Raw genomic sequence first — 249,973 nt, forward strand, 5'->3', positions numbered from 1 at the left:
ACCTCATTGCTAGGGTTTTGAGTTGATCGAAGACTAGTTGCCATTCATAATTGAGTTTTTATCAGACAAAAAACCCAGAAAAATATACATGAATAAATATATTCAAACAAGCTCTGATATATATTCTGATTCCCTTTTAATATCTATGTGACTGATTTGTCTGCATCTCAGCCTACTCTACAACTACCAAAAACTCATAGGCAATAGCAGTGGAACAATGCCTTAACCTCTGGATTTTCGGATAATGCTTTTGAACTCAACTGGCACAAATTATAAACAGTGAAATCGGAAGATACCAGAATACTTAAAACTCAGTTTTTCATTCTTTTTTCATGTGTTTTATGACAGCTTCCAGTTCTAATTCTACCAAACCAAATCCATGAAAACCGTTGCCCTCTTTTTCTGTTTAGGGTTTTCGGGGAGGAACATGAAAATTTGAAGCCATTTTACAAACCACAAACACGTGGGCGGGCATACGACTGGTTTTTATCTTTCCATTTTTTGCTTCCACTTTGAATCAGATGTCCTGGAGATGTGACTCATGTGATGCTGATACCTAATTATGGCAAAGCATAAGATAGTATTGAGGCATGGCCCAAAAATGTCATGAAAATTGTGTAGCACTCATGCACCAAATATTGACCAATCGTCTTTTCTTAGGTAGGATCAAATTGAACCGAACTATTAATCTGGTCATAAGTTGTGTTTTTTATGGATGACAACTGACAAACATATCGACAACTATGTCAATGAATTATCAATATAATTATACATATTATATAATCAAACATGTTACGTCGACTTAACTTTAGATTTTTTTTGATTGAGCTAGCTATAAAGGATTAGAACATGTTTAAGGGAAGTTGTAAAACCACTAAAACTTTATTTTAAAGAGCCAAAACTCATCTCCAAGAAACTATATAATACCAAAGTTGCTCTTTAAATTTATAGTCACGGTTCATATGTTATTTAAATGTTAAAAAATGGTAAAACGTCATGGTAGATCCATAAACCAAGGAGAAAAGAAAGAGAGAAGGTAATTTTTAGGGAAAAAAATGGGTTGAATTTGAATTATTAATAATATAATATTTAAAATTTGTTAAAATAGAGAGTTATTGAAGATGAAAAATTAAATTGAGTAGCTAAAAGAAAATTTTGACACTGTTCACTTATTATTTTAACAAAAATTAGATCTTCTCTCGGAAATGCTCTTACTGATTGTCTCGTTGAGATAGCTCTAAAAGCTTGACTAACCACGTTTTCATTTTTCCGACTTATGTTATGTAGTTCGTCAGTCTTTTCACCATATACATGTGACTGTATTAGGTTGCACTTCTTATTAACGATCTGCTTTTGCAAACATGGCTTTCATATGTACGTGGATTTCTATTTCGGAGACCTCAATTCTTATCTCATGTACATTAAAGCATCTCTAAGACACTAGAAAATTTTGTTAATTTAGTTTGTTACTGACTCCAAACTTTGTTTTAATTAATCAGTTTAACTCATCAACTCCAACAACACTAGTCATTGTAACTAATTCTAATATTATATTATTTTTAGCAAGAAATAGAGTGAAAGATAAAGAAGGAATTTGGATCAACTCCAAACCTTAGTGTCTGGAGCTTAAGAACTAAGAAATTTTTTAATTAAATTGTAGTTCATCGAAAAAAATCTGCGTCGAAAAGAACTGCATGCATGATCATGCTCTAATATCAACAATAAAAATAAAGAGCCTCCTCCTCCATCCAGTCTTCAATCCATGAAAGCAACTATTTAAACTCCATTAGACCACCTGCAGCCCAAAGTTTGAGACCATTGGGCCTAGTATCTCAATAACCCAAAGTCCTGTCTGAAATTGATACCCAACCGGGATTTCTCAGCTCGAACGGGGATTAGTTGGTGAAATTAGGGATGGATTTTTTTGGCAAATTATCATGTCAATCGTACTATATTAATTTTGTGTCAATTGGTAATGGCACGGTATTGTATCAAACCGAAATTTTATGATAAGCTATTGGTATTTGAAACATTATCACAATATTACCGGACCGTATCGAAAAATAATATATAATTATATAATATATGATATATCTTTATATTACTTTATCACCCTTAGCTTACCTTTGAAGAAGTGCTTGGCCTCCTAAATTTGGTACTGTTCTCAGATTTCATCACACTTTAAATAAAATATAGGTTGTTGATTTGATTTTACAAAACTCATAATTTATGGTTTAAGAAGTAACACATATGGTGTTTCTGTTGTACCAGATTATTTCAAACTAGACTAACTTTATGGATTAAGTTGGACTGACTTAGTGAAGCGTTTGATGCATTATCGAACTAAAAGATAGGGTAACAAAAAAAATAATTAATCTTTTTAAATTATAAAATCCAAAAATAAAAATAAACAAATTCTGGTTTCTTCCCGCCGACTCTTCTTCACAACCCACAAATCCTCCATCACAGCCCCAACTCTTCCGTCGCAGCCACAAACAACAAAAACTACTCCATCGCAGCCCCTCCATTAATTGGGCTAATTCCTAAAGTGTGAAATCAACTCAAGCGGACCTTGGATTTTGAGGTGCAGGAGGAGGACGAGCAAGTGCGAGTCGAAGGCGAGGAGGACGGCCGGACGAGGACGCAAGGAGGAAGCACAGAGCCGAGAACTCGTATACTCGTCGATGATCATCACCATCGCCGCCGGTGGGTGGTCCGGCGAAATCGGTAAAGCAGCACGAGGACGAAGCTGCGAGTAGGACGACTGGACAAGGACGCAAGGAGGAAGACGCAAACGGTCTTAACAGTCCCTTGCTTATTCGGGGGCTTCGCTAAGAACTTGCGAAGGACTTGGTCGAAGAGAGTCCGCCGTAGTCTCATTTAAATCTAGTCCAGCGAGTGACAAACATACTATTGAATTAATAGCTAATTCAATCTATCTAGTGAAAGATAGTGATCATAAACAAACACACCCATAATATATTTTTGAGTAAATTACAAAAGATTACCTTAATTATTGTGTCAACCACAGTTTCATACCTCATCTTTAAAACATTTTAATGTCATACCTTATCTTCAAATTTATTGCAATGTCATACCTTCCGTTAGTTTGTTTGCCAATTCCGTTGTTAAATGTTGATGTGACTTGAGAAGATGCCTACTTTCTATTAAAAAATTAATTAAATATTAAAAAAAAAAATTAAAATACAACTATTTAGATATTTTTATAAAAATAATGTGGGACCCACCCACCTTCCTAGCCCACCCGTCTTCCCCCACCCTGCCTCCCTTCACTCCAAATCCAGAACCCCCTTCTTCCCCATCCACCCGTGTCCCCTACCCCCAACCTTCCTTCACCACCAAAACCAAAGCCCCCATCACCCACCCCCTTTTCCCAAAAATCCCCTTTCTTCTTCTTCTTCTAAGCAACCCGACCCAAAAATCTCCTATCCCCCATCACTCGCCTACTCCCTCATCTCCAAATATGGGGATGGAGACCAAGAGCCTAAGACAGAGCGGACTTGAGAAACGAGAGCTCATCCTCAATCATGTGTCGACAATGAAAATAAAGACCGGAAGCGATGTAGGTTTTTCGATGGACGAGTCATACTTGATTGTGATGTATTGGGGGAAGAGCTCGTCGAAGATGGAGGCGTAGTGGGAAGGGAAGTGGTTGCGGGTGAAGCAGAAGGGGTAGATCCAGATCTTGGTGGCGTAATCGACGGTGGAGAAGGGGTTGAGGACGGAGCGACAGGTGCCCAGCGGAGGGGGGGCGTAAGGAAGGACGGGCATGGAAGGGAATGGCTTGATTGAAGTGTAGATGGCTGGGTGGTTGGGTGGAGAAGGCGATTGAGTGAGGAGGATGAGGGCGAGGGAGAGTCACGGTGGGATTCTGGTTTTGGAGTGAAAGGAGGAAAGGTGTGGGGAGATGGGTGGGATAGGAAGAAGGTGGGTGGGTCCCACATTATTTTTATAAAAATATTTTAATAATTGTATTTTATTTTATTTTTAATATTTAATTAATTTTTTAATAGAAAGTGGGCCCGACCTCAAGCCACGTCAGCATTTAACAAAGGAATTGACAGACAAATTAATAGAAGGTATGACATTGCAACAAATTCGAAGATAAGGTATGACATTGAAATGTTTCAAAGATGGGTTTGAAACTGTGGTTGACCCAATAGTTGAGGTAGTTTTTTGTAATTTACCTTATATTTTTATTTTTTAAAGTTTAGATCCACTTTCAATTTTGTTTTGGTTTGAAACTTCTATTTATTGATTTGGTTTGTAACTTCTATTTGGATTGTAACCTTAATTTTCATGATGAATCTTGATGCATCATTTGATTTATTATGTGTGTGAATTGTGAATGATGAATGATATATGAATTTAGACTACAGTATATGAAATAAAAGTGCAAAAAAAAAAAAAAGTCCTACCCTTAAATTGGGTTGGAAAAAAAAAAAAAAAAATCAAATTTTGGCCCAAAAAAGTGGTACAAAACAAAATGGCAATTACCATTATCATGCCATGTCAATTGAGTATGCCAAAAGTTTGATACGGTAATGGTGATGAATTTTTCCAAACTGAAAGTTTGGTACGGTAATTATAAGGGTTTTGGTACGGTAACCGTACCAAACCCACCCTTAGGTGAAATAGTGACTTCTGAAGTGTCAAATTTGGTTTACTTATTTCAATTTTATTTTGAGAAACCATATGATTATTTACATTGAATCCATCTAAACTATGAGGAGACAAATTCAAACTTGGATACAAAATAAAAAAATACATTGCTTTAGCTAACTTAGCTAAATCCAGGTCAGACGTCTAAATCGAAAATTGTTGGCGCATCTATCCAAGAAAAAGGACATCACAATAATCCAAGGAGGGTCAACTCCAAACCTTCCTTTGTCAAAGAAAAAGGAAGAGCATTCACTTCCAGATTCATTTTGTGGGAATCTTAAGAATTTTCATATTCTAATAATTTATTGTACATCGTGCGGGTAATTTTCATCAGGTACTATTTATATTTAATTTTAAATAAAAAAAAAGATCAGGTAATTTATAACTGCACGATAAATAATTAAGATGTGAAGATCTCTAATATCCCTATAATTTGAATCCAGATGGGATCCAAATCCAAAGAAAAAGGACATGCATCTGCGGCGAATTGATCTGAGTGATTTAGGAAAAGCAAAAGACGTTCAATTGACACATCTCTCAAATTGTTATTGATAAAAATGATAATGTGTTTTTTAGAACAAAAATAATATAAAGATGTATCAATTTTTTAACACTCGACCAAAATGATAAAAAATTAAATTCTAATTGTTGAAATGATCAAAATCAAATATCAACAAAATATTGAGAACAAAACGACCAAATCTTGTCTATATACTGAAAATTGATCATTTCAACAACTGAAATATAAAAAGGAATTAAATAAATAATACCATCAGGTACATTTAACTAAAATATAAAACTCAATCCACTGATCCTAAGCAGGTGAAAAGATCCACAAGCTCCAAAAAGTGCAATAAACATGAAGTACCAACCCCAATCCAGTTCCGACCTGGACAACATCATCAGTTTGTTCCATCAGGAACCATTTATGCACTCAATCCTCAAATGGTGAAGATCCATAGAAAGGTATACATTATATGTCAATTTAGTTCTAAATATATAATTTTGTATGTGAGAACATACGAAAAGATAGACCCATCTTCCCTTCGACAAGTAGCCAAATTTTGCTGTAGCAGCATCCAGCTGAATCCAGCAAAGGGCCACCCTCTCTCCCCTCAGAACGCAGAGGCAAGCCCCAAACACCTTCATCCATCCATCCATCTTGCTCAAAATCACATATTCTCCGTCAAATGGAGGTTGTCTGACCCCAAAGATTGTAAAAACCAGCTGAGGGGGCAGCATGGGGAAAAGACAGCAAAAATTCCCCCCAGAAAAGCACCACCATCCATGCCACCATAAAATTTAACAGGAGTAAAAAGAAATGATGCAAAAAGAAGTACAGGAATCCCAATAAACTCGTGCCACTAGCTTGAGTTGTCAACGTTTAGCATTTTTTCTTCCCCAACTAGTCTTTTTGCTTCTGTTCCTAGATTTTTCTCTTTTTTCCCCATTTTTAGTTTCTTTCTATTTGCCAGGCGAGAAAGAAAGTTTCATCATGCCAAGGCTACTATTTTCGAAAAAAGAAAAAGAATAAAAAGCGAAAACTAGATATTCACCATCGTGTCTTTTAAACCTCTCTTCCCACAAGTTCATTTCTCTCCACGAGCGTGCATCGTCTGTGCACATCCATCCCTCAAACTCTAATTTCTTGCTGAAATAGGGCGATCAGCACCTGCTTGAACACCAAACTGACCTGTTCCATCACCATTTGACAGCTGCGGCTGATTATTGTTCTCAACATTGTTGTTGTTGGTGGTGTTCTCGTCCAGTGCAATACTTTGGATATGAGCTGACAGCATATCCGGACCGGCCTTTCCAGGGGTTTGAGAGCCCGAGGCATTTGGAGGCTCAGCAGCTGGCATTACCCATCTCTCCCAATCATTACGCCTTCTTATTTTATCACCCTAAACAGTCACAAGACACTCATCTTATCAGAATGTTATATAACATAAAACAAATAACACTTAACTGTATATTACGGGGCTAGGTGTGGCAGAGGGTGCTGGAAATGAAAATTTGGAGAATAAATAATAAAATAGCAATGCAAAGGCATTTTTTCTATTACATGATTACATCAAACGTTAAATTATGGAATCTTGAATTACCTGTACTTCCACAACAGTTGACATTCTCATAGCATCCAGTATAAGCTGAATGTTGTCTGTCAAACTCATAACCTGAAAAGGAAATGAGAAATTAAAACATTGACATTCTCATAGCATCCAGTACAAGCTGAACGTTGTCGGTCAAGAAAGTAAGAAAGTGGGGCCAGGATATAAGAACAGAACCCCATTGAGGAGGCAATATAGTATAGCAAATTTTAACCTTAGATATGCTCCTGCTTAATCAAATACATAAACCCACATTTCATCCTAAGGTATCTCCCTATGATCTACCACAAAATGGTTCTTCTGCAATATCAACATTTGCTTGATAGCCTATAGCGTATTTTCAGTCTTTAACATTAATAATTCCTTACTTCAAAACATGTACGTATTATCCCATGTCGATGTAACAACAACAAAAAAATAACACAGAATAGCATGCCACAGAGCACCACAGAATAGCAAACAAAGTGCTATTATACTTGGTAACCATAAGTAATTTTCCTTAATGTGCTTCTATACTTTGTTTTTATTTATTTGTTGTTCATTCATTTACATTCTTTAAATGTATAATTCAAGGTGCTCAATTGACAAATCCCAATGACAAACATAACTTACACATCACCAAGAATTGCAAGTTAAAAACATAAAATACAAGTTAATCTTGAACATATAGAATAAACCTGTACACATGGATACACACAAACACACACCTGTATACACAACAAAAGACCAGATCATCACCACAATAACTGAAATCCACAGAGAAAAGTTTCCCAAAAACTCACTTTTTTGAAGCCTACTATTAATTTAATACGAACCCATCCCTGGTCATCCATGTTCCGCCTCAAGTATGTATCTTTAATTAAATTGTCATTACTGCAATAAATGAGTATGAAGGGACAAAAGCAGTTAAACTATCAAACAAATTAAAGGGGAAATGATGATTAATGTTCTTACATAAACAAACAAACAAACAAACAAACATGAAAGGAGCACCTGAAATAATAATCTATCTGGTTTATGATCTTAGTATGCAGGTGAGGATCTGGAGCAGGAAACATCATGGGATGTCTCAGAGGTGCAACAAAAGGTACAAGTGGTTCATGTGGTGCATGTGTAACATATACCAGTTGATGAGGTTGCATATCTGAAAAAAGAAACACATTAGGATAAAGTCGCATGTAAAACACATACAAGTTCTATTTGAATATGCCTAAATGTTTACCAAACCCTATAGGACCACCAAAAGCCCTCATCTGCGGTTGGTGAATAAATTGGGCAGCATTAGGTGGTGGTGGAGGTGGTGTTTGGTGAGGCCTCATCATCCTAGGAACACCTCTTGGAGAATGCATGTGGTTGTCTCTGTTGTTAAAATTTCGATGAGTGTTCCAATCTTGATTTCCACGGTCCTGATCCCGCCTATAGTTATGATGAGAACCTTCTCCACGAGGATGTGAACCACCATTTCGGCCCCTGAAGGAGTTACGTTGCTGCGGATGATCACTATTGCTGTGAGATTGTGACCCAAATGCATTCCTAGGGGTATGCTCCTTGGGAGATGGGTTATTTGAAGGCAGTTCAACACCTTGACCAGCAGATGATTGATGCTGTGAGGCACCGCCATTAGAGGATGCATTTGAATTATTTCGTTTCAACGATCTTTGGCGAGGAGGTCCAGTATGGTTTGGAGTAGAAGGATTCCCTTGTTTCGGTGATGAGGTAGGTGTGGTTCCAGTCCCCTACATCAAAGCACAGCAAGTAATATAAATGTACATATGCACATACAACACATAAAATCCAGCATATTGAACATGTAAGAATACAAAAACCGTATGCCATCATCGCCCTACATTGTTAGACTCCAACAAGGTGGATCATTTCTAATCAAATTTTATTTCTTCATGTCTCAAACAATCAGAACCAACTCTTCAAATTTCCTTCCACTTATTTTCCTTCGCTTTCTCAATGCATAAGAATCTTTTGATTATCCATTTACCCAAAAGTTTTCTTTTTATTTAAAAAGATTATGCATCTACCTAAAATTTATCAGCATACCACCATTCGAATGCAGAGAGCTAATGGTGCATTTCTTGATTATGGTAAATTTCAATGAAAAATTAGCATATCAGAAAAAACCCAAGTGTTGCATATAGTTTGATTCAGTTCCCAACTTTCTCAGCAACCAAACAATAGCAAAAGATTCAAGAAAGAAACCTGCGATAGGGAGACAGACAACAACGAGGGTTCTGATACACCTTTGGGAGATTCAGAAGACGATTTGGTAGAAGCCCGAGCCGACTCAGACAAGGCAGGCCAAGACACAGCTCCCATTACAGACCCAACCTCGACGGCCCCATTAGAAGGCTTGTTCCAAGCTGGCCTCTTACCCGCATTGCCGTTCTCTGAGCTCTCACCCACCGACTCCTCCACCGGTGGAGGAGAAGACGAATTCGACTGAGAAGACGAGTTAGACTGAGTCTGATTAGCCGAAGAAGAGGAAGGAAGGGACGGAGGTGCCTCGGCGGCGACAACTGGCTCAGTCACAGCCGCCGATGGCGACGAAGCAACGGCAGCAATCAGCTCAGATTCGCCCCGAACGATTTGAGTCCAAGGAGACGAGACAGCCCTAGTGGCGCGACGCGATTGGGTCGGGCTGCTGACACTCTTGCCGACGTTACGCGGCGACTGCACGGTCGCAGACGGCGCCGTTTCAGTGTTGGTACCCTTGTTCGCGGCGTTAATCGCAGCCATAACAATAACCAAACAAAAACGCTAGGGTTTGCGAGAGCGGCGTCGACAAGTTTCTTGATCAACGACGAGGGGCAAAAAGCGGAATAATAAAATAGAGAGCGATCGAAAATTTCTGAGCAATGCGAGTTCAGAAATTAGGGTTTCCAAAGATTTGGGGGCGATCGGGATCGCAGACCGGAGAGAGACAGAGAGCGGAGGAAGGGAGAGGAGAGAGAATGGGGAGGAGGAGCGAGAGAGGCTCTCTGGAGATTTTCTCTCTCTTTTGGGGTGGTGTTTGTTTTGTTTCTTCTCGGTTATAGTGCCTTTCTTCGCAGCTGCGCTATTGGGATTTCCTGGATGCGCAGGTTTAGATTACATGAGATTACAAAAATACCCCTATGGCGTACCCGCTGGGAGGGGCATGGGATTCACTATGTAAATTCAACTGCGACCACTGAATCTACTTTTACTATTTACCAACATTCTTAGTCGGGAAGATATCATTTCTGAATCTTTTTCATCAAGATTATTAGGTTAGGTGATTTGAATCTTTGAAATTTTATTTAACGATTCACCTATTTTTACTTTTTAAAAACTTTTGACCATTGAATAAAATTTCAAAGATCCGAATCACTTAATCCGGTGATCTTAGTAGAAGAGAATCGAAATCTTCTTAATCCTACCATTCCACGTAGAAGTTACTTTGCGATCCAATAGGAGTGCGACGTGTGGCGTGAATGCATCATGGAATGGAATATAGAGGTTGCTTTTGGGAGTGCATCTCAATTATATCTCAAAAATTGGTAACATATCTTCACTTTTTTATCTTCCTAATTTAAGAGGATGATGCCCGTGGGGGTGGCAATCGATATTTGTATCATGCTCCGGCAATCTACAACCTGTAAGAAAATTTAAAATTCTGATCATAATTTGTTGCGTTAAAATGTATCACTTTTTAAAATTATGGTAAATTTTATTAAATTCAAATTGAGACTGAACTGATTTGTTGATTGGGCTCGAATTACTCTTAAACAAACTCGACATATCGAACGTGTCACCATAGGCTGACCAAATTACATATTTCATATGATTATATGACTTCAATTCGTTGACCCAAATGGTGACTTATTATTTTCTTTTTTCCTTTTGAGACTTATTATTGTCATTAGTTTGATGTGATCGTAACATCTCCATGTGTCATGTTATCAGTTTATTAATATTACGATGTATGCTTACTCATTAATGCTATGCTTTTATTATTTATAATATTCCTTTTGTCAATAGATAAATTTTTATTGAATCAAAGAGGAATATCAATGTTTACATCCTCATAAAAAATATTCAACAAAAATTTGGAAAAGAGAAGCCCCATCAATGTTTACATCCCAATTTGTTTACAAACGAAGTCATCAAGTAAGCCACCCTATTGCAGGCTCGAGGCATAAAAGCATACTCAATGGACTCCACTTGGACAGCTAACTCTCGGGTATCAAAAAGAATGCTAGCAATTGTAATATCTAGGTCTTTCGTTGACGTTTTTTATAATACGTAAATAAATAACACTTTACGCAAAAAAAAAACTTTCGATTAGACAACAAACTCTCAATGAAAATGTCACATGGTCTCATGGTATAAAATACCATACTTTGTGATGAAGAATGTATTATACACGTTATGCCATGTAATTAAATCCACTTCAACCTTTGCTTATAATCCCTAAAAGTCTCCTTCTTTCTCCAAGGAAATAGAAAGTTAGAAGCCAGAGAGCAAGAGGGAAGAGAAGAAAGGGAACTTTAACAAAAAGATTTCGGTATTATTCACTTTAACGAAAAACCACATTTTTACTCTAAAAGGTCAATCATGGTACTATTCACTTACATTACATCTTTGTTAAAACTCAAAGTTTTCAAGTCATTTTCATGAGAATGATATGTTATCAGTTGCTTATAATACCCGAGATGGTGACTTATTAATTTTTTTTTTTTCCCCTTTTGAGACTTATTATTATTATTAGTTTGATGCGACTGTAACATCTACACATGTCATGTTATCACTTGATTAATATTACGATATGTGCTTACTCATTAATACTATGTTTTTATTATTTAATAATATTCTTTGTCAATAGATAATTTTTTATTGAATTACTCAGCAAAAATATTCAACAGAAATTCGGAAAAGAGAAACCCCATCTATAATGGTCCCTCATTTTTACAAACGAAGTCAATGAGTGAGCCACCCTATTGCAGGCTCGAGGCATAAGAGCATACTCGATGGCCTCCACTTCTATAGCTAACTCTCGGATATTGAAAGGAATCCTAGCAATCGTAATATCTGAGTTCTTCATTTGGATAATTTATAATACATAAATGAATAACACGCTACGCAAAAAAAAAAAAAAAAAAAAAAAAAAATCGATTAGACAACAAACTCTCAATGAAAATGTCACATGGTCTCATGATATAAAATACCATACTTTCTGATCAACAATGGACTACACACGTTATGCCAAGGATTTAAATCCACTTCAACCTTTTTTTATAATCCTTATAAAATCTCCATCTTTAACCCCGAGGAAATAGAAAGTTAGAAACCAGAGAGCAAGAGAGAGGACAAGAAGAAATGTCTAAGGACTACGCAGAGCCACCACTGGTTCCTCTCTTGGACATGGAAGAGCTCAAAAGCTGGCCGTTCTTCAGAGCTGTGATAGCAGAGTTTGTTGCCACGCTTCTCTTCCTCTACGTCACAGTTGCCACCGTCATCCGTCACAAGAAGCAAGCAAACCAGTGCGACGGCGTCGGCCTTCGGCGGTATGATCTTCGTCCTGGTTTACTGACAGCTGGAATCTCTGGTAAAATAAAAAATATCAGAGTCCATTATAAACTTACATTATTATTCTTTTATATGTACAAGTGAAATTAGGGGTATGGAATTGATTCTCAAATGCAAATACACATACTCTTACCTACTTGAACTACAAGTCATTTGTAAAAACATTCTTTCTTATTCGACTTATTATGTTACCAAGTTGGCAGAATAATGACACATAAATGATTAAATCAGTGGCAATGAGTTTATAGCTTAGTTTGTCATGAGCATTCACCCTTGCAGTCGAGGTCTCGAGTTCGATTCCTCTCTCTCTCAAGATCAATTGCATAAAACAAAATGTATAAAAGTGAATTCACGTCCTTAACGAGTGATGCGATATGAAGGGGTTACTTTTTATGTAACGGCCATAGCACTATGTAGAGTTACTAATTCACATGTTACAATAAGAGAACGACATATTTAATATATCATGTTGTAAAATTACACGAATAACATGATAGTCATATAGAAAAATTACAATAAATTAACGTTTACACACTTTTTAACATATCTTGCTCAGGTGGGCACGTCAATCCGGCCGTGACTTTTGGGCTGCTGGTAGCGAGGAAAGTGTCGTTGGCTCGGGCGGCGGCGTACACGGTTGCGCAATGCTTGGGAGGCATTTGCGGCGTCGGGCTAGTGAAAACTTTGATGAAGCATTACTACTACACTCCTGGCAGTGGCGCCAACTCAGGGGCACATGATTACTCCAAAGGCACTGCTTTGGGAGCTGAGATCGTTGGTACTTTTCTGCTGGTTTACACTTTACACCGTCTTCTCAGCCACCGACCCCAAGAGCTGCGCACGCGGCTCCCACGTGCCTGTGAGCAATGACTTCAATTTGCTTCACCATAAAGTTAATGCCATTGGGATTCTCACGTGTAATGTTTATTTTTATGATCAATTGCCCGTGCCTTGATAAGTGATTTTCGATCATAGATGCATGTAAGTGCCATAACAGTTTCATATGCATTCATAGTCAAAAGATATGCGGGCGTGAGTGACCCTTGTATTTTCCAAACAGGAATGCACCTTATCAATGGCGTTGTGTGGTACCACGGTTAAAAGGATAGCGAGCCGTTCTTTTAGTCACTTGCACTCCAAACAAAATATTTTATACATTTTTTCAACGCTCAGACGGAGTGTAGAAAGCTAAAAGATATATGTTAAAAATTTATGCCCTAACAAAATTATTGAGTTTTGAGCCTTGATGGTTGGTTTGGTTTTTAGGTGTTGGCGCCCTTACCAATAGGGTTTGCGGTATTTAGGGTGCACTTGGCCCCCATCCCCATTACCGGCACCGGCATCAACCCTGCACGGAGCTTTGCTGCTGCTGTAATCTACAACAATGACAAAGTCTGTGATGACCAGGTATGGTTACCTTAGCCTCGACTAAACCCAGTTGAAATGTATATAAGTGCACATTTATTAATATTCGTCGTAGAGCACGAGGGTGGGTGGCCACACATGCATCAGCGGCTAGGAGCCACCCACTTAGTGCAGGCAAGTGCGTCAAGCACCACTGTGCGTGTGTGTTTTTATGACCTCTAAACTTTAATGGTGTCAAGCAATGGATATTTTGGGTTGGACCATTTATTGGAGCTCTGCTAGCAGGTGCCTATCACCAGTATGTTCTAAGGGCATCAGCTACTAAAGGCTTGGGATTTTTCCGCAGCAACCCCGCCACCCAAACAGAGCAGCATGATGTATGTTGTCCTCCCGGCTTCTCCCTTTGCGTATTTACCCACCTATTACTCTCACTATTACCTGTGGGGAAGTGGCTGTTCTTATCGAGAAAACTTACCCATCACATGTTGTGTAAACCTCTCTCATCGCATATCACTAATAATGCGATGGGAGAGACAAAGAGATGTGTATCCCTTGGGAGTTCCTATCGTTTTTCTTAGGGTCATTTCAAGTAGACTAGACAAATTCAAGTCAAATCCTCAAATATCAAGGACAAATTTAGGTGAAGCAAGTCAAAAGCACTCCGCTTGGCCTATTTTGTTACATTCTTAGGACTCGAAAACCACTTGTTCACAACAAGGACAGATCCTGTAATTTCAAGCTAATCTAATTCGAAAAAAAAACACAAATACCTTAGCTACTGTCTTCTGTACTTGTATGGTAAGGTGAATACAAATATAGCTACTGTCTTCTATATTTGTATGGTAAGGTGAATAAAAATAAGCATACCTAAACAAGACAAATAACAATGATCCGCGATTCCTAAGAGCAAAAAATTCAATTCTGTATTGATTTTTCTTGGAAAACAAAAATAAAAGGTCATAGAATCCGGTCACAAGAAACTGCCATTGTAAACTAGAAAGGAGCTTGAGTTTGAAGTGATTACAGTAGAAATGGCAAATTATAATGGCAAAAGGATGACAGGGCAAGGAATGAACTCAGCAAGCAGGTTTGCATCGATATGCTTGGAGTGAATAGCTTCCATGCTTATAACAACTAAATCCAAATTCAGGTCATCAGCAACCTCGGCGATGATGGCTGTTGGCTTATTCCCTTCCCCGAGTCGCTCTAACAGCTTGTATTCTTGGAACCCACCTATCAGTAATTATAACGGTTAAAAATAATGTTAGTGCCAAATATGTTGTTATGTGCATACAGAAAATTAGTAAGTAAATAAACAACCAAAATTGTCATACAAGTGTAACGATGTAACTATACATAATCTCACACACCCTATTCAGTTAAGTAGTAAACTTAGTCAGCAAACCGATACAATATTCTTACAACACAATAATGCATGTTGGAGCCATCTACAATGCCCACTTTCCCAGATCCTCATCTTCCACTTTCAAGCTTTTTTGACAAAAATAACCAAATTTAACCAACAATTGATGCTTCAACCCTTTCCTAGTACTTGAACCCCCTTCAACTATCAAATTTTATCATAATTTACTAACTTTTGGCCACTTTCGAAACAACTTCACATTCAGTATCACGATCCTCAACTCATCACTAAATATAGATGCTGCGGTGAGCGACTCAAGTCATTTTAGAACGACTATGGTACTCAAGGTCGAATAAAATGTGGTTTCAGTAATGCCAAAGAATTATCAACTAGAAAACCACCTCTCTTTTTTTTCCCGTAATGAAATATGACTCCTTTTCATTGTCATTCTGCCCTGTGCATGTTTTGATTCCATCAGCAGTTCAACTTGTGAAAAAAATGCATCTTATTGCAATTCACCGATGAAAACTCGATCGACATAACGGAATCTACACAATCATATAGTATCTATGTTTTTGTTCTCTACTAATCAATCATCCCTGACAATTAAGATTCCCTTTCCTCATATACTCCTCATGTACGATAAATATTCAAAGTTAAACATTCCCCATTCTACACAAACCTTCGGAGAGATGCCAACGGATAGTCGAAAGCTGGGTTTCATGTTCCGGCAACGACTCCTTCTGCTGATCATCGATCACTGCAAAACAACACAAAGTTCTGTATTCCTACACTACATTTCTGAATCAATTCCAAAAGGTACAGTATTTAAAAATAAAATAAAAAATGCTCTATCTATAACGCTTGGTTTCGACAGCGTAAAATTTCATCAGTAAACATACCCACAACCGTAATGTCAGACCCATACTTCTTCGCCAAAGCAGCAACCGTAGCTATAGCCTGTAAAAATAAAAAATCAAACTTTTTAACTGGATCCTCACACAGTGGCAGCCACGAAATTTACCCGGGTAAAAATCGAATGCGAAAATTACCTGTCTTGTGCCCTCGGAGAGATATGGGTTCCCGTCGGTGATGGGCAGCAGCAGATGCTTGAAGTTAGTGAAGGCGTCCGCAGCTGAACTCGCCCGAGGCCCCTGCGGCTCCGCCTGCGCCGACGGTGGAGAAGTGTAATTACCTTTATGCCCCGGAATTCGGGGCCTTGAAAATAAGGAGAAGTTGCGAGGTTTGAGGGGAAGAGTAAGAGAGGAAAAGGAAGGGGAAGGAGGTGGTGGTTTCAGAATCGAAGTCTTTGGGTGCTTTGAGGCTTGGAGGCGAATGGATGTTGGGTAGTGAGCAAATGCCATGGGAGGGCTGGGCGAGCTCTGAGTTAGCGAGTTAGGCGAGTTCACTCAGTGGAGCAGAGGAGTGATGAAGAAGAAGACGGAGAATGTTCTGGGGCTGCCTGCTTCGAGATAGCTCTATCAAAAATCGACTTGAAAAATTGGTTTTGGTTTTGGTTTTCGGTTGTTCGGGATAAATTTAATTGGGCCTTTTCTGTTGGGCCTGTAGGGATTTAGTAGGCCCACTTCATTGCAGCAGCGAGTAACGGAAGGAAATGACTCGGCCGAAACGGCCGATATGACGACGGTGTCGCGTCACCGTTTCGGGGACAACTCGGACGAGCCGGCCTTCTCCATCTCCATCATCGAGAACGTGAAGGAAGAGTACGGGTTGTTCGTGTGGCCCTGCAGCTTGGTACTGGCGGAGTATGTTTGGCAATAGAGATTGCGCTTCTCCGGCGCGGGCGTAGTCGAGGTAGTAACGTCGGTGTTGATCCTTGTCCAGGTTTAATCTCACTCTTGTTTTAGTAATTAATTAATTAATCAATCATTTCTGGGTTAGTTTGCAGCTTGGCGCTGGAACTTCCTTGCCCGGTTTGGTTGCCGCCGAAGTTGGTGCTGACGTCACTCTCACTGACGATTCGAGTAGATTGGAGGTATTCAAATTCCAATCGCATTGGCTTTTAAATTTTGATTGTTTGCTAATACGTGATTAGTGTCTAATTTTTAATTTGCTTGAAAGCTCGGTGTACCTTTTACGATGGTTGAAGAGTATTACGCTCGAAAGTGTGTTCCATTGACGAAAAACTAGATCAAATAGCTTTGAACGAACGGTGAGTGGAAATTTTCGGTTTTTAATGAGTTTAACGTCCCATTTTTGCTAAAAAATCGGCACTTGGAAAACTTTATGGTGCGTAGTGTTTCCATTTGTGCTTAAAACCCCTGTGATAATTTCTGTTTACCGTTAATTTTTTACTTCCGAAGTATGATTATTGGTATGAACTGCCTGTATTGATCTCGATTGAACCTTCAAATTGATAAAGAATCTTCGTTTTCTGTACTAATTTAGTTAATTAGACCCGACTTTGTTATTTGTTCTCCAAGAAATGTCTCGGTTTTTAACGGCTATAGTTAGCGGTTAACGGAGTTGTTGTTTTGAATCTGCAGGTGCTGAACAACATGAGAAGAGTGCTTGACCTTAATAAACTCGAGGGCAATGTAATTGCCATCAACGGGCTAATTGCGGATTCTTATTTGCGCATAACCTAATTAGATGATGTTAATTTTATCTCACTTGTAACTTTCAGGTAATGGGATTGACGTGGGGAGCTTGGGATGCATCAACATTCAGCTTAAACCCGAAATTTATTCTCGGCGCTGATGTATTGTATGATGCTAGGGGTAGGATTTTTATCGACCTTGGTTTTTGTGTTTTGCGATCAGTTTTTTTCCTCATCTCTGTCACTGAACTTAAGCTAAAACCGGATTTTATTCTCCTCGGTAAGCCTTTGATGAGCTCTTTGCCACCGTGACATTTCTGCTCCAAAATTCTCCGGGGTCAGTCTTCATAACAACATACCATAATCGAAGGTATTTAATCTGCGTGTGCTTCTAATGCTGTTTTAACTTTGTCACATGTGTGCTTAGAGTATGCAGATAGCGCTGTAAATGGTCCTCTTTTTCGCTTTTATGTCTTTGAAAGCACTTCTTGTATTATGCAGCGGGCATCGTCTTATTGAATTCTTGATGGTCAATTGGGGATTGAAGTGCACGAAGCTTCTTGACATCTTTTCGTTTATGCCATCCTCCAAGGCATCCGGGCTAAGTGGCAACCTTCAACTGGCAGAGATCGTTCTGGATAGTGAATGGGCTGATACAACGGAATTGCATTAGCATTTTGGAAGTTTGTGGTAATTCTGCAACTCTAGCTTGCATTGTAAGTTGATTAATCCACTTGACCTATACGAGCATACTGTAATGAGCATCGTTTGTTCATATTCGTTACTGAAAAGGGTTGATATGCACCGGTTTCATGCATTGTTGGGAGTTTACCTTAAGTTTCATACAAGAAAACGTCGTTGCCCTTCAACTGAATACTTCATATTTGTAGTAGGATTTTTGTTACAATTTATTGTAGGATTTTGTTGTAACAAGATCCTTTCAAACATTATGAAACACAGCACACACAAACAATTTCTATCTCAAATCTCTCAAAACACGAAAGGAAATGATAGAGAACCACCTATTTAATTGATTTCCCGGTTCTCATGTTTTTAGGATCGACTGCAACTAAGCTTGCTGGCCCTCGATTAATTTATTACCCTGCAGTCCTTCCTGATCTCTTGCCCACCATTAATGCTGCTCATCTTTATCATAGAATTCACGAAAGCATCTAAGAACGCTTGTTTTGAGGAGGCAAACTGAGTAACCAAACCTTTAGTCTTCGGAAAACTGAGCAGAGCTTGATCCGAAGAAAACAAGCTCTTCCCTTGGAGGATCAACTTGAAGTATGTATTATCAAAGGTTGTTGTAGAAGGATCCATGGTGGCACCGGCATTCTTCGGCCTGTTCTTGATGGGACACGTATTCTTCAACTTTGCAGCAAAGGACGGGTTCAGTGTTGGATCAACGTCGTGTGTGGCGTTGAAGTTGTGGATTCTGTTCTGGAACGATGAGCAGTGGGAGAACCCCAGAGTGTGCCCTCCTGCAGATGCATCGGAAGTTACTCTCTTTTGTTTCTTCTTCGATAAATTACAGATACAAAATAACAATTGAAATTTTGGTTGTTTTACCTGAAAGAGCCACCAGGTCGTTCAAGGACAGACCTCTCTGCGAGAAGCTCTGCTGCAGTTGAGATATGTTGAAGGTTGGAGCCGGCAGCTGCACGGTCTCGCTAGCCTTCGATGTTCTTCCATCCTTTCTTCCTTTCGGCACAGCCCAGTTCGGACCTCCGGACTGTAACATTGATAACCCATTCAGTAAGTGGTATATAATTTTACATCACTATTGTTTTACATTCGGGAAATATGAACAAACAGAAACCGGTTTTAAACTTCCAATAAAAAATAAAACTGGAGGAGCACTAAACCGTGGTTTATATACGGCTAGTATGTCCGGTAGTTCCATTTTTATTAAACGCTTGCAAGCGGTTCTGTCTCGAAAAGCTTACTTGCACAACAGCATCCCTTGCTGCCAAAGCCAAGATATCAGCACATGAAACGACACCAGGGCAGGAAGCCTCCACTTGTGTCTTTGCATCGTCAATGACAAAAAACGAATGCAGAGAAATATTTGGTGGCCCATCTTTCTCAGCTTTGTTGCCTCCTTTGGAGTTCAACAGCACAGATGCATCACAGCCCTGCAAACAAAACAAACACTTTGGGTTAACTTAATCAACCAACCAATGTGTTTCAACTGTCGAAAACAAGTTGTACCGAAAAATATGTATGTACCCTAATGAAGCAGTCGTGGAAGTGCATCCGGAGTAGAGCAGCCGGGACAGTTCTGTCGTTGGATGTCGCCTTCTTGACGGCATTAGAAACGATTTGATCGACATTGGGACAGCTCTTATCGTAGTAATTCGAGCTCAGCGCGTTAGTCACTGTAGAAAATACCGAAAGGATGATGAAGATTGAGCTCAAGAATGCTAGATTGAAAGCCATTTTTAGAGGTTTAGAACTCTCTTGCTTAACTCTCTTAACTTTGTTTAAGTGTGGGAAATGAAAATGGATTAGTGTTGTATTTATAGAGAGGGAGAGGGAGAGGGAGAGAGAGGAAAAAAAAGGGGGGGGGGGGGGGGTTGGGAGAGAGAGGCAGAGGCTGTTACTAATATGATGGTGGCCCTAAGGAATGAATTAGTAAAAAAGGATGTTGAGAAGTAATTATGAAGACAAAGGCACCTTACTACAAGACAATTGCCATCACATCTTTCTTTTGGAATTCACATCCTCTCCGGATCTTGAAGTTCAGAGTTGATGGACAGAGTAATTCAAACCGTTCAAGAGAGGGAGAGAAAGATCAAGACTCTTAGTTTGTGTGAGGTGAGCCAATAAATTGGTTAATGGGGATCATAGGATATCAATTTTTTCTTTTGCACCTTTAAACCTCTGTTTAAATGCTCGAAAACATCCCACGTTCGAATCTCTGTCTCCCATTGATCAAAGAATACCGTAAAACATGATTTGTTTGTTTTTACTAAACAAATTTCCATCATCCTATAAAGTGAACTCGATAATTTTTATTGATTTTCAACGTGTTAATGATCAAGCATGGCACATGATTATTTACTTTTAATTCAAGGAGTTAATTATGATGTTTGAATACATAAAAAACAAAAACCAAAAAATTCTCGAGACCAAATAGAAAGAGAAGATTCTGCAATCCAACAATTACAACAAATATTCTCCAATTTAATAACCAAATAAAACCCTTCTGCATGGTATGGTAGGTACTCCTAATTTTATTTTAATTTTTTTTCTTTTAAAAAGGAGACCAGCTAGTGGTTTTTTTTTTTTTGGATTGAAAGACTCACATAGGCATTTTAGTCTCTCTGGTCATCATCGTTTGATTCACTAGTGCCAAAAATCAAACACATGATGTATCGTATGAAATACGAGCCTGAAAGTCGTCATCAACCACTAGATGATCCCACGGTGGTTCTAATTTTATGTATTTCATTTCTTTTAAAGCTTATGCATGCATCATCATGCTCCATCAACACAGTTCTTCCCTGCTCCTCAACTCATTAGTTTTCATTTCCACCTCATATCTTCGTTCTATCACGTATTTCGAGTTTTTGGGTTGATTCATAATCATCTAGTACATACTTTGGGCTTGTTTTTAGTTTAAGAAAACCCATGTTATGCGAAACAAACTAAAATCCAATCATTGTGTTGATTTAAAAGAAAAAAAAGGATGTGTGAACTATGAAGTGGTTAGGGTTGAGACATCAAAAGTTGTCAATTCTGAGGGAGTCAATTAGCTTGAAATCAACGTCTACAGCTTTATTAGTTATGTTTGAGACATAATTAACTAACTTCAGTCCATCCCAACAACCTTGTCTCTCAATTCTTTCTAATTATTCTGAAATAATTCTGGATAATTTAGGTGACGTATTGGATCGCTTACCTAACCTAATTTTAGCAAATGGGAAATTCAAAAAATAATTGAACCTAATTTTAGCAAGAGGGAAATTAAAAAAATAATGGATAAATAATTTCCCAGATATGGTATTAGCTTTGATTGCGTTGGGTTGGATTTGACTGGATTATAAGTTTGGTACTTGGAATGGTCAATTTGAAATCCCAACAGCTTCAGCCAAACGAGATGGGATTATAATATAATACCATTCAAATTAGTTATATTTATGAAGTTTCGGTGATGGCCGTATCATAAATAAGTTAAAGTTGGTGGCACTGTCAACTTTATTTTTTATTTTATTTTTTATAAATTTATTGTTATTAAGGGAAGGAGTGGGAGGGTTTAAAACTATTATAATAATTTAAGAGATGTAGAGTTTCGAGCTTAGATGCATAGGTGGCAGGTGGCACCAGCAAATGTTTCTTTATAAAGTTGGAAACTATTTCTTCATAGATTTTCGGTTATGAAGAAATAATTGTAGGTTCCATCAAACTTCAACTTATTTATGTTATTGTCACTGTCTAAATTTCAATATGAATCACTACTCATGAGTGGAAAAAAAAAAGCAGACTCATTGACTCTATAAACAAAACACACACATAGCTTCAAAAGCCCTTAATACGTTCTACTAGAATTAAATGCAGTGATTGTAAATACGTATGTGGTATCTATTTTATGGATGATCAAATTTTTCCGACCAATTTGCCAAACACATTTTATTGCTTAACGACTTTTGACATCCGTCTAGATAGTAACGATATAGGCTAACCCATACAACACGTACATATCACCCTCTAACTTGCCTCAATTTGAAATTTTTAAAACTCAACACTGTCATGTGACATAAACACCTCAGGACGTGCGATGATACGACCTAGCTTCTCAATTTGGGTTAAGATAGACTAAAAGCCCAAATTCTTGAAGAGGACCATCATTCAACTTGGATTCTTTTAAGTAGAATTTCAAGTTGGGCTTTCAATTTCTAGTGGGCCTCATCATAGTCCACCACAATTCTGCTGAAAATTTCTTTTATTTTACCTTTGTTCTTTTAAACTTAAACCCTAGGAGGAGAAGGAACGTTCAAGCTTAAGCCCCCTTCATCAGACCGCCACTGAAATCCCACACCCGCCGTGACCCGCGCCACCTTCAACCGCCGAACAACAACCATCTACGCCGCCACCATGGGGAAGAACAAGAAAAACAAAAAAAAGCTCATAGAGTCCAAGGGCGACGATGAGAACATCATCGCCGATCCTCGGTTCTCGTCCGTGCACTGGGACCCTAGGTTCCAGAACGTTCCCAAGCACAAGGCGAAGGTCGAGATCGACTCGCGGTTCGACCGGATGTTTACGGACAAGCGATTCAGCTCGTCATCGGCGCCGCTGGACAAGCGAGGCAAGCCGAAGAAGCTCGAGGAGGGCAACTCGCTGCGGCAGTACTACAGGATGGAGGAGGACGACGACGGATATAAGGTAAAGTCCAAAGCGGAAGACGGAGAAAAGGCCAAATCGAAAGAGGACAAGGAAAAGGAAGAGGAGGAGGAAGAGAGTGAGGAGGTGGAGGAGCTCGGCGGAGAGGAATCGGATGATGACGTGGCGAGTGGTGGCTCGGAGACGACGACGGATACAGATACCGACACCGATGATGGATATGAAGATGAGGAGGTGGTTTTGGAGGACGGCGCGCCTGGAATTGAGGTAGTTTTTGTTAATTGTTTTTGTGAGTATAATTTAAGCCTTAATTAATCGTAATTTGGAAGAAAATGTTGCTACATTTTGGTTAATTGATTAAATTTACGAGCAGGCGGAAGATATACCGGAAATTGAGAAGGAGACTCACAGACTTGCAATTGTTAATCTGGATTGGAGGCATGTGAAGGTATGCATTTTCAAGCTCATGATTGAATTCATTTATACTTATTCAAGTGACACATTGTAAGAGTAACAAATTTTGTTATTTTTGTGCCATTGAGTCTGGAGATTGTTTGATTTTTCGATAAAATTTGAGCAGTAAGTTTATTCTTGTAAAATAGTGTAATTTTTGGACTGCATACTTTGTATTAGATGTTCGAGATAGCGTTTGGAGTTTCAGACTTAATTTGTCTATAAGCTCCTCCTTTTGTAGGGATTTATCAGTAACTGAGAGTTCCATTGTGCTTCGTGTAGGCTGTTGACTTGTATGCAGTGTTGAGGTCATTTCTTCCGAAAGGTGGAGAAATGAAGTCTGTAACTGTCTATCCGTCTGAGTTTGGACTCCAGCGTATGAAAGAGGAAGAACTTCGTGGTCCTGTTGGCCTATTTGATGATGAAAATGAGAAAAGTGATGAAGATGATGACGCCGACGATGATGATGAGGAGCTTATTGCTCAGAAAATGCGGGCTTATGAGAAAAGCAGGCTAAGGTGGTTAATTGTTGTTATTTTGTGATAATGATTTTATCTTTTGTCTCTAAAGTATATTTTCATTTATCGATTGTGGATATAACTTTATTTCCAGGTATTATTTTGCTGTTGTTGAATGTGACTCAATTGCCACAGCAGATTACCTCTACAAAAATTGTGATGGAGTTGAGTTTGAAAGATCATCGAATAAACTTGATTTAAGGTTCATCCCTGACTCGATGGTGTTTAAATACCCACCCCGTGATGTTGCGACAGAGGTATATGTTTCAACCAGTCATTTATACGTTTATAGAGAGCAAATCATGTATTTTTATGCTTCTTTTATGGAATGTGAAACAAAAAGGAAGTAAAATGAATTTTCTCGTAAATGGAGGAGTGTTTGTGAAGTCTTTGGCTTTTGTCAGGTACCTGCAAGCTATGGGGGTTTGGATTTCCAGACTCAAGCTCTGCAACATAGTAAAATTGATATTTCTTGGGATGAGGATGAGCCTGGACGCAAGACCTTGAAACGGAAATTCACTGATGATCAGGTAGGAGAATTTTATCTAAGTGAACATTACTTGCATTTTACATCATTTGTTAATAATAGAGTTCATATCTAGCACTATGCATTCATATCTTTCATTATTGAGGACTGAATGGGCATTCTGTCACCGTGATCTGAATAAACAATAGAAATCATGAGGTAGATGGAAAGTGCAACTGAAAACTATCTGCTATAAACTTATGTTAAAAACAAACCCAACTTCTTCTTGTACAGTTTACTTCTAGCTAATCTGACGTTGGTTTACTTGTAGCTTTCTGAATTGGAACTGAAGGAGTATTTGGCTTCTGATGAGAGTGAAAGTGATGAGGAGGAGAATGATGATGCTGCAGAGGACAAGACTGATAAAAAGAGTAAAAAACGAGACATGTACCGTGCTTTACTCCTGTCTGGAAATGGAGAAGGAGAAGGAGGAGAAGGAGATGAAGATGCGTCAGAAGGAGACGGTGAAGACAATGACCAGGATATGGAGATCACTTTTAATACTGGCTTAGAGGATATAAGTAAGCGCATCCTAGAAAAGAAAGATAAGGGATCAGAAACAGTTTGGGAGTCCTATCTCAGAAAAAGACGCGAGAAAAGGAAGAATAGGAAAAATAAATCGAAGGACTCATCAGAGGATGAGAGTAGTGACAGTGATCACGAGGCAGCAGATGGACCAGATGATTTCTTTATGGAAGAGCCTTCAGTCGAAAAAACTAAAAAAGGATCTCAAGGTAAAAGTAAAAAAGATAAAAAGCAACAGCAAGATGATAAGGAAGCTGAAGCAAGCAGAAATGAGCTCGAGTTATTACTTGCTGATGACAACGGAGCAGATGCAGGGCCTAAGGGCTACAATTTGAAACGTAAAAAGACCAAGGGAAAGAAGGGTAAAGAGGCTCTAGAAGAGGACAAAATACCAACTGCTGATTTCGAAGATCCACGGTTTTCGGCACTCTTCACCTCATCTCGCTTTGCTCTGGATCCGACAGATCCGCAGTTCAAAAGGTATTTCCCTCGAGTTTTTACTTGTTATCAGAAGATGGTTCGAATATATGCCCTAATATGTGCCACTTAATTAATCGGCCGCAACTGTTTTAGTTATATGTATTTGTGGTTTGGTGTTTGCAGGAGTGCCGCTTATGCTCGGCAGGTAGCACTGAGACAGTCAAAGGCAGACCGAGAAGTGCCAGAAAAGGAAGTGAAATCCGATGTTTCACCGTCGAAGATGGAGAAATCATCGTTAATTAAATCGATCAAGATGAAAGCCCAGCCCTTACAAGGTAAGATGCCAAAGAAAGAAGAAAATTTGCAGTCCAAAGGGAAGAAGGAAAAGAAAGATAAGCAGGAGGACCCAAGCTTGGCTCATCCGGCGAAGAAACAGAAAAAGACCAAAGGTTAACAAAAATGAAAGCATTGTTGAATTAAGGTAAGTCCGTTCGACGTCTTAGTCAACTCCCTGATAGTTAAGCTGCAGTTGGTTATATTGTTGTCGATTCTTTTTTCGGGTCGGAAAATTTTGTCATTGGGAAAGTGAAAATGAGAAAATGTTCGAGTTTTATTTTTGGCGTAACCCTTATTTTTGTCATCAAGTGCTAATCAGGTAGTAATTTAATACGATGTGAACCACTTTTTGATCTTGTTTTACAATATTTCATGATTTGAACTGATTGTTTTTCGTATTATCGGAACTTGAAAGAGAATGTTTACAAAAATTCGCTCAATCGGAATGCTTTTAGTTATGACTTTCACTTGAGATGAATTTTTGAAAATGATAATTGTGAAGTGAATCAAAATGAGTGGTTAGCGCGATTTTAAGTAACAAGTTAGTGCTTGAGATCTCTGGAATAGTTCAAAGAAATGAGTTCAATTCAACTCCGGATCTCGCAGTTCGGAGTTGGCGGACTAAATAATCCGATTCCGATCTGTTCAAGAAAGGGCGAGAGATTTGAACCCTCGGTTTATGTGAGGGAACCAATAGGGTGAACTAATGAAGGGTTTGGATTTAAAATGAGTGATCCAAATTTCTCAATCAATCGTCTCTGGATTGCAAGATCTAGAAAGGGTCTGGATTCCAAAGAATAAACCAAAAACTAAAAATCATTTATTATTGTAACAAAAAAAAAAAAAAAGATGTTTATTATCTGTGGTCTGTGGTCAGTAGTCATAACTAAAATCATACGTACAAAACCATGTTGCTATAACTACGAATAATATACCAAAAATCGCCGTGTAAATTCTACCTCCAAAACAAAATGCCTCTCAGTTTTGGATATATTACAGAATGGCAAAAAATAATCACACAATAGCGAAAAATACAAAAAGAAGAATGGTGAATGCACTTGTGAAAGAGTTCTTCAATTTTGGTGAATGATTTGATCCCGGTTTGCTGGATGTGTTGGTACTCCCTGATGTGGCCTCCGGGTTGACGCTCTTGGGGGAGGCAGTCGGAGATTTCGATGGGCTGATCGGAAAAGTGACGGTTTCCTCATCGTTGTAACCTGAAAAGAAAAATGTCTCGCGATTGTCACTGAAAGAATCACTAGAAAATTGTTTTGTCGAAATTTGATTTGAAATGGTGGAATTAAGACTCACAATTGGATTCCTTCCAACCCAATACCATCTTCTCACGGTCAAAAATTACGCGATAACCCGTCATGAAGTTTTCTGCAGGAATAAATCCACATTGTAAGCAACATTGAACATGCACAAATTCATTTGAATGCCAGTGATGGTTAAGGCACCGCCTTAACCATTTGTTACGATGGTTTTAGAATTTGATTTTAAAATCAACTATTACATGATCTGCATATATATCAAGCATATGAAATTTTTTGCAAGATAATGAAAGATATTTAGAAAGAGATACTCACGTCCAATGATATTAACATATCCACTTTTGATGACTCCCAGGCAATAGAACGCTGTGGATTCATCCTGGAGATTGGAATAGTAAGGTTTAGCATGACAGAGTGTAGGAGCAGGATATATAAGAAATACTAAAAGTGGTAACTTACCGAATTGGACACGTTTACTAGTGGATCGAGGAGAGAATACTGCTTTCCACCTTTCAATGTCAAGTTCACCGATTGATTTGGACTGAAAACGAAGTTAAGTCATGCCTGAAGGCTCAGAAAGAGAAAACTGATACAAAGTATTGTGTTCTGATAGAATTTACCTTATGTCATAACAATATTCAAAAGGAATATCTGAATCCTTTGGATGCCGACTATTTTTAAGCACAGAGTTGAACTGAAAAATAACAAATAGTTACAAAGACTATACAATAAAGAAGATACAAAAGGTAATATTATGAAAAACCAAATCTGAAGGACTCACACTCTCAGTAATCTGCGTGTAAGCTGGATCGTTTAGGTATGTAAATGAGCTACCAGAGTCAAAAATTGCATAGAATTCGAGATCGGTAACACTATTTCCAATGGCTATTTGAGCGATAGTAATGTTGTAAGTTGGACTGGTAACGCATTTGAAGAAGAAAAGATTAGTACAACTGGGATGATATTAAAGACTGAAGGAGTTAACTTGCGAAACTAGTAAACTTGACATCAGCATATGGATATTTAGGGGGAGCACTTACTATGACTGGCTATCATGATTGAATGGTGTTTCTGGTTGGCCTTGGCTTCCATTATCACCAAATCTGATTCTCCCAATTCCATCAAGTCCGAAACACATGGAAAAAGAATTCAAAGCAAGGCCCTGTCCTGCTAAAATGCTAGGAATGGATACATCATCCATACCAAGCCCTAATAGACCATTGGGAGCCGCACCGTCCAAAAATATACCAGTCTGGTCCTTACCACAACTGCAATAGCGTAGCATACAAACATCACAAGCGCGCTAACCAATTAAAATTGGCATGTTTAGGAATAATATAATCAGCATACTCACTAATTTTTGTTGACTACCCTATATTTTTCTAAGGGTAAAGCAGTGAAGAAAATAACTCACCCAAAGGCAATCCGTGCAAGTACATCATTTTGTTGAGCATCGTCGGTAGATAGGTGCAAAACATCCTCTACCAATACCCCAGTAGATGAGGTCTCATTAGACAGATATTCGATCCTGTAATTGCAATCACCACTTGCTGAAGCGCAGCGTTGGGATTGTGAACAAAATGTGTTGTTGCATAAAATCTTTTTGCTCGTTGATGACGTATTAGGGCTGTAGATTTCAAATTCTACTACCTGGTTGATAGAAGAGCTCAAGAGTTAATTGTCAACAAAATGAGTACCATAAGAGCATCTTCCCTATTGATCCACATAGGGACCAAATGCACTAGCAATTTTAGTCCGTCCTTCTAAAACTATGCCTGGTAGATAGTTTTAGAAACCACAAGATGCAACTCAGGATTTAAATGTTGATGAATAACACTACAAATTTACGATGCAACCTGAGCTTTTTCGAGAAAACAATACTATTTTGTGGCCCTTAATGTTCAAATACACTTGCATTCCTTATGATCAAGAAACAATCACCCTAAAGCCACACGACAGTACTCAATTCACTCAACACAGACGATGATAAAGTTACATGCTTGAATCGAGAGTTGTAGTACTTATTCCAGAACAAATTTCACAACTAATGGAAATTATAACAAACCAACATAACTGGTCGAAGTATGCCAAGTCAAATACTCCAAGCAACCAATTTTGAAGTTAAAAAAATGCATCAAATTCACAAATCTGTAAAATCCAAGAAAAGGCAAACAAAAGAAATAAATAATTCAGTTCACATACACGTCCATTCGGGAGCTGGAAGCCGCGGACGCAGCTGCTGCAATCACATGGCAACCAGAGCAAATCGCTGCCCGTGTCCAATGCCACAAGATATGATGTGCTCGGCGTCCCCACAGATACATTTGCATAATGCAGACTGAAATTCCAACCCAAAAAAAGCAAAAACTCAAACACTTCATGTATAATTTTCTTCAAAGGAAACAAATATCTGGGTTTTGTGCAAAAATTTAAACAAATTAATGGGTTTTCTGTAAAAATTCAGGAACGCAGGAAAAATTCAACAATTACAAAAACTCCATCAATTTCAACACCAAAAATATATGAACTTCAAGGTAAAAATGAGAGGAGAAAAGTCCTTACTGTCCAAATGCACTAATCCGATACGTGATGTTTCCGTATTCGAAAGCAAGCGGCGTCGTTTGATCGTCGGTGGTGGAGAGATGGCGGCCCCGAATCAATCGGTCTCGGTGGGCCATAGCGGCGTAGTACTCGGCGCTACCCTTCTCCGGCAGCTCATCGGAACCCAGAATTGCCTTGACGGGATCCGAGAACCGGTGGTGGATATCGAACCCGTACGTCCCGAGCCCGAAACAGGTCCGAGAAGCCCAACCCAATACCAAAAAAGAGAGAAAGAGATGCGCGGCGGAGGAACTGTAAGAAGCTGCCGCCATGGCTGAGACGACTCTAGAGAGAGAAACAGATGTTTTGGCGAATTGGGTTTGGAGGCATGAGTGAGAAACGAAGAAATGTGATGAAGTGGGTTTATATTGGGTGGGCGGCGACGCCTTCTCACACACCAACGTCAGCAGCTGGAGAGAGAGAGAGAGAGAGAGAGAGAGAGAGATGGAAAACCGGGAAAGCTTGAGTGGTTGTTTAAGTTTGATCACTGTTTGACGAAATGGCGGGCAAGTGGGTCCAATTCTTTACACAAATTATGAAAACTTTGGGAAGTAGGGATGATAGATGAAAGTTGAGAATTTGCTCTAAATGTCCACATTTTTGCTGTAATTGTGTATCATGATCGTTAACCTCTATTTAATATACTTGCTCACTAGCATTAATTACTTATAATTGCATACAGCCTCTCTCTTGGATAAATTTTTTAGTGTGTCATGAATATGGTCCGTTAATACAAGTAGTTGAAATTTTTTTTAAGCATTCAAACACTTGTATTAAAACATCCAGTGTACTGGCTGTATTTCTGTTACACTGAAAAATCTCTTCCTTCTAAGATTTTACCCACCCAAGATTTTGTTTTTTCTATGTAGAATTGGGGCGCTTAACCAAATTAATTATAGCAGTATTCTTCATGTTCTATATTAAAGTTTAAGTTTTCTCACATTAATTTAGATTAGATTAGCATATCATCCGATAAAAAAGAAGTTATGATTTTTTTCGCATTTATTTGTTGAGTTAACGTTGAGTTTATGCAAGTCTCCTTAAATTTTCATTTACTTGTGTCTCTTTGAAAGTTGTCATCAACATTTAAAAAAAAAATGATTGTGCATTTTTCTACTATAAAAATATTAGGAGAATTTGCAAATTGGTTGACTAAAATGCATTGACATATAATTGATATAACAAATAAAATAAACTAAAATGTGATAAAATACTATAAAAATGAGAAATAATTTTTGTACATCATTTTTCTGCTCTATGCATCTTTACCTGGTGTGTTAAAAAAAAAAAAAAAAAAAAAAAAGTAAATAAGTGTAGAAATCATTTTTCTAGAATTTAATCAATATGGCTTGAAAAAATTAGGAAGTTAATGAATAGCATGAAAGTTGAGGGGTGATTAGACAATAACCCCGAAATTAAAGCGTGTGAAAGGGAAGGTAAATGATTAAGAATCGGGTCGGTTGGGTAAAAGACAGACATCACTTTACCAAAAAGATTTAATAAAAATAGCACTACACTTACCATTTATTTATACCGTAGTTCTAATAGAATTATGATTCACAAATACATATGGCTTTCATTTTTATTATGAAGATGGTACAAATAATGATACAAATATATGGTAAGAATAATATTTTTTATATTAATAATGTATAAAAGAAGATAATGTTATTCAACATTCTCAAAGTAAGACTCTCTACCATCTCACAATTAGCAGTATTCTCCATTTTTTATATTAAAGTTTAAGTTTTGTCACAATAATTTAGATTAGATTAGCATATCATCAGATAAAAAAGAAGTTATGATTTTTTCGCATATATTTGTTGAGTTAACATTGAGTTTATGCAAGTCTCCTTAAATTTTCATTTACTTGTATCTTTTTGAAAGTTGTTATTAACATTTAAAAAAATGATTGTGCATGTTTCTAGTATAAAATCACAATCTTGCATGTCTTTACTATAAAGATATTAGGAGAGTTTGCAAATTGTTTGACTAAAATGTATTGACGTATATTTGATATAACGAATTAAATAAACAAAAATATGATAAAATACTATAGAAAATGAGAAATGATTTTCGCATCCTCTTTTTTTTAGCTTTATGCATCTTTGGTTTTTAACTTCAAATTGGATAAGTCTAAATAAAATAAAGAAACATAAATTAACAGGTGAAAAAAAAAAAAAAGTAACTAAGTGTAGAAAATTTAATCAATATGGCTTGAAAAAATTAGGAAGTTAATGAATAGCGTGAAAGTTGAGGGGTGATTAGACAATAACCCTGAAATTAAAGCGTGTGAAAGGGAAGGTAAATGATTAAGACGTGGGTCGGTTGGGTAGAAGACAGACATCACTTTCCCAAAAAGATTAATAAAAGTAGCAGTACACTTATGATTTATTTGCACTGTCGTTCAAATAAAGTTCAGAATCTTAAACACATGCGGATTCTATTTCTATTGGAAAGAAGGTACAAATGATGATACAAATAAATGGTAAGAATAATATTTTTATATTAATAATATATAAAAGAAGATAATGCTAATCAACGTTCTCAAAGTATGACTCTCTTGTGGAATCTCTACTATCTCACAATTGACATTAATTATTGTGCTAACATTATAAAACAGAGAAATGTTAAGAAGACTCTCAAAAATAAGACTTTTCATGGACTCTCGCTCATCTCGTGTTTATTTTTATTTTTTTTGCACAATGTTTTATAATTTTAACAGGAAAATTGACGTTAAACTGTGACGTGCAAGAGAATCCATAGAAAATTCCATTGTAAAAAAGTCTCCTTAGTATTTCTCTATAAAATAATTAAATATTACGTCAAAAACCTGATTTTACAGAGAATTCACGAAAAGTTCCCCTTTTAGAGAATCTCTTTAAAGACATTGACTGATTTGGATCCCATTCAGATCCAAATTGTAGAGATCTTAGGGATCATCATATCATAGTCATTCATCTTGCATCATACAATCATAAATCATTTGACTTTTTTTATTTAAAATTAAACATAAATAGTATCTGACTAAAACTAACCACACGATATCAGATAAACAGTTAGGATGTGAAAATCTTATGATGAATAGTTAGGATATGAAGATTTCTAGAATTCCCATAAAATAGATCCAGAGAGGATCCTATTCCGACCTTGACTTTGAAGTCATAGTTTGGAATCTGATTTAATCACACGTCATTTCGAAGCCACCTGTCGAAAATCAAGCTATGAAACATTGAACAAAACATTTGACAGGTTACCTTAATTCCAAACATTCGTCCAAGAGGATATAATTCCTACTTATATACAAAACATTGGAACTTGACATGCTCATGGTAAAAGAAGAAAATAATATGTCACCGACATCGACTATGGAGAAATAGTTATTAATGATTTTATATCAACCATTATCAATATTTAATTATCACTAACTCAATTTCTCTTTTGTTATTATTGCAGATTTTAGCGTGGCTAAATCAAACAGAGTGGGTGTGCTCCTCTCTTTTGTAGCAAAGTTTAAATCTTATAAAACGAACGTGCAACGATATTGTTAAACCTTGCCATAAAACACCCCAAAGGGAAGAAAATCCGGTGAAGAAACTCATTCGATGTAAGTGCACACCTCACCATCGAATGTGTCACTATATTACGAATCCGTAGCTTCATTGCAACGAAAATACTCGAAAGATTCTGTATCTCTTCCACAACGATCCCATTTTTCCCGTTCTCCTTTCCTTTGACATGAAGATCGATTCTCTTGGTTCTTTAGCATCTAATTCAAGAAGAACACTTTTGAAAGTTATAGTTTAGATTAGTTTAGTATATCGCTCGAATAAAAGAAAACTCACCTTTAATATTTGTGTATATTTAGATTAGTTCAGTATGAGTCATCTAGTACTATTGTCTAGATATATTTCTCTCAATTTGTAAGTTGAAATTTTTTTGTTCAATTATTATGTATAGCAGAGTTTAAACAATATTATTACGGATAATCCATTATGTTAACCTAAGTGCTTGAATTTTTCTACTTTAGAATTCTAGCATGCAAGTAGCCAATAACAAATGACCACGTTAACAATTTCACACCAATCTATCTAAAAAGCCAAGAGGAGATTTTGAGAACGTAGGAAAAGTAAAGCATTGCAAACTTTTGACCTAGCAAATAGTATTAGACCGACCTTTCACCATCTCCTCAATACGAAAATTCAGTTTCATCTTTGTCCAATTGACACCTCAACCAAAACCCATCGAAATATACACAAAAGGCAACATGATTGAAAGATATAAAGTTATGACTTGTCTTTTGGCTATTGGTTATACTTGTAGAAAGAGACCTAGCTATGACTCAAATGCCTTACCACCAATCACTCTCCTACTAATCTTTAATCGTACTCATGTGGTGAAACTCGTTTTCAATCACTTAAAATCAAAATTTTCGTTCAAAAGTTACCCATGAGATTCACGATTCACATACATAGTAAAAACTAAAGAGACCTGTGACTAAAAAAAATTTCACCACCAATCACTCTTCTATTTTGTGCCCTCGAACAATTTTTATTCAGAGATAAAGTTTTCATGTGGCCAAGTCAACCTACACAAAAAACTCTTCTTAGCCTACTCTCCTTCTAACCCTTCTTGCCTGAAAAACCCTAGATCTGATACCTCTCGGCAATCGGCTTCTTCCTTCGGCTTAGCGCTAGTGGCAACCCCTTTCCTAGTCATTCTCCCTCTGGTCTCTTCCTCCCCTTCCCAATCGCACGTAGCGTCTTTACATCGCATGTATAGAATCTCATTCTCTGGGTAATTAAATTATCGTTTTCGAACTTATTTTCTAACATTTTGTAAGATGAAGAATGACAAAATTCATAAAATGATTATGCTCACATGTAGAATCTCATTCTACATAGAATCTCATTCTCTTGTCAAATGTTGATCAAAGATTTACAATCACTCACATTTGGATTTGATGTCAGAAGCAGATAAATATTTGTGATGTTTTAATCTTAACCCTCAATATTAAATTAAGATAAGTCCACGTATTAGTCACCAAATGATCAGAGAAAAATTCATTTACGATCATACTCACATTTCAATCCATGATAAGAAAAATGCTCACACAAACAAAAGATTGGAAGTAGAGGCCTTTATTGTTATCAAAATCATATATAAAAGACAAATTTTGTGTAATAGTCTCATAATATATACAATTTGATACTCACAAAATTAAACTCAACAAAATTACAAGCTTATACAAAATTAACACACTACAAAAAAAAAAATGAACCTGAAAATTATTCAGGACCCAATCCTCCAATTCTTCTTCTTCCAAGAAATTGGGGACACAATTGTTGTGAGGATATGTCACACTGGAGAGGCAGAGGTTGTACTAAAAGCAAATTTATCTGAGAGCTTTGTTCTTGTAAGTGGAGGGAGAAGCTCCATCTGATGAAGGAACTGCACATCATGAACCAAAGGGTTGTGTGTTCTTCCTGGTGGAGAGCCTGAGTAGCACGCCGGTGAGCATTTCGTGCACACATACTCCCTTCTATCAGGGTTGTCTCTGAGATTTTGGAGGCCCTGTACGAAATTTATAAAAGGGTCCCTCCTTAAGATAGTTTTTAAAAAGGTAGGACAATGTATTGGTGCTAGAAAATAATCACTAAATCAAAACAAAGTTTAGCACTCATTGATTGCAAGTTTAAAAATGTCATTAATAATAAGTAAAAAGAGCTACAAATATAATGTTCACTAAATAATCAAAAGCAGTTCAATCTTAAACAATCAAACAAGGAAAAAAAAAACTTAAAAATTTCTAACTTTAAAGTTTCACTTGAATATATAACATTATTATATAATAAAATTGAAAAAAGAGTACCATTTTTAAGATGTTAGAAGGGAAAAAAATACGTTTACAAGGAGTGCACAATGAAATTTTAAAATGCTAACAAAAACAATTTTTAAATATAGAACGTTATTACATAACAAAATCAATTTTTAAATATAAAACATTATTACATATAAATATTAGGTTAGATGACAAAAATTTTGGGGGCCCCTTCAAATTCGGAGCCTTGTGCGACTACACCTTTCGCCTCCCCCCCCCCCCCTTCAGCGCCCCCTCAGCCTTCCATCATATATTTCATGCATGATTAGAATTCGAAAAACACAAGATACTACTCATTTTGGTCACGAATGAAATCACGGTGTTCAAATTTCGGGCATGTCTGGGATTACTTAAGTAAGAAGTACTTTTGTTTATAAGCGTTTTTTAAGAAACACTTTTATTAAAATGCGTTGGAATTTTTATTAAAATTTGAGTATTTTTAATTTTTTGATCCCACATTGATAAAAACACTTTTAACCATTTTAGAAGCATTCTCAACTAGACATAAAGGATAGACGGCAATGGTTGAAAAAGCAAAATAACAATAAAGGAGCATGAATGCTAACCTTTTCACTGATCATATTCAGAACCCCACTTCTCTCGTCGGAATTTTTTTGGCTGGTCACAAAAAATAAACACAAAGGAGCCGTTACATCTTCAAACATATGATTTTAAGTAGGCAGTGATTTCCGCACTTTCGTTTTCTCCTTTTGAACTCCCTTGTTTCCGTCCTTCATTCTCTTTCGATATTTTGAATCCAAAGACTAAAAAAAAGAGAGGATTCCATGGGAAGAAAGCGGAGAGCGAAAATCACTTTCCTTTGAAATCAACCCGACAAAAAACAAGAAAACGCTAATGAAACCTGTGCTTGTTACATCTTATAGGGTTGAGGAACTCAGGCACAGCAGGGCGAGGTCTTCGAGGCTTAGGGCAAAGAGGCTGGGCATTGCCTGCAGAGTTTGCCTCGGCAGCAGAACCAATATTGAACCATTCTTTTTCTCATCCAATTTTTATGACCATATTGCAAAATTCCATGTTGTTTGGAGGGCGTCTTATCCCTACGGTCCTTTTCCCAACTTTTAGCTTCGACGGGCTGGAATTAGATTGTCGTCGCGAGTTTGTTTTGTAGTTCTTATTTCCTCGTTGAAAAAGAGTTGTGATGGTAACCAGTATAAAAGTTACGGTGGTTACAAAAAGGCTACAATACACGGCACTTAAGATCATTGGATCCAATTCAAGAGTAAGATTTAAAGGCTCCTGGTGCTGGAGTATTGTAGATCTAAGGGCTCTAAGTCCAGAGTTAGATCCAGGGACTCTAGGGCACCACACTTCTCTTTATTCACTCAACAAAATGATATCTTACCAAAAAAATCCTTTTCCAAACTTCACACAAAACAATGAGAAAACGAAAAAAATTAATCAGGGATGTCCCAAATTAATAACGCAACTTCATGTGTCTTAACTTTCCCACATAGCATTGCGTTATCAATTTTTGATCCGCGACGGGTGTAGGTAAGTCCTCACTGAAAGAAGGGCAATGGCACACTCCTCATTCTGGCAATCTAAGAAAAGTATTACTGTGTAAGTTACAAGTCAACAGATGGTGAATCATGAATAATATGTATCCCAGTCAAACTTGGGCTGTGAAAACACCTCATAATCTATAGGTCCATCCACAACACTGTCTACAGTTTGTACGCCTTCCAAAAGTGCTGGATGAAGACTGTCATTCTGGGAAGGCAACAATTTATACATTACTAATACCCCAAGTGTGAATATAGCTTGCAGCTTCGTTGAGTCTCCGTGGACCGAAAAGAACAACAGCATTGCCAACAGGAATAAATCGACGCAAAAACGCATGATGCACAGAACTGTATCCATCAACTTCCCATCATTCCCAGCAGGAAAGCCCCGGACCCTATAGACAAAGAGGAAGTTGTACTTGTCGACCACGTACCTATACCCAAAATAAATAGCACCAACGGGAACCACAAGTGGGGAGAAGGAAGAATATATGAAGGTCAGGGCAAATATCGTCAGATTGAATGCATAATATTGGGCGAAATCAAATGTCTGTTTGGGGGCAGTTGATGTTCTGTTGATTGGGTAATCAGAGAGATCATTTCCCTGCAGAGTTCTGGGAGAATCGTAAGTGTTGTCCACAATCAAGGGCCTTTCTAGACCATTTGTTTCCTGAGTTTCCAATGCGTATTCTTCATTTTGTTCCGGGACAAGCTGTAGCATGTCATTCTTCCGAAACTTCTGAATCTTCCTTTTTATCCAAGGGATTGGAGCCAATAGATCATAAGATATGCCCAGGAATGTACTTGTTATCAAGAATGCAAGAGAAGAAAGACACGATCTTGACAAAAACGAGGCACTCATGTACTGCTCAATTCTCTTGCAATCTTCTCCATCCATATAGCACCTTCCCATTTTTAAGATGGCACTCTCTAAAGATGATTCAACCAGTCCCTTAAGAAGTATAAGATTCACCAGGAAGAAACAAACCATCTTAAGAAGAGCAGCTCGTTGCTCCCCCGACACTGTAAGATGTCGCTCGAACTTGGAGAGATATGAAAGTGCTGATGGAATAACCATATACATGCTGACAAAAATAAACACATTGGGTAGAAACTGAAAGATAAGACTCCCAAGCCAGCTTGAGCTCTGCACCCAAGCAAACCACAACTGGGCATTATCCATAGCTTCCGCATTTATAATCCGCCAGGCATTTTTTAGAGCACTGATAATTGCCAGAGGAGAGCTAAAGAACAGAAGAATCAACAACAAGCAAGTGTTCACCAACACTCTTCGCAATTTCAGTGAGAGCTTCGACGACCCCAAATGATTCCAATAAATATCTGTGGCCAAGGGTGCCTGCTCAACTTTCCATTGGTTTCTCTGTAAACGCGATTCCACAAGAGAAAATAATTTCCCTATCCGCCTCTTCTTCTCATGTCGAAAGTCCTGAACCGCTTTATTAGCAGTGTACACATCCTTAAACACCACAAACGCAACTCCAGCACCTAGTGCACGACCTTCTTTGTAAGCTGCCAGTTCAGTCTCCAATTCAGCTCTCCATCCCTGCAACTCTCCTAACTTCCTTTCATCAGTGTATCCCAACCTAGCCATAGTATGATACCAGAAATCCTCCACCTTTCGCCATAAATTACAAGCACAACCCCATACTCCCTGTGAAGAAGTCCTTACGTATCCACTCTCTTCACTTTCATACGGCAAGAGCCGAGAGTCAATTCGTGCAACCAACCAAGAAATTTCATGCCTAACCCTCACTAATTCCGAGGCTAATTCATCCAAAGCACACAAATCCATCGGCATTATAACCCTATAAACCTTTCCAGGATACCTATGTTGAAAATACTCATGCAGCACAGTCCCATCATTCCCTATGGTTTTCGGTATCCCCTGCACCATTATAGTAAAAATCGCCGTGGAATTCACAGTCGGGTCACTCAAATTGCCATTCCCATCCCTAATCCTAGTGATTCTCAATCTCCCTTCAATAGCAGAAATACCAAAATGCACAAGAACAACAACAACAACCACGAAAACGAAATGCACCCAAAGCAAAGCCGAACCTTTCTCAATGTGATTGATGGTCGTCTTCGAGAATTGATCCCCCAGCACAGCACTCCCAGCGTAGAGATTCAGCGGAAGCATCACAAGCACAGCCAAAACCGCCATGGACAACAGCAACCCGCAGCTGCCGCCCTCGATCAAGAGAAACTGGGCGGCGTCAGCGCCACAGTGGCGCGCAATCTCACGACACGTGGCGTGCCACACCGCGAGGAGCTTAGTGACGAGGGCAGACGGGCCGGGCATGCGGCGGTGGTCGCTGCGAAGCTTGACAAATATGAAGAAGAAGACGCAGAAGAAGGAGCCGATGGCGGAGATGTTGAGGAGGTACTGGATGTTGCCGTACCAGGCCTCGTAGGTATCGGCGCCGTCGCCGGGGGACGGCGGAGGAGAGAGAGTGTCGTTCATGGAGGGAATTGGGGAGAAGACTGAAGATTGATAAGGCGTGGCCATCGGAGGCATGGGAAATCTAATGATTGAAGAACCGGAAATTAGGATTTTTCTGGTGGGATTTGAGGTAATTGGGATTGAATTGGATTGGAATTTCTTCATGTGGGGCAGAGATTAGGGTTTGGGTGGGGTTTTGCGGGGATTTGGGGTTATGGGGAAAAAGAGGAAGGTGCTGGGATTTTTTGGGGTGGAGCGTTCCATGCTGGCAAGGAATAATCGCCCAAAAAATAATAATTATAAGCTAGAGATTTTCTTTTTTAATCATAAATAGAATAGGATTATAAAAACAATTAGTTAGTTTTAATGCATAGTTATGGTCTGGTGGTATTTCTCTCCATTTAGAAGTGAGAGATCTTACGTTCGAATCTCTTGAACAGTAAATTCGATACTAAATTAGGCTGCTCATTGTCTGACTAAGCCGAACTTCCCCACCCCTTAATGTAAAATATTGATGTACCCAAAAAAAAAAAAAAAAAAAAAAAAAAACCTAGGTTAAGCTTTCTTGACCAACAAGAAATTAGCTTTCTTTTGTTCTTGAAGGAAACCTAGTTTAATTTGGAACACACAAATCTGATACTTGTTTTGAGGAAAAACCAAAATTGTTGGGAATAGAATGAGAACCAAAAGTGTTGTGACATGAAAAACTATTTGTTCTAGGGTGCCACTAGCTATGAACAATAAATTTTGCGTTAGCATTTATATATCACTCGGCGTTAAAATTTTATAATATGAGTAGATGAAAAAAGTTTAGTGACTGTTTGATATTCATTTTGTTTTCAATTTTTACATTTCTAAAAATTAAAAACTTAAAAAAAAAAAAAAAATTATAACTACTTTTAGTTATATAAATTAGGCTGCTCATTGTCTGACTAAGCCGAACTTCCCCACCCCTTAATGTAAAATATTGATGTACCCAAAAAACAAAAAAGAAAAACTAGGTTAAGCTTTCTTGACCAACAAGAAATTAGCTTTCTTTTGTTCTTGAAGGAAACCTAGTTTAATTTGGAACACACAAATCTGATACTTGTTTTGAGGAAAAACCAAAATTGTTGGAAATAGAATGAGAACCAAAAGTGTTGTGACATGAAAAACTATTTGTTCTAGGGTGCCACTAGCTATGAACAATAAATTTTGCGTTAGCACTTATATATCACTCAGCGTTAAAATTTTATAATATGAGTAGATGAAAAAAGTTTAGTGACTGTTTGATATTCATTTTGTTTTCAATTTTTACATTTCTAAAAATTAAAAACTTAAAAAAAAAAATTATAACTACTTTTAGTTATATAAAAAAAAAAACTGAAAACCACCAAAAATTTAAAATTTAAAACTTGGGCCAAAATTTAAAAACTTTTTTTTTTTTTTTTAGTACATCGACATTTTTACATTAGAGGAGGGGGAGTTCGGCTAAACCACACAATAAGCAGCCTAATTTGGTATCGAATTCGCCATCCACGAAATTCGAACCTAAGATCTCTGACTTCTAAGTGAAGAGGAATACCACCAAACTGTAGTACTTTTTTTTTTTTAAACTGAAAAATGAAAGTAGTAGACCTAATAAGATTTTAGTTTTCAAAAAAGCAAAAATTGAAAACAGAATGATTATCAAATGATCATTAGTAAAGTGTAACATGTTATAATATGAATATATTGGTAGTATCATGTGACGGTATAATAATTTGAAAAACTTGTCTTTGCGTTTATTCAATTAACGATATTAATGAGGTGCGTCTCTCTCCTTCAACATATTTTCTCATGTAGTTTCTTTTATTTCTTCTCTTTGTGTAAGCATAAAACAATCCAGAGAATTGTTATTGAAAATGTGTGTAACTCTATGTGATAACAAGAGTGTTAATTTAGAATTGTTATTAGCTTTGTAAAAACATTATCGATGTAATGTTTGCATGTGTTATTTTCTTGTGTTTGTATAAATAAGAAATGCATAATAACTATTATGGAGCGTGGATAACAACTCTTAGTTAAGAGTAACAAACTTTACAATTGTAAGTGGACTTATTTGTACAACAATAAAACGTCGTGGCAATAAAAACCTTTTTTAAAGTTCGTTAATGATATTGTTTCTGGTGATGGGCCTAAATTTTGGGCCTTTCTTGGCTGATCGAGGTCTCCAGCTGCAGGGCCACTCTTCTCTCGTGCCTTTGGGCTTGATGAAGCAAAAACAATATGTCCATCATCTTATTTATTTTCTTTTTCTTTTTATTATTTTAACTCTGGCCAAAATGTAAATGTATATCTAGAGGAATCAACTTATGCAGAAGAGGTTTACTATCATTATAATGTCTCGTTTTAATAAAATACTGTCTTTTTTTTTTAAAGAAAGACAAAATGATCTCTGAGATTGACATAATTTATCACTTTAGTCCTTGAAATTTGTAATCGATAGAAATAGTTCATAAGTTTGTCTACCGTCAATTATTTTGGTATTTATGTGAAAAAAATATTCTATTAAATAAAGATTAAAATGACAAAAATACTCTTAATTTAATAAACAATAAGCCAAAATAATTGACAAAAATTCGGGGTAATTTGTTATTTTTCCTTATTTAACTAAGATTTTTCACGGAATGATCAAAATGATTGACAGTGAATAAACTCAAGGACCAATTCAATCGATTTTAAATCTCATAAACCAAAATGAAAAGTTATACTAATCTCCAAAAACATTTAATTAAACAGTCTATTATATTTTAAATCAAGATGTCACCCTCACTTGTTTCATGTAAAGCTCTTTTTTTATTTAGAGAGTTATACATCAATCATTCTTGCTAGTGAACTTTCACCAAATACGCGTTTTAGCCTTTCGTCTTTTGGACTTTGAAGCGTTGCATTTGTTTTGTTCCCTCTCTAATTTGACCTCTACATACGTGTTTATCTAGCCATTTAATGACCTAAATTAACGTGTTCTTATTATTGAGCTTGAAAGCCATGAACTGTGTTGCAATTTGGAAGAATCCAAATTGACCCAATTGTTGGTTCCCAATTACCACCAAACGAATTTTTTTGTTTTCAAATCATTCTCGGTCGTCTAAAGATTGACTTCTGCCAAACATGGATACTGTCTTATACAACTTCTACTCTCCTAATCTATCTTCCCTTTCTTCATTTCCTATTTGAACTGTTACGATTAAGTCACGTCAATATCTTATATTGATTTTTTTATAGAGCTAATAAGACAAAAAATAATGTGTGAGAGGATGGGAGGGAAAGGGATGAGAATATGAGGGGAGAGAATCCTACTTCTACAACAACTGCACAAAAACCTTCTAAATTACGTACCGGGGTAACAAATATATAAAGTTGTATGTAGAGCGATATTCAAACTGAAGACTGTAATATTAAATGACTGTTACGTTTCTTTCTCAAAGTTTAAAAGATATTTTAAGTTCGAATTCTCTATTTCCGACTTTAACCGTTTTAAAAAATTAGTCGATCGTGTTGTCATATTTGTGTGGATTGGATTAGGATAGTTGAGATCCTAAAGAATATACCATATTTTTCAATAATTTTATTCCCATTTAAATGCTTAAAAAGAAATAAAAAAAACAATAATTAATAAAAAAGGAGGCAACTGGTCGGTTTGGTCGTTTGCTTGTGATATGACTTTTCTGGTGTTTGACTGTGAACCATGGGAATACGTCTTTTACCCTTTAAATTCCCCAACCATAGCAACGCGTAATCTCCCTATCTCTTTTGTGACGTTTTGTCGGTGGAGTTTAAATATTTGGCCATGCAAAAACTATAAAGAACAACATCATCACCCAACTCCAAACTACATCAGAGTCGAAGACAATAACAAATCGTTATTACACTAACAGGGTTGATTGAATAAATTTTAAAATATCACAGCGTTTGGTTTTATGCTAAGTTTTCCGTCAGTCTCGAGTGCTCCATGTTTTTTTTTATTTTTTTTTATTTTTTTTAATTTATTTTTTTAATCTTCCAAATCATCCTAGGTTCTCCTCTATTTCTTTCGCCACTTTGTCTTATAATCGTATTTTTTAATTGAACATCTGCAGGTCTTTTATCAGGCATAAATAAAACCACAAGGTTGATTTTTCAATTGCAATATCAAAATTCTAATGTAATTGTGCATTGTCACTTTCTTTTTCCTGAATGACCGAACTTTCCAATTATCTTGTAGTGTATTCTTAAATTTGTGTTGCTGCATACAAAGAATGGTCGGAATATAATAAAAGCATAAGCATCGAATGCCACATGCAGTATACAATGCTGGTGGCATGCGATATATCATATACAATGTTAAAGTAAAAAAAGAAATGTTGAAATTTTATAGTCATTAGGTTTGGTTGCTAAATAACACTTAATGATATTCATCAAATCATCGGTGGCCTTGACATTACCATTCTATACACACATAATAATCATGCCATTTCAATAATCCAAGAACTTCTTGATTCATAATTTAAAGTTTTCGGATTCATTTGAAAGTGTTTAAAATAATTAAAAACGTTTTTAGTGAACCTATTTCTTAGCCAAAATACAAGTGAATCTTGGAAAAACACTTGAAGTACTCATTGGGAACTACCCGGAAAGAAGGGATCGAACATGGGCAAGCTCGCTTTCCTTTTTGGGGATGGAGAAAGTGGACAAAACAGACTTGACCGACGATACAGATAAATGTGAGATGCTCGACAGAGATTTCTTATATTGGAGAGTCATATGATGCGGTCTGCAACGTATCAAATACGTTGTTGTTTAGAGACATTTGAATATACTATAACAACTCTTATATATGAAATATAGACCACCAAACTTGGATAAAAACACAAATAATTGTACTTAAAATGCATCTTTGCCTGTAAAATGTTTACTTGGGATATTCATCAACATATATGCTCAAACGACAACCTAGCTTTGTCGGTTTTTTTTTTTTCAACTAAAATTTCATTCATAGAAGAAAGTATGACAGAGATAAGAACCTAAGAGCCCAACAAATTGGCATGGTCAGAAATTGAAATATAATTTTTCGAATAAGGATCCTTCAATTACATCCGTTCATCGTATATCGTACGGCTAGAAATCATTGTAAATTTTTTTATTTAAAATTAAATATAAACAATACCTGACGAAAACTAACCGCACGATTTACGATGAACAGATGTAATTAGAGGATCCCATAATCTTCAAAGAGAATCCTCGTTCTAACTTTTTAGCGAAAGAAACATACAACACTACATATCCAATTAAAGAGGTAAAGATACAAAATATAATAAACTACAACATGGCGTAAAGAGCACAAAAGCCCTATTAACAATACAAGATGGCCCGAGCAAACAAGTAGACAACGACCACCAACATTATATGGCAACACAATTATGACCACCCCGAATATTGACCAAACCCCGCCACCACAACGAAGCAAACCGGGAGCACCGCTGATACCATTACACCTAGCTTTGTTGTTTGCCATGCTAGGGTTGGAATCTTAGGGTAGACAAATCAATAAAACAAAGAAAAACTAACGAAAAATTCAAAAAAAAATTTAGTTTTAATGAAAAATAATAAATAAAAATGTAGTGAATAGTAAAAAAAAACGTAAAAATGTGATGTTTCGTTAAAAATAAATAGTACTAGAAGTGTTTCGTTAAAATTCTCATAAAACAAACCATAAAAATAAAAATTGTTTGATCGGGAATTGGCGCCATAACTTGCGACAATGGGTTTTTAAATGTATACATGTTGTTCAATATTGGGCACAAATTTAATAAAATCCAGATTCCATTAATATTATTATTTTTATAATATTATTTACGTTCAACTCTCTAAAACTCCATAAAATGATTGCCACTTTCTCGTGATTGTGTGAGGACACATGTCCTGCAGGCACTTAAGGCAGGGACACGTATGCAAACAATCACAAGGTCACAGACACAAACCATCTTCAAGAATCAAAATTGTGGTGGGAATTTGGGAGGGTGTTGCCCTTAAATAATACTCAAAACAAACACGCAACAAAGTTGAATAATAAACACCACGAGTCTCCAAACAATGTGTTTGCAAATAACACACACACACACACACACACATATATATATTTTGGAATATTGTGTAATGTTTAAGATGATTGAGTAGTGTATTTCTGAGATTCGTAAAGTATGTGCTACTGCTATGTATTTAAATTTTAAAACTGAGCAATCAAATAATACTTTTAGCTATTTTCTAAGTATTTTCATGCAAAAATAACATATTACTACAAGAAATAACATGTCAACCATACCACACAAGCGATCTTTTGAAAGAGAAAATGACATACTTTAAATGGATAGAAAGAGAAAGGACTTTTTGAAATGTAATACTCATTGAAAAGTAAAATTTTTGATATTTTATTTGAATATATAGATGAAAGGGAAAATTTTTTACTTCTGAATTTTGGATCTTCTTGTTATCTAAACTTTTGATTTGGTAAGTTAAAAAGTACTTGGAATTTTGAGAATTGAGTTATGTTTAAATTTTAAGTGGAATTGAAACTTACACACCTAAAGTAAATTCAGAGGCTTGTATTGTGCTAAAAGTACGAATGAAACTCTCAATTTGATGAAATAATTGACAAAGTTAATGGTCAAGGGTGTAAATTGGGCAGAAGAGATTTATCGCAGTGGTGGAAATTAATTATGCCTATGCACTCTATTATGAGTTCGATCAATTGCTAAATTTTTAAGAGTAATGTTTGGTAGATCAACTTTTTATACCAAATTTTCAAACCATATGATATGTCAAGAATAGAAAATAAGCACGTTAATCAAACATTAAGTAATAATTCAATCATCAACAACCACATTATATGATTTATAAAATTTGATCTAAATAATTAGTCTTCCTAATGTTACTCACTTTTTATATCTCAATTGGGCAGACAAAATTTAAAATTATTTGATAATTCAATTTTTTTTTTTTTGTTAAACAATAAATTTCGTTAAATTAAATTATTCGACAATTAAGATTTCGAAGCAAATAAAAACTTTTCTGTTTTATATTTTCATAATTTTCAATTAAAAATATTAAATCAGTGTCCCTCTTTCTATCTACTTTCTCTTTCTTTGGTTCTATGTGGAGCCCATTGCTGCCCGTATGCATTGCTGGCTTTCCCATCGCTTTGGTGGCTTTTCTTTCAGTGGGGGTTTTGTGTGCTGAGAAAAAAAGAAAAAGAAATAAAAAGGTGTTTCAGTTCGTTCAATCACACTGATTGAAAGCTCCTCCCCTGTCAAGTAAAATCAATCTCTATCTTCCTCCTCCTCCTACACCCTTTTGCGTCACCCACAGGAAGTCCCAAATCAGAAAAACCCCAAAAGACTTGAGAAATTTGCTTCAAACACCAACAAAAAAGACCCCTATAGAAAAACCCTTTTGCCCACAGTTTTCAAGTTTGATGGATCTGCAGATCTAACGCGTATAAACCCACATGTATTGCTCTGTTTCTTTTAGATCCCCGTCGTTTTCACCAGTCAAGGTTCAGTAGCTGACATCAAAACTGCCTAATTTTGCACTGTGAGTTGATTTTTCTTGGTTTTTACTCTCTGATATGTTATTTTTGCTATTGGGTAATCAAAAAGTTTAGTAATTTGTTGTTGGGTAATCAGAAAGTTTGGTAATTTGTCAGTGGGTAATGGTAAAGTTGCTTTGCGTGTGCAGAGATAATTGTGTGGTGGAAGTTTGGTGTGTAGAGTAGTGGTAGAGTAGCTGTGACTGTCACTATTTTCCCAAAACTGTGTGTTGGTTGTGTTGCTATCTTTGTTTTCAAGCTAGTATTTATAGCAGAAATGCAGATGGGGTTGATATTTCAGACCTGATTTTGTTTTATCATGTATTGAATGAGCCTGTTAACTAAAAGTTACTTTGTAAAGTCTGATCCTTTGGTTAAGTTTGTGATGAATTTTGATTAACTGGGTTTTTATATTCCTGTTTTAATTGATTGGTTTCGGGTTTTATAGTCGATTTTTTGGTCTTCAGGAGAGGAAGCCGGTGTGGTGGGGTCTTGGTTGTGAAAGGTATTGCATCCATTTTGGATGTGGAAGCATTCGAGGCTGGCCCAGGTGAAATGAGGGATGTTATCAAGGTTGATGAACTTTCTGAGGGCCTGTTGGCTGCCTTCCTTGGACCAGTATGGACACGCAGGTTCAGATGCAGCTGGCAGACAAGACGGGCTACTTTGGTACAAAGACATTGGGCAGCACATGAATGGTGAATTTTCAATGGCTGTTGTGCAGGCCAATAATTTGCTTGAGGATCAAAGCCAGGTTGAGTCTGGTCCCCTGAGCTCGCTCGAGTATGGCCCGTATGGCACCTTTTTCGGAATATATGATGGTCATGGCGGTCCTGAGACCTCACGTTACATCAATGATCACCTATTCCAGCATCTAAAAAGTAAACTACATCATCCTAGTCCCAAATGAACTTTTTAGCGTAGAAGTGTTTGTGGGGGGGGAAATAAATTTGATTCGCTCAAACCAGTCCATGTTAGGAATAGAATTCATTATCCCAGAATTAAATGAAGCTCCTTACTACAGTTCAGGGGATATGTATTATCTATTTCTCATTGATGATTTTTTAAGATTGAAATGAAATCATTGCTGATGATTCTGTTAATCTTTTTTATATCCAGGGTTCACTTCAGAGCAACAGTCCATGTCAGTAGACGTGATACGGAAAGCATATCAAGCCACAGAAGAGGGGTTCCTCTCTGTTGTTACCAAACAATGGCCTATGAAACCTCAAATTGCAGCTGTTGGATCTTGTTGCCTTGCTGGTGTGATTTGTGGTGGCACCCTTTACATTGCCAACGTTGGCGATTCCCGTGCTGTTCTGGGGAGAGTTATGAAGGCTACTGGGGAGGTTCGTGCCATCCAGTTGTCATCAGAGCACAATGTGGCCATAGAATCTGTCAGACGGGAGATGCATTCTTTGCACCCCGATGACTCACATATTGTAGTTTTAAAGCATAATGTATGGCGCGTGAAGGGCTTGATACAGGTAACTCAATTGCGTCAGTTTCTCAAATTATTCATGACAGATTCTATGATTCCTGGTAAAGTGCTTTTCTTCCTATTTCCTAAGCTAATTCAGTATTGACTCATTTAATTGTTGAAGAAGAACATTGGAATGACTAAGGCAGTTTGGACTATTGGATAGAGAACTGTGGTTTCGAATAGAACAAAACTCTGTTAATATCCACCGTTCCAGGGGACTAAGATGTTGGTTTTATGTTGGGTCCTTAGACCTTTGAGCTACTACATAGGCTTGTAGGCTAATGTTTATTTTCATTTAAAGAATAAAGATGTCGTTTGGTAATTATCCAACATGATTCATGGCGGGATAATACCTAGCCTGAGAGTGATTCAAATTTCAAGCAGTGATAAATTTTGGTTCTTTTTTGGGGTTGGAGTAGAGCTGCTACTAATTTCCTATTTCTATGGTAGAAACGACGGAGCACATGCTGGGTGTTACTGAGTTTCGTGGTTATAATCATAAGTGGCATTTTCTTTTCAAATACAACTTAATTTTTGGCGTTTAATGAATCACAATTTATGGTTCTTAATTGAATATTTGGTTGTTATTTATATTAAGGGTAAATATATTTTTCTTCTGCAGGTTTCTAGATCTATTGGCGATGTATATCTTAAAAAGCCTGAATTTAACAGAGAGCCTTTATATGCTAAGTTTCGCTTGCGCGAACCTTTTAAAAGGCCAATTTTAAGCTCTGAACCATCGATCTCTGTACATGAACTTCAACCGCACGATCAATTTCTCATACTTGCCTCTGATGGGCTGTGGGAGCACCTCACCAACCAGGGGGCAGTTGATATTGTTCAAAATCACCCACACAGCGTAATTTACTCATCTCTACAGTTCTATTTCGTTTAACATGTTGGAATAGCTAGTTACATGGTGGGCTATATTTGGTCTCTGTGCCAAATGGGCAAGTGGCCTTTGAGGAGGATATAAATGCTCGTATCCATAGGATCGAGTTTATGACTACTAATACAGGAGCACCAAAGAATAGTGTCGAATTGTATATCAAACCCCATATTGCGAGTGGTTTAAAAGAGAAGGAACATGATTTTACTTGCTTCTCGTTTTTCAGGGAAGTGCTCGGAGGCTTGTGAAAACTGCCTTGCAGGAAGCAGCTAAGAAAAGAGAAATGAGATACTCAGACTTGAAGAAAATAGAGCGTGGTGTCCGCCGGCATTTCCACGACGACATAACAGTGATAGTCCTATTCCTTGACTCGAACCTTGTGAGCAAAGCCAGCTCAACGAGAGGTCCTACTTTGTCCGTGAGAGGAGCGGGTGTTCATATACCATCAAAAACTCTTGCCCCATGTTCCACACCCATGGATAGCTGATGGGAGCCAGGTCATATAATATTGTATCTGTTGTTGAGTCCTTCTGAGAACTCCAGTGAACCGTCAGCTGGTGAACCGTCAGCTTGTACATCCGAAGAGACAAGGGAAGGTGCAGTCAAATTTTTTTCACTGTACAATGTAACAATTAACTTGAACATGTAATTTATTTTTAGTTTATGAGATATTGAGCAGAGGTATAAAAGAAAGAATAAAAAAAATGTAGAGCTTCAAAGGTGACAGGCACATAAAGATTCTTCCTTGTGGACAATCTTCTCTTAAGATTTTTTTCTCTTTCGGGATTTTCTAGTATGGTTTGGTGTATGGTAGAATTTTTTCGGTTTTCTTCAACTTCGTTGTAGAGTTTTTGGGACATGTAAATCATGCGTGGAAGGACACCTTGGAAATGGAAAATCTCTACATGCTGATTGCTTGTACGTTTTCTTTGAATTCTGAAATTGTCAGGATGGCCTGAGTGCAACGTAGAGCTTCTTGAATCCTGAACGAGGGGTTTGTTGGGGTGACGTCCGCATATACTTTATCTTACAACTAGAACCTAGTTTACCGTCATGTGGCACCCCAGTCTATTATCATAAGGCCATGTATTAGTGATGTCACAAAGTCGATGAACTTGCTCCATGCAAGTCTCTTCTAAATGGGAGAAGAGGAGCACACACTTCCTTACACCTCCTGGTATGACAATGTTACAAAATCGGCAAATTCACAATGTGGAAGATACTTGATACTACTGTTTTGTTAAGAGTCCCCGAGTAGAGTTTGCCTCTAAAAACCGGCTTGCAGCGGAATGGTGCCCAAGAGCTCTTAAACCATCTCAAGATGTCGACGTGAAACCTATGAATCTGATGGCACACAGTTTTGAGACAAATCGTATTCCAGCTATCGTTTAGGCCAGTTGGTTTTCAAGACCCCCTTGAAGGCTGTTTGTTAATGAAGTTGTCTCTCGAAGAGATGTTTCCTTCAAGTTCTTGCAACACTTGGTGGAAATTTAGCTAAAATTTCCTCCACGACCCCGCTCTGAATTGTTTTGATCTACGGGGAAGGAATTTAACTCGTACAGGGGGGTGGACACACTGCCCTATCCAATGGCCTAATATGTTTTCCTTTTTTCTTAATACAAAATTCTCCTACTCTGAAGGAGAGGAAGGATTTATGCTAACTCACACAATGGTCCAAATATAAGCAAAAATCGAAATCAGCATGTGAGTTAAACTTGATATATAATTATAACTAAAGAAGAATATCACCTATCGTAATGCTAGTAGGTAGTATCCTTAATATGTTGATTATAACCATGATAAATTGTTTACAGAGTATTGAGAACACAAGTCACGTGATTTACAATTTTACGTGTTATGATAAAACTCGACAACATAACTGAATATTCCACTTCTAGAATGTTCTAACTTTAGGCTCAAGAAAGGAGAGTTAGAAAAAGAAAAAAAAAAAAAAAAAGGAAAGCGATTTTTCCTAAAAAGAATTTAAATATGAAAAGAGGTTTCCCAGTTTCAAACATGAAGAAAACGGCTAAGAATATGAAGAACTTCCCTAATTAAAATTTTCAAATTGATCTTTTATCCTCGGAATTAGATTAAAAAACAGCAAGTTTTTACAATTACCCCTTCAAACAAGGAGTTTTTACTACCAGTATATATACCCCTAGTCCCTACCCATGAACCCAAAAAAAAAAAAAAACAGAACGGACTAATCTTTAGAAGTCCGTACAAATCTTCTTAAGCAAACCAAAACCCTGCAAATTCAGAGGAATCAGAGACATGGGTGGTATTCCTTCCAAATCCAATTCCAGGGTGGTGGATGTTAACGATCAGGTACGGCTTTGTAGAGAGAGAAAACGCCAGCTAGAGTTAGCCCTGGAGAGAAGGTCTGCGTTCGCAGACGCGCAGTGCAAGTACATCCATTCGCTCTTGGCGGTCGGGCATGCTGTAGGGATGTTAGCAAACGTTCATACTCAAAACATTGACTCAACGTTTTCGGACTCCGAAATTTCGACGAGCTCTGTAAAGGTTGACGGAGAAGAGGACGACGCTGGGACGACTGATGGGGAAGTAGTTTGTAGGGTGATGGTGGCTCCTTCGGTGGCATCATCAACACAAAGAGATTCTGAGGGGGGAGAGATGGCGATAAGTAGTGAAAAGGAGGGAGATTCGAGTAATATGAATCAAACGGAAGGAAAAGCGATAGAATTGTTGGAAGCACTAAAAGCTGTTGAGAAGCATTTCTTTCGAACTTATTATTCTGGTATGGAGGTTTCGAGGATGCTTGAAACCAACATGGTTCAAGTAGAATCTGCTTCCAAGGAGATTAAAGGTGAGATCCTTCTCTTTTAACTTTTCGTTTTGAGTAACTAGGGAGACCAAAATTTTTAAACCAAATTTGCAAACTAAATGATTTGGTTGTAGATGATTGAATTATTAATTAAGTGTCGATTAACGTGCTTGTTTCTTATTAGTGACATATCATTAATTTGCAATATAATTTAAAAAATTTAATCTCCCTTGCATTACTCTTTGGTTTTTCTTTCATCTTTTCTTGGAAGTTCGTTTTGTGATTATGGTTTTTGGTGCTTTTGTCCCCCATCTGTTTTATTTTTCAACCTAATTTATAACTAAAATATGCATGAAAAATTAATATATGGTGCGTGGGCATGGTAACACTTTTTTTTAGTGTGTGAAATTCATGTCCACATTTGATTTTATTCTTTAATATAGCTCTAACGTCAAAGCATCTATGATTTTGGGTGCAGAAAAATCGGAAAAGTTTGTCCGTTCAATGACGGTGAGCCACTCCGCCTCATCTAGATTCTCCTCCAAAATTCTCTTGAGATCTAGCTCTAGAACTTCTTCGACATGCACTTATTTCAATAGTGGCCTTGATGACCATGGAAAGACGTTGCTTGGGGGCCATTCGTCAACACTTGCGAGCCTATACGATGCGGAGAAGAAGCTGTATGAGGAGGTGAAGGTACAATATCAATCTGACAAGTTCTTTTCTTCGTTCAGTTTCTGAAATTTCTTTGCTACACAACTTGATCTTTCATTTGAATTTTTCGTATTTCTTTGATATGAGTTTCACAACAGTTTTTTTCTGAATCATCGTTAAATTTTATATTCAGATTGTGGAAAAAACCAAGAAAAGATGCGTCCGACTGCAAAAGCAAAGAGGAGAAGGAGATGTGCTCAAGAAAAAGGACAGGATTGGAGTTAAAATATCGTACTTGGATAGCAAAATTTCAAATTCCTATACAGATATCACATATAACTCCAAGAAAATTCAAAAGCTGAGAGATGAGTTGCAGGCACAAGTTGTTAAGTTGTTTCAAGGGTAATATAAATGCCACAATCCTACTTTGAATGTGTATTAGACACCTGAATATTTTTGAATTGTGTTCTAACCCTCTCTTTCCCCATTTTTGCAGCCTAATGAGAAATTCGCGGATGATGTCGGAAGCTCATGAGATGCAAAAGAGAATCATGTCTCAAGTGAAATGTCTCAACTCTCCGTCCGATGGAATGTCATGCAATGACTTACACCAACTTGCCACTACTAAGCTTGAAGACGAACTTCAAAAGTGGTGCTCTTGCTTTGCTTCGTATGTCTCTTCGCAGAAGGCGTACGTTAAGGCTCTTCATGGTGGGATATTCAAGTTTGCTGGTGCTGAAAATGGATCCGGCACCCCTGACAAGTCTTCACTGTATCAGAGTTGGTTAGATTGCCTGCAAAGCCTTCCAGATGAAGCAGTCACTTGTGCCATGAAAGACTTTGGGAAGGACGTCCGAGCACTGGTGGATCGACAAAGAAAGGAGCATCGACTAAAGAAAGAGATTGCTGAAGAGTTGAAAGAACAGAATAAGCGGAACAGGCCTGAAAATGAGATGAAGGAGCAGTTGGGGAAGAAGCTAGATACTAAGAAGGCGAAAACTTATATTGCTGTGAATAGATTTCAGACGGGGTTTTCTACAGTTTTGGAATCCTTGGTTGAGTATTCAAACAATGAAATGAAAATGTATGAAAACCTTATAGCATGCAGTGGAGATGCAAACGAAGCTGACAACGAAAGTATCAACTCATCATAAAATGACCTTGCTACAGTCGAGTTAATGCCGATGGCGGATTCGGAAAGGATGCGTATACGATTTTGAGCATGACAGGCAATTTTAAGAATTGATTCATGTTATAGGCTTTGAGAACGTTAGGAGCCTAAGCTTTTTTGTTTTATTATTTTGGGAACAATATTTAATTTTTCTTTGATCCTTAATTTGTTGCAAAATCGTAAATAACTTTTCATGGAATGACGGAGAAACTTGATTCTAAATATAAACTCTGTTTACTCAATAGGATATTTGGAATTAGCTCAATAAACCAATTAATCTATGGTTCCAACCTTTCTCAAAAACACTCGGTTTTGCTTGTAGTGCACGTTTGTCTCCAAATAGGCTGTTGTTTTAGGTTCATAAGCTTTCCTGTATGTCACACGTTATAATATTGTGAATATGTAGAATATTCTACAATATCTCTTATAAAAAAAACACTGTATTGTTGTGCTTCTTAGAGGAATGATATATTACAATTCAGAAAACTCTTGCATAATGCACACACAGAAGAAAGATGTATTACATGTTCAGTTCTTTTTCTCTAATAGATTCCTCATGTATATCTTCCCAATTTTCGATGTCGATATCGATGCTGCTATCATTCAACTCCAAACACCTTAAGCTTATGCTCTGAAAGGAAAGGCTATCTACGTCGACATGAAACCTCTGGAGTCCAATGCCATCTATGCTCACCGAGTTTTGAGACTGGTCATAGTCCATTGATCTTCTATGCCCTAGCTCTGATGGTAGGTGGGACGTGCCAGTTGATCTTCGAGATCCCCATGAAGGCTGTATGCTAATGAAGTTGTCTGCAAAGTATAGGGCCTCTTCGAGTTCTTTCCACACTTGCGACATGGTAGGGCGGTTTTTGGGCACTTTCACAACACATCTTAGGCCAAGTTTCCCCATCTTTAGCATCATCTCTGTGTTACATGGCTCTGTTAAAAGATTTGCATCTAAAATCTCCTCAACACGGCCTTGCTCTAAGCTTGGTCTTGCCTGCATTCAAGAAAAACAGCTCACTAGAACTCGAAAAACAAAGGCAAACTCTTTTGCGAAGCAAGTTTGAATTTCCCTCTCTGCAGTTCAAAATTAATTTAAAGTAGAATACATATCGCTTGTATCAGAAGAAAGAAAAGAAGAAAAAAAAAAAAAAAAGCAATGTTTGAAATGTTTACCCAGTCAATTATATGCTGCTTAGGGCGGTGGCCTGTCGAATCAACCGCAGGCCGGGAAGAAATAAGCTGCAGAAGTATCACACCAAAGCTATAGACATCGCTAAACGGCGTCAAATGGAAACTTGAACAATATGCAGGGTCTAGGTAGCCTGGAGTTCCCTTGATTTGGCTGCTGACATGTGATTGATCCCCAGTAGGCCCTGACCTAACAAGTCCAAAATCTGAAACCTTGGCTTCAAATCCATCTCCTATCAAGATGTTACTTGGCTTTATATCGCGGTGGATTATGCTCGGGTTTACTCCTTCATGCAAATGAGCAATGCCTGCAAAATTTCACACAATCAATTAGAGTTCTACTTATCTAGTTAGGCTATTTATATAGTTATGAATCTCTGATGACTGACCTTTTGCTGCTCCAATGGCTATGTTGACTCTTTGCCTCCAAGTTAAGCTCCTCCATTTTCTTCCTACATGGTAATTTAACAGGATTTATGCTAAACAAACATAGAATTAGGAAGATTTATAATTAGCACTTAACAAGTAGGTTTAATTTCCTGGTAAGGAACATACATACCCATAAAGTAATCAAGGAGAGAACCATTTGGTACATATTCATAGATCAACACTTTTCCTCCTTTTGCCCCTATTCCAGTCACAATCCGACATATTAGCTAGTTTACATGCCTTTATCAAAGGAATTGATTTCCACACACCTTTTTATAGCCTATGTATGCACTCCTGATCATTTTTGGCATTCGATTTTAAGAAATCAAAATTAAGGAGAATCATAGGGTGCTGAAATCATTTCCCTTATCAATACAAGGAGAGGGCTAATTTAGAAAATTACACATGCATTTACAGGTGGACTACATACCAGATGATCCTTCACAATATCCAACCAAACCTACAAGGTTTCTCTGCTTGACCTTAGAAAGTAGCCTCACTTCTGTTCAAAGAATAAACACTACACAGAAATCAGACGATATCAACTAAATTCTGAATCTTTCTACACTACAAACTTCTACATCGATAAATCTATTTAGACACACAAGACTATATATATTTGATTGGGCCCTACTATTGATGCACATATATTAAAAAATGTTAGCAAGCATGTTACTTTTGTGTATCTGAGTACCGTTTACATGTTTTTATTGGTTGAGGCTTACCATTTCTAAATTCTTCGACACTCTGAAATGAATCGGCGTGGGCTCGCTTAATGGCTAGGGTTCCTGCATCATCAAAGGTCCCCTTGTAGACATTTGCAAAACCACCAGAACCCAACAAGCACTCACTGCTGAAATTATTAGTAGCCTTCACTAGTTCATCCAACTGGAAGCGCCTCAACGTTATTTTCTCTTCTTTCAAATTTCCTAACAGACAAAAACATAGTAGTCACACCCCGAAATCTTCAAGTGGTCTCTCCAGATCGTAACTAATGTTCTCTTGTCAAACGGATTAACAAAACACGTAATTTCATTTGGCTGTTTAGTTCAGTAATTTCTTGTTTTGAATGGATGATGTTTAATTGATACTGATTACATAAACGTCGAATATGTGGTAATTAAGACAACATTTTCATATTATTAGTCCCGTTTGATTTAGTTTTCATTTTTTGTGCTAGAAATAGAGAAAAAGTATAAAAGAGAAATGAATCGCGGAGAAGGATGTAGGATGAAGGGAGGTACTGGGAGGCAGAAGAAAGAAATGAAGGAGATTCCATGCAAACAAAAATTTGAAAGTGCAAGCACGTTATACGTTTTCATTTTGTGTTTCGCTCACAATTCATTCTTCTGCATACTTTTCCTATATCTACAACACACACTAAATAACACTAAATAATAAAAACTAAAATCAAAATGGTTATTAAATGATGGTTGTTGAAGATTGTCAATGAATTGGGTTAAATTGGTGTGGGCCCCACAACAAAATGAGGTTTTGCTCACCTTTCTGCCCAAGCTCATGTAGTAATTGTCTTTGCCTGAGAGCTGGTAGGAGCTTCTTCTTGATCAAGTAGTATAACAAGGCCACTATCAAAACTGACAGAATGCCAACAACAAAGCCTCCCAACATGTGTATGTGAGCATGAACAAAACTTCGAGATGGTGGTGAAGCCACCGCCAACTGGCGTCGCATTTCCATTTTCATATTTTTTAAGGGGTGCGCACACTTCGATTCAGTTACATTTCCATGAAATTAAGGTGACCATTAATTTGCTTCAGATTGAAGAGAACAATAGGTAGAGGAGGGGAAGGATTATTGGGAAGTGCATGTATATAAGCTGATCCCAGGCTGATCAATAATTATCTGCCGGCTATTATTTTCAAAAATATATAAATATGTTATATACATATGTGTATATAATAAGTCTATAGTTTTAAAGAGACATTATTCAATCGAGTCACCATGACTAGGTCTAATGCTAGGACGGCATATAAGCCAAAAACAACTTGTACATATATACGTACGTATATGTGGATTGATGTTGTTGCATTACAGATGATTTCTTACTATAAGAGGCATAGAATTCTCATGCTTCTTAAACTCAAAACTGGACATGTGTTGGTAGACTTGGCCATAGGTATTGTTAGAGTATTCGTTAGGATGTAAAATGGGGGAGTGGTTGATTGGTACAGAATACCAATCTACGATATATGATATAATGTTGATACCATTAAATAATCAACAGGATATCGAGTATTGAGCATCCACGATATACATTACAATACTTTTCCAATAAAACCTAATTATATCATAATCATTTGTTTTTCATGTCTCTTCACAATGTAACGTACTAGATACAAGGACGAAGTCAGAGATTTGTATCGATGAAGGTATCCTCAGACAACAAAGTTATAAATTAAAATGCTAAAGAATTTACTAAACAAAATACCTATATATTAATCCATAGGATTTTTTGTACAACGCATCACACTATCCCTCGACGTATTTTCATGTTTTGAAATCGTTGCATGACAACTTCATTACGAATACCATCAAATATCTCTTTCTTTATAAGAATAACCATGTTATCATTCATTCATCAATCTCCCATTCGATTTCTCAATCGATTCTTCAGAAATTTCATGGTTGAAAATGCTCTTTCAACATTGGCCAACTAAAAGAGTTAATGCTAATTAATATCACAAGCAAGTAAACTAGTGATACATCTTATTAATGTAACTTTTTTTATCCACCAAAAAACAATTGAGTGGGGGCATTCGTCGCGGGGCCACTTGAGTAGAAACTATAGATCAAACAATCTTTTTTCACTGTGGGGACACCCAGGTACATCACCGGATCCTCCACAACCAACATTTTCAGTTTGACACTAAGCTCTTGGGCCATTGCCATAGGGGTGTTGGCACTGAAGTAGACCGTTGATTTTTGTAAGCTAACTTGCTGACCAGAAGCCCGACAGTAAGCTTTCAGCAAGTTTGACATATTCCGGCAATTGTCAGGAGTAGCTTTCAGGAACACAAGCATGTCATCAGCAAAAAGTAAATGGGTAAGCTTTGGTCTATTCGCATTGAGTTGAATATCATCCAAGAACCCAAGATCAGTGGCCCTCTTGATAAGGCGGGAAAGAACTTCACAAACAATAAAAAATAGGTATGGGGACAGAGGGTCCCCCTGCCGCAGCCCCCTTAACGGCTTGTACTTCTTCCCAGGTTGCCCATTTAGAAGCACAGAAAACTGGACAAATGATACACAAGCATCACAGAATCCCATTTCCCTCATCACTGCCTCCAAAAAATCTCATTCAACCCGGTCATAAGCCTTGTTCATATCTAGCTTGATGCCCAACTCAAATCTATGCTTAGCTTTTTTGGAGCTTGAGGAAGTGGAAGACTTTATGGGCCAAAATAATATTGTCCTAAATTTGGCAGCCATGGACGAAGGCATTTTGACTGGGGGGGAATTAACTCCGGCAAAAACGGTTTCAACCAGTTGGCAAGAATTTTTTATAATACCTTATAGGAATAATTGCATAAACTTATTGGCCTGAATTGATTCACAAACTCCGGGTGTGGGACATTGGGAATTAAAACAATATGTGTCGACTTGATCAAATTCAGACAAGCTCCCCTACTAAGACATTCAACAGCCATCCCCATCACCTATGGAGAAATAATTTCCCAGAAGTGTTGGAAGAACACCCCCTGGAATCCATCAGGGCCAGGCGCCTTTAGATCGCCCATCTGCACCAAAGCCTCTCAGATCTCCATCTCCTCCACAATTCCTTAACCCATCATTCATATCAGGCGTTACAATTGGATCAACATACTCCAGAATGTCCCCCCACTGGCGACTCCCTTCGGTAGAAAACAACCGCATAAAGTGGTCATCAACCACATGCCGGATACCTAGGATGTCATTTGTCTAACTCTCACTAGCATTTTGGAATCTGCCAATATGGTTAGAACGCTGGCGTTGTACCGTAGATTGATGGAAGAAAACAATATTAGCGTCCCCCGCTTGTAGCCATCGAACGCGGTTGCTTACATTAAGGATCGGGTCCTGGGAAATATTATGGGGTGGAAGTAATAATTCCTCTCCTAGGCAGGTAAATAAATGCTTATTAAGGCTATTACCTTGGCTGTCCCAACATACTCGATGAACGTGTTCCGGCTGCCTGTTAGACTATTCAAGGAGATTGATGCTGCTCTTGCCACGTTTTGGTGAGGAAATACAAACAAATAGCAGAGCATTCACTGGTTAATGTGGGACGAAATGGGGTGCGCCAATGGGGATGATGGTTTGAACTTCCGTAATTTGAAAGATTTCAACTCCGCTATTCTCACCAAGCAACGTTGGCGGCTTCTCCATGAGCTGGATTCGCTATGGGTTAAGGTGTTGAAGGATAGATATTTCCCTCAGGATTCTTTATTGAAGGCCAAGAGGGGCGGGCGTGCGTCATGGGTTTGGTCTAGCTTGTTAGAGGGACGGGATCTTATCACTCGTGGGTTGAGATGACAAGTTTTGAGCGGGAATCTGATCAATCTGTAGGCTGACAATTAGGTTTCTAGCATCCTGAATGGCCATTTGACTCCTAGAGATGGGGTTGAGGTTGACAGGACACAGGTGGTGGCTTCAATCATTGACATGGAGCGTAGGATGTGGAGATCAAATGAGCTTGTGGCCCTTTTTTCTGAGTTGGATGAGGCTGCTACCTCCAGAATTCAGGTAGGGGATTCACTTTCCTCATATCGCCTTATCTGGCCCGCCTCTAAAAATGGAAAATACTCGGTTAAATCGGGGTATTGGTGGGTGCGAAACTTTACTCCGAGTTGACGGATTGATCATCTCTCTTCCTCTCATTTTGTTGAGTCTGCGGTGTGGGCTGGTATTTGGAAGCTTTAGGTCCCTCCAAAAGTGAAAATCTTTGTGTGGCGTTGTGTGCTGATAATCCGTGCTGTCTTATTTGCCTTGTTCATTCTGAATTTGTTGAGCACCTCGTGCTTCTATGCTCGTGGGTGCAGCCTGTGTGGTTCGGTGGTCCCATTTGTATTCGAATTAATGGCATTTCAATTACCTCATTCGATGACTGGCTCTCTCACATGTGTGCGCTGTAGCTGGGGTCTAATGAGTTTAAGTCTCGATTTTTGTCTCAGGTGACCTTTTTTTATTGGTTTATTTGGAAAGCCAGATGCAATGCGGTGTTCAACAGTCGTACCCCATCTTCATCATAAACCATATTCAATCTTTCCAGCACTTGGGAGAATTATGTTGCTGCTAAGTCAAGGGAATCTGGTCTTGTTCCCCCGCCTCTGCCCAGCCGTGAACGTGCGGTTTCGTGGTCTCCTCCTCCTTGTCCTTTGGTGAAGGTTAATGTGGATGCGAGATGGAGACAGGGTGCTAATTCTGCTTGGGTTGGTTTGGTGGTCCGAGACTCGAGTTGTAGATGTTTGGAGGTCAAAATAGTGGCGGCTCCGGCTTCGTCGGTGGCGGTGGTTGAGTCATTGGCAGTTCTTGAGGGGTGCTATCTGTCGAAGGGTTTGAATATCCCCCGGGTGGTGATAGAATCAGATTTGAAACAAGTTATTTCATGTTTGCATGATAGCTCTTTGAGCTGCGCTTGGGAAATCCTCCCAATCCGAAACCGTATCTGGGTGGTTGGGAAGACTTTCCAAGCCTCCTTCTGGTCTTGGATTCTAAGATTAGTAAATTATGTGGCGAATTTCGTTGCGAAGAATTTTACTCCGGAGATGTGCAATTCTGTGTGGGCAGATTGGCTCCCATCTTCGCTTGTTAGAATTTTAAACAAGGATGGGTTGCCTTGCCCTTCGAGTGGTTAGTTAAGGTTCTTGTTTTTGTGGGACGATGTGTTCGCCAGTTGTGGTAGCGTCTTGTGTAATCTCGTACCTCTTGTTCTGCTGGGGTATGTTGGTCTCCCTATTTTGTTAGCTGTCTTCGGCTTGCTTTGTTCTTGTGTGGCAGTTGTGCCTTGGTAATGAATCCTTTCTTCCAAAAAAAAAAAAAAAAAAAAAAAATATCTTTTTTCATACTAAAGTTACAATTTTCTACTCAGAATGTTGCAAGGGTAAAGAGATATAGATACAGATCTATGTGAAGGTAGAATGAGCCTTCTTATTTTTTTGGTCAAGTTTTTCCAAGCTTTGTAATCTCTCAAGTCATTCTATCAGATACTAGATATAAATAAATCAATAAAAACATAGAAGAAGAAAAAAACCAACAAAAATAATATTGTTATATGGTGCATTGAAACGGTCAATCCTGCTTCCCTAAGGTGCTCATTTTGAGGACGTGTGAAGACTAAATGCATATTAGCCACAAAATTATATTAGTTTTAATTCAAAGCTTAATATGTTTGACAACTTAATAAAGCAAAACCAATTTAAAATTCACGAACCATTAGAAATTTTATTTTCTTATTTTTCTTTATTAAGTTGTCAAATATTTTAAGTCTTTATATATAAACTAATATAATCTTGGGGAGCATTTTTGCTCACCGTCCTAAACTTTGGTGTATGCTCACTATATACTTAATAACTGACACGTGTCTATCTTTTCAAATTGAAAATGTAACATTTAGTGTAAAAGTTAACTAGAGTTAGGTGAAATGCACATGATAAATGATTAGGTGTATAGTAAGCATACATCATAGCTATGGTGGTTAGGGTAGAAATAAAATGAAAAGGGACTGTTTTTATTGGTAATGATAGGAATACTAATGTGTAAACTAAATTTTGTAAATAAAATGACATAGTAGTTGATGATTGGATTATCACTTAAGTGTTAATTAATGTACTTATTTCTTATTGGTGACAAATTATATAATTTACAAATTTATATACATAGCATTACCTGTTTTTATTGGTAGAGTATGCATACAAAATGATTGATTCATCCATATAATTAAGAGAATTTTAACGAAAAGCTCTTGGTACTGTTCATTTTAACGAAAAACCATATTTTTATACTAAAAAATCAATCCTAATACTATTCATTTTACCTTTTATTTTTTCCTTATCGTTAAAACTTAAAATTCTCAAATCATTTTCATTAATTTTCTTATAATTAATTCCAAGAGAATTGACGTAATGCTATTTAATTTGTTATTTATGTATACATGTGATGGACAGCTAAATGTCAGAAATTAATTATTATTCTAAATCCTAGATATGAAACGATACGATGTCGTCACGTGCTTTTTGTTTTGTATATTGACCTGATTATCAATTTAGAAAATTAAAAAAATGGAAAACATGACCTTAGCTTTGGATGCTTTAGACACCAATGTCCTGTCCCTGGTGTTTGGTTTGCATTAAGATTCTTTTGGGAGTGGAATTTATAATTACTACACTTGTTTTATACTGTTGTAGCGATTGGTTGTAACAAATAAGGGAGTTTTACATTTTGTCACATTACAAAACTTGAACTTCCTAGAAAATTTAGAAATAAGGGAGTTTGACATTTTGTCACATTACAAAACTTGAACTTCCTAGAAAATTTAGCAGTCCGCACACTCAATTTTTTACTTTTCCACACACCTTTTTAAATGTTTATCGTCGGATCGAATGAACTAAAGAAGATCAATGCAAAAAATTAACAACGATATATAAGAAATAAAAATAAGTGTGTGAATAGTACTTTTCAAAACTCACAACAAATTTAGCCTCACAACCAAGGACAAGTTCCATTAAAACAATCCAACTATTGGTACATTTAAGCTTATCCCCATAAATTGTGTTTTTAATTACTAGAGAAAATTAACAAATGTCTGTAATACTAGAGAGATCATTTATTTGGATCGTATTCTATGAAAATATTGGAGGTTTGATCGATCATGTGACTATAAATCAAGAGTCTTGTTCATGCATATCACGCAGCCAAGAATCAATCATCTCTTCCTTTTAACTTTAGACACAATGCTCACCCCTACCTCTTTTGTCACTTTGGCGAACTCAGTGCTCTCTCTTCGTCTCTTGCTTTGGAGAGGGTTCATATGACGTCTAGGATTTGGAATGTGGAATGGATTGGGTACCAAATAAAATTCAAGGTATACTGAAGATATATGAGAACGGTTTTTTATTCTGAAAATATTAGAAAGATATATGATATGAAGGAAACTTACTATGTCTTTAATACTACTACTTTTTGTGAAGTTGAAATGAATAACTTTCTTTAATGAGTCTACGTTTGAGTTTGACACAAATTTGTATATTTCAATATACCTTAAACACTTAAATTAAATCTTGGACACCGAACAAGGCCTTAGACTTTCTTGTGCCTTCAAATGTATCAGGCACCCCACTTGATGCTGCTCCAAGTAAAGTTATAATTGCATGCATTCGAGGTCTATTTGAAGAAAACCTAGTTGACGAGACTGAATGAGTGGCGATGTTTTCTTCGTTATTCGTTAAATTAACAGTCCAAGCAGTTTGTCATATGAAAGTGGATTAAGTCCCTTTCCCTGCATGCATGCATGCATCAAGTCCTACGATCGACCATTTGGAATTATATGCCTCAAAAGTCACGTGAATTACTTTGAGACCATGGCTCTTTGCAGGTGATCATGATTTTGCAAAAAGCTGTAAAAAGGGCAGCATGTGAGAAGATCACATGATTTGAGTTGAGATATGTCGAAGGTGATCTGCATGCATCATACATGTGCGAGTGTGACTTCTCACTTGAGATGGCAGATCTCTCTCTCTCTCTCTCTCGAGATTGAACCAAAGTACATGCAGGTGAGGTAGCTAGCTAGCTAGTCGCATTCATTTCAGAAGGTAAAACAAAAGAAAAGTTTACTTGAAAAAGCCAAAAGCATGTATCCACAATAAAATATAAACAAGCTGTATATCAAGAATATTAAGATCAGAATGTAATGGTAGAAAAATTAAATTTTTGAACTAATTTTTGTAAATAGATGATATGATTGTTAATTATTAGATTATTATTTAAGTGTTAATTAACGTTCTTATTTCTGATCGGTGATAGACTATTTGATCTTCAAATTTAGTTTAAAATTTGGTCTCCTAGTGGCTAGTACTTTGATAAACTTTTACGACATTCTTTTACATGAAAACAAAATTAGAATGATTTGATTCTTCAGTTTCATGCATTTATTATGAATCATTTTAATTCTTAACCTTTTATGTGTTAACACACATATAATTGAAAAAACATGAGTTTTCTTTTAAAATTTGTAATCTAATACCTAAAAAAATTATAATCAAATCAACTAGAGTGGACTAGTTGATACGATTTCTTTTCTTTACTTCCCCAATTCATTACTTCTTTCATTCATGTTAGGCAAACATGTCAATATTATCTCAAAGTAGTTGTAAAAAATCTTTGACTCACATAAATAAGAAATTGCAATGTATATCTAATCTGACTTAGTGTAGGTGACGAGGTAGCTTTAATGTTATATTGATAAGATTTTGTAATTCTACAAATAAAACTTAATTCCTATCTACTAAATCATTCTAAGGAATCAAACTCAGATTGCCTTATTTATATATATAAGTATCACACTCACTCAAACTATTATGAAAAATCTTACTTAATGTCCGTAGTACTCTCAAATAAATAAATAAATCAATCAATAAAACAAGCATCTACACTGAGCATTGCCTGATTATTAGTATTATTGTTCTTTATTTAAACAATCCCAGGAATCTGCTTTTCTTATTTTCCGCATCTTATTAGTGGTAGATGACGAGGTTACTTTTAAGATTTGGCCTACTTGTTTAATAATTTACAGGTATGATAGATTATTCTTCACAGCTGACTTGAGTCAGAGTTTATTCCAGTCTTGCAAGAATAGGATTAAAATTTGATATACTGTATAAAAACAGGAAAATATTTCATCTACTTTTCTGGTTAGAAAGTTTGTCATTGCTTGTTGCATTGCACAGGGTAAAAAGTCACCAAATACGAATTTCATAAATGAACCATCATATATTCTTGTGGATTATGTAGTAATGAGGAAGTAAGATGAAAATCGCTTGACGCTTAATTGGGCGGCAGGGTGTATGATCCGGCCGTAAACACAGTAAACAACATGCACTAAGAAAATTTAATTCGTGTCCATATCGCGTTATGTCTTATGATAAAACGATGAAAAATGATTTGTCAAAGTTTTATTCTCATGCTTACATGAGTTTTCTTTCGTCCATCTTTAATTTTTATGTGCAAAACACAAAAAAATATGTACGGAAATCACTTTGCTATAATGATAAGGTATCCACACAAGTGGCTTTTTTATTTTGTACTTAGAAAAAGTGGCTTGGAAGCAAAACAAAAAAAATATATGCGTGGAAACAAAACACACCATAACCAAAAGAAAAGTGTTTTCCAGTGTGGTATGAAGTTCCTACCGACCTGATGAGATAACTTTGTCAGCAAAATTTAAACCAAAATATCTCAAAGTGTTGGAGCCAACTAATTCTCAAATCACTTGCACCAGAAGAGAAGTTATTGGAGTAAGCATTATGTTAATGGAAAGCTAAGCCCAATTGCTGTGGGTTAAAGTGGGGTTAGGGATAAGATTAAAGATCGTTTTAACTGATCTTCATAACGCACATAATTCGTAACTTAAATAAATAAAAGCGTTTATTACTGAAGATCCTGTATTCAAATCCCCCATCGTCTGGAATCGGTGGACCTGAAAAGACTTACCCTTGTAAGGGAGGCATGGTGGCATGCACTACAGTTGAGACCATGCTAAAATAGTTATTGACATCTTTACTTTTGCAGACAAAATCTGGCATTCGAATTGAAAATTCATGTTTCAGCTCGAACTCAGATAGACCGTTATAAATGTGCAAAAATTCGATGGTTCTCCTAGCATTTTTCAAGATCTTACGTTTACGAAATCTCGAGTATCTCATCAAAGACTAATCAATTCAGACTACTCAAATTAAATTCAGCAGTTCTTATTAACTCATTCTGCTGACTCACCTCACACAAATCAAAAGCTTTAATTTCTTTTTCACACAAACCAAGGATCCAGATTTTCTGATCCTTGGGCTCTTGACGCTAAGCTCCCAAGAGGATCCAAATTCCCAAAAGGGTGCTGTAAAACAGTAAAAAGTGGGGGATATTGTGCAATAAAAACTTAAAACTACCAAAATAAAAAAATTTATACATGAACTCATAGTGTAGCATGAAACTAATAATAATACAGATGACAAGGGTACAAAATTTGTATAGTCAATAAAAGAACATTTTACTCATATGCTAATTTACAAGAAGATCATCAGATTCACAGATCCCTTCTGCAGAGAGGGCATGAGCCATGCCTTAGGAGCCACTTATCTATACAAGGCAGGTGAAACATGTGATGGCAGTGTGGCAAGCTTCTTACTGTCTCTCCAATCTGAAAATCCTGATCATGTAAACAAAATTCACGATGTCAATCACTAAGTTCGAAATTGAGACTAATTATATCGCTTATGAGCGAAAAAAGATGGTTTCTTTAAGATTTTTTACCTGAAGACAAACTGAACAGGAGACTTTCTCCCCAGAAGCATCCATATTGTTGTGGCAGGTAATTTTGATCTTCGGGATCTTTTCAACTGAATCTCCGGGCAACCCTTTGGAGCCACCGGTGTCGAAGATGTTGGGGATCTCATCAAAGGTTGATTCCACAGCACCCATCTGGATAAAGAACAACGAAACGAATAGTTAATTAGTAATTAGCAAGCACATGAATGAACCTCTTGGAGTTTATGTTGCCTAACATAAAAACTGGCATCTAAGCATTCAAAATTACCTGACTTTGCACTGCACTTAACATGGCCGGGCCAATCCGCTCGCGGACTAATCTACCGCTTAGGAGACTAGCAATGACATCAATCTGCATAGATTACACGAAAACACGAATTAGGCATACTGGCATTTGCTACTTAATTAAACCTTTGGAGATCAAATACACCAACTCAGGAATTCTAAAGAACCAAACATTTGAGGCATTTGGGGCAGTGACCACCTGACCATATAAAAATATAGGGGTCCCCAAAATCTTAATTGCTCACCAAATACAGAAGACACCCAATTCCTGATTCATCTGATTGCCAAAGAACAAGGGAAGATTCAAACACTTCAATTGAAAAAACAGCTCCTGATATTGCTCCAACTGCAGCTCCTCTCACAAATCCACTCTCAGTTTCTTGCCCTATCAAAGCTCCAGTCATTGCTCCTAACGTGGTGCCCACTGCACACAAAAATTGCCATTTCCATTAGTCAAACTCTAACATAACTTACAGCTTTCCTTCTCTGTATCGTTCCAATTTTATCGGATGTCCCGGAAGGGACAACATAACATACAGTTCTTAATTTCAAAACACGCTATGTTCCAAGGATCCAGACACCAACAAAATAAATAAATAAATAAACATAAAAAAAATTGATGAACAAGCTTTCCCAAAAGAACCACTTTTGTCAACAAGTAAAGTTTTAAACTTTGATTGGAGCTAGAATTTAACAAAACAATGGCATATGAAATTCAATTCAATTCTCCAACAAAATTCAGGAATCCAAATGCATGCAATCATTGAGATAATTTCCTCTGTCACAGAAACAGAGACCCAATTGATCTTTCCTGCAGAAATTAACAATCCCAAGAGCCAAAATCCAACTCATTGCAAAATTTGCGATATACCCACATCAAAAAACACAGAAACAGATCAAAAAATCAACACCCTTTAATGCATTAACAAAAGAAAGACAGAAACTTTCGACAAACAAGCAGAACCCAATTCAGAAAAAATAAAATAAAACGAACCTAATGCAAAGAAGAAGGTGAAGATCGCAGAGAAAACGTTCCCGAGAACCGCAGAGACGGCGAAGTTGCAGAAATCCTTGACCCGTGCGACGAAATTCCCCAACGAAAACGAATAGGAAGGAGGCAAACGTGATGGGTGCGCAATAAAATCCATTGCTGTTTGCGTTTATAGAAGAAAAACAAGGCTTTTGGATTTGTAGCTGAATGTTTGTTGAGTTTAAAGCAAACATATGAATGAATTTAAAACCCTTTTCAAAGCTTTGAATATCTCCCTCTATATAAATATGTGTATATATAGAGATTTGTATATAAGGGGAAGATGGATGGAAAGGTGTATTGCTTAGTCCGTAAGAGAAGAAGGGAAAATGAAAACCACATCAACCAACTCGCATTTAAAGCTCTCTTATTTTTTTTCTCGTTTGACATAAATCTCTCTTTGTTTCTCTCTCTATCGCTTTCTCTCTCTAGGTCATTAAGCTCTGTTTTTCTTCAATCACAACTATATTTGCTCGTGGATCAAAGAAAATATAGGCTTGGTAGAAAAAGAACGGTAATTTTGGTTTCAGAAAATGCATGTGAGAGAGAGAGAGAGAGAGAGAGAGAGATATTAACTTCAAGAAGCTTCTTCTTTGACAAATGATCAAGCTGTTCAGGTTGTAAAATCGTCCCACAAAACTCGTCACTGCAAATTGATTTTTAATTTTCCATCACCCGTTTTTCAACAGAACAGACGAAGGAAGGCGAGAGAAAGAAAGAGTCAAGGATGCGGGGTTGGTTTTTTGTGAGATTTGGTGCCAAATTGATTGGTCACCGCTGAAATTTTGTTTTAATAATTCCACAGGGTAAGCAAAAGGCAACAAAAATATCTTCTTCTTCTTGCAATATTTGTATGGAAGACGAATTTGTAACACCACTTTTTATATATAATTTTTTACACATGTTTTTGTAAAATTTATTATATAATTTGTTTCAAAGGCTTGAATCGTCTGTCATTTAGATTTTCTCTTAAATATCATTTTTATCAAAATAACCCAACTATGAAACCTTATAATCGCTGGATTTGGCTAATTTTTTGTAAAGATGATTTATAAATTATGTTCTAAAAAGCCTCATATAAATATGTGTCAAAGTTGTATAAAAAAAAAATGATGCCACAAATCTATTCTTTTTTAATTTTAATTTTGTTTTTTTAAATGTTATTGAAAGTTTAGGTTTGATCAGGGTTGCTTTGGTTGGTAGGTTTTCCCAAATATGGTATGTTGCCAAGAATTCCTGCCTGCCACCTCAAAATGGAAGTACCATTACAATGTTGGTTTGAGTGGAGTAACTAGGTGTTCAACCAAAACGAACCAAACAACAGATAGGTACGTTTTAACTTAATATTTAGATTCAATTGAATGGACCAAAAACGTGGCAGATTGAGGAATGTTCATACAAAATGTATTATATTTGTTTTATACAAGTGGGAAGAGTGACTTCTGCTATTGGATATACCGGATAAATTAATGTTCAAACAAATAAAACTGTAAGAAAATGCCGCGATGTTTATAATTTAAAGCTTTTTAGCCAAAATGATCCATGAGATTTGCATAACTTCTTACTTTAGTCCTTGAGATTTCAAATCAATAGAAGTGGTCACTGAGATTGTTCACCATCTATCATTTTGGTCATTCCGTTAAAAACTCCGTTAAGTGTCCCGGAGCTCTTGGTCGGAAGTTTGGGCAATTTTCAAAGCTTCGTAACTCAATCGTTTCTTAAAATTCAGGACCGGCCCTGAGGGTAACCCAAGTAGGCGCCCGCCTAGGGCCCCTACTTCGGAAGGGCTCCAAAAAAATATTATATCCTGTAATTAACATATAAATATAAAAAAAAAGTAAGAAATATCATAATTCATTTGTTAGTGCATTGGAAATGTTGGCTTCATTTTTCTTTGGGGTGTTGAGTTTGAAACACAAAGCTGTCTTTTAGTCACTAGATTTTTCTTGTTTTTCAAATTTACTAACAATCCATCTGTCCAAATGCATATAAAGTTATAAAACTCAAGTCTCTTTGCAATTTTTTGCTTTCAACTTCTCATTCTTTCTATTTTTATCGAATGTTTAAACTAACTTTCTATTCTCTCTATTTCTATTGAATGTTTAAAACAACTATCATATGATCTTAAAGATTGTACTTTAAGGTAATCAAAACTTTGAATTTTATATTTTTCTTTTCAATAACTTTTTATTCAATGGATTATTTTAATATTCAATTCGTTAGTGTGATGTTGATTTTAGAAGGAAAAAAAAAACACAAGAGAAACAATTGGCGTTGAATTTATTATATTCGTCAATCAAGTTTTATTGTTATTTACTCTCTTGATCATCAAGTTTTATTGTTCTTCACTCTCAATCTTAAACTCTTGACTGCAAACATTTACTTGATTTGTGTCTAAAAACATGAATCGTGTAATGTTTAAATAATGTTTGTATATTTATCTTTTTTTTATATTAATTTTTAATGATATTTGATGTGAAAATAGAACTTTTTATGTATTTAGCAATTTTGTTTTTATACAAATCAATATACAAAGAACCGGAGATCAGAGAATTTTAGGGCCCCGCTTCGAAGGCTTGCCTAGGGCCCCCAAATTCTCAGGGCCGGCCTTGACCAAATTCGACCCATAATATATCAAAATGAAGATATGAAAGTGCAGAATAAGATTATACCTATTTGGAAGTCCAATGGTTGCCGGAGATGGTCGGAATATAGCCTTAAAGTTGACTGGTCCGAGGGAAAATTGGAAAACTCGCTGGAAACTGGACAAACTTTAAACGTTCATAACTTCTTCAATACTGAACGAAATCAAGTGATTAAAAATCGAAAATCATACTTTTCTTTGTCTCATCGAGAAGTATGATTTTTGTTTTTGAATCACTTGATTTCGTTGAGTATTGAAGAAGTTATGAACATTTAAAGTTTGTCCAGTTTCTAGCGAGTTTTTCAGTTTTCCCTCGGACTAGTCAACTTTGAGACTATTTTCCGACCATCTACAGCAACCATTGGGCTTACAAATAGGTATAATCTTATTCTACACTTTCCTATCTTCATTTTGATATATTATGGGTCAAATTTGGTTAAGAAACGATTGAGTTATGAAGCTTTGAAAATTGCCCAAACTTCCGCCAAGAGCTCCGGGACACTTAACTGAGTTTTTAACGGAATGACCAAAATGATGGATAGTAGACAATCTCAGGGACTTCGATTGATTTGAAATCTCAGGGACCAAAATGAGGAGTTATACAAATCTCAGGGACCATTTTGGCTAAAAAGCCATAATTTAATTGGTTAAAAAGTATTCATCTTAGCATCCGAGATTTTATGTTAGGATTTACATTTTTCTAATATCACTTGTATGAGAGTAAGTTTTGGTGCAATGGAAAAGTTGCTCTTTTGTGACCGAAAAGTTACAAGTTCGAGTTGTGAAAACAATATCTTCGCAAAACAAGAGTGAAGCTGAATACAATAGACGTTCTCCTCAACCTTCGCAAAGCAGACGTAGAGTCGTCCTATTTTTTAATATCAATTGTATAAAAAAACTTTTAATGAAATTATGTTAATATACCTGTTTTCTCCTTCAACACTCATGTTTTCATTTTTTTTTTCTCATTTACTTGTATCTACCTCTTAATTATTTTTATTTATTTATTCACTTCAATAGCTAGATAAAAATGAGAAAAGCAACAAGGAAATAAAAAGGGTGTCAACTACAAGACAAAAAAATTTATATTAGATTTAGCTCACAGAAAAGAGTGAAGTAATTTGTATGTAAGAGTCCAACGAGTCATTCAAAATGTTCAACTTTGGACAAGCAAATGATAAGCGGTGTGGCTCTGATGGGTTCAAACCAAGCTACCTCTCGAACTCAGTTCAAAACTTGAAATTTGGTGTCTGTCAAAACTTGAATCGTCTATATGTGCTACGTGTAGTAAAGAGTCTCACGCATGCAAATAAATACTAGCTAGCTTATAAATTGAGCTTGCGTAAAGTTTATTTAAACCTAATTGAGTGTCGAAAGTCTTTTAAAATATCTCATAAGTAACTGAACCATTGTTCGAGTAGCCAAAACAAAAAAAATTGCTAACAGCCTCTCGCCAAGAACTTATGTGAAAGAGAAGCAAACCAGAAAATCCGAGCTCGGATTGGTTCTCTCTCAATTCGCCTAACTTACATTGTACTAGTATACCAAGAAGTATGAACATTCTACTTTTGCAATTTTATTACGTCATTTATTGACTTTTATATACTAGAAATGCATGCATGCATAGCAGTCTTATTTGACAACGTGGTTATAAGATTTTGTAAATATAAAATATCTACTTGACCAAAAAAGAACTTCTGAGAACCATCTGATCAAATTAAGCGGTTGGAAGAAGAAAACCCAATTTTCTGAATAAGTATACAATTGAATTAATTAAGGCGACTGCTTCTTCTTGCTCTTCGAGGCACGCATGGTTTTTCCCATGCTGACCATCCCACACCCTTCTAGGCTCCCTGTTCAACTTAAAGCTAGCTATATATTGGACCTTGAGTGTGTCTGGCTTATGTTTGTGTGAGTGACTTTTAACTCTTAATATTATAATTATGCATTTTATACATTGCATCAATATTTAATGTTGTGACTTATAGATGTGAACGATTGTAGATTTGCAATGGCAACAGACAACAATAATACATACCCCTAGAAATTAAATCGATCCAGAAAGAGATTTTGCAAGTGGGCGAAAAGATTGAGGAAGTTGGGGTGGCTCTGTCAAGTGTCAAAAAGATTGAGGAAGTTGGGGTGGCTCTGTCAAGTGTCAATGCCGAAAGTTGTAGATGCTACATGATGACACCAAGAGAGTTCTGGATACTGTAATCTTGTATACTTTCATCCAAGGAAGTGAATATAATTATATAATAATATGTATTACATGCGCGCATATAGATATAAAACATCTTGTAATCATTTTGAAGTTGCAGTCAAGAAAGTTTAAAGTACTTGATGAAGCTAGAACTTTCTTTTCTTCTTTGCCTTTCATTTACATTGCCTTCACCACGAATAAATTATTAAGATCCATAAGTTCGTATGTTCTAGCTTCATCAGAGCACTCAATTATTAATTTATTACTGAAGATGCATATAAGCTGATGCAATACGTATACTATACTAGTTGGTTCTTATATCATTCTCAAAAGAAAGTCCATATGACTTAATATTGATGTAGTACAAAATGCGGTAAATATCTACGAGGAAAGGCAAAGAAAAAGAAGCATTTTAAAATTGACAAAGCGAAGGGACGTAACAGAAATTTACAAATTTGGAGTATGAGTTCTAGTTTGGACCCGTGGTACATTTTTGAAAAGAAAACGACGTCATGGGTCAAGCACGCTGCCATGCAATTAAGTATGACAAATTTTGGCTGTCTGAGGCCGTTTTGGCTTCCAAAACGCCGTTTAAAGTTTCGTAATAAAAATCGGACCTTTTGGTTTTCGTCCGATTATGTTTAATTAATGTCGTTTTAATTCCTATAGTCCTTTGAGTTGTTCCAAGCAGTTGTAATTTTTTATTTATAAGTCGTTGGATGTAACAATTGTATTCGTTCAATCATTAAACAATTTCAACTCTTTGGGATTTCTCTCAAATTCTAGTGGACTCCAGACCTTATTCTTCAAAGGATTACGTTGGTAGCCTTTTTGATTGGTTTGTGTTGCATCAAATATATATTTACCAAGATTGGAAAGTATATGCATTTTTCCTTTGGAAGTAATAAATATTTCTACCCACAAAGAACACGTACATAAACTTTTCGTTTCGTATATTTTTGTATGTGTCAAACTGTGTGATTTATAAAATATGAACTAATATTTTTATTTTCTTTGTAAACAATAGGATAATTTACATTATATTTATTTAAATTCAAGGGTTGTGAATTCGAAAACAAATGTCTGCAGGAAAATATATACCAATGTTCATATACATATACCAATGTTCATACACATGTTGTGATCCTCTTTTTTTTTTTTTTTTTTTTTTTTTTACAAGAAACGATAGTGGCATTTCATTGATCATTACAAATAAATACAAGGGTGCCAATTGGGTATATTGTTTTAGTGACCAACACATTGATTTGGAATGAATTTGCACAAACAAGCGATTAATTAAAAACCTCTACACGACTACCACAAGCACAGATGCAGCAATACAAATGTGTCAGTAAGGCCACACAATGTCATTGCTAGAGAGCAAAACCATATAAAGTCACTGTTGAAAGACAAGATCACATAATCATTGCGCGAAGACGAGACCACATCAAACTGTCGCTCAAAAATGAAACCACATCATCCGCCAAACACGACACAAACAAAATCTACGCTAATCCAAAAATAGAATCCACCGATCTTAAAGAAAGACTAAGACACTCTCTACAGGCAAGACCACCTGCAACTTCACCACCCTACGAATTTTTTTCCTTTGGCCAATAGATTTTGTGATCTACACCGCGTGCGCTTAATTAGTTGGAGGGAAAGTCATACATGCATGTATAAATGTCAATGCTCTCTCACGATTTCTTAATTTTATTTCTTCCACTTGATGAATTGGTGGTTAAGCTAAACACTGACCCTTGATCATGACAATGATCGTCCAAGAATTTGTGACACAATTAGTCAATAAATTGTTAATTGCATTATAATCAGGTCCAAACCTCAATAATAAAGAATAAATATATATATATATATATATATATATTAATATTCAAGGACACTTAATTGTTGGTTATCTTTCAAGGCCAAAATTTGAAGCAAATTTCTAATTTATTTGACATAAAATCATGTGACATTATTATTTTACTTAAATCATAAATGTTAATTGTTCTTTATTTTTTTATTAATTTACTTTAAAAATAGGACATGCATATCATGTTGCCTACTTTTATTACAACTTGTGAAATAATCCACTATTTCTAATGTGAATCCTCATAAGAGAGATATGGTTGGTTAATAACGTAATCTAATCCATGCATGTAGTAATTAGGTACAAGTAAAAAATAGTTAAATGACATTCATATCACTGTGAAAATCTACCAAATCTTTTACCGTCCAAAGTTAAATTGAGAAATTCTTTACTCAACTTAATATGTATCAGATATTTTCACATTGGAAATACAATAAATATTCTTATTTCTTTTTGTAGTAAGAATTATTGTTCGTACAGTCTTAAAAGCAAAGATAAGATTGTGTATGATAGACATTCTCTTCGCCCCCACTCTCTCTCCCGACAGACTTTCGCAAAGCAATAAACCTCGTTGGCTTGGAATCGCCACTTTTACAGTCGTAAAACATTCTCACAAGTTACAAATTCATGCTTCCCTTGCCAAGTCCAAACAATGTCCTATTGCCCACTCTCTGTCTCGTGAAAAGGGGCCTCTGTCTCGTGAAAAGGGGGTTGATCTCCATGATGTGAGTATCAATGGCTATAACTCTTTAATTTTCTGTCACTATCTCAATTTTTTTTAAGTAGAAGCAATACTATACACTAATTTGTAATTAAAAGTGAGTGGGACGGTTTAAACTTGAGACATAATATGATGAAATTATGAAATTGAAGACTTTAACCGTCCACCGCTAGCGTGAACCTTGCCATTTTCAAGTTTTAACAACCCTTATTTTTGCAGTGTCTTCTAACTTCGGAGATATTCGCGTTGTGTCTACATTTTTTAAAAGTACGATGGTTGCACGTAATAAGAAATGTATATTTGAAAAAGATAATCACGATTACAAAGTATAATCACTTTCAGATTAGAGAAAGACGGTGATGATTGAGGTAACTTGTCATTAATGGTTCTAATGCAAGTTTCTTTAATTTGGTTGTACTTGCTTTTCTATAAGTAGGCCTGTCAATTCTTGACACAACCCGATAACCCGACACAACCCGATAACCCGACACGACACGACACGAAATTAACAGGTGTTCAGGTTGACACGATAACGAATCGGGTAACCCGATAAGCACATGTTAAGATAACGGGTTGGTTCGGGTATACACGTGAGTAACACGATACACGATAAGCAAAATATTACTTTTATATTTTTATAACCCTAAAAAAATATTATAATAATTATATATATATATTAATTTAACAATTTTATACCCCTAAAAACCACAATAATTATATATATATATATATATTAAATTAAATATTAAAAATTGGTGACCACTAGATCGGCTTAAATATACATACCATTCAATTTCTTAAGTGTTATACATACAAAATAAATAAATTTAAATCTACTTAATAAATATATATATATAGACACCATTGAACTTGATGGGATACAAATTCTACGAAACTAATTTGAATGATCCAACCGTCAAACTTATTTGTATATGCATCGAGATCGCATCAGCAAAAAATCGCAAAAAAAAAAACATTCAGAGATCAAGTAACTGGACAAAACATTTCGACATCTATCAAAGAAAAATCACAATTTAACGGCTATTTTAACTCCGATCTTGATGATTTTTTACAGCTACACTCTTTGACCCTATATGAATATAATGAATGAACTCGATCTTCAATTTAAAATATTTACACTAGTGGATACCACAAAATATTATGTTATACTTAATGAAAGTATGAATAAACTCTTAAATGTTAGTGAATCTATTATTTTGATGAGATATGCATTCTATGAAACTAGTTTCAACGATCCAACCGTCAAACTTGTTTGAATATATTTCGAGATCGTATACGCCAAAAATTGCAAAAAATAAACATTTAGATATCAAGTAACAGGACAAAACTTTTCGATGGTTATCAACGAAAAATCACGATTTAACGGTTATTTTAACTCCGATTTTGATAATTTTTTATAGCTACACTTCTTGACCCTATATGAATACAATGAATGAACTTGATCTTCAATTTAAAATATTTACACTAGTGGAAACCACAAAATCTTATGCTATACTTAATGAAAGTATGAATAAACTCTTAAGTGTTAGTGAATCTATTGTTTTGATGGGATATGCATTCTACGAAACTAGTTTCAATGATCCAACCGTCAAACATGTTTGTATATGCTTCGAGATCGCATATGCCAAAAATTGCAGAAAACAAACATTCAGAGATCAAGTAATGGGCCAACACTTTTCGACGGTTATCAACAAAAAATCACAATTTAACGGTTATTTTAACTCCGATCTTGATGATTTTTTATAGCTACACTCATTGACCTTATATGAATACAATGAATGAACTTGATCTTCAATTTAAAATATTCATACTGGTGGATACCATAAAAATCTTATGTTATACTTAATGAAAGTATGAATAAACTCTTAAGTGTTAGTGAATCTATTATTTTAATGGGATACGCATTCTATGAAACTAGTTTCAACGATCCAACTGTCAAACTTGTTTGAATATACTTCGAGATCGTATACGCCAAAAATTGCAAAAAAAATAAACATTCAGATATCAAGTAACAGGACAAAACTTTTGAACGGTTATCAACGAAAAATCACGATTTAACGGTTATTTTAACTCCGATTTTGATGATTTTTTATAGCTACACTCCTTAACCCTATATGAATACAATGAATGAACTTGATCTTCAATTTAAGATATTGACACTAGTGGATACCACAAAATCTTATGTTATATTTAATGAAAGTATGAATAAACTCTTAAGTGTTAGTGAATCTATTATTTTGATGGGATACGCATTCTACGAAACTAGTTTCAACGATCCAATCGTCAAACTTGTTTGAATATACTTCGAGATCGTATACGCCAAAAATTGCAAAAAATAAACATTCAAATATCAAGTAACAGGACAAAACGTTTTGACGGTTATCAACAAAAAATCACGATTTAACGGTTATTTTACCTCCGATTTTGATGATTTTTTATAGCTACACTCCTTGACCCTATATGAATCCAATGAATGAACTTGATCTTCAATTTAAAATATTTACACTAGTGGATATCACAAAATCTTATGCTATACTTAATGAAAGTATGAATAAACTTTTAAGTGTTAGTGAATCTATTGTTTTGATAAGATACACATTCTACGAAACTAGTTTCAACGATCCAACCGTCAAACATGTTTGTATATACTTCGAGATCGCATATGCCAAAAATTGCAAAAAATAAACATTTAAAAATCAAGTAATGGGACAAAACGTTTCGACGGTTATCCACGAAAAATCACGATTTAACGGTTATTTTAACTTCAATTCGGATGATTTTTTACAGCTACACTCCTTAACCTTATTTGAATACAATGAATGAATTCGATCTTCAATTTAAAATATTTACCCTATTGGATACCACAAAATCTTATGCTATACTTGATGAAATTATAAATAAATTCTAGGTGTTAGTGAATTTATCGTTTTGATGGGATACCGTATACGCATTTTATGAAAATAATTTCAATGATCCAACCGTCAAAGTTGTTTGTATATGCTTCAAGATCGCATACGCCAAAAATCGCAAAAAACAAACATTTAGAGATCAAGTAATGGGACAAAACTTTTCAACGGTTATCAACGAAAAATCATTATTTAACGGTTATTTTAACTCTGATTTTGTTGATTTTTTACAGCTACACTCCTTGACCCCATATGAATACAATGAATGAATTCGATCTTCAATTTAAAATATTTACACAAGTAGATACCACAAAATCTTATGTCATGATGATCGATGAAAATTGAGGATTTTGTAAAAGGAATTACATTCAAGCTTTGAGTTCCATTGGCAAGATTTAAACTTTTGAGAAAAGTTTCACAACCTTGAATATCCTTTTGCATATCCTTGCACATTTAATATTTTGTATATCCTTGCACATTTAATATTTTGTAATAGACTAGCAGTGTATGAATGTTTGTTTATTAGGCTCTTATTTTCAAGTGTAGATGTAGTACTTAAATGAAAAATGTGCTTTAATGTTTTGAAGTAATATTTATGTGGCAATGTGTGGTAGGTGCAAGTTTAAGAAAAAAAATACATTTTTCTTAACAGGTCATAGCGGGTCATAACGGGTCGGGTCACTGTACCTGTTGGGTAAAAGTGACCCGACCTGTTAAGGACCCGTTAAGATAACAAGTGTGACATGACACGACCCGTTAAGATAACAGGTGTTACACGAAAATGACACGAACACGACATACACGACCTGTTTGCCAGGCCTATCTATAAGGAATTAAACAATTAAAGAGGTGGAAAACAATATGGCAATTAGTAGCCACTGTATTAACCATCTTTTGCTCAAAATTAGTTTACTTCGACATTATTTGCCTTCTTATCTGTAAGAAGCTATTCTTACTTTTTGTAAATGCAAAATAACTCATTGACTCACGTGTTAAATTGTGATTTTTCTAATACATCAGAAGCTAATATACCTATAACCATACTTTGCTCAAAATTAGTTTATTTTGACATTGTTTGCCTCCTTCATCTGCAAGAGTTATTCCTACATTCTGTTAATGCAAAATTACTCATTGATTCACGTGTCAAATTGTGATTTTTTTTTCTTTTCTGATACATAAGGAGCCAGTATACTGTCACATCCCGTCCGGGGCGGATCACTTTCCGGGCCTGCTCCACCACCGTAATACGATATTGTCCGCTTTGGGCTTACCATTCCCTCACGGTTTTGTTTCTAGGAACTCACAAGCAACTTCCCAGTGGGTCACCCATCATGGGATTGCTCTAGCTTAATTCTCGCTTGACTTTAGAGTTCCTACGGAACCCGAAGCCAGTGAGCTCCCAAAAGGCCTCGTGCTAGGTAGGGATGAGAATATACATATAAAGCTCACTCCCCTGTGTGATGTGGGATGTTACAATCCACCCCCCCTTAGGGGCCCGACGTCCTCGTCGGCACACACGTAGCCAGAGTTAGGCTCTGATACCAAATTGTCACATCCTGCCCCGGGGCGTATCACTTCTCGGGCCCGCTCCACCACCATAGCACGATATTGTCCGCTTTGGGCTTACCATTCGCTCACGGTTTTGTTTCTGGGAACTCACTAGCAACTTCCCAGTGGGTCACCCATTATGGGATTGCTCTAGCCCCTTTCTCGCTTAACTTCAGAGTTCCTACAGAACCCGAAGCCAGTGAGCTCCCAAAAGGCCTCGTGCTAGGTAGGAATGAGAATATACATATAAAGCTCACTCCCCTGAACGATGTAGGATGTTACAATACTCTATGACCATATTTTGCTCAAAAGTAGTTTATTCTGACATTGTTTGCCTCCCTTATCTGCAAGAGCTATTCCTACGCTTTGTAAATTCAATAACTCACTGATTCAAATGTCCAATTGTGAGTTTTCTGATACGCCAGTATATTCCATTCATATCATAAAATAAAATAAATAAAAAGCTTAAGCAATTTCAAACTATATTCCTTTTGTGGTATAGGAATTTCCCAACTCCAACATTTGTTTTGGATGTTTCAAAAAATTAAGACCTCACAAAAAGAGAGATTAATATCCCACCCAACCCCAACCCAATTTGTTCTAACATAGCAAAAGGCATCCAGAGTCTTGAAGGTCGTTCACTTCCAAAGGATCCAAAGGCCCACCTTTTTGCCTTATCATCACTGACCCAAAAGTCACCCAACCAACAGTTCAACAGCAAATCAAGAGAAATTGTTTATTATGACAAGAACACGAATGATAATTCTTTTTTTAATTATTAATTTTTTAGCATACATATTCAACTATTTATAATCTATCATAAATCAAGTTAAAAAAAAAAGAAAAAATGCCGAATCATTGACCTTCCACTCGCAGGATATTCATCGGACCAAGAACACACGACAATATCAATAACAAAAAAAGAACTCCAGATCACGTTGCAAGTGTTTTCCCCTTCCTCCTTCACTTCACTCTCTCGAATCGTCGGCCCGGGTTCTAATTGAATCGAAACCGAAAGCTCGGATCTTTATCGCTAAATGGGTACAGTCACTATCCACCAGCTCGATCTTTTAATTTGTTTTTTTTTCTTGATCAGAGCTTTTTATTTATTTATTTATTGGTTTTTAGTTTTAATTTTTTATGCTTTGGGGTGGTTTCAGCGTCGGCGAATCCGTTTCAGAAGATACTGACGGCGCTTGAGAAGCCGGACGGCGGCGAATTCGGCAAATACTACAGCTTGCCGGCTCTCAACGATCCAAGAATCGGTTTGTTTGTTTCTCTGGTTGGTTTTACTGTATTTTCTGTTTGGTTGCCGAGAAAGTGTGGGTAATGTGTAGAAAGTTTGAATCTTTGTGGTTTTTGTTTGTGGAAAGTAGTTGCTTTTGGATTACCGCAGGGAAACAGAGTGTTAATTTTGTTTATTTCACTTGAAAGTGTGAAAATTTGTCGTGAAATTTACTTGGGTATTGGTGTTATATGTTGCAGAGAAGCTGCCATTCTCGATTAAGATCCTTCTTGAATCCGCAATTCGTAACTGTGATGAGTTTCAAGTGAAGAGTAATGATGTTGAGAAAATTATTGATTGGGAGAACACTTCTCCCAAGCAGGTTGAGATACCATTCAAACCTGCTAGAGTCCTGCTTCAGGTAAATCAGTGTGTGGATTGTCAGTCTTTAAATTTGAAGTTATCGCAGTTTAGCGTTACGAGGATTATCAATGTGTTGTTCATCTGGTTCTCAGGACTTTACTGGAGTACCAGCTGTCGTTGATCTAGCTTGTATGCGTGATGCCATGAACAATCTGAAGGGGGATTCTAACAAGATTAACCCATTGGTGAGCTACATAAATGCGTGCATTGTTGCTTAACATTGGCATTTCTTGTTTATAATAACTTGACTGTCTTTCCGGTTGCATTACACGCATGCCATTTTATTTTTTCTTTTAACCGTTTCAAAGGGTATCAATGTTGGCTTCTAATGAATATAGGTCCCAGTAGATCTTGTCATTGATCACTCGGTTCAAGTAGATGTTGCAAGATCAGAAAATGCAGTGCAGGCAAATATGGAATTTGAGTTCCAGCGAAACAAAGAACGGTTTGGTTTTCTGAAATGGGGATCAAATGCATTCCATAACATGCTTGTTGTTCCTCCTGGATCAGGGATTGTTCACCAGGTAATTCAATCACTTTGGGGAACACAAATTTTAATCTCTAATATATTATTCCAGGATGCGAACCTAAGATATACAAATTGAAATGCTGATTACAGGTTAATTTGGAATACCTTGGTCGAGTTGTGTTCAACACGGACGGCTTGCTTTATCCTGATAGTGTTGTCGGGACAGATTCACACACGACTATGATAGATGGATTAGGTGTCGCTGGCTGGGGAGTGGGTGGTATCGAAGCAGAAGCCACTATGCTTGGCCAGGTAAAGAAGTGCATCCATGGATCCTTGCCTGCTTTTTCATGAATAACTTGATGTATTCTTTTGATTTTGCTGACCCTAGTATTTACAGTACAACTTGAGTTTTATTGTGGCACATTTCTCACTTTCTTATCTAAAACTATACATTTACTCTTTTTGTTCGTATCTCTCGTTTCTTCTATACAGCCCATGAGCATGGTCCTGCCTGGTGTTGTTGGGTTTAAATTATTAGGAAAACTGAGAGACGGTGTGACAGCTACTGACTTGGTTCTGACGGTAACTCAAATGCTGAGGAAGCATGGAGTTGTTGGCAAATTTGTGGAGTTCTATGGTAAACCCGTACACTTAATCATATTATCTAGTTGAACTGGTGTTTCAATGATAGATGTTCCAGCTGCTGCTTGGTTTGCGTTTCTTCTCACCTCAGATGTTGGCCATTGCTTTCTTTTGCAGGGGAAGGCATGAGTGAATTGTCACTAGCAGACCGTGCGACTATTGCCAACATGTCTCCCGAGTATGGTGCAACCATGGGCTTCTTCCCTGTGGATCATGTCACCCTGCAATACCTAAAACTCACAGGCAGAAGTGATGACAAGGTAACTGCTTGTTTAAACACTGTTTCATTTATCTTGTCCATTTGTTTGTATGCTGAAATGAAAGTTACCGTGCAGGTCGCTCTGATAGAATCCTATTTACGGGCTAATAAGATGTTTGTCGACTATAATGAGGTAAAATATAAGCACCCACCCACTACTTTTGGGACCTTTCTATTTAACATCTTCTGTAATGTCAATTCTGAACTTCTGAATATTTTTCTCAACACAGCCCCAGATTGAGAGAGTGTACTCCTCCTATCTTGAGCTAAATCTTAATGATGTGGAACCATGCATATCCGGTCCAAAGAGGTAGGATTTCTTTGTAACTCAAGCTAACATGCACACTTCATTGGATTCAATCTTTTGTGACATGACACTGAGAATAATAATGTTTTCTAGGCCACACGATCGTGTTACTTTGAAAGAAATGAAAGGGGATTGGCATGCATGCCTTGACAATAGAGTTGGATTTAAGGTGAAAAGTGCAATAATTTAACTCAAATTTTCTTTCAGAACTGCTCGCCAACTGTGGGGCTCATTGATGTTCCAGATTTTGATTACTTTATAGATTAATGTTCACTTAAGAAAACCTTTTCCCGAAAAGCTTATGTTTCTTGCAATGTGTTGCAGGGTTTTGCTGTGCCGAAGGAATCTCAAAGTAAAGTTGTAGAATTTGATTTTCACGGAACTCCAGCACAGCTTAGGCATGGGGATGTTGTTATTGCAGCTATCACCAGTTGCACAAACACCTCAAATCCTAGTGTAATGCTTGGAGCTGCTTTGGTGGCCAAGAAAGCTTGTGAATTAGGATTGGAGGTTAGATGTCTCTAATTATGGCTCATTTCTCATGTCTGTGTAATCATTTATAGGAATAATAATAAATAAAATGAAATAAATTTACCAGAAGATATACTAGGATTGTGAACAGAACGTTGTGGACAATGAATTTCGTGTCATATAAAATGCATTACCATACAGTTGAGGTGGAATATTCAGACAGAATGACTCCATTTCCACTTTGCCTGCGTGTGATTAACAAAATAAGTGCCTGCATTGCGCAAGATTACTTGCTGCCCCTGTTTGTTAGTCTACTGATTACTTTTGATTTCACATAACTGAAAGATTAGTTTTATCTCTACATTATATAACATTGGCAAATATTGTGATTATTTTTATTAACTATCCTTGCATTATTTTTGTGCCTTTTATTAGGTGAAGCCATGGATTAAGACAAGTCTTGCTCCCGGTTCTGGGGTTGTAACCAAATACTTGCAAAAGAGGTAATTTTTGGAATCTCTATTTTTTGGAAAGATACGCTACGTTTGTGATGTATACTTAAAGTCATGTATTTTTCTGCAGTGGGTTGCAGAAGTATTTGAATCAGTTAGGGTTTCATATTGTTGGGTATGGATGCACGACATGCATTGGGAATTCAGGAGATATTGATGATGCGGTAGCGGCTGCTATTACAGAAAATGGTAATATTCTCTACAGTTTGTGCTCATACAGATACTACTTTGTGGAGTCTTACATGGTGACTAAGTTGTTGATTTTCTGCACATGTACAGATCTTGTAGCTGCGGCTGTATTATCTGGAAATAGGAATTTTGAGGGTCGTGTGCATCCCTTAACAAGGGCTAATTATCTTGCTTCTCCTCCCCTTGTTGTTGCCTATGCTCTTGCTGGAACGGTATGGAACTCATAGATTCTTGCACAGACAGTTGTTACTCTTTGTATCAAGTTATGTTGTATGCATCTTTTATGGCACTCATCAGCTGATTTATGCTCGTAAAAATTTGACTTTTAGATTTAGTGCAGTATCTCATTTTGTTTGCAATGCTGCAGGTAGATATTGATTTTGAAACAGAACCAATTGGGGTGGGAAAAGATGGAAAGAAGATATTTTTCAGGGACATCTGGCCATCCAATGAAGAAGTGGCAACGGTAATTTGCTCTACTATCTCGCTATATAATTCTATAAGATTTTGAAAAGATGTGCACAAGAATAGTTTCTACTATTTAAGTCCAGGGATCGGAAATTCATATTGGTTTTGTCGTGCTGTTTTCAGGTTGTGCAATCAAATGTGCTTCCTCATATGTTTATGGCTACATATGAAGCAATCACCAAGGGAAATCCAATGTGGAATCAGTTATCTGTACCATCTGGCACTCTTTATGCCTGGGACCCAAAATCAACATATATACATGAGCCGCCATACTTTAAGGATATGACCATGTCTCCTCCGGGTGCTCATGGTGTGAAGAATGCTTACTGCTTGCTCAACTTTGGAGATAGTATTACAACCGACCACATCTCACCAGCTGGTAGCATCCATAAAGACAGCCCAGCAGCTAAATACCTTCTGGAACGTGGTGTTGATAGAAGAGACTTCAACTCTTATGGAAGTCGCCGAGGTAATGACGAGATTATGGCAAGAGGGACTTTTGCTAATATTCGGCTGGTCAATAAGTTTTTGAAAGGAGAAGTTGGTCCCAAAACAATCCACATTCCCACTGGAGAGAAACTGTCTGTGTTTGATGCTGCTATGGTAATGCCCTTCAATCTCAACTTTTACTTAGGTTATCGAAGAATCATATTAATTCCTCAGGAAGGTTTTCCTGCGTATTGGATGTTTAATATTGATGCTTTCGACCCTGACCTAAACGTGCAAATTGCAATGTTGACTCCTTTACTTCTATTGACAGAGGTACAAAGGCGAAGGACATGATACGATTATTTTGGCTGGTGCTGAGTATGGAAGTGGAAGTTCTCGTGATTGGGCTGCAAAGGGTCCAATGCTATTGGTATGCCCTCTAGCAGTATCTTAATTATGCGTACGCTTTCAGTATATGTTTGCCTTATATCTAACGAAGTCTGTTTTAAACATAATAATTTTCAGGGTGTGAAGGCAGTTATAGCAAAGAGCTTTGAGCGCATTCACCGTAGTAATCTCGTTGGCATGGGCATCATTCCGCTATGTTTCAAGACTGGGGAGGATGCTGACTCTCTTGGTTTAACCGGCGAGGAACGCTACACCATCAAACTTCCCAGCACTGTCAGTGAAATTAGACCTGGTCAGGATGTCACAGTAGTGACAGATAATGGCAAGTCCTTCGTATGTACACTACGTTTCGATACAGAGGTAACACACTCCATCACCCTTCGCTTCTTTCGTATGTTCATTGCCCTATCAAGCTCGGGTTGCTTAAAATTTGGCTTGTTCCGTCTTTCGTGCAGGTTGAGCTGGCATATTTCGATCACGGAGGCATTTTGCAGTATGTCATCAGGAATCTGATCAAAAGCTAGATCAACAACCACTTGACGGGTATCGACAATGCCGGTGCAGGTCAACATTGTACCAATTTTTCCGCTCAAAATAATCAACGTGTTTCAGCAACAATACGAAGTTGTTTCAAATCCCAGCGCTGACGACCCCAGGCTCCAGCTACATTATAAATAAAGGAATATTGATGGGAATATCTGTTGTCTTAGAAAAAGAATCATGTTTTGGCAACAATACGACGTTGTGAAATTTGGTTTTTATTGGAGGTGTGGACTGTCAATGCCACTTTGTTTTCAGCTTGCTACGCATGCACACAAATTTCAAATTTCCCAGTTTTTGTTACTAGTATGTAGGGTTACATGAACTACTGTCGGTCTATATCATGGAATTATCCGCCATCGTATTAGGTCATGCTTGTTACGTAGAGAACTAGACTACTAGTGCCGTTCATACTAATCTGTTACAACACGATTGAGACAACAGATACGTATTTGCGACTATAGGTCATTGAATAGCGAGGTCACATAAAGTCATTGCGAAGGAGCAAAACCACGTGAAGTCATCATTGGAAGACAAGGCCGCATAACTCGGTCGCTCAAGATAAAAATCACGTCCAGCCATCCATGTAGCGCGACCACAACACTAGCTGGGCGAGACAACAAAACTAACCTACAATGAGAAGGGACCCGCTAGTCAGCTCATCAAGCCACAACTACCTGCAACATCGTCACAACCAACTTGAAGCTCAACGCAGCGGACCTGCCATATCTGACACACCACCGCCAAGCCGGAGGAAGGGCCAGTGGCGCCTGAACTTTCAATTAGGGTTTTGTGGGGGGAGGGTCGGGGATTGAAAGTTCAGACACCAACCTCTTACGAAAAATCCATCTTAGCGCTTACAACGTCCATGTTCTCCCTTGATTCCCCGTGAAATCTGGTGATTAAAGCTAGTCTAGTCGAGTATTATTTCAAACAAAAGAGAGCGGGCAATTGGCTACGGTGGGAGGTGCGAGATGATAGACTACGCTCTCCACAAGGGCAAAGCCTTCGGAATTAGTATATTCGCCGTCCTTTCCGAACGCAACCGACATTTCTAAGGGTAACTGGAGCAGGTTCTTGAAGGGAGGAATAGAGGACCGCCATGACTTACAGACCGCACGGAATCTGGTAGTGTTCAGGCGGTTTCCGATGTTCGCTAACAGTTCGTGTGGGATATTATCTGCACTACTCGCCATGTCAAGGATGCTTGTATTGTACGTCTTGGTGTTTTCTTGGAGGAGGAAAAGGAGCAGTGTACTTGTGGTCCAGGGTTTTTGCCCATCGTGGTGAAAGCTCAACTTTTATATCCTCGTGTCCTAGCGAGAATCGGAAAACTTTTCAATTCAATATCCTAAATTAATTACCACTCACGGTCTGATGATATTCCACTTCATTTGTGAGTGAAATGTGTTAAGTTCGAATCTCGTGGATGACGAATTCGATATCAAATTAGATTGTCCATTGTGTGACTTAGTCGAACTCCCCCTCCTCTTAGCTTTGTACTTACAAATAAAAAAAATCCTAAATTAATTAATATTCATGTTGTAGGCCTAAGAGGGCCGGCAGCAGAGAGTGCCAGAGATAATTTGAGGATTCTGCGGTATGATTTATCATCCCGTCTTTATTTGTAGCAATAAGGAGAGAGTCTTGCTCTCCGAGGAATAAAAGATGTACAATGAACCATCTAAAAGATGTCATAACGTGAATGAATTAGTAAACACGAATGTTCAAAAACATATAATTAGTACATGTAATTTTTTTTATTTTCCCTGACCATCTCTTGCTGTTTCTTTTCACCAATTCAACGTTCTAAACCTTCTGGGTTCTTACAGTAGGAATTTCCATCAAAAAAGAAAAAAAATCGAACTTATTTCATCGAGGCGTTGCGATAATAACAAGAATATAGAAGCTCTTGAACAAAAATTGAATTAGTAGTAGAACAGCTGTCGACTGTAGTAATCAAAATCCAAGGCATGCAGGCGCCGATCCGTATACTTCGTTACAAATGAGACTTGAAGCACAAATACAAAAGCTCTGGCTTGAGATATTGACAAGTACTACACCAACGTAAGAACTTGTATAACCTGCCAATCATTGAGAAAATGATACATATAATTTAAGTGCAGAAATAGCATATAACAGCATAACCCGAACCAAGCCATATATAAGAACAAGAGCATGGAGCAAGTCAGTGGCAGATTTTGGGAACTTTGTAGCTTCACAGAATGCAGAAACCTTAAGTACTGTTAGTTATCTATTTTGGGTAAAGATAGTTACCTTTTGTATAATATAGTTCAAATAGCGTACTCGCTGACACGGATCCATTTAGTAGATGACCACTTATTCCCCTTAATCACAGGGCATCCGCCTGAAATAAACATGAGTCGAAGTTAACTCAGAGGTACTACAAGTCACCATACTTGTGAATAAGTAATAAAAGTTACAAAATTGTAATGCAGAAAGGTTTTAAATATGCACAAAATTCAAAAAGGAAGCGCAAATAAACAAACGGCATTTTCCATAGGGGACATTTTAGGATGACGTAAATCTGGAATTGATGCTTCACAAAGCTAAATATCAAGAAGCTACTAACCATGTAAACTTGAAGGATCTAGACTTGCGTCAGGCCTCATGCTCCAGAAAAGCAGTGCATTGCCCATCTTAGGTTTAACTGAAAGTCCTTTTTTACCGCATTCAGATAGCTCACTCCACCAAGGCACAGAGCTAATATTCCCTTTGGCAGCGGGGAACACAGTCTCACCCCCTTCTTCAACATCTGAGCTGCGCCAAATGGGAGGAGAAAACATTTGCGAAGGATATAAGTGGGTCTATGATGTAGTGCATCACAAATGTGAGTATTTAGGCAGCTACGCGAGGAAACTTACAGGTACATAAGAACCGTAGCTATACGTTGGCCTCCATTCTTGGTGTTAAAGTCATCTTGAAAATAGTCAAAGTGAGGTTCATACTTCTGTCCAACTTCATAGTGGAGAACCTGAAGCCCCTCCCCCTGTTCTGTATTTGGTTTAAAAACTAGCTTGTGACTTTTACGAAACACACATAGCTACACTATTAATAGATGAATATCCTAAAGATTGTATCCCACAGAAAGGTAGTACCTCCAACTTCGAAGGCAAAAGAAAGCATTAAAAAGCACAAGAAAAAAATCAATAAGAAGGCGGATATGTGCTCAACAGCATACCTACAGGTAAAAAGGTGAAATTAGCGATTTTTTTCTCAATGTTCCTGATAATTTTATCGCGCCCTCTTGCCAAAAATGTTCCAGAGCTCGTACGAACCCTGCATACAACAGGTAAAACAATTGTACCACACATTAAGGCGTAAAGCAAGGGAATGACAAGTAAAACAACAGATTTTCCCTACTACATCTTATAACTGAAATGAAACGAGATAACTACGTGCGAAATAAAGACCTGCTATCTCTGCTCTTTCCGGTTTCACTATCAACTACCGATGACTTGTGCATAGTCGGTTTGGCAAGATCGATTAGGTATTCACATTCCTCCTTGGTCTGCCAACATTAGCCAACCAGGGTCAGATTCCGCCGGCTTTAGATTCCATCGAATCCCGGCACTTATTAAGCATTAATTTCTTCCAAAAGTAAATGCAATGCAATTACCCATTACAAATAAGAAATTACACACAATTATTTACTCACTCTATATACAATGCAAGATACATTGGCACAATTATTAAAAAAAAAATCCAGGACTCTCATGGATTGCTCAATTCAGCAACTTGAACAGTAATTACAAAAATGCAATCCAAAAATTTCAGAAAAATCATAAATCTTCAATGAGTGGGAGAATTAAAGGCAGCTCAGCTCAACTCAGCTCACCAAGAAATTGTGATACACAAAAGCTCTTGGCTCCCAAGAGATGGCTTCGACCCACTGCTCCCCTGCCTCATTTTCTTCATTCCTAACAAACCCACAAAATTCAATATAATTACCAAATTACCAACCGAATCAATCAAAGCAAAGAATGCAAACAGACTCGTCGCTCACCTCTCGACGCTCTGCCGCAAGATCGAGCTGAGATCGTTGGCTTTGGGGGAGCTGCCGGAGGAGCCGCTGGGGACGGAGAGGATGCCGAGGGCGAGGAGAATGAGGATGACGAAGGTGAACATGACCAGCAAGGTGAGGACCAGCGTCGTGGACGAGGCCGTCGACGTTTTGCGAGCCGGAAGGCGCGAGTGCCGATGCTTGACAGCCATTGTTGCTTCTGGGACAAGGAATTGGGGATTTGAGATCGATCGGATTGGATTTGGGAATCGGAACAGCAAGATCTGAAGATCTGTTGGAGAGATTGGATCAGAGCATCGAATAGTCTCTACAATTTTCTAATATTAAACGCGCTTTTGTTTTTGATTTGTTTTTTTTTCAAAAGATTATCAACATGTAGTGTTGCATGTCTATCAAAAAATAAAATAAAATGTTTGACATTTTAACGTGGTTGGATAGTCTGATATGTTCATTACATCGAGCAACATTAATATAAGCGACTTCAACATGAAGATATGGTTGTGAATAGTTGATGGAAACATAAACGGTTGACGTTAGCACCAACGTTTCAAAGTCACTCTTGCAGGGACATTGGTGCTAATTGTGGTAAATGGTGTATGTCGGTCAATTTGCATCATTGGTAAGCTAATTTGTTTTAGTCATTTGAGGTAAGACTGATATATTTTATTGTGCACGAACGATGCTAGCATAATTATATTGGGAAAATGATCTTCGTCTGATATTTTTTCTAGAGATCGTAGTGATTCTGTGATCGTGACCGTTCATCGTATATCGTATAGTTAGTTTTCGTTAGGTACTATTTATATTTAATTTTAAAATGATTTCTGATCGCACGATGTACGATAAACGGTTACGATCATAGGATCCCTAGAATCCTTAGACGGGGATCCTTTTCCATTATACTGAAACCTATTGCAAATTGATTTTTAATGAAATCTAAAAAATTATTATTGAAATCTAAAAAATTAATTAATGAACAATCAAGAAATTAAACAGATTGCTTGTAAAACACTCACTGAAAGAGCACAGGAAAAACAAATCATGCAGATACTACACAAATATGTTCACACCAGATTGCCTTCTGTTAAACCACGAGAATAATACTGCATGTATCAATCCTGTTTACAGCGGAAGTAAGCGGGAGAATGTCTCGGCTAAAGTTCAATCCTGTATATATTGATCCTCGTTGTCCTTGAATTCGCACTCAAGTTCTGTAAATGCGTCCCCGAACTATTTGTTGCTTTGCTTGGAGGAGCGCTGGTGATATTTCTTCTCCTCGTATAAGTTGGTGATCAATGAACCTGTCGATTCCCTTCTTGACCAAAGCCTTGTGTAAATGATCTGTCAAATTGGTTCGCGCATCCTCTCCTCCAAAGCTCGAAAAGACGTCGTATCTCCACGAAGGAGTGCTGCTAAATGAAGAAGAAGAGACAAGTTGATCGGCCATAGGAGAATTAAAGCCAGATAAACTGAAGAAAACAGCCTCTCAAAGAAGTGGAATATGCAGTATGGTATGGTCAATGGACTCTCTCTTGTTATATCAGTACTCGTGTTTTCTTGCCACGCACTACTATCTTTCAATGTGAATGTGGTTGGTTTGAAGAAGATGAACTTTTCTGGCAACTTCACTTCAAAAGTGATTTTTATCATTTTTTTACTTACTATCTTTAAATGTGAAGAGGAACTTTCGTGGCAACTTCATTTCATTGACAGTGATTGATCTTTTTTTAACGACGGGCTCATTTTTTCATCTCGTGGCACAGACACGATGCAATGCAACATGATGCTACTATGTCCATTTGTCAAACCAATCTTGCATTTAAAACGTACAAAATACGCAATTAACTTGAAATACTGTGCACTTTTAGATTATCAAGTGATTTTCTTCACCCCTTTTTTATTTTTGTACTCATGGTTTCATTTCTACTTAATTAGAGGTTGGCTTTGGGGGAGTTGCCGGAGGAGACGCTGGGGGGACGGAGAGGATGCCGAGGGCAAGAAGAACGACGAAATAAATGCTTTTAACGACTTGAACTATAAGCCTCTTGGGAGAAAATAATTTATTCTTGAGCTACCAATCTAATTTTTTGACAAAAAAAAAAAAAAAAAAAAAAAAACCAATCTGGTTTGGACTTTTGAATTGAAGTGTAATTTGTGTTCTGAAACATAGAAGATTGGCCAAAGCTTTGCAATCACAGCTCCACACCAAAAGTATATTTCACTGTCCAATTAACTTACCAAATATTCATAAATACAAACATTTTACTCAGAAAATAAATATACTTGCAGAGGCTGTAAACCTTCATTTGAACTGAACCATTTGATGATCATCAACTGGTCTAAAACACACCAACAGAAGTAGGGTAGAGCCGCGCAGGCGTGTAAGCGAAACAATTCGGAACAAATGTGGAAGTCATCCTTTTCGGAGGATCCACGGAGGACTCTATGGCGGGTTGGTTCAAGTATGCGTACTTGCTTTTCGTCCACCTGCACAAATATTTGTTCAAAATCTCTGTTAAGAAAAATTGAAAACTTAAAAGTGCTTGACTAGTTGAGAAAATTAACTAACCAGTCCTTGATTCCAACACGATTTTCGTTGTCACTCGCGTTCTTGTTACTGTCGTTGGCAGCAGAAGAGCTGTCCTTATCGTCTTTACCATCGTTGTTCAAGGACTCCTCGAAACGTCTGTAATCTTCCTCCTATACACCATACACCTTCAAAAAGTTAAGCAAATGAAAATGCTACGAACTACTCTTTTGCATATGTTTCTGATCCATATGTCTCAGCTCGATAGCTCTTGACACATGATCACGTGATGAGTAAGACTGAGAGAAAGGAGATATATCCTCGGTTACACTGAACTTTTTTCTCTTAACAAGTAATTTTAAAGAATGTTACCGAGAGATTGAGGGCTCGAATACATGCTGCGGCCTTGATAGCGGCAAGGAGATGCTCCTCTTCGTTAATGCGCTTCTGACACCAGAACCTCGCGATTTCTTGCTTTGTCACGCTCTCCGGAACAGCCTTCTTATCCCAGAACCTTGGAAGTGGCGGTGGTGGAGGTGGCGGCGAGGGTGAATTCCCCTGCTCGATTTGCTTCATCTTCATCAATCTTTTCGGCTAATCGAATTGCTGATTTTTCCTTTCAAAGTTGTAACAGTATAACATTAAGATTGCAAAGTGGTGGAAGAAATAATACGATTGAAATTCTTGGATATGGAACTTTCAGGTACCAACGCAACCCTCTAGAGGTAGCTACTCCTCCAACCTAACTTTCAAATTAAATGCGACTGATGGATTTGGTTTTCCAGGCACATTTCCCAGTTCTGCTTTCTAATACAAAGGAAAATTGAGTGGTAGTTGCACCTTGAAATTTCGAGTAAGATTCGACAACTTGGATTGCAGCGATTCCCAACAGAAATATTTGGTAGAATGTTCTTAAATCCATGCATCCAAAAAGTGACTTTCTTTAGTGAAGACTCGAGACGTGGAATTGGTTCCAAACAGAAACGTTTAAGTGCGACGGTCACAACTCTTAGCTGTGTTATTATTTTATAAATTGGATGGCATTGTTCAAAATCAGAGTATGCTAACGAAAAAACTGCGGAGACTATTTCATTAAAAGAAAAATAAAGAAACAAGAATGTCAGGACGATTACAAATTATAGGCTACATTTTGACTGACTTGTTATCCATATAGTTACAAAGTAGCACATATACAAAAAACTAAATCGATCCTATTAGGCAAAGAAACAAAATTCTAATTCTAACGAATCATGTCCAAAAAACCAAAAATTAAAAATAAAATAAATCTAAATACTAATATTTTTCAAGAGTGATGACTTGTCATCAATCTAACACCATACCCTACAGAATGATGTCGTCACACCGAAAATTTACTTCCGTTGAAGTTTGAACGGCAAAGCCCCACAAGTCGTGCATCAATTGAAAATTGAACAACCATAACAAGCCGGCTACCCAAAAGCCTCCACTAACTAATTAACAGGTGTTAATTTTGTTGTTACCTAAGATTTAATGGTATTTCTCCACTTGTAAGTGATAGTTCTTAGATTTGATTCTCGCCAAATACAAATTTGAACCGCATTATTGTGAGCTCATTGTGAGGTTAAACCAATATTTTCTCTCTTAATGTAGATAATATCGTTTGTTTAAAAAAAAAAATTGTTATATCGTTAATATGTGATCAATAACAATAGTACAGTCGGTATCAATAGTATATTGTAGATATCGTTGATGTGGTCGATAACTATGGTATTGTAGATGTCGTTGATGTGGTCAATAACAATGGTATAGTCGGTATCAATGGCATATTGTCGATATCGCTAATGTTCTGAACTTACCGTTGTAAATACATAATTTATGTGTTACTAATATGTCATCCGCAAGGGCATTTAACCGTAATATTTCATTCGCAACTGCATTTAACTTCAACGTACAAGGAATATTATGATTAATCTATTCCTAATGATCTGTTTAACTTAATAATTGAATTTATGTTCTTCAATCCAGATCAAATTCCAGAGCTCATGGGATTTTTTTTCCAAAATTCCCAGAAAAACCCACCTCAATTTTCACTTATTTAATCACAAATTCTATAAAATCTTCAATCACAACAAAAAGTATACAATCAAGAAATTATGGTCGCAACCCATATCATTATTCAGTATACAAAGAAAATCCCAAAATTACACAAAAACAATCGCCACAATTCCAGCTAAGTCCCAGACGAAACGCGAAGGGCTTTCGTCTTGAACCTATACCGAGCAGCTCGAGGGATCACCTGGCTGGGCCCCATGTGAAACTGGCCGGGACTGTCAGTCATGGGGGGCCCATCGTCGTAGACGTGGCCGACGAGCCGCCCGCAGCCGTTGCACTTGATCTTCGTCCTCGTCCGTTGGATCCCCCAGTAGTTTCTGGTCTCGAAGAACGGCCTGATCTTGTCCTCCTTCTCGAACCGGAACTTGGTGGTGTCGACCGCCGCAAACGACACCGTTCCCTTGTTTCCGGCCTCGAAGAAGAAGTCCGGAGGGTAGAGGTTCGCTGCGGAAAGGTTCAGGTTGGCTCCGCACTCCGTACAAGTGTAGATCGTTGAATCGGAATAAGCCATTGGCGGAATTGGGAAATGATGTTTTTGCTGCGTTTTGGCGTTTATATGGTTTCGTTTTGTCTGGAAGCTTCCAGAACCGCGTTTAGCCGGCAAGGAAATTTCAGAATTGTGGAAAATCAGGTGGGCCCCAGCCAAATACGCAATGGGTGATCCAATTGGAAAATACAACCCGACCCGCTATTGCAGGTAAATAAAAGTTGGAGGCATCATATTACAGCGAATTTTCTAAAATTTGATTAGCAAATATTTGGATCTTTGAGCAAAAATTAGTAAATCTTGGTTTTAGATAAATTGAAGTATGTACTTCCCTATCATGCGTTTTCACAAGCAAATAAAGCTTTATTACGGGCTTGCACAAGCCGCTCAAATATTATGGGTTGATTTGAAATGTGTTTTTAAATAACTGAAAATATTTTTAGATGAAATGTTTTTGAAACCAATCTTAGTAAAAATGTAAAGTTAATCTTGGAAAAAACACTTAAAATGCTTCATGCAAAAAACACATAATTGGTGCTTCTTACAAAAAAACATTTCAAATGTTTTTGAAACTCAGAAACATTTTCTCTATAAATACTTTCAATCATTTAAAAAAATTTCCCAGACGAGCCATTTACAAGGGTTGGTAGTAACATTTTCAACTCACCGTCAACTTGGAGTTGCATGCGAAGCAAGTAAAGAAAAAGAGAACGACAACAACAACAAGACCTGAACTTGGTTATCAACCTAAAACAAGAAGAAACAAAACAACAAGACTTGGGACGCGCAACGGGACTTACCATGCTGATTAACACTAATAAACTTGAATAGTTTTATACCTTTTTTATAAGCATTCCTAAACAACTTTTATGCTTATTGTAAAAGCACTTCAATAAACACGTATTCAAAATCGCAATCAAATAATTTCTCACGCTCAAGAAAAGATCTCTAATTACTTTTGTCAAGCGCACAAAAAAATCTTTTAATGAACGTTTGAGATGTGTTTTAAATGACTAAAGTTATTTTTGAGAAAATATTTTTGAAACCAATCTTTAGTAGTTAATCATGAAAAAACATTTAAAGTACTTCCTTTAAAAAGCACATAACTAACGACTCTTGTTAAAAAAACATTTCAAGTATTTTTGAACCCAAACCATTTTCTCTAAAATCACTTTTTTTTTTTTAAAAAAAAAAAAAAACTTCCTTTATCATCATAATGCACTTTTAGCCGCTGGCAGAACACTTCCGATCAAAAAGCCCATGGCTTTGCCACAGCCCACGGCCCACATGGAGGCGGCAAAAGCTGTCTACCTTAGAGGGCAATTTCGTCTTTCAGACAAGTCGGTACCCACAATCCTCCACCCACTTTGCCTATAAATAGAGCCTTAGGGTCTCATTTCTCCTTTGGTTTGGTCGGAGAGCTTCTCCCCCAAGAGTCGAGAGCGAAATCGATCTCTCGTATTCGCCGCAAACAGAAAAACCAAATTAAACCCAAAAAAAAAATCAGAAAAACAAAGAAATCAGAATACTATTTGATTGACGAACACCACGAGCTGACTAAATTCCAGTTACAGTGAGAATTCTACTCGGAAAAAACCCTAGGGTTTGTCCTCGTCGCCGCCGCCGCCATGGATATCCGGTTTCCCTACTCGCCAGCCGAGGTGGCGAAGGTGAAATGCGTGCAGTTCGGCATCCTCAGCCCCGACGAAATTGTAATTTTCCGCTCCCTCTTTGTTCTTCGTTTTTGCGTTCATTCGGTTATCGCCTGTTTGTTTGCCGAAAAAGATTAAGAAACGTGAATTCTGTTGCGAGATTTCGAGCTGTTTACTGAGTTTGATCGATTTGGTAGTGATTGGATGATTGCTAGGGTTTATTGAATGCTGTATTCAGGTGAGTCGGAGTGGTCTGAAACAATTTTTTTTTGTGGTGTGTTTTGTTTGCAGAGGCAAATGTCTGTGGTGGAGATTGAGCACAGTGAGACTATGTTGGGAGGCAAACCGAAGACGGCTGGTTTGAGTGATCCTCGGCTTGGTACAATTGACCGGAAGTTGAAATGTGAGACTTGTACAGCCAACATGGCTGAGTGCCCTGGCCATTTTGGGCACCTTGAGCTTGCAAAACCAATGTTTCACATCGGTTTCATGAAGATTGTGTTGTCCGTGATGCGATGCGTTTGCTTCAATTGCTCGAAAATTCTAGTCGATGAGGTACTGCTTTCTTGATATTGACTAACATTGATAAGCTTGTTAGTCTTGTAACTTTGTAAGATAGATTGAAAGGTCATTTGGATGTCCCTAGCCTGTTGTATACCTCATTGTAAATTTGTTGGGTTATGTTTTGGGATGGCTTGAATGAATGCGGTGCATAAAATGAGTGTTGCCTCATGGAATCCGAAAACATAATTTTTGTTTAAAAAAAGGATCTTATACTTAAGTATGCCGACAATTGTTAACCCCAGCAAAGTTTATGTGACTTCATTTTGCAGGACGACCACAAGTTTAAGCAAGCTATGAGAATAAAGAATCCGAAAAGCAGGCTGAAAAAAATTTTGGATGCCTGCAAAAACAAAACCAAATGTGAAGGTGGTGACGAAATTGATGTCCAAGGCCAAGATACTGAAGAGCCTGTAAAGAAAAGTCGGGGTGGCTGTGGTGCTCAGCAGCCCAAGCTCTCTATTGAGGGTATGAAAATGAATGCAGAGTACAAAGCCCAAAGGAAGAAAAACGATGACCCGGAACAGCTTCCTGAACCCGTGGAAAGGAAACAGACCCTCACTGCAGAAAGGGTTGGTATACTTTAAATAGACAGATTTTCCTTGTGTCAGGCCAGCTTTTCATGATGCTAAAACATTGTTAGATTTGTATCAGGTTCTTAGTGTTTTAAAGAGAATAAGTGATGAAGACTCCCAAATATTGGGATTAAACCCAAAGTACGCTCGGCCAGATTGGATGATTCTACAAGTTCTGCCTATTCCTCCACAACCTGTGAGACCCTCTGTTATGATGGACACCTCATCCAGGAGTGAGGTAATCTTCTTTTTTGCTGTGTTTTTTCCTTTCTGTTTAGAGAACAAGTGGCAAGCTGATAATTTTAGTAGCTAAAGAGAAAGTCTAGTATTTATTGTTGTTGGTGATAAGTTGATAACTGACTTCATGTATTTTCTGTCTCCAGGATGATTTGACTCATCAATTGGCAATGATAATTCGTCATAATGACAATCTCAGGCGGCAGGAACGAAATGGTTCTCCTGCTCATATCATTTCAGAGTTTGCACAACTTCTGCAATTCCACATTGCCACTTATTTTGACAATGAGTTGCCAGGACTACCAAGGGTATGTATACATTAAAATATATTTCTGCATGGTAACTATATTCATTTATGTTGTGTCTTTCTTTGAGTGTAGATACACATAAATTTATGTTAAGTAGTACAACTTCATTTCATGCGTACTCTGAAATGCCTCACTGAAACAGGCTACGCAGAGATCAGGGAGGCCTATTAAATCAATTTGTAGTAGACTGAAGGCAAAGGAAGGGCGTATAAGAGGCAACTTAATGGGGAAACGTGTTGATTTTTCAGCTCGGACAGTGATTACTCCCGATCCAAACATAAACATTGATCAATTAGGAGTGCCGTGGAGTATTGCTTTGAATCTCACATACCCTGAGACTGTGACTCCATATAACATTGAAAGGTAAACTTTTATCTTTTTTAATTTTCCCATCTTTGTTCTTTTCTACATTTTTCATCTTCCTAGTTTATTCAGTATTGATGGAATATTATTCAATAACAAACAGGTTGAAGGAGCTTGTTGAGTATGGCCCCCATCCTCCGCCCGGTAAAACTGGTGCGAAGTATATAATAAGAGATGATGGGCAAAGGCTTGATCTTCGTTATTTGAAGAAAAGCAGTGATCATCATTTGGAGCTTGGATATAAGGCATTGCTCTTTCATTCTGATAAGTTTTGATTTGGGTCTTTTCTGTTTGAGAGTAAATTTTGAACTTCTACTATTGTGGCTTCAGGTGGAACGTCATTTGAATGATGGAGACTTTGTCCTCTTTAATCGACAACCTAGTCTCCATAAAATGTCTATCATGGGCCACAGAATCAAGATCATGCCATACTCGACATTCCGATTGAATTTGTCTGTGACCTCGCCATATAATGCTGACTTTGACGGGGATGAAATGAATATGCACGTGCCCCAGTCCTTTGAGACCAGGGCCGAAGTTTTGGAGCTCATGATGGTGCCAAAATGCATCGTCTCACCTCAGGCTAATCGACCTGTCATGGGAATTGTGCAGGACACACTTTTAGGTTGTCGTAAGATCACTAAGAGGGACACCTTCATAGAGAAGGTAACTGATTCACCCCTATTTTACCCTTTGAATATCGTGTTTTGTTAATATTTTTTATTTTTTTTTATTTTATGCAAAAGGAGTCTTACCCTCACTAATTCTTTTCAGGATGTTTTCATGAATATCTTGATGTGGTGGGAGGATTTTGATGGAAAGGTTCCTGCTCCTGCGATTTTGAAGCCCCGGCCACTATGGACTGGAAAACAGGTGTTTAATCTTATAATACCAAAACAAATAAATCTCCAAAGAACTTCTGCATGGCACTCAGAATCAGAGAGTGGGAACATAACTCCAGGGGATACTCTTGTTAGAATAGAAAAGGGTGAATTGCTTTCTGGAACTCTCTGCAAGAAGGCCCTTGGAACTTCTACAGGAAGTCTTATCCATGTTATATGGTATGCAAATTTTCTCTTGTTAGTTCACTCTATTAAGTTAAGAAATACATTTGTGTGTATGGTCTTGGTGAAGTTCATACCCTCAGTTTATGATGCACCATACAATAGGGCCTTTGCTTCCATCAAACATATAATTTGACCACTTTGGCTTGGTGTGCAGGGAAGAGGTTGGTCCAGATGCAGCCCGCAAGTTTCTGGGTCATACCCAATGGCTTGTGAATTACTGGCTGCTGCAGAATGCTTTTAGCATCGGAATTGGAGATACTATTGCTGATGCAGCCACAATGGAGAAAATCAATGAAACAATTTCCAAGGCAAAAAATGAGGTGAAGGATCTTATAAGTAAAGCCCAATCCAAGCAGCTGGAGGCTGAACCTGGACGAACCATGATGGATTCGTTTGAAAACAAAGTGAACCAGGTGTGCTACTTGGCTTTTTGCCTGCAGTTTATTCTTGTTTGCCTGCATATTGTTGAGTAATAATGTATTTGATTTTTCCAGGTGTTGAATAGGGCTCGTGATGACGCTGGAAGTAGTGCTCAAAAGAGTTTAGATGAGAGCAACAATCTTAAGGCCATGGTTACAGCAGGGTCCAAAGGGAGTTTTATCAACATATCACAGATGACTGCTTGTGTGGGACAGCAGAATGTTGAGGGTAAGCGAATCCCGTATGGGTTCATAGACCGGACGTTGCCCCACTTTACTAAAGATGATTACGGACCAGAAAGTCGTGGATTTGTAGAAAATTCATATCTGCGTGGACTAACTCCACAGGAATTCTTTTTTCATGCTATGGGTGGTAGGGAAGGTCTTATAGATACTGCTGTTAAGACATCTGAGACTGGGTACATCCAAAGGAGACTGGTGAAGGCTATGGAGGATATTATGGTGAAATATGATGGCACAGTACGTAATTCTTTAGGCGATGTCATTCAGTTTCTATATGGGGAAGATGGGATGGATGCTGTTTGGATAGAATCGCAAAAGCTGGATTCTTTGAAAATGAAAAAAACAGAATTTGATAGGACTTTTACTTATGAGTTGGATGATGAAAATTGGAATCCCGACTACATGTTGCATGAACATGTTGAGGATCTCAAAACGATTAGAGAGTTCCGTAATGTGTTTGATGCAGAAGTTCAGAAACTTGAAACAGATAGATTACAACTGGGAACAGAGATTGCAGTCACAGGGGATAATTCTTGGCCACTGCCTGTTAACTTGAAGAGGCTTATTTGGAATGCACAAAAAACCTTTAAGATTGACTTCCGAAGGACTTCTGATATGCATCCAATGGAAATTGTGGAAGCTATTGACAAGCTCCAGGAGAGACTGAAAGTTGTTCCTGGTGATGACCAGTTGAGTGTCGAAGCGCAGAAGAACGCAACGTTGTTTTTCAACATTTTACTTCGCAGCACTTTCGCAAGCAAACGGGTGTTGGATGAGTACAGGCTTACTCGTGAAGCATTTGAGTGGGTTATTGGGGAGATAGAATCACGCTTCCTGCAATCGCTTGTAGCACCAGGGGAAATGATTGGTTGTGTTGCTGCACAGTCTATTGGAGAGCCTGCCACTCAGATGACACTGAATACTTTCCACTACGCTGGTGTGAGTGCAAAGAATGTTACCCTAGGTGTCCCCAGGTTAAGGGAAATTATTAATGTTGCCAAGAGAATCAAAACACCATCCCTGTCTGTCTACTTAAAGGCTGAAGCTAATAAAACAAAGGAGCGGGCCAAGAATGTGCAGTGTGCTTTGGAATACACCACTCTGCGAAGTGTAACTCAAGCTACAGAAGTATGGTACGATCCAGACCCCACAAGCACAGTAATTGAAGAGGATATAGATTTTGTGAAAGCTTATTATGAAATGCCAGATGAAGAGGTTAATCCTGATAAAATTTCACCTTGGTTGCTTCGCATTGAGTTGAATCGCGAAATGATGGTGGATAAGAAGTTGAGCATGGCTGACATTGCTGAGAAGATTAACCTTGAATTTGACGATGATTTGACTTGTATCTTCAATGACGACAATGCTGAAAAATTGATCCTTCGTATCCGTATCATGAATGCTGAAGCTCCAAAAGGGGAGATGGTTGATGAATCTGCTGAAGATGATGTTTTTCTGAAGAAGATTGAGAGTAACATGCTGACAGAGATGGCTCTTCGTGGTATTCCAGATATTAACAAAGTGTTCATTAAACACGGTAAAGTTAACAAGTTCGATCAGAATGAAGGATTTAAAGCGGAGCAAGAGTGGATGCTGGATACCGAAGGGGTTAATCTCTTAGCTGTTCTGTGCCATGATGATGTTGATGCTAGGCGCACAACTAGTAATCATTTGATTGAAATTCTGGAAATTCTCGGAATTGAGGCAGTTCGTCGGTCATTGTTGGATGAGCTGAGGGTTGTTATATCGTTTGATGGGTCCTATGTTAATTATCGGCATCTCGCTATCCTTTGTGACACGATGACCTACCGTGGGCACTTAATGGCAATAACCCGTCATGGCATTAATAGAAATGACACTGGTCCTATGATGAGGTGCTCCTTTGAAGAGACTGTTGATATTCTTCTTGATGCTGCAGTGTTCGCAGAGACGGATTATTTAAGAGGTGTGACAGAAAATATAATGTTAGGACAACTTGCACCAATTGGAACAGGAGATTGTGCCCTGTATCTCAATGATGAGATGCTGAAGAATGCCATTGAGCTGCAGCTGCCCAGTTACATGGATGGTCTTGATTTTGGTATGACACCGTCTCGTTCTCCAGTGTCAGGAACACCATATCACGAGGGCATGATGTCCCCTAATTATTTGTTGAGCCCGAATCTTCGGTTGTCGCCAATTTCAGATGCTCAGTTTTCTCCATATGTTGGAGGAATGGCATTCTCTCCTACTTCCTCTCCAGGCTACAGCCCATCATCCCCTGGATACAGCCCTTCCTCGCCCGGATACAGCCCCACTTCTCCTGGGTACAGTCCCACCTCACCAGGGTATAGCCCCACTTCTCCTGGGTACAGTCCCACCTCTCCGACATATAGTCCTAGTTCTCCCGGCTATAGTCCCACCAGTCCAGCTTACTCTCCTACGAGCCCATCATACTCGCCAACCTCTCCCAGCTACAGCCCCACCTCACCAAGCTACAGTCCCACCTCACCAAGCTACAGCCCCACTTCCCCTGCTTACAGCCCCACTTCCCCCGCTTACAGCCCCACTTCCCCCGCATATAGCCCCACTTCCCCATCGTACAGTCCCACGTCTCCTTCATACAGCCCAACTTCGCCTTCCTACAGCCCAACTTCACCCTCCTACAGCCCAACTTCTCCCTCCTACAGCCCCACATCTCCATCCTACAGCCCTACCTCGCCAGCCTACAGCCCAACTTCTCCTGGTTACAGCCCAACCTCGCCCAGTTATAGTCCAACCTCGCCCAGTTACAGCCCCACATCTCCAAGCTATAATCCTCAGTCTGCCAAGTACAGTCCATCATCAGCTTACTCTCCAAGCAGTCCAAGATTGTCACCATCTAGTCCATACAGTCCTACCTCTCCGAACTACAGGTGAGCTGTCTTTTGAACTGCACTTATGGTATTAGAATTGCTGCATGCTGGCTGATCAGTGCTGATGATTAGAATTAGTACTCTCACAGTTGATCTCTTCAGTTCTAACCCTCTGTCTTGCTGCCTCTCTTTTCCAGTAATCATATTTATTGAGTTGAGGAAATCTCATGTTATCTACTAATTATGTCTTCTTTTATTTGCAGCCCAACCTCACCATCATATTCACCCACATCTCCATCGTACTCTCCCTCAAGCCCCACATACAGTCCGGGCAGGTAAACTTACTTTGGTCGCCTCTATACCGCACCTTCCTATATTTTCCTGTCCAATTTCGTACTTTTGGAGTTTATTTGGTTTTATTCTTGTGTAAGTTTGTTGAAAAATGTTATCTTGTTCTAATATTTATTCATGTTCAGCCCTTTGACTTCTGGAGTGAGCCCAGACTATAGCCCGAGTTCCCCTCAGTTTAGGTAAACTGTGAAACAAACTTTGTTTTCCTCTGAATATTTCTATTTTGATCTTCATTGCACCTAGATGTGTCCTAATGCTTGTGAATTTTCCTCTCGTCACTTTTATTTCCGTGCAGTCCAAGTGCTGGATACTCACCTAGTCAACCAGGTTACTCGCCATCATCTACTAGCCAGTAGATGATACGGAGGTATATTTCTTGAATCCATCATCTTGTGGATGTCTATTTATCCAAATGGAGATTTCAGTTTCTTCTTCAAGCCTTCATCTTTGGGTTATTAGGATTGATCTACGTCACCAGTTACGTTCATTTTCACGTCTCTCAAACATAAAATGCCTCCTCAAGCTTTTGACTCGAGCACTTGTATATCTCATTCATTTATACGCGTAAAGTTTTATAGTTGCACCATACAGTTTTGTAGTTAAATTGTATGTGGTCCTGGTTGTTTTCATTCTGGAAAAAGGAAATTGCTTGTAAGCAAGTCGGAATGGAAAATGAAACGATGTTTTGGTCGGAGGAAAATTTCAGAGTAGGCTCCCAAAATGCACGCCAGTAGCTAGGGAATGAAAATGATATAAAATGATACTTCATTGGCTTTTATTCATGGTTATTTTGTCTAATTCTACAGCTCGCCTGCTACCATCGAGGAGCAGACTAATTGGAACCGAGAAGTCGCGTACAAGTTGGCCGCTTCATGGCGGTTTGTGAGCTTGCCGTACATATTATAATCCCGTTAACAGCGGAGGATATCTCCAGGACTAGTTTTTACTAGCATCGGTTCAGATATCCCGGGAGAATGTATCTTAACTTTGTAACACTTTGTGTTTTCGGTGCCCAAAACTTCGTATCTGTCGGATATTTTCCTGTCGAGATGAGTTGAAACTGTAAAAAGTTATACATTCTCGGTCGGGTATTTTTGTGTCTTTGTTAGTGCGAGGATGACGAGTATGTTGAGAGTTCTGGTTCTGAACTTGTAACCAGTTCATAGATTTATAAAATTGCACACGTTGCTATCATAAACTGTTTTGAACGCCTTTGCCACTGCTTATCACACAATGAACGCTTCCACCATTTCATTACACAATCTATGGGTTTGAAGAGGCCAATCTCATAAAAGATTAAAGTACCAAGCATTGAAATTGACGGTGAATGAGTGCTTAATCTGTGGCACATTAGTACTTAGTCTAAAAAATTATGTGGCTTAATTTACTTCTTGCTTTCCTAGAAGGAATATTTTTAAATAACTATAATTTATTGAATTTAGATGCAAGATGACATACACACTACTTTAGTCAATTGACACAACTAACATAGAATGAATAGTAATATTATTGCGATTCCTGACTTCTCCTACGCCTATTTAGCTAGAATGGGAATTGCTCTTTGTTGTCTATTAGATCAATGATGCTACGTTCGCATATTTTAGTATTCTCTTCGTTACTGAGACATAAAAAATCATGAATTAAATTGATTAGAGGTGTAGTTCATCGCATACTCATTCCTTCTCTTGATTATTTCTTACATTCTTGAATCATGAATTTCCCACTTCGAAGTTAGCATGAGAGAAAAAAAAAATGATTTTCTTTCTTGTAATAATGAAAAAGGAGGTGTTTTCTCTTCAATGTGATCACTACTTGTATTTTTTTTGCAAACAATATCGTTGGTGCGTTAAATTGCTAGTTGTTAAAGGGAAGAAAGATCGGTAGAATTGAACACACCAACACCAAACTGCATATTAATTACTTTCCACAACTGCGATAAAGCATCGTTTGCACGGATCACCAACTGTTGTTACCATAAACATTATGGACTCACTTTGTACGGCTCACTCGCGTTTTGTCTCGTTGGGCCTAGGCCTTATATTACCGTACTTTCAGTTAATCTCATAAGTTGGTACTCGAGGGCAATTTCGGGCTTTGACAAAGTCGGCAAACCCCAAGATTTCCCCTATAAATACCCCCTCTCGCCCTCACCAAGTCACGATTCCTCCTTTTTCGGAGGTACGCGGCTCGAGAGGGCTAAATATCTCTCATTGGCATAGAAATCAAAGAATTCAAATCGAAAATTCGAACCAGAAAATTGCAGATGCTGATCGAAGAACAAACCAAAAAATAACAAAATCTGAACAAAAATCTGAAAAATCACATACCCTAGGGTTTCTTTTTGCGTAAGCAGATTGATTGATTACAGTATATTGGAATGGAAAGGGTATGAGATGGGGAGGGCAGACAATCCAGGTCTTCCCCGAGCTACTCTCCAACCTACAGTCCTCCATCTGCAAATTAAACTTGAGCCGTCTTTTCGTACATTGCCTTGCGGCACGAGTGTTGGTGATCGCGTGCTTGACGGCATAGAGAAAGTAGCATATGATAACGAGCTTGGTTCTGAACTTGGAGCAAGTTTGTAATTTTCGAAAATTTTGACTTAATGCTGAAAAACAACAATTAAAAATCACATCCGACTTTGGAGATTGCCCTGATGCCACGTGGAGGGGGCAATGCATTCCAAGTTTTTTTAAGGAAAAATTAGTATTCGGTTCTTAGTTTCTAATGTTCATTAACTAAGACCTTATCAGTTTTAAGATTTTGATTAAAGTCCCTAACATTAATATATTAATGAATTACATGTAAGTTACATAATTTCTATAATAAAAATTAGTAATTGATATAGAGTTTTAATACTCTCATCCTTATTAAACTCCTAATTACTTTTCAATTCAAACATTTCCAAAATATAAAAAATAAAATTATAATAAGTTTTGTACCCATTAAATTAAAATTTTTTTGACAAAAAAAAATAATTAAATTTTCAAATTTTCAATCTTATATATACCCATTCTTAAATATACCAATTTGTTATATGAAAAATGTACCCTTTTTTTAATATAAAATGCACCCTTTTTTTTTTTACATGTTTTGGTACAATAATTTTTTGGTTAGTTTTGATGAACGTACCCATGTGTGTATATACACACACACACACATAATATATTGGAGAGTATAATATTCATCTTTAATATTTTTAATCTCATATGGGTTTTATTGAAAATCTCATTATATAAATAACTACAAATTTCATTTTTAATTTAAAAATATAATAACCTACATAGAAAGACATTATTACATTAATGTCAGAAATTTCGATCAAAAATTAAAAACCACAAAAGTTTCAGTCAAAGAACATTGGCAGTTAAGAACCACATCCAAAGTGTCCATTTTTTTAATTTTTGCTAGCAAAAAACCTTTTCCGTTCCACTTCACACAATCTGTTATTGTGAAGTCGACATTCTCATTCCCTTTCCGGCTTCCCCAAAGCCCCTAAAGACATTTATGCGTATATAAATATATAGGAAACCTTTAAGTGAAGGGATCTCTATTTTTTTTATAAAAATGCGAATTAGTTGTGAAGTCCACATCATATCAAATTTTAATGATCCGAATTGTCTATTTTTCAAGTTGCACCCCATAAATCATCCTTGCAAAATATTAGCCAAATCGGAAATATTTAAGACATCTAATTGGGTTCAAAGAAATTAACAAATACTTTGTTATATAAGAAACAATTAAATTTAATCCTGATAATTAAATAGGCAAATGGTTTCGGATTGAAATGATTTTAGTAAGGATGATCTATGAATCGAGACTTACAAATTCAAATCGTTGAAGTTCAATATGAAGTGAGTTCCACACCTAATTCCCATTTAAAAAAAAATAGGGATCCCTTTGCATAAAGAACCTGTAAATAAATAAATAAATACACACACACACACTAGATGAAGGCCACACATTGTGTGTAAATATAAAAATTAAAATAATAATAATAATGAAAGAGAGAAGTTAGAGAGAAATGCGAAAGAGGGAGAGAGAGCACGGAAGTTTTTATTTTTTAAATTAGAGACGTGATGCGATGACAAATTTTTGGTATGTAAAATTACTTTAATTTCTATAATTTTTTTCTAACATTTTCTTTCAATTATGCATGGAAGGGTAATACTATTTTCTTTGATTTTTGGTTGAATGCTATTAATAAATAAGTACACAGGAATCACAATAATTAACTCAAAGAGGAAACCATCTAAACAAATGGAAAAGATCAAATGATTATCACTATAGAACAAACGTTTATTCTTTATTAAAAAACGTAATATCGAGATGTCATTAGTAATGTGTTTATATCATCATTTTCATTGCCAACCAAATGTATCAACAAATTATCAATACATTTTCAACAATATTGACACAATACTGAAAGAACCAACGTCCTCCATAAAGACTCCTACACAAAATCGATACAAAAAGTTCCGTGTTGTCATAGTAGACAATGCAGTTTAGGGGTTTCACTTATCTGCACTTTATGTGAACCAATGGATTGACTTGCGACACTTCTTGGCACTCCAAATGATTCTTGCTTTATCAAATAATAGTCATCCAATCTCAGAAAAGAAATCAATTAACTTAATGACTAAGTCCAAATAATCACGGAAAATGACTCGGCTTTCTTTTCGACATGACACCCTCGACATTTCAATTGTCACACTCTCTTCCTATCTATCTCCTGACATTTAAAATCTCTATATTATGTTAGGAGAGAGATAGAAATATACTCTCTTTTTTTTCCGACATGACACCTTCAACATTTCAATCTTCACCCTCTCTTTCTATCCCTCCAGACATCCTTCTATCTCTATATCGTGTGAAGAGAGAGAGAGGATATAGGATCTATGAAACTGGGGTATGGAAGTCTCTCCTATACTCAAAATCCTAAGGTTCGTTTTAACTTCCAATATCCACATAGTAACAGTTTCTCCTACAGCTTCAATTAGGAAATATCGAGTTATTAAACAGAAACATAACCTACAAACTCAGAAAATGGAAGCTCGAGTACAATAGTCTTAGGTAAATGCATTGAATCATTCTTCATTGAATCCACGGTCAATGCAGGGCCGATCCAGAGATTTTTAAGGTCTGGAACGACGTCAAAAAATGTGCTCTCATTTCATATAAAAAAAATATTTATTTTCACACGTAAGACATCGATAAAATTATATTTAGAAAAATACTGCAAACTCAATAATTTAGAAACACGGAATAATTAATTTGTTTTGTATCAAGAGAAGGAAACTAAAAAACTTCGTGCTTACAAGTAGATAGATTATGAGTTTTGTTTTCCATCTAAACTTTTAAAGTGTTTTTGTATAAATCATGAGTTATTTTTTCTTATTTACTAACCTCGTCAATATAAGACTAAAAAAATATTAATGTTTTTGAGTCTTTAAGGATATGTGTCACATCCCGGGCCGGTGCGGATGACGGCCAGCATACCATGATCTCGGTCGGAGTGTGTCAATATGTATAAGTAATGAATGAACACTAAATTAAACCTTTTGATAACACGTAATATTATTTGCAAATTTAGTCTACGCATTACTCTTTGTTGAAGATTAGACTTGAATTGGAACATATATTTAAAAATAGCAACCCACATAACTACTAGCTAATAAATAAATTAACAACAAACAAAAATTTGTAAAAATTGAAAACAATAAACATGCACATAGCATTTCAAACTTAGGACCTCTCATTAATTTTAAACAACAAAAACCATTGCTTCTAATTAAACTTCTTGATCATTTAGCCAAATTTTATAAATTTATACCGTTAAGAAAAGAAATTTGTAAAAAATTGGAATGTAAATAAGCACACATGGTGTTTTGAACCTAATACCTCCTCATTCATTTTAAACAATAAAACCATTAGTTCTAGTTAAATTTCTTTGTCACTAAACCAAATTTAATTAATTTATACTCTTATAAAAACATATATAAATATATCACCCTAATAATTTTGGTGCCCCCAATTTTTTTAGGTCCCGAACAGTCGCTCTACCTGCACTGGGCCTGGGTCAATGTGGCGACCTGGCCCGAGCTATCTTTGGAAGAAGATGAGTCATTAATGTCAAGGTGTCGTGCATTCCCATCTCCCAGTAAATCCCACCAGACCTACGACCAAGGTTCTGGTCTAGCATCTCATCATGACTTGAAGACATGCATCCTTGATTAGAGTCAATTCCTCGAAAGAGATATCAGGGGAAGATGCGATACCACCTCTTGGGGAAGAGCAATTAATATTTTTTTTTCAATATTAATGAGAAAATACATAATAATATTTTCAATATTTATAAATGATAGAAAAGTAACAATTAGATAAACTTACATAGAGTTGTTCAGCCGTCTCATCCCTGGGTTAAAAGTAAATTTCTTCAAACATGTTGATCTCCGGAAACTTAGAACCCTCAAGAAGAAAAAAATTGTTAAGTAATTTGTTATTAATCCTAATAAAAATCAATATATATTAAATTTTAGAAATAATATACTTTTACCTCACGCCCATTCCTCTGGGTGCTCCACCAATCCCTTAGGGCAGCCTTTTGCTAAAGCGGTCTCCATTTGAAAAATTCTCAGAATGGTGATGAAGGTCGCTCTTTCACTCGGCATACCGCTTTGTAAAAAGATTTTCAACATTACAGGTCAACCGCAAATATATATATAAAAAAAAAAAAAAAAAAAAAAGATCCTACTAAATTATTAATAATAGTATACTTAATTGTAAGAAGTACTATTAAACTTGGAAAGGGAACCCCCTTCCACCAAGTTCATTCATCCGTACCATTAAAATTTGATCTAACAGTTACAAATAGGAAGCCACTTTAATAACTTTAGCCATTTGATCAAATTTTAAAGTCCCGAATAAGTGAACTTTGTGAATTTGATGGAAGGGATCCGGAGATGATCTCCCTCCTTTAAACTTGACAATACTATTAAATTATTAATAGTAGTTTTTTCCTTGACAAACCAAACAACTAGATGTCTGAAATGATTGATACTTCAAATAAGTTGTCTGCTGCTCCAAAAAAAACTTTTAAGCACAACCGCTTATTTCAGAATTACTTTTATTAAAAGCACATTGAATTTTTCGTTAAAAAGTTAAATGCATCTTATAAGCGTTTTTTGAAGCATAAAAACGCTTCCAAGTACTTTACAACTCCGAAACACTAACATTTTAGTCATATGTTGTTGGAATTAATTTTGGTTATCTGAAAACGCTTCTAATGGTATTTCAAGCATATCCATATTCAATTGGTTAATAAGAACCAATTCACTACCATTTGAAAATCATGTGGTAGGCTAGGTTGGGTCGTTGTAGGACTCGTTCAGTGGTTTATTTGGGCCCAAAATCGAGATTAGCCAAACCATATCCATCCCTAGACGTTATAATCACTGTTTCATTTATGAAAATTCTTATTTGCACATTTTTTTCACGAGTGAACGGTTGAAATTAAATTTAATGAGGTGTACTTAAATCTCAGCTTTTCTTTTCTGCGAAGCACACGAGAGTAAGGCTCTAATTCTTTATAAGATACCAAAACTTCCACAACAATCCTCTGCTGGATAGCCTTTGCCACCATCCGCAAGCCATCCTTCGCAATCATGCGGGGATTCCTCCATTTGGAAACTTAAATTTGGAAAACATGATGGACCCATTGATATTTTGGACACCAAAACACACCGTCAAGTTTCCTGCCAAACATACGACGTGTAAGTTTATTTTACCGTGATGTCGTATCATTGACACGAAACACTACATCGATAATATTGTATTATTAACGTGAAAAGTCATAATGACAGTATATCAACGCCACAGTGATGATGGAAGTAAAAAATTGGGGTTGTTTGGGTATCAAGATTACGTTTGTGATAACGAGAGTGAGGTTGGGACAACTTCCCAACCAGGCTGATTGTGATATGTGGGCCGGTAGGGTAAGCTGTAAGCAAAATAAGCTGTTTTTTCCTACTTTTAAATGATGCTTTCACGTTTGGATATTGAGAAAATTGGATTAAGCACAAAAGGAGTAAGCACCCAATCAACTTTCTGCTTTTGCTTTTGGAGGGACAAGTTGCTAAAAGATCGCACGTGAAACTATTCCTAGGGTATGCCGACTGCATTCTGAATTTCTTACTGGCAAAAGGAATGCTTAAGCTTAGCTAGCTTGGAACGGCTGCTCCCAACATATATGGCTGTCTCCCCTCGGAGAGAATCTAACATGCACCAGGGTCACGAAACTCGTCTCGTGATCAGAGAGAGATTTCTACGTTTAAGTAAAAATATTTACCTTCTTTTATTCTTTTCACATATGTAAGAGTCCTTACCGATTGTAAGATTAATAAGCGATTTTGTTGTGTCGAGTTATGTGACCACTTGCAAAAAAAAAAAAAAAAAAAAAAAAAAGATCCATGGGCTATAGTTTAGGTAGCTTAAAAAGTACGTATATACTGGCTTGTTTAATATTTTTGCTCCACTCTAAAAATGTAGTACCCACTTTTTTCAAAAAAAAAAAATGTAGTACCCACTAAAATCAAATACCTAGCACCTTTATTAGTACTTGCTAGTTCCGTCATTGCATACGACACAACTAATTATACAATGCACATTAGAATTATTATTCTCAGGATAAAATTTTGAGTGTAATTGATTTTGAATTCCAAAAGCACTAGATATGTGCACTTAAAATGCTTTTCTAGGATGCACTTAGTACTTCCAAAAACATTAGATTTTTATTAAGAATTGGTTTCAAAAATATTTTCATCAAAAAAAACTTTCAGTCGTTCTAAAAACACTTTCAACCGAGCTCATGCACATCGAAGAAACAAGTAATTTAAGCAAAAACATGAAAAATCCGATGAAGTTAATTACCTCCCATTGGGAATTACCTGATTTATCATTCGATATTTTGAATGAATTGATGCCTAATATTAAAATAGGTAGGTATTGATCGAGTAGTTGGACTATTGGATCCACAACTCACCAAAATTAGGGGAGGAGATACGATGACGTGGATTCATAAATCCCATATGAAGTTATTGTGAACATGCTCAATCATATTCATGGGTCTCACACTCCATGTTTCCAAATCCAACCCAATTATTGCACACCCCCACTCGTTTTTACTAATTTCTAAACTTATTCTGATTTGTCTTATCGATTTTTAATTTAGTTATTTAGTTTAGATAGACTTTCAATTTGATTATTATGGGCTCCTAATATAAAATGTAGCAATTTACTTACTATAATCAGACATGTCAATTTTTTCCGTCAAATTAATATTTTACATAGTATAAGTCGCTACAAGAGTAGTAAATATAGTTATTCAAATTCTTAACCTCCCCGTGTTTACTAACACATAAAAGAATACGCAAGTCAGGTCTTCATATTCATAATCAAATAGTCTCAAAATAAGAAATTTGATCACTTATTAAGGGATTAGTTGATTTGATTCTCATTCTTTATTTTCTTATACTTAATTCGATACTAAATTAGGCTGCTCATTGTGTAGTTTAGCCGAACTCCCCCTCTCCTTATTGTAAAAATATTGATGTACTTAGAAAAAAAAAAGCCTTACTTAATTTAACATAATTTAATTGGGCTTAACAAAGATGACATTTTCAATATATTCAGTACTTGTTTAAACGTTTAAAAATGCTGAGAATAATTTAAAATGACGTTAAAAGGTTGGGAATTATAGGTAATTAATCCTTATTATTTTTATTTCATTTTAAAAAAAAATGTGATTTGAGCAAAAACCAAAAGTCCAAATTGTGAAGTAAAAAAAAAAAAAAGGATAAACGGAAAGAATTAGACCGTTAACGGACACCAACCCATTCATCCCGCTCACTCACTCTCATCCCTCCCTCTTATCCTCCGTCTCTCAATTTTTATTTCATCTTTTTCTTCACGGGATTTAAAATCCCCCCAAATCCTTCCCTCCGAGGCGCCACGAGTTCCCTCTGCAACTCCCGTCTCCTCTGCCTACAACCAACGCCAACGCCGACGCCAAACCTCCCAAACCCAGCTTCTTCTCACTATTCACACACACCGCAAACCCAGCAAATCTCACTTTTGTACACTGCCCGCCCACGAAATGGCCGAAACGGAGTCGGAGGAGCGGATGATCTACCTGCACGGCGACCTCGACCTCACAATCTTCGAAGCCCGCCGCCTCCCCAACATGGACATGTTCTCCGAGCGCTTCCGCCGCTGCTTCACCGCCTGCGACACCATCAATATCTCCTCCACCCCCTCCGCCGAAGACGAGGGCGGAGAACGCAAGCATCACGTTCCCCACCGAAAGATCATCACCAGCGACTCATACGTCACCGTTACGGTCCCCCAGACCACCGTCGCCCGGACACGTGTCATGAAGAACTCCCAGAACCCGCAGTGGAAGGAGCACTTCTTTGTCCCGCTGGCGCACCCTGCAATTAACCTCGAGTTTCACGTCAAAGATGACGACGTCTTTGGCGCTGAGATCATCGGAACCGCCAAGATCCCGGCGGAGAGAATCGCCACCGGAGAGCTCATCTCCGGGTGGTTCCCCATTTACGGACCCTCCGGGAAGCCCCCGAAACCCGACTCGGCGATCCGGCTCGAATTGCAGTTCACGCCGTTCGAGAAAAACCCAGTGTACAAGCAAGGCATAGCGGGGGATCCGGAGCACAAGGGCGTGCGTAACACGTACTTCCCGCTCCGGAAGGGAAGCTCCGTGAGGTTGTACCAAGACGCGCACTGCCCTGGAGGGCTGCCGGAGATTCGGTTGGACGGTGGGAAGGTGTACAAGGCGGAGAATACATGGGAGGACATTTGCTATGCGATTACGGAGGCGCATCACTTGGTTTACATTGTGGGTTGGTCGGTGTTTCACAAGGTGCGGCTGATTCGGGAGCCGAGCCGGCCGCTGCCGCGCGGCGGCGACCTGATGCTCGGCGATTTGCTCAAGTACAAGTCGGAGGAGGGCGTGAGGGTGTTGCTGTTGGTGTGGGACGATAAGTCCTCGCACGACAAGTTCGGCTTCAAAACGGTCACATTTCTAACCTGCATTGTAGTTGTGAATTGCCTTTTTCTGCTTATATAACTGATATGTTAATCTATACATTATGTCTTTGATTGTGATATTCATGTGCAAATTGGATTATTTAATTTGATTTCGGGTAACGGGGTGTTAGAAGTGGTATTTAATTAGTTAAATCGGGAGGTTTCACACCTTCAAAACTTGCCTAGGAAGGTTGCCATCATCTCTGAACGTTTAAAGTGCATTGTGTAGTTGTGGAATGCTTGTGTTAGTTTGAATACGATGGTATGGAAATTGGGTCTTAATGTGAAGTTGGATTGGATGCAGGCAGGAATGATGGGGACGCATGATGAAGAAACCCGGAAGTTTTTCAAGCATTCATCTGTAAATTGTGTGCTGTCAACTCGCTACGCTAGCAGTAAGCTTAGCATTATAAAACAACAGGCAGGTTTCATTATGACATTTTGTAGTTTTGTTTATCGACATTTTTTTTTTATTTTGCTATTTGTTCATTTGTTTAATGGAATCTCCACGTTATGGATATCTCCTGTTTACTGACCATTCGGGTATAATTGGTTATAAGCTTCTTTGGTTTGAGAATAACTTTTTCATTGCAAGCCACTTACTGCTTTTATAGGAGATTTATTTTATTTCAGAATAGTTTATGGTCTACTTACGTTCTTTTATCTGAGGTGATCAACTTGCTGAATTTAACAAACATTGCATGGGTTTGTACAGGTTGTTGGAACCCTTTTCACCCACCATCAAAAATGTGTTCTTGTGGACACACAGGCTGATGGTAATAATCGGAAGATAACTGCATTTTTAGGAGGTCTTGATCTTTGTGATGGTCGTTATGACACACCCGAGCACAGACTGTTTCGTAATCTTGACACTGTATTTAAGGGTGATGTTCATCAACCTACTTTTCCTGTAAGTGATTTGTGATGGGGTTTTATTTTCTGCATTGCTTCATCCTCTGTTTTTTGTATATTATTTCAGCACCTGTCATGAATTTCTTATACTTTTCTTTCTTGCAGTTCATTTACAAGCATCCTTTGTATATGATATTATGTTTTTTCAACGACCACTCAAACTCCGTAACTGAAAATTCTATTGTGCAATTACAACGATAATAAAATGAGACTGCTGTAATGCATATCTTTCTGCATTTTTGTGTTTTATTCTTGTGATAGGCTGGAACCAAGGCTCCAAGACAACCATGGCATGACTTGCACTGTAGAGTTGATGGGCCTGCTGCATATGATGTTCTTATAAACTTTGAGCAACGTTGGAGGAAAGCAACGCGGTGGAAGGAGTTTGCACTACTGAGTAAGAAGGTTTCACATTGGCATGACGATGCATTGATAAAAATTGACCGCATCTCCTGGATACTAAGTCCTCCCCCATCTGGTTCAAAGGATAGTACAATTATTCCAGAAGACGAGCCTTCGTTGTGGGTTAGCGATGAAAAAGATCCTGAAAATTGGCATGTTCAGGTGGAGATGCAACTTTCTTGCCCTCCTTTCTGTTGTTTTCTGTTTCTTTTAATAATTTTACATAGGTGTGCATACACAGTACACACACAGATGTTCTATTGTTTCTGTAATAAAAAGGAAAATCAAGTTTGTTATTTTCTTCTTTATTTTGTAGATTTTCCGGTCCATTGACTCAGGATCACTGAAAGGATTTCCCAAAGCTGGCCGTGCTGCTGAGGCCAAGGTTTTTATTTGATTCCCCCTCTTGTCCGCCCTGTCTTCCTTTTTATACTTTTAAATGTACGGACTACATCTGATCATACCTCTTGATTGTAACTGCAGCATCTTATTTGCTCAAAGAATCTGGTAATAGATAAAAGCATTCAAACAGCTTACATCCAGGCAATCAGATCCGCCCAACACTTTATATATATCGAAAATCAGTATTTTCTTGGTTCATCATATGCATGGCCAGATTATAAAAATGCAGGTAAGATGACAGTGTGTAATGCTTGATTTCTAGGAATTATTGTTTATATATTTGGGAGAAAAATTTGTAGTTTTGTAAAACAGTACAGTAGCTGGTTATTTCATGTGTGCATAGTTGCACTAGGAATTTATAGTTCAAGCATTTTGTACATGAGAAGCAGCTCAATTTGCTGTCATATTATCCATAATTGACTAGAAATATTGAAATTTTGCATCTCCATTTTGTTTCATGGTGGTTTTACATGAAATATAGCCACAGTGACCCAATATTGTTGCACCTGCCACCTAACCAGTAACCACTTCGCTTATGTCAAATTCACCTTCTTCTATTTGCCAACATTTAAGAAAACATAGTGATTAATTGATGGTAAATATCTCTTTTCTTGTGATTCAAATTTATCTGAATATTTTCTCTGCAGGAGCTGATAATCTTATCCCAATGGAGTTGGCATTAAAAATTGTTAGCAAAATTAAAGCTAATGAGAGATTCACGGTGTATGTCGTTTTACCTTTGTGGCCTGAAGGTGATCCAAAAACTCTCGCAATGCAAGAAATTCTCTTCTGGCAGGTATGTGAATATCTATTATATAAATATACACGGAAAACACATGGTTGTTATTTGTTAAACAGGAATACTAAATTGGATGTTATGATCTTTTAATGAATATGATAAAGAACGATGGACTTTTTGCTTCAATGTCATTGATTCTATTTGCTAGCAGCTTGAATATACGCCGCTCTATGTTGCCTTGTTGAGAATCAATGAGAATTTGTTCATGGAAATTATTGGCTCAGAATTATTTATGTAATGTTGTTCACAACAGTGTTGGTATCTAATCTTAGATGTCTATGATAAGGGACTTGAGAAGTGCATAAGAAATAAGAACCGAAAGGATACATGAAAGTTTCTTTCTGACTTGTCTATGTTTGCATTTTGCAGAGGCAGACAATGCAAGCAATGTATAGTACTGTTGCAGAGGCACTGAAATCGGCACAGATTCAGGGCTCACATCCTCAAGATTACCTAAGTTTCTATTGCCTTGGTAACCGGGAAGCACTTCCTGAGGATACTGCAAATGACGATGCGTCTTCGGTAATTATTCGAAAATAGTTGTCATCTGCACCACTTTAACAGTCTAACTCACTGAATTCTAGCTTCTTTGGTTGATCCAAGTTAAATTGTGGTACCTTGATCCCTATGGCTAATAACAAAAAAACGAAATGGTTACTAAATGGGTTCGAAGGTTATTGTCAAAATCTGTCACCTGTACATTGTATTTTGGAATGGATAAGATATCTTCTTCAGTTAGATATTTACTTTAATTTATTATCTGCGACAAACTCTTTAGATGTTCTTCATAATGAATTTTACTTTCAGGTTTCCGATTCACACAAAAATCGGCGGTTTATGATTTATGTTCATGCCAAGGGTATGGTAGTAGATGACGAGTACGTAATATTGGGATCTGCCAATATCAACCAAAGATCAATGGCTGGTACAAAGGACACTGAGATAGCTATGGGTGCGTATCAACCCCATTACACATGGGCTGCGAGGAAGAAACATCCGCTCGGTCAGGTCTGTAGCTTTCTGTACTTCTCTCTTGCTTTTTGCAACTTATAATTTTAGGATTCTTTCTTGGCCGAGTCTGAGGAGGATACTTATCGAACAATGGCCCACTACCTTTAGCGTCCATGAGACTCAACTAGCACTAGATGTCGTAATTGTTGTTGTTTTGGCGTAGAGTAGCGGTTCCTTCTTGCCCCTTTATTCCATTATTTTCAAAGAACGAGTTAAATTGCATTTTAAGCTAATTATCTTACAAGTTCAGAACTTCTTCTTGTCTCCAAATATTCTGATGGCATATAACGGAAGGAAATAGTGAAATACATGCTTTAATGAGGACTTCCAATCTTCCGTTCATGCAGATATATGGATATCGAATGTCACTTTGGGCCGAGCATCTTGATGCGTTGTATCCATGCTTCGAAGAGCCTGAGAGTTTGGAATGTATGAGGAAAGTAAATGAGGTTGCAGACAATAACTGGAAGAGATTCACATCTCCAGAGTTTACACTACTGCAGGGTCACCTTATGAAGTATCCTATCCACGTAGATGTTGATGGGACGGTCGGCCCCCTGCAGGGACATGAAAACTTCCCTGATGTTGGTGGTAAGGTACTTGGATCTCATTCCGTCAAAATTCCTGATATGCTCACGACATAATCTCTAGACACTCTTATGTTCATACGTGATTGGCGCAATAAAATTCGAAGCGAAACGTCGCTTCGTCTTTGAGTTAACAGATGAAAATAGTGGGTGTTCTTTGTTGTTGATTAGGTTTTGTAAATTTGTACTGTGAAATGATGACGCTTTGTGAATTTGTGTCAAATGAATGTTGGCTTGGACTACATATTAGGAAGGGGATTTTACTTCAATCTATCGTATCTTTGTACGGAATTTCGACGGTGTGACTGGTGAAGTAGCATTAATTTTCTCTTTTCTGTAGCAGTGATTTTTTATTTACTTTTTTGTTGTATAATTATATTCACTTATATCAGTACTAATTTCTGAAGTTGAAAATGAATTAATTTGAATTTTAAAATTTGAAAATAAAAATTTTCAAATTATATTTTTAACGATATTCCTAACGATTATAAGACATTGTGTTGCATTCGTTGACCAATTGACCTAACTCATACAGAACGTTTATTCCACAATCCAAAAACTTATCCTTCAATCATGTTTTCGATTTACCCAATTCATGAAAACTATTAATTTGTAGGATAATTGATAAGTTGGGCATTCTCGACTCATCAGGTGAAACCGGTGGCTTTTTTGTCACGATCGGCTATAGTTAAAGTTTCATTAAAAAGCGTTTTCACAGGGTAGAACCTCCTCAAGAATATAAGGTTTTCATGAGGATTATGATCTGGTGGTATTCATCTTCGCTTGGAAGTGAAAAGTTTTATGTTTGAATCTCGTAGATGACGAATTTGATACCAAATTAGGTTACCCATTGTATATCTTAATCGAATTTCTCCCTCTTCTAATATAAAAATATCAATGTATTAAAAAAAAAATCATTATGTTTTGGTCTCAAAAACTCGTTATGTTTCTTTAATATAAAGAAAAATCACACCCAATAAACATGTGCCTCGCCGTGTGGGATCGTGTCTCGAACAGATATAAATGTAATTTCCGGTCCAGCGCTTTCCCTTCCAAGAAAGCTCATTGACCCCAAACCCTAATTCCCTCGATTCTTCTCTCTCTCTTCTTTCTCTCTCTAGATCTCTTCGCCTTTGCCCTCTGAAAATGGTAATCTCTCTAAACATTTTCTGCAGCTGTTGCATGCTCGATAAAAGTTCAAAATTTTAACGCGATTTTTATTTTTTAATATTTTTGTGCAGGCGGATTCTCCACGCAAAAAGTAAGCCCTAAAATCCCAATTCCTCTTTTCGATTTCTGGTTCCGAATTGCACCCTGACATGTTTTTTGACAGAAAGAATTGCACTTTAACATGATAGATGCATTGAGGCTTTCGATCTGTTGGAATTTATGTTTACTGTTTTTTGGGTGATGGGAACAATTTTTTGCTATGTTTGTCCGTTTGACCGGTTGCCTTTCATTTTCGTGAATTTTGTGTCGAATTTGATGCTTTAAGGCCCCTTCCTAGGTACATATAAGAAAGGAAACACACAAATTCCATGTTTTAGGAGCTTCAATCTTACCTGAAAGTTTTAGAAATACAGTTGATAGATATGCGGGAGCGAATGTGGCGCATGTTAGAAAATCATATGGCTGTGCTTTAGTCTATGAAAGATATTTCTATGGGAAATTTGAGGGTTTGTTTCGGATATCATCTAATGGCCCAACCGTTCTTACACAAGAGGGTTTGTGTTCACCGTCTAGGTGCTGTAATTTTAGCATAGTTGTTTGTAATTCGCTACTAGACTTGGAAGTTTTTACTTTTGAATTATATTGATTTATAGAATGAAGTGACCTGAGAGTTTTATGCTCTTTGATGATTAGTTACTTTTTCCGTTTTGTTCACCAGATATTATAAATATGGCCCGTATAGTGGGGCGAAATGCCCAATTATGAATTGTTACACTATTGAATCAGGGAAGCTCTAGTTATGCAGGGGCTCATATGATTCCATTTCGATTAGTTTGTTGTACGATCCACGTGGCTAGCTTTTCTTGCTTGGAACATTCTAGGGTCTGTTAAAACCACACTATAGGCAAACGTTTTTTTGTATGGTATATTGGCTTTGAGTTTGTGGTCTTCATTATGTAGATTCACTATGCAGACTGCAGAGGGGTTCAAATCAGATTATCAATGGTTAGTTTTTATTTATTTGATGATTCTCATATATTTTATGTCATGCTTATGGATAAATCAGGTATTCTCGATCCCCTTCTCCATGGAGAGCTCAGTCCAGGTCTAGGTCTAGGTCTTGGTCTAGGCCTCGATCAAGGTCGAGATCATGGTCTAGGCCACCAAGGCAGAGGTCTCGCTCTAGAAGTCGTGGCAGGTTGATGTTCATCTTTGGCTTAAATGAATTTTTCACTATATTACTGATTGAATTTAATAACTTTTAACTTCCATGTGCGACTTATATTTCTGATACATGGTTGACATCTTTTGGTGCAGATCAAGGTCCAGAAGTCCTGGCAGGTTGGTGTACGTTTTGGTTTTGGTTTTGAGTAGTATACGTGTTTTTAAAGTTGAATCTTGTCATACCTTCTTTCAATTTATGGCACTGATATGTTTCTGTGCTGGCCACATGGTCTGAAGGTGCTGCTAGTGCTCAACTCAGTTGTTTTTTTGTGTGGTAGGTCTGCTGCTATAAATCCTGGAAATACACTGTATGTTACTGGCCTATCTACAAGGGTCTCAGAGAAGGATGTTGAAAGGCACTTTTCAAAGGAGGGAAAGGTGCTTCTATTTTATTGTTTTTTTATTTATTTTAAATTTACTTGTTTTAAAACATTTTACTAAAACTTGGTTTAATGACAAATTGTTTTCATTTATAATTCGTTTTTGTTTTTCATTCTCAGGTAGCTTCATGCTTTCTTGTTATGGAACCTAGGACTCGGATTTCTCGTGGTTTTGCCTTTGTTACAATGGACTCTGTTGAAGATGCTGAACGCTGCATTAAACATCTCAACCAGTCAGTTCTGGAAGGTCGATACATAACTGTTGAGAGGGTAATGTGATTTTAATATGGTGATAAACTTTAAACCATTTGGTTGGTTTTTCTTTTTCTTGACTTGGAAGTTTTCTGGTTATATTCAGAAGTCATTGCGTCAGCTATGTTGGCAGCAATCACAGATGATGAGTTTATCCACGTCAACTTTAGTGAAACAGCTTGATCAATGGCAAGCTTAAACAGCATTTCAAATGCGCCTGATCAACTAAACATAGCAACTATATTCCAACAACTATACAACTTCAGCATTCACTTTCAATTTTCAACCCTCAACTAATCCACGGACATTACGAACAACTTTCTAATCAGGCTTTTATGGTATTTCATAACTGGCATTTGTTTTATGGACGCTAATCGTATCACATGTGTGCCTGGATATTTTGTGATTGTTTCTGCATCCAGATTGATCACTTCATTTCGATAAAAAATGAGGTTTCTTTGTGGATTATTATTTCTGTTGTTTTTCTAACTTTGTTTATGATTCTCTTTTTTCATTTTGAGATTCTGTACTGGATGTTTCAGTAATTGAGGATTTATAATTATTTCAGTCTCGGAGGAAGCGACCAAGAACGCCAACACCTGGGCATTATCTTGGGCTGAAAAATACTAGAGACCATGGTATGTTTGATATGCCTTTCATAATAAGGTATCTGTTCCCTTTCTGTGATTTGTTTGCCCTTCTCTCATTTTTGAATACCTGCATGTTTGAAAGGCTACCGAGGTGACCGTGGTCGAGATCGTGAACGTGAACGTGATCGCGGTCGGTACCGTGGGGGCTCAGGTCGTGATGACTATGGATATCGGAGGTCACCAAGGCGCTCACCCTATAGAGGTGGCCGCGATTATTCTCCTAGGGGCGGCTCACCTTATGGCGGAAGATCAAGAAGAGAGAGGTCTTATTCTCCATATGGCAGCCCGGAGAGGAAGTATGCCCGCGGCTCCAGATGAGTACATGTGCTGTATCTCCCGTCCGTCAAGAGTGACTAATCTGGAAACATGATGTAGCATTGTATTGATCTGTGTCTTGGAGTCTGATGTTTGTCTTGTTTCGTTTTCCCGTGTTTTTTTACCGAGTTGTAGGATTGCTGGTTCTTTACTTTGGATATGGGATTGAAATAATATGTGGCTTGTATTCGTTGATTTTGAGTGATAAATCACACCGCACTCGCAGATACTCCAACAAAATTAATGATTTGTTAATCTTTTAGTTCTTACATTTAAGGGTTGTGAATAATGTTGTGAAAATGAGGATATGTGCTATATTTAGAATAGTGGTCGGGGCTTTTGAGTACGTATTTAGTGCAACGCCCTATGGAACAATGAAGTAATGTATTCATATGAACTTTGGCCCACAGCAACTCAAATAAATAAATAAATAAACTTGTGTTATAAATAGGCAAAAATTAGAAATAATCTTTGCTAAGGACGTGAACAAAGCAAGTGCAAAATATCACATTGTTTTGTTGTAATTATAACCAAAATGATTGTAGATAAAAAGAGAAAGAGATGGATACTGATATTATTACTTCCAGTTCTTTTCTCTTTTAGTTGTGCGTTGATCACTCACAAAGTGCTCTATTTATAGAGCCACATCCGTAGGTTTACAAAGAATGAAAATCACATCCATGACAAACCAAACAATTATCCGTAATAAACCACTTTTGAAAAAGCACAACACAACAAACTATTTCCTACTATTCCCATGTGGACATTCAATCATCCTCACAATTTTTATTATGTTATATAAAAAGGTAAAAGTTAGAGAAATAACTTTTACTAAGGATATTACAAAATATTACACAAAATGATTGCAGATAAAAGAGAAATAAGAGGATATTGAAAATATTCTAACTTTTCTTTCTTTATCTTGTTGTTATTATATTGTTGTTCTTGTTTGTTGAACACTTGTAATGCTCTATTTATAGAGCAACTATCTTGGAAACAAACATATTACACTATTAAGCATATGAAATGTTTACTGTATGCATGTGAGCATACATACCCACTATTTACAACACTCCCCCTTGGATGCCCATATATCAATCATCAGTTGCCTCGTTAAAACTTTGCTTGGAAAAACCCAGTGGGAAAAAACCATAACGAAGGAAAAAGTATACACTTTTACCCGGATTGTTGATATGGTGTTAAGCATGCTTATGTTGCCTTGTTAAAACCTTGATAGGAAAAACCTAGTAGGAAAAATCATAATCAAAGGAAAAAGAGTACAACTTGCATGTATTATGGATGCTCCCCTTGAATTGTATCTGCCCTTGATTCTGCATTCTTCAAATTTGTAAGCCAACGTAATCCAATTCCCTGCACTAACTTCTGAAATGTGCACTTTGGTAGAGATTTGGTAAACAAGTCTGCCAAATTTTCATTGGAACGGATTTGTCTGACCTCAATCACTTTGGCCTTCTGAAGCTCATGTGCACTGAAAAATCTTGGAGATATGTGTTTAGTTTTATCGCCATTGATAAATCCTTCCTTAATTTGGGCAACACGGGCTGCATTATCTTCATGGATGACAGTTGGATTGTCTGTCTTTAAAGGTAGACCACATGAATTCCGGATGTGATGGATCATTGATCTTAACCAAGAACATTCACGACTTACTTCATGTAAAGAAATTATTTCCGTGTGATTGGAAGATGTAGCAACTAATGTTTGTTTTGTTGATCGTCATGATATTGCAGTATCTCCATTAGTGAACACATATCTATTTTGTGAGCAGGCTTTATGCGGATCAGAGAGGAAACCAGCATCTGCATATCCAACAAGAATCTGATCATTTGTGGATTTCTCTGAGTAGAAGAGACTCATGTCTGTTGTTCCATGAAGGTATCGCAATACATCTTTGATTCCCTTCCAATGAAGAATTGTTGGAGCAGAGCTATACCTTACTAACAAGTTGACTGATAATGCTATATTTGGTCTAGTACATTATGCTAAATACAATAAAGTACCTATTGCACTCAAATATGGTACTTCTGGACCAATGACCAGTTCATCATCTTCCTTTGGATGGAATGGATATTTCTTAATGTCCAAAGAATGAACGACCATTGGGGTGCTAAGTGGATAAGCTTTGTCCATACCAAATCGTTTCATTATTTTTTTCAATGAAATCGGATTGATGGACCAAAATTCCATTAACACAATGCTGGATCTGCAGGCCAAGACAATATTTTGTTTTCCCAATGTCTTTCATTTCAAATTCGCTTTTCAGATATTCAACAGTTTTATTGAGCTCTTCAGAGGTTCCAACGAGGTTCATATCATCGACATATACTGCTACTATAGCAAATTCAGTATTTGATTTCTTAATGAACACACAAGGGTAGATGACATCGTTAGAATATCCTTCTTTAATCAAATACTCACTGAGACGATTATACCACATTCGTCTAAATTGTTTCAGCCCATATAATGATCGCCTTAATTTGATTGAGAATATACCTCGTGATTTGTTAGTTGCTTCAAGCAACTTAAGTCCTTCTGGGACTTTCATATATATGCCAGTATCTAATTCTCTATATAGATACGCGGAGATGATATCCATAAGTCGCATGTCAAGTTTTTTTTAAACCACCAAAATTATTAAGTAACGGAACGTATTTGCGTCAATTACAGGAGAGTATGTATTTTCATAATCAATTCCAGGTCTTTGTGAAAAACCTTGTGCAACGAGTCGTGCTTTATATATTGCAATCTCGCTTTTCTCGTTGCATTTCCTTGTGAATACTCATTTGTAACCCATGGGGTTTGGATTACCAGTCCAAAAACACTTCGCATTTCCAAGGAATTTAATTCTGCCTGGATTGCATCTTTCCACTTAGGCCAATCTTGTCTCTATTTGCATTCTTCAACAGAGCGGGGCTCAATGTCATCGCTTAATAAAATTTCAGTGGCTATTGCAAATGCAAACATGTCGTCGATGATTATTTCATTTCTTTTCCTGAATGATTTCATTTGGGTTTAACTGTGCCCTCATCTTTCTCTTTCGAGGGGTTAAATCTTTTGACCATGAGGGTCTACCACGCTTTAGGTGTGCATTAGATGAATCATTCGCTACCAATTTATTTTGTCCAACAGGGACATCAATTCTTGCAGGTGCATTTGCAGCTAGTATATATGACTTTGTCACTTTCGAAGCATCATTAAATGCATTTGGCATTTGATTAGCAATATTTTGAATATGAACGATCATTTTCACTTCATTTTCACATTGAATGCTTCGCGGATCAAAAAGAGACAAAGTGGGAACAATCTATGTCAGCTCTTGCCGTTCTTCTGGAACGGTATTTTTTCTCCCTAACGACAGGAAAACTGTTTCATAAAAATAACAATAAGCAAAACGAGCTGTAAACATATCGCCTGTCAAGGGTTCCAAATATCTAATAATAGATGGTGAATCAAAACCCACATAAATTCCCAGTCTACGCTGAAGTCCCATTTTAGTATGTTGTGGTTGTGCAACAGGTATATAAACAACACAACCAAAAACTAGTTGATGTGAAATGTTTGGTTGATGTCCAAACACAAATTGTATTGATGAATATTGGTGGTTGGCTATGGGTCTTAATCTAACCAATGATGTAGCATGTAAGATGACATGTTCCCATGCAGAGACTGACAATTTCGTTTTTATGAGCAGAGTGAGGGCTATTAATTGAAGCTGCTTGATAAATGCCTCTGCAAAACCATTTTGAGTATGGACAAGAGGAACAGGGTGTTCAACATCAATGCCCAGTGCCATCCAGTAATCATCAAAGGTTTGAGACGTAAATTCACCAGCGTTATCAAGTCGGATTGACTTAATAGGATGATCTGAGAACTGTGCTCGCAACTTAATTATTTGAGCAAGAAGTCTCGCAAAAACTACATTTCGAGTAGACAATAGGCAAACATGTGACCATCGATTAGATGTATCAATCAGAACCATAAAATATCGAAATGGTCGACAATGTGGTTGAATAGGCCTACAGATATCCCTTGAATTCTTTACAAAAATAATGGGATTCAGCATCAACCTTTAGTTGTGATGGTCTAGTTACTAACTTCCCTCGAGGACAAACCTTGCAAGGGATATCATTTGAGGTAGTGATGTCTCTGCTCAATAATGGATGTCCATTAGAGTTGGTAATGATCCTACGCATCATGGTGGATCCCGGATGACCCAGACGGTCATGCCAAAGTATGTAAACTTTTGAATTTATGAACTTCTAGTTCATGAAAGCATGTACCTCAATTGTCTTTATGTATGTATAATATAATTCACTCGATAAATCATGCAACTTCTCAAATATACGCTTCTGGGTATCATTAGAGGTAATGCATAAATATTCCACATTTTCTGCACTTTTCGTTTCAATGTGGTATCCATTTAGAAGTATGTCTTTAAAACTCAACAAATTTCGAGTGGATTGAGTAGCGTACAACGCATAATGGTATGAACAATATTGTTCCATTTGGTAACATAATCTGGGTTTTTTCTGAGCCTTCAATTACATCTAATTGCCTTGATATTATTGTTACTTTTACTTTTGCAAGTACCAAGTTCGAGAAATACTTTCAATTGAATGCGTGGTTGCGCAGTCTGCAAGACAAAAATCTCCGCCATTGCTCTTGTTTTGAGAATAACCATAATTTTTATCTATGTTCTCTGAGTAAAGAAATTATAGTTAAAAAACAGTTTATTGATACTAGAATACTACTTTCATTAAATTGAAAATGCGAGCATTAAACCACAAGTACAAGAGTACATTAAACATAAATGATTCAATCGGACCCTAAACTTCATTTCCTCTTTCAGTAATAAAGTCTGGAACATCCAGGTGGGTTGCTGTCCTGATAAATTAGACACTGGATCAGGTATTTCCATTGGTTGAGCCTGGTCGGGGAAATTGGTCTCGACACCCTTCTCCTTGAGAGAGGTTTGATATAGATCCACCAGATGTTTTGGGGTACGACAGGTACGCACCCAGTGCCCATTGCCACCACACCTATGACAAGCTCCTTCAGGATTTCTAGAAGTGTTCATATGAGCTTTGTCTTTCTGGCGATTTGCATTCTTAAAGCTTGGGCATATATTATGCATTAGAACCTGGTTATGAAACTGGACACCATGGTTCTTACCTTTCCCATTCCACTGGCCTCGTTTATGGCCATGTCCTCGTTTATAATTATTGTCATGAGAGGATGTGGTATACTTTTCAAGAGAAGCAGTATTCATTTCTGTGAATGGTGCAAATCTAGTAGGGTATGACTGATGATTCTTCATCAGAAGCTCATTGTTTTGCTCGGCTACAAGGAGTACAGATATCAACTGGTTGTACTCAATAAAACCTCTTTCTCTATACTGCTACTGTAGGAGCACGTTGGAGACATGAAATGTGCTGAAAGTCTTTTCAAGCATATCTTCCTCAATTATTGTTTCTCCATAGAACTTCAACTGGGAACTAATTCTGAACATTGCAGAATTGTATTCAGTCACTGTCTTGAAATCTTGAATCCTTAGGTGAGCCCGCTCATAACGAGCCATTGCAAGAATCACCGTTTTCTGGTAATTATATCTATTTTTCAGTGCCTTCCATAGGGTTAATGGATCTTCAAATATAAGGTACTCACTCTTCAGTCCTTCATCAAGATGATGACGAATAAAGATCATAGCCTTCGCCCAATCTTGAGAGGATGCACTGGTATCCTCCTTGATGATATCCCCAAGATTTCCTGCCTCCAGATGGATCTTGGCATCCATTACCCAGGTAAGATAGTTCTTTCCAGTAATATCCAGGGCAACAAAATCAAGTTTTGTCAAGTTCATCATTTTCTTTTCTGAAAGAAAAATGAGGTGTGTAAGAACTTGTAATAATATGTATTCTGAAGAAATATATTGTTAGAACTTCTGGTTCTTACAAATTTTGATCTTTAGACCAAAATGATAAGTACTCGAAATTTCAGGCTTGAGATTTATATGATTAATGAGAATGACGATTGTACCGCACCATTCTCATCTAAACAAATATAGGATGAGCTATTATTTCGCACCACTTTAAACAACAGAAAAATTTAAATATGTAGAGCAGGGTGGATGATTATACCACACCACCTAAAATTGCAATAAAATTTAAATATGCAGAGCAGAGTGTGTGATTATTCCACATCACCTAAAATTGCAATAAAATTTAAATATGTAGAACAGGGTGGGTGATTATTCCACACCACCTGAAATTGCAATAAAATTAAATAGCAGACAAATTTAAATATGCAGGATAGGGTGAGCGATTATACCACTCCACCTAAAATTTGCAGTAAAATTAAATCTACAGTCCAAGATATGCAATGATACCCACCATTTTGGATTGCATAAATAAACATTGGGTTAGTAGTCAAGAATTACACCAAACAAGAAATCAAAGATATAAGTAACTGATAGGTTAAGAACTAGAAGTAAATATGGTGCAAACAGTTCTTCGCGATGGTATATCTAGCAATTGAGGAAGAAGAAGAGCAATAAAAACCTTAGAGTAAACATTTTTTTTTCTTTCAGCAGAGAGAAATGAGAAAATATTTTAGGGTTAGAGAGTCGTACTAATAACGTGTTATATAAAAAGGCAAAAGTTAAAGAAATAACCTTTGTTAAGGATAAAAGCAAGGCTATTACAAAATATTACACAAAATGATTGCAGATAAAAGAGAAATAAGATGATACTGAAAATATTCTAACTTTTTTTTTTTTTATCTTATTGTTCTTGTTTTTGAACACTTGTAATGCTCTATTTATAGAGCAACTATCTTGGAAACAAACAAATTACACTATTAAGCATATAAAATGTTTACTGTATGCATGTGGGCATACATACTCATTATTTACAATATATTACAATTTATTCATTTATGTTACTTCTTAATACACGTGCATCACTATAGAATCTCATATCTTAGAAAGCCTAAATTTTTCTTAACTAAACTTTGACCTTAAATAGTTACAATAACACTTAATTTACTTGTAATAACACTTGAGTAATAATGGCGTAGAAAGACTTTCATTTGAATAAGAAGAATGTAGAAACACTTGCACCATTGCAAAAGCACTTGACAAAAATCATTAATTAAATAATACATGAAATTGCAACATAAATGTTGAGGAAAAAATGAATGTTAAGTTTATATAAACACTTAAAATAAGTAATATTGTGAAATTAGTATGAATGCCCACATAAAATAAGAAGTATTATATGCTTAAAGATGAAAAATGAAAAAAATAAAATTCAAAATTATATAATTGAAATAGTAGAAGTTTGAGTCTTATTGGTTTAAATTGTAAACTTCTACATACATTAAAAGAAATGTTAGTACAAAAAGATGAAAAATTGAAATTTGTTGTAATCTTATAAGTCATTCAATGTGTGGATGGTCAACCCACTACAACTCTACATGTTTGTCCACTAATCCACTTGCTAGCTCATCTTTCCATATAAAATCACACACAAAAATACAAACCCTTACAATTGAAAAGAAAGAAGGAAGAAGAGAGGAAGAAGAGAGAAGCCACAAAGCTCACGGCAGAGAGAAGAAAAAGAGAGGAGAGAATAGAGAGAATTATATTTGTAATCTTATTATTAGATTATAAATGAAAGCATCATTGCTGCTCCGAGGACATACTTCAGTTACATTGATTATAGAGGAACCTTGTAAATTTTGTGTCTTATTTATTTATTCCACTGCACACACCGTCGATTTTACAACACGATATCAGCATGAGAAGCTCTCGTGTCAGTGGAAAACACAAAGCCATAAATCCTATTCACCTATGTTGCCTGAAATCTCACAGATAAGAAAATCTTTTTATTTCATCATAAAATCTTTGTACTACTGATTTCCCTGAAGCAAATATATATGTTTTGTTGTATGACTGTATATTACCCTTTCCAGAAATAAAAGAGTACATACTCAAAATTCGTAAAGAATCTGACAGTTATGTAAACAGCCTCGGAATTCCAACTTGCAGACCTCGAATTGAAATACTTTCTTCTTCAAAGTTGTTCATCCGCCCAATACCTACAACATATCAAATTTTTAGAAAATTCCAACGGTAAGATCATCGCAGATGTCTGAAATACCAAACCAGTTTCCAATTTTCGCAGAAAATTGGACATGCATCTTATGAGTACCAAAACTCCATTTCGGTAGCTCAAATCAAAATTTTTTCGTCACGAAAGTTGTTCGGTATCCTCTTATCCATATCATACTAAAATTTGAACTAAATATAACGGTTTAATCTTCTCATAAGTTACAGACACTTTTGACTCCAAAATTTATGGGAACCATTTTGATTTTTTCGAAACTCACCAGAGGAGGAACACCAATTGGAAATTAGTGTCAGTATTATTTCCTGGATAACTAAAATGACTTCGAATTGTAAAATAATAATAGAGTAAAAGTGTAGTATCCCACATCGCCCGTGAGGTCGTGGTCTTTGGGCCTTATATGTCCATACCTGCATGTACCTTTCAGAGAGGCCTTTTGGAGCTGCGGCTTGCAAAGACAAAACCGTGCGGTAGCCCTGCTGTCTGCGACCTAGTCCAGGGCAGGGAATGCCAAAGCGGACAATATCTCTGCGAGGGAAGGCGGGATGTGACAATTTGGTATCAGAGCCAGACTCACGGTCGTGGTGTGCCGACGAGGACGTCGGGCTCCCTAAGGGGGGTGGATTGTAGTATCCCACATCGCCCGTGAGGTCGTGGTCTTTGGGCCTTATATGTCCATACCTGCATGTACCTTTCAGAGAGGCCTTTTGGAGCTGCGGCTTGCAAAGACAAAACCGTGCGGTAGCCCTGCTGTCTGCGACCTAGTCCAGGGCAGGGAATGCCAAAGCGGACAATATCTCTGCGAGGGAAGGCGGGATGTGACAAAAAGGGATGAAATAAAAGAAAATGGCAGACCAAGAAAAAAAAAAAGCAAAAGTTGAGGACTTAATCATTGCATTTTCTGTTTTGACATATTTATGTGTATGATGTTGATTTGAAGGGAATTGAATTGAGGAGAAATTAGATTGATGAGGAAACAGAATTAGATTACTGTTAAAGTTGTTTACTAAACTAAACTAGAATCAGAATACAAATGATATCGATTCCGTATATATTGTTTACCAGTTCACTGGAATCAGAATTAAAACTAGCTTGATTACTAAAATGTCCTTGTTGAAAATAATTTATTTTTATACTATAATTATTGAAAATTAAGTTTATCTATATAAAATTAAATTTATCTTTACGAACTTTATCTTTTCTCCCTCCCATCCTCTCATCCCCATCTTTTCTTCACTGACTTCCAGAGCACTCCCAGTCTCCCACACCTCTTCGTTTAAACAGTGGTAAATTTCTTGTAGCAAGAGTCGCACTTGAGGCGGCAAGAGAGGCAACAATTAGCATAGGAGCAAGACCGGGCAGCCACCCTTACATCTCTAAAGCAAGAATTGGAGGAAAAGCTTGCAGCTCTGTCTAGAAAGGCTTTAGGTACCAAAACCATCCAAATGTACATTTCTACACCATAAAGAATTTCAAAAAATCTCCTTGATGTTCAAATTATAAAATGGAGAGGACTTTAGGCCTTGCTGCCTTTTTCTTTCCCAGCTCGCATAGCCCTTCCCACCACCTATCATACTCACAGGTCCTCCATGCTCCCCCAATCCTCCATATCCTCTTCTTCCCCAGCCCCCACAACCTCCCATATTCATAGATACACCCACTGCCTCCCATATTCACGTCCTCCCACCACACCTACCACCTCCCAATTTGGGTGGATTTACAGAAGACGAATTCAGAGGGCAATTTAGGGAAAAGTCTGATTCCTGGAGGACACCAATTCAAGGAAGTCAATTACCACCTATTGCTAGAGAATCCGACTTGGGGAAATTCTGGAGTGTGATTCCAGAATTCATCTGGGTCCCACACGATTTTTTATTCCTCTCACATTAGTAAACACCGGTGTAATCCGTAATTGGAATTCAATTACGCTTCTTGATTCCCATTACTCTTACGTAAACACGCCATAAGTTTTACCATCACTAGCTTCACCTATAAAACAAAGAAGTAAATGAAGAAAGAAAGAAAGACAAACTTATGGAGGAAAGGAATCAAGGAAGAAAGAGAGAAACAAAAGAAAAGAAAGGAGATGAAGAAGAGAGATACAAAAGAAAATACTAGTGAGATGAGCTAGAGAAAAGAAAGAAAATAGTAAAAGTTATTTTTGTATTCATATTATTTCATATAATGAGAAAAAGTATTGTTGTTATCCCTAATCACACTTACTAAACCTCGTAAATTATTTATTTTATATTTGACAGCATATATCCCACCGATTTTGCAAAACGTTATGTTCCACAGCACGCATCGCAAGTGCAACGACCATGCCAGTCTCTCTAAACCCCCCGACACCTCGCAGGCTCTCGCTGCCACCATACAGTTCCCGCGAAAGCTCCACGCCCTCTCTCCTCTTTCATCTCGTCCTACTCCGTCCAACCCGACCATTTCGACGAAGACCATGTAATCGGCGACTGCGTCGTCTTCGAGGAAGGCGTGTTCGACGACCCTTATCTCCAAAAATACCGTTTCAGCCCCAAGAAAGCGAAACCCAGAAGAGATGTTTCCGAAATCGGATCGGAGAATTTGGTTTCGGACCAGTGGCAGGAGGTGCAGGAGAACGAAGGGGATGGTGTGAAATCGAGTGACCGAGTGGCGCCGAAGAATCCGAGGTGGGCCGTTTATGGGAAGGGTTTGGAGGATGTTGCAGAGTTCTTTAACAGTGGGAATTATGAGCCTGGCGTTAAGAAATCTGAAGTGAAGGTAGTTGCTTATTTGTACTGAAATTTTGGATGGGATTGCGATTTTTTTTCGAATTTAGATTGCAAATTTGAGCTTTGAGTTTTATTGGAAAAGTAGTGAACTTTGGTGTGTAGGTGTAGGATAATGTGGGAAGGTATAATTCTTTATATGTTTTAGATGATAGTTAAGTGTTCAAGCTCTCTTTTTAGCCGATTTTTCGGCGTGGATAACTTTTTTTAGGTGGGATTTGAATTGGTTCTTGTGGTTTTGTTTATTTGATATGGTCTGTGAGATGTTGTTTGTTGCTTGGATGAATAGGACCCCGTAAGTTGCTTTCGAAAGAGGAAAAGGCTCTGCTTAATAAGCGAAAATCTGATATAGCTGTTGCTACCTCTGTAAGTGTCCCTTTTTCTTATGATCATTAGTACATGGTTAGGAAATTGTACCTTAGTGAAATTGAACCTTAAATGTTGTACCCCCTATGTAATTTGCACGGAGACGACTGTCCCCTCACGTAATCACATTGTCGTAGTTGTAATTTGATGAACATGAAGCTGTTAACTGTAAAGTATTTGTAAACTCTTTCAGAGCAAATGGCTACCCCTGCATACTCTTTGCTGCATCGTGAGAATTTTACCTTATGGATGCTTTATTGAAACATAATGCTGATATCAATGGCCGCCTTTTACATTAGAAAGTTAAATGCAGAATATTGTTCTTGGCTTTTCGATACTGATTTGAGATTTGGTTCATTTCTTCACCAGGATGGTTGGAGCGCTTTTCACAAAGCAATTCTTGGTAAAAACCAGGCCATCACGAACCATCTTTTGAGAAATCAGCTAAGCCATTTGTTCGTGATAAAATTCACCTAGTGTATCGCTGTATCCAGTTTGGTATTGGTGTGAAGATTATTGTTCCAATTAAATGTTTATGGTGAAAACCAGGATGGCGCCACCTTGTTGCATTATGCCGTCGGAACAGCTTCCAGGCAAGCAATCAAAATTCTTCTGTTATATAGTGTTGATATAAACCTTCAGGACAACATACGATTTTAACTTTATTATGCAACTTTCATCAATAACAATTCAGAAAAGTAAACTTGAAAAAAAAAAAATTTACTTTCTCTATAGGATGGTTGGACGTGGTTACACCTAGCTGTTCAAGGCCGAAGAACAGATGTTGTGAGGCTTTTGCTGATTAAAGGAGCGGATAAGACATTGAAGAACAAGGTAAACATAGTATTTCTGGATTCTGCACATGCTTGGAACTGTCCTCCTTGATTTCTCTTCTTACATAACGACGTTCAAGTCGAAGCAACTTATTGACTTTCCAGTACATGCTTCTTATCTCCTTGATGTGGAACCGTAAGATCTTCGTATGTTACGATAATTGATTGCAAGTCGTTTGCTTTCCTGCAGGATGGTTTAACCCCTCTTGACCCTTGCCAATACACTGATCAAGACACGAGGACTTACGAGCTAATTAAGCTGTTGAAGCTTCTTCCGAAGCCGCATTAACGGGTTGATACTCTAACCGCGTATCCGCCGCATCGGTGCCTCAGCTGGCCAAATGATAATGGCAAACCACGGTTTGATCTGCCATAACTTTTACATCAAAGTTTCAGCAGCAGCAGTCCAATTTGCGAGCCGATACTGTTACAACTTCAAAAATGCCAACCGGAATATCGAAAGAACATTTGAATCTCAAAGTCATTGGCTTTCTTACTTACTTTGTAATTGTATGTAATTACGAGCTAATCAATCATGTCACGTTATATTGACCTGTCATTGCTGTGCTGAATATTTATTAAACTTTGTTAAGGCTCAAAATTTGTAGGTTACCAATTAGAACAATTAACTCTTGATGGGTTCAAGTTTAAAGCTGTGAAATAATGGACTCAAGATTAAGTTGTTCATCGTTCAAAACGGGGCTACATTCACTATGGTGCTTGGGATATATATTAATGTAATGATTACAAGAAGCGCTCGGTCATAGTCTAGATTCTTTTCCCTCACAAACGTTTGGTCCCATATAAGAGGCACTTCCCCCCCCCCCCTCTCTTCTCTTTTCTCCTAAATAGGCCCTTAGCGGGTCCAAAAGGTTTCGGGTTCATTTTATTTTGACATTAAATGAGCTACCTATGTAGGTTGCGTGCTAGCTATTATTTCGTATATTAGTTGACATGTTACGGTGAGGTGATGGTAACTCAGTTGGGATTACATGTGTTTCTGGCCAAAACGTGTACCGAACACAAGCTCAGCCTTGACTAGTCACCGGTGTTCCTTCCTAGCAATGGTTTGACAACCTTTACGTCTCATCTAAGGCTTCTGTCTTCGCTGATGATCGACATATATGCTATATGAGTAGGCCTGTTCTTAAAGCCTTGTACCATAAAACTGTCAATTTACCCACATGCCTGTGTCTGTCAAAAAATACTTTATACTACTTAGTCTATTCAGATTGGTGAGTGATCGGCCATAGCGCTCAAAAATGCTCCTTTCTAATTTCGTTGGGCCTTGGACTTCTTCACCCTTATTCGACCTTGACCTTTCTTGGACATTTGTCGGGCATTTTTTTGGCCTGTACTATTTTGGGGGTCAAAAAAAAGGACCCTTCATGCATTAACAAATGTTATGTTATGTCGACATGTCGAGAGGTAATATTGTCAGACACATATATTTGTGCAAGCACTGAGTCAAAACCGACGAAGCCACCACCGGCCCACGGAAAACGATCGAGTTGAGTTAATTTATTCGGGGAGACATGTCTCTAAGAGGGAGGATTAGAACAAAATTATAAAATAATTAATCATTAATTAAACTCGTTGATCACATTGATTAGAAAAAGATTTAAAAAGGCAGCCGCAAATGAAAGAGGAAAGCGCCTAGCTTTCTCTATCTTGATATTTTTGTTTGGTACCTTTCTCTATCTTGATATTTTTGTTTGGTACAATGCTCGGAGCCGGAGCTCAATGCCGCGGCCCGGATCGCTTAGCTGCCATCCGTCCGATTCCAAACACTTCTTCTTCTTCCTCCTCCTCTTCGCGCCACTTGGTCTGCACGGTTCGGTTAGGGTTTATCAGATCACCAAAACGGTGCAATTCGCTCAAATCGCTCCGCATTGCCTGCTGCAACTCTTCCTCTCCCTCCAGATCCAGCAAAGCCGACGATCATCACGATTTCGACTACATCCAAGCTTCCCTCCTCCTCTCAGGTCCCATCTCTCTCTCTCTCTCTCTCTCTCTCATCGCATGCATTTACATATTTATATGAATATACGGATACGGACATTTCTATGCATTCGTGATTATCGAATTGATTTTGATTTGATTTTGTTGAAATTCTTACTACTTCGTCCGAAAGATGAAGTCTTTGTTACCTAAATTCTACAATTTTGTCCTAAAGTGGAGTAATTTGATATTAATTGAGTGTGATTAGGTTTTTGAAATTGTTTATTCGTGTTTAATTACTGCAGAAACTATATCTCACTACCGTATGCAAAGGCGAGGTTTTCAAGAAGAGACGAAATGGCAGTCATCTGGTAAAATGCGTCCCTTTTCCGTCCGAGCCAGCCGACAACATAATTTTTTCGATACATTAGGCCGAAACTTTGTCCAGCGTTTCCAAAGTCCGACGATTTTTCTCAAGATTTCTTGTGATGGAGACTTTTTGCTTCCAATTGTTGTAGGTATATGAAGTTATGCGTGTCATATGAATGAATGTGAATGTAATTTGGAGTACACATCCTCGGTCATTAAATTTCGTTATCTGGTTTTTGTTTTCAGGCGAATTCGCGATCGAAAATCTCATAGACGGCCAATGGGGAGATGAGAATGGGGTAACTGCATGAACTTTGTAATTCATTTGGTTGCATTGATGCCTTCTTGTGTAAAGTGTGTATTGATCCCAAAATCGGTCTTGCTGCAGGACTCCCCGGATCAATTTCACTTTATGAGAAATCTCGTTGACAAACTCGGCTATCAAGTATGGAGCTAATTTTTTTCCATGCATTAAGCTTATTTTTTGAAGGGCCAAAGATAATGCTTTTGTCGTTTGTCCTTTTCTTGCTTTAGTACTCAATAGTCTCACTTATGTTTACTGCATGTTCATAAGAAATCTGATGATACCAATAAGTAGATTTTAGAAGTGAGTGTTGAGAAAGGGCTGCAAGTATGTAATTTGTCTGACTTAAAAGGACATCCATAGTCTTCAGATCCCTAATGGGTAGTGTTGCATTTTAATTGTACTAAACTAAATTTCCAAGTTCAAGGTGGCATGTAAAACCATTCAGATCATTGTCTTATTTATGTCAATTCTTCAATTCCAGGTGAATATGGTGAGAATTACGGAAAGAGTGCGGAATAATTACTTTGCCAGATTGTACTTTAGCAAGGTGGTAAAAGTTAAAACCCTGATGAGTTATGTCCTAATCTTTTAAAGAAAGTGAAGCAAGCTTATAACATTGAGGTTCCTGTTATGCAGCCAGGGGAAAATGGCTTTCTTAGTGTTGATGCACGCCCATCAGACGCCATAAATTTCGCACATAGATGCAAGGTATCTATCTCTTGTCTTCCTCAACACAAATGCTCATACTTTGTCAGTAAATATTCCTGCTTCTTCATGTGCAAGAAGAAACCTTCTGTTTAAGCATGATCGTGTCGTTGAAATTGATGTTAAGTTCGAGTGACACTTGCCATGTGCAGGCACCCATATATGTAAACAAACAGATTGTCTTAACAGATGCAGTGAGGATCAGTTATGGGATGGGCGGAGGGCGCGTGACAAAGTCTTGTTATGATGTATCTCTTGACAGGTACTTCCAACTGAATTGTATTTTGGGGGCCTCTATTTTGCTTCGTCATTCTTTTGTGTATGTCTGATCATATGTTACATTCTTTTCAGCGCTATAGAGGGCCCAGATTCTTTAATTCAAGAACTTGGTTTGGTCAAGAATATCAATCTAGCTATCAAAGAGGAAAGATATAAAGATGCAGGTATTTTATCGGGACTTCAACTCACTGCTTTTCTAACATATACAATTACTAAGTCACGTTACGATTTCCCATTGTTTTTTATTTCAACAACTTGCTTTGGATTGCTTGATTCATGTTTATATGGTTATTAGATAATTTGTAAATTAACGGCTTGTTCCTGCAGCCATATGGAGAGACGAACTATTCAAGCTTCGCAAGTCAATTCAAGGGCCTTGATCTCTATATAAGGTTATTCCGCTCTAATGAGTTGTTTCTTCGACGAATATGCCTTCTAGGCCTCTGGCATAGCTTTTCATTGTGAAGATTATGGTGCAAGGAAGACCTTTACGAGTTATTGGATGACGAGGGAACTTCTATAATATTTAATGTACAGCCGCCTTAGAAAATTTCCCCAAATATGTAAATATTAATCGTGTATCGAGTTCCCTAAAGACGGTCAGTAAATCTTACCAAACTGTCTGTAAATCTATTGTCAATAACTCTTGGAGATGCATATCCATAACTCTACTGTCTGTAAATCTTACCGAACTGTTGTATGAAAAGAAGGATCAATAGTGTTTGCCCAAATTTTTTTGAATCAAATCGAAAGAATCTTCTTTCAAAAGATATTGGATGTTTCTACTGAAATTTACGTTCTTGCGACTCTAAAGCTTGCGTATTAGAATCCTTGACAACGATAGCTGTTCTTTTGTGTTCCAACAGAAAGTTGCTCGTAATTTGAATCATAACGTTTGAATTTGGATTCATACTATATTTGTTTATCTCATTATTTTTCGCCAAATTACAGAAGACGTGTGACGTGAATGTAAATTACATGTCACATGTACTCCAGTAGCTACATTCTTCACCAGTATGAACATGTGCACTTTGCAGACGAGAACCAAAAGATGAACTGCAATGGAAGCCAGCAACGAGAGTTGCGGCATGCATTCTTTGAACGATAAAAAACGGGGAAGGTACTGCTGAACTTATTACATTTCCGCTACAAGACTTCGCTCCTGCCGTCTGCAAATGGAAGGAATCCGAGGATTCTGCCATCGAATCTGTGTAGACATCTTCTCCCCGTCTCCCCACAGAGCGTAGGCTTCTTCTCCATGCGCAGCATCATCACCAACATCGAGGTCCTCTTCCTTCATTCGAAGATCAACAATGCGGCTGATCAAAATACATATCAAACTCGTGACAACGGCGTTCCATACGATGATGAAAAGTGCTCCAGCGATCTGGTACCCCATTTGTTGGAGGCCAACTTTTGTTTTCCCATCATGGATGCAGTACATTAAACCAGGACCGTATGTATTGTCCGGGTACATCATTCGGAGAAGGTTGGGTCGGGCAAAGAAGCCCGAGAGGAGTCCCCCCAAGAGGCCGGCTACTGCGTGCGTATGGAAGGCCCCCAAAGTGTCGTCGACGCTTTGGAAGAAGGCTGACCTTCTGTGCAATATCATCATGGTGTACCAAGGTATTGAGCCAGACATTACTCCCATTATTAATGCTGCCCATGGCTCCACAATCCCTGCTCGATCATATACATATTATTGGTGGAATGCTGCAAAATTGCTTGTTTTACTTTCTTAAATAAATCAAAACCCAGTTCATAAACATTCCTAACCATCATGTTCTTGTTTTTATGACACCAATGTTTAGTTGTTTAAGTTATGTTTTTTGTTAGATATATGACGTCTTATGTTGTCAGATTGTTTGACGCTCGACTTTAAAACAAGAATCCACTTGATCAACGAGAGGACGTTTTCATTGGTTTGGTCAATTGAGCAAGGAGTAGATTACCTGCACCAGGGGTGATGCAGACGAGGCCGGTGATCATCCCCTGGACCGCACCGATCACAGAGCTTTTCCTGTAGACCAGCATGTCAAGGGAAACCCACACCAGAAGGCTGGTGGCAGTGCAGATATGAGTGTTCAAAATGGCCAAAGATGCAATCATGTTTGCTGCAAATGGAGATCCTCCGTTGAATCCTGTCCATCCAAGCCACAAAAACCCTGCACCTCCCAACATGTGAATTATGTTGTTTGGTGGAAAATGTTGCCTGTCATGCGCTTGCCTTGGTCCTACCTACATGATCATCTCCATATCACTCCATCATGCCAGGAAAATCTAACACGAAGAACATACGAAAGAAAGAAGTGAAATATGCACAAATACAATTGGTTATACATGCTCTTTGAGAGAAGGGATCCCTATTTAAAAAAAAAAAAAAAAAAAAAAAAAAACAAAGATTAGTGGTGGGGCTCACTTACATCGAAGTTCATCTATCAAAATCATGTAGTTTTCAAGTTGCACCCAGAGCCAGCCCTGAGGGTGTGCAACAGGTGCCGCCGCACAGGGCCCCGATTCAGAAGGGTCTTCACATTTTCATTACATGTATGCAAATGCATATAAAATAGACTAGATGCAACAAACAATCTTATATGTGGTTCTAGCGCTAGCAGTTTACTCTTTTTTACTTATAGCCCATGTGCTGGGTTCGAATCCTTGTGATATTGTTTTGCTATTTTAAGTTTTTGCAAATTTGTAAACTTAAAAAGGTGATAACAAAAACGCATCCAACGTATATCGAAGGTAAGGAAAAACACCTGGCCAATCAAACAACTTATTTTTGTTGCAGTAAATTGTAATATTTTAGTTTTATAGATGAAAAATTAGAAAAAATAATAATAAAAAAAATATAACATTAAAAAATATGAAGAGCCTCCATCTAAGTTTTGCACAGGGCCCCTAAATATTCAGGGCCAGCCTGCACCTCATAGATCATCTTAGCAAAATATTAACCAAATCAGAAATATTTGAGGCATCTAATTAAGTCCAAAGAAATTAACAAATGTTATATTCTAAGAAATATTGAAATTTCATCGTGAGAAATAAATAGGCAAATTGTTTCGGATTGAATTGATTTTTTGCAAAGATTTTCTATGAATCGAGACTTAGAAAATAGACATTTAGATCGCTGAATTTTGATGTAAAATGGGTCCCACAACTAATTTTCATTTAAAAAAAAAATGAGAATCTCTTCCCTTAAAGAATCTAACTGATTATAACCATTTAATAAAAAAGAGAACTGAAGGCACATCAAACAAACAATATAGATGCACCAAACTATGGTTTATTATTTACGGCTTACTGTCTATTTCGTGTTTCTTGGTCTACTCGATAAAATTTGCAAGCTATTTCGTTTGTGCATAATAAGCATAACTAATGATAACGTATGGCATATTAAGCATGGAGTTGGGTGTCAAGATCAATTACCCAATAAGCAGCAGTGAAACCAGCCACACCAGAAGAAAGATGGATCACAAAGCCACCAGCATAATCAATGATGTGCTTTTCAAGAAACCCTCCCCCCCAAATGCTAAAGGCACCCACGGTGTAAGACAAGGTGAGCCACATTGGCACAAACAGCATCCAGGCATAGAAGTTCATCCTCCCAAGGAGGGAACCACCAAGCAAAATCACAGTAATGGCGGCGAAAACAAATTGGTAGTACACATAGTCAGCCATCGGAATATAACGCCTGGCGTATTCCTGCAAGATAAACCTTCGGCTCAGGGCAAAACCGGGCTTTCCCAAAATTGAGCAAAATTTTGTACCAAATGACATGTTGTGGGCCCACATGACCCAACATACTAGGACCGCGGCAAAAGCGTATAGGGCCATGAACGCTGAGTTCACGGCCCATTTCTTCTTCACCATGCTGCCGTAGAGTATCACAAGGCCAGGCACACTTTGCATGCCTACCATGGTGGTTGCTATTAGCTGCCACCCATTGTCTCCTTTGTTCATCCATTCCGGCGACGCTTGGTCCGGATAGAGATTAACTGGGCCGTTAAGAAGCGCATAACCGTCGGTGTTGTTCATCGAAAAGAGAAGAAGAGAGGATAGAGAGTTTGTTGAAATTTTGGAATAACTTACCAGGAAGGGAAATATATAATAAAGTTTTGAGCTTTGGACTTTTGCTTAATGTTGTTGTACTTTGTAACAATCTACAAGTTTAGATTTTTGTGTACAAAGAATATACACAACATTCATTGCTGGCTGATGTTACAGATTCAATTTGAAATTCTTAGAGCAGTAAGGAGGTGGTACCATAATTTGGGTGCAATTATATTCAATTAACCCAATTGGGTGATAGTTCATGTTTGTTCTCTGCGATTTAACTTGTGGACGAAATTGAAAAAAATGAGACATTGATTGGATAGCTGCAAGCGCCTTTTTGAGTTCTGTGAAGGAAAGAGATACGCTTCGTATCTTCTCCTCCTAATTCATTAAATTAGAAGATTTGTACCGTTGAAATTTGATCTAATGGTTGAAGTTATTATAATTTTTAAAGTGAACCCTCGTTTGCAGCATTTGGATCAAATTTCAATAATACAGATACCCTGATTTGATGGATTAGGAGAAAGGGATTTTTGTTGGGTTGGTAAAAGTGTTGCAATAATAATCACTCGATTTTTGTTCTCAAAGTAGAACATGATTTTTTTTTTTTTTTGGAACTTTAATGAAAAAAATTTGGTACTGTTCACTTTAACGAAAGATTATATTTACACTAAAAAGTCAATCCTGATACTATTCAATTTACCTTTATTTTATCATTTTCGTTAAAACTTAAAGTTTTCAAGTTCTTTTTATTAATTTTTTTATTTTTTATTTTTATTTTTATTTTTATTATTTCCGGATCTTTTGTATTTGGATCATGTGGATCAAATAATTTCAGCCGTTTATGTAAAATCATGCTGTTGAGATCACTTTTCATTTTCAACTTTCTCACTCTCTCCTTCTCAACATATTTACCTTCTTCGATGGGGATCGACGAATCAAAACCGTTGAGAAAGAAAAGAAGAAGAAAATGGGAGGGGTTAAAGGTCGAAGAAATATGCATTGGAAATTAAGGTGGAAGGGGGAGGAGAAGGTGAATGACGGTAGGGAGGTCCATAGGTTCCAGATGGAAAGGGATACAGAGAGGATCTATTCCATATTAAAAGGGTTGGCTCTCAAGATACTTATACTTATTTGGATTTAATGGTTGACCGAGTTGTAAAGTATGTTCGTCCAATCGAGATTTGCTTCTCTCCTCTTTACTATACATGAACTTTGAAGTTCCTTAAGAATGTGGAGTAGTAAGTTACTTAAGTTCGATATCCAATCAATTCTAAAAAGGCCAATTCCTAAGGCGTTTGTCTTGGATTAACTGTTGGACAAGTTACAAAACTGGTTTGTGCAACCAAGGTTTTGACTCTTTCTTCTTTAGTGTGCTCAATTTTTGAGGCTACTTGAGGTTGCCGAGTAGGTGGCCACCTAATTTTGGTACCCAATCAACTCTAAAAGGGCAAGCTCTCAAGGCATTTGTTTTGATGTATCGGTGAATAAGTTGTAAAGCCAGTTCAAACGATCATGGTTTTGCCTCTTTCCTCTTTAGTGTACACAAATTTTAAGGGTTCTCAACCCAAGTTCGATTCCTAATCAACTCTATAAGGGTCGGCCCTCAAGACATTTGTCTTGGTTTAACTGTCATAAAAATTGTAAAATCGATTCGTGTGATCAAAACCGTGTTTTGTTTTCTCATTTGTACATAAACCTCCAAATTTTTTGATACTATCTCGTTTCCACAGTCCACATTACCTAGAGTTCCATCAAATAACTCCAAGAAGTAGAATAATGAACAATAAGACACCCTTTATATGATTAATTAATGCGATTATTTTGTGTTTTGGGTGCAAATTTATATGATTAATTAAAGTGAATATTTTGTCTGTGCATTTGAATATTCATTTTTGTTTCATCTTTTATCTCGTTCTGGGTGATTCATTGGCTGGAGCGTAGAAAGCCATGGCCCATGGTATATTCTGCTTGGACTTACCTTGACAAAAGATTCTTACGGCCACACAACAAGGTTCATTGGTTTGTGTATTGAAAACCGAGTGATGCTAATTAGATAGGTTAGGAGTTAAAGATAGGTCAAGTGAACAAGGTTGGGGTTAATTTCGTTTTAAAACTTGATAATTGAGGAGTACTTCAACTTATTTATAAGTTTTTCATTATTGTGAGATTCATTATCAACACGACTGCTCATGTGTGACGAATTTTCAAGTTAACACGTGGACAACATGGGGATGGCGTAAAATAAGTGTGGCTGTTAGGCTTCACACATTAGACAACTTGCTCTAATAGTATGAAAAAAAATTAAGGCTTCACCATAAAAGCAATTGCAAATTTGAGGAGTAACACAACTTACGTATAAGCTCAATGTCCCTCCTCCTTGTCAATGTTAGATTCATTATCAATATCAAGTAAGAGAGAAATTCTTAGGTGTCAGGTCAAACATCTGCCTAAGGATTTACATGAAGGAGGCAGATGCTCTGCCCTCCCACTTTCCATGCCCTTCTGTTTGTGTGGTCATGGTTAAGTCACGTCAACATTTTACATTACTATTTATTTTTGTCTTATTATCTCTATAAAAAAAAAAATATATATATATATATATATATATAAAATATTGACGTGACTTAATCGTGACCACACAAAACAGAATGATACGAAAAGTAAAAGGGCAAAGAATCTGCCTCCGATGTCAAGTGGCGATGTCCTTACCATCAATACAATGTCATGTCGGACAATTAAAACATACAACCTATCATGGGTCTTAAATTCCCTAAGGTATAGGTAAGTCGTTCCCCACGCAACGCACAAAAACATCCCACCCTAGCCCACCACCCTTTGCATTAATCGGCCTATGGCTTAACTACCTCGTAGTTAGGGCGTTCATTAGTCAAGATATTTCATTAATTGGTAATCGGTATTAACTAGTCATTTATTTGTACGTATAACTTATTATGTTTTTATTTGTAAATCTAGTGTAGCAATATTGATGAGAACAATGAGAATTACTATTCCTTCTTGTAACTTAAATTATAGGAAAAAAAATTTAATTTCTCTCAACAAAAAATATGCCAAATTTTGAGATAAAATTAAGAATAATCAAAAGAAGGAAAAAACCTTGCCAACCATGAATTTCATGATCATGAAAAGGGAAGACATCTAGCTTTATGAAATCTACTATTTGATGCAAATGCAAAACTTCCATTGATTTAAACATGAAAATAAAAAAAACTAAAACAATATCAAACAAAAAGAAGAAGAAAAATAGAATTGAAGTTTCATTTATACTTGCCATATTTATGCCAACAAAGTAGCATCACCACACATCTCCTAGCAATATAGAACCTGGACCTTTTCTCTCTTATCATGCTCCAACATCCTTTCCCCACTGCACACCCAGCACCGCCACCTCCGCCGCCACTGCTGCCTCCAGAAGAAGAACAACTTGAAGAACCACTACCCAGCCCTCTTCTCTTCACTTGCCTAGATATGCATTGGCCCATAATCTGTCTCCAAATTCTCCACACACAAAAAAAAAAAAAAGATTGAAATATGATACAGAAGAATCCCCTTAATCTAATTAACCCCAAACCAAAACAGAGCAAACCCAGCAAAGATTTTCCATACGCTAAGCCAAAAGCTTTATAAATATATGGTACAGAAGAATTTATATAATTTAACCCCAAATAAAAACAGAGTAGACCCAGCAAAGATTTCCCATATATTTGTAAAAATCTATACACCCAGCAGAGTAAAGTTCCAGTTTGCCCACAGCAGCCATACTTATGTAAACCCAGCAAGAAACGCCTCCCTGGTTTTCTTCATGTCAAACACTTGTCTCTTCCTCTCTGACTCTGCAATTTGTCTTCTCTGTATTTATTTCGTGAATATTTTGATAATTTGACGAAGCAAAAGGTTTTTAATTCGTTTATGATATTTGAGTTGTTACGTTAATTTATCATCCGACGGTGGAGATTCAATCGAGACCATTCGTAGCGGTTTTGTCGTCCACGTTTCGTGTTTTGAGTGGTTGACATGTACACTCCATCGTTGTTTTAAGCAAAAGAATGTTATATGCTTCTCGAATAATAATATTCTTTTATTTTATTTTATTATTTTCAGTTGGAAATTAACAATTCCTGGATGATTTTTAATTTTTTGAATTGGAGGATAATTAATAATTATGAGTTGCACCAATTAATTGGTTAATTAGGTTTAATCTATAATACTTTGACCATATTAATGAGTTGGCTTTTGTAAGTCTTCCAGCCATTGGAAGGGTAGACAGCCTTGACAAAGTTAATTTTTTAAAAACAAAGACAACAAAATTATGGCTGCAATTTGTTTTTTGCTAAAAAATTATTGGGTGGAACAGTCTTTTGTTTGTAAGGTAAACGAAAGTGTAAACAATATCACAGCGAGACAGTGGCACATTTTAAACAACAATACCATATTTATCAAAACTTACTAAATTTATATTGTCAAGATGTGTGGTAAGTGACATTACACCCTACTTGAAAAAACAAAATATTGTTACATCAGTTAAGATTTGAAATTCATACGAAACCGCACTCGTAATCTTCGATTTGCTTATATTCCAAAAAGAGTAAACAATGTACATAAAATCATTGGGATTAATTAGATGAATATTTGAGTTTTTCTTGCATTTCTAGATAAAATTTTTGAAGAAATAATGATATAAGAGAGAATCAGAAGACAATATGGTAGGGTGACTAGGGTCATCTCACCGAGTTCAAATCTAATACATTTTGTGTGTGGCTTATATTATTAATTAATACATGTTAATAAACTTAACCGTCTTTAACTTTGTTATAAATTTAACACATATCAATAAATGATACATACCACAGAGAAGCCGCACACAAAATGAATGTAAAATATATAATCTCTATACCACCATGAACCATCGCATAAGAGCTTAATTCGTTCATATATGGTGGTTCAATCAATAAAATATAGTGCTATTAACAATCATATTTGGGATTTCATAATATTTTTTTGGTTAAATATAATGAAATTTATAATAACAATTTTAACAAAGCTCGAGTACAGAATCTAGATAATAAACTTTTGTTCCAAGCAACATATTGTATTCACATTCAATTGTCAAAGACATTTCAATAATCCCCGACAAGGAATTAAAAATGTCAATTAGCAAATAGCTTCAAAGCCATGCATTGTGGCATTGTCAAGGCTTCACAAAACCAAGTGTGAAAGTAGTAACAAACATGAGATCATCACACATCACCTAGCGGTCATCGCGATGAAAGGGAATGGACGTAAAACTATCCACAACCATGCATGGTCATTTTTCAAGTTTATTGCTTCAAACTACTAAAACATTGTCACTAGCAAGTATGTCTGGCATTTTCTTGCACGATCTGCTACCCTGATACGAAATGATATGAAAATAATAGATTTCAGGTTACTCATTAACGTTTCGAGTCGTTATCTAGTCACTATTTTAGAACCCAATAAGATATCGTTTGTCATATCTAGATATTAAACATGACATATTCTTGCGTGACTTGTTAACCCAAAACGAAACAACACGACCCATTAACAAATTGGGTCTTTATTAGGTCCCCTGTTAAAAATTCGTTAAAATAACGAGTTTGATATGATATTATTTGTTAAGATAACAAATACGACACAATTACGGTACGAATACAACAAACAAGACTCCTTTGTCATAGCTACTAGCAAGCGGGCTAATTAAATTCTAGACATCACCTGTTTGGCGGGCTAAAGAGCTACTAGGCTTGCAAAATATAGTAAAATCCTTGTGAGAGTTTGATAAAGTGCGTTAAATTTCTTTTTATCACCATGCATAGTTTAAATCTTGTATGATTTGTCATTCAGTACTACAGTTTGATGATATTTCTTTTCATTTGAAAATGAGAGGTCTTAGATTCAAATCTCGTGGATGGCGAATTCGATACCAAATTAGGTTGCCCATTGTATAATTTAACCGAACTCTTCATTTTCTTAGTGTGAAAATATCAATGTACTCAAAATTCTTATACGATCTAAAAGATGCACATCAAATAAGATATGATCTATCCAAGAAACCGCCATTGACATTGACATATGTGGAAGAATGAGCACATGAGATTGTCATATGAAAATATTTCTTCGCAAACGAGCTATCGGCTTGGACTCGACCAAATTGATTTTAAGGCCCAGCAATAGCTAACGGTGACGAATAATCGGAGGAAAAAAAAAAACTTTCGTGTCACGGTCTAATATTTGGTCATGACCATCACTTTTAGTCATCTTGTCGACGGTTTCATTTCAACGTCTCAACATAGAAAATATCTTTATTTTTTTAGTAATGATTATTGTATTGGAAATAATTCCAAGTGTATCCATACTGTCATATTCTAACCCACTGGCGCTGATCCTACAAGAAAATTAACAATAGGCTATTGTCAATAGCATTGTAGTAGGTTAAAAGGAACAAAAACGTTATATCATTATATGTGTCATTAGCCAAAAGCATTGAAAATCTTATTTTATATGTTAAAAAATGGTACGTGTCATTTGAAGAAGAAAAAAGATTCAGAGGCAGATTATTTATCCTCCTGTTTGAGTATCATTCTCATCCCTTCCTATTTTATGCGGTCACGATTAAGCCACGTCAATATTTTATATTGATTTTTTTTATAGAGATAGTAAGATAAAAAGTAATAGGAATATAAAATGTTGATGTAGCTTAACTGTGAGCGCACAAATAGGAGGGGATGAGAAGGTCACCCAAATAGAAGGGCAGACAACCTGCCTCCAAAAGATTCAAAGCAAAGGTTGCCAACATTCTCCATTTATTTATATTAAGAGTGAAGGAAATGGAGTAAGCCACATAATAAGCTAACTAAAATAGTTTGGTAACTCGACACCCATGAGAATTGCACTTAACCTAAGACTTTCACTTATAAGTGAGAAAAAACTTGCAATTTACGAAAATCGAATCTATAACCTCCGACTTACAAGTGAGAAGAGTGCCACTAAACAACAATTTTTAAAAGATTTTTTTCTTTTGTTTTTTTCAAATAGTTTTAAAAAACAATTAGATGGTACAATAAAACCTCTCTAATGTTATACAGTTGGGACCAAACCAATTTTATAACTGTAATGAAAGTTATTACTTAATATAGATATAGTTAAAAATATAATTTATAGACTTATTTATCCTTAATGAATGTAACCTTTCCTAGATAGGATGCCTTGGGTGCCAAGTATTTTATTTCTTTTATATTTTTTGTACACATTGACAATAATAACTGTAACATCTCACATCGCCCAGGGGAGTGATCCTTAAATGTATATTCACATCTCTACCTAGCACGAGGCCTTTTGGGAGCTCACTGGCTTCGGGTTCCGTAGGAACTCCGAAGTTAAGCGAGAAGAGGGCTAGAGCAATCCCATGATGGGTGACCCACTGGGAAGTTGCTCGTGAGTTCCCAAAAACAAAACCGTGAGGGAATGGTAAGCCCAAAGCGGACAATATCGTGCTACGGTGGTGGAGTCGGGCCCGGGAAGTGGTCCCGCCCGGGCCGGGATGTGACAAATTGGTATCAGAGCCAATCCCTGGCCGGAAATGTGCCGACGAGGACGTCGGGCCCCTAAGGGGGGTGGATTGTAACATCCCACATCGCCCAGGAGAGTGATCCTTAAATGTATATTCACATCTCTACCTAGCACGAGGCCTTTTGGGAGCTCACTGGCTTCGGGTTCCGTAGGAACTCCGAAGTTAAGCGAGAAGAGGGCTAGAGCAATCCCATGATGGGTGACCCACTGGGAAGTTGCTCGTGAGTTCCCAAAAACAAAACCGTGAGGGAATGGTAAGCCCAAAGCGGACAATATCGTGCTACGGTGGTGGAGTCGGGCCCGGGAAGTGGTCCCGCCCGGGCCGGGATGTGACAAATTGGTATCAGAGCCAATCCCTGGCCGGAAATGTGCCGACGAGGACGTCGGGCCCCTAAGGGGGGTGGATTGTAACATCCCACATCGTCCAGGAGAGTGATCCTTAAATGTATATTCACATCTCTACCTAGCACGAGGCCTTTTGGGAGCTCACTGGCTTCGGGTTCCGTAGGAACTCCGAAGTTAAGCGAGAAGAGGGCTAGAGCAATCCCATGATGGGTGACCCACTGGGAAGTTGCTCGTGAGTTCCCAAAAACAAAACCGTGAGGGAATGGTAAGCCCAAAGCGGACAATATCGTGCTACGGTGGTGGAGTCGGGCCCGGGAAGTGGTCCCGCCCGGGCCGGGATGTGACAATAACTATGCAGATGCATGTTTTCATATAATATGGGACTAAGAAAGCGCCAAACAAATTAGCCAATGGCAATTTTAAAGAAAAAAATTTGCTAACTCCTTTGAAGATCCTTCGAGAATAGATATTTATATAGGACGATGTTATCCATACTCTCCGTTTACGCTTGACACACTTTTTATTAATTTATGCTCTTTAGTACTCTTTAATTTATTCAATTTAATAACAAAAAATTAAGAAAAGTATCGAAAAAGTTGAAAGAAAAAAAAATATATGTAAATAACATCACCATTTATATCCGACGGCGGAAATTTTAAGGTGTCCAGCTTCATGTACCAGGGCATTTAATATAGGAATGTGAGCTAAGCAAGCAGATAGAGATGAAATGGAATATGTACTTTATATAGCAGAATGGGTTAGCAGTGCTTGTCCCCGAGGCTGACCCCCCTGAGAGCCTCATTTTCTTGTGCCACTCATGACAAGTACAACCTACCAATACGGCAATGCCTGAGTTTTTGGTTATCATCAGTTTTTGTTATCATTCATGCGATGCAAATGACAGCGAGTCGTTTATGCATTGTGAAACTCTCTTTCGATTAAAGGTTCACACATATGATATTAATTAGGAGTTCACATGTTAGTTTTTTCAGTTCAAAAGATCTCTCATCTTGTCATAACTTTTAATTTTAATCTCTGATAATAAAAGTCTATAAAAATGGTTATTAAGTTTGTTCACAGTAAATTATTTTGATCATTTTGTGAAAAATTTGTCAATATCCTTGCTGTCTGATCACGTGAAGAACCACGTGACCACCTTTTTAAGGATAGTTTTGTCAAAAAACCCTTCCATTTAACGAGAATATTGACAATTTTCACATAATGACCAAAATGATTTACGATGGATGAAGTCCAGTACCACTCCTATTGATTTTCATTGTCAAAGACAAAATGAGAAGTTATGACAATCTCAAGAATTATTTTATTTTAAAAAAAACTACAAATTTCGCTATCATTAATCGTTTATGTGTGTAAATGATTGTAAATCGTTTATTCATTAGAGAATTGACTTGGATTAGCGTCTAGACAACTAATTTGAAAACAAAAACAAATTCAACATTTTTATTTGGATAGCCATGAATTTTTATTTTGGTACTAAATAACCTAGGAGGATCGTGAGATTCTCAAATCGTGTTCGTTTATCGTATATCATGCAATCAATTTTCATCATATACTATTTATATTTAATTTAAAATAATTTATAACTGTATAATATATAATAAACGGACACGATTTAATAATTTTTAAAATCCTTACAAAGAGAATCCGGAGAAAGGATCATTATTCGTTAATAACTAGTGCCATGATGGATCAGCCACCGATGACTCAGCAGGTGGTGGGCCACCGTCGCTAAAGGCCAAAAATGCCATGACGGAAGCGATTCTCTCTCCTCCTTCTCACTCTTCTCTTTTTTCCAGTTCAAGCTCTCTTTTTCTCTCCTCCCTCTTTCTCTCTCTAAAATCTGCATCTCACTCTTTCCGAGCATATTCCTCTGCTCTAATCTATAAATCCACACCTGATTTATTTCACTTCTCTGAAGCAGCAAGCTTTTCCCGAGTTCTTCCAATGGCTTTCGATGAGGACGTGGAGAGCTGCGGCAGCAGAGCGGTGCTGTCGTCTCAGGCGCAGCCTCGCCACCACCGGCAGAAGCTGGAGGTCTACAACGAGGTGCTCCGACGAATCCAAGAGTCCAATTTTGAGGAGGCCAATCTTCCTGGATTTGATGATCAGCTATGGCTTCATTTCAATCGGTTGCCTGCTCGGTACCTATTCTTTTAACCCTAGAATAATGTAATTTCGATTTGTATGTTCGGTAATTAGCTTTTTGGCTTTTGGCATTGCTTGTTTGGTTGCTGGGAAAGTTTGGGAAACTTGAAGAAAAGAAAAAGTTGGAATCTTTACTGATAACTTTTTTCGCAATTCAGATGATTACTTGTTTCATATTTATAACTTTTTCAATTTTCGAATTCGTATTGCTGGAAATAGTGATAGTAGGAGAAAAAGATACCAAATTGGCGCAGTTTATTAATGTTTGTATAATTGTGTCATTGTTGTTGTTGCTGCTATGTAGTTACGCGTTGGATGTGAATGTGGAGAGGGCAGAAGATGTTCTAGCACATAAGAGATTGCTGCAATTTGCAGAAGACCCTGCTAATCAACCTGCCTTTCAAGTTCGCTCTGTGCAGGTGAACACCTATGCATTTGTTGGAATAGTTCGGATATTAGCTCGATGTAACTCTGTTGGTGCTTAATGCTATCCATATTTGTGTGTGGGTGCATGCCTGCACTTATCCCTGCATCATGCGCATATGTATAATGGTTTGACTGTGGTTCGCATTCTTTTCTAGTGGGAACCGTTCGTCCAACTTGTGTTGCCTGAATAGTGAGTGGAGTTTTCTAGTCTTTAGTTGAAGACTTGGACTTATCTATTAAAATCAATGTAATTTATTTGGGCAATGATGCATGACTACTGGCTAATCATGAAAATCGTTTTTCTGATGCAGGTTTATCCTGTCTTCGATGGAAATTCTGTTGACTCGGTCCATTCAGATTCTTCGATGAAAGAAGATGCACAAAGTTCTTACAGTTACTCTAACGGACGAGGGTATGTCACTTTATATAGTGTATATCAGTTACTTGTATTCTCCATCCTTCTTTTGCATTCAATAACCTCACTCTGCATTTTGTATTTTAATCTTATATGTGCTAATCATTGAATTGTTCTGTCACCAGGATTCATGCACCTCCTACCTTTGGTTCATCTCCTACTCTTGACGCACTGGCACTTCAAGCCAATAGATACCATGTTGAAGATGGAGGTAGTGCTATGAGTGCAACACCAGTCTCTTCGGGGTAAGAAATGACATTTGATCCAATCTTAAGTAGTTACTCATCCACGGAGAAATGGCTTCTCCCCTTCATTTTATAGAGGTGTTTAGTTTGATAACTTATCTGCTACTTTGTTGTTCTTTCAAATTATCAAAATACATAGAAATAGAAAGAGAGATGCCGATGGATTATCCATTTAACTAAATGATAAATCTGAGAAGTTTCCCATGCGTAGTGGAAAATGTTCAATAGGACTTTTAGTTAACATAGTCATGTTACAAATATTCTATTCCATAGATTTCTTTTACAGTTTAGATTGCTCCAGCTTTTCTCTCTCTCCATCTTCTTGTCGGCTTTTCATAGTTTATAGTGTTTTGTACTTACTTGCGAAGTTGGGGGCTACATACTTTAGGCTTATGCTCAAGACGCTTCTATACTACAAAGTAAAGTGTTTGCTATTGTTTACCATGGATACAGACACAATGTTGGTAGTAATTTATTTGCATTGGTTGTTTGTAAATCTTGATGTTAATTATTGTTGTTAATTGTGTAGGCCTATGCATGAGATCACGTTTTCAACAGTTGACAAGCCCAAACTTCTTAGTCAGGTAGTCCTCATCTGTATATCCACATGTATGCTGTTGATCGTTAATTTCTACCAATTTTTATTCAATGCGGTACACATCTGATTCTGTTCATGAGCTCATAGCTTTTGTCCTTTAACTGGAATTCATTCTATAGACAATTGATATAGATATTTGTTTACTTTTATAGAAAAAGGTTTTTTATTTTCCTAGAATATTATATTAGGAGAGCCTGACTAGTGGGGCTCTAGAGTCTTGATTTCTGTATTTTCAACCCTGTAGCTAGTAAATGTTTGGAACTCTATAACTCAGAGTTACTTATCTTTTTCCATGAGATATGCTTGGTGGAACAGTTCCGAGGTTGTTAACATTAAATTGTGAGTTTTCAAGAATGTCTTATGATTAAACAATTCTATGGAAAATTTTCTTTTGTCTTTCTGTCATTTTCCCACTGGAGTCCTGGCCTACTCACTTACTTAATGATATCTATTAGTGATTAATTTTCCAGTTAACTTCATTACTTGCTGAGATTGGACTGAATATTCAAGAAGCTCATGCTTTCTCCACTGTTGATGGATTTTCTCTTGATGTTTTCGTGGTTGATGGGTGGAAATACGAGGTATGAGTTTTGTATGTTTCTTCTTGGATATTTGGTTCACATGCTTCTCTTTCATTGAACAAAATGTTCTTGCATGTAACAATAGGAAACGGAGGAGCTCAAAAGTGTTCTAGAAAAGGAAATTTCAAAATTTAAGGTAAGTTTTTTACTCCTTGATTTGCTTAATTATAAAGCTGTATCTTGTAGAACAAAATTTAAAATGTCTCGTTCTTTGAATAGAATCAGAATAGTGTGGTATGGGAATACTCGGGATGGTTTCTTAAAATCTATTAATCTGGTGAATCTTTGTTTATCTCATTAAAACTGGATACCACCTACCATCATGCTGAATATTTGGGGATCATTGTTCCCATCTGATCACATGATTTACTGTGATTTCGTATGTTAGGAGCAACCTTGGTCAAAACCACATCCAATTGCTGCTATTGGTGAGGACAATCAAACAAGGGATGAGTCCTTCCCCAGTTGCATAGAAATACCAACTGATGGAACAGATGTCTGGGAGATTGATGCAAGGCAGCTGAAATTTGAGAACAAAGTTGGATCTGGGTCATTCGGTGATCTGTAAGTTACATTTTGAATCCTGTGTTGAATTTTATGCTGGTTCTCGTTTGACATGCTGCTTTCAACTTCTTTTAGGTACAGAGGCACTTATTGTACTCAGGAAGTTGCCATAAAACTTCTCAAACCTGAGCGTGTCAATGCAGAGATGCTCAGGGATTTTTCACAGGAAGTTTATATATTGAGGTGCATCCATGTACCTGCGTGTACTTGTTGATGGCAGTTTGTCATTTTCCGTGCAGCTTTGTAAACTTCTTGATATCATGACATTTGGCAGGAAGATTCGGCACAAGAATGTTGTGCAATTTATAGGAGCATGTACACGACCTCCAAACCTATGCATTGTGACAGGTTTATCTTTAGAGAATATATATATTATATTATTGATTCTTATGTGCACAAGTATCTTATTTATTGAGTAGTCATGATTGCTATGGATGGGTGCCGTACTTTCATCTTTGTTATACCACGTCTAATTGGTTACAACTGAAGAGAATAGTGATATATTGATTGTCAACACTTGCGAATTTTAATTTAATGCGATTTGAATTCACTGATGACCACCTTTTGATGCTCATGTTCCTGTTTATCAGAATTTATGTCCAAAGGAAGTGTATACGATTTTCTGCATAAGCACAAGGGTGTGTTTAAGCTTCCATCTCTACTCAAGGTAGCTATTGATGTCTCCAAGGGAATGAACTATTTGCACCAAAATAATATAATCCACAGGGATCTTAAGACTGCCAATCTTCTTATGGATGAACATGAAGTAAGTATAATTCATGACTATTCAATCAACGATTCATTTGTCTGCCACATCTGTTTTCCCTTTGCATTTATATAGAAAAAAATTCACCCAAAATCCTGTGCGTCAATTAACTATTCTAAGCACTTTTGTGGATTTTTAATGCTTAGAATCATATATCCTTCCTGTACAGGTAGTTAAGGTTGCTGATTTTGGGGTTGCCAGAGTGCAGACTCAATCTGGAGTGATGACAGCTGAAACTGGTACATACCGCTGGATGGCTCCTGAGGTAGTAATCTCCTCGTAAATCTACTTTTATTTTGTGGATAATATCAGAAAGAGGAACAACTTCCAAGTGATTTAAATCAGAATTTGTTTAAAGTGATAGAATTCATAGTTTAATTATTCACGTGTTCAACTCAATCCCACTAAACATTTGTCCCAAAGGGGAGTTAGAGCTATTGCGGAGCTTTTTGGGCCTGCTATCATCGGGTTCAACAATAACCATGTTGGTTGGTAGTTTGTGCTGACTTCATTTAACGTAACCTATCTCTCAGCTTCTTTTTACCATGGTCTTGTGAAGGTCATCGAACACAAACCATATGATCACAAGGCAGATGTTTTCAGTTTTGGAATAGTACTGTGGGAGCTTCTAACTGGACAAGTAAGTGCCTACTTTTCTTTGCAAGAACAAATGAGACTCTGTGCACTATGCTTGCTTCTGCATTTGCTATTCAGCGTCAGTTGATAATGGCATTAATTTCAAAACTCACGGTCGTCTTTATGGTTTATTTACCAGATCCCCTACTCATCCTTGACCCCGTTACAAGCAGCAGTAGGTGTGGTGCAAAAGGTACTTACTCCAAACAATTTGGCATAACTCTGCCACACGGTATTCTTATGGATTAATATTTATTTGGCGTGACTGTCAGAGCCTACGACCTACAATTCCCAAGACCACTCACCCAAGATTCGCCGAACTGCTTGAGAGATGCTGGCAACAGGATCCGACTCAAAGACCCCCCTTCTCCGATATTATAGAAATCCTGCAGAATTTGGCCAAAGAGGTACTTTCTTGCCCAACTGTAAAGCTTCTTGCCCGTTAAACATATTTAAATGATTAAATCCTATAATCTTAACACAGGTTGGAAATGAGGGAGAAGATCGACGCAGACCTGGTGGTTTTTTCTCGGCACTTAGATGGGGCAATCACTGATCACGGTTGAGAGAAATCTGATCTTGCATGTGGACCATTTCCATTGCACATACTTTTTGCATTGTATAGATTTTCCAAGCACTCACAGTTGTTTTTATTGTAGTTTGTTTGTGTTTTCCTGGTGATCTTCTCTTCAGAGACTCAGTTTTTCATCGTCTAATTTAGGCCGGCTGGTTAGTGGTAATTACTAATGAGCCCGTCATGGACCGGTAATGTTCACTACCCTATAGTTATGTATAAAATCTTTTGTTTGAACCACACCTTACTGTATTATCATTGATTCCCAGTGAATGCATTCTTAGTGTGAATATTTATATTCGACATTGAACTGCAAGAACTTTCCAGGCCACTTATCTTCCCGGTTAGCCGGAAAAGTTGGTGAACGACGTATACAGGAGAAGAATTTTTCCTGAGTTTAAACTTAAATTAGTCATTACTAGGGAATTCCTTGACTTCCAAAATCTTTGTTACAAATTCTTAAAATCATACATTACTAGACTTATTCAGCAAACAACGGTTAACCTGCGATGGATCTGCCATCGCTAGACACGCTGAGTAGCTGCCGTGCGCGAACCTTGACCTGCAACCGGACCATTGATTCCATGCAATGCAGAGCTATACGTGCCTGTTTCCGCGCGCACACTCCACGAACCAACGCCTGCAGCTTCACCAGGCTCCTCAGTGCTCGAAACGCTTGCCTGGCCTGTCAAATTGTTCAAATCATCACAAACCTAAGGGTTTTCAGTTTTTGTGCAAATTCAACAATTATTATGAAAGCAAAACTTGACATTGAAAAAAAGAACCAAGTTTGGGTAATGTACAAGGTGCCCCCTGAACAAGGCTTGGAGCCTGATGGCTGCAACGTCTTCCTTGGTGAAAATTCTCTTTTGGAACGACGAAGATGATGAAGTGATGTCTTCGAGCTCTTCGTACCTGGCCAATTCTTCGTGTGTGCTTGGGGTGGTGTTGGTGTAGACGACGATGATATCTCTGTTGGATGATCTGACTAACTTTCTTCTGATTTTTCTGAACCACTTGCGAGCAGTTCCCATGATCTTGTACAGTTTGGTTGTAAGAAGAATAAGAGTTTTGTTGGGGCATTTCTCCATTTAAAAGCAGATTCAAAACGTGACGTAAAGGGAAGAGATGTGGCCAGTGCCACCATGTTTTCTCAGAGGGTGAGGGTTGTTTTCTGCTTGTCTGATACTGAGAACGTGGAGGGATGAATATTTCTCTTCCAACAGATCCGTGTGGGTTTGTTTGAAGCATTCAACGGTGAAGTCTCAACCAACTAAACGAACCCAAAGTCTCAAATACATAAAATAAAAGGCTCAAAACTAAAAAGATAGAACAACGTGCACTTTTCGTTTGGAAACGATGTCTTTTTTCGAGTTTTAGCACTTTTCACTAACAAAACGATACCACTTTTCGAGTTTTTGAGAACTGTTTCGAGTTCTATGACATGTTTATTTAGTTGATTAGAGAGAAATTATGAATTAATGAGGTAAAAAGAGGATGAAAATGGGATCAACAATAGGATCGTACCTCTGTATCCTTGATTTCTAAGAAGACATAAACTCCAACATATCATTCATGATTTTTATTAGATTACAAATTTTAACGAGACACCAGTATAAATATATTTTTATTATATATACATGTACACCTAAGAATTGGAAAAATTTTACTACTTAAATATTTGTTAACACTTTCAAAAATCAAGAATCAAAATAATTTCAATTCAGCAGAGTATCAATAGTGAGGGACTATTAACATGGGATGCCAAGTTTGTGGTTGTAAACTCCAAGCATAGAGCATACAAAATTGTTAAAGTGGAGCATTTCCTTTCCATAACTTCTTTACAAAGCTAGCTAGCTAATTTATTTAGTAATTTTCTTTTACTTGTGACATTTTATGTTGCCACATTTTCACCATAAATTCTTTGGAACCAAGTTTCCATGTTTCTGCAGGGCTCTACTGCCACTTTTCTTGTGATTTCTTCCCTTCCCATAACCTTGATTCCAAACCTCTCTCTCTCTCTCTCTCTCTCTCTCTCTCTCTCTCTCTCTCTCTCTCTCTCTCTCTCCAGAATCCCATTTCATATCTCTGTTGGAAGTCCAGTCTGTGTCCAAGCAGCATACCCACCAGCTATATCTGTAATGCCAGTGAAACCCTGCAAAATTAAGATTAAAGAACAAAGCTCCAGTCAGCTTTTATCAATTCTTTGATTGCAAGGATGGAAAGCCATTGAGATATTCAACCAAGTTTGGACCCCAAAAAAAAAAGAAAAAAAAAAGCAAATTCCAAAAGGGCTCTTCACAACTAAGTCTCTCGTAACTCCATTTCATATTAAAAAAAACACTTATTAAAGCACTGACTTGAAAAAAAAAAAAAAACCTAGACCGAACTATTCTTCCACCTGACTATTAGTTTATCCGACATTAATAATTGATCGTTGAAGGCTTTTTTTCTTCTTCTAATTTTCTTCTTGAGCTATTTCTCAGTAACATTAACAGTTGAATCGAGCTGCAATTGCGCCACACTATTATTATTGATAGGTAAGGGCATATATCTTCTAATTTTATTCTTGAGCTACTATTGCACCAGCCTATTATTTGACCGACATTAGCAACTGATAGGCAAGGGTTTACTTTAATTTTTTATTTATAATTTGATTCTCGAGTGTTTCTCACCAACATTAACAGTTGTTAGAAGGCTATGCTAATGAAGTATCCCAAAAAACAAAGCATTGCATCCTTTTCTAGCCAATAATTTAAGCGATTTTTGTCATTAAATACGCGATTAAACGACACATTCTGGCTTCGGCTAAATTCTTTTCGGAATTGTATATGCAATACAAGTTCTGAAAACTATTTGATAACGACGTTCAACCCAAATGTGATCCATATTTTTCAGCTTCTTCAACCATAAGTAATTGCTTAATGACAAAGTAAAAGGCTGTGAAGGGGTAATGTGCTTACAGCAGCTACAAGATCAGTTGCAGCCATCATCGATCTTTTCCCAAGCTGGCATCCCTAAAGGGCCAAAAGATCAAATTAAACACTTAACTGGGGTAGAAATTTACTGAAAATAATTGGAAAAGAAAAAGGTAGCAAAAAATGTACTTAGTAATTTGAACTCACAACTATAATCTCATCATGCTTTCTGAAATGTGATGACACTTGTTCTAGAAATTCTTGGTTCTTTGACATCCCTGCATACAAGAACAACAGGATTACATAAAAATGGTAATTAACTAAAATAATCCAAATTAAAAAAAAAATAGTCAAGAAAAATATGTGGATCGGAATAACAAAAAATGAACCTGATCCAACTTTGTACAAGTAGGGAATGTTGACAGCCCCAGGGGCATGTCCTGCACTGAACTCCTCAGGAGTCCTACACAAAAACAAGAACAGCTAAATAAAAAGTAAACAAAGTGCTTAACTTAATAAAAAATAATTAGCTTACCTGACATCCAAATATTTGTGTCCAGCTTGAAGAAGCTCATGTGCCACACGAACCGGCACCGAAGTTGGGACTCCCACAGCCTCCAAATTTCTCTCCTGAGCAGCTTTCACACTTTTCCATTTGCCAAACAACAAGATCCCAAGTTGGTGAAAAACATAATAAATAACGATATGAAAGTAATCTTGAGATTTTCGCACTCCCGTTTTCTCCTCTTTCCCTCAGTTGTTAGTTCATCTTTTTTTCTTAGCTTTGGATGAAATAAATCAGAAAGAAAATCAAGGGACATAAAGGACAACGCAGACGGAGAAAACAAGAGCCTGGAAATCACTATGCCTAAAAAATATTATTATACATGGATAAACGGAATTTTCACTTTTTTTTTTTTTAACTTACCAGAAGTTGAAGTTCTTGTTATGGAGTCCAGTGCCGAGTCTCTTCCCGTTTAGAGAAAGCGAAGATTTGTGGTTGAGATTTTGAGCAGAAAAAAGCGAAGGGGGTTGAATTGCAGCGGAGCCAGTAAAGCAAGAAGAATACACAAACGAAATCGCCACCATATTTCTAACTCCTTACGTTTTCGATCGGTGTTTTGGTATCTGAGATTTTCAGATTGCAAATGCAGTGTTTTAGTAGAAGATGGTCCGAGGGAGGATGTGAATAAAAATTTGATGGGTGTGCGTCAGCAGAAGAAGGCAGAGAGATGATGCCACGCCGAGTCTTGGTGTTCTGGTTTTTTTCGGATAAACCCAAAAAATGTGGCACACATACCTTTGCATGGATAAGTTTCAACTGTTTCAACGTTTGTCTTAATCCTGATGAGTTAAAATTTATTAAAAAAAAAAAGAGAAAGCCAACGTATGATGCATGTGAGTCTACTGCATGTACGTACACCGTGGTGGATGCGACTGCTGACAAGATTTTTTTCAGTGTTTTGGAGACTTTGATATTATCCAACCAATTACAATCTCTATTATTAGAAAAACCCTACAATACACCGATGTATTATATGCCTTAATGCTTGAATTATTAGATTGTAATCGTCAAAATTCCAGAATGTAAATTCAGTCGTTCACTACAACGGTACATCTCATACATTAATACATTATAAAATTTTTAAATTTATTGAAATATTTAAATTTTTATATAAACATCTAAGATGAATATAAATATGTGATTAAGAGCAGGTTGATAGACGAACAATGTGTTTACAAATGCATTCTTGGATGCTAAGATAATGAACCCATTCACAGTGCAGCAATATATGTGTCATGATTCCGTAATTCTTTACGTACACATTTCAAATATCATAACACTTGTTTAATTGTCTTTGTTGTTTTCATTTAATTTGTTCAATATAATAAATATATATATATATAAGTAACGTAAAGACAGACAAACGTACCACCGCTTATATAGTTGCATGGTAAACCCCTGTGCAGTAGGATAGGATAAACGACATTAGCAATTTCTTATTATCTCGAGAAATCTTTTTATATGATGGCAACACTACATTTTAAACAAGACATGTTACAAATTCGAGATTTGTATGAATATAACACCCAAACCCAATATGCACGTGATAAACACGGCTCATATAACATTATATAAGTTTTCACATATTTCTGATAAATAATATGAGTTATGGTTAAACTACTATATCGTTTTATATATTGATCAACCCCATTTTATTTATTTATTTATTTTTGAACAAGATCATCCCCTAAACTGAAACAACACAACACAATTATAAACGGTAAATCCGAACACAACCGTATTGATCACCCGCCAAAAAAGACCGTTAGGAAATTTGGGTTGGACTATGTAATCGTTTCAGAAACACAAGGCCCAAAATTGAGGAAGTAGTAGCAGTCACTTGGGCCCAGCAAGCCCAGATTAATCCCCGCGAATCTCCGTTGATTTTTCAGGTGGAATGTGAGAGCAGAAATGGCGACCTTGGCGTTCGCGAGCGTAACATCTCCGCCGTTCTCGTCGTCGCGCCGGTCTCCGTCGACCCACGGAAGATTCCAAATCCCCTTCCTCCATAAAACTCCGAAATGGGGTCAGAGATCTCTGCTTCTTCCCATAACATGCTCGTCTACCGAACCAAATCAAAACGCCGACGACTCCGAACCCAAAACGGCGTCGTTGGCCCCGTCGTCTTCGAGTGACTTGACCTACAAACTCTACGCAGGGCTCGGAGGTGTTGGGTTTCTCGAGACGACTTACTTGACTTACCTCAAGCTCACAAATTCCAATGCGTTCTGCCCCACCGCCGGCGGCGGCGGCGGCGGCGGAGGAAGCTGCGGCGACATCCTCAGTAGCGATTACGCTGTCGTTTTTGGTACTCTCTTTAACTCCGTACCAGACTCAATTCAAATTTTTGATCACCCCGAAAAAAGAAAAAGTGAAGATTTGGATTTGGGTTTTTGTGGATTGGAATTTGGAAATGAATTGTATTGCATTGCATTGCACGCAAGGTGTTTGACAAAAGTTCCCTTTTGGATTTCCCAGGTGTTCCTCTTCCGCTGTTTGGAATGGTTGCTTATGGGTTAGTTGCTACTCTGGGTGTGCAGCTACTGACTGCAAAGAAGTTGCCTTTTGGAATTGATGAATCTAATGCTCGCTTAGTTTTGCTCGGGACTACAACTTCCATGGCAGCTGCTAGCGCTTGCTTTTTGTACATTCTTAGCACCAAATTTTCGGGAGCTTCTTGCTCGTATTGCTTGTTATCTGCTCTGCTCTCTTTCACCTTGTTTTTCATCGCCTTAAAGGTGAGCTTTTGGATATTGTTCTTTTTATTTTCTTTGATTTGATGTTGTTAATGGCAGCGATTTAGTATTTGGTCTTTCTGAATTGTAGGATTTTGGGTTGGAAAAAGTACAGAAGGAAGTGGGTTTGCTGTTTTGTATAGCTAGCTTAGTGGTTGTGACTCTCAACAGGTCATATAGTGCTCTTCCACCTGTGCCCTCAAGGTGATAAACCTCGCTCGTGGCTTTATATTTTTCGGTTTTATGGATATGTTAGTTTGGCAAGCTATTTAATGATATGGACCTATATTTTGCTCTGAAGCTCAATCTTCTAGGATTATGAGCATGCCCTTCCAACTAATTTGATAGAGGAAATCGAAATGTAAATATTTTAAGAATTGCAGTTTGATTCGTGGGAAATATTGGAGACTGATAAACATAAGTGTTTTAGTTATTTTCAATTTTTTATGTAAAGGAGATGTAGGGAAATCCAATGTTCATAAACATCGTTTAGATTTGAGTTTGATGCTCTAAGCATTCACGACCATATATTACGAAGGTAGCTGTGGCTTTACATCACTTTTATAACTTTTATTCTCAAGCAATTATCTGTGACTGGAGTTTAGTGGCCTTTGATATGAATTGATCATTCTTTGATCGTGTGGTACTTATGCTAGTTGGTTAATTTTTTGTCAGTTTTGGTTGCTTATTGCCCTGATAATTTTTTGCCTTGTTACATTTCTTTTGTTAACAGCCCGTCTGAAATTGATCTTCCATATTTTTCAACTGAGATAACAACACCATCAAGCCCGTTTGCAATAGCTCTTGCAAAGCATCTGAGTGCTATTGGTGCTAAAATGTATGGGGCTTTCTGGTGTTCACATTGTGTCGAACAAAAGCAGGTACTTAGATCTTCAATTCCTGATTAAATTTGATTCACTCATGATGCTTTTCTCTCTATCATCTTTCCTAAGTTTTCCTTTCTGTTCTTCTAACAAATAATGTTATCCATTAAGTTGTACTCCCAACTAGTGTTTTCAATATTTTAGCTGTCCCACCCAAGTAATAGAAAACTATGGTCTATCAATAGAAATTGGCCCCAAGTTCACCTAAAAATGATGCCTAGCGACTAAGTTAACATTACTTAAAATTCTATGGAAACTGGAAACTTTTATTTTGTTGGAAGAAACTAGAAACGTAGAAAGTAACACATGCCTAAGAATACAAGCTAATGTTTCATATTTACGTATGATAGGCTTAATTGCAAAATATGCTATATAATGATATACATACATCCTAAATTTAATACAAAATATCTTGTCTTATGTATTAAATATCTTTTCGAAATATCCGTCGATGTATGAGCTGTCGATATTTCCGTAAAGATCGATATTAAAAACCTTCCTCCCAGCCAATCATTTCAGACTTCATGAAAAACATTTTGAAAGAACAAAGCGTTCATCTGTTGTATGTTCAGACTTTTGATGTATCCTGTTTGTTTTGGGCATCATGTAGATGTTTGGAAGTGAGGCAGCAAAACTGTTGAACTATGTTGAGTGCTTCCCTGGTGGATTTAGGAAGGGAACTATAATGCAAAAGGAATGCTTTGATGTCGGAATTGAAGGTTTTCCTACATGGGTGATTAACGGGCAGGTGATAAATCTCCTCATGGATGATTCACTATCTTCATTTGGTCACCTCGTTTGTATATTGTCATGCACACCGTGTTTTAATATCAATACGAAACTCTAGCTGTAAGTTCATCCCATCTATTACGATTAACTTGGTTCTGAGAAAGCTCGGTGCTTCTTACAGGTATTGAGTGGAGAAAAAGAGTTGATGGAGCTTGCACAGGAATCTGGGTTTGATTTAAAGGAATTTAATCAGACTCCCTAGATTAAGCCATGGCGTTTGTTTGGTATGTCATCACTCGTAAAGATCATAGAAAACTTGTACTATTTACATACCCCGATCATATATCACGAAAACTAGGCACCTCGAGGTGTTATATCTTGTACGTTGTTGCCTGTATTGATTATGATTCAGTGGACCAAAGAAGCTAGTTAGAGTTGTACGTCGGAAACTTTTTCCTAACTTGAGAGATTCAAGACTCTTTTCTAATATATTTGTCCACAAAATCTTCTGTCTCCCTCTGTTCTATTTGCTACCAAAACGCCCTTGGCCGGAAGAACATGAAAATCTGGTGTTTCACCGAGTGTAGACAGGGCGGAATCACAGTAAAAGGTTAGGAGTAGATGAGGCATGACATCATTAGGCCGTCTAATTTTACCGTGGGCTTTTCTTTTGGGTCAAGTTATGGTTGTGGGCTTTGGTAATGAAAACGATCCATGAAATTAAAGCCCATTTTAAGATGAACAATGAAATCACAACCAAACATCACTACCGGTTAAAAGCTAAACCTAATCGGACAAAGAGATTAGGTATGGACTTTCCCAATATTTTGAGCTAACTTTAACTTCTATCAATCAACGAGCGAAAAGGATGAGATCATGCTCGGCTTGCTTTGGAAGTTACCTAACTCATACTTCCTAACTTCGTGTTATCAACGCTATCTGCTTAATAAAAAAAACTAATTTACTTATACTCAATAGCATCGTGTTACCAAAGCTATCCGCTTAAAAAAATTACTTATAGAATGTCACGATCAGTTATGCATATGCGTGAGCTGATCTTGACTGTTCATACACATTAAGCACACATACATCAATGGCCATGATCAGCCTAACGCTTGTCTTATTGACCCTAGCACTCACTACCCAAATTGCCAAATAAGCTTCATGACTATTAATGCATAATAGGTTTCACGTGTATCAACGATCAGAACAAATCTACGCACACATCCTATAAGTTTAGCCCCAAGTCAACTGTTTATGAGCTTCACATGCATCAACGGGAAATATCAGCCTCGACACATGACAAATTACAACCCAAATTAGCATTATTCTTTAATTAGCAAGTAGATTAAGGCTTGACCACATGCCTATGGCCTAAAACACTTCTTACTAGTTCAACCCTTCATGAGACTTTGACCTGGTTTGGTACTGAGGTGATTCTGAAAAAAGCTGGTATCAAAAAAAGCTGGGAGCTGTTTTTGTGTTTGGTAAACATTCAACTTTAGCTTTTTTTCACAGTTTTGGGTGAAAAAAAGTCAAAAACAAAAAGCTGCAAAACCCAGCTTTGAAAAATCGGCCTTTTTTCACATCTGTTTTACATAAAAGTGTATCAAATACTATAATACTATTTTTTTTTTTTTTTCAAAAGCACTTTTACAAAAAAGTTTACCAAATACTCTGCTGCTTTATTTCACAGCCGCTTATTCTCACAGCACATCATAATCAGTTTTTTTTCAAAGCACAGCAATACCAAACTAGCCCTTTATCTCCTCCGCTCTCGCTTCTTTCTATCTTTGTCCACTTTCTAATTCAAAAGAGGATCCTCTTTGTGAGGATTCCGAGGATCCTCCAATCACGTCAGTTCATCGTATATCATGCAATTAAAAATCATTGTAATTTTTTATTTAAAATTAAATATAAATAGAATATGACAAAAAATGATTGCACGATGTATGATTAACGTACGTGATTGAAGGATCCAGAGAGGATCCTCAATGTTATAAATCAATCAACAAAATGCCAAGTCAGCAATCAGCCACCCAAATCGTTATCCGACTCGGACACCCCGGGCCCCACCTGGTCCCTCCAATAACTGAAGATGCTTCCGAATATTCCTGAGCCAGTTACCAAATAATTAATTACCCTTGTCGTCGCCTACATAATATCTCTCATCAAACGCCATCGACCCCCCCCCCCTTCCTTCCCATTTCAAAATTCCTTCACAATTCCCCACACTTTCTCGGCAACCAAACAGGCAACAAGAAAATAATTGAAAAAGAAAGAAAGAAAAAATGCATACTCAAATCTCCGATTCCGAGCAGCAGGAACTCATCGAAAAGCTCGACATCTTCAAGATCAAGGGACGAGATAAACGCGGCCGCACCGTCCTTCGCATCATCGGCAAATTCTTCCCAGGTATTTTAGGCCTCGGTTAACGTTGCTCTTGTGAAAAGCACTTCTGTTTCAAAGTGCTTGTGCTAGAAATGGTTTTTGTTAAAGGTACTTTGACCTTTTTTTTTTTAATCAAAACTTCAAGGCATCCTGGAAGTCCTTTCTAAAAAGCGCTTTTTTGACGTGTAAAGTTTTTCTGCCAATTTTAAAGCGCTTTTAACAATTCAAAAGATTATTCCCATACAGATCGTTAATTATTCTTCGTAATCAACGTTTCTCCTTTATTTAATTTAATTTTCTGATTTCTTTTTTTGTATTTTTGAATTATTTAGCTCGAATTGTGAGCGTGGATGCTCTGCGGAAGTATTTGGAGGAGAGGATATTTCCAGAGATCGAGAAAAAGCCGTTCGCGGTGCTGTACGTGCACACCGGAGCTCAAAGGTGCGAGAACTTTCCCGGGATCTCGGCCGTCCGATCAATCTACGACGCCGTACCGATCGGCGTCCGCCAGAATCTCGAAGCCGTGTATATCCTCCATCCCGGCCTCCAGGCCCGGCTCTTCCTCGCTACCTTCGGCCGCTTCTTTTTCACCGGCGGGTAATTAATTTAAGGGGCTTTTAATCCAGTCCATCATAAACGTATAGTGTTTTTAGGAATAAGTCTAGTTATCTAATTATATGTTTTTATTTCATTTATACTCATTTTATATTTTCTAAAAATATTAAAAATCAATTAAAATCTTTTAATATTATGCATTTTTCAACTTCAAAAAAATATATTTAATATCTTCTAACAAAAAAACTAATATACTAACATAAATTTATCTGGAAAACATTTTACCCTAACTCAAGTAACAAATATATAAATGTATATAATACCTATACGTGAGATATGAAACCTAATTAAAAGGTAGAAAAAACATAACATACCTACAAGTAAGACACATTAATCTATGACAGGTTGATTATAAAAAAAGAATCTGTCATATATGTAGATAAATATAATTAACTTATGATATAGGTTGATTATAAAAGTTAAAAATAAAATCTATAAATAGGTTTTAAAGCAGGAGGAAGAACGAGAAATAACAAAAAAATAAATAAAAAGAAATAAGCAAAGAGATAATTGGGAAGCAATTTGATTTTTATAATAAATATTATCATTGAACAGATAATTATTGATAATTAAATAATTAAATATAACAAATTGGACTTATTTTAATAAACTGGACTATTCCTACTATTGGCTCAAAAAATTGGACTTATATCAAGTTTTTCCAATTAATAAAAATCAATTAATTTATTCTTAACGGAAAAAGCGCATGTGAGCATTTTCTTGTGGATGGTACTAACGTGCACTTGTGGTGCGGCGCAGGGTGTATGGGAAGCTGAGGTACGTGAGCAGGTTGGATTATCTGTGGGAGCACGTGAGGAGGAACGAGATTGAGGTGCCTGATTTCGTGTACGATCATGATGAGGACTTGGAGCACCGTCCGATGATGGACTATGGATTGGAGAGCGATCATCCGAGGGTGTACGATGCACCCGCGGTTGATTCGCCTGTGTCCACGTACTCCATGAGATGCATCTCCTAGGCCCTAGCTTGTCCGTTTAGGGTTAAAACTTAAAATTACTTGGGATATTTTCGAATGGGCTTCCATTTAAGTAGACGGTAATTGAGAAGTGGTTTTTTTTCCCTTCTCTCTTTGTTACAATTTAGTAGTTGATTAGGATAAATGTGGTTGTACGTAGTATGAATTTAAAATTTCAATGTTTGGTATATATTACTTTGGCGGTAGAGTATTTATCTATACACTTACAATTTCAACCTCCACGTACGTCCGCTCAGTGTTTAAAATATTGATATCATGAAAATATCTATGTGTAAATTTGTGAAAATATAGATGGATATATTGATATCGCTATATGTTGCTTTTGATGGAAATGTTGGAATTTGCTAAAAAACGTGAAAATTTAAAATGAAAAATTTGAAGAATGTCATATGATAATTTATCGACATTTTACTGATATGTCGGAAATATTGACGAACTATATTAATTTTAGCCAAAAATTTAGGAGTTTCTTCGAAATATGATGACATCACCCCTTCTATATCTTTCTCTGGTTGTTCTGATCCAAGAAATTTCGAACACAAATTCGTCCTCATTAATTAACATTAACAATCGAATTGAATAAATTAAACAAAAAAAGGGCTAGAATTAAATATGAGTGTGTTGGTTAAAAATATCGTGTTTATCATTTATTTTCCATTTAAAAAAAAAAATTTATTGTTTTTTTTTTTTTAATTATAGCTAGATGATAAGGCCACTAGGAATAGCCTAGTGGTGGGGTGTGGGCGAGGAGTGGGGTAGAATTCGGTCCCAGGTTCGAAACTTGGTGGGGGTGGGGTGGGGTTAAAATATATATACATATAGATGATATTGTACATGATGCTACAGTAATACGTGAACTAGGAGATACATGATGCATGTACCTTGTTTAATACGAAATATGAAGATAAGCTAAAACAATGAACTTTGACTATAATTATTAGAAAATAAAATAATTAATTATATAATAAGGTAACTTAAAACCATGAACTTTGACTATAATCTATATAATAGAAAGTGAAAGCCTCAATTTTGGGTCACGTATGTGGCAAAAACTTTGGAGTCACGATTTGACAAAGCACTTGACAAAAATATTAGGACAAAATTGCCTTTTAACAAAAAGAAAATTCAAAAGCAACTCAATATAATATATTAAATAATGGAGAGGTAATTTGGTAATTTGGTCATCATAAAATATAATATAAATATAAGTATGAATAGATAAAATAATAAAAAAAGGGAACATATTAGGATAAAATTGCCCCTCAACCAAAAAAATCCAAAAGCAATCCAATATATCAAATAATGCAAATGTAATTTGATAATTTGGTCATCATAAAATATAATATAAATATAAGTGGAAAGATAGAAAAGAATAAAAAAATGAAACGATGAGTGAAAGTTGATGGGCACGGGAAAAGAAAAATATAATAAAAAAAATCATGAATATTGTGTTCAAAACATATCTTAAGAGGCGCATAGTGTCGGTGATAAATTAGCAAAGTTTTTTTATATTATTATTGACACACCCCGACCAAGATCAGGGCGTGCTGGCCGTCCCATGGAGGTGACGTAGCTATGTGCACGTGCGGAAGCTAATGAAGATAATATAAAAGTACGAATAATTAAACTAGCATACAAAGTACTAAAACAAGTGCTAGCGTAAGTGAGATACAAATTCAGAGCAAGACTACAGCAGTCCAAAAGAAAATTTGCGACATAAGTACACCCGAAGGTGACCCTACGCTGGTGAGTATCTGTCAGAAATGCCGGGACGCCCTCTGGGAAAACCACTGAAACAGCTAAGCTACTAGAACCTGGAGGGGCGCAAAACAAAAGCGTGAGTGGGCAAAAACAAAGCTCTTTGAAAACCATTTAATAAAACACAATCTAACCCCTCGCCGTAAAACCTGTATACTTCTCAGAAAATAAACATATATGCGTATGTATAGATATGCCAATCATGCTCAGGAATATGCCATGTCGAAACCTCATAATGAAATGCAAGTGCTCAGGTGTAAATCATATCAACAACATATAATCTGGCAGCCGGAGTCACCTAACGTGACCTGTACGGCTGCATATAAAGCTCAAATCTCAAACTCAATAACTGAACCTGCCCACGAGTTGGAACCACCTATAGTGGTCTGTACGACAGGCCTGGGTGTAGGTATATATATACGCTCTAGTGCTACGATCACGTGAAGGCTGTGCGAATAATCGCGGGTCACCTACGAGTCGGAACCACCTATAGTGGTCTGTACGACAAGACTATGCACCTAACTTGGATCCAAGCTGAGCGTATGGTGCGAGAGGTGAACATCACGTGAAGGACTGTGCCTAACTCTGGACGGGAGCATTAACACCGGGGGTGCAGGTTATGAGCTCTCTAAGCACCTCTAATCACTATTTAATGCAAATGTTAAATAACGCTTACCTGGCACTTACCTGCGCCTCCACAGCACCAAATATAAATATGTATATGTATACCATTACTAACACATGTGATAATGCATAAACAATAAAGATATGGTGCATGACATATAACAAATAACCTTTTTTAAACAATTTCTGGGAATATAAATGTATATAGGTATATACGGAAAACCAAAAGCCCACTCACTGGTATGTGGAAGGGTCGTAGCCCCCCTGCCTCGAGTGTGCACGCTCGTCCTCGGGATACGTGTCACCTATATGCGAAAATACTATAGAAACATTAACTTTAAAACACATAACCTATTTCTCGTAATAACTTCTCATACATTGCTCAAAATTGACAAATGAATATACCAACGGGCTCTACACAACCTCAGGATCACAACCATAATTTTAGAAAAATTTTCCTCCGCCGCACGCGCCCCCACGCGCCGGCCAAGGCACGGCCACACGCGCCGGCCACGCGCAGGCACGTGCGGCGCACACGGACGGCGTCAACTGACGCCGTGAGGAATATTCCGTTATCTTTAACGGATTCCGTCAACGGCGTCAGGAATATTCCGTCAAATATGACGGAATATTCCGTCACCTTCTTCGTTCAATCTCCGGCGCCGTCGCCGGCGCCGGAAAACTGGGAAACCTGCAACTCGAGTTTTCTCACCCATTTCTCAACCGTTTTTCACGTTTCTTGCACCAAATTAAAGCCCTAAACTAGTAGAACACATCCATACAAGTTTTAAGGGCTAAAACTCACTAGATTATACCTGTGCAAACTATCCAAAACCGGCCAACTTCGACCACGGTGATCCCGACGTCCAAATTCGTCAAACGAGCTACTCCGAGGCTCCTTGGGACCTCACTAAGACAACTATAAGCTTCAAAAGTCCAAGAACATACTAGAATGAGTTTGCATGAATAGTGCTCAAATCGGAAAACCATGAATCGACGTGAAAATGGTGGTTTCCCTACCTGAAACTGGTACGTCTGAGTTCCCCTCGACCTCACGATCACAACTGTACCCTTGGTTTCCTCGATCTGCTAGAATTTGGTGGGTTTGGTGTGTGTCCGTACGTTTTCAAAATGAAGAAGAAGGAATGGGGTTCTCGGGGGGAAAGACAGAGAGAGAGAGACAGAGAAAATGACAGAGGGAGAGGGAGAGTGAGACAGTGTGTGTGTGTGTGGCCCTAAGCTTGCCAACACCACACAAAACAACCAAAAACATAACGAAAACAGAATAGGGGTAAAATTGTAATTTCACACGTACGTTTCGGTATTTCCGGGACGGGATGTCACAATTATTTTTTAATTAGTACCTTACAATAGGTTAGCAATAATGTGATTCAATTAGTTGTTTATTAAATATTATTTTCTTTATTAAAAAAAGTATTTCACACGCGGATAATAATGTAATTAAACTAATTGTACATTAAGGGGAGGGAGTGGGATTAACCTCACAATGAGCTAGCAATCAGTTGTTTATTAAATATTATTTTTTTATAATCTTAATGTAAATTCAATAAAATGTAGATGGAAATTGAAATACCGCTTTTATTAACTGTATTTATTATTCATTTCTATCTACATTAATAAATACATTTAAAACATGTAAATCGCGTGTAACACGTCGTGATTCAAAAAATATCTTTTACATCCGCGTAAGCGTGTGCATGAAGTCTAGTTCTTAAAAAAGAAATAATTATGTGTAGATACTAGATGGAGTGAACCACATTATACGTTTCCTCTTACTTATTCTTTGTATTGGATATGCGAGTACAATTCTTCATTTTTAAGCAGTCACTCCAATCTTTAACTATTTTTTTTAATGCTCATTTACTTATATTATAGCATTTGTTATGGTGTATCCGTTCGTGTTCGAAGTATATTGAAAAATGAAACCGGATTCCTTCCGGATCCTTCTAAATTGAGCCCACTAATCAATAAATCTATATCATTGAAATTTGATTAAACGGTTACAAACATGGGTTCCTCTAAAATTTATAATAATTGTAGCCGTTTGATCAAATTTCAATGGTCCGGATTTGTTAATTAGTGAGTTCAGTTTTGAAGGATCTGGTTCCTTGAAAAATCTGTTCCTTAACACAAGGCCAGTGATTTCAACTCCATTTTTTGTTTGTGCCCTCTGTTAATCTTGACCGTTGATTTATCTTCTCATCTGCATTCAATTTGTAAACCTTGAACTTACCCAGATTGAAACGGCGTCCTTTCACGTAGCTCGCATCTCTCTCAACCAAAAGCCACCACCACCTTCCCTTCAACGAAACGAGCGCCACCTCCACAGCCAAAATCACCTATTTTTTCACGGCCGGCACAGAAAACCCCATTGCCGCCTCCACCATGAACTCCACCGCCAGAATTAATTGCCTATTCATCATCTGGATCTTCTACTATCGTCATACTTTTTGTTTCTTAACTTTCGTTTCTTATTTAATTTATTGATTTTCATATAATAGATAATTAAGAAATAGATTACAATTCGTTCATAGTTAGCTCATGACATCATGTCAAAATGTGTGTCCAGTAATGAGTGTCCTCCAATCCCAACTTTTATATATATATATATATATATATATATATTAAGAAATTGTTATTAACACTTCAAAAATCTCATTCTACACTCCTCACAGGTATATTTTTCTTTCTAATTATAAAAAATTTGAAATGCCAAACGAAGTTTTTGAAATGCTACTAATAATTCCTTTATATTATATTCGTTTATGTTTTATTAAGGATTTTAAAGAAATAAAAATGAATGAAGCCAAATTTGAAATTTGTTACGAGTTAGAAGTGGGCTCCAATGTTGAGATATCGGCAAAATATCGAATGTTATTTCCTCTTTTTCTTATAAGGTCTTTCTATTTCTTCAAAGAAATCATTGCCTAATTTTCTTTCCTCAACGTCACACATCCTTAATTTTTGTTCCCTACTACGTCATTCGGAATAACAAAAGATGAGAACCATAAAATCACATACTAAATGGTATATTTTTAGGTGATGCTACTAATTCAAGTGTTGTAATATATTGGAGGACATGATTGATATTTACAAATAGACACATTTTATAATATCAGTGCACCGTAAGTTTTTGCATAATCATATGATTGCAAGGTTTAACTTTAAGATCTTATCTTTTTGCATTGGTAATGGATGAGTTAATGGACATTTCAAGATGATGTCTTTTGGTGCATGCTTTTCGCAAACGATATAATGTTGCTATATGAAACTCAGGAGTGCGTAAACGCAAAGCTTAACCTTGGGCAAGAAGTGTTGAAATCTAAAGTCTTTGCCTAAGTAGGTTAAATACGGAGTATATAGAGTACAAGTTATGTGGGAACATAGGTTCAAATGAGATCAAGGTGAGGATTGGAGATTATGACATGAGGTACCAAAGAGCGAATGCTTTCGATATCTTGGATCTATCTTGCAAAAGAACAGAGAATTAGATGAAGATCTCAACCATAGAATACAAGAACCATAGAATACAAGCTAGATGGATGAAGTTGAAGAGTGCATCGTGTGTTTTTTGCGACCATCGTGTCCCACTAAAGAAGGGAATTTTTTCAGGACGGCAATAAGACCAACAAAGCTTTATGGCACATAATGTTAGAAGGAGGTCAAGTATCAACACGTGCAAATGAGTGTAGCAAAGTGGATAATGTTTCGTTAGATGTGTGAGCACACGAGAAATGACAAGATTAAGAACGAGGATATCTTAGGTAAAATAGGAATAACCGCAATTGAAGATAAGATGTGAAAAAATTAGTTAGGTGGTTTAGACACATGAACTGAAAACCTACATATGCTCTGGTTAGAAGATACGTATATGAAATAGAGACTCAGGGAAAAATGGGTAGAAGAATATCTAGGAAGACTTGGAAAGAGAATAAGAAAAGACATGAAGTATTTGGAGTTAACAGAAGATTTGGCACAAAATCAAAAGCAATGACATTTTAGGATTCATACAGCCGACCTACTTAGAGAAATAACGCTTTATTGTTGTTGTTATTAGTGCAAAGTAACATTGCACTAAGACAGGTGACTTTTCTTCGTCCTTGTTTTTATGCTTCTTCTTCTTCTTCTCGACTTTGTTTTCGTGGAGAGCGACGACTTCTCGGCTTCGAGCTTGTTCTTTTGCCGCGCCGACGGATTCTCGGCTTCTTCTTCTTCCTCCTCCATCTCTGAAGGCAGAAGCTGTCGTTATTGAGCATTTTGATTTTGACAAGAGCTACTGCTACCTCTGTTTCTTTGAAATTGCAAGGCGGTTCATATCAGTTGGATTTTGATTTACAAAGGGGTATTCCTCGGATTCAAATTCTCGTACTGAAATTATATGACACTCTGTAAACGACTACAGGTATTTGCTCGTTGTGTTTTCTCTAATTTCTCTTATTTAATTGCATTTTGCTTTTAATTTTTGGTTTGATTTCTCTTTACTGAAATGGAATTTTAACGAAAAGACTGCATAACTATTCACTTTAATGAAAAACCACATTTTTACACTAAAAAGTCAAACATGATACTATTCATTTTATCATTTATTTTGTTTTTATCGTTAAAACTCAAAGTTTTCAAGTCATTTTCATTAGTTTTCCTTTATTGAAATCCATATGTTAAGTAAAGTTCCAAAGGTTGGAGCATTTTTGCTCACCACGATAATCTATAATGCATTATTACCATATATTTTAGGAAGTTTTAATGAAAAGCTTCTGGTACTGTTCACCTTAACGAAAAATCACATTTTTACACTAAAAAGTCAATTCTGATTCTATTCACTTTACCCTTTATTTTGTCCTTATCGTTAAAAATCAAAGTTTTTAAACTTTTTTTCATTAGTTTTCTTTATATTTTATGTCGCCCGGACTATTTTGAGCCGTTCATCTAAATTTACTGATTGCAATTACATGCACCACTAAAACAGAACTAATTAAAAATGCTGATACGTGTAGAGAAGCTAGTATATACTTGCATCCATTCAAATGATAACTCATCAATCTAAGTCCACAGTCGCACGACTGTTTTCAGCAGTTCATCTGAATTTAGTGATTCCAATCACATAAGCTTATTAAAAAAATGCTTAATTCATAAGCGCTGACGCGTGTAGAGAAACTAGTATAAACTTACATAAATCCAAATTATAATCAAATTGGGAGTGGCCAAAACATCTTGGAATAAAGACGGGAAGATCCAAGCCTCTCAATGGTACGATCCTCCATGCTAAAAACAGACCCATCTGGCCGAATCAACTCTCTCAATGCAAGACCAATGTCATTAGAATCTGTGAAGTATATGCAGTTCCCTTTACACCCCTCCAACTCTGTAGCCAAAACAGAGAAGCAACAATCGATGCTCAAGAAAAAAGCTTGCTCCCCCAAGCTCTTCACTTCAACCCATCTCCTCCCCAACTCCTCAGCACCATCCTCCAGCAACTTATAAACCCTAAAGTCCACCACCTTCGGCTGACCCGCCTCGTAGAACCTCCGCCTGCGGAGAGGATGGCGGAGAAAGTGATTGTTATAAACAGAACCAACACCTCCTTCTTGAGAGTACCTATCCACCACATAAAGCTCTCCACAACACTCGATTAAATTCTTACGGTGACCAAACCCGATCGGAGGTGAAACCGGGGTCAATTCTAACGACGAACTGATGCAAAAAATTTGACCCCATTTGTCCACAACAAAAGGGTGACCCTTGTACACAATCATGTCATCGTAGTCAGAAACTTGATCGTTGATGAGTGTGAGGTTTTGATCTCCAGTTTTTGCAAAACCCAATTTTCCTCCGTTGTAAATAATGAAAATTGAGCAGTAATCTTTGAAAATTGGGGATTTAATCACCTTGTTTATGCCAAAAACGGATCCGGACCCATTTATGTATCTGAGCACATATGATCTGGCCAACTCCACCATGTTGAAGTCCAGCAAATTCAAATCCATGGGGTTTACCGGAACACCATCGCTTAAGGACCCGATCCGCCAGCTGGTGATGGGGTTCAGGAGACGAAGTTTGCCGGAAGACTCTTCCAGCTTCAGCAGCCAACCCTTGGATGAAGAGGTTGAAGATGATGACGCGGAAGGATTTGGATTTGAATTGGGGTCGGGGCGGAGGAGGTAGACGGTGGTTGGGCAGAGAACGGCACTGGGCCCTTGGGAGAGCGGAGTAGGGAATCTAGGGGCATTGGAATTTTGCAAGGGTGGAATGGAGGAGCGCCAGGAGCTGCAGACGCTGCGGATTCGGAGGTGTTCGAGGTGGGTTTGGAGGCAGTAGGCGATGAGTGGGGGGAGCTGGGGTGGGAGGTTTGTCCAGTCGACTCGGCTGCCGTCCATGGCGGCCTTGTGCTTTTTGGTTGGACTGAAGTAATTTGAGGACGACTTCTCTTCCTCTAAAAAGAGTTTGGCAGCCGCCAGTTTCTTCTCCTCGTGGAGACCTGGATATTAGGGTTGTGTTTTTCTCTTTGTCGTGTGTTTGTCGTTGTACGATTTTGTCAGATTGGGCCTTCTACCGTTTGTCCTCGTCAGTCGTTATACGTTTTTTTTTAGCCAATGATATTATTTACATTAAAGAAGATAAAGTAACTTTAGTCTCATAACATATTAGTAATAATACAGTTCAAAGTCGCATTTGGTGAGGATCGAAATTAAGATCTCTTACTTACAAATAAAAAAAATTACTGCTAAACCGTAATACTAAATGACAAACGTTATATGTTTTTATATTAAATTTTATCTTTTAAGTGCATAATAAAAATTTTAAAATGTCAATAATAGTTTCAATGCGTTTCTAGTAGTTGTTTGGAAAGTTATCTCCTACTTCACTTTGTGCACTCTGCACTTTTTTTTCTTGTTCTAGGATCAAAATTTAAATCATTTTAAAGAAAATTAAGGAACATAACAAACAATGAGTGCCTAACGGAAAATAAGAGCGAGAAAATTACCATTTATCCCTTGGGTTGATGTGCCATGAGTTGTTTTGTTATTTCCGTTTTCCCTTATAAGGTATTTGTCTAAAAAATGAGGAAGAAGATGGAACACAAATCTCACTTTAACTAACTGACCTAACTTATATTCGTTTGTTAAAAATTTGGTTCGGCCTAATGGTTGTTAGCTAGGAAAATTATTGGTCCGTATGGTACGTGTTGTCAATGATGTGCCAACAATGTATGTCAAAATTTTAACACTCCATGAAAAATGTGCATGGAAAAAGGAAGATATTTAACAAGGTATTTAGAGTCTTCACTTCAATCCATCTCCCCACTCTTCATCCAACTTATGAACCTTAAACTCTACTTCCTTGCCCAGGCAAGGCATGTAGAATCTTTTGTCGTTAGGCAGCGGATCAACGTACCTATCCACCATATAAATCTCCCCACCACACTCCACCAAATGTTTTCGGTGACCAAAACCTATCAACAATGACGAAAATTGAACCACTTTCGAACCCGATGCAATCCAAAAAACGATCTCCATTGCATGACGACGCAACAATAACCGTTCCAAACAGTCATGTCATCTCAAACAACCGCATCATCCCAATTGGAAATCTGATCGTCCACGATCGTCAGATCCTTGTCTTCAATTTTTGCAAAACCCACGGTCTTCAAAATTGGGGGCAGCGATCACCTTGTGTAAACCAAGTCTAAATCTTCTACACTCAAAAATCTTTGTGACCATCTCAAATTGTGACACCTGTCTACCACTAACTTGAGTTAAACACTGCTAACTCGTTTGAAAAACACTGGAAAAAAAAAAAAACGCATAACCCCCAAACAAAAAACCACCGTCTCTCAGTGCCAACCTTCTCTCCCTTCTCTCATGTCGTTTTCTCTCCATTTTAATTCTAAAGTACTACGATCTGGTGGTATTCCTCTTCATTTGGAAGTAGAGATGTCGTAGGTTCAAATCTCGTAGATAGTGAATTCAACACCAAATTAGGCTACCCATTGTGTGGTTTAGCCGAACTCTCCCTTCTCTTAGTGTAAAAATATCGATATACCAAACAAAAATTCAAAAGGTTTGGAGAAAATCAAGAATTTAAAGCTTCAAAATTACAAGATCCTTATTTGAAATAAAACACTCATCCACAAGATTAAGATCATTTCTAGATTCATACCCATAGAGATATTATATTCACATACCCTAAATTACTTTTCTCACACTTTTTTTTATTTTTTAATATTTTCCACACACTACTAACACTTGATAGAAAAATACTAAACCAACCTCATGTCTTTGCAAGCAAAAAAAAAGTAAAAAAATAAAAAAGTGAAAAAAATAATTTAAAATATGTGAATATAATTTCTGACACCCAAAACCTTTCGAGAGACGTTGTGGTCCGACGGAGGCGGCGGTGGGGAGGCTATGCTGAACTGCTTTTTGTAGTCTTCGATTTTTTTTATCAATTTTTTTTGTTTCCTTCTTTTATTTAAAATTTTGAGAGCAGAAGATTTGGTAATAGGTGGACCAGATGCCAACATTTTAAGCAAGATACAAAAAGACCACATGATTGCAAAAGATTTGAGTAGTGGAAATTATGGACAAGGTCACAGCCCTCCAATTTCTGATGTTCTTCTGTGCCCTCTTGCTTGTGTGGTTACGATTAAATCACGTTAACATTTTATATTACTATTCATTTTTGTCTTGTTATCTCTATAAAAAAAAATATAAAATGTTGACGTGGCTTAACCATGATTACACAAAACAGGAGGGCACCGGAAGTGGGAGGGCAAAAATCCTTGTCGGGAAATTATACCCTTAAATTTTCCTCCAACAATCATCACTTTTTTATGCTTTTATTTGGTTTTGCTTTATTCAATTTATATTGGAGTAGTAAAAACCAATGTTCTAAAAAACGGCCTAGGCGTGGTGGTGTTGATGCGATTAGGTCCAAATTGTTAAGAAAAATTGGGGAGTTGTTAGGCGCTTGCCTAGGCTCTCTTAGGCGGCTTAGGCGGTCTAGGCAGCTGTCTAGGTGGTGGTTTAGGCGGAGTGGAGGTTTCCTGGGAAGAAATTCCACCGCTTCGACTCTCTCTCTCTGTGCACCACGACTTTCTTAGCTGTTGCGACTCCCTCTCTCTGAAATTCATCGAAGAAGAGGAACTTACAATGCAAAACAGAAGAAGAGGAAACAGGAAAAAAGAAAAGAAAAAAGGGAATGTACAGAAGGAAAACGGAAAGAAAAAGAAAGAAGAAGTGGAAAGGAAATAAGACGAAGACGATGAGAAAAAAGAAAGAATAAAAATCAATAAAAGTTTTCAGTTTTTAAGACGTCAAAAATGAGTTTCTTGACTAATGTGAGGGATGGGGACTAGCACTAGGGGTGGAGGGTAAGGGTCACACCACACACGTGGTGCTTTTTCAAAATTGGGGAGGATGCATGCACCTCTTCACACCACACACGTGGGATTTTTATTTTTATTTTTATGAAAATTAGATATAATCATCAAAAAAATCTTAACTAATAGTCTAATATGGCATATATGTGTGTTTTTAAATTTTGAACTTTGGATACTAGTTTTGCATTTTATCATTTATTTATTTATTATTGTATTCATGAATTTCGTACAAGTATAATTTTTTGTAAGTGTCAATATGCACTTACTATCAAGAGATACAAGAAATTTACCTAAATCCGCGTAGGCCGCCTAGGCACCCACCTATATTCTGCCTAGCCGCTAGGCGCCCGCCCGCTGCCTGACTAACACCTAGCGATTTTTAGAATCTTGACAAAAACTAAACCTATTATCTCAACTGGTATTATTCTTAACCACTTAAATTACAATTTCGTGCACTAAATCTAAATATTAACTTCTTTTGTCACTTTAGTTACAGTTGACTAAAATACTAATTTGACCAAAATCTTTATGAAAATTCAACCTAAAATTACTATCAAACCAATATAATTAAAACACAAGGATGAAAGTCCAAGCGAGATACCTCACATTACAAAATCTGCGTGTATCAAATTTTATATCCTGCACCTTTTTCCATGAAATGGTTGGGTCTTACGCAAGACATTTTTTTCATGAAACTTGCCAATTTGTTTGCTACTTAAAGAAGGGACTTTCTAGTGAGACTGCGAAACCGTTATATCAGACGGCGTAATTAATTCAGTCATATCAATACCATGATAATCAAATTTTCCTTTTCCTAGTGACACAAGCATATGAAAATTTATTATAACAACTAAAATTGACTCAAGCACTGACGGAGTGTGGAAAAGTTAGTAAATAATTACATAAACCAAATGATAAATAAGTTGGGAGCGGTCAAAAGAAATAAACTGGAAGATTTGGAATCTATATACCGCAACAACACTTGGCTGGCTAAAAGAAAACTATTTAACAAAAGCATACCTCACAGCAAACTATTTAACTTGATTTGGAATCTATAGCACCAGGATTGACTTTTTAGTGTAAAAATATGGTTTTTCGTTAAAGTGAACATTATTGCGAGCTTTTCGTTAAAACTCTAAAGTTAAAGGAAAACTAATGAAAATGGCTTGAAAACTTTGAGTTTTAACGATAAGGACAAAATGAATGATAGACTGAATAGTACCAGGATTGACTTTTTAGTGTAAAAATATGGTTTTTCGTTAAAGTGAATAGTACTGCGGGGTTTTCGTTAAAACTCCCATAAGTTAATGCCCAATAATTGCACGGAAAGAATACCAAACAACCCCTACATTTCCATATTCGATAAGTTTACTTTTTTTTTTTGGGTAAACGGGATACAGCGCATTATCCAGGTAAAGATGCCAAAGTTTTACACGAAAGCCTACCTTGAGGCAAACAGCCAACAAGAAGAAGAAGAAAAGAGTAGTGCAAGGAGTTTACACACCAAATCGATCATCCAAAATCATCAATCGAATTTTATAAAATCAAATGAGTTTTTTCGTGAATGTTTAGTTTACAACCTATGTGCTAAGATCTCAATAGGAAGTCGCAAAATAAAAGAAATCGTACACGAAATTTAACCAACAATAAGACTCAATCCAACTGTTCCACCAATTTTTATGGTTTCTAACGTGTGTTGAGGACAAGAACAAGTTCAAGTGTCTCCGTTATGGGTTGCAGTTGACAAAGATATGAAACAAGTGAGAATTCCATTTGAAATCTAAGAAACCCATTACATTACCAATTAGAACATCAAAAGATCCAAGTTCTACAGAAAAACAGCTTGCATAAGCTGTATATACACATCCATAATAACATCGATAGACCACACGCCTACAGTTCGGGAAAAACTAGATTCGATAATTTTACACTAGTTTAATATACAAATCACTCTTCGTGAGAGATTGGACATTCCGCCTTCTCCGAGAGATGCAGAAATGGGTCTTCATTCGCTGTCATCAATTTCCCTGTCGAAGTGTTGAGAAATAATTAATACCAAAGAAATCCTTGTTTCTCCAAGTGAAACACAATTAGTACACAATACTCAGGGAATTAGCAAAACTGTTGAGCACAAAGCACACGGCACGTACTAAGTTCGTAACCACAGATGTAACCTTGTGAAGGTTTCAATGATTCCTACAACAATACCCCATAAACTTCTCCATAACTAAGATGCGGCTTATATGCGCTTTACACAGAATCTTTTAATTAAGATTTGAAGAAGTCTGATCTGAATAACTATACTCTCAAATTGTGACTAGACGAATATATTCTACTCAAAACAGCTAAGCTTGTTTATCAATTAAGTGTTTTAAGATCCTGCATTATACTGCACGCTCAAGACCCCAACCTCGAAATTCCATTTCCTTCCAATTGCTTATCAGCTATTAGATTCTGAAGACGAAATTCAGTTTTAAATACAAAGCACTTTAGTTTTACCGAATGGCAAAAACAGAAAATTTGTAAGCATGTAATCAGTAAACATTTCACATTTTGAGAAGAATAAAGCATATCACACTTACATTAACCGATCAGCAAGCCGATGGCGAGAGACATCATCAAGAGCAGGGCTGAGCCAACTGGATGGTGGCTGGAGCATCTCGTAATAGGTGGGCGAAGCAACTAGGTTCCGAATGATGCCATTCTCCATCATGAACACACGACTAATACACCTTGTTTTGGATCCTCCAATTCCTTGTAAATGAGGAAGCTTTTGATCGGTGAATAAAATGCAATTTCCCTTCACTTTACCAAAGTCTCCAGTCGAGACAGCGAAAGACCCATCATTGCTCAAAATAAACACTTGATCTCCCAAGTTTTTCACATCAACCCACTTACCCCATTCTTGATCCAACTTATAAACTTTAAAATCCACAGCTTCACCATCACAAGGAGCGGCGAGTGGATGAGGAGGAGCTGCGAATGGATTAGGAGGAGCAGCGAAAGGATGATGAGGAGCATCAAATGGATGAGGAAGAGCTTGAAAATTACCAAAAATATTAACCTCGACATTGTGCTCGGGCAACCTTTCCATGTCACACTTGTCAAGGTACCGATCAACCACGAAAAGATCGCCACACGACTCAACCAAATGCTTCCTCCCACCAAGCCCAAATAACGGAGGCGAAAATTGGATCACATTCAAATCAGAATTGACCCATGAAATTGTTCCGCATCTATCAACAACATAGCATTGACCCTTATACACAATGATATCATCATAGTGAGAGTTTTGTTCATCCACATGGGTCCATTTCTCGTCTCCAGACCTCACGAAACCCAACTTTCCGCCATTGTAAATCATAAAAACACCACAATCATTCAAGTTTTTTGCATCCATGACTACCACTTTGTTTACACAAGCCATAACAACATTGATACTATTCCTAAATTGCAGACTATACGATTTTCGCAATTCAACAATCTTAAAGTCCAACAAATTGAAATCCTTTGGAGTATTAGATGCAGGGTAGTACCTCAGTGGCTTATTAGTGATTGGATGCAGCAATCGCAGATCACCAGAATTCGACTCCTCAAACTTCACCAGCCACGGTTTTGACGAATTGGGTTTTAGAAATTCCATGCGGTAGACTGTGATTTGAAAGAGTAGAGCTTTAGATTGAGTCTGCAAAGCTCCGCCATCCGCGGCGGCGGAAGGAGAAGAGAAGCTGAGGGGCAGGGGAGGAGTAATGGGTTGCTGAAAAGGGGGGACGGCGGAGCGCCATGTCTTACAGACGCTGCGGAACCGGAGAACGTCGATGCGGTTGTCGACGCGGCTTCCGATCGCCGGCCATAGCTCCTTGGGAAGATCGGACCACTCCACCCTCTTCGTCTCCATCTCGATCGACTTAGCAGAGTGGAGAATCAACGGAAAAATGGGCTGTTATTTATCTTGGTGGGGTCCCTGTCCACTCAATCGCGCCTCTTTGATAGAAGAAATTTTTAGTTGTGACGGGAACACAAGTGTTACACTATGTATTTTAATAAGAGTAGTGTAAAATTTTATTTTTTAACTTATTAACATTTTAGCACATATATCGCATAAGTTATATAATGACACATAATGTACAATCTGATTATTGTTTGATATAACAGGTGGGGTAATATGGATAAAAAATAATAAAAGAAAAAGGTGGAATAATAAATAATTCCATTTCCATTTTGTCCTCCTCCTCGATGCATTTTACGGAGGGCACTTGATGCTAATAGAAGATGGTATAAAATTAAATGCAGTGTTATTTTAAAATTTATATAGTCGATTTTATTTAAAGAGAGATGATTTTGTTGTTGATATTGTTGGGAGTTTTAAACTCAAAACACATGGTAAAAATTTAGCATTTATCTACTAAGATATTTGATCAAATACAAAGTAAATTTGATTAGTATATATAGTCAAATTGAATTTATTTTATATAACACGGTAATGTGAATTTGGATAAATAGAGATGAATTATGTTTTATTAACTCTAAGGTTTATCAAATTTCTACTCTACGACCGGTATTTTATTTTTACTCTCTCAAAAAGTTGATTATTAATATAGAAAATCAAACTCTTGTGTTAATGTATTGAACTCAAGAACTGAAACCAAACTCAATTTGTAGACCCACTTTAATAAAAAAACCTAATTGTGATTAACACATTTGTTTGGATCACCAACTCTACTTTAGCCTAACATTTGATATAGGACCAATAGTACGTTATCACCTATTAGGTAAGTTTGTAACCACATTGCAAGGAGAGGAGAGTATATGTCGTGAGATACCTTTTATATTAAAAAAATATAATTATACTAATATCTTAATCGGAGCTATTCATTTTCTTAATTATTATTTATAAATGTAAATAAAATCATAACAATTCGTTTTCCTAAACCCCCAAGATTTTATTGGTGATGCAATTGTTTTATTTTTTTCAAATTTTTTGGTGATGCAACTGTTTATTTATTTATTTTTTTGGACAAAAGTGATGCAATTGTTAAGATAACAAATTATATTTGGAAGACCTTGAAGCCGAGCAAGTTCAAGAAATGATATATGATTAACAATTAGGCGCAAAGGAATAAGATGAAAAAAAAACCATTTCAACAGAAAAGGGTTCCATATGAAATAAGAAGTTAGGTTTTCTTTAGCAGAACCTCATAGTATTTCACCTTCAGAAAATTGATATCCCATCTTCGAGAAATGCAGAAAGGGTCTTCATTAGCAGAAAGCAACTTCCCTGTCAAGTGTCGAGAAATAACTAGTACCCAAAGCAACCCTAGTTTTTCTAAGTGAAATAACACAATTAGTAAAAAAAATATTCAGGGAATTAGAAAATCTATTTAGCACACAGCAAAGTCAGCTTACCTTCTAAAGTTTTCGATGTACTGACAATGATTACTAGGGCAATAATCCAAGAAACCTTTCTATATAAACAAGGTGATGGGGATCAATTAAAAGCTGAATATTTCTTTCAGGGTTCAGGATGAGAATCAGATTTTTTTTTTTCAGATTTTGAAGGACCCTTAATTTTCCTTGTTGTTTATTGTGTCGTTAAACGCATGATATCTGCCACTTAGTACTACGTTCTGATATGACTCCTCTTCACTTGTGAGTGAGAGGTCTTACGTTATTCTCGCCAAAAACAAATTTAAACCACATTATTGTTAGCTCATTGTTAGGCTAGTTCACTTCTTCACCCTTAATATAGATAATATCGTTTGTTAAAAAAAATGCACAATAGCTAACCTCTCGCAGCATTTATCTCATCGTAAAAGAAAATGTGTACGCATGTAACCAGCAGTAAGCAATCTATAAACTGAGAGTCATTGACAAGTAAGGATATTCTCACAGTTACAGAAATCAGCATGCAGATGGACATTGATCACTCGGAGCTGAGCCAAGTTGAGGGCGGTGAGAGAATCCGAGAACAGCCAGGGAAAGCTTCTAGGTTCTTAATGCCGTCATCCTCTAAGTTGAACACACGACTATGAGCAGGCCTACGGTCGTTGAATAAAATGCAATTCCCCTCCACTCCAGCAAGGCCTCCTGCGGCGATGGAGAAACACCATTCGTTGCTCAAGGTAAACACTTGATCTCCCAAGTTTTTCACATCGATCAATATACCCGATTCTTGATCCAACTTAAAAACTTTAAAATCCATTGCCTCAGCACCACAAGGAACACAGAAAGGATTAGGAGGAGCTGGAAAATAATGACGCATTAAAAATGTTATTCAGAGCATGGTAACCTAGAATCCTACCCATATCCAACCTTTCCTTCTCGAGGTACCGATCAACCACGTAAAGGTCACCACAAGACTCAACCAAATGCTTCAGCCCACCAAACCCACATAATGGAGGCGAAAGTTGAATCACCTTCAACTCAGAATTTAACCTTGAAATTGTTCCCCATCTATCAACAACATAGGATTGACCCTTATAAACAATGATATCATCGTAGTAACAGTTTTGTTCATCCACATGGGTCCCTTTCTCATCCCCAAATCTCACAAAACCCAACCTTCCTTCACTATGTGTCATGAAAAGAACCACAATCATCCAAATGCGTTTGATCCATGACTACCACTTTGTTCACAGGAGCAAAAGTAGACTATTTTTCTTAATACTAAGACTAAATGATTTGTGCAATTCAACAATTCTAAAATCCAATAAATTGAAGTTCTCTTAGGGACAGAGGAGAACCTCAGTGGCATATATATTAGTTATGGGACGCAGTAATCGCATATGACCCGAATTAGAATCGTCAAACTTCACCAGCCATGGTTTTGACGAATTGGGTTCATCGTCGATGATTGACTCCATGCGGTATACTGTAGCTTGAAGGAGTTCAGCTCCGGCAGCCTTGGCATAACGGGAAAAGAATATTTAGAGAAGAGGAGGAAAAATGGTTTGCTGAAAAGGTGAGATGGAGGAACGCCATAACTTGCAGCTCGGAGAATGTCGATGCGGTTGTCAAGGCATTTTCCCATCATTGGCCATAGCTCCTTTGGAAGACGGGACCATTCCTTTGTGTTCTTCTCCATTCCCTTTTCACATGTATTGTATAATTCGACAATTTTGATAACAATTAAGATTTTTATCATGAACCGTTATTTTATTTGATACACATAAATGACTAAACAATTTCATGTTTGATTGGATTTTTTTTAGTACAATAATATATTTTACACTAACAGAAGGGGGGAGTTCAGCTAATCCACACAATGAGCAACCTAATTTGGGATCAAATTCGCCATCTACGAGATTCGAAACTAAGACCTGTCGCTTACAAGTAAAGATGAATACTACCAGATTGTTGTACTGATTGACATATTTGACTGGATTTTAGAAGAGATGATTGTTGATTGATAAAATAAACCATCCTAATTATAATATGTATGTAATCAAAACTCGTTAATTACAATTAAGTGGACTAGGAGCATGCATATGGAGTGAATGACACTACAAGTCATTTTTTTCCCCAATTCAAGAGATAGTGGGAAGGTATGGCTACTAAACTGCATTTCACATTATTTGGTAGGACTATGGGAGCGCTTTTTGTGCGGGTGGCTTGCCCACCCCTATTTTCTATTCATTCCTTCAATTCATTGGTTCTTCTTACTAGTGGTGGCAACTTGGCGATGGTGGTGCAACAATTTTGGTGGAAGCGACTGTTTTTCGTTTCCAGATCTAGGGTTTTCGGTTTAGGCTTTATCTTGGGCTCACTTTTGGGGTTTGTTTCCTTTACTTTTGTAATAGGTTGCACTTTTACTGTGTTGTGGACTGTCTTCAGGCTAACCTCACTTTGTATTAGTGTGTTTTATCTTTAATGAAATTTAGTTGTTTGACCAAAAGAAAAAAGAGATAGTGGGAAGGTAGAAATGCTCATAGACTTTAGATGTAAATACCCTTAACTATTTGAATTACCAGCCTTTTTTATGTTTAGTGTAGGCTGTGTGGCTATTCTGATTGTTCTCTTATTTCCAACTATCTATTATTCCTAAAATACCACCAATGTATCGGTTACTACTAAAGTTGTAATTTGGGTAGATTGGAATGTCAACCTAATCTTCACAATTCGGGTTTAAGTTAGGTTCAGGTGCATACTTTATTTATTCGAGCTCGAGTTTTAATTAGCTTATGGTTTGTTCCGGTTAGGCTTGGGTTGCCCAAATTGATCAAGTTCAATCTTGTAACAACTTATTTGCAAGATTTTTCAAAAGTTGAACTAAATAACGGCAATACTAGTTAAAATTTAATTCCACAAATTAGCATTCACTCAAAACTTAAACTAAATAGCATGGGACCATTTCATTTTCAACCGTTTAAAGTTGAAACTACTTTACAAAACAATATCAAAGCCCTATTTAAAAGAATTATAAAAATAATATTGTCATTCATTATACAAAAGAAAACTAACAACAAACTCAAGCACTGTTATCCCAAAATTTACGCATATCTTATATAGTATTGAGTGGGATTGGTAATATATGCACAAGCAAATACGTGCAGAAAACGAATTGAGTTTGGGTTGACATGGGCAGGAAAGACATCAACCCAGTAGAGGTGTAGTTAGGTTAAGGCGGACTTTTACTTAATTTTAACTCACCCAATTGAGTCTGGGGCTATGTGCCCAAAGAAAATTGAAACAAATAAGCAAATAATGAAACACAAAGCTTTGCCATGATATATATGTTTGCCGGCCGAAGTTCCAAATTGGGTAACTTCCCTTTATGTAACTCTCGATTCCTTATAATTCGGAAAGGACTGAAAAATGAACAACCAGGTGGATGTTATGTTATCATTGTCGTCCCAGCCTCTATATTAACCAAGAATTTGATTTTTACGGCGGATTTGCCTAAAAATAATACTCATACGTGTGTATTTATGCTGTGAGTGTGATCATATATATATATAATTCACCAGCATATGGACAATCTAAAAAGTTAAAACCCTAATTGATGTCAGCTCTCTTTAATTTTCTCTAACCGCGAAAAAAAATTATAATCTTTAAATTATAAAACATGAGTAAATTAGGAAAGCTCTGCTCAGTTTAATTGACTGAAACTACATAAGTAAAGTTCGACACTTATATTTCTTTGTTTACTTTTTATTGCTGTCAAATTTCTTTAATGTCGACTGTCTTCGCTGTATATACTGTCTTCTTTAATTTATATTTATTTCTTAGTCGAAGCTCTATCATTATCATGCAGATGCACGTCTTATTTATGTACATTAATTTCCTAAGAATTAACTATCGTTTTGGACTAATTATAACGAATGAGAAAAAAGATACGAAAAGATTGTTGGTCCTTCAAATGGTTGTGTTTGTCTTTCTTCGTTTTCCAGGAACCTACTCAGTAGTGAAGACGGATGATCATGCGCATACTTAAGTTGTCAACCATGTTGATTTTCTCACATTACAATATGTGAATAATAACACCACATAATTATATGATACTCGCTAAAAAAAATTTCATATAGCCTTATCTTTGTTTTACAAAGAAGTTGTTTCCACGGATTAAACTCGTGACTTTTTTATCACAAAAGAACACTTTTTTCATTGCTAAATCATGTAGCAAAATAAAATAACTTGAAAGGTAATTGCGCACATTCTTTTATAATCAATATGTTATTGCACAAATTTATGCGAATTTCCAACTTATATATACTGGGAAATTTAATAATTAACTTCTTGACAACTATACTTCCACAATCTTCTTTATATCTTTATTTTTAATTTTACACTAGTAACGTGAAAATGTTGGTCAAAAGGTGGTTTTATTTTTGAACCTCATGCTCAATAAACCTCCACGGTCTCTTTTTCTTTTTTTCTTTTTTTTTGTTACAAGAGGGAACAACCAAACAGAAAGACACGTGCATGGTTATATACGAATCAATTAAGAAATCTATCTTCTTAATTATATCGAGGTACATATCTAAATCATGCAAGTAAGGCCAATTGACCAAAAGTCACGGGTGCCACGAATCCACCACCAGCATGAAGAGTTTGAGCTGCAAGATGAGACGCAGCTTGTGTTGGATGGAATTGATCCCAGAACAAGTAGACATCGCGATCTTTACACAAATCCGAGTCTGGTGTGCATGGTAACTCTGCATTAAAATTTCCTTTTCCACAACAAGCTTTTGTCGCCTCCTCAAACCCTACAAAATGTTCGGATGTCTATTATATAACATACAAATTCTTTGAAAACAAGAAACAAATGTACATATCAAAGCCCTTTTAGATGTACTTCTGTAGAAAGTAGTTTGCTCATAAGTGCTTTTATTAGTAGCGTGCCAAAATCTTTATAATATATAGTAGTAATTAGTAAATTAGAAAAAAACTCTCATCTATCAACTTAATTGTCAATGCTTTAATTGATTCGAAGATTTAAACTTCCTTTAGTGCCATTCTCCTATTAGAGCATGTCAAATACGTTAACTAGGAACTAAACGATATCAAAGTTTTCTTCATGAGAGATGCCATAATTGACATAGCAGCTGAGTCATTTGACTTCTTGTTTTCTAACAGTCTTTTTTTTACAACAAACAAAGTCAGAGCCAGTTATATATTTTTTTTCCTAATGAATTGGTTTAAAAAGTTTTCTCTTAACCGTAGTGTTATTAAGGGCTTACACATGAAAAATCATTTTTATAAAATCTATGCCAACACACAAAAAACAGATTTTATAACATATATATATACACACACACACACGTACGTTACATTCTATACTATTTTTGTGATACACTACCAAAAGACTGAAAGAGTAAATTAAGATGTTTAAGTAATTACGAAATTGTTTCGGGTTGTTTATGATGAGTGTGGTCATTGAATATGCATCTGCAAGTGCATATTTCACCCCTTCGCATTCTGCGCTTAACCTCTGCAAGACTCCTTGAAGTGCCTTATAAAACAATATGGCATATTCATTCATGGGCTCAGAACAGCTACCATCTTCAGTAGAATTACGCTGCAATGGGACGCACCCAACTGGGGGAACACTAATAATCCCAAATCTTTTGGCTCCAAGGTCAATTAGATTCTGCAATTGAAAACATTAATTTAAGAAAAAGACTCTTAATTAATTACGGACAATTTAATAACTATTTCGTTTTCAATTGTCATTTTTTTTTTCACTTTTCAATTTTCATTTTTTGTAGCTTTCAAAGGTAAAAAATTGACCAAAAACGGAAAGCTATTTTTGTGAGTTTTCAAAATTTGACTATTGTTTAAAATTGAAAATATTTACTAAACAAGTTTTTAGTCAAAACTAAAAACTGAAATGATCATCAAACGGGTCATTAAGAAGTCACTTTGATTAATGATTAATTTACAATGTAAAGAAATAAGAAGAAAAACTGGTAATTAATTAATGGTACCCTTAATCGACTTTCATAAGTGGACATGAGAGTGGCGACGAAGCGTTTTGCAGAAGTAGATTGGTTAGTAGGAAAATGTTCGAAGATGTCATTGCTTCCGACGCTGATGAGGAAGAAAGACTTTGATATATTAGCCAATCCACCCTCACCCTGTAGTTTTGATATGATGTCATGTACTCTTGCAAACTGCTGGACCTGGTCTCCAAGGGCAACGACATTTCCCTACGTGCACAATGTAACCTAGTTAACTTTATAAATATTTTTCTCCTTACATTTCTCATAGTGTCTATATATATACGTGAAAGCAAAAATACTATTGATACATTTTTTTAATAGAAGCAAGTCTTACATTTACGAGAATGTGTCAGCAAGTATATCATTTTTGTATGTCTATGAGAATATGTCAGTAACTGTGTCAACTTTGTATATTCTTTTTTTGTTCTGATTGTATTCCTGAGAGAGCATATTAAGTGTGAGAATTAAGCTTACCCACTTTCGTCTTCCAGTTTCATCCAGAATTCCTGACCCTCCGGAAGCGAAATTGACTCCTTTACTTAGGAAAATGATATTCCCGTAAATTCCCTCCTTCTTGTCCAAAAGAGAGAGAAAAGGGGGCGGACTCAGCTCGAAACCCAGAAACTTGGCTAATTAATAACATATTAAAAAAAAAAAATTAATAACTATGATTATGATAAAACTAACAAAATTAACAAGAAATTTGAGTACTAAAAATATTGTCACATAATGTTATAATTTCATGCATTATAACATAAGGTGAATGACACAATTACTATGTCAGACTCCTATTATATATCATAAAAAATAGGCATGTCATAATTTGAGTGAAATGATAACGTAACACGAGAGTACACACCAAAAAATTATATCATACGTAAATAATAGTGGGGTCAGTCGCGGGGCTAATACCAAGATAATCAACAATGTTGAAGCCGTTGCTAAATCTTCCAGTCGCTCTAGAGTGAGGAAAATCAATCCCATAAAAAGGGTGGTCAGCCCTTGCTTGAGCATTAGGCAAGTAATTGTTAGTTCCAACATCAACTGTGGAGTCACCAAACACGTAAATGGCAGGCGTAGTTGGTTGAGAACATGCAAGCAAACCAATGCAACCCAGAAATACAACGAGCCAAAGAGAGAGTACTGATATCAAACTCTGAGCCATGGAAGGTGGCTAGTTCTCTGTCTTATGAGCTATGTGTTCTATAATTTGTAAGTTGTCTATATTATTATCAGAGGTCAAATATAACACTATATATAGAGAGCTTTGGTGAAGAACTCTACGTCGATTGTTGCAAATTTACGAGACAAGTTGAAAACGAAAGCCAGAAGATGCCATCGCCAGCATGTAAAGTCAAACAGTATTTTTAGTGGCTAAACCTAGAAGCCGCATATGTATGATGTATACAAGGAAGTTAATTAAACTAGTTCAACTAAACAAGGTTTATTTTAATTTTTGGAGGCGGAATTTTCTAATTAGTGATTTAACCCTATGATGACTCATGACTGCAGCATATTCCATCGATCGGCATTGTATTAATCATTGCTTATTCCCTTGTTAAAAGTGAATTTAATTTAATTTTCTCTTCTTTTTGTTTAGTCGTGCCGAATGCGCTGATTTAATCGATATTTTTCTGATTTATGCCATCTTCATGGTATACGTAGTTGCATGTGTTTTACTTTTGAGAATTCTAGGTCCTTCAGTTTGTGTAACTGTGACACAAATACAAACACACACACACACACAAGCAGCTTCTTAGCAGGATTTTTTTTTTCCTGTAGCAAAAATAGATAGGTATAGAACCCTCGTGGTAATTATGTATTCTTCATATAAGACATCTTATACTTTTCACAGTTTTCCCATTTTTTCATAATATGGAGGTCCCTTGCGATAAATACGATGAAATAGATTCCTACTAAGAAACGGGCTAATTAAAGCTATATACATATTTGTGTGTGTGTGTGTGTGTGTGTGTGTGAATCCATGTATATCAACAGCTGCTAAGTGAAAACGACTATAAATCCTGAACGTTTGTGTAAATTTTTTGGCGTGGGAAATTGTTAGTTAGAATCAATACACTATGGAATCAGAGGGATACTAAAGGATATCCTAGTATAAAACTGGACTCCAATTAGCCACTAAAAAGTATAAAATTAAGAATTATGATTGCCTTATGTAATCTATCAAATATTTAACAAAAAAATTAAAAAGAATGATTAAGTACCTAATTAAAATCCCTCAATCTTTTAGTGTCATTCCAAATTAGTAAACCTTTTTAAACATTTCCAACAAATGCCAAAACTATTAAAATTGTCACATCCATTAAGCTCCAATTAAATTTTTGTTAAATTAACTAGAGTTTACTTTGTCTCTAACATCAATAGAAGGTCATGGAAGCATGACTTCCACCAAGTAACGGTCGCCATCACCCCTTTCAGGCCATCACCTTCAAACCCAACGCGTGCACAACCACAAACTCCACCCTACAACTCAAGCTACCAACTAAGAAGGTCATGGAGATTGGTGAAATGGTATGGACTGCCATGATACGACCACTACCATTTTCACCGCCCACAAAGAAGAAGTGGAAGCTTTACTAGCGGAAAGTTGGTGAATGAGGAAATCACATGAGTAGAAACATACTCCTTGAAACCCTATCCGAATTCTTAACCCTCTTCTTTGTTGGAAGATTTCTCGATCTTCATTTTTATTTTCCATTTTATTCGTTAATTTGTTTAATTATTTTTATTTTTTCATCTCCATGTCTTTTTTGGAGTTAGGTTTATTATCATTTTAATGTCCAAGTAAGTAAATAAGTGGGACATAAAGCCTAACTCTGACTATGATAGCAGCCATAACAAACAAAATCTCCAATGACCAATATAAGATATAACAAGGCCAATAAAAAATAACCCATAAAAAACGGTAGTACGGAAGCCCACATAATGACGATGATAATAATGGCAATATAAAATTAAGAGGAGAATCCCACCAAATAAGACCATTAAAAGAGGAACCATGATTTGCAAGGGCATCAAAAACTTGATTACCATCTCTGTAAATGTGAGAAGACCAGAAATGCATTTGGAAAATTCTATACAAGCAGTTCCTCTACTCCACTCTGAATTGCCAATGCACCAATTGAGGAGAGTGCAAGAAGTCAAGAACCAAAGCAGGATCAACTTTTCAACCAAATAAAATTTTAATCCCGAACTGAAGCTACTAATAGCTTTAATTACTGTTATTTTCTCTGCTACAACAGAGCTAGGAATCTCGAGATTAGAACAAAAAGTTCCAAAGAACTTACCTTTGAATTCCCGAAACACACCATCATAACAGCACAATTGAAACTACTCTTCCAAGCTCTATCACTATTTAACTTAGCCCAACCATGATTGGGGGAAACGCACCTCTAAAATTATGGGAGCTCGACGAGGCTACATGTAGTACCAAACCTTTTCATCTCATATAAAGGAACATCATTATTCTTATAACCAAACCCTAATTTCTATTTGAATGATGGATCTGGCCAACAATAAGTTTAAAAGCATAAGCAACATTAGTTCCAAGTCCTTCATGCTGAGATTGGTTTCTCAAGTACCCTAATCTATTTTAACTACAATCTACATTTTCTGATGTTTGCATGGGGCCGAAGGCCTAACAAAGAAAACGACTAGCAAAGCCCACACAGTCAACAAAACAACAGCACATGTGCAGCCCAATCAAAACCTTTGCCGACAACAGAGTGTCTTGTAAGAATGTTAATGATAAAGTCTCAAGCGATGGATCAAATTTTGTAAAGACTTATAAAGAGTGGAATCACTTCTTATTTGGCTTTACGATGAAAACTCAATTTCCTCCTGATATCAATGTGCCTTATTGGTTAAGAAGGCTAACTGAGGGGTGTAGTCCGTTAGATATAAAATAACTTGTACGGTACAAGCTATACATGCAACCTTGCGAACGATGAGAAACGATATCATGATGATAACATTGATCAACCAAAGATCAACAACTAGCACAGTGAGTCTGGAGCTGCCTACCTTCTGGTTCATTTTCTTGACACCAAAGAAAAGAGGGAAGATGTTATTAGTATTCTGAAAATGCAAGCTGACATTTTAAAATGTTGGTAACATCATCCTTTTGATTACCGAAAAAAGTACAACACCCTTTTATTATGGTGAGATGTTTGTTTTTGTTTTGTGGGGCAGATTGGCAATCCAAAAACCAATAGAGTTCTCTAGCTACACATTTTTAGAATTAATGTTTCTTAAATAATACTTATATAGTTAATTTGATGACATGTTATGAGAACAAAGATTGCGAATAATATTTAGCTGCTCAATGATGAGTAATAGGTCCTACTCAAAATTGTTCGTTGGCGATTTATAGAACTTTGTATTTTTTTATTAAAATCGTTCGTAATATAAGTCACTCTATAAAGATCATCTTTGTAAAAGACAAATTAAAACTAAGGTAGTTTAGTCGTCGAACTATATAAAACAGATGAATAAAATTGGTAAAAACATTATGAATTGTCAATGTATTTGCTATAGTAGATTGACTAAACTACCTTAGTTTTAATTTATTTTTTGCATGGATTATCTTTATAGAGTGATTCATAATATGAACAGTTCTAATCATAAACACAAAACTTTGAAATTCGAATATGCTTTTTTTTTTTAACAAATGATATTATATACACTATTCATACTCATCTTTAAGTAGTCTTAAAAGGTTGCAACTTGCAATTGAATGATTGGTGCTCCCTACGACTGTTTGTTTAGTTAGGTGGGGGATTGAATTTAGGGTTTATATTATTGTATCTTTGTATATAAAGCCAACAACCCTTTTTGGGGTCACAAGCTTCATCAAAAATTTTTGGACAAAAATACCCCCAAAACAAAAAATTTCAAAAGCAACTCAAAATAATTCACCAAATAATGCAGGGGTATTTTCATCATTTTAACTGTGTTTTTCTAATAATTAATTCTTTTTGTACAATTTTTTTTAATTACTACCTCACAATAGGCTAGTAATAATGTGATTCGATCAGTTTTTCATTAAATATTATTTTCTCTATTTTTAAACATGTTAAAAACATCTTAAGAGGTGTGTAATGTCAGTTATAAAAAAAGTCTGTCTCATGCACATAGTAATATGATTAAACTAGTTGTCAAACGATTGTTTTTTTTTTTTTTTTTTTTTTTTTTTTTGGGACAAACGATATTATCTACACTAAGGGAAGATGGTGGGCTTAGTCTCACAATGGGCTAGCAATAATGTGATTTAATAAGTTGTTTATTAAATATTATTTTCTATATTCTTAATGTAAATTCAATAGAATGTAGATGAAAATTGAAATATTGATTTTATTATGTGAATTCAGCTGTTTTGATTGATTTGTGAGAAGTTTTTTCTAGCATGATTTAAGATTATTCATTTACTTCAAATATTTGACTTTCTTTTTGTCAATTCACGTATATAAATATATTTAAAATTTGTAAGTTGTACGTAATACGCTGTGATTCAAAAAATATTTTCCGCTAGTTGTATGTTAAGGGGATTAGTAGGACCTATCGGGGCATGACATATCTAACTTGTTTCGGTCGAGCACGGACACCACCAAACGTTCTGTGGGCTCCTCTAATGACACCTCTTTATTTGGGAGTTGTTAAATTTCATGTTCAATTTTACACGCTTAAGCACAAAACCATGAGCTTAACACAATCATATAATTAAAACTTCACTTAAAGTTTCATTTGGATCTCTTTCAATTAAATATTAAAACCATAATGTCACTTAGTATTACAGTCTAAGAGTACTTCTCTTCATTTTGGTTCGATTATCGTCAAAAATGAATTTGAACCACATTATTACTAATTTGTTATGAGACCAAGCTTATCTTTCATCTTTTTAATGTAGATAATATCGTTTTAAAAAAAAAAAAAATATTACAACCATAATGCTTCACGTTCTCAAGTATGAACACTTATTTTTGGTAAAAGAGTGAATCCTAAGGCAATGTCATTGTCATGTGTAGTCCAAAAGTTTGATTCATGATATCCAATTTTATGAGCATATCAATTGAATTTGAATACAAAAGAAATATACTTGGAGGTAAACTAAATTGAATTTTCCTTAGGTAGTGTTTATGTTACCCAGACATTAACGCATGATGCGAATGCTAAGACATTGTCCGACCTGTTCTCAAAATCCAAGGGTTAAACCATAAAATAGAAGGTATTAGAGTTTTTCTATACAATAAGAAAAGTTAACTTGTTGAGAATGAGATAAAAAATAACACGTTGAGAATGAGATCAAAAAATAAAAAACACGATTAGTCGGCCATATAAAAATTTGAGTAAACCAGCAACACATAAAAGAATTCTTGTTCACATAAGAAATTTGAAACACTAGACCTCATAAAACATGTTTGTGTTGCATTAGTAAATCACAACATTTTATCTTATCATTCTCATAAATAAGAAAGTTTACTTTCGATAATACTTGATTACTTACTAGTGAGTATTCATTTATTCTTAATTTTAGCTAGTTATATTTTAGGAAGTTTTAATGAAAAACTCGCGGTACTGTTCATTTTAACGAAAAATCATATTTTTACATTAAAAAGTCAATCCTGGTACTATTTACTTTACCCTTTATTTTGTCTTTATCATTAAAACTCAAAGTTTTCAAGTTTTTTTCATTAGTTTTTCTTATATTTTAACACATTTTTTTACTGTTTTACAGACAATTATTTAATTTTTGTTGGACTTTAAAAACCAAGGACCGACATTTTAATTGGGCCAAATCAGAAAATAATTATTAATCTAATCTAAATAATGATTAACAATCTAATCTAATTAATAAAGTGAAATGTAGATAGGGGTTGAAAAACCTTAAACGAGGGTGGTATGCGCAATCACGCACATGACAAATCGAAGTGTTAGACATAAGAACAAAGGCCCACGGGCGTACCTATTCAATTTCCAGTTTCTCTGACAAAAAAGCTCAATCTTCTACCCAAATCCAAACCCTTTTCGCAGGTCCGTTGCTCTTCCAGTTTAACCACTTGGGTTTTCCCAAATTCCATCACTTTACCGAGAAAGTTCAATTTTTGGAGCGAAAGAACTCATTTTCCCGGAAAACCCAGTTTTGCAGAATACTGATGTAACCAGTTCCTTATTTTCTCTTTCAATTTCGTCCGATGACGAGCGTGAACATCAGCCGGGACTCATTGTGTCGACCATTTGAGCGATGCTCCCGTTTCCTTCCCTGTCTCTCCGATCCCGGTGAGTTATTTTTCTTCTTCAAATTTGTAATTTATTTTCAGAAAAATCGGAATAGAAGACAAAAATCTGACTGTTTCGGTTCAGCTACTTAGTTTTGTAATCTGAATTGAGTCCAGGATTTTGCCCTTTTATTATTGTTATAGAGCTTGACTTTTTGTTGATTCAAAAAGATTGTGTTTTTATGTTTTGGGTACTTGAATTTCAGCTCTGAGGTCTGCTTTGGGATTAAAAGTTGCATTGGTGATGCTACATCTAATATACCCCGGCTTAATTTTTCTGTTTAATGGAGGTTTGATTGAGAAAACTAAAAAGGAACCATGGTATGCTAATGCTTCTCTACTTTTATTAATTGCATTTCATTTGTGGTGAAAATCCTAATACATATTGATTAACAAGAGTTTTAGATCGTTTGCGCAAACGGGTTACTTTAGAACTTTTAAATATATAGGCCGTTTGTAGTGTTGTAGTTGCATAATGTCAATTTTCAGTTTAAGATCACGAAGTGAATTGAACCTCGATACGTATGCAAGGATGGGTGTCAATTGATAAGGCGGTGCCTATTGTTAAGTAACGTGTGCATTCGCATTGGGGGTGAAGCTTTACAAGTGAGTTATCACATTCTGTCTGAACTAGTGGTGGGACTTATGGAATGTCAGGATCAGTGATCTTATATATGGGCACAAATGGCGGAGTCACCCTATTGAAGTGATCTATTTCTTGCTTACCCCTAACCCTACTCCTTACTTTGTCTTTTTTTTTTTTTTTTGCTCCTTTTCAGGTATATTGCTATATATTTGACTCTCTATGTTGTGACATTGATTCAATACTTTGTTACCTCTGGTTCTTCTCCTGGGTAAATGTCAATCTATGCTGCCTTCAAATTATATTTGTTTAAATATGATTTGCAAGTTTGATGCTTGTAATCTGATTTCTTTAAAACTTGATGCTTGAATTCTGCAAAACCGAGCACAGTGGCGTTCTAGGATTCATACCGCCGGCCCTACTTAGTGGGATAAGGCTTTGATGTTGTTGTTGATGCTTGAATTACAATTCCAGCTACCTTTGACTTATTAATTTTTTGTATTTACCTTTTAGGTTTGTCGTGGATGCAATGAGGACTGTCAATGAGTCAAATACAATATTCAGAAAAGCATCAGGAATCTCAAAGTAAGCGTTACTTTCCTTTGATTCCTTTTGTTTTTTGGTTTTCTAATTTTATTTCTTTGTTCATATGATAAAGGTTATAGGCATAGATCTTACAATTCCGTGGTGAACTAATTCTCTGATGTCATCTTGCTGTAACGTTTAAGCAAAGACAGCCTGCTCCAAGCAAAACTGGCAGTGTGGTTGTGACAGTGGAACGGAATCAGTTGGGAAGAAGTCTTCTGGGAAATAATGCAACATCTTGGACCAAACTTGTGATGGACTTGTATCCGCCTGGAACGTCTGTTAGGTATGCAATTACTTTTAAGCTATCAGAGCAGTATCATTTTATTGTACATTTCAAAGTGATGATTTGGTGTTTGCACATTATTCTGTGTGTTTCATCTTAACTGTGTTTGTTTCAACATAAAATAGGTAGGGAAAATGGAGTTAAACTTGTGTTAATGCAACCAATTCCTTTTAAATACAAGATTGAATGAAAAAGATGAGTAAAAGAGCTAGATAAGTCATGGTATTTCACATATATATATTTGCTGACTGCCTCCTTTTGGTTATTGCAGAAGTTTGACTTGCTCGTACTGTAATGTTGAGCAGGTAGTACCCTCTCAATTTTACATATTCATCTTGTATGATACTTATGGTTGTTTATATCTCTTGCCAACATATTTTGAATAAGGAACAAAACTTTATAAAGGATGGAATATTCAGAAGGAAACATGAAGATGTCCATCTTAGGAAAGAGGCGAACAATAATAAAAGATTTCTCCTATTATAGTTGCTTCTGTACTTTCAGTGTTATAAGAGTGACTGAGTAAATAGTTCTAGTTAAGCACCTCGGCCTGGAAACCTCTGTACTTAAATGCCTTTGTTGATAGACTAGGTGAATTCCTGACAATCTTCCATCCTAAAGTGAAAACTAGAGAAAGATTCTGTGGACTCCTCACGTGTCATTAACACCATGATTTCCCACCTTTCTCATCAAACAAGGTTCTTGAAAAACTTCATCTGATTCACATTAGGACCTTGGGAGTTGGGACAAATGAATTTCCTCAGAAGAGACCTTAGAGCATTCAAATTTATACGGTGCTTGCTAAACAAGATTCTAGCCACAATCTTCTAGATGTCCACTCCCCCTATTTTTCAGGTTATGCTTCACGATTCTTAGTGTATAAAATCGCCCATGCATAAATTTACTGGGAAATGAACCTATCGTGTATCTTGTTGCTGTTACTCTGTTGATTTCTTACTTACCTATAATGCAAATTTATATTTTCTTTTGAATTGTATGCAGCCCCCGAGATCAAAGCACTGTCATGATTGTGACAAATGTGTTCTTCAGTTCGATCATCATTGTGTTTGGCTCGGAACATGCATTGGTGTGGGTAATCATTGTAAATTTTGGTAAGTGTGATTTTGCACTAACATAAAGTTGGGTATAATTAATTTGCATCTTTAAAGTTTGTCTATGACTATTAGACAGAAGGTATTCCATGTTCTGTTTGTTGTGTGATAAGCTGAGACGAGTACCAGTTGTTGAATTTAGAATTGCACATTTTCTTATAATGTTATTATGATTTGTAGCTTTCTCCAAAGAATGCTTATTGGGTTTTCAAGTAAAAAAGTAATATTATATCTTAACTGAGTCATGTTAATATGTTATTTTGAATTGGATTCGCCTTCAAAGAATTATATTCTAATTTTGGTTAAACTATTCTTCTTGTCAATGGTTCAAAAACCTTATGAAACTGTATAGTCTTGTTGCTATTACTAGGATTGGCAATCAGTATATTTTAGTACTGCGTGTAAAAAGCCCTGTTCAAGAACTTCTGTCTTTTGGGCTAATGTTGTAGGTGGTACATTTGTGAAGAGACAGCACTGTGCCTGTGGACCGCAGTCCTATACATCACATACCTGAAGGCTAATATATCAGTCGCTTGGTATGATATTTTTTGTGAGGTTCTTATTTCGTTGGAACAATTTAGGTTCTGCCCTTAACATTGTGATAGTAATGTCATTATATTTTGTTATATAATACTATAGTCCTTATTGTTTTGTGATGAAGTTTATTTTCCCATTTTGGGTTTTCTTTTCTGTTGTAATCGGTGTCCATTATAATTTGGATTCCGAATGTATAATTGTCAGGTGGAAGGATGCAATTGTGATATTGCTGCTGGTTACTTTGTCAATTATCATTATCTTTCTGCTCCTCCTCCTGATATTTCATAGGTAAAGTTTTATGTTTAACATCAGCTTCCGGTTTCTTAGATGCAATGCATTTCTTTCCATGCTATGACAACATGTTTATAATTTCACTTTGGTAGAAGTACCTAATTCTAATGCTTTCACTGATAACTTTGCCATCTGTTCGTGTTATCATGCTGGCATTAGTCGTGTTATTGTAAATTTTTTTTTTTAAAGAATTGGGAGATCCCCTGCTTCGTTCTATCTAACTGAGCACTATCATTATAAAAGTCATTTACCTTAAAAGCATAACTGAAGTGTATCGGTTCAACGTTCATTTTCTTTTTTTCTTTTGCTGCAGTTATCTAGTTCTGACCAATCAGACTACTTATGAGCTTGTAAGACGAAGGCGCATCCCATATTTAAGGTTAGTTTTTTCTTTTCTTTTCTACTATTTAATATTATCTACTATAGATAACTAGTCATAGCATGTTAAAAATATATAGCATCATATTATATATTTTAGTATTTGATTATTAAAGAAAATATATGTGAAAAATATAAATACGGTTAGATATGTTTATACATAGCTACTTTGTGGTTTAAAGTTTTAAATGCATGAACAAGTTGCGTGATGAAAGAAAAAGAATGACTATACAAGGTGTTTCTACAGAACCCCAACTATCATTGTGTTTCAAATTGTTATAAATTAGTTAGTAATGAACTACGAAAGATGAGAGGGAGGGATTTGAGATGACTAGATACAATGTGTTGAGAGGGATTAGCATTCAAGTCATTTGTAAATCGTATGTTGATTGTGTAGTGCATTTCAAATCCCTCTGTCTGAAGTTCTGTAGTTTCTGACTAATTTAGCCTAAATCCCGTGGTACTTGCAAATCCATTATCCAAACATAGGAGAATGGTTACTTGCGTACACTAGGCTAGGAACATTGTGATGAGATGTGAATTAAACTAGTTGACTGTTATGCTCTTAGATTCTCAGTTCTTTTCACTTTGTTTTGATCGACAGAGGAGTACCCGAGAGAGTTTATCCCTTCAGTAAAGGAGCATGCAGAAATTTATACGAGTTTTGCTGCGTTCGAAGCAGTAATTACAGAATGGAACCATTTCCGACAGCACAGCAACTTGAAGAAAAGTCTAGACCTTACACCTGTTGTGATGTTGTAACCTGTCGTTGTTGCTGACATTGTGAGGTTTGTATCATTAATTTGTCATTCGTTTTACGTTAAATTTATAGGGAGCACCAACCGGGGCCATATCTGCGCATCAGCGCATGTATTTTATTTAGATAGCTCCAAAATATGGTGACCGGAAATGGTTAAGTCGGAACTGGTTCAGGGTCTATGGTTTGTACTTTATTTTAGGCTAGATCTTTAGGCTTGTTATGAAGTGGGTTTTGATCGTATTGTTTTTTGCTGGATAAGAGATTCCGAATTATTTGTGCCAGTTTATATACGCAGCTGAACTCTTCCCATAAGTAACCGAATTCATTCCCTCCTACAGTAGCCCTGCAATATTTTCACATTGTTCAAACGTAGTTTAAAGGTATATAAATGTAATTTGTGTAATGCGTTGAACAATGAGAACTGTAAAGAATATTATTTGGCTCCTTACATCTAAATGATGAAACGAGTCATTTCTTATTTACAAATCGTAGTTTGACGTGTATGAAAACGCAGCTCATTGAACTAAGAAAAGAAATTTTTTTGTATGCATGTCAAACTACGATTTGTGAGCAAGAAGAAATAACTTGTGTATTAACTAGCAAACTAGGTTTCCACGTGCATTTTACGGTATGTTTGCAATAAGAATCATCAAAAGTCAGGGCGTTCGCAAGGAGAAAAATTGGTGTTGGAGTGTCTTGATTGTGTCGTTCGCATAGCACATTCTACCAAAGTGTGAAACTCATTGTATTTTTATCCTAGTCCTCCCTGCACAATATCATCCAGGTGAGAATCCCTACTAAATATTTTCTTGTTCTTAATTTTACTTTTAATGGTTGGTGTGAAAACTATACGTAAATTAAATCCACCTACCATTTCCCTACGGATCGTTTTCCGAGTAGTTGCGTAGTTTCATGCGTCCACACTGGTTGAACCGCTAGTCAAAATTCATCACAGGACAGCATTGACTTTGAGCCACCTTCTGAGACCAATAAGCTGATCTCAGTTGAATAAACTGCCATATTTGGCATGCTGACAAGTTGCAGTTGTTGCCCTTGTGACTCTGCAGCCATGTTTGAGTATCATGAAGCCTGCTTTTTGGGTAGGATGTTTAGGACCGGAGTTGGATGTCAGCTATGAGGCACTGTGAGACCGCAAATTTAATATTGAAATGAATGATTGGATTGGTAGGCAAGAAACACGTTGGTCCAGAGACTTCTAACCTATTAAAATTTGATGGTTCTAGTTAAATATGTTACTGATTTGTAGTTAAGGGGGAACTGCTTGTACGTAAAGAGCTAAACGGTGTAATTGAATAATAATAAAACTAGCATGGTCTACAATAGACCAGTGTAGGGTTACAATTAGGCTATCCCACCTAACTAATTAACTTAATGGGATTTGATTTTATAATTAGAGTGGCAGCCTAGAGGAAGGGTGGTCCATAGGACCATAGTTGATGTAAACATGTGTTTGGTTATTAGCTAAAATAGTTTTTGAGATTTGTATTTCTTCAAAATCTTTAATAATGAAAATCGATAGAAGTGGTCTTTGAGTTTGTCAACCTTAAATTATTTGGTCATTTCGTGAAAATTCTGTCAATATCCTCGTTAAATTATCACGTGAGCTACACATGACCACCTTTTTAAGGATATTTCGTCAAATCAACACCTTCACTTAACGAATATATTGATAGATTTTTTCACAAAATACCAAAATGAGGTTATCCAATCTCAGAAACCACTTTCTTGATTTTCATTGTCAAAGATCAAAATGAAAAGTTATGCATCTCAAAGACCAGTCATGTTTCTAAATTCAAAAAATGAAAAGAGAAATCCAATCTTTAGAATTTTACTTGAGTATTACACACACCTAAAGATTCTATAATATCAATTACAACATTTCCATGCCCAAAGAAAAAACCAAAAATATATGATTGGGTGATCTTTCCCTTGATACTCAATAGCAAACTACAACTGTGAATATTTTTTTTCTTTCACTAAGCAATAAGACAAATTAATGTGCAAATCCACCCTTCTGTTTTACTCTCCACAAATCCCCCTTTCAAATCCTCCCCTCAAATCCTCCTTTTGTTGGTAATAACTTTTGCCTTATTAGTGAGGCTTGAAGAATTGGACTTCAATCCCAGTTTGAATCACAACATATATTCCAGCTGCAATCAAAACCAAACTCAAAGCGATCCCCAAAATCCCCAGAGACCAATTTAGCCACCACATAGGACTATACTTCTTAGGCTTGTTAATCTTGATCCACATGAAACAAGGGTATGCCAAAGTCACAGGCAGTGATATGCCTCCAACCAAACCAGCCACACTTCCCAAAAATGGAATTGCCACGGCGACGAAGAAGACACCGAACCCAAACATTGCCCTAGCAATGCACCTCAGCCACCATGGAAGTGGAGCTTTCTTTCTGCTTGTGTATTGGGACTCCATGTGGTCAAACATTGGCATGCCGTAGATTTGGAACGAGCACAGTGCATTCACCACCACAAACAAGCTTATGAACGCTAGTACGGATTGTGACACATCTTGTGAATGGAACTGGAACACAGCTGGAAGCATTCCTCCATTTGCTGGTATCTGTTAAAAAAAGAGCAAAACAGAATATTAAAATCTTTGAGTTAAATCTATAGTTCATGTTTAAACATTTGTTGATTATGATCAGGACAAATTTTCCATGTGTAGGACGTCCGAAAGAAAGGATATGTTTGAATGCATGTTCTTTGATAAAGAACGGACGTCCTGTACAGAAAAGAACTAAGGATTAAGGTGCTTACCAAGTGACCATAAGCCCAGTACCCTCCAATTGCAAGGGGAAACAAGCATGCAGCAATGATTGAATAGGACACCTTCACACCTCTCCACATGGGCACATGTGAGGGATGTTTCTCACTAGAAGGCATGGTGGCCTGCAGCACAAAAACATTGAATTCAGAAAGCTAAGTCTATGATTTGAATATTCCAACTTAAAGTTATTCAACCTAGGTGATGGGGATGATCATGATAAGTTAAGAGTTGAGGACCCCCACACTTATATTTAAATTTTTCTTTTTGATTTGATGCACAAACTATCATTGTAAAGGCAAAAGAATCCTTAAAGATCAAGCCTTTAAGGGGAAAAAAAAAAAAAAAAAGTATGAATTTGCACAATTTTAATTATATAAAGATAAAGATTCATGATTGGTCATGGTTGGTTTTAATTAAATATTTAACTGGGAAAACTAAAACTATTCCAATTGTTAGAACAGTTGTACTACATCTGCATGCATCTACGCATTCTCTTAAATTTTTTTTTTTCATTGACAGTTGGATTCTTATTAATATGAAGATGTTCAAGTTGGTCAAAACTGTCACTTTCCATGTATAAAAGCAATAACATGCATCGACTTGTAGTGCACATTTAATAATTTAATTAGTTAGGCATCAGTCTCTGACTTCAAAAACCCTGAAAAATATATGCCTTGACCAATTTTGCAGGTTCTCACTGGCCAAAGCATTGGGAGTTGAAAGAACCAACTCATATGAATCTATAAAAATAATTCAATTAAAATTTAGTGATTAATTAAGATGAAAATTATCAATTACCTGAATCTCAAGGATGAGATTGTGACCTCTGAAGGCAAAAGCAATGATCCCAAGGGCATTGAGCACACTAAACACCCTATCCACATCATTCGGAGCTCTAATGGGATCGTATGAAACTCCAGGAAGCCTGCCTTTTGATACAGAAACCACCCAAATCGCTGTGCAGTACCCAACTGCAGTGATAGCTCCAATCAGTGAAACTCCAGCTATGGAGTTCAAGTTTGGCAGGAGAGATAGCAGCACAGCAGCACATGTGAACACCAAGTACCATTCCACTGTTGTCAATGGCTTAGAAGTGCATGCGGCCCCACATAAAGTTTGGAAGAAGAGCTTGGAAGTGCCTCCACCAATCACTATCAAGGCCACGCAGGTGCCTCCAGATAGATACATGATCGGAAACATCCCTAGCCAATTTGCAATTTTGTCACCTGCAACATTTTGTATAAATAAACAGTCACTCTAATGGTGCAGAAAGTTGAATTTGAAAAACGTTGATGGACTTGGGGGAAATCTTATAAAGTTTGATTGGAATCGTACCATAGGTGAGACTAAAGAGCTGCATGTATCTGCTGTAACGTACTCCAGTTTCTACATTCTCGTGGAGATGAACCAGTATCCATAGGGTGTAACTTTGCCATATGAATGCTAGAGTCAAACATATTATACCCCAAGACCTGCAAATCAATCACAAAGAGGGAAAAAAAACTATGAGAAACCATAATTAGAAAATTAATAGCTCCGGAAAAGACAGTTTGACATGTTACGTTCCCAATTACATAGAGTCTAGATTGACAATTTGACAACATCAGAAGTTTGCAAAACGAATACTAATTTTGGGTTTTTGTAGAGGGTTACCAGCCAAGAATTGTGAAAGCAACAGGAAGCACCAAAGCTTGGATACCAATCCCAGAACAAAGAGTGTGGAAGGCAGCATAGTACTGGTTGCCATTTCTAGACTCAGTGATGGGAAGCCAAGCATCCTGAGGATCAAGCCTAGTCATCTTTAAAGCCTTCCTGACTGGGCTACCAATGGGAGTCATGAATGGAGTCAAAGACATCCTTGGAGTCCTTATACCAGCTGGGGTTCTTGAGCCCTTGGGGGTCTTGCTGGCCGGCACAACGGCTCCTCCCGCAGCTGGTTGATCTGAGACTCCATCAAGAAGCGGTGACCTAGACAAAGACGGTGAGTTGTACTGCGAAGGCGGGCAAGACACCGCAGGCTGTGGTGCCACCGGAGGCTTTGGATCCCCAGCTGCCGGCCTCGGTGTAATAGGAGCTGAGCTAATCTCGTTTGCTTCTCTACTCATTTTTGATATTTTGCTTTCCCCTATATTTTACTTGCTCCTTGCACTCTATTTAGCTCCCTCCGTGGCTTGGAGAGAAAACGTAGATAGCAAAATATATATATAGGGATATAGGGAAGGGAAAGTTATGCAAATAGTGTAAAAGATGGAAGTCGGTACGTACAAGGAAAGAGCCGGTGGGTCTTGTTTGTGAAACTGCTGTGGAGTCTGTATTCTTTGGTTCGTTTCAGACAGCTTTGTATGACCTTAAGAATGTGAGTTAGTTGGAAAATAATTAAAGCAATTGTTTGACGGGGCAATATTGGCTGCTTATTTTTCTTGCTTTATGCATTTGAATTGTTTGACATATATAATATAACGTAGGATTTAGAGCTCCATGTTAATTTTACAGTATGGGAGAATGACTTGGTCAACGTATTCCTCCTCAGGAAATAGTGGGAAAGAGGCCAAAAGGGCTATTAAATGTAATTTGTGGAGAACTTAGGGTATTTTTTAATATTATTTGTCCCATTTTAGCATGCGGATATTTTCGAAAAGGAAAATTAAAAATTTAAAAAAACAAAGTTGGTTTCAAAGATAAACACATTGGTCAATATTAGTGTTCTTTTGGAATCGTGGATTTGTACTTTCTTAGACCCCTCAAAACATGAAGGTAGCAAAAAAGTCTCCTGCTGGTCACCTTCTTGGCTTAAATAGCCATCAGCGATTCAAAAAAGAGATCCTTAGTTTCATTACTAGAGCGACTCAATTGAAAATCGCCTCTAATGTTATTTTAAAATGCTACATGATGATGCTAACATATATTTGGCATACTTTACTCCAAAAACGGAATGTGCATGCATGACTGTTTTTTTCTTGTTGACATACATGGACCTTGTGCAGATTAAATTATCATGTTATGTTTTGATTGGCTATTAATTCGTAAGACATGTTTGTTTAATAGAAATGAGAGATAAGTTAGAAATAGAGGAAGTAAGGAAATGAAGTGGGATCAACTAGCTATATCCCCTCTATAGTTGGTTTGATTTCATATGTGTTAGTAAACATAAAGGAAGATTAAATAGTGAAATAATTTTTAGTAAATGCAAGGCACTAAAGAATAAAAATGATTCCAATCCCTATTCATGTGAGGTCAAAATTAACACAAAAAATTTGATTTCCAAGGTTTGGGGTTTGAGATTTAGCAGATTCCATAGAATTTTCGTTTTATGTTTATCTTGAAGTTCCAGTTAGGGAGATACCTATATGCGAATTCACTATGTACACATGACTAATAACTAAATATATTAGGTTAAAATGGACGAGCGCTTCAACGTCTCCATCCCAGAAATATCTTATGAACATGATATGGTATATATGACTGGATTGAGGGAGTATGTGATTAATTGGCATAGAAATATCTCATAGTTAAATCTCAGTGCATCTAAACACAAACTATATTCCCAGGAGAAAGATGCATGGCTGCTGCGATGAGACTTACCAATGGCAAGTGTTGAATTTTAGATCAAGTGTGCACTTCACAAACTTTTTCGACATAATTTGCAGAGGTAAAAAAGTAGTGTTGGTATCATCGACCATCTTTCCCCTTGATTCAAACTTTTGAAGTTCTAGAATTAGTACACCGGTCATCATTGCCACCTAAGTCAAAACAGTGCAGCTAACATCCAAGTCTAGTTTGAAAGTGTTTTTCTCTTCTATGTATTATCCTAAACATAAATATATAGGAAAACTAATGAAAATAGTTTTAAAATTTTGAGTTTTAATGATAAAGACAAAATAAAGGGTAAAGTGAATAGTATCAGTATTGATTTTTTAGTGTAAAAATATGATTTTTCGTTAAAATAAACAGTACCGTGAGCTTTTCATTAAAACTCTCGTATACATGGCATCAATGAACAACAAAAAGAAATTAATAAATAGTCGTAACTTGGTCTTACGATATGTCAGTTCAACTTTGCACACTAATTTCATTGGAGTGGAATTTAGCCGGTGTGCATTTAATGGGAAAATGAAATGCAATTTTGAGATGAAAATTATTCTTACAACTTTTTTATATTTTCGGTAGATGTAATAAAAGTTTTACTCTAATGATAGGGATGTAAATTTAAGACTCCATTTAATTTTTCTCTCTTGAGTAGTGATACTTATCACCAAAAGATGTAAATTATGTTTTTATTGTTTTATTTACATCTTTTGAAGAAAATGTATAATTTACATTCTGCTATTAGAAAATTTTCCAACAAAGAAAATATGTAAAATTCCCATTTTAAGGCATTTTACATCTCCCATATAATCGCTTGATGATTTCCAAATGAAACTATCAAAGAAAAAGTGTCTATTTTCTTGACATTAATACGTTAAATCACGTGATGAGAGAATTGAAAGAGATATATATCTCATTACATGATAGATATTTCTTCTATATCTTTATGCGATGATTTCATTATAACTCTAATAACATTTTATCCCAAAATAATTGCTTCACCAATAGTCTCTTTCACTCTCCTTCATCTGTCCCATTATTAGCCTAAGATGCGTAACCACCACGACAAATCATTCTCGTCTCTTAGCTGGCATAAAAGTCTCTTATTTTTTCAAGCCAAATTGTATCTACCCAGTATATTTATTGGTTCAATTAGTTAATACTTGATTAGTTTTCAGATTTCCCTCCTTTATAATCTTACTTCATCATCTGACATCAGAACTAGAGAAAATTTCTCATGAACATGATTGTAAATCGGGAAAAAACATTCAAATAGTTAACTCAAGTATCGGTGGGAGACAGTTAAAAAAGAAGTTAAAAATCGTCTTGTCACACATACATTTTTGTGTTCTGACATTGACACAGCAACAATAATCCAACAAGATCAGTTTACCCAACAACATCAGTTTAATTACTTGGATAAGATAATTCGATTTGCGCTTCCTTCCTCTCAAAGTTTGATTTGGTTTGGTTGGATGGATAAGAGACTAAGTGGTCGGAAAAGTTTACTTTCATCCTATCATCGTAGACGAGGATGTGTTGTTTTCGACCCATGTGATCAAACTTGTTGACCCATCAAAAGGACCAGGCAACTTATTGACAATCCCAAAGAGCAACTCAACAATTGAGTGGCAACATACATAAGGAAAAACACTAGTGTTGTGTTTTTGAGATGAATTTTTAAGTCTCAAGATATGGGGAGTAGGTAAATCATTACAAAAAAAAAACGAAGTAAGAAATGGACGATAAAATGTTTTATTTTTATTTTTAGAGAAGTATGATATTTATTGATATAAGATAAAAACGTACAAAGCAGATGATAGTGTGCTTAAATGGGCCTTGATAAAAACCTTGCCGAGGCTTTCAACCCGATCGAAAAGAAAAAGAGCATCCCGCATGAACAACTAACTTTACCTATCCTCACACCAAGAGAGAAAACAAGCAAAATTATAAAGAGTTGTCTTCCGTAAGAGTATCCAACAATAGCTAAAAGAGATTAAAAATGCACTCCATAAACTTTACCAAAATATGCGGGAGAGATTTGAAATCATTACTTTGACCAGATTAGCAATTCGGATTTGATTTCTAATCATTTTAGTCGATTTCCCTAATTAATATCATAGGTACATGACATATTAGCCATATCATTTACTTATAACACATGAATTAGAAACAACACGTAACAGAATGACAGTTGCACTCATAAATTTCTCATATCGCACCTCCTGGAGTAAAAGTATAGAAAAATTCACAAAATGGTCATTTTCAAAATTCCAATTGTTGATTGATTTGTTGACATATCGTGGTTATTTAATCATTCTCTCGTGAATATGTTAAATTTGGTGGACGGAAACAATCTCACAGGGCCAACTAAAAGAAATGGGCTTATTTCAATAAACTCTTTCAGCCCAACATAAATGCGCTGGGCCTAGGTGAACACAAACAAATCTGAAGATCGATCCTTTAAAACGAAGCAACAACCAAAAACCCTACTTCTCACAGCACTCGTCTCTTAACCGCCGCGCCGTTTACCTGTCCTCCCGATCTTCTCTGCAACTACACCACTCTGCGGCCATGGGTGAGCTCAGTTCATCTCTTTCGGCCCCGTTTCTCACCCTTTAGGTCTCATTTACTTCACCTTTTTATCTTCCATTTTTTTGTTTATTAATGTGTGTATTTGTCAAAATCTTCAGGAAAGGTCCACGGTTCTTTGGCTCGTGCCGGTAAGGTGAGAGGCCAAACTCCCAAAGTGGCCAAGCAGGACAAGAAGAAGAAGCCTCGCGGCCGCGCCCACAAGCGCCTGCAATACAACCGCCGATTCGTCACCGCTGGTAATACCACCGTTTCCCTTCCAATATTCCAGCTTTATTATCCTCCTGAAATCAATTTTGTATAACAAGTCGAGTTAATATTTTGTGAAATTAAACCATTTAATGAAAAGGGCAATTGGGAATTTATGTTTTATGAGAAGCCAATGTTTTGTTAATTTTGATTAAATCATTGTGTGTGTTGTTTGATCGTTGCAGTGGTTGGCTTCGGAAAGAAGAGGGGACCCAACTCGTCTGAGAAGTAGGGCAAAGATTCAAGCTTTGAAAAGATGACAATGTCTTCGTAGATTAAGAAACAAAAGGCTTTATTTTTGTTTAGTTGTATTTGGAAGTGTTGGATTATGTTGGAGGTTATATTTGAATCAGCAGTGATGTGATGTTGCTTCTGGGTTGTTCTCAAATTATTGTTCGTTTTGTTGTTGATTCTGTTCTGCGTTTTCTTTTCCGGGTAAATTTCTGCAAGCTAGAACTGCATAAAAACGCAAACAAAAAAAATTGTAATTTGGATTTGATTTATGGTAATGGGGCAAGCAAACGACGTTTTAGAGCAAAGTTTAATCATACACGTGTCTAAATAGAGGGTATTAAGGCCATTCCCAACCGAAAATGGCTAAACATAGCCTGTCCAGACTAACCGTCTTATAAAAAATTATTTTTAAATGAACCATGCTCATATACCATCTTGGACGGAATGGACCAAACGTAACTCTCTCAATAATTTAGAGTGCTACTAAACTTACTTCATTGTTTTATTTTCTCACCTACTTGAAAATAATAATTTTATTGACAAATTTATCCTTGGGTAAAATGACCTCCCAAGACCTAAAAGTTGGCGATTGCTTTGGCCTTAATGAACATTCCAATAAAATGAAAAATCATTGTCAGGATTTGTATTTGTATCAGTCATTGCAATAGGATTTGGTGATTTTGGTTTTCCCATCCTTGCATTTACTGGTTTTATATTCTTTGGTTGCCAAGGAACCAAAGTGGAGGAAGGCGAACACAATATTGAGTGAGTTGTTAGAATTCTCGTCACGAGCTTTCCACAGAGGATTTCATGGAAGATTTCACAGAAGATTTATATTAAAGTGGATAATGATAGAGATTCTGCACCAGAGCGGTATTGAGGCTTGATGGTATTGCGATGGTTGGCGACCAAGGTGGCGAACTGGGTATCGGTGTGACGTCGTTTTGAGGGTGTTGGTACGTTTGACATTGGGGTGGGGGGGGGGGGGGAGAGAGAGGAGGGGGTGGGCAGGTTTTGGGGTGTCGATGGTGGTTTGGCATGGGTGTAAAGAGATGATGAGAACAAATTCGCATCAACGAGAATAGCACCCATCCTCCATTGTTGTAACTAACTAAGGTCTTAATAATAATTGCTTTTTAAAATTATTTTACTTTTTTTTTTTTTTTAAAATCTAAAAAGAAAATATGTAGGGTTGTTTGGGGAATATTGGTGGGTGTGGAAAGAGTTTGTGTTTTTTCACTTTTTATGGAGGGTGGGAATATAAGGTGGCTGGTAAGATAAGACAATGGGGTGAGTATAATACTACTCATAATTTATTAGTTTTAAATTTAAAGAACTGTTATTAACACTTCAAAAATCTCATTCTAAACTCCTTGCAAGTGTATTTTTCTTTCTAATTATAGAAAGTTTGGAATGCCAAATGAGATTTTTAGAGTGCTAATTATAATTTTGTAAATTTATACTTAAATTTTTTTTTTTTTTTAAACAAACGATATTACCTACATTAAGGGGAGGGGGTGGGCTTAGCCTCACAATGGGTAGTGATAATGTGATTCAAACTTGCTTTAGCGAGAATCAAACATAAGACTTCTCACTTACAAGTGAAGAGGAATACCACTAGACTATATGATGATTTCATATCTAGCCGTTGAATTTGAATCAATTATTGTAACTGATGAGGAGGACTACATTTGGTCAACCTGATGTGCATTTGGCTAAATAATGGTGTGGTGAGCTCCATAGGATTATAGTCGAGTCATCTGTTGAAGATGAGTTTTTGGTCAAATCAAGCGATTTCTCCATTGGAGATGACCTAACACTTAGCACATGCCATGTGAGTATAATTTCTTGGAAGATTTTTTTTGGTAAATAAAAGTTTTATTTTAAAATGATAAATATGTCATTAACATTTTCAATAATACGTGGCTTGAAAAAAATAAGATAATAGGCTGAGTTTAGCAACATTCTTGAAAAATTGCTCCAAAGTGTGTTGTTTGGTTTTATGTCTTTGTCTTGAAATACGAAAATTCTTGAATATTCGGACCGGATCACTCATCCCCTTCCACCAAGTTCATCCATCTGGGTTCTTGAAATTTGATTCAACGGCTACAAATAGGGGGCTCCTTTAAAAGTTATAATAACTTTAGCCGTTAGATCAAATTTCAACGGTACAGATAAATGGACTTGATGGAAGAGATCCAAAGAGGATCCCTTTCCCTCATCCCTACCCCATGTTCTCTTTTTCCATGTCCACCCGACCCCATTGTGTCCCACCCTCCTCTCACACAACACGGAAGGGCCACCACCAACAATGGCCACACCCAGAATTTTTCCATGTGCACCTGGCTTCATTGTGTCCCACTCCTCTCACACCACGGAAGGGGAACCACAAACGGTGGCCGCACCAAAGATCAGCTAAACTACTTCCCAGCACTTATAGTGCACCAAAAACTTGGAAATCCTCTTCCACAAGCACACTCGTGTCTTCTAGCATGGATTAGGCTCCACCTGGGAGCAGAAGCTTCAGCCAAAAGCACACCTCCAGAACCAACAAATCTAGCTACATGTTTCATGTATTCGGATTATAATTGATTAACTTTGAATATATCATTCATCACATTTAACATATTTTCGACTTGTTAGTTCATAAGTTTAACAACCCATTCAGTTTCGAAATCCTGAGTTCGTTCCTTTAGGTATTAAAGTAAGTTATTGTCAAATAGCACGTACATGTCGTTTTTTATTTATTTTCTAATTTTTATTTATTATTATTTTTTTACAAGAAATGATAGCAGTATTTCATTGATCATTACAAACAAATATTCGGGTGCAAATTGAGTACATTGCTCCATTGACCAACACATTGATCTAGAGTGAATTTGCACAAACAAGCGATCAATTTAAAACTCCTACACGGCTACTACAAGCATAGGTGCACCAATACAAATTTGTCACAATAAGGATAAACGCAACAAACCTATACCAATGCGCACACTGATCTTCTCTGATGAGCCCACACAATGTCATCGCTGGAAAGCACGACCACATAAAGTCATTGCTGAAAGACAAGACCACATAATCATCGCTCAAAGATGAGACCACATCAAGTCGTCGCTCAAATGTGAGACCACATAAAGTCACCGCTAAAAGACAAGATCATAGAACCATCACTTGAAGGCAAGATCACAACAAGCCGTCGCTCAAAGGTGAGACCATATCATCTGCCAAACGCGGCACAAACAAAACCTACACTAATCCGAGAATAGAATCCACCAGTTCCCTAGTCTCAGTATGGACTAGGACACTCTAAGCAAGACCACCTGCAACTTCATAAGAATCTCACATCAGAAAAACTTACAAAATTAAAATGACTTATATGGTTTGCTTCCAATCACAACAATTGGAAAACTTACAACAAATTTGTTGTGCACGTGATCTAATGCAACTTGGAAAACAAAATAGGTGTAACTAATTGTAAATTGTATTCCGTTTCTCTGAAATCTGAACACGTACGTAGCTTGTAGCTAGTTGTGTCCAAGTCACACCCCGGATACATTAATTCCAAGTGGGCGGCTTAAGGATTTAGAAGACCATGAATTCATGAATCAGGTGGTGATTGACTAGCTAGTTGACTGTCAATTTAGTTTCCCACACTATTGATTGTCAATTTAGTTTCTTTTTTTTTCTGGTCATATTTCTAAGTTCCACGGACTTCAAATTAAGCCCATATATGTATAAGATCGACAAGAAAAGGTGCGAAATGGGGGCAACTTAAATGATGGTTTGATAATCACTTAATTTTTAGTAATAGTGAAAAAAATAAAAAAGGAAACTAGGGATGAAGAATGGTGAGAGAAATGTATAAGAAAAAACACACATATAATGAACAGTAAAAATAAAAACAAAAATCTATTTTGAGTTGTTTTCACGTTAAGATTTTGTTTTCATTCATTCATCCCTCATTTCTCTTATATACTTTAGTGACATCTCAAAAAAAAAAAAAAAAAAAAGAAGTGAAAAACCAAAAACCAAAGAGTTATAAACCGATGTATAAGAGAAATTAACCATGCGGGGAAATATAAGAAGTTTTCACAGTCAATTACGCACTGCAATGCTTTGTACATTTTTGTTAATTTTTCTTTTATTTCTGTTGCCACTACAACAAACTGTCATATTCATGTTCTTCAAAATATATTTTTTCATGCGTGGAGCTCGACTGGTTTTCTAAGCACCTAGGAGTTCGCCTCATTCTGAGTGCGCGGAGCTTGCCTTGTCTTGTGTGCATGGGTTTGCCTCATTCTGCATGTGAGGTGTCTACATCGTTTTGTGTGCTAGAACCTCGCCCCTTTTTACGTCCACAGAGCTCACGTCGTTTTTGGTGTGCACGGAGCTCGCCTCGTTTTGCTTGCCAAAAGCTGGCCCTGTTTTTAGCGAGCGGAGCCCACCTTGTTTTTTGTACCATGGTTCGCCTCGTTTTGTGTGGGCTAAGGCTGCTTCGTTTTGCGTGCGTCATGTTTGCCTAACACCTATGTTTTTTTGACAAAAATGCAATTTTTTTTATTTTTCGCAAAATATTTTTCATGAGCATTAAGTTAAACTTTTTAATGAATTTGGAAGCATTTTTTGGGTTTATTGAGCAACAAATACATTTTTAGAAAACTAAAAAAAATAAGTGAAAAATATAGTAGTGAGGCATAGAACATTGTCAAAAGAGGTTCTACACTCAATAATCTCGACGGAAAGTCCCACCTTAATTTTCCAAACTTCATAGTGAGGCAAAGGTGAAATAAATAGGTTGAAAGGTGATTTATATACGAATTTGCAAAACCGATAGAAAACCGTAAGCGTTAATACACGTTTTTTTTTTTTTTTTTAGTGTAAAAAATGTAAATTTTTTATTTTTTTGAAATATTTTCAGTGAGCATTAAAGAAATCTTTTTAATGTATTTAGAAGCGGATTTATGATTTATTGGCGAAGACCCTCTCCTTGGATCACTAGATGTTCGGAACCTAAGAGTATTTTATTTTCTAAACATTTGAAGTTAGGAACAACAAATGACAGAGAGGGCAAACACACAAAATTTCTTGTTGAAGCAGTTGAAGTTGAATCAGAAACCGGGTGGTTTATTGTGGAAGAAGTTGAAGAACAAAAGGGGCCCAACATACAAAATTTCTGCCGTGTGCATTATTTAGTATTAAAATGATGGAATGACAAGCATCCACCATATGTATCAGTTATACAAAAGTAAAGCCTAAACTGGTGCAGAAGCAATCTAGACGATACGTTTTCGATTTGCTGTATGTATTGTATACGAATTATACAAGCAACCAAAAATGATGCAGAAGCAATCTTATCCAAACATTTAGGATGACTTCCGATTCTTGAGGGCATCAAAGCGTGCAGCAAGTGCGTCATAATCTGGTAACTTGGGATGAACTCGAGGAGTCGAGTCTTGCCTTGCAGCTGAAGGTACTGGTGGTGGAGTACGCTCAGGTGCTTGATGAAAGCCCTTGGAAGGTGACTCCATTTCAACTTCTTCATCACAGTCCGAGTCATCAAACTTAATATCCGAATGTTCTGATGGGGCATTATTGTAGCTGGACCTCCTGTAGATGAACTTCTCATGTCCATGGCTATCCATTGTTTCATCTCTTGAAGAGTGAGACCTATCGACTCCACGAGCTTTAGATTGGTGATCGATATTCTGAGAGCCAACTGATGGAGAATCTGGCGTAAAGAAGCCAGTGGAATTGCCAGAAGGGGTTCCAAATCCATTATTGACCCTATTCTGAGAGGCGACTGGTGGAGAATCTGGCATAAAGTGGCCACTGGAATTTCCTGAAGGGGTTCCGAATCCATTATTGACGCTCGAAAATGATTGAGCCGCTTGATTGCAGTCTTTGTTGGCCAAATATGCAGCAACTTGTGCAGCAGCCATTGCATCACTGGCAGATTTTGCGGCTGCTTCAGCAGCTGATGCGGAGTCTACAAAGTGCATTTGTCCCCTTTCACCACCACTACTTGATCTGCGATCACCACCACCACTTGATGTTCTGCGTTCTCCACCACCACTTGACGTTCTGCGTTCTCCACCACCACTTGTTCTGTGTGAAGAACTAAACGAAAGTACGATAAAATAAATGGATAATCGAAGTATGGTCAGGTTTTAAATTAGATCAGACAAAAGGAATAGCCAAGTTACCTAGTGTCTGGCTTATTAGTCTCAACAGATTGAGGCTGCACATTGTGCACAGGCATGCTGGTAGCACTAACAAAATTGCATGGTCCTTGCTGTTAAAATAAAAGTAAAGAGAAATAGTAATCGGAAAATGTCTTGCATATAACGTGAGAAACGAAAGGAGTGATCACTAATCAGAAATCTAAAAATGGTAAATCTTAATGAGAGAGAGAGAGAGAGAGAGGAACGCACTATAAGCTCTTCTGGGGGCTTGAGAAGTTCCTGTTCAGATTCCGATGTATCCCATTCAACCTGGTATTCCTTGGCTATCTCCTTGAGGAGTTTCAACTTTACTTCACCCGTAGGGGTTCTAACAGAGAGCTTGTCAATCAGCTGTGTAAGAAAACAAAAGCACTCAACTACCATAGAAACTAAAATATGAACCGAAAGCAGAAAAGTAATATAGTACATACAATAACAATAAAAGAATTATATGAGAGGGAGACCATGCTTACCATGCGATTCACACCACAGCTGGGACGTACATCAACAGCCGCAGATACAAAATCTGTACCATACTTTTTCTCAAAAATATTCCTTAGGGAAATTAGTTCAGGAATCTCAGAGCACCTGGGGGAGGCAAAGATTAAACTAGCAATCCCTTCTTTGAGATCAGGCGGACACTCCCTGTAACAAATACGAGAAACATTGGGATTAAGAGACTATCTCACAGCTGCGAAATGCAACAAAGATAATACAATATCATCACCTTTGCTTTGCGATGATAGAAAGTCTAGATACTACTAATTCACAAAAGAGCTCAATGAACTCGTTGGCAGCCAAAATGTTCTGTTCCCTGATCACATGTTCAACCTACATAACAAAGAATTCGTTAGTAATTAGTGCCAAATTATTTCGTTAACCATATTGCAAAGCGCCAACCTAACTGCATAGCCACATGCCTGAGCATCAGTTTGAGTCCATAACAAACTGAAGCCAGTGCTTTAAAAAACGCGCCATGAGGCGCGTCTAGCCGGCTTCGGAGCAGGGTGTCGGTGAAATCGCCTATGCCCAGTGGGTAGACCTGGCATTGGTGTCATGTTTTTCGTGTTCATATCGTTGTCGTCACATACCTAATATCTTAACGGGTTATGTCGTATAACACCCGTTAAAGTAAACGGATAATATGACTTGACCGATTACCGTTAAGATTTTAAATCAATAAATAATGAAAATGGAAAACATAATTTGACTCGAAAAATAGAAAACATAATACTAAATTAGTATAGCATACCACGTTATCACATAAATATTACTTCAAAACATAAAAAAATAAAAAAAATAAAAACAATTGTCTTTCAAGTATTAAATACCTAAAAATAAGAGCCTAATGAAAAAACATTATTACATTACAACAAAATACCAAATGTTCAAAATGCATTTACAATAAAACCCTTCAATTTCATCAATCACCAAGAGAAATGGAATTGAAACTTTGGCTAGATATATTGTCTTCAAGAGTTATCTTGACGATGTTTTCATTAAGGCTTTCCACATTAGCACTCTCTTCCACATAAACTAAGCATAAAAAACTGAACATTGTAAACCATTCAAATGTGTTTGATATTTTTAAATTACTTGATATTTTTATTTTTAATATGTTTGGTATTTTTAAGTTACTTGATATATTTATTTTTAATGTGTTTTATAATTTTTTTAATCTCACTCTTTGCCTATAGTATACTATAAAAACAAATATATAAGTAAAACTTAAAATTTTAAATTTATATAGAATAATAATACAATAATATATATTTCAATTGCAATATAGAATAATAATACACTATGACTGTTGTATTTTATAGTAGTTTAAAAAATTAAAATTATCAAAATAACTTTTTTCTTAACATGTTGAAACGGTTTACCTGTGTATCACTCTCGTGTAATGTCACATCCCGGCCCGGGGCGAATCACTTCCCGGGCCCGCTCCACTACCGTAGCACGATATTATCCGCTTTGGGCTTACCATTCCCTCACGGTTTTGTTTTTGGGAACTCACGAGCAACTTCCCAGTGGGTCACCCATCATGGGATTGCTCTAGCCTCCTTCTCGCTTAACTTCGGAGTTCCTACGAAACCCGAAGCCAGTGAGTTCCCAAAAGGCCTTATACTAGGTAGGGATGAGAATATACATTTAAGGATCACTCCCCGGGGCGATGTGGGATGTCACAATCCACCCCCCTTAGGGGCCCGACGTCCTCGTCGGCACACCACGACCATGGTTAGACTCTGATACCAAATTGTCACATCCCGGCCCGGGCGGATCACTTCCCGGGCCCGCTCCACCACCGTAGCACAATATTGTCCGCTTTGGGCTTACCATTCCCTCACGGTTTTGTTTTTGGGAACTCACGAGCAACTTCCCAGTGGGTCACCCATCATGGGATTGCTCTAGCCCCTTCTCGCTTAACTTCGGAGTTCCTACGGAACCCGAAGCCAGTGAGTTCCCAAAAGGCCTCGTGCTAGGTAGGGATGAGAATATACATTTAAGGATCACTCCCCTGGACGATGTGGGATGTCACATGTAAACCTGTTCAGGACCCGTTATTAACGGGTTCTTATCGTGGGACCCGATAACGACTCGATTAGTTATCGTGTTGACCCAAAACCCTTACTTTCGTGTCACTAACGTGTCGTGTTAACGGGTCTCGTCAGAAATTGTCAAGTCTACAAGTAGGATTAAGCGAAAACTCGCCTAGACGTGGTCAAGGCGTGCCTAAGGCGGTAGATTGGGCGTCGTTTTTGTGTAAAAGTTGCTGGAATCTAGAAATTTTTCAGTTGAATCTGAAAGTTGAAAAGATGAATAGCAAGGTGTCGTTTGTTGTGCTTTCATTTGCTTACTTTTCATTTTTTTATATTATTTTTTTGGCTGATTTTTTTTTCTCTTTAAATTGACTTCCAGCTATTAGCATATGTCCCAACTTCCAACATATTCTTCAGGTTATTCTCCCATTATATATGTCAGATTTTATTTTTAATATTATATTATAGATTTCAAGAGACTCATTTCTATAAAACTATCTTATTGTTGCAGTTCTATTAGTTTAGGAATATAATTGTGTAAATCCTAGCATATTTGAGATACCCTTTTGGGATTCTATCATATATCTTAGGCTAGATATTATCCTATTAAAATTTTAATCCTATTGGGGTAAGGAATTTACTATATGAGAGATTATATTCACACCCCAAATTACTTCCCACACATCCTTTTAATTTTTTAATATTTTTCTATCAAGTATTAGTGGTGTGTAGAATATTTAAAAAAAAAAGGGTTTTTACCACAAAGTCCTGAAATTGACCACCTAATTAAGATGGTTCTTGAAATTAAAAATCGATCAATGTAATCCCTGAAAATAGGAGTTTCAATGTGGTCTTTCCATCACAATTTCGTTAAAAATTCTGTTATGTGCTGATGTGGCACATAATTGGGTCCCACAAGTCTAATTAAAAACAAGTTTTATTTTTATATAATTAAAAACTTGAAAAATAAAAAGGCCCGTATAATGTTGTACAATAGTACCGAATTAACCATTAAAGATGCCCTCTATTCTCTCCCCGTTCTGGAAGAACGTTACTGAGATTTTTTTTTTTTTTTTTTTTTAAAATATCAAATCGTTGCTGAATTTTAGAGATATTCAAGATAATAAATATCATATTGAAACTACTTAAGAGAATGGTTCTGAATTTCTTTGTGTCACTTCTTACGAATATGGCCAGAAACATATTCACGAGAAGCTGGAATGTCTCCCGATTGAGTTGTACATCACAACCATTCAAGCTATAGAGACCTAACATGTGGTCGGCTCCGAGCTTGGGATCCAGAGCACTTTGTTGCTTGGCATGACCATATGGGACATCCCAGAAGAGATACGATGCGCCTTTCCCAAAGTATAACACGAGCATCATCTAACCTCTTATCCTAGACATCCGTCTTGCAAAGCATGCTACCTGGGGAAGTTCACTCAACCCTCAACTACAAAGATCATTCACAACTCACCTAAGTTTCTCCAGAGGATTCAAGGGGATATTTGTGGACCTATCCAACCAACATGCGGACCATTTGCGAAACTCCTAGCTCAAATCTTTAAGCTTAGGGTTCACCACCCTGATTGTCCGATTAAGTCAATTCGACTGTATAATGATGGAGAGTTTACGTCAAAGACTTTTGATGAATATTGCACGTCTGTTAGGATTGAAGTTGAACATCCAGTATCCCATGTTCATACCCAAAATCAAGGTTCTAAAAAACGCTAGGCGACTAGACGAGATTTAGGCAGGCGCCTAGGCGGCTTAGGCGGATTTAGGTAAATTTCTTATATATTATATGAATTAGTTAAATTTACTATATCAGATGTAAATAATTATTGAATAATATGTTATTTCTTATAGAAGAACATACACATGTGAATGTTTTATGTACATATCCAATATGCTTTCCTAGGAAAAAACAAAAAACAAAATATTATCTAAATGATTTATAATTTATATAACATTTATATACATATAATATACATCCCAAACTTTTAAAACTATAAAAAAACCCACGCAAGTGGGTGGTTTCACATTTAAAACCATCTGATGAGCGGGTGGTTTCATAATTAAAACCACTCTTTCACATCACCCAAGAACCCATACCATCTGACTCTTTCACATCACCCAAAAACCCATCACCAACTTTTGAATTTTGTTTCTTCTTCTTTACCCTTTCAGAACCTAATCTTTTAGTCTCTCTCTCTCTCTCTCTCTCTCTCTCTTTCTCTCTCTTAGCATTCTCTTCCCTCATGCCTCATCTTCGTTCTTCTTCTTGGGCCCTTCACTTTCAGAACCTCAAAATTGGATCTCAAATCCAACTTGCACCACCACAGATTGAAATGTTTAATACCCTCTCTCTTCCCTCATCTTCACAAAGACGTAGAAATTCGCCGGAGCTCTGCTGCTATGTACAAGATCAGAAGTTGTAGATCCGATTGCAAAAACTGCAGTGAGATTCAAACCGCCTAGACGGCCACCTAGCCCACCTAAGGCGCCTAGCTAGCGCCCAGGCGGCCGCCTAGGCCGATTTTTAGAACACTGCCCAAAACGGCCTGGTATAAGCTTTTAAAAAGCATCTTCAATCAATAGCTCAAACTTTGGTTATGCGAACCAAATTGCCGGTACTGGTCTACCTGAGGCCCACCACTACCTAACCTCATTCACTATTACAATTGTTTGTTAGGTACGAGCCTGACGTCTCACACTTACATGTGTTCAGATGCATACGCACTTGCAAGGATTAACGTACCTATCAAACACTGAAACATCGCCCCAGAAGGACAAGTTGTCCCCAAATGAGGGTTGGCCGCACCTCCCACACGGCCTAGTACACTAGTAGCTAGCCAATCATCTTTTCCTAAAGGTGGCAGATCCCTTGGTTCAAAAGATTCACAACCTCATAAGAGGAAAACGACACAAACTAGTGACCCTAGTATGAATCCAACCATCGCTTACTCAACTATTCCAACACATGAGGTTATTCTAGAACTGATGTACTTCATCTGCTGAAGACCTGATGCGATGTTTTGTTTGAGTAATCCTAAACCCTAAACCCTACAACACTTATAACTTTATACGTTTATTCCTTAAAAAGTAAGTAGCCAACAAGAAAAAATAAGTATTTATTTGTTTTTATTTTTGTGTAGTTATATTTTTTCTTCTTCTTAAAATGTTATATTATTCTTGTTTTTTCTTTTAAGACTCTTAAGTATTTCACCAAAATATTCATAATATATATAATTATATGTAAGTTATACTAGAAATCTTAAGTCTCATGAGGCTTCGGTTCACGCCTCAAGGCGGGGCTATTCATAGAACGCCTCGCCTACGCCTTCGCCTTTTAATACATCGACTGAAGCAGAAGTTTGGGTACTATAATGAATAAGGGACACAATCCTCACAAATGCATAAATATAAAAGATGCAGTTATACCCACTACAGGGTCAATAAAACATGCAAGGAAACAAAAAATTGAGGAAGTTGTTCAAATAACTTGCGGGGAAATCCAGTCACACAATTGTTACTTAGTCAATAGCAAAATTCATGAGACTTTAAAATGTAGTACCCGGATTCGAGCAGTGGCGTCTTGACCAGATTGTAGGAGTAAGGCGATGTCACGCCTCATCTGCTTCACCACCGCCTGCCTCTTGTTCCTCAGCAGCTTTATTCTGGCCACCGCCATCTTCGCTTGCATTTTGCTGTTTCAACATTCATGCCATTGATCCCCATTAGCAAAATAATGAGCAAGAACAATCATTCAGCCCAAAAAAAAATTCCCCCCACCCTATTAAATTGTCAAAAAATGCAAAACATGGAACAAAAATTTCAACTTTTCACAATCTGGGTCTCAATAGCTCCAACCACCCACATATTCTAGGCAACCAAACAGGGGGAATCTCTCCCGGCCTATTACATTGCCGAGAAAGAGAAAACATGGTAACAAAGATTCTAACTTTAACAACTTTTCACTATTTGGGTCTCAAATCTCATTTACTCCTACAATCTAAATTCTCGAGGCATTCAAACAGAGGGACTAATTCCCTCCCTGTTAAATTCCACCGATAATGCAAACATCGAATAAAGATTTCAACTTTAACAACTTTTCACTATCAGAGTCTCAATTCTTCCTACTACCCAAATTTTCTAGGCAACCAAACAGAGGGACTAACTCCTACCCTGCTAAATTGCCGGTATAATGCAAACATTGAACAAATATCTCAACTCTAACAACTTTTCACTATCTGGGTCTCTATAATTTCCCCTTCCCACATATTCCAGGCAACCAAACAAAGGGACTAAGACTAACTCCCACCCTATTAAAAATTTCCCAGATAATACAAACATTGAACACAATTTTCAACCTTTCACAATCTAAGGTCTTAATAACTCCTATTATCCAAAATTTTCTAGGCAACCAAACAGAGGAAGGAGCTAAAGTAGAGAAACCCAGAAAGGGGAAAGGCGGAGAGAGAGAAGAATGTACCATTTGGATGAGTTGAATCCCCATCGGAAGAGAGAGCGGCCGAGCTTCACCAGCTTCTTGGTGTGGGTGGTGGCTGCGGCGGCGACCGTCATGGTCACAGAGAGAGAAAGATGGTTTTTTTTTTTTTTTTGGGTTTTTAACGGTCGCCTGAATTGGAATGGGAAACAAGATATGGAATTATACAGCAGATCCTCTGCGGGGCCCACTTGATGACCGACCTTTGCGCTGCAATTGGGCCTGTAAAAGGAAAATATAGCCGTTGTGAGTTTGACACGCGTGGGAGAAAGCTGGATCGTGTGAGAAGAATCCAATGACAGAAGTCGGTGTAAAATCAAGCCAACCTTTTCACTCTATTATACGGGCAATAAAATATTTACATTAATTTTGAGCGACGATGAACATTCTTAATACGTATTGTTTGACAATTATTTCGTACTTTTAACTTTTCACAATTATTTTGCAGTAAAATTCAGATTTTTATTGTTAGAGCAGATCCACCTCACAATAAATTGCCCAGTACCCTGTCAAATTAGCAGCCCAGCACCCAGTCCACACCCTCCAGCCCGTGAAACAGTCTGGCACCCAACCCATGCCAGGCAGCAGGCCAGCCCAAAATGGACAGACCCAGAGGCCGGTCCGTTTGTTGGCGCGTGCACAACACGCGGGGGAGATGGCGAGTAGCCGACAGCTTCTGCAGGCAGTGGGGCCCGCGGTGCAGGGCAAGTGGCTGAGTCTGTCAAAGGGCTACGTGGCCCTCCTCAGAGCCGTTGGATTTCCAACGGTAAAAAAAATTTAAATTTAAATTTTAAATTGGACCGTCCGATCACAGATCAACGGTCCACGTTTATTTGACCAAAAATTAAAAAAAAAAAAAAAAAAGGCCCAACGGTCAGAAATTTGACCGTTGGCCACGTGGCAGCGTGTTGGCTGTTGGATTTGATTATTTTTCAAATCAAACGGTCCAGATTAATTACAACATTAAAATTTATTAAAAATTAATTAAAAAATGTCAAAAATTTTTTAAAAAATACAGAAAAATTTTAAAAAATTAATTTTTTTTTTCTATAAATACCTAACCCTCATCTTCAAAAAATAGTACGTTCGGATAATGACACGTGGCGTGACGAGATTGGTTAAAAATCCTATCCGAAATTAAAACTATTTTTTTTTTATTATTTTATAAAAAAATTATTTAATAGTTTAAATGGACTGGGTGCCAGCGCATTTTGTAGGGGTGGAGATCGTTTGTGCCAGCGCATTTTTAGACTAGGTGCCAGCACATTTTTTTTGGGGTGGAGATGCTTTGGCCTATTACTGTTCATTGGGTCTATTACTGTTCAATTAAGTGGATAAATGGGCTGGGTGCTGGCGCAAAGTGGATAGGGATGAAGTTGCTCTTAGGAGTGATTTGTTTTGTTACACGTCGGTACTGCAAAAATAAATTTGATGCAACTCTATATAACACCATATAATGATTAAATGTTGCTTGTTTTGTTCGTTTTGGATACATATATTTTTAATCCAATCAGAATTATGTAAATTAGATAATTGTATAAATTTGGTTTCAAGATACTTTAAAACTAGGCTTATTAGTTGAAATGCCCTATAAACTATCATTGAGTCTCATTTTACCTTTTTAAACTGATTTTGTCTCACTTTGTCATCTGAAATTGACATTTTCAACTCTTTTAGAGCAAGCCCAGTGTGGGCATTTGCTCGGGGGCCGGGGGAGAGAACAGGGGCCCGAGGCCCTGTGGACCGGCTCGAGCGTGGGCAAGCCCGAGTGAAGGTGGAGGCCCGAGCTCCGGGCCTGTGGAGAATTGCCAGCCCGAGAGCCTGAGGCCCTGTGACGCTAGCGCTGACGTCAGCCTGCCGTCAGGCATTATTTATTATTTTTTTTTTCTTTTTTGTGTCAGGCGCGTGCACCCCACTCGCGCGTAGAGGCGCGTCGCCAACACAAAATTAGAAAAAAAATTTACTTTTTCAGTTACCATTGGGAAGCCACGTGGCTTCCCACGGTCCGTTCAATCTCAATGGATATTTAATTTGGACCGTTCGATCTCAACGGCCAAAAAAAATAAAAAAAAGTCTTATTTAATATCCATCGTTCGATCTGAGATCAACGGTGAATATTAATATGCTTTATAAATAAAAAAATAAAAGAAAAAATAGTTTTAAAATTAAGAAAAGTTACCGTTGTAACACGTGGGTGTTGGAATTCAAATCTTTTTTATATCTAACGGCAAAGATTAATTAATTGAATAAAAATTCAAAAAAAATTCAAAAAAAATCTGAAATTTTTTTAAAAAAAATTGTTTTTACTTTTTTCTATAAATACCTTCTCATTATCATCTACCTTACACAACAATTTCATATTTTCTCAACTACTTTCAATCACATTCCTTTCTTTGTCTCAAAGTTTGAATACATTTTTTTCAACAAAATGATCACTGGTGCAGGTACGAATTGGTCGCTTATTGAAGATGTTGCGTTGTGTACTAGCTGGGTTGAAGTTACTCATAGTTCGCTTACGGGTAATGAGATGCAGTTGCGAGAAATGTGGAGTCTTATTCATACCAATTATCTTGAGAAAATTGGTGGGAAAAGAACCAAAGAATCGATGTCCAATCGTTGGAAATTATTTAGCCAATCGTTTAGTATGTGGAGAGACGCCTTGGCACAAGCTAGTAGTAATATTCAAAGTGAGGAAAATTACTCGGATCAAGTAACAATATATTATTTATTTGATACCCAAATTTACATTATAATTATTTGTTTGTATTATTTATTTGTTACCTACATAATTTATTATTTATTGTTTGTATTATTTATTTGTTACCTACTTACATTATAATTATGTTGTTTGTATTATTTATTTGTTACTTATTTTCATTATAATTATTTCTTCTCCCGCATTGTGTAGGAACTTCAAGCACAAGCTTGGTACGCTGCCAAAACCAAAAGCAAAAATAAATCATTCAACCGGTGGGAATGTTGGAATATTGTCAAAGATTGTCCTAAATTTAGAGTTGTGTCAGTCGGTCCAGAAGTACACATGAACAGCACCCCTCTACACTCTACACCCGATCATGTCTCGCATGTTCATGAAGATGATGCAGAAGAAGTGCCCGAAACGCCCCTCCTTGAACAAGTGTCGGGTTCGACCCGTTATCCAATTAGGCCTCAAGGTAAGAAGGCTTCAAAGAGAAAAGGGAGTGCTTCCAAGAATGATTATGCAAAGTTCATGGAAGAACTTACTCGCCAAGGTGAATTGACTTTGGCGAGGGAACTGGCGAAATATGAGGCTGATAAGGCTAGAGAGGATGCAAAAGTTGCAGCTATTGAGAGAGAATTTCAGGCTAATGAGAGAGAAAAATAGCTACTTAGGCAAGAAAGGGAAGTCTTCAAATTCTAAATTTTTTTGTAAGTCAGAGAAAACGGACGTGGTGCGAAGGAGGCTTGCAAGAGAAGCGATAACAAGCTAAGATAGTCCTAGCACCACAAGAGAAGATCATCCTAGCACCACAAATTGGTTAAGTGATGATGAATATAGTACTTTTTGTAATCGGAGCCCATAATTTTCCAATCACTTTGGGTTGTAATTTATTATTTATTGTTTGTATTGTTTATGTTGTTTCCAATTTATGGAATATTTATTCAAATTAATTTGGTAAGTTATTTATATTAAGAGAATATTTATTGAAATGACAAAAACACACCAAATAAAATTACATAAGCATACGAAATAATTAAAAACTCACTAAAAAAATTATATAAACATATCAAATAATAAATACACCAAATAAAATTACATAAACATACCAAATTCAAAAAAACACACTAAATGAACTTAATTATCTTCAGCTTGTTTCAATGCCTATTGGTGCTCTATCAAGTCAATTTGCGGGGAATTGTGCATGTCTGGCATTTGAAATGCAGTATATCGTTGAATGAGCCTTTCGTTGTAACGTCCATCCCTTTGTAATGGCTTATGTTGCACGGGCTCATCGGTGGCGTCATGAGCACAATCTATACGTGTTCTTGAATTGTTCATTGTGTCTGGCTCATATTCATCAACGGCTTCATAATTATGCTCATCTTCCACAATCATGTTGTGAAGAATGATGCACGTCATCATGATGGATCGAAGCGACTCTACATCAAACGATCTGGCAGCACCCCTGACGATCGCCCAGCGAGCTTGGAGGATACCGAAACAACGCTCCACATCCTTCCTGCACCCCTCTTGATAGCTTGCAAAGTGTTTTTCCTTTGCATTTCGCGGACGTGGCACTGTTTTGACAAATGTTGACCATCGCGGGTAAATGTCATCAGCTAGGTAGTATGGCCCGTCGTACATACGTCCGTTGACCTCATACGTGACTTTTGGTGTCTTTCTTTGCAGAACATCGTTGAACACTGGGGATTGGGCAAGGACGTTGATGTCATTTTGAGCTCCCGGGACCCCGAAAAAGGCGTGCCAAATCCATGTATCAAAAGATGTCACCGCCTCTAGAATGATACTTTTTGTTCCTTTTCTGTCCCCATAAGCGTCTTGCCATGCACTTGGACAGTTTTTCCACGTCCAGTGCATACAATCAATGCTTCCAATCATCCTAGGAAAACCACGCATCTCGGCCTTCTTCAACAGCCGTTCCAAGTCCATGTTTGTAGGTTTGCGGAGGTACTCAGCAGTGTAGATATATTCGATTGCTTCGCAAAACCTCATCAGGGACTCAAGAATGGTTGATTTTCCCATCCTCGTTATCTCATCCACTTGGTCTACAGATGCTCCATATGCAAGCATTTGCAAGGCAGTATTAATTTTTTGCTCAAGCAGTAGACCCATAGCACCAAAAACATCTTTTTTTTGCACAAAGTAAGAATCATGGTTGCAAACAACAATCATGATTTTGTTGAACAAATGTCGTTCCATTCTAAAACGACGTCTAAAGTACGTATCAGGGAATGCACTATTAGGAACAAAATAATCATCCAAGAGTTCCATACCTTGTCGTTGCCTGCTTCTATCAAGGTTTCCGGAACGGCTTGGCCTGCAGATCTGAGCCATAGCTTGGATGACTCGACGGGAATGTGAGGCTCTACCCATTCTTACTTCGTCATCTCTCATTCTACACTCCTCATCCTCTTCCCTCTCATTTTTTGCCCCCTGGTGATTGAACATTGCTTCTGATTGGTTAAACAATTCTTCCTCTTCTTGATCGAGTTCCCACATCATCCTTAAGGAAGAAGAAGACATTGTAAGAAAGAAGTAAAAACTATGAATAATGATACAGATTTTTGTGAAGAAGGAAGCAGAAACTATGAATAATGATAGAGATCTTGAGAAAATTTGTGTGAGATTTGTGAGGATGGATGGTGGATTATATGGAGGATTCATAAAGGATTATGTTGTACATAATGCCACGTGGCATGCCGTCATTCGTTAAAAATATGATGGAAATCTATCCTCAAAGATTGTGAATAGATTATGACACGTGGCATGCCGTCATTCGTTAAAAATCTAATGGAAATCTATCCTCAAAGATTGTGAACAGATTATGACACGTGGCGCGACGTGATTGGTTAATAATCTTATCAGAAATCCATCACCAATAATTGTATTTTTGAATAATGACACGTGGCATAACGAGTACGATTAAAAAATTTATAGGAAATCCATCCCCAATAATTGTCTTTTCAGATTTTATGACAAATGGCGCAACGACAACGGTTAAAAATCTTATCCGAAATTACAAATAAAATTATTTTGTATTATTTAATAATACTTCGGATAATGACACGTGGCGCAACGAGAACGATTAAAAATCTTATCTGATATTACAATTAAAATTATTTTGTATGATTTTATAAATAAAAAAAATACTAATATTTTATTGCCTATTGCCAGGGCTATTGAAGTGTAACGGTGGAGATGCAAATGCTATTGCCTGGGCTATTATTGTTCATTAAGGGCAGTTACTGTTCATTATGTGGATTGAATAGTGCATAGCCTGGGGGGAGGGCTCCAACGCTGGAGTTGCTCTTCTCTAACTTTACCCATTTCTGTTAATGGATTGTTAAATTGAATGGTATTTTAGACATTTTAGTTTTTACACATTTATTTACTTCTAGCCTAAACACTAAACAAGTCTCAATTTTATGTTCGACAACTCTAATTCAAATGCATAAATTTTGGACATTTTTTAAAATAAATTATTCAATCAATAGAAATTTTTCCGAGTAACAAAATCATTGTATCAACCAAAATAAGGGTTACATTTGTTTGTATAGTCATTTTACTTGCAAGACATCCATGTATTGGCTCGAAACTTTGCAACTGAAAAATATTCATTACAACAAAATCATTATACCATTAAGCTATCGTACCCAAAATACTTCCCAAACCGAAAAGATCATTTAAAGCAAACGTGCACAGTTTGAAAAAGCTCATGCCTAGTGGAATCAGTGCTCAACAATGTGAAATTTTTTTGTTTCAAACTATGATACAATGATTTTGTTGTTCGAAAATTTTCTATTGATTGAATAATTTATTTTTAAAAATGCTCAAAATTTATACACTTGAATTAGAGTTGTTAAAAAGAAAATTGAGACTTATTTAGTGTGTAGGATATAGGTAAATAAATGTGTAAAAACTGAAATATCTAAAATACCCTTAAATTTAATAATAAATTAACATAAGTGGGTAAAGTGAGACAAAAGAGTTGAAAATGTCAGTTTCAAGAGACAAAGTGAGACAAAACCAGTGTTAAAAGGTAATATGAGACTCAATTATCATTTTAGGGAGTATTTCGACTAATAAACCTTCAAACTAATCAGAATCATGCATGGTAAATTGTTAACTCCGGATCATTGCTAGATGTTCATATTAAAATCATCATTCATTTCTAATTTAATTTTGTCACATTGAATTGTAATCAGATAAAAATCTACCCATCGAGAAACATAAGCATGTGTTTAGAATTTCTTATACAGAACACCTCTAAGAATTTTCTAGCACTAGTTTTAAGACTAATAACTAATATAAGATTTAACTGAATGGGAGCAATAACGATTCAGAATAAAATTCAGCCTCAAACGTGTATATATACATACAGGAAACCTTCAAGGGAAGAGATTCTCATTTTTTTTTTATAAAAGTGGGAATTAGTTGTGGGGTCCACACCACATCAAATTTTAATGATCTGAACCGTCTATTTTTTAAGTTGTACCTTATAGATCATCCTTACAAAATATTAGCCAAATCGGAAATATTAGGGACATCTAATTGGGTTCAAAGAAATGAACGAATACTTTGTTATATAAGAAAGAATGAAATTTGATCTTGATAATTAAATAGGCAAATTGTTTCGGATTGAATTGAATTTTTGCAAGGATGATCTATGAATCGAGACTAATAACATAGACGGTTCAGATTGTTGAAATTCGATGTGGAGTGAGGTCCACACCTAATCCTCATTTTTTCAAAAAATAGGAATCCATTTGTATAAAGGGCCTGACACACACACACACACACATATATATGGAATTGTTATTGGCACTCCAAAACTTACATTCTACACTCCAAACTTTTTATATTTGGAAAGAAAAATACACTTATGAGGAATGTAGAATGCAATTTTTGAAATGCCAATAGCATTTCCTTACACACACACAAGTACATGAAAATTCACATAATCATAGTTTAGACTAGAGATTCAAATTGCACTATTCATGTTGCATATGGAATGGGGCCTCGATTTTGAATTAATTACAATGTTGCCATTGTTTTCTTTTCTTTCTGGGTTTGATGCTGACATAGTCAGTCAATGATATCTTTTTTGTTTTCTTTTGACACTAGCGGCTTCTTAAGCGGAAGATCCTTTTCAAGGGAAGGGTTTTATAACCAACTTCAGATTGGACCCCGAAGCAAGCCTGAAGTAATGGAAGTTGGATTATCTCCCCTTTTTTTTTTCCTCCCTTTCCCTATTCTCCGAATTGAACGGTCACATTTAAGTCACGCCAACATCTTATATTATTTATTTATTTATTTTTTTTATAGAAAGAGAAAAACAAAATAGAGAATGTGAGAGAAAGAGATGGAAAGGGATGGAAAGAGGAGGGGAGAAAATTCTAGTCCGAAGTAATGCAGTAAGACCTATACCTCTGCCCGTTGTTTGTCCGACCGATGATAGTGGCTGTTTTGGATCGAAGACAATTTCATGTACAATTCATATTTTTGCTTTGCATTTTGTTTGTGTTTCTTTTAATGGGCAACAAGGCATGAATCACATGTATATAAATAATATTGTTTATCATATATATGTTTAGAACTTTTGACATGTTTAACATAGGTTTAATCCCTGCAACACTGTACAGGCACCAATAGCTAGTTTAGATAAAAATATGAAGAATAATATACGTTGATCCTTTAAATGCTGCCGTTAAGGAGATTATATGGTACAAATTTATATATACTGAAACTCAGTTTTTGGTTCACCAAAAAAAAAAAAAAAAAAAAAAAAAAAACCCAGTTTTTGGGTTCCTCACTTACTATTGTGCGGACGGATTTGCTCCTTATTTTCTTCAACGTTTTTTGATTTTGGTGGGATTTTATAGTGGAGTGGCGATTTTTCCCTTGGTCATGTGTGTTATGCGTGCGTGGCTATCGGGTTGTTTTTCTCTTTCCTCTTCTTTTCTTCACTCTGCTTTTCTGGATTACTGGTGTCACGCCCCGATCCCAACATACGTCCAGGATCGACACGTGACTTCATCAAATAACCATATATCTAACATACCCGCCTTCGAGATATGTACCAAGCACATGCCATGCCTCGAATTGTGTAGTAATTTTTTCTACACTTTATGGTTGCATCTAACCTCCAGTTAGACTGCCTACGTACCCTCAATAGGGATTAAGCCATTTGTAGTTTGTCATTTCACTACACTCAAACATCCATCATATAAATCACTATGTCTCAACAATATATCACAATGCATACCATGCAATATGTCAAAGAACCAATGACGAAGCACAATATTCTTCTCAAGCCACATTGATCAACTAAAATAATCATAATAATGACATCTATATCCAAAGTCATTCCGCAATCCCGTTAATTAATCAATTCATGAATAAAAAATGCATGATCTTAGCATTTATTTACGTTAATCAATCAATGCAATAACTTATCATTTCACAAATTTAACTAAGGAACTCTATATAATTCCCTACTTGGATTATGAGTAATAAACATTGTAATTCTAATTTACGTTCACAAGATCTATTGTGGGTAATTCCCATTCACTTGAATCTAGGGTTCTAGACTAATCTTATGGGAATTAGCAAAAGCAAGGATTCCGAACAACTCAACGGAATCCAACAACATCGGGTTCCGAACCACTCAACGGAACCAAAATACCAACCTGTTTCTCATACTTTACCTAGACCTGTCATATGTAAAATCAATGCCTACATCAAGGGAATGGTGCACTGGAAAATCAGAACTCAGTTAAGCTGCGAAACTCGGGTGAGTGACAATAATACAAGTATGTGATATTCAATAAAACAGACCATCGATCACAATCTATAAGTATCAAATACAGAATCATGCTTTATGATATCATAATCAAGTCGCTGAGAACACCGAAGGAGTCACCCAGACATCCAACGACATTTCTAATTCAAACCACAAGATTCTCAAAAACCATTGTTCATATGTACATTAAAAACTAGGGCTAGAGGGACGTAGTTCGGCCGAAACCTACATAAGTAACTAAACAGGAAATGGCCCTCCCAAGCGGATTAACCAAGCAGAGCCACCCCTCAGAAAGTAACCAAGTAGGCAATGACCCACTAATACGGATTAACCAAGTAGAGTCACTCCTACAACTATTAGGAAGTGATCACCCAATGCAGATTAACCAAGCATGATCACTCCTAAGCATACATAGCCATAAGGATCGCCCAACGCGGATTAACCAAGCGCGATCCATATATAGTATGGTCCCTCAATGCGGATTAACCAAGCAGGACCACTAGTGACCCCCCAATGTGAATTAACCAAGCAAGGTCAAGATAATCAGGTAGGTAGTGACCCTACAACGCAGATTAACCAAGCAGAGTCACACCTACAGAATTATTAGGCAGTGATCACCCAATACGGATTAACCAAGTGCGATCCATATATAGTATGGTCCCCCAATGCGGATTAACCAAGCAAGACCATTAATGACCCCACAATGCAGATTAACCAAGCAAGGTCATAGTCTCCTACTAGCCTTCAATTTACAAAACATTTCAATACGCAATTCGAATCACTTTTCCATAAATATTTCCAATCCATGAATCAAATCACATTTAATAACAATAGATCGATGGTCAATTATAAAAGAATCACATTTTAATAGAAAACACATTTATAAAACCATGTCATATCCACAAATGATATTAATATCAAGAATCAGGTAAACACCATATCACATATGTTAAAGTCACTCTCTGAGATAAGTCCTCAAAGCTTCATTGAATCTCTAGTAATACTAATTTTAGTAATTCAAATGGTTCAAGACACGTTGACCAAACGTCAACGGTGGGGTCCACACCCTAGCAATTTAATCCGGAAGATCCGCACATCATAATCTAGATCCGTAACTTCTTAAGGTCCACATTATGCTCAAAGAACAACATACTAAAATTTCATTGTGATCCAATGGTCGGATCTCTGCCAATTGCTAGAATTAGGTGGCGGTTAACAATTAATTTTACTAACTTAGAAATCTAATTCGGGAAGATCCGTACGTCGGATTCCCAATCCATCAGTTCCGGTTATCCTCAAATATTATGTTCTATAACGCATTAGGATTTGGTGACGATCCAACGATCGGATTGGTGATTCAAAATTTGATCAAGTGATGTATCATAATGAAACTAGGTTCAAACAGTCAAAACACTTCATACGGATATCAATTATGATTTCAAGGCATCTAATTGGACTTAGAAAGACATCGTCGGCCCACTGGCCACGAGCCGCTGCACTCGCCGCTCCGAGTTGCCGGAAAATTCAACTATTTCAAAAAATTACCAAATTTTACAGGCAAAATAGATCTTAGTGAGTGGAACGAGTTTCATACCTATGGCCAAGTCCAATTTGGCCGGGAAAAGCTCCAATTGCCCTTGAACCCAACGTAAAACCTAGAAATGGGTGTTCCTCGATTCATGGCCAAAACGAACTCCGATGCCTCATCCAATGCTTGGGCCTTACTCCAGGAGTTGAGGGAAGTCTATTGGTGGTGGTGATCGATAGTAATCGTTGTCGGAATCACCATAACATGAAAAAGAAAACTCTACATCTGTTGCCAGCAATGCTCATGTTTTAGGTTTAGAATTGATGTATGTGAAACCTATTATGACCAATTTCTTTAATAAGCGTTAATAGCGTTGATGCCTTATATGATATGTTTTGGGTCTTTTATTTTTAGGAAAGAGGGATGTTTAAGGAAGCAACTTTGGAGAAAAAAGCTCATGCACCGCTAAAGGAGATCACATTAGTCAGGACTCCAGGAGCAAAGTCAACAAGCAAACATTAGAATGTGATACATGTATACTTGGGAGCTACAAGTGCTTTATGTGTGGTTTGAATCTGAACAATCACATTGTGTATCACCGTCATATAGGCAAATTTGTTATGTGTGATGGTATATTTACGCAAGACTGAAATGGATGATCTAATTTTATGCAATTATAATTTTGGGTTTCTCTATTTCTGTTTTTTTTTTTTTTTTTTTTTTTGTATGATTTATTTGATGAAAGTTTCGATCTTCAGGTACATTTTTCATATATGTACTCATCAAATGTCACAATTACTATTCCTCTAGTTTTTTGGGCTACAAATTAAATTTTGGGGTTGTTTAAATTTGTGATTAATCGATTCGATGTTCTAGGTTCTTTGTAGGCAGAGCATTGGAGCAGTTGGTCATATTTGGAAGAGCAAACGAGGATGGGGTTCTTGGTGTTGCATGAAGTTTATGTGTATTAGATGGACATCCATCTTGTCTCCAATGGAGGAAATTTGATGTCACCACCTTCAACTTTCCTCATGCAGGCCATTACTCTTGGCTAAGTGAAAAGAACTCGGAGCTTATTGAGCAATTCACTAATTATTCATTTCAATTAAATGTTGATTAGGATATTACATGTAAACAGGATTGTAAATATGTTGTACATATGTATAAATAGAGTTGTTAACATAGTCGTAAATATGTGTAAATACATTTGTAAACATTATTGGACATATAAATTTAGACTTTCGATGCACTATTTTTTTCCCTTCATGTAAAATTTTCGGAGATCATTACGTCTCAAACCTGGTTTTCAAGCACATCTCTCCGTTTAAAGAAATACATATATACATATATCATGAAGTTTATCTGTTAATCATTATTTTTATTTTTATGTTTTTTTTATTTCAGTTACTGTCATAGGCCGTGAAAAGTGTGCCGGACCGTATTGTACAAATCCACTCAAATACCAGGATTCGCAGTTGAAGCTCCCTCTATGCGGTGTCCAGTGTTACAAGGCAATACATCGAAAGATGGCTCCTCTATCTGCCTGTTGATTCGGCTGAAACTGGCGTTGCAGGATAGTCCTGCAGCACTTCATATGTAATTAATTTAGTTCAATACAGGGTGATGTACTACTGCATATGTAGATGGAATTTATATACACAAATCATACATACTCTATAAAAAAATATAAAAAAAATAAAAAAAAAAACTTTCAAGTGATTGCAAATTTGGTTGTCAGTGGGAAACTATGACGATTTAATGGTGGTTGGAATCATTAATCAAACCAAAGTAGGTTTCTGTATCATGAATTTCATAAATAGAATTGAAATATTGTGTAGATAATTGACGGATATTTTGATCCCTTATATGGTTCAGGTGGTGAGATGTTGCCTCCAAGTTGTTGATCGATATTTGATGTACTCTGTTGCAAAAACTTTTGTAAAGTCACTCTGTAGTTGTTGAGATGAGAGGGCTATTTTGCTCCTTATTTTGTTCTTAATGTCAGGTGATCAGTATGCATGGATTTGATATTTCTACATGTATATAAATAGTTATATATATTTTATACAGTTTTAAAAACCACAGCATAGTGCGGGCTCCCCTACTAGTGGAAACTAATCGACGGATGATCTTAACAAGAAAGTATGTTTAGGAGAGAAACTCTCATGTGGATCAAGACCCTAAACAATCCCTCCAAACCATTTTCAATGCCTTCAATGCTTGAATCCAAGACCTCCAACTTCCGTTGTACAGATTGAACCTTCTGAGCATCCACAAAATCTTCACCTGAATTATGCACAACAATGTTGCTAACTGCAATATCTACCTTTTCCAGCTCGTTCATGCTTTTGCGTTGGTTGTTGTCACAAACCAACACCCCTTTGCGCAACAAAATCGAAACCAACGACCATCTGCTAGGCCTTGGCTTCAAAATTGGAGTGGACAGAAATGAAGAAAGTGACTGAAAAACGGAGCTGGTGATCAAACTTGCCTCTCTGAACACCCGCACCATCGGGGTCAGATGGTTGTCGAGATCCAAAGGAAATGCTTCGTACTTTTGATCCATTTGCTTGAATGATGCCACAAACTGCACAATTTCCTTGTTCATCTTTTTTCTTATGCAAACATATGAACTTACAATGTCTTCGAAGCTCGAATCTCCCACCTTTCTTCTCCGAAGCGCAGATTGAAGATCTCTAACGCTTTCCTTCATGGTCAAAATGGAATCTTTTGTGTTTCCACATACATCCAAGTATTTGACAGAACTATCCAACAGCTCTTCAACCCATTTCTCGTTTTGGTGAAGGGCTAGAGCTTGCTGTGCCAATGGCAGGTGAAGAAGCTCCTCAATACAAACGTACAACTCCTTGAGACCACCTAGCCCTTTGCATATTGAATCCGCTTCTGATGACACAGGTGACGACGACGATGAAGATGTCAACTGTGCCTCCCAGACCTTGAGCTTGTTCAGCTCTTCCTCAGTTTTGGATGTGCTTGGATGTGACCTAACCGGCATACTAATTGATCCAACATTGTAAAGCTTTGAGGGTTTTGGAGAGAACGAAGCCATTGTTGCTCTCTTCATCATAGAAAGGTTGAAATTTTGTGAAAGTTAAAACAACTTATAGAAACTTATAGGAATTGGATTGAAGAAGTTGTGTTGTATGGTTTAGATTTCGAAGTCGCATATATATACCGAGGTACAAATTTGAAAGAAGATGGGAGGGGAGGCCAGATTCGCCAGAAGCATCTTTTGGGTCCTTAGGTCAATGTGATCGACATGTGGAGGCCGGTGAGCTATTGTTTCATGGCGTGAGTTATATTGTCACGTCTCTCGCATGAAATATGAACTAAATATCTGTTCAATTTTAATATCAGCTTAATATTATTTTTTGGGTAAGGTGTTATTCAAAAATTAATTATTTTTGTTTGCGGTATAAAAAATCAATCCAATCGTAAATAATATATTATTACATGACTGTATTCTAAGTACTTTTAAAAATTAATTGGCCGGCGCTGTTAAATTTTGGTTTCTTATGTGGTCAAATAACCCAAATTCAAAGAAGGTTGGTAGCAAAAATTTAAAGAGGTTGAGCATTTCAAAGTTCTTTCGCTGAGAAAGCCTTAGAATGTTGAATATCGAGAAATCCATATATCCATCAAGATCATGAAATCAGTTTTTTTATAATTAGTTTCGGAATTTGGTTGGAAATGTGGGGTGTTAAACAAAATTGAAAGCAAAAATTATATTCATAATAACTATGTATATGGGTTGCACATGTGTCATGTCTTTCGATGCTCCCTTGAAGGCTTGCACCCTTCCAAATGCAATTAAACCTACATCAGTTTATAGTACTTGATTATGTAGAATTTGATGCGTGTAACTACTAGGTTTCATACTTGGTCTTCGAATCTGATTGTGGTCCCTTTAATTTTATGATTAGTGAGCGAGATTGTTGTTTTCTGTGATCTGTCCTCCTTTTTCTTCTTGATTTGGCCTTAAAAGAAGGAAACGATGATTTCTTGGTAACTTTTTGACAGATCTTTTGACTATTTGGCCAAATTTTTCTTCATCTTTGCTGACAGGTTTGAATAAGAAGTTTTTCAAGTACTTCTTAATTAGGAGAAATTTTTTAGTGTGTTCGGTATATAGGATGTTACATAACGTGTTATTATACAAATAGTATGATATATGTGTTAAAAAGTTAATAACTTAAAAAAATAAATATTTTCACCACTTACATTAAAATATGTAGTATATTCCATCGATATTCCTATCACAATGAAAATTTTCTCCGTAATCAGTGGTTTGAATTAGAAGTATTTTTGACCACTTATTTGAAAGTTTCATAAGTTTTGGGACGGACTCAATGGAAAGGGAAAAGCTGAAAAGTCAAGAAAGAAAACTCCATATCCATTCGACAATTTGATTCAATTTTTTTATTTATGGGACATGTGAACTTGCTTCATTTTTTAAAAGATAAGCTGTGATATTCATTAAGAAATGAAGATAACATGTACAAGAGATCAAGAAAACATGAAAGTGGCTCTCGCTAAAAACCTTTGCTACAACTCTTATTTTGATTCAAAGAAAAAACATGATGTACTATAAAGAAACTAATTATAAGAATTGTCCTATTATAATAACTTATTACTAAGTGTTCTCTATATATGACAGCGTGAAATATATATTCTTGACTTAGAAAGATGACATATCATATAATCAACGTTATCACAGCTCGATTTATATATAGAGAATAGAAAATGACATAAGATGGTTCATATCAAACCATTACACCTCTTGCAAATGAAACTACCTTCCCTAGTTGATCAGGATCGCTTAGTATGAACAAACTCAGAGGAGGTTAAGATTAGTGTTGCTTCCAAATATATCAATTTATTTGATTTCGTGACTTTGGCTTGGATAAGAGACTAGTTGAGAAGATTTTAAGGTATATTACTATATTCTTTCAATTTAAAATACTTGAACTAAAGCATATTCAATAATTGATTTGCACATCATATTATTGCAAAGGGAAATGACTCCACCATATATCGTGGGAAATTGAGACTTAAAAATGACACATGTCACATTCACATCCTTAAAAATCTTGAATAATTTGTTGGCAAGTACCAGTCACATCATAAATTGTTTACAATGGTACGACGTCTTACTTCATATATTATTACTCTAATACATTTGGTTAGCAAAAACAACAAAAAAAAGTACAGATAAATGTAGAAAGAGATGGCTAGCTGACTTTGTAAAGTTGATAAATTAATTAACAATAAGCATGGTTAAGATATAGGGTAGAGAAAAATTAGCATATCATTGCCAAGTAAACTAGAGAGCAACCTTTTTCTTTTTTAGATGAGCAAAAAAAAAAAAAAAAAAAAAAAAATTCAGTGTGACTGTAATCTTGACCATTAGTCATCTTAAGTTCACGTTTATAAATTCACGTGATGCTATAATCACACTGAAAATTCACGTTGTCCTATTGTGAAAACTAAACGTGCTTCCCCAATGAAGACTTTCTAAGAGCAACTCCAGCGTTGGAGCCCTCCCCCCAGGCTATGCACTATTCAATCCACCTTATGAACAGTTCTGCCCTTAATGAACAGTAATAGCCCTGGCCACCGTTACACTTCAATAGCCCTGACAATAGGCAATAAAATATTAGTATTTTTTTTATTTATAAAATAATACAAAATAATTTTAATTGTAATATCGGATAAGATTTTTAATCGTTCTCGTTACGCTACGTGTCATTATCCGAAGTATTATTAAATAATACAAAATAATTTTATTTGTAATTTCGGATAAGATTTTTAATCGTTGTCGTTGCGCCACTTGTCATAAAATCTGAAAAGACAATTATTGGGGATGGATTTCCAATAAATTTTTTAATCGTACTCGTTATGCCACGTGTCATTATCCGAAAATACAATTATTGATGATGGATTTCTGATAAGATTATTAATCAATCACGTCGCGCCACCTGTGTAATATCCCACATCGCCCAGGGGAGTGATCCTTATATGTATATTCTCATCCCTACCTAGTACGAGGCCTTTTGGGAGCTCACTGGCGTCGGGTTCCATGGGAACTCCGAAGTTAAGCGAGAAGGGGGCTAGAGCAATCCCATGATGGGTGACCCACTGGGAAGTTGCTCGTGAGTTCCCAAAAACAAAACCGTGAGGGAATGGTAAGCTCAAAGCGGACAATATCGTGCTACGGTGGTGGAGCGGGCCTGGGAAGTGATCCGCCCCGGGACGGGATGTGACAGTTTGGTATTAGAGCCTAACCCTGGCCGTGGTGTGCCGACGAGGACGTCGGGCCCCTAAGGGGAGTGGATTGTAACATCCCACATCGCCCAGGGGAGTGATCCTTAAATGTATATTCCCATCCTTACCTAGCACGAGGCCTTTTGGGAGCTCACTGGCTTCGGGTTCCGTAGGAACTCCGAAGTTAAGCGAGAAGGGGGCTTAAGCAATCCCATGATGGGTGACCCACTGGGAAGTTGCTCGTGAGTTCCCAAAAACAAAACCGTGAGGGAATGGTAAGCCCAAAGCGGACAATATCGTGCTACGATGGTGGAGCGGGCCCGGGAAGTGATCCGCCCCGGGCCGGGATATGACAACCTGTTATAATCTGTTTACAATATTTGAGGATATTTATAGAAAAGTAAAAACAATTTTTTTTTGAATTTGTTACAATTTTTTTTAAATTTTTATTCAAGTAATTAATCTCTGCCGTTGGATATAAAAAAATTTGAATTCCAACACTCCAGATTGTGCCACGTGTCACAACGGTAACTTTTCTTAATTTTAAAACTATTTTATCTTTATAAAGCATATTAATATCCACCGTTGATCTCAGATCGAATGGTGGATATTAAATAAGACTTTTTTTTTTTACCGTTGAGATCGAACGGTCCAAATTAAATATCCGTTGAGATTGAACGTACCGTGGGAAGCCACGTGGCTTCCCAACGGTAACTGAAAAAGAATTTTTTTTTTTTTTGATTTTGTGTCGGCGACGCACCCCCACGCGTGAGTGGGGTGCACGCGCCTGACAGAAAAAAAATTAAATAAGGCCTGACGCCAGGCTGACGTCAGCGCTGGCGTCACAGGGCCTTAGGCTCTTGGGCTGGCAATTCTCCACGGGCCCGGAGCTCAGGCCTCCACCTTCACTCGGGCTCTCCAACGCTGGAGCCGGTCCACAGGGCCTCGGGCCCCTTTTCTCTCCCCCGTCCCCCGAGCAACCAGCAACCCTGGGCTTGCTCTAAGGGAGGACAAAAAGAGTGGCGTTGGAGCCAAGCCCAAATATCTAATTCTTTATGAAACAAATAAAGAGTTAGTAGTGGAGGGTACTCAAAACTTATTTGGGCTTGAACACACGTACTGTTTACAACTTTACGCACACGAATATGAAAAAGCATAGGGATATCATATGAAGTGAATAATGTTCGGCATAATTTGAATTGTAAACTAATGGTGTGCCAAAAATAACCAAGATCAAAAGGATTTTGCCTAGCACTAAGGAACCCAACAGAAAGATGTATAGAAGCATCGATATATATATATATATATATATATATATATATATTTTTTTTGGAGAATTTGAAATGTTGTAGATGTTGATCAAATGCTGTTTTAACTATGGAAATTCTTCACAAGGTCCTTTAGCCTTGATGTGCTAGTTGTTTAGAGTTTGATAGGAATCAGAGATGCAAGAAACAAAAAGGAAATTTCAACAAGAAATCTACTTTAATGATTTGGTGATGAGAGGACTCAAATGAGAGAACCAAACAGAGAATCAAATCTAAGACATCTCACTTATAAGTGAAGAGAAATAGTACTAAGTGACAAATTTTATCAACTCTTTACTTCTATACAACCGAAGGAGTAGCAACACGTGTCTGCATAAGCAGCAACGTACGCTTCACACCTCCTATACACAAATGAAATAGTTTGGGGACCTTTTGTCTTGAATTAACCAATTTTAAAATGCATTTACCATAATTTTAATGGAGACATGAATAGTACAAACCACTCGTGCACATAATATAAAACTGATTAATTCCAATAATGATGATGTTAATCTTGGCTTTCTAACTACCATACATCTATATAACCTGTTACGTTTTTTGTTTAATGCAATATTGTCTTGGTGTTGAAGTTTCTCCAAAATTAAGACAAGACACATTAATAAATACAAATTGAAGGGTAATGTGGCACTAGCGGAGCAATGTTTGTGATGACTCGTGATGCTTTTGCCCTAACCAATGCACCAAAGACAAGATCCTCATGCTAATAGCCATACCTAAAGAAATTGCATATTATTGAGGGCTCCACATGCTCCATATTGACTTGAACAGTCTTGGTTCCACCACCCTCCCCCCCCCCCCCCCCCTCCCACCAAAAAAAAACCCCCTCTCCCCTCTCCCCTCTCCCCTCTCTGTGTTAGCATATAATATAGGCATTCCCAAAGATAGTAAGGATCAAAAACACCTCAAACTTGAGCTCTTTAAAAAACAAAGAACAATCTCAACTTTGAGCTTTTTGTCAAACCTTAAACGATGGCTGCCAAGCACCATGTTATTAGATCAATCAGCTTGCCCTCAAGGTCTCACCCTACTACTCTTAGGGTTGAAGAGGAGCTGAACAGGCTCCAAACATCGTCATCTTGTGATTCAACTTCAGACTCAATCTGCAAATCTCTATGTGGGCTAGACGAGTTGTATGAGTGTGTAGATGATCTTTTACAGATGGCATCAACCCAACAGCTCCTTTCTCAACACCAACAAAAGAAGTGCATGGATGAGTTGTTGGATGGATCACTCATGAGGCTCTTGGACATATGTGGCATCACAGGAGATGCCATTTCAACAATCAAGGAACATGTTAGAGATCTTCAATCTGCTCTTATGAGGAGAAAGGGAGACTCAAGCCTTGAAAGCAGCATTTCCAAGTACACTTGCTTCAGAAAGAAGATGAACAAGGATGCCAAGAAATTGATCACATCTTTGAAACAAGTAGACAATAAAATTGCAACATCGCCACTTCTTGAGCAAGATCACCATCTCACTGCCGTGATTTGAGTTCTTAGAGAAGTTCGTGTGAAGAACATGTCTATCTTCCAATCCCTCTTGGTCTTGCAACATCGCCTTGATGCTGCTTTATACAATCTATGAAAATCATCAACTGCTACATTTGAATGTGCAAATAAAAGATTGGAGGCTTTGGAAGTAACCATTGAGAGCCTTGAGAATGGTTTAGAGAGCGTTTTTAGGTGCATGATTAAAACAAGAGCTTCTCTTTTGAACAGAATCTCACAATAATGTGTTCCCAAAGGCCATGTATATATATGTATCAAAAAATCCTCAAGGCATCCACATTTTTTAGGATTCCTTTGGGATTATTTTTTCTGCTATGCATTTGTAATGTATATATAGCCTTACAATCAAATACAATTGATGCCCAAGTTCTTGAATCACATCATGATATTTCCTTGAAATTTTAAGTTGTAATGGATGGATTGGACTTGAGTACCAAATCATATATTGAACATTTATTATTTTACATTCTAGCTTTGTAAGAGACAGGTGGTGATCTCTGCTTAATTATCTCTCTCAAGTCTTTGCACCAAAAATCATTGGAGAACGGAGAATTTTAGTTGTATTTTTTGTTTAAATTAATCTTGCAAAGCAGATAGGAGCTGTTTTTTTTTCTTTGTTATCTCATTTTTGGATGGGTTTACCTAGAGTTAGCTAGCTTATGAAAGTGAAAATTCTAATATGATGGTAGATAGTTTTCAGTATTAGGGTTTGGGAGGAATTTCCAGTAAAGCAAAGCTTTAGAAGGTGACCAATGGCAATTACCTATATAGTGACTCCTTTTAATGAAGAGGAAATGTATTAGTTGGTTATTATTTTCTTTTCGAGGAAATATTAGTTGATTAGATCTGAAGGAATTGAGCTCTTTCGTATAAGTTATCGATCCCAAAGCATGCAGATCCCATACGCACGCATGTGAGTCTGTGATGGCATGCAACGTGGGTCTACCCCTGTCTTCACTCTCATCATCGCTCTGAAATATGACGTCCCTTGCAACTTTATTTGCCAACAAATTAAGACAACAAAAAACATTTCTTTTAATCGCATTGGAGGTTGGAGCATGCGATGAGATGAGTAGCGCATATATTGAGTAATGTTAAGGAGATTAGATTTTATAGACTAAATAATATGAAAGTTGATATAATTCGATTATTATTTAAGTGTCATATCTCAGTTCGAGTCCCCACCACATTCCGGGCTCGACTCCACCGTAGCACGATATTGTTCGCTTTGGGCCCTGACCACGCCCTCACGGTTTTGTTTCTTGGAACTTAGACGGTTTTCCAATGGGTCACCCATTCTGGGATTGCTCTCGCGCGAACTCGCTTAACTTCGGAGTACCTATGAAATGTGAAGCTGAGCTCCCAAAAGGCCTCGTGCTAGATAGAGATGAGAATATATATATAAGGCTTACAGGATCCACTCCCCTAGGCGATGTAGGATGTTTCAATCCACCACCCTTAGGGACCCGACGTCCTCGTCGGCACACTTTTGGCCAGGGATTGGCTCTGATACCAAATTGTCACATCCCAGCCCGGGTCCCCACCACTTCCTGAGCTCGACTCCATTGTAGCACGATATTGTCCGCTTTGGGCCCTGACTACACCCTCACGGTTTTGTTTCTGGGAACTCACACGAAAACTTCCCAGTGGGTCGCCCATCTTGGGATTGCTCTTGTGCGAACTCGCTTAACTTTGGAGTTCCTACGGAA

The 249,973-nt window shown here is 37.0% G+C and overlaps 34 protein-coding genes and 5 pseudogenes across 44 annotated transcripts; 17 read left to right on the plus strand and 22 right to left on the minus strand.

Annotated features, from left to right (window-relative positions):
• Window positions 1–5,426: 5,426 nt before the first annotated feature.
• On the minus strand, window positions 5,427–9,880 carry LOC137747051 (la-related protein 1C). The gene is made up of 6 exons (XM_068487054.2): window positions 9,006–9,880; window positions 8,017–8,530; window positions 7,788–7,938; window positions 7,577–7,667; window positions 6,789–6,860; window positions 5,427–6,587 (listed from the first exon to the last, which is right to left on the minus strand). Exons 1-6 carry the CDS (start codon window positions 9,540–9,542, stop codon window positions 6,324–6,326), a joined length of 1,629 nt encoding a protein of 542 aa, XP_068343155.2. The 5' UTR covers window positions 9,543–9,880; the 3' UTR covers window positions 5,427–6,323.
• Window positions 9,881–12,143: 2,263 nt separating this feature from the next.
• LOC137747778 (aquaporin PIP2-7 pseudogene) lies at window positions 12,144–13,775 on the plus strand (annotated as a pseudogene).
• An 844-nt stretch (window positions 13,776–14,619) lies between these two features.
• LOC137748575 (uncharacterized) lies at window positions 14,620–16,445 on the minus strand. The gene is made up of 4 exons (XM_068488743.2): window positions 16,134–16,445; window positions 15,984–16,041; window positions 15,764–15,841; window positions 14,620–14,951 (listed from the first exon to the last, which is right to left on the minus strand). Exons 1-4 carry the CDS (start codon window positions 16,443–16,445, stop codon window positions 14,758–14,760), a joined length of 642 nt encoding a protein of 213 aa, XP_068344844.2. The 3' UTR covers window positions 14,620–14,757.
• Window positions 16,446–16,614: 169 nt separating this feature from the next.
• On the plus strand, window positions 16,615–18,510 carry LOC137747777 (uncharacterized; annotated as a pseudogene). The gene is made up of 6 exons (XR_015957482.1): window positions 16,615–16,896; window positions 16,991–17,077; window positions 17,589–17,639; window positions 17,729–17,822; window positions 17,927–18,011; window positions 18,143–18,510. The product of XR_015957482.1 is annotated as an uncharacterized LOC137747777 (transcript).
• LOC137748290 (peroxidase 64-like) lies at window positions 18,500–20,142 on the minus strand. The gene is made up of 4 exons (XM_068488420.2): window positions 19,874–20,142; window positions 19,591–19,779; window positions 19,214–19,376; window positions 18,500–19,125 (listed from the first exon to the last, which is right to left on the minus strand). Exons 1-4 carry the CDS (start codon window positions 20,081–20,083, stop codon window positions 18,731–18,733), a joined length of 957 nt encoding a protein of 318 aa, XP_068344521.2. The 5' UTR covers window positions 20,084–20,142; the 3' UTR covers window positions 18,500–18,730.
• Window positions 20,143–22,596: 2,454 nt separating this feature from the next.
• LOC137747415 (pre-rRNA-processing protein esf1) lies at window positions 22,597–26,154 on the plus strand. The gene is made up of 7 exons (XM_068487520.2): window positions 22,597–23,257; window positions 23,364–23,438; window positions 23,726–23,961; window positions 24,056–24,218; window positions 24,366–24,491; window positions 24,759–25,492; window positions 25,616–26,154. The coding sequence occupies exons 1-7, from the start codon at window positions 22,742–22,744 to the stop codon at window positions 25,884–25,886; spliced, it is 2,121 nt and encodes a 706-aa protein (XP_068343621.2). The 5' UTR covers window positions 22,597–22,741; the 3' UTR covers window positions 25,887–26,154.
• A 412-nt stretch (window positions 26,155–26,566) lies between these two features.
• On the minus strand, window positions 26,567–30,254 carry LOC137747416 (aspartyl protease family protein 1). Its single transcript, XM_068487521.2, has 10 exons — window positions 29,605–30,254; window positions 29,245–29,380; window positions 28,457–28,692; window positions 28,083–28,310; window positions 27,824–27,959; window positions 27,663–27,736; window positions 27,502–27,583; window positions 27,358–27,421; window positions 27,080–27,151; window positions 26,567–26,985 (listed from the first exon to the last, which is right to left on the minus strand). Exons 1-10 carry the CDS (start codon window positions 29,913–29,915, stop codon window positions 26,783–26,785), a joined length of 1,542 nt encoding a protein of 513 aa, XP_068343622.2. The 5' UTR covers window positions 29,916–30,254; the 3' UTR covers window positions 26,567–26,782.
• A 4,514-nt stretch (window positions 30,255–34,768) lies between these two features.
• On the minus strand, window positions 34,769–36,977 carry LOC148698742 (uncharacterized). Its single transcript, XM_088678905.1, has 4 exons — window positions 36,968–36,977; window positions 36,387–36,516; window positions 36,087–36,142; window positions 34,769–35,198 (listed from the first exon to the last, which is right to left on the minus strand). Exons 1-4 carry the CDS (start codon window positions 36,975–36,977, stop codon window positions 35,002–35,004), a joined length of 393 nt encoding a protein of 130 aa, XP_088535031.1. The 3' UTR covers window positions 34,769–35,001.
• A 71-nt stretch (window positions 36,978–37,048) lies between these two features.
• On the minus strand, window positions 37,049–39,797 carry LOC137747678 (hyperosmolality-gated Ca2+ permeable channel 4.1 pseudogene; annotated as a pseudogene). Its single transcript, XR_015957486.1, has one exon. The product of XR_015957486.1 is annotated as a hyperosmolality-gated Ca2+ permeable channel 4.1 pseudogene (transcript).
• A 6,912-nt stretch (window positions 39,798–46,709) lies between these two features.
• Window positions 46,710–50,402, plus strand: LOC137747124 (putative protein phosphatase 2C 46). 3 transcript variants are annotated; one of them, XM_068487139.2, is made up of 5 exons: window positions 46,710–47,101; window positions 47,564–47,977; window positions 48,216–48,583; window positions 49,202–49,438; window positions 49,695–50,402. In XM_068487139.2, exons 2-5 carry the CDS (start codon window positions 47,659–47,661, stop codon window positions 49,953–49,955), a joined length of 1,185 nt encoding a protein of 394 aa, XP_068343240.2. In that variant the 5' UTR covers window positions 46,710–47,101; window positions 47,564–47,658; the 3' UTR covers window positions 49,956–50,402. The 3 variants fall into 3 exon arrangements, with proteins under 3 accessions (XP_068343240.2, XP_088543355.1, XP_068343239.2); XM_068487138.2 differs by lacking the exon at window positions 46,710–47,101 and adding an exon at window positions 47,236–47,451; XM_088687229.1 differs by lacking the exon at window positions 46,710–47,101 and having other exon boundaries at window positions 47,109–47,977.
• Window positions 50,403–52,760: 2,358 nt separating this feature from the next.
• Window positions 52,761–54,173, plus strand: LOC137747776 (protein ALTERED PHOSPHATE STARVATION RESPONSE 1-like). The gene is made up of 3 exons (XM_068487925.2): window positions 52,761–52,952; window positions 53,104–53,312; window positions 53,407–54,173. Exons 1-3 carry the CDS (start codon window positions 52,761–52,763, stop codon window positions 54,062–54,064), a joined length of 1,059 nt encoding a protein of 352 aa, XP_068344026.2. The 3' UTR covers window positions 54,065–54,173.
• Window positions 54,174–54,601: 428 nt separating this feature from the next.
• LOC137747775 (putative serine/threonine-protein kinase PBL11) lies at window positions 54,602–57,402 on the minus strand. Its single transcript, XM_088677682.1, has 7 exons — window positions 57,207–57,402; window positions 56,430–56,633; window positions 56,135–56,206; window positions 55,835–55,903; window positions 55,665–55,727; window positions 55,261–55,583; window positions 54,602–55,081 (listed from the first exon to the last, which is right to left on the minus strand). Exons 1-7 carry the CDS (start codon window positions 57,400–57,402, stop codon window positions 54,602–54,604), a joined length of 1,407 nt encoding a protein of 468 aa, XP_088533808.1.
• Window positions 57,403–66,854: 9,452 nt separating this feature from the next.
• LOC137748586 (NEP1-interacting protein 1) lies at window positions 66,855–69,406 on the minus strand. Its single transcript, XM_068488753.2, has 5 exons — window positions 68,516–69,406; window positions 67,767–67,945; window positions 67,505–67,588; window positions 67,222–67,389; window positions 66,855–67,117 (listed from the first exon to the last, which is right to left on the minus strand). Exons 1-5 carry the CDS (start codon window positions 68,667–68,669, stop codon window positions 66,995–66,997), a joined length of 708 nt encoding a protein of 235 aa, XP_068344854.2. The 5' UTR covers window positions 68,670–69,406; the 3' UTR covers window positions 66,855–66,994.
• An 11,606-nt stretch (window positions 69,407–81,012) lies between these two features.
• On the plus strand, window positions 81,013–87,066 carry LOC137748929 (aconitate hydratase 1). 2 transcript variants are annotated; one of them, XR_015957503.1, is made up of 21 exons: window positions 81,094–81,505; window positions 81,625–81,729; window positions 81,950–82,110; window positions 82,205–82,297; window positions 82,451–82,636; window positions 82,732–82,893; window positions 83,077–83,221; window positions 83,344–83,486; window positions 83,562–83,618; window positions 83,716–83,795; window positions 83,886–83,961; window positions 84,117–84,302; window positions 84,699–84,766; window positions 84,846–84,964; window positions 85,055–85,176; window positions 85,332–85,430; window positions 85,556–86,035; window positions 86,193–86,291; window positions 86,387–86,629; window positions 86,725–86,874; window positions 86,926–87,066. XR_015957503.1 is itself a non-coding variant. In XM_068489120.2 (20 exons), the coding sequence occupies exons 1-20, from the start codon at window positions 81,502–81,504 to the stop codon at window positions 86,791–86,793; spliced, it is 2,697 nt and encodes an 898-aa protein (XP_068345221.2). In that variant the 5' UTR covers window positions 81,013–81,501; the 3' UTR covers window positions 86,794–87,066. The 2 variants fall into 2 exon arrangements, 1 of the variants encoding a protein (XP_068345221.2); XM_068489120.2 differs by having other exon boundaries at window positions 81,013–81,505; window positions 86,725–87,066.
• Window positions 87,067–88,501: 1,435 nt separating this feature from the next.
• LOC137748930 (putative prolyl 4-hydroxylase 10) lies at window positions 88,502–91,319 on the minus strand. The gene is made up of 8 exons (XM_068489121.2): window positions 90,837–91,319; window positions 90,669–90,750; window positions 90,244–90,341; window positions 90,012–90,109; window positions 89,695–89,824; window positions 89,403–89,590; window positions 89,087–89,177; window positions 88,502–88,893 (listed from the first exon to the last, which is right to left on the minus strand). Exons 1-7 carry the CDS (start codon window positions 91,043–91,045, stop codon window positions 89,104–89,106), a joined length of 879 nt encoding a protein of 292 aa, XP_068345222.2. The 5' UTR covers window positions 91,046–91,319; the 3' UTR covers window positions 88,502–88,893; window positions 89,087–89,103.
• Window positions 91,320–92,962: 1,643 nt separating this feature from the next.
• LOC137746647 (uncharacterized) lies at window positions 92,963–94,094 on the minus strand. Its single transcript, XM_068486652.2, has 3 exons — window positions 93,754–94,094; window positions 93,424–93,554; window positions 92,963–93,341 (listed from the first exon to the last, which is right to left on the minus strand). Exons 1-3 carry the CDS (start codon window positions 93,961–93,963, stop codon window positions 93,194–93,196), a joined length of 489 nt encoding a protein of 162 aa, XP_068342753.2. The 5' UTR covers window positions 93,964–94,094; the 3' UTR covers window positions 92,963–93,193.
• Window positions 94,095–95,444: 1,350 nt separating this feature from the next.
• On the minus strand, window positions 95,445–96,032 carry LOC137748892 (methionine-S-oxide reductase). The gene has a single exon (XM_068489085.2). It carries the CDS (start codon window positions 95,981–95,983, stop codon window positions 95,591–95,593), a length of 393 nt encoding a protein of 130 aa, XP_068345186.1. The 5' UTR covers window positions 95,984–96,032; the 3' UTR covers window positions 95,445–95,590.
• A 1,331-nt stretch (window positions 96,033–97,363) lies between these two features.
• LOC137746552 (DNA-directed RNA polymerase II subunit RPB1) lies at window positions 97,364–105,767 on the plus strand. The gene is made up of 15 exons (XM_068486568.2): window positions 97,364–97,671; window positions 97,903–98,166; window positions 98,445–98,744; window positions 98,827–98,985; window positions 99,131–99,292; window positions 99,435–99,655; window positions 99,759–99,900; window positions 99,986–100,321; window positions 100,430–100,716; window positions 100,877–101,135; window positions 101,217–104,278; window positions 104,482–104,553; window positions 104,695–104,748; window positions 104,865–104,936; window positions 105,376–105,767. The coding sequence occupies exons 1-14, from the start codon at window positions 97,588–97,590 to the stop codon at window positions 104,923–104,925; spliced, it is 5,463 nt and encodes a 1,820-aa protein (XP_068342669.1). The 5' UTR covers window positions 97,364–97,587; the 3' UTR covers window positions 104,926–104,936; window positions 105,376–105,767.
• Window positions 105,768–114,337: 8,570 nt separating this feature from the next.
• On the plus strand, window positions 114,338–120,124 carry LOC137746898 (phospholipase D delta). The gene is made up of 10 exons (XM_068486915.2): window positions 114,338–115,658; window positions 115,977–116,093; window positions 116,388–116,582; window positions 116,846–117,148; window positions 117,303–117,371; window positions 117,470–117,617; window positions 118,036–118,184; window positions 118,557–118,709; window positions 118,995–119,195; window positions 119,546–120,124. The coding sequence occupies exons 1-10, from the start codon at window positions 114,723–114,725 to the stop codon at window positions 119,840–119,842; spliced, it is 2,568 nt and encodes an 855-aa protein (XP_068343016.2). The 5' UTR covers window positions 114,338–114,722; the 3' UTR covers window positions 119,843–120,124.
• Window positions 120,125–120,769: 645 nt separating this feature from the next.
• Window positions 120,770–124,005, plus strand: LOC137747233 (serine/arginine-rich splicing factor SR45a). Its single transcript, XM_068487303.2, has 8 exons — window positions 120,770–120,934; window positions 121,027–121,046; window positions 122,022–122,153; window positions 122,273–122,296; window positions 122,458–122,557; window positions 122,680–122,829; window positions 123,380–123,449; window positions 123,544–124,005. Exons 1-8 carry the CDS (start codon window positions 120,932–120,934, stop codon window positions 123,777–123,779), a joined length of 735 nt encoding a protein of 244 aa, XP_068343404.2. The 5' UTR covers window positions 120,770–120,931; the 3' UTR covers window positions 123,780–124,005.
• A 5,190-nt stretch (window positions 124,006–129,195) lies between these two features.
• LOC148698743 (uncharacterized) lies at window positions 129,196–129,591 on the minus strand. Its single transcript, XM_088678909.1, has one exon. It carries the CDS (start codon window positions 129,589–129,591, stop codon window positions 129,196–129,198), a length of 396 nt encoding a protein of 131 aa, XP_088535035.1.
• A 4,675-nt stretch (window positions 129,592–134,266) lies between these two features.
• Window positions 134,267–136,574, plus strand: LOC137747773 (ankyrin repeat domain-containing protein, chloroplastic-like; the record flags this gene model as incomplete). The annotated part of the gene is made up of 5 exons (XM_088687251.1): window positions 134,267–134,680; window positions 135,424–135,509; window positions 135,604–135,647; window positions 135,790–135,888; window positions 136,078–136,574. Coding segments are annotated over 4 exons (615 nt in total), but the record flags the coding sequence as incomplete, so codon positions are not given.
• Window positions 136,575–137,323: 749 nt separating this feature from the next.
• Window positions 137,324–140,219, plus strand: LOC137748605 (bifunctional nuclease 2). The gene is made up of 9 exons (XM_068488773.2): window positions 137,324–137,872; window positions 138,134–138,346; window positions 138,444–138,496; window positions 138,586–138,642; window positions 138,986–139,051; window positions 139,141–139,212; window positions 139,362–139,471; window positions 139,561–139,652; window positions 139,816–140,219. The coding sequence occupies exons 1-9, from the start codon at window positions 137,611–137,613 to the stop codon at window positions 139,866–139,868; spliced, it is 978 nt and encodes a 325-aa protein (XP_068344874.2). The 5' UTR covers window positions 137,324–137,610; the 3' UTR covers window positions 139,869–140,219.
• A 326-nt stretch (window positions 140,220–140,545) lies between these two features.
• LOC137747772 (ammonium transporter 2 member 3-like) lies at window positions 140,546–143,526 on the minus strand. The gene is made up of 3 exons (XM_068487921.2): window positions 142,918–143,526; window positions 141,441–141,726; window positions 140,546–141,168 (listed from the first exon to the last, which is right to left on the minus strand). The coding sequence occupies exons 1-3, from the start codon at window positions 143,524–143,526 to the stop codon at window positions 140,624–140,626; spliced, it is 1,440 nt and encodes a 479-aa protein (XP_068344022.2). The 3' UTR covers window positions 140,546–140,623.
• Window positions 143,527–153,280: 9,754 nt separating this feature from the next.
• On the plus strand, window positions 153,281–158,708 carry LOC137746819 (serine/threonine-protein kinase STY17-like). Of its 2 annotated transcripts, none has more exons than XR_011069910.2 (16): window positions 153,281–153,659; window positions 153,968–154,082; window positions 154,401–154,501; window positions 154,630–154,749; window positions 155,279–155,333; window positions 155,818–155,928; window positions 156,014–156,064; window positions 156,317–156,492; window positions 156,568–156,675; window positions 156,767–156,840; window positions 157,083–157,258; window positions 157,428–157,523; window positions 157,792–157,898; window positions 158,034–158,087; window positions 158,167–158,301; window positions 158,379–158,708. XR_011069910.2 is itself a non-coding variant. In XM_068486832.2 (16 exons), exons 1-16 carry the CDS (start codon window positions 153,463–153,465, stop codon window positions 158,448–158,450), a joined length of 1,722 nt encoding a protein of 573 aa, XP_068342933.2. In that variant the 5' UTR covers window positions 153,281–153,462; the 3' UTR covers window positions 158,451–158,708. The 2 variants fall into 2 exon arrangements, 1 of the variants encoding a protein (XP_068342933.2); XM_068486832.2 differs by having other exon boundaries at window positions 157,818–157,898.
• Window positions 158,709–158,840: 132 nt separating this feature from the next.
• LOC137746821 (protein IQ-DOMAIN 20) lies at window positions 158,841–159,598 on the minus strand. Of its 2 annotated transcripts, none has more exons than XM_068486834.2 (2): window positions 159,272–159,598; window positions 158,841–159,181 (listed from the first exon to the last, which is right to left on the minus strand). In XM_068486834.2, exons 1-2 carry the CDS (start codon window positions 159,557–159,559, stop codon window positions 158,993–158,995), a joined length of 477 nt encoding a protein of 158 aa, XP_068342935.2. In that variant the 5' UTR covers window positions 159,560–159,598; the 3' UTR covers window positions 158,841–158,992. The 2 variants fall into 2 exon arrangements, with proteins under 2 accessions (XP_068342935.2, XP_068342936.2); XM_068486835.2 differs by having other exon boundaries at window positions 158,841–159,153; window positions 159,272–159,597.
• A 570-nt stretch (window positions 159,599–160,168) lies between these two features.
• Window positions 160,169–162,638, minus strand: LOC137746820 (thiosulfate sulfurtransferase 16, chloroplastic). Of its 2 annotated transcripts, XM_088687264.1 has the most exons (7): window positions 162,315–162,626; window positions 161,922–162,032; window positions 161,776–161,849; window positions 161,594–161,664; window positions 161,432–161,485; window positions 160,508–160,623; window positions 160,275–160,477 (listed from the first exon to the last, which is right to left on the minus strand). In XM_088687264.1, the coding sequence occupies exons 1-6, from the start codon at window positions 162,473–162,475 to the stop codon at window positions 160,549–160,551; spliced, it is 546 nt and encodes a 181-aa protein (XP_088543390.1). In that variant the 5' UTR covers window positions 162,476–162,626; the 3' UTR covers window positions 160,275–160,477; window positions 160,508–160,548. The 2 variants fall into 2 exon arrangements, with proteins under 2 accessions (XP_068342934.1, XP_088543390.1); XM_068486833.2 differs by having other exon boundaries at window positions 160,169–160,623; window positions 162,315–162,638.
• Window positions 162,639–163,776: 1,138 nt separating this feature from the next.
• LOC137747649 (thiol-disulfide oxidoreductase LTO1) lies at window positions 163,777–166,803 on the plus strand. Its single transcript, XM_068487792.2, has 6 exons — window positions 163,777–164,259; window positions 164,430–164,689; window positions 164,778–164,890; window positions 165,420–165,567; window positions 166,181–166,318; window positions 166,481–166,803. Exons 1-6 carry the CDS (start codon window positions 163,863–163,865, stop codon window positions 166,559–166,561), a joined length of 1,137 nt encoding a protein of 378 aa, XP_068343893.2. The 5' UTR covers window positions 163,777–163,862; the 3' UTR covers window positions 166,562–166,803.
• A 1,669-nt stretch (window positions 166,804–168,472) lies between these two features.
• On the plus strand, window positions 168,473–170,471 carry LOC137747615 (uncharacterized). The gene is made up of 3 exons (XM_068487756.2): window positions 168,473–168,714; window positions 169,023–169,287; window positions 170,065–170,471. Exons 1-3 carry the CDS (start codon window positions 168,591–168,593, stop codon window positions 170,282–170,284), a joined length of 609 nt encoding a protein of 202 aa, XP_068343857.1. The 5' UTR covers window positions 168,473–168,590; the 3' UTR covers window positions 170,285–170,471.
• A 7,223-nt stretch (window positions 170,472–177,694) lies between these two features.
• LOC137747645 (F-box protein At4g35733-like) lies at window positions 177,695–179,305 on the minus strand. Its single transcript, XM_068487789.2, has one exon. The coding sequence runs from the start codon at window positions 179,077–179,079 to the stop codon at window positions 177,892–177,894; it is 1,188 nt and encodes a 395-aa protein (XP_068343890.2). The 5' UTR covers window positions 179,080–179,305; the 3' UTR covers window positions 177,695–177,891.
• Window positions 179,306–183,836: 4,531 nt separating this feature from the next.
• On the minus strand, window positions 183,837–186,094 carry LOC137747380 (putative F-box protein At1g65770). The gene is made up of 2 exons (XM_068487481.2): window positions 184,667–186,094; window positions 183,837–184,111 (listed from the first exon to the last, which is right to left on the minus strand). Exons 1-2 carry the CDS (start codon window positions 185,980–185,982, stop codon window positions 184,090–184,092), a joined length of 1,338 nt encoding a protein of 445 aa, XP_068343582.2. The 5' UTR covers window positions 185,983–186,094; the 3' UTR covers window positions 183,837–184,089.
• A 1,913-nt stretch (window positions 186,095–188,007) lies between these two features.
• On the minus strand, window positions 188,008–189,168 carry LOC137747771 (putative F-box protein At1g65770; annotated as a pseudogene).
• Window positions 189,169–192,068: 2,900 nt separating this feature from the next.
• Window positions 192,069–194,690, minus strand: LOC137747064 (GDSL esterase/lipase At5g55050-like). The gene is made up of 4 exons (XM_088678914.1): window positions 194,403–194,690; window positions 193,511–193,732; window positions 192,924–193,173; window positions 192,069–192,289 (listed from the first exon to the last, which is right to left on the minus strand). The coding sequence occupies exons 1-4, from the start codon at window positions 194,688–194,690 to the stop codon at window positions 192,069–192,071; spliced, it is 981 nt and encodes a 326-aa protein (XP_088535040.1).
• A 5,717-nt stretch (window positions 194,691–200,407) lies between these two features.
• On the plus strand, window positions 200,408–205,664 carry LOC137747586 (protein S-acyltransferase 10). Of its 3 annotated transcripts, XM_068487718.2 has the most exons (11): window positions 200,431–200,821; window positions 201,027–201,141; window positions 201,600–201,674; window positions 201,917–201,988; window positions 202,137–202,274; window positions 202,546–202,579; window positions 203,277–203,386; window positions 203,836–203,922; window positions 204,128–204,211; window positions 204,528–204,593; window positions 205,197–205,664. In XM_068487718.2, exons 1-11 carry the CDS (start codon window positions 200,737–200,739, stop codon window positions 205,369–205,371), a joined length of 1,041 nt encoding a protein of 346 aa, XP_068343819.2. In that variant the 5' UTR covers window positions 200,431–200,736; the 3' UTR covers window positions 205,372–205,664. The 3 variants fall into 3 exon arrangements, with proteins under 3 accessions (XP_068343820.2, XP_068343819.2, XP_068343821.2); XM_068487719.2 differs by lacking the exon at window positions 201,600–201,674 and having other exon boundaries at window positions 200,408–200,821; XM_068487720.2 differs by lacking the exon at window positions 203,836–203,922 and having other exon boundaries at window positions 200,514–200,821.
• A 1,509-nt stretch (window positions 205,665–207,173) lies between these two features.
• LOC137747686 (lysine histidine transporter-like 8) lies at window positions 207,174–210,664 on the minus strand. The gene is made up of 5 exons (XM_068487841.2): window positions 209,814–210,664; window positions 209,496–209,632; window positions 208,959–209,386; window positions 208,151–208,282; window positions 207,174–207,953 (listed from the first exon to the last, which is right to left on the minus strand). Exons 1-5 carry the CDS (start codon window positions 210,263–210,265, stop codon window positions 207,465–207,467), a joined length of 1,638 nt encoding a protein of 545 aa, XP_068343942.2. The 5' UTR covers window positions 210,266–210,664; the 3' UTR covers window positions 207,174–207,464.
• Window positions 210,665–214,189: 3,525 nt separating this feature from the next.
• LOC137748545 (small ribosomal subunit protein eS30z/eS30y/eS30x) lies at window positions 214,190–214,996 on the plus strand. Its single transcript, XM_068488713.2, has 3 exons — window positions 214,190–214,323; window positions 214,439–214,576; window positions 214,772–214,996. The coding sequence occupies exons 1-3, from the start codon at window positions 214,320–214,322 to the stop codon at window positions 214,816–214,818; spliced, it is 189 nt and encodes a 62-aa protein (XP_068344814.1). The 5' UTR covers window positions 214,190–214,319; the 3' UTR covers window positions 214,819–214,996.
• A 4,987-nt stretch (window positions 214,997–219,983) lies between these two features.
• Window positions 219,984–228,266, minus strand: LOC137748843 (uncharacterized). Its single transcript, XM_068489030.2, has 7 exons — window positions 228,077–228,266; window positions 227,159–227,291; window positions 221,769–221,872; window positions 221,515–221,686; window positions 221,252–221,392; window positions 221,024–221,112; window positions 219,984–220,937 (listed from the first exon to the last, which is right to left on the minus strand). Exons 1-7 carry the CDS (start codon window positions 228,166–228,168, stop codon window positions 220,184–220,186), a joined length of 1,485 nt encoding a protein of 494 aa, XP_068345131.2. The 5' UTR covers window positions 228,169–228,266; the 3' UTR covers window positions 219,984–220,183.
• Window positions 228,267–241,162: 12,896 nt separating this feature from the next.
• LOC137747769 (uncharacterized) lies at window positions 241,163–242,481 on the minus strand. The gene has a single exon (XM_068487918.2). The coding sequence runs from the start codon at window positions 242,229–242,231 to the stop codon at window positions 241,275–241,277; it is 957 nt and encodes a 318-aa protein (XP_068344019.2). The 5' UTR covers window positions 242,232–242,481; the 3' UTR covers window positions 241,163–241,274.
• Window positions 242,482–247,681: 5,200 nt separating this feature from the next.
• On the plus strand, window positions 247,682–248,491 carry LOC137747768 (uncharacterized; annotated as a pseudogene).
• The last annotated feature ends 1,482 nt before the right edge of the window (window positions 248,492–249,973 follow it).

This window comes from Pyrus communis, chromosome 2, assembly GCF_041283825.1.
Source record: "Pyrus communis isolate YQ-2024b chromosome 2, ASM4128382v1, whole genome shotgun sequence".
Taxonomy (NCBI): domain Eukaryota; kingdom Viridiplantae; phylum Streptophyta; class Magnoliopsida; order Rosales; family Rosaceae; genus Pyrus; species Pyrus communis.

What these genes read in the sequence shown, in the direction of transcription:
- LOC137746898 (XM_068486915.2), top strand. Translation starts at nt 114,723, where the DNA reads ATGGCCGAAACGGAGTCGGAGGAGCGGATGATCTACCTGCACGGCGAC. An exon ending in CTGAAAATTGGCATGTTCAG is followed by an intron (nt 117,149 to 117,302) that starts GTGGAGATGCAA and finishes TTTATTTTGTAG; the next exon opens with ATTTTCCGGTCCATTGACTC. An exon ending in GCCAGATTATAAAAATGCAG is followed by an intron (nt 117,618 to 118,035) that starts GTAAGATGACAG and finishes TTTTCTCTGCAG; the next exon opens with GAGCTGATAATCTTATCCCA.
- LOC137748586 (XM_068488753.2), bottom strand. Translation starts at nt 68,669, where the DNA reads ATGGATTTTATTGCGCACCCATCACGTTTGCCTCCTTCCTATTCGTTT. An exon ending in TTGGGTGTCTTCTGTATTTG is followed by an intron (nt 67,589 to 67,766) that starts GTGAGCAATTAA and finishes TAATCTATGCAG; the next exon opens with ATTGATGTCATTGCTAGTCT. An exon ending in CCTGTTCAGTTTGTCTTCAG is followed by an intron (nt 67,118 to 67,221) that starts GTAAAAAATCTT and finishes TTACATGATCAG; the next exon opens with GATTTTCAGATTGGAGAGAC.
- LOC137747416 (XM_068487521.2), bottom strand. Translation starts at nt 29,915, where the DNA reads ATGGCGGCAGCTTCTTACAGTTCCTCCGCCGCGCATCTCTTTCTCTCT. An exon ending in GAATATTGTTATGACATAAG is followed by an intron (nt 27,584 to 27,662) that starts GTAAATTCTATC and finishes CTTCGTTTTCAG; the next exon opens with TCCAAATCAATCGGTGAACT. An exon ending in ATATGTTAATATCATTGGAC is followed by an intron (nt 27,152 to 27,357) that starts GTGAGTATCTCT and finishes TTATTCCTGCAG; the next exon opens with AAAACTTCATGACGGGTTAT.
- LOC137746819 (XM_068486832.2), top strand. Translation starts at nt 153,463, where the DNA reads ATGGCTTTCGATGAGGACGTGGAGAGCTGCGGCAGCAGAGCGGTGCTG. An exon ending in AGGAAATTTCAAAATTTAAG is followed by an intron (nt 156,065 to 156,316) that starts GTAAGTTTTTTA and finishes TTCGTATGTTAG; the next exon opens with GAGCAACCTTGGTCAAAACC. An exon ending in CAGGAAGTTTATATATTGAG is followed by an intron (nt 156,676 to 156,766) that starts GTGCATCCATGT and finishes GACATTTGGCAG; the next exon opens with GAAGATTCGGCACAAGAATG.
- LOC137746821 (XM_068486834.2), bottom strand. Translation starts at nt 159,559, where the DNA reads ATGGAGAAATGCCCCAACAAAACTCTTATTCTTCTTACAACCAAACTG. An exon ending in CCTTGTTCAGGGGGCACCTT is followed by an intron (nt 159,182 to 159,271) that starts GTACATTACCCA and finishes GAAAACCCTTAG; the next exon opens with GTTTGTGATGATTTGAACAA.
- LOC137748545 (XM_068488713.2), top strand. An exon ending in CCGCCGATTCGTCACCGCTG is followed by an intron (nt 214,577 to 214,771) that starts GTAATACCACCG and finishes TGATCGTTGCAG; the next exon opens with TGGTTGGCTTCGGAAAGAAG.
- LOC137747645 (XM_068487789.2), bottom strand. Translation starts at nt 179,079, where the DNA reads ATGGACGGCAGCCGAGTCGACTGGACAAACCTCCCACCCCAGCTCCCC.
- LOC137747775 (XM_088677682.1), bottom strand. Translation starts at nt 57,402, where the DNA reads ATGGAAATGCGACGCCAGTTGGCGGTGGCTTCACCACCATCTCGAAGT. An exon ending in ATATTGTGAAGGATCATCTG is followed by an intron (nt 55,904 to 56,134) that starts GTATGTAGTCCA and finishes TGACTGGAATAG; the next exon opens with GGGCAAAAGGAGGAAAAGTG. An exon ending in AGCAGCATATAATTGACTGG is followed by an intron (nt 55,082 to 55,260) that starts GTAAACATTTCA and finishes TCTTGAATGCAG; the next exon opens with GCAAGACCAAGCTTAGAGCA.
- LOC137747380 (XM_068487481.2), bottom strand. Translation starts at nt 185,982, where the DNA reads ATGGAGACGAAGAGGGTGGAGTGGTCCGATCTTCCCAAGGAGCTATGG. An exon ending in CGGCTTGCTGATCGGTTAAT is followed by an intron (nt 184,112 to 184,666) that starts GTAAGTGTGATA and finishes ACACTTCGACAG; the next exon opens with GGAAATTGATGACAGCGAAT.
- LOC148698743 (XM_088678909.1), bottom strand. Translation starts at nt 129,591, where the DNA reads ATGGATGCCAAGATCCATCTGGAGGCAGGAAATCTTGGGGATATCATC.
- LOC137747586 (XM_068487718.2), top strand. Translation starts at nt 200,737, where the DNA reads ATGACGAGCGTGAACATCAGCCGGGACTCATTGTGTCGACCATTTGAG. An exon ending in ACCTCTGGTTCTTCTCCTGG is followed by an intron (nt 201,675 to 201,916) that starts GTAAATGTCAAT and finishes TTTACCTTTTAG; the next exon opens with GTTTGTCGTGGATGCAATGA. An exon ending in GGTAATCATTGTAAATTTTG is followed by an intron (nt 203,387 to 203,835) that starts GTAAGTGTGATT and finishes CTAATGTTGTAG; the next exon opens with GTGGTACATTTGTGAAGAGA.
- LOC137748929 (XM_068489120.2), top strand. An exon ending in TCTCAACGATCCAAGAATCG is followed by an intron (nt 81,730 to 81,949) that starts GTTTGTTTGTTT and finishes TATATGTTGCAG; the next exon opens with AGAAGCTGCCATTCTCGATT. An exon ending in CCTATGCTCTTGCTGGAACG is followed by an intron (nt 85,177 to 85,331) that starts GTATGGAACTCA and finishes GCAATGCTGCAG; the next exon opens with GTAGATATTGATTTTGAAAC.
- LOC137747233 (XM_068487303.2), top strand. An exon ending in CGCTCTAGAAGTCGTGGCAG is followed by an intron (nt 122,154 to 122,272) that starts GTTGATGTTCAT and finishes CTTTTGGTGCAG; the next exon opens with ATCAAGGTCCAGAAGTCCTG. An exon ending in ACTTTTCAAAGGAGGGAAAG is followed by an intron (nt 122,558 to 122,679) that starts GTGCTTCTATTT and finishes TTTCATTCTCAG; the next exon opens with GTAGCTTCATGCTTTCTTGT.
- LOC137747064 (XM_088678914.1), bottom strand. Translation starts at nt 194,690, where the DNA reads ATGGCTCAGAGTTTGATATCAGTACTCTCTCTTTGGCTCGTTGTATTT. An exon ending in CTGACCCCACTATTATTTAC is followed by an intron (nt 193,733 to 194,402) that starts GTATGATATAAT and finishes TTGTGCACGTAG; the next exon opens with GGAAATGTCGTTGCCCTTGG. An exon ending in AAACAACCCGAAACAATTTC is followed by an intron (nt 192,290 to 192,923) that starts GTAATTACTTAA and finishes AACATTTTGTAG; the next exon opens with GGTTTGAGGAGGCGACAAAA.
- LOC137747686 (XM_068487841.2), bottom strand. Translation starts at nt 210,265, where the DNA reads ATGAGTAGAGAAGCAAACGAGATTAGCTCAGCTCCTATTACACCGAGG. An exon ending in ATCTCATCCTTGAGATTCAG is followed by an intron (nt 208,283 to 208,958) that starts GTAATTGATAAT and finishes TTTGTGCTGCAG; the next exon opens with GCCACCATGCCTTCTAGTGA. An exon ending in ACTGGGCTTATGGTCACTTG is followed by an intron (nt 207,954 to 208,150) that starts GTAAGCACCTTA and finishes TTTTTTTAACAG; the next exon opens with ATACCAGCAAATGGAGGAAT.
- LOC137747769 (XM_068487918.2), bottom strand. Translation starts at nt 242,231, where the DNA reads ATGATGAAGAGAGCAACAATGGCTTCGTTCTCTCCAAAACCCTCAAAG.
- LOC137748575 (XM_068488743.2), bottom strand. Translation starts at nt 16,445, where the DNA reads ATGGCATTTGCTCACTACCCAACATCCATTCGCCTCCAAGCCTCAAAG. An exon ending in GTCTGACATTACGGTTGTGG is followed by an intron (nt 15,842 to 15,983) that starts GTATGTTTACTG and finishes GTTGTTTTGCAG; the next exon opens with TGATCGATGATCAGCAGAAG. An exon ending in CCGTTGGCATCTCTCCGAAG is followed by an intron (nt 14,952 to 15,763) that starts GTTTGTGTAGAA and finishes AATTACTGATAG; the next exon opens with GTGGGTTCCAAGAATACAAG.
- LOC137748605 (XM_068488773.2), top strand. Translation starts at nt 137,611, where the DNA reads ATGCTCGGAGCCGGAGCTCAATGCCGCGGCCCGGATCGCTTAGCTGCC. An exon ending in TTTGCTTCCAATTGTTGTAG is followed by an intron (nt 138,347 to 138,443) that starts GTATATGAAGTT and finishes TTTTGTTTTCAG; the next exon opens with GCGAATTCGCGATCGAAAAT. An exon ending in CCAGATTGTACTTTAGCAAG is followed by an intron (nt 139,052 to 139,140) that starts GTGGTAAAAGTT and finishes CCTGTTATGCAG; the next exon opens with CCAGGGGAAAATGGCTTTCT.
- LOC137746820 (XM_068486833.2), bottom strand. Translation starts at nt 162,475, where the DNA reads ATGGTGGCGATTTCGTTTGTGTATTCTTCTTGCTTTACTGGCTCCGCT. An exon ending in CACAAATATTTGGATGTCAG is followed by an intron (nt 161,850 to 161,921) that starts GTAAGCTAATTA and finishes GTTTTTGTGTAG; the next exon opens with GACTCCTGAGGAGTTCAGTG. An exon ending in AGCATGATGAGATTATAGTT is followed by an intron (nt 161,486 to 161,593) that starts GTGAGTTCAAAT and finishes TTGGCCCTTTAG; the next exon opens with GGATGCCAGCTTGGGAAAAG.
- LOC137747051 (XM_068487054.2), bottom strand. Translation starts at nt 9,542, where the DNA reads ATGGCTGCGATTAACGCCGCGAACAAGGGTACCAACACTGAAACGGCG. An exon ending in TGTCTGTCTCCCTATCGCAG is followed by an intron (nt 8,531 to 9,005) that starts GTTTCTTTCTTG and finishes GCTTTGATGTAG; the next exon opens with GGGACTGGAACCACACCTAC. An exon ending in TAATAGTAGGCTTCAAAAAA is followed by an intron (nt 6,861 to 7,576) that starts GTGAGTTTTTGG and finishes TTTCCTTTTCAG; the next exon opens with GTTATGAGTTTGACAGACAA.
- LOC137747649 (XM_068487792.2), top strand. Translation starts at nt 163,863, where the DNA reads ATGGCGACCTTGGCGTTCGCGAGCGTAACATCTCCGCCGTTCTCGTCG. An exon ending in CTTCCACCTGTGCCCTCAAG is followed by an intron (nt 164,891 to 165,419) that starts GTGATAAACCTC and finishes TTTTGTTAACAG; the next exon opens with CCCGTCTGAAATTGATCTTC. An exon ending in ATTGTGTCGAACAAAAGCAG is followed by an intron (nt 165,568 to 166,180) that starts GTACTTAGATCT and finishes GGCATCATGTAG; the next exon opens with ATGTTTGGAAGTGAGGCAGC.
- LOC137748892 (XM_068489085.2), bottom strand. Translation starts at nt 95,983, where the DNA reads ATGGCTTATTCCGATTCAACGATCTACACTTGTACGGAGTGCGGAGCC.
- LOC137747415 (XM_068487520.2), top strand. Translation starts at nt 22,742, where the DNA reads ATGGGGAAGAACAAGAAAAACAAAAAAAAGCTCATAGAGTCCAAGGGC. An exon ending in ACGGCGCGCCTGGAATTGAG is followed by an intron (nt 23,258 to 23,363) that starts GTAGTTTTTGTT and finishes ATTTACGAGCAG; the next exon opens with GCGGAAGATATACCGGAAAT. An exon ending in GGAAATTCACTGATGATCAG is followed by an intron (nt 24,492 to 24,758) that starts GTAGGAGAATTT and finishes GTTTACTTGTAG; the next exon opens with CTTTCTGAATTGGAACTGAA.
- LOC137747772 (XM_068487921.2), bottom strand. Translation starts at nt 143,526, where the DNA reads ATGAACAACACCGACGGTTATGCGCTTCTTAACGGCCCAGTTAATCTC. An exon ending in GTTTCACTGCTGCTTATTGG is followed by an intron (nt 141,727 to 142,917) that starts GTAATTGATCTT and finishes ATGATCATGTAG; the next exon opens with GTAGGACCAAGGCAAGCGCA. An exon ending in CTGCATCACCCCTGGTGCAG is followed by an intron (nt 141,169 to 141,440) that starts GTAATCTACTCC and finishes ATGATCGAGCAG; the next exon opens with GGATTGTGGAGCCATGGGCA.
- LOC137748843 (XM_068489030.2), bottom strand. Translation starts at nt 228,168, where the DNA reads ATGACGGTCGCCGCCGCAGCCACCACCCACACCAAGAAGCTGGTGAAG. An exon ending in GGATTCAACTCATCCAAATG is followed by an intron (nt 227,292 to 228,076) that starts GTACATTCTTCT and finishes ATGTTGAAACAG; the next exon opens with CAAAATGCAAGCGAAGATGG. An exon ending in ACTAATAAGCCAGACACTAG is followed by an intron (nt 220,938 to 221,023) that starts GTAACTTGGCTA and finishes ACTTTCGTTTAG; the next exon opens with TTCTTCACACAGAACAAGTG.
- LOC148698742 (XM_088678905.1), bottom strand. An exon ending in ATAAGATGTAACAAGCACAG is followed by an intron (nt 36,143 to 36,386) that starts GTTTCATTAGCG and finishes TTTTGTGACCAG; the next exon opens with CCAAAAAAATTCCGACGAGA. An exon ending in TATGATCAGTGAAAAGGTTA is followed by an intron (nt 35,199 to 36,086) that starts GCATTCATGCTC and finishes AAAATCTCAGAG; the next exon opens with ACAACCCTGATAGAAGGGAG.
- LOC137746647 (XM_068486652.2), bottom strand. Translation starts at nt 93,963, where the DNA reads ATGAAGATGAAGCAAATCGAGCAGGGGAATTCACCCTCGCCGCCACCT. An exon ending in TTCGAGCCCTCAATCTCTCG is followed by an intron (nt 93,555 to 93,753) that starts GTAACATTCTTT and finishes TATGGTGTATAG; the next exon opens with GAGGAAGATTACAGACGTTT. An exon ending in CGTGTTGGAATCAAGGACTG is followed by an intron (nt 93,342 to 93,423) that starts GTTAGTTAATTT and finishes ATATTTGTGCAG; the next exon opens with GTGGACGAAAAGCAAGTACG.
- LOC137747615 (XM_068487756.2), top strand. Translation starts at nt 168,591, where the DNA reads ATGCATACTCAAATCTCCGATTCCGAGCAGCAGGAACTCATCGAAAAG. An exon ending in CATCGGCAAATTCTTCCCAG is followed by an intron (nt 168,715 to 169,022) that starts GTATTTTAGGCC and finishes TGAATTATTTAG; the next exon opens with CTCGAATTGTGAGCGTGGAT. An exon ending in CGCTTCTTTTTCACCGGCGG is followed by an intron (nt 169,288 to 170,064) that starts GTAATTAATTTA and finishes GGTGCGGCGCAG; the next exon opens with GGTGTATGGGAAGCTGAGGT.
- LOC137746552 (XM_068486568.2), top strand. Translation starts at nt 97,588, where the DNA reads ATGGATATCCGGTTTCCCTACTCGCCAGCCGAGGTGGCGAAGGTGAAA. An exon ending in ATTTGGAGCTTGGATATAAG is followed by an intron (nt 99,901 to 99,985) that starts GCATTGCTCTTT and finishes TTGTGGCTTCAG; the next exon opens with GTGGAACGTCATTTGAATGA. An exon ending in CCCACATACAGTCCGGGCAG is followed by an intron (nt 104,554 to 104,694) that starts GTAAACTTACTT and finishes ATTCATGTTCAG; the next exon opens with CCCTTTGACTTCTGGAGTGA.
- LOC137747776 (XM_068487925.2), top strand. Translation starts at nt 52,761, where the DNA reads ATGACGGTGAGCCACTCCGCCTCATCTAGATTCTCCTCCAAAATTCTC. An exon ending in AGCTGTATGAGGAGGTGAAG is followed by an intron (nt 52,953 to 53,103) that starts GTACAATATCAA and finishes TTTTATATTCAG; the next exon opens with ATTGTGGAAAAAACCAAGAA. An exon ending in GTTGTTAAGTTGTTTCAAGG is followed by an intron (nt 53,313 to 53,406) that starts GTAATATAAATG and finishes CCATTTTTGCAG; the next exon opens with CCTAATGAGAAATTCGCGGA.
- LOC137747124 (XM_068487139.2), top strand. Translation starts at nt 47,659, where the DNA reads ATGTTATCAAGGTTGATGAACTTTCTGAGGGCCTGTTGGCTGCCTTCC. An exon ending in GCGTGAAGGGCTTGATACAG is followed by an intron (nt 48,584 to 49,201) that starts GTAACTCAATTG and finishes TTTCTTCTGCAG; the next exon opens with GTTTCTAGATCTATTGGCGA. An exon ending in TTCAAAATCACCCACACAGC is followed by an intron (nt 49,439 to 49,694) that starts GTAATTTACTCA and finishes CTCGTTTTTCAG; the next exon opens with GGAAGTGCTCGGAGGCTTGT.
- LOC137748290 (XM_068488420.2), bottom strand. Translation starts at nt 20,083, where the DNA reads ATGGCTTTCAATCTAGCATTCTTGAGCTCAATCTTCATCATCCTTTCG. An exon ending in TCCACGACTGCTTCATTAGG is followed by an intron (nt 19,780 to 19,873) that starts GTACATACATAT and finishes TTTTGTTTGCAG; the next exon opens with GGCTGTGATGCATCTGTGCT. An exon ending in CAAGGGATGCTGTTGTGCAA is followed by an intron (nt 19,377 to 19,590) that starts GTAAGCTTTTCG and finishes TCAATGTTACAG; the next exon opens with TCCGGAGGTCCGAACTGGGC.
- LOC137748930 (XM_068489121.2), bottom strand. Translation starts at nt 91,045, where the DNA reads ATGGCTGTCAAGCATCGGCACTCGCGCCTTCCGGCTCGCAAAACGTCG. An exon ending in TTGTGTATCACAATTTCTTG is followed by an intron (nt 90,342 to 90,668) that starts GTGAGCTGAGTT and finishes TAATGTTGGCAG; the next exon opens with ACCAAGGAGGAATGTGAATA. An exon ending in GCTACGGTTCTTATGTACCT is followed by an intron (nt 89,591 to 89,694) that starts GTAAGTTTCCTC and finishes CATTTGGCGCAG; the next exon opens with CTCAGATGTTGAAGAAGGGG.